The sequence below is a fragment of the Erpetoichthys calabaricus genome, chromosome 4, assembly GCF_900747795.2.
Source record: "Erpetoichthys calabaricus chromosome 4, fErpCal1.3, whole genome shotgun sequence".
Classification (NCBI taxonomy): domain Eukaryota; kingdom Metazoa; phylum Chordata; class Cladistia; order Polypteriformes; family Polypteridae; genus Erpetoichthys; species Erpetoichthys calabaricus.
This window is the reverse complement of record NC_041397.2, coordinates 14,136,052-14,401,327: the sequence shown is the minus strand read 5'-3', so window position 1 is coordinate 14,401,327 and position 265,276 is coordinate 14,136,052. Positions and strand designations below refer to the sequence as shown.

The window sequence follows — 265,276 nt, the reverse complement described above, 5'->3', positions numbered from 1 at the left end:
ACCGACATTAAATTTCATCTGCCCTAGCCTGTGTGCTGTCCAGGTCCTTCTGTGATGATTCAACAGATTCCAGATGATCTGCCAGTCCTCCTATTTTGGTATCATCTGCAAACTTAACCAGCTTGTTATTTATATTCCTATGTAAATCATTTATATATATTAAAAATAGCAGCAGCCTTAGCACTGAGCCCTGCTGGACAGCCTAACATCACCTACAGTAATTCTAGTAAGATTCCTCACACCAGTACCCTCTGCTTCTTGTGTTTTACTGATTTCTGCGCCGCTCTACAAACAACAACCCAAACTGACCACGTCTTGCTTTTGTTACTGAGCACTGTGTTAAGAGTAAACCTTTTATTTTAGGAAGTCAATGTGCACTGGAGAGGATTTGAAGGACTGGAAAATGGCAAATATCCCATTATATAAAAAGGGTGACAGGGCAGATCCAAGCAACTATAGGCCAGTAAGCTTAACGTGCATCACAGGAAATTAATGGAAGGAATTATTAAGGAGAAGATTGAGCAACACCTGGCAAGGACAGGAGTTATTAGGAACAATCAGCATGGGGTCAGAAGAGGGAGGTCGTGTTTTACTAACATGCTGGAATTCTATGAGGAGGCAACAAAAGGATACGATCAAACTGGAGCTTATGATATTATTTATCTGGACTTTCAGAAAGCATTTGATAAGGTGCCACATGAGAGGGTGGGCATCAAACTAAAAGAAGTGGGAGTTCAGGGTGATGTTTTTAGATGGGTACAGAATTGGCTCAGACACAGGAAGCAAAGGGTGATGGTGCTAGGAACCTCATCAGAACTGGCTGATGTTAAAAGTGGTGACCAGCAGGGGGCAGTGTTAGGGCTGCTGCTATTTTTAATATACAGTGATCCCTCGCTATATCACGCTTCGCCTTTCGCGGCTTCACTCCATCGCGGATTTTATATGTAAGCATATTTAAATATATATCGCGGATTTTTCGCTGCTTCGCGGGTTTCTGCGGACAATGGGTCTTTTAATTTCTGGTACATGCTTCCTCAGTTGGTTTGCCCAGTTGATTACAAGGGACGCTATTGGCAGATGGCTGAGAAGCTACCCAACTTACTTTTCTTTCTCTCTCTCTTGCGCTGACTATCTGTGATCCTGACGTAGGGGGTGTGAGCAGGGGGGCTGTTCGCACACCTAGACGATACGGACGCTCGTCTAAAAATGCTGAAAGATTATCTTCACGTTGCTACCTTCTGTGTGCAGCTTTTAAGTATGCTGCACGGTGCTTCGCATACTTAAAAGCTCAAAGGGCACGTATTGATTTTTGACTGAAAAACAAACTCTCTCTCTCTCTCTCTCTCTGCTCCTGACAGAGGGGGTGTGAGCTGCCGCCTTCAACAGTCTTTGTGCCGCGGTGCTTCGCATACTTACAAGCCAAACAGCCCTATTGAATTGTTTGCTTTTCTCTATCTCTCTGACATGATCTGCTCCTGATGCGCACTCCTTTGAAGAGGAAGATACGTTTGCATCCTTTTAATTGTGAGACGGAACTGTCATCTCTGTCTTGTCATGGAGCACAGTTTAAACTTTTGAAAAAGAGGCAAATGTTTGTTTGCAGTGTTTGAATAACGTTCCTGTCTCTCTACAACCTCCTGTGTTTCTGTGCAAACCTGTGACCCAAGCATGACAATATAAAAATAACCATATAAACATATGGCTTCTACTTCGCGGATTTTCTTATTTCGCGGGTGGCTCTGGAACGCAACCCTCGCGATGGAGGAGGGATTACTGTATAGAAATGATTTAGATAGGAATATAAGTAACAAGCTGGTTAACTTTGCAGATGATACCAATATAGGTGGATTAGCAGATAATTTGGAATTTGTTATATCATTACAGAAGGACTTGGATAGCATACAGGCTTGGGCAGATTTGTGAGAGATGAAATTTAATGTCAGTAAATGTATTACACGTAGGAAGTAAAAATGTGAGGTTTGAATACACAATGGGAGGTCAGAAAATCGAGAGTACACCTTATGAGAAGAATTTAGGAGTCATAGTGGACTCTAAGCTATCGACTTCCCGACAGTGTTCAGAAGCCATTAAGAAGGCTAACAGAATGTCAGGTTATATAGCGCCTTGATGTGTGGAGTACAAGTCACAGGAGGTTCTGCTCAACCTTTATATCACACTGGTGAGGCCTCATCTGGAGTCCTGGGTGCAGTTTTGGTCTCCAGGCTACAAAAAGGACATAGCAGCACTAGAGGTGGTCCAGAGAAGAGCGACTAGGCTGATTCCAGGGCTACAGAGGATGAGTTATGAGGAAAGATTAAAAGAGCTGAGCCTTTGCAGTTTAAGAAAAAGAAGATTAAGAGGTGACCTGACTGAAGTGTTTATAATTATGAAGGGAATTAGCACAGTGGATCGAGACGGTGACTTTAAAATGAGTTCATCAAGAACACGGGGACACAGGTGGAAACTTGTGAAGGGTAAATGTCACACAAATGTTAGGAAATTTTTCTTTACACAAAGAACGATAGACACTTGGAATAAATGACCAAGTAGCGTGGTAGACAGTAAGACGTTGGGGGCTTTCAAAACTTGACTTGATGTTTTTTTGGAAGACTGCGTGCTCTGCCCCCTGCTCGCCCACCCCCAGGTTTGGTTAACCGGATATACAATATAAAGAGATTGTTATTTTCATGGTAATTGTTACATATGCATTATTTTCACTTTTACTTTAAATCTTTTTAAAAACAATATTCCGAATTATTATTATTACTAGGGGGTTTGCCCCCTGCTCGCTTCGCTCACCAACCCCTCCGACCTGCGCTACGCGCCAGCCACTTCACGTCTCTGAACCTCACATTTTGAAGAGGGGGGCTGAACGCACCCCAAGGAGACGCAGTCCCTCCTCCGAGACCCCCCCTTAAACCGTGACACAATGGAAAACAAATACAGTTTATTTTTTACCTCCACTTTTCTCAATCAGCTGCTAGCTTGCTGCTGCCATGCCATGTGATCTGCATCTCACACAGCGCTTCGAACGTTTAAAAGCCTGTACAGCGGCTGTCCTACTCTTTGTCTTTTATTTCTGAATCCGGGCCTGGTTAAATCTCTTGGCACAAAGTCTTGTCTTGAGGGATGTGAGTTCTTGATATTTTTTAGTTTATCATTTAAAAACGGAAAAGAATCTGAAAATCTAACAACATCACATTAAAGTTCGATAAATTCTGAAAAGAATGATACCAAACATATATATGTAGGTTTTAAAATAAGCCTGATTTAAAGCGTGACAAAAAATGTCACATAAAAACATCACATAAAATCATTACACAAAATCATTGCACTTTTAGGCTTAGGATTTTATATATAGAAATTATTATTATGATCATTCATTTCATATTATTATTATTCATCATTGTTATTATTTGTATCATTATTATACTTTTTACACTTCTGACTGTTTTGCACAGTCAAAGTAAAAAGTATGTGAGCCCTTTGGAATGATCTGGTTTACTGCATGAATTGGTCATAAAAAGTGATCCGATCTTCATCAAAGTCACAGGTACTGATATACACAATGAGCTTAAGCCAATGACACACAAAAAATTCTACTCTTTCATGTCTTTATTTTACAAACGCATTCAACGTTCACAGTGTAGTGGAAAAAGTATATTTAATAACTGGTTGACCCTCCTTTGGCAGCAATGACCTTAACCAGGCGCTTCCTGTAACTGCAGATGAGACCTGCACATCGTGCGGGGGGAATTGGAGCCCATTCTTCCCTGCAGAACTGCCTTAACTCTTCCATATTCTTTGGTTATCTTCTGTGTATGGCTCTCTTCAAGTCAGTCCACAGCAGCTCAATAGGATTGAGATCTGGGCTCTGAGTGGGCCACTCCAAAAGGCCGAGTTTGTTCTTCTGAAGCCACTGTGCTGTGGATTTGCTGCAATGTTTGGGGTCATTGTCCTGTTGCATCACCCAGCCTTTTCTGAGCTTAAGTTGATGGACAGACACCCTCACATTATCCTGGAGAATTTGTTGATAAACTTCTGAATTCATTTTCCCCTCTGTGATGGCAAGCTGTCCATGCCCTGATGCAGCAAAGCAGGCCCAAATTGTGATGTTCCCTCCACCATACTTTACTGTAGGGATGATGTTTTGATGTTGATATGCAATGCCCTTTTTACGCCAAATGAAGTTCTGCTTGTTCCCCCCAAATAGTTCAATTTTGGTTTCATCACTCCACAAAACATTTTCCCAGTACCGTTGTGGAGTGTCCAAGTGCTCTTTTGCAAACTTCAGGCGTTCAGCAATGTTCATAGCAGTGGCTTCCTTCTTGGTGTTCTGCCATGGACTCCTTTCTTGTTCAGTGTTTTAATAGTTGACTCATGAACAGAGATGTAAGCCAGTTCTAATGACTTCTTCAAGTCCTTTGCTGTCACTCTTGGGTTCTTCTTTACCTCATTGCTGACTTTGTGTTGTGCTCTTGGGGTCATCTTGGCAGGGCGCCCACTTCTAGGCAGAGTAGCCACAATACCAGATTGTCTCCATTTATAGACAACTTGCCTAACAGTAGACTGATGAAGATCTCAAATCTTTGAGATGACTTTGTAACCCTTTCCAGCCGTATGTAGATGAACAATTCTCAATCGTAGCTCTTCAGACAGCTCTTTTGTGCGAGGCATGATTCCCATGTGGATATGCTTCTTGTCAGAAGCTCAAATTCAAACTTTATAGTGTTTTTTTATCAATCAAAGTCATTCTAGGCAACACCTCTGAACTCTAAAACAGAGGCGCCAGTCCAATAGGGCATCGGAAACACCTGAAATGGCTCCACTGTGTGAAGGAGGTTACAAATTATAGCAAGGAGGCTCTGCTCAGTCTCTACATAACGCCATCAGATGATATTTGTGACCCTGAATGTCACCGAAAATAAAGAGATGCACATGTGTGACCCTGATTGTCACCGAAAATAAAGAGATACACATGTGTGACCCTGATTGTCACCGAAAATAAAAAGATACACATGTGTGACCCTGATTGTCACCTAAAATAAAGAGATACGCATTTGTGACCCTGAATGTCACCGAAAATAAAGAGATACACATGTGTGACCCTGATTGTCACCGAAAATAAAAAGATACACATGTGTGACCCTGATTGTCACCTAAAATAAAGAGATACGCATTTGTGACCCTGAATGTCACCGAAAATAAAGAGATACACATGTGTGACCCTTAATGTCACCTAAAATAAAGAGATACACATGTGTGACCCTGATTGTCACCTAAAATAAAGAGATACACATTTGTGACCCTGATTGTCACCGAAAATAAAGAGATACACATGTGTGACCCTGATTGTCACCGAAAATAAAAAGATACACATGTGTGACCCTGATTGTCACCTAAAATAAAGAGATACGCATTTGTGACCCTGAATGTCACCGAAAATAAAGAGATACACATGTGTGACCCTTAATGTCACCTAAAATAAAGAGATACACATGTGTGACCCTGATTGTCACCTAAAATAAAGAGATACACATTTGTGACCCTGATTGTCACAGAGATACACATTTGTGACCCTGAATGTCACCTAAAATAAAGAGATACACATTTGTGACCCTGAATGTCACCTAAATAAAGAGATACACATTTGTGACCCTGAATGTCACCTAAAATAAAGAGATACACATGTGTGACCCTGATTGTCACCTAAAATAAAGAGATACACATTTGTGACCCTGATTGTCACCTAAAATAAAGAGATACACATTTGTGACCCTGATTGTTGACCCTGAATGTCACCTAAAATAAAGAGATGCACATTTGTGACCCTGAATGTCACCTAAAATAAAGAGATTCACATGTGTGACCCTGAATGTCACCTAAAATAAAGAGATGCACATTTGTGACCCTGAATGTCACCTAAAATAAAAAGATGCACATTTGTGACCCTGAATGTCACCTAAAATAAAGAGATACACATGTGTGACCCTGAATGTCACCTAAAATAAAGAGATACACATGTGTGACCCTGAATGTCACCTAAAATAAAGAGATGCACATTTGTGACCCTGAATGTCACCTAAAATAAAGAGATACGCTGGATTCAGTGCACATGCAGGCTCCTTCACTTTCTGCACACTTTATCGTGTTGTTGGTTTTATTTTAATTGGATACATTTGCCAGTTTTGCTCATCAATTCACACTCGGTAACTCAGGAAAAATGAGTTTATTAAAAATCAAAAACTGAAGTCTCTCCTCACTAGAAGTGTTTGTTGTGGCACGTCATGCCCAGGACAGAGCAATGGCAGGTCCATTAATGGGATTCACGGGATTCAAACCAGCAACCTTCTGATTGCCCGTCTCTGAGTCACCACGCCACCCTGCCAGGTAGAATTATAACAAAAAATTTTGGCCTCGTCATGCTACCTGGTACGGGTACAAAGGCAAGGTGATGAAAGGCATGTTAACGGATGGCATGGAATCTGAACTGGAAGTGCAAACTGAAATTGGAGTAGCTGAATAGGAAACATTAATAATACCCGTTACTGCAAATTTTCCCGAAACAGAGCGTACCAGGGCTGAGCTGGATACCAATGGTGTGAATGGCGGTACTCCAAAGCAAAATCTGAGACCTCCTGCCAAGGTTTCTGAAGAGAATCTCTGGTCTCGTCTGCAATGGTAATTATGGGATTGTTCATTCCAATTTGGAAACCCTGCCATGGTATAGAGTTCATATAAGGCACCTCGCACCAACTGCCACACGTGCGCCTGAGGACCTCCTCACAAGATCACTCCAGGTATGTAGTAACCTGCTGAGACGAGAGAGGGCGCTGCCACTAACCCTGTCTTCTCCTTCTGTCTTCTTCTTCCTTCCACCATAGAGGCGAGAAGCTACCCAGAGATGATGATTAGGCCCACGCCTTCCGGTCCAGCCGCCATAAAGTCCCAGGTGTCCCAGGAGGAGGCATCACTTACTGACCTGAGCAACCACCGAACGAAGCTTTGCTAGAGACAACTGCATTGGACATCATAGAGCGTCATTTCTTTTACTTTGCATTCATCTGCGGACAATTAAAGGGATGACCCGGTTGGCGCCCCAAACTTTCTTTTCCTGTTTAGAAGACCTGTCATTCCCGCACCCGGCCACACAACGAGAGGTTGTACTCCATAGGTACTGAAGGTGCTATATTCACTGTTAATTATATGGCAAGTGAGTAGTTCCTTGTATTGTGGCTGATGTCCAAAATAAAGTCGCTTCATGTGGACTTCTCTGTTTTTGTGAGAGCTGCATTGCATGAACTTCTATCAAGTTATCTTTATTCCATTTGTTCCTACCCAAGATAGGACAGTTTCAAAAAGGTGAAATGGTTTTATGGACTGGTAGACAATCTTCCAGTTTGAGGGGTTTCCCATCATAATGATGATTGATTGTCCTTCTGTACCCCCTTGGAGTTTCAAGCCACTTTTTTGATGGTGGACCAGCAATCTTACATAGTGGACTTTCATGGACTGGTGACACACATTTATGGAATTCATACAATGGCCTGGCCTTCCATTTTGTGAACCTGAAAAAATTGTTCTACAGACCAGTGCCAATGGTGGATGGCAAACACTGGCCTATCATCATCATCATCATCATCATCATGAGGCCTGTACTGCATCACACTGGCTGCATCAAGCAGACCTGGTAACATAGCTGGAGCTTCCTGATCACGTACAGTAGCAACAACATCAGTTAGGCCAGATGTGGTCTTTTCTTCAGTGTCTTCTGAGCAGGTTGTCCTCATCAAGCTGACAGTTTCCTGGGAGGACCGCATTGAAGGGGCGAATAAATGGAAGCAGGCCGAGTACCAGCAGCTGGTGGAGCAGTGCCAGAAGCAAGGCTAGAAGACTCCCTGAAGCCCAAAAAAGAAGGGTACAGGAGTTTTGTTGGCCCCTCACTCTGCAGAGTCCACACCCTACTTGGCACCACTGGGGCTGGAAAGAGAAAAGCCATCAGGACCATCACAGTCGCTGCTAAGGGAGCCTCCAGGAGGCTGTGGATCAGGAGGGGTGACCTGTGGGTCAGTGCTGCTGGGACATAAGCTGGGGTCTGATCAACCTCAAATGAGTTTTCTGGACGAGGGTGTATGATTTTGAAAGACCTGAAACACCCGATGACCTCATTAACATCATTAATGACATGTGCTGGCGCATCTGCAGGATGGATCTCAGGATCTATAATGTTTAATATAGCAAGTTGTATGAAGTTATATTAAGAAGTAAAATCAATTTGAAAACTGCGTGGTAACTGCAACGGATAGAACCTGACTCAATACAACACATTTGCAATGGCTTATGGGTAGCTGGAAAACACAGCAGCGCAGCCCTGTGCCGTTAGTCTAGTAGAAGGCAAAGTCAAGTGAACATGGACGCTCTGCTGCAGGATGGCACCTTTGTTGCACAACACACAGTAGCGAGATTTCTTTGTACAGAGGGGATGAAACCTGCTGAAATTCACCGAAGGATGTTGGATTGTGTAGATCAGTGAGTTGTTTGGGTAGCCATCTTGTGCAAACTTTACGGTACCTCAAGTCACTGTGCACTACGGCACGTGCAGATCCATAGCTGCTTTCCAAATGTGCAGCAATGGTGGATAATGTAATCCGTCAGTCTCCACCGATGAAGACATTTGCCATGTCGATGTTGGCTTGTGTGCGCAATATTGGTGATCGACCAGCTCAAGCTTCATTGCTCACACTTGTTCTTCTTCCTTTAAACCTTTCTTCCCATTCATAAACTTCATTGAGTTGCTGTTTTCACCCCATGGAGCACACTGCCTCTTTAATCTATTTATTGTGCTTACATGACCAAACGGTAATACCCAAACTATACCGAAGCGATGTTTGCACTGTTTCGTGTTTTTTGTATCTCACGCCCTCATACGCCTTTATCATAAGAGCATCCCTTATCTACGATGGAGCGTTCGATCAGAAGAAAATATGAAGCTGGTTTTAAATTAAAAGTCATTGAAGTGACGAAAGAAACTGGTAACTGCGCTGCTGCAACAAAAGTGATGCGAGATTGGAGGAGGCAAGAAGATGTAAAAAAAAAAAATTACTGTATATAACTCGGGTCTTGAAACCCAAAAAATCGATCATAAAATCAGAGCCCGAATTTTGTTGCAGCAGCGCAGTTATCAATTCACATTGCCACTTCAACTTCTGATCGAACACTCCATCGTATATAAGGGATGTTCTTACAATAAAGGTTTATGAAGGTGTGAAATACGAAAAACAAAAATCAATGCAAACGTCGCTTCAGAATACCGTATACACTCACGTATAACTCGGGTCTTGAAACCCAAAAAAATCGATCATAAAATCAGACCCCGACTTATACGCCCGTTCAAAAATACGACACATTTTTTTTTTTTACATCTTCTTGCCTCCTCCAATCTCGTACCAGTCTCTCAGACACATCGAATGTTATTGCGGCAGCAAGGTTACCAATTTATTTCGCCACTTCAACGATGTTTAATTTAAAACCAGATTCATATTTACTTCTGATCGAACGCTCCATTGTAGATAAGGGATGCAATTAAGATAAAGATGAGATACAAAAAACACAAAACAGTCCAAACGTTGCTTCAGAATAGTTCAGGTGTTACCATGTGGTCACGTAGGCACAATAGAGAGAGACGGAGGTTAGGAGCACACGCTGATACAGCGCACTGCTGCACCCACATACTATAAAAAGGCCGTGTGCTCCGTGGTTACTCTCTCAGGAGGGCGTTAGCATATCATAATCTTTTAGAACCAACAGCGTGAGTTTTCCACGTTTGACTTACCGTAGATACTCACGTATTAGTCGATCTCGCAGATAAGTCGAGTGTATTGTTTAAGCCGAAAATTACGAAATTTGTTATGACCCGCATATAAGTCGAGGGTAAAACTTGACAGCTATCAGAGATAGAGGGCGACAATCAGCTGTTAATGGCGACAAAACTCACTGTCACGTCACAGGCATTCCCTCTGTGCTTGGAGGAATGCTAGACTCATTGACTCGGCAACTAATCCTTGCGTGTGCGTGAGTTGCGAAATGTAAACAAAGGCAAGATGGCGTCGATAGGGAGCAAAGCGAGTGCAGAAAAGAAAACACTCGGCAGATGATGTTTTGCACATTATCGCGGAGTCGGACTCTGATTTTTCAGAATCGGATTTTATTGACAGTGATCAGGAATCGAGCAAGAGAGTGAGAAGCCGGCATTAGCTGATCGGACACCAGCTGATCCGCATTCGCGCAGCCGATGCACCTACGGCAAGGTTCGCGTGGGAGGAATACTCGGACATTGATCCGTGGGAGCCGAACTGGCTACCGGACTTCACAAGACAGCATGGCTTGCTGTTCGACACAACTGATCACCCGCTGCTGGACTACTTCAGGCTACTCTCTCCTGATGCTGCTTTTCAGCTACTGTCAGACGAGACAAACAGGTAGGCAGAGAAATTGTTTGAATCGCGGGCTGCACTTGCATCGCATTGATAGCGTGCGTTGCCTTGGTTCTTTTGATTCCAAATCTGGTTGCACGTGGCAGCTAATGGTATGTTTGTTATCCAAAACCTGCAAAAGCTAATGCTCAAATTCAAGTATTTCACAGTTTAAAGAATTATTTAGTGAAATTAGAAAAAAACTAGCTAATTAGCAATATTATTGCTGGCTTATAATTATTTCAAAGACCATGGGAAACGGCAGATGACTGGTGACTTAACACCGTGAAGCATTGAGTGTACAATGTCATTACCCAAATTCTATGGACAATTGTGTTGCCCAGCGGATAAGTCAATCCTGTTTTTTTGAATGAATTTTAAGGCATAAATTTTTCAACTTATACGCGAGTATCTACGGTATATCACCGACATTATAAAATTCCGGAAATTATATGGTAAAATCAAGTCCGACTTATCCGCGGGAGAACTTATCCACGAGTATATACGGTAAGTGTCATATTTTGAACGGGCGTATAAGTCGGGGTTTGATTTTATGATCGATTTTTCGGGTTTCAAGACCCGACTTATACGTGAGTGTATACAGTAGTTTTCTAATACGTAGAGTTTATCAGTTTTAAGAATACATTTTTCTACACCCGCTTACAATTCACCATCTTCACATACGGTGCTTCTGCACAACATGCAAGTCAGCATGAAGCAGGTTTCCTTCTGTGAAGCCATCAGCATTGGCCTGAATGTGCCTTATTATGCAGGGGATCTGAGGCCAGAGTGCCACACACTCCCTGATCCCCCGGATAACAGCAACAACAACATTTATAAGTACCCTGCAATGAAAAAGTGTACCCTGCATTGAAATAGTATATCCTGCAGTGAAAAAGTCTCGAGTGGGCGATTTGGACGCGGTGTCCGGTAGAGTTTTACCTGCCACAATTGAGAGACTTGGTAGGCTGAAGGGGAGTCTCCTTTAAAGTTGCAATTACTTGAATTATTGGTTAAAGAAAATACGACTTCTATTCATAAGCTCATGTGCTCGTTTGAGGACATACTGTATGTAAGAAAGTGGAAGAGGTGTCTGAAAATGTCACTTCTCATCAGGCAAAAGTCGCTGTTCTGGAAAAAGAAAGTAAAGCTTTAAAAGAGAAATGTAACAAATTTGATGGTTATGAGCGCTGAGGGAACCTTCGTGTGGCAGGCATACCTGAGCGAGGGGAAACAATTTGTGAAGCACACCGTTGTTGTTCAGAAAGTTTTGCCACACATTGCAGACAAACTAAAGGACACAGTGGACATTGGCCACCGTTTGGGATCAAGAAAAGGAGTCTCAACGCACGACGCATCACTGTTCAGTTTATATCTCGTACATACTGAAATGTGATTTGGGAAGATGCAAAAAACTGTAATCTATTAAAACAGAGGAAAATACGAATTCTAGAAGATCTAAGGCAGGGAGATAAAGAAGCAAGGAATGAACTCGAGCCGCTGGTTGAGCAGGCTAGAAAACAACAAAAGAAAGCTTTTATTACATACAGTTGGCTCTTTCAGCATTTGGACAGTGACACAGTGTTCACAGTTTTGGCTTTTTTTGCCACCACAATGGATTTGAAACAAAACAATCAAGATGTGACTGAAGTCAATATACTAACAACCCAACTGTGCTTCACTCACTCACAATATGGAACCGATGTAGGAAGTACTCTTTGAACGGCCTTTTCCGAGGTTTCTTCCATTTTTTTTCCCTACTGGGGGTTTTTTGGGAGTATTTCCTTGTCTTCTTAGAGAGTCAAGGCTGGGGGGGCTGTCAAGAGGCAGGGCCTGTTAAAGCCCATTGCGGCACTTCTTGTGTGATTTTGGGCTAGACAAAAATAAATTGTATTGTATTGTACTTTAAGATAAAGAAGCTTTTATCTGTGGCACCCCTGCACGAGAACCCCCTTTTCCCACCCTCTCAAACGTACGCAGTTTTTAATGCCTGGAAAACATTTGGAATTAAATCTGTACATAGACAACGTCTTTGCATCCTATGAACAATTACACTCCACATTTAACTTCCCAGCACCACATTTCTTTCACAACCTTCAAATCAGAACCTGCCCAATTCCCCTCACCTCAAACCTACCTAAATATTGATCAGTCTCGGACTCAGACATCCATCCATCCAGTATCCAACCCGCTATACCCTAACTACAGGGTCACGGGGGTCTGCTGGAGCCAATCCCAGCCAACACAAGGAGCAAGGCAGGAAACAAACCCCGGGCAGGGCGCCAGCCCAGCACAGTCGGACTCAGACAGCATTTCTGTAATATATAAAACCATTTTACAGCCCCTCCCTTTTAAAGATCCAAGAGAACGGTGAGAAAATGATCTCTCACTCAACATCTCAGAAAAGGAGTAGAAGGAGTAGAAGGTAGCAATGCAGAGAATTCACTCGAGCTCCTTATGTGCAAAGCATAGAATTATTCAACTTAAAATGATCTATCGAGCACATCTGTCTCATTTAAAATTGTCCAAAATGTTTTCAGGGCAAAATCCAACCTGCGAACACTGCAATCGAGCTCCAACCCCACTGGGCCCTATGTTCTGGGCCTGCACCAAATTAACATCATTCTGGACCAAAATCTTTAAAGGCCTATCAGACAGCCTTGGGGTCACAATCCCTCCTAATCCACTAACAGCTGAGTTTGGAGGGGCAAACAAACTGGAATGGCCTTTACTACACTATTGGCACGTAGACTTATCTTGGTCAACTGGAAGAATCCTAACTCTCCTATTCTAAGTCAGCGGGGTAACTGATGTTCTCTAATATTTGAAACTGGAAAAAATCAAATTTGCATTTAGAGCATCTATGCAGAACTTTTTCAAAACCTGGTAGGATCTCATCAATAACATTTTAGAATAAGCTTTTAAATTGAAGAAGCAGGTTCTCTCCCCTCTTTTCCTTTTTTTTCTTCTCCATTTATCTTCATTCAATTATTAATTCATCTATTTACTTATTTTTGCTAGCTTTAAGTTTTACTCTGCTGGCTTAGCTCTCTTTCTCATGGGTGGGGGTTGATTGGTTTTCAATCTTATTTTTGTAAAAATTTATTTATTTGTATGGAATGTTGTGTGATTTCAATAAAATCAATAAAATTATAATAAAAAAAAAGATGTGACTGAAGTGCAGACTTACAAGTTTAACAAAAATATCGTATGAGCTGTTTAGAAAAGAAATCCATTTCGATAGATGGTCCCCCTATTTTCAGGGGCTCAAAATTATTTGGACAGACTAACATAATCATAAATATCACAATCACGTTCAAGATTTAGTTGAAACTCCTTTCCAGTCCATGACTGCTTGAAATTTGAAGCCACGGCCGTCTCCCAGTGCTGTGTTTCCACCCCAGTGATGCTTTGCCAGGCCTTTCGTCAGGTGCTGCTTGTTCAGTGCACTTTCTGACATCAGTTCTGTTTTCAGCAAGTGAACCGCACGTCCAGTTGTGTTGAGGTCAGCTGATTGACTTGGCCATTGAAGAACAGTCCACTATTTTGTGATTTTCCCCTTGGGATTAATAAAGTATCTATCTATCTATCTATAATATAGTGCCTTTTAATTATCTATCTATCTATAATATAGTGCCTTTTAATTATCTATCTATCTATCTATAATATAGTGCCTTTTACATTATCTATCTATCTATCTATCTATCTATCTATAATATAGTGCCTTTTACATTATCTATCTATCTATCTATCTATCTATCTATCTATCTATCTATAATATAGTGCCTTTTACATTATCTATCTATCTATCTATCTATCTATCTATCTATCTATCTATCTATCTATCTATCTATAATATAGTGCCTTTTACATTATCTATCTATCTATAATATAGTGCCTTTTACATTATCTATCTATCTATCTATCTATCTATCTATCTATCTATCTATCTATCTATCTATCTATAATATAGTGCCTTTTACATTATCTATCTATCTATCTATCTATCTATCTATCTATCTATCTATCTATCTATCTATCTATCTATAATATAGTGCCTTTTACATTATCTATCTATCTATCTATCTATCTATCTATCTATCTATCTATCTATCTATCTATAATATAGTGGCTTTTACATTATCTATCTATCTATAATATAGTGCCTTTTACATTATCTATCTATCTATCTATCTATCTATCTATCTATCTATCTATCTATCTATCTATCTATCTATCTATCTATCTATAATATAGTGCCTTTTACATTATCTATCTATCTATAATATAGTGCCTTTTACATTATCTATCTATCTATAATATAGTGCCTTTTACATTATCTATCTATCTATCTATCTATCTATCTATCTATCTATCTATCTATCTATCTATAATATAGTGGCTTTTACATTATCTATCTATCTATAATATAGTGCCTTTTACATTATCTATCTATCTATCTATCTATCTATCTATCTATCTATCTATCTATCTATCTATCTATCTATCTATAATATAGTGCCTTTTACATTATCTATCTTTCTATAATATAGTGCCTTTTACATTATCTATCTATCTATCTATCTATCTATCTATCTATCTATCTATCTATCTATCTATAATATAGTGGCTTTTACATTATCTATCTATATATAATATAGTGCCTTTTACATTATCTATCTATCTATCTATCTATCTATCTATCTATCTATCTATCTATCTATCTATCTATCTATAATATAGTGCCTTTTACATTATCTATCTATCTATAATATAGTGCCTTCTACATTATCTATCTATCTATAATATAGTGCCTTTTACATTATCTATCTATCTATCTATCTATCTATCTATCTATCTATCTATCTATCTATCTATCTATCTATCTATCTATAATATAGTGGCTTTTACATTATCTATCTATCTATAATATAGTGCCTTTTACATTATCTATCTATCTATCTATCTATCTATCTATCTATAATATAGCGCCTTTTACATTATCTATCTATCTATCTATCTATCTATCTATCTATCTATCTATCTATCTATCTATAATATAGCGCCTTTTACATTATCTATCTATCTATCTATCTATCTATCTATCTATCTATCTATCTATCTATCTATCTATCTATCTATAATATAGCGCTTTTTACATTATCTATCTATCTATCTATCTATCTATCTATCTATCTATCTATCTATCTATCTATCTACTTTGTGCTGAGAAGCACTTGGTTTGCTCTCTCAGTATGTTTTGGCTCATTGTCCATCTGTACTGTAAATCAGTTTTGCAGCATTTAGCCAAATCTGAGCAGACAGTACAGCCCCGGACACTTCACAATTCATCCTGCTACTTCTACCAACAGTCACATCATCAATAAACACCAGTGACCGACTTCCATTGGCAGCCATGCGTGACCAGGCCATAACACGGCCTCCACCATGTGTCACAGATGATGTGCTATTCATTGGCTCATGAACTGTTTCTTCTCTTCTCCATATTCTTCCCTATCCATCATTCTGGTATGATTACGTCTCGCCTGAAGAAGGGGACTGAGTTGCCTCTTAAGCTTGCATATTGTAATCTTTTTAGTTAGCCATAAAAGGTGTCATTTTGCTTGGCTTTCCTCTACATTCATAATGGCTAACACGGTACAACACCCTAGTACTACATCATTCTGGTACATATTGATCTTAGTTTCATTTGTCCAAAGGAAACTGTTCCAAAACTGGACAGGCTTTTAAAAATGTTTTCTGTCAACGTCTGATCTGTCCTTCCTATGCTTGAGGTTTGCCAGTGGTTTGCACCTTGTGGTAGACCCTCTGTCGTTACTTTCATGAAGTCTTCTCTTGATTGTAGACTTTGCCAATGATAGCTCTACCTCCCAGAGAGTGGTCTTGGTGTGGCTGAATGTCGTGAAGTTGTTCTTCTTCATCAAGGACAGAGTTCTGTAATTATCCAGCACAGCTGTCTTCTGTGTTTTTTGAGATCCTTCTGACATTGCTGAGCTCACCAGTGTGTTCCTTCTTTTCAAGAATCTACCAAATGGTTGACTTGACCACTCCTGGTGTTTCTCTCTAAAGGGTTTGTTTTGTTTTCTCCGTCTGCTTTTACTTGCATGGACAGCTCTTTGGACCTCATAGTGAGAGTTCACAGTGACGGCTTCACAAATGCAAATTCCACACTTGGAAACAACTCCAGACCTTCTACCCGCTTACCAGTTAATGAAATAATGAGGGACCTGCACCCACCTGGCTATGGAACAGCTGGTCAGTCAAATGTCCAAATACTTTTGAGCCCCTGAAAATGGGGGACCATGCATAAAAATGGCTGTCATTCCTAAACGGCTCATACAATATTTCTGTTAAACCCTTTGAATTAAAGCTGAAAGCCTACACTTCAATCCTATCGTTATTTCCTTATTTCAAATCCAATGTGGTGGCGTATAAAGGCAAAATTCTGAAAACTGTGTCCCTGTCCAAATATTTATGGACCTGACTGTAAATGGCAGAACGTTTCCAGTTAATGACATTTAGGGTGATGTTACACGATGACAGACGTGTGTATGTCAGTGTCATTGTGGTACGGATGTGTGAACTGATTCTGGTGGTGCAATTCAGTCTGTGATTGCGTGAGATGGCCGTGACAATTTAGATGTGTTAATATGTCATTAATATAACATTCTGCACAAGTAAGGAGAAGAAAGGAGTTTTATTTATTTATTTATATTGTTATCCATTTTGGGGTCCACAAATAATAATTCACTGAAAACACTTCTTGAGTGGGATGATGGGATTCGGAGTTCTATTCATTTATTCAACGTTTTTTTCCTTCACTTGCAGAATGAATTGTCAGCTTACAATTCTGTTTTTTTTTTCATTCAATGTTACATTTATGTTTTTCACTTAATGGTTGCGGATTACGTGATATATTTAAAAGAATGGCCTTTATTTTGTTTTGTAGAGCTCCTAAGAGGGACACATGCAGTACTTTCTTCAAGAATCACATTTGTGTGACGGAGATGGAAGGCCCTGGTGTGGAAAAATGATTGAATTGTTTTCCTCAATGACAGGTAGATAGGTAATTCTTGTTGTTCGAGTTAAAGACGTGTGGTTCATGTATTTGGTTAAAGCAGGTCATGTGAGAATATCACATTATTGACAGAACTATCGCCACATGTTAATAACACGAAGCTCACATATCCGTCAACGTTTGGAGACTTTAACGAAGCCACAGACTTGCATGCTTGACAGATTTCCACCCCGAAGGGTCTCAAACTCTGCCGACCCGGTAACTTTTGTCAAGCCCTGAATCTCACTGATGCCCACTGGGTTTTGAGCTCCAGCAATTCCTTGTACACGTGCTTTAAATCATCAGAACTCTCCCAGAAATCCTCCACAGACCTGTGGCTTGTGACTCCCGAACTTCTGATTTGAGTTCCGTCGACAGTTCACCGTCTCCTTTTTCAGATCGTTCGTTTAGTGATACCGTGCTGTCCGACAGTGAGACGAGGCCAAAGCAAACTCCTGGCTATCGGAAGCTCAACTGCTCTCGCTTGTCTTCAGAGCGGCGTTGTCTGGAGATTAATAAAACAGCTGAAAACATGAAATATTTATGAGGCATCTCGGCTAGTGCTAAGTGGGAGCTTTTTAAATATGAATGTAGGGAATTTTCTCATAAATTTGGTGAAATGATGGCAGGAGGAAAATTTGAAGAGCATTTAGAGATTATAAAAGAGAACGGTGAGCTTTTCTGAAAAATCTGATCTTGGTGATGTGGGGAAAGAAGGGAGCTTTACGCTTTAAAGATGAGGCTGGATAAGGGTGCTTTGGTAGGATCTTGAGCTACGGGGTTGGAGTTTGGAGAGCAAACCTCTGCTTATTTTAATGCTGTAGAAAAGAAAAATTTTAATAAGAAGAAAATGACATCTCTTTATATCAACAATACCTTGACTCATAACCCCACAAAGATATCTTCCTACGTTTCAGAATTTTATCAGAGATTATATACATCTCTGTTTGATCCTCAGGTAACTGATCCATTTTTTAATAGTTTACAGTTTGCTATTCCTAAAAATTTATGACCACAATATGTGTTGTCACAGATGGCTGGGGTTCTTGTCTGGCCGGGACTCCTCTTCATTGTATGGACCGGGGGAGCAAGCCTGGTCAGGACAGTACCTCTCACAGTACGCTAGATGGCAGCCCCCCTGGGTTGCATCAGGGCCATGGGCATGGGATTTTGCAGCTTAAGCCTGTTGGTGTCCGTGGCTACCACCAGGGGGCGCTGCAATGGTTCCTGAGCCCATGTGGGTGGTTCTTCTGCAGCCGGAGGTGGGTTGTCAGACACCTGGAGCACCTCCGGGTGGGCTATAAAAGGAGCCAGCAGCCACCACTCCGGGAGCCGGAGTCGGGAGGAGAGGGACTAAGCTTGCCGGAGAGGAGTGGAGGAGAAAAAATAATTTCAATTTAATAATTGTGGTGATTGTGATATTGTGCTTGTAGGAATGGGGAAGGCGTTGCCCCTAGGCGAAGAAAAGTAAAACATTTATTTGTTTTATAAGTGTGCCTCCCACGTCTGTCTGTGTCGGGTCAGGTGCTGGTATAGTGTTATCGTCACAGTGTAAGGGACAGCCAGCTGGGACACACAAGGAAGGGAAGGAGTCGGGGAAGGCAGCCTTTTTAGTGCCCTGCCTCCCCAAGTACGCTAGATGGCAGCCCCCCTGGGTTGCAGCAGTGCCTCAGATTCCCACAGCGCTCCATGGAGGTTGGAGTTTGGTGCAGCCCTGTTGGGCTCCATGGGTGCCACCGGAAGAAGATCACCGGACACCTGGAGCACTTCTGGGTGCTCTATAAAACAAGCCAGAGTCAGGAGGAAGAGGGACGAAGCTTGCCAGTGGAGAAGTGGAGGCGGAAAGGACTGAAAGAAAAGATGAGACTGGGTGTTGGTGTGCTTGCTGCTGTGGGGAGCGAGGGAAGAGCGCTCCCGCACTTGTAAATAAAATGTGTGCTGTGCCAGAACTCGTGTCTCTGCCTGTCTGTGTCAGGTTGGAGTCGCTGGAGCACCCCAGTGGGCTTCACATATGAAATTCTGTGAGTAGCCGTTTACCGTGGAAGAGCTTGATGACATCGTAGAAAGTAGGCCAAATAATAAGGCTCCTGGGCCAGCTGGTTTACCTTTCAAATTTTATAAGATTTTATTTTCTCAACACAGAGATCTTGTGTTTTACACATTTGTGCTAAATGTGGGGAGCTGCAGGGTCTTATATCACTAATACTCAAACCAAACAAAGGCCATTGTCATTTGGATAAGTGGTGTCCGATTACACTTTTAAATTCAGAGTACAAGTTACCAGCTTCTCTGTATTCCAATAGACTTAAACCCTATTTGGAGGATATTATTTCTAATCCCTAGTCTGGCTTTATGAAAGGAAGGGATACATCCAATAATATTGGATTGATTCTAGACATTTTAGACTATCCAGAATTTATAAATCAAGATGTACTCATCCTTTTTTTAGACTTCTACAAGCCATTTGATACTGTCAAGCACTCTTTTAATTTTTGAAGCTTCAGATAAATTTGGTTTTGCTGATAAATTTAAAACTATGATATGTGCTCTTTATAATGGTATGGATAGCTTTCTCTATTTTCTGGCACCTCTCCCATGTTTCCTATTGTTGTGTCCTGTGTTGCCACCTTAACTTTCAGCAAAAACTTAGATCATGTAACCGAAAAAACACAGAAAAACACAGACACGTTAAATAAGGTCAGTCAGTCATTGTCCAACCTACTATATCCTAACACAGGGTCACGGGGGTCTGCTGGAGCCAATCCCAGCCAGCACAGGGTGCAAGGCAGGAACAAATCCCGAGGCAGGGTGCCAGCCCACCGCAGGGCACACGCACGCACACACACACACACACTCACACACACACTAGGATCACCAATGCACCTAACCTGCATGTCTTTGGACTGTGGGAGGAAACCCACGCAGACACGGAGAGAACATGCAAACTCCACGCAGGGAGGACCCAGGAAGAGAACCCAGGTCTCCTTACTGCGAGGCAGCAGCGCTACCAGTGTGCCACCGTGCTGCCCATTAAATAAGGTAAACATATAAAATGTCTAACTAAATACAATAGCAGTACACTTAGATACAAGCATCCAAACAACCAGTGTTGCCACTCTGAGTTTTAGGCAAAACACAGGCCGTGTAGCTGACAAAACATAGAAAAGTGTTGACATGTTTAATAAGGTATACAAGGACACTTCTAATGAAATACAACAGCAGTACAGATCTCTCAAATAAATCAAAGTGTCAAAAAACAAAATCACATTCCTGAGAAGCAGTAAATGACAAATTCAAGCTTAGGAGCAGAGCATTAAACAGGACTCGCCCCTGCTCAAGTCAACAACTTCAACTTGATTTTCCTATTTGTACTTTTCCAGTTTCTCACAATATCATTTATGGCTTCATCCTCGATGAGAGATTTTGACGGTTTCCAAGCACCTTAACGTTTAATGGCCTCTTTTGCTATCAGCTCAGTGCGCTACGCAGGATGTGACGTCAAGGCACACGTCACCACTCACAATCACCACGCTAATTTGGTGATGCACAGACTAGTGATTACATTTTAGAGATGCACCGAGTTGATCATTGTTCATTAAGATGTACAAAACAATAATGAACACCAGAAATTGTAGTTCAGAAATTGGGCTAAAAGAAATAAATGATTGTGATGATAAAAAGCATAGAAACATAGACAGGAACAGCAAAACATAGCAGTGGCAACACTGGTCGTGTCTCCCCGTTCCTTTTCCTTGTAGCAGCAGAACTCCTTAATCTGCTTGTTACTCGTCACTCTGGGATTGAAGGTATTAGAGACCCGAAAAATCAGTCAGTCTTATTCTGAAGGATCAGTGACGGGTCTCAGTTGGTTTAAACAGTCTCTGTGTCTTTTCAGGGGCGTCTGGTTTATCTGTGAATGCAGGGTGTGGTAGTAATGACTGGTAAGCAATGGCAGGCCGGAGGAAGTTTAAAATCCATTACCGTAATCTTTTGCACACAGTGTAAAAGAACAGACAACACCACGTCAAAGATTTGGGGATCAACCCCATTTACTCAAATTAAGTTGTAGTGTGATCTGTCTTTACAGACAGGAGTTCAAAATGGAACTGAAGGAAAACAAAAATGGCTGCCATTTATATAGTGAGTAGACGGGAAATGACGTAAATGGAAGAATGGCATTCTGGGAACCGGAAGTGACATCAGTAGGAGGTGGGATCTTGATAACAGGAAGAGGACGTGATGGTGCTTATCTCCTGATGACCGGAAGTGGTGTTAGGTTGATGGTTCATCTGTTGGTCTGGAGTAAGAGAGGAGAAAGAGTTAGAGGACAGCACCAACCACTGGTCTGGCGGAAACACACACTTATTCAAGCCCTTAAACTGTCTCCTGTGTGTGGCACGTGTGTGACAACAGCAGTGTTATAAAGAGACCTCAGCATGGTGCAAGCACTTACACTGTGCAGTGGTTTATATTACATTTGTTATCATCTCTGCAAAATACTCTCCTCCGTCTAGCTCTTCCCACCATTACCTAATGTCTCTCACCTGACCGAAACTGTGCAGGTGTCTGAAACTGACCAGTTCTCACCCATAGAGTCGAGACTAGGAAGACCCACACATGAGATACCGGGCCGCTCAAATGAATGACTACTTTACGGCCATCTCTCAAGGTGGTTAAAGTCTTAACAGCTGCATTTCTAAAACAACAGTCTTAAGATTGCTTGTGTCACATGTTGTCCTTGACTTGTCATCACCTCATGCTAATGTCTGAACAAGAAGGCAAACAAATCTTTAATAATGAACTCTTATTTAAGCTAAAGTGAGCTAATGTAAAACATGATGGAGAAGGCATTGATTGATCCATACATTTAAATTCTCTGTACAAGCAGCTTATCCAATACTAATATGAGGGGGAGTCAAGCTAAAGTTAGAAAATGGGATTTATCAGAAAATGGAACGAACCTTCACAAAACTGTTCACGCCATTTCTCAATGGAGTCTCCAACCTTCTCAATGCACTTGTGCCACCTGCCTGGTAGTGCCAGCAGAATAAAAGGTTTTGTCTTCTCCTCGCCACCACTCGTGCACCTGAGTTATTGTCAAACACTACATGCCGAGGGGTACTCCAGTCACTAGGCAAGTTTCTGTGACTTGTTGGAGACCAACGTGGAGCCTGCTATTCGATCCAAGCAGTGGGGACTGCTGTCTCAAGGAGTCCTTTTGCTGCCAGACAATGACACACTGCTAAGAACACCAAGGCTTGTCTGGAGAAACTGAAGTTTGAGGGATTACCACGTTCTTCCTTATTCACCAGATTTGGCACCTTTTTGGACTGCTAAAAAAATTCTGGGCGGTCGTTGATTGAGGACAGATGACGACGTGAAGAAAGCAGAGCATGAGTGGAGGCGAGGACGAGACAAAACTGTTTATTCTGCTGGCACTGCCAGGCATGTGGCGCAACTGCATCGAGAAGAGTGGTGACTCCATGGAGAAATGACAGCATCAGTTTTGTGAAGGTTCTGTCTATTTTATGATGAATCCCATTTTCTAACTTTAGCTTGACTCCCCCTCGTATATTATATCATCAATGCCAAAAGTTAATCAATTAGGCAGATTCCACAAGGGAAAAGTAAAGGAATCATATATGTGCGTCATTTTGATAAGAGAACTATTAATGGAGTAGCTGTGAAACAAGGTGTTAGGTATCTTGGTGCTGATACATGCAAAATTAATTGTGAGAGAATATCTGAAAACTATGATCCAAAATTAGACCAAATGAAAAAAAAAATTAATTGTATGCTGCAGAGAGATCTTACAATTTATGGACGGGTTTTACTGACAGAGGCTGAGAGCACATGGAGTTTAGTGTCCCCAGCACTGTCACTGTATGTTGCTAAGAGGAGGTGACATTCCTATTTGACTCCTTAACTGGGGCAAGCGTCTCTTTATGATTACGTAAAGGTGACTAAGGAGTATTTCCGCTTGATTGAGTTATGGCACTTTGTCTAATTACACTCCGTAATCAGTGGTGTTAATATCATGGACAGCAAATGTAATAATTACTTTATCAAACAAAATGTAATTTTGGATCACTATTGGGCTCTGCCCCCTGCTTGCTTTACTCGCCAACCGCTGGGGGTGGGCGCTGGGTGCCCAATATCTCGCTGGTGAACCACTCAAAGGGCATCAGGGAGTCCCTCAGTTAGAGAAACACATTGTATTTAAAGAGATGGTATAGAGAAGAGTATGCAGGGTGCGGGAGGAAGACAGTTTAGTGCTTAGTTATTATAGACATTAAACCCAGTTACTTGAATATTTCACTACAACTGTCTATTTTAAATATCAATTGTTGTGGGGTACAAAATCTGTACATTTTGGTTTAATTTTCCATTATATTTTGTTCGAGACAAGACAACAGATGAACTGCATTCAGGACAAATCAAAGCAGGTTTTCTTCCCTTACACCTCACTTTTAAAACAGCTGTTCCAACACAGAAAGGAAGACATTCTGGTAGCTCAATTACTTTATAACCTGGGAAAGGAAGACTAAGGCAATTGATTAATTTATGGATGGATATCTGGGACAACAATTTGGTTTACAGCCTGGGAAAGGAGGACATGAGGCAATATCAAAGAACTTTATAATCTGGGAAAAGATAGATTAAAGAGTTTGAGCAAAATTCATCCATCATATTGACAGCCAGCCAATGAGGTGCATGCAACTATCATGTGTTGTGAAACCATGGCATGAAACTTTATAATAAATATGCCTCATTTTGAAAGCAACGTCGGAAGAAGAGAAGAAGAAGAAGAGAAACAATGACGACGGACGAAGACGTCACTGGTCGTCAGTAAAGCATCATGAACATCGATCGCTAAATCAAATGCCGCCCTGTGACATTCATCCTTGTCATCTGTAACTTTTTCGTAAGCTTTTTCTAAACACTATATACCTGTATATATCCAGACTTTTCCTATCAGTACTTATTTTCTGTTATTCTTTGTTCCAGTGGTATTATTATTATTCTTATAATAAATACCATGCTGCTTCTAACTTTCTATGCTTTGTCTTAATGTCTATAGAGTGATTGAAGTAATAAGGTGGATTTCTTTGAGCACCTGGTGCAGTCGGAGGTTTGCCATTACCACTGTGCTGCGAGGTTTATTAAGGCTGAGGATGAGAGCTCCACTCAGTAGTAGAGGAACAGGACGTAAAGAAGGTATTCTTGGCTGATAAATGGCCTATAGTCAAGAGTGCTGAGTCTTTGTATGTTTAAATGTATTCTTGTAGACCAAAAGTAATATTTAGGTCTGAGATATCATTAAAACATCATATGTTGTTCATGCCGATAATAAGTAAGTCTATTGAAGTGCTGAGTGACAGGCTGTGTTATTCCTAAAGCACTTGTGTGGTTTAAAGTGCTAAAGGTTAATCAGCGTGTGTGTGTCATTCATGGGGCACTGTTGTGGTGAGGGTCTGTGTGTATATCTATGTATGTGTGTGTTCATCTTAAAGTGCAACAGTAGACCAACCCGATAACGAACTTGACGATAACACTTATCCTTGAGAAAACAGGTAAAGGGTAATTAGAAGGAAATACTACGATAATACACCAATGAATAATAAAACGTAGTAAAAAGTAAAAGTAGAAGTAACAAAATGTAATAAAACCTAATAAAAAGTAAATAAAAAACTAAATTACATTAACACCTCATCAAAAACAACATTATGAATTACTTTATCCTCTAACTTACATATTACAAACGTTACTTTTTTGAATTTCTGTTTGCATATTGTTGGGGAAATTTTTCTCTTTTTCGTTTACTGGACCATTCTCTTTGTTCGTGACTTTTATTATATGCAGCTTTTTTTTGTTGATTTTCTTTTTTTCGACGTTCATTATCAGCTCCTGCCTCTCTTTTTCTATTGCGATCCAAAATTCTATGTTTTTGAAAAGATAATTTGCTTTTCTGCCTTGCTATTATAACCGACTGTGTTGAAGGGAGAGTTAACAGCACTGAGAGTGTCAAGGGGTGGGACAGAGAGAGGATGAGTGCAGGAGGAGTAACGATTGAGCGAGCGGTGTGGGGGGGTGGTGGTCAAGGCTGAATAACGCAGACACGACATGTTAAATATAATAGACAGCACTTCAAGACCTTGTATTAAATGGAAAGTTTTATACCCCAAATCAAACTTGAGTAGTATGTTAATTGTCTCACATATATTTCTTGTCCCCAGAAACGTTAACAACAACAACAACAGTGGCTAACATTTATTTCTACAGCAAATGTTCATACAATAATAGAGCTTGCTTTACAAGAAATGAAAAAAAAAAGATTAGGGAATAATATTAAAGAATAAGTAACAAAACAAGGTAAGATCAGATAGCTGGGTGGACAGAAAAAAACAAACAAACAAAAAAGCAAACTCCAGTTAGGCTGGAATAAATAAAAAACAAAATCTGCAGGGGTTCCAAGGCTAAAAGACCACCCGGCCCCCACTGGGCCTTCTCAGGTCAGGTCAGGTCAGATTAGGGAGAATGCACTGGTACAGCGCTTTGCCACACCCACCACACGACCAAACAGCTAAGAATCTCGGTTGACAATCCCCCTAGGCAGACACGCCCACACCTAGTCCAGTCCCACCCTCCGGAAATGACCCTCTATGTGCTGCAGCCAGGTGTTATGTGGGCAGCTCCTTGGAATGGTCCAACTGCTTGGGTTCTCAACAATGAGCCAGATCACCCTCGGGTAATCGTACCACATGGCCGTAGAGCTGTAACTGACGCTCCCTCACAATGCAGGTCATGTGCCTCATTCGGGACTCCATGAACAACACAAATTCAAACCAGCAGGACCCAAGGATTCTCTGAAGGGACACATATGAAGGAGTTCAGTCTTCATCTCATGTCACTGGATAGCGTCCATGTCTCACAATTATATAGCAAGACAGGGAGATTCTACCTACCATAAATATTTCTAATTCACTGCTCTTAGTTTGCTAGCTTCACATGATGGGATTAGATGGCGTTGGTCTCGTAGACAGATGAGACACCTGCTTTCATTCCACCATCTCAGGGGGCTGCATGGTGCTTTGATCAGATGATCAGGTAGAACCAAGGAAAACAACAAAGAATAGTGACTATTAGTAACGATTGTGGATCCCTGAAGAATTTGATCATTCTATGCTCGTGCATTCTATTAGGAGTACAAATGAAAAGGAGCTATGAAAAAGCCCAATTAATTAATAATGAGTTTTTAGCGTTTTTTTAAAGTGCTCCACTGTATTAGCCTGGCGAATTCCTATTGGCAGGCTATTCCAGATTTTAGGTGCGTAACAGCAGAAGGCCGCCTCACCACTTCTTTGAAGTTTAGCTCTTGGAATTCTAAGCAGACCCTCATTTGAACATCTAAGGTTATGATTTGGAGTGTAAGGTGGGAGACATTCTGAGATATAGGATGGAGCAGATTATTGAAGGCTTTATAAACCATAAGCAGGATTTAAAGTCAGTTCTAAATGGCACAGGTAACCAGTGTAATGACGCTAAGCCTGGAGTGATGTGCTTAGATTTTCTTTTCCTAGTTAAGATTTTGGCAGCTGCATTTTTAGCACCTTAAGCATGGGAAAGGCTCTATATAAATAAAATGTATTGTTATTATTATTATTATTAATTGCAACCACTTGCTGTCTTTCTTGGGTAGTCACATTAGGAGTGTGTTACACCCATCTTCTCGACTAAAAACAAAAACGTGAATTAATTTTTCAGCTTCTTGTAAAGTTATAAGAGGTCTAACTTTTTCTGTGTTCCTTAAGTGAAACAGGGCCATTCTTAGCAGTTTGGGGGCCCTACGCGGTTCAGAAATGTGCAGGCCCCGGATGGGGTTGGGGGGGGTAGCTCAGGAAGGTGTTCTAATAAAACGTCCGGAAAAGGCCTTAGATGACCAGTAGGCCTACATGTACGCTTGTGTGTATGCAGAGTGGTAAAATATTGCTTTTGTGATTTTGTTCTGGATCTGGTAAAGGCCGATAATATAGGGGTATTTCATGATTTTATGGGGATCTCTCTGAATGAATCCGAAACGAATCTCTAAAATTAACATTTGCTACAGTGCATTTGGCAAAGTTATGACGGCGTGACAATATTATTAGGGATTTAGGTGAAGATTGCAATTTGGATAATAAATTACCAACGTTAATAAGACAAAGAGATGCACTGAACTGAATTTCATGGGACTGGCACACTGATGGCTGCAGTGCCAGGGGCATGACAGGGGCCCCAGGCCCACAGCCCGACAACAAAAAAAAAAGAATTGTAAGTCGGGGTCGGGACCCTAGCTCGCGTATGCCTAAGAATGTCCCTGAGTGAAAGAAAGCAATGTGTGATTTAAAGTTTAAGTCAAGGAAATTCATTTTAAAACCTTTTACTGTTATTATTTTCGTAACAGATGGCTCAGTAAAGTTTGTAATGATGTGTCTCCTTTGTGTTCATTTTGTAATAAAAAAGATGAAACAATTAATCATGTCTTTTATTGCTGTGACCACTCAAAAGTATTTTTGGCCAGAGGTTGCTGCTCTGTTGTTTGTTTGTTTCTATAAAGTTGTAGAGATTTCTGAAAATGTGACGTTTATTTTGAATACTCAAAAAAGTGAGATTGATTTGGACAACACCTTAAAACTTCTTTGTCCTTTTGGCTAAATTTCGTTTATAAAGCCAGAGCCATCAACATAAAACCAAACTTTAGGTTATTATCTCATGATATAGAATCCCTCTTTATTGCTATAAAAGATTGTCAAGATAAGCTGATAAAACATATTCTTTACTTCAACTCATTGTTAATAAGTTAATTATGGGATCGCCTAATAATGTAATTTTTTGTGCAGGTAATGTCTATGTATCCCCAGCCTAAGTTCAGTTATCATTTTTGATAACTGGTTATTAGTCTTTATTATTGTATTTGTAGTTCTGTACCTACAGAATTGTGAATAAAGAATTAATAATTGAGAGAAAAAAAGGAACAGATTTTAACCTCGGAACTTCTTCCGTGACGCCTGATTCAAGCACGGAATGTTAATCTGCCGTTCTACGCCGTGCATTGTGGGAACGATTTCGGCGGGTTCGGTTAAAATGGCGCCGTTGCTAAGAGCAGGGCGCTGCGGTGGATTAAACGGCGGCTGGTAAATTTGAAAGGTGCTCGTCAGATGTTTTTGCACCATGGCAAGCTTGGATCAGAAGTCGCCAAATGTACTGCTGCAGAGCCTGTGCTGTCGCATTACGGGCAAAAGCGAAGGTAAGCAGAAAGAAAACAAATATTGGGTTGCCATACTGGCAGGGGAGACGCCGCTTTTTGCTCGCTGCAGATTTTGGGATAAGGCGATGTCATTTGTATTGGGAAACGAAAATCTTTGGACTCGGTGTGCTAAAGCTGTTTGGTTTTGTAAACGGCGATGCTTTATAGAAAAGGCCAAACTGTGTAGGTGCTGAAAGGAGAGCATCGCGATATCTGGAGTGAAGTGACAAGAAGCAGTGCATTGGATTGAGGGACCTGGAAGTTTTTCAAGCTCCTCACATAGCGTGCTGTCAGCGGCTGTAAGAAAACCTCGGAGTAAGAAATCGCATCGGCTTTCAGCACCCGTGTCTCCGCCACTCGCTTCGTGATCGTCTGGTTTAGTGCCCTTTGAGTGGTCTGTGATCCGCTGCTTGTATGATTGATTGATTGATTGAATGAATGAAGAGACCCGCCAGTCGTCTTCAATTTTTCAGTCTGTTAAAACGTGAATTGAGCTGACATTTAATGGAACAAATCTGCTTTCGCGATGTCGCTGGAAAAGAACTCCTGCATGCGTAGTTAATTAAACGGGCCAGCCAGGATCCCGGTGAGGTGGGTCCTTTTTTACCAAAACAGTTAACTTTTTTTCAGATTGGTTTACCGTTTTTCTCATTTTCGATAGATGTTAAATGTTTCCCTGGTTCGAGGATTTCTTATGAAAAGGTTAATATAAGCAGAGATACAAGACAGACACCTATTGAAACAGTAGTATTTACTATTTAGTGCTTAGCTTGGTCTCATTTAAATTCTTAGTGCGGCCAACGTTTTTGTTTATGATTGAACTAAAGAAATAAATAACATTGTAAAACAGAATACAATATTTGGTATTATTACTGGTAATCATGAAATGCTACATCAGGCTTTTGTTTAGTCTCACAAATGTACTTTCCATTTGTCATTTGCAGTTTTTTTATTTAAAAATTAGCTCATTTTGAAAGGCAGTTTATAAGGAGTCTCTTTTCAAGCTGGTTTTGCCAACAGTTAATCTTTTGTGTACATCAATTGCAGTTTTTCCAAGGTTTAACGACTTCTTTAAATATATCATTGCACTTTTTGATGAGTATGTTCTTCATAATTGTGTTTTTATTTAGTTTATTTTGGTACAAATGGTGTTCCATTTTCCAGTCTAGATTACCAGTCTAATACTCCTGACTCCATAGTCCAATATTCTTTCAGGATTGCGAGGGATACACAGCCGAATTTCAGTGACTGCCAAGTCACAACAGTGTTTAGCTGATGTTATCTAACAAAATATTAGCAGGTGTTAGATAACTGTTCCATCACCTCTTTGCAACTCGATGGAGCTGGCAAATTAGGTGACAGTTTAGCTAGTAATGTATTGCAGAATGCTAAGTCTACTTGAAAGGCCTTGCGTTCTTGATTTTTTTGGAATAGTAGTTTTACATTTTTTTCCTGTCCTTGCACCTTTCACTCCATTTTGAAATACTACCAGTTGCTACAAAGGTACCATGGGGAAGCCAGCTGATTCACATTTTTCAGTATGTATGCATAGCAGTTTTAATTCATGTATTTAATTTGTTTGGTATCCATCTTAATACAAGGATGGGTGTCTGAATATCCATCCATTTGCAAGGTCTCTGTCATTCTGCAAGATGGATTATCACAAACATTTTTAGGGATAAAATGCATTGCATTTGTCATTCCAATAGATGACATATCACAACATTAGCACTGCTTGTAACAAATCCCAAACAAATGCATATAACACAGACATACGCATTGAATGGCCAACTGCAAACATTAACACCTGAGGTCTACGTTGATTATTTGGATTTCAGCCCTTCTTTTGGTAGGTAGTACAGCTAGGAAAAGGATAAGTGTACGTGTGTGTCCTTTCTGTTGGTACGTCTCTGACATTGCAATAGATGGCGCCTCACAAACATTTTTAGTGACAAACTGCATTGCATTTATCATTCTAACAGATGTTGCTCCACATCTTTTGGTTACTTCTTATTACTGCATATGTTTATGATGCACCATCTGTTGGAATGACAAGTGCAATGTATTTTATCACTCCATGCATTACAAAATACATTCCAGTAGATGGTGACGTTCCACAAACATCTGTAGTACAGTGATCTCCCGCTGTATTGCGGTTCAGCTATCGGGCTCCCGCTATATCGCGTAAAAATTCAGTAAGTACATCCTATCTGTAGTGTACTTTGCAGCCAATTCATAACAAAGCATACGGTTTTCAGCAGTCACTACAGTAGACAAAGAATTTCGCCTTACAGTACCCAGATGATTTCTTACAAGGCCCGTTATTGGCTGAAAGAGGAGACTCAACCAATCAGAGCAGGATTTTCATCCTCTTGGGCTCTGATTGGCTGCTGCTATCGTGGTGTAATCTCACAAGAACATCGAACGTGGGTCCCCGACGCATCTCAGTTCTTTGCGTATGTGGTCTGATTGTTGTGAGCAAACTTTTTGTGAACTTTTCATTTTGTTTTAAGCCCTACCGTGGCTCCCAAGCATCCTGCATCTTCTAAGCCTTCTGGTAGTAGTGAGCCTAAGCGCCTGAGGAAGACCTTGACCATTCAGGAGAAGGTAAAACTCCTGAATATGCTTCGGGAAGGAAAGCGTTACATGGACGTCGCTCGCCATTACAAGTTTACATGTGTTTAAAGCATGTGGGAGGGCTTAAACTATAAGAAAATGTTTAATTATATGGTCTTTCTATATCGCAGATTTTCACCTATCTCTGATAGGTTTGGAACGTAGGCCAGGGATCACTGTAATTCATTTTATTGCTACAAATGTTTGCGATGCTCCATCTGTTGGAATGACAAGTTAAATATATTTAATCACTACATGCATTGCAAAGTACATTCTAATTGAAGGTGCACAGCAAATATTAACACTGAGGTCTACTTTGGTTACTTAGACTTCAACCCATCTTAGATGGATAGCACAGTTAGTTTTTTACTTAAACATAAAGGTGTTTTATGAATCGTATGCTTTTTGGACAGCTAGCAGTTTGAGGGAGGTTAAATGACCCACCTGCACTCCACCAGCTACACCTCTGGTAAACCGTGTGATGCAAAATATGTTAGGGGGCAATGCATGATGACCTGGATGCCACTGTCGATGCCGCATGCAGTCGAGTTAACTCTGACCCAAAAATTTCTTAAAGCGCCAAGACACCGTCACACCCCAAAAAGGCTGCCAGTCGCTAGGAGGGTTGACTGAAGACTCATTCTCTTTCACCATTTCACAGTTAGACTCCCTGTCTATGAATCTGTCCTGCCTTGTTCCTGAAACGTGCTGGGATGGGCTTCAGCTTCCCCTCAGGATAAGTGGGCTTGAAAATGGATGGATGAATGTTTCTCGTGCTGGCTGGTTTCTGTTAACAACGTTTTTACCTGAAGCATTGGATGAACGTGCAAAATGAGTGAATGCTGAAAAGTTTTTTGGATGTGTTTCAAGTTCAAGTTTATTGTCGCATGACTGGATGTTACAATCCCTGATGTGTCTGCACTACAACTAAGTAAAAAGATAGTTAGCCTTCAGAGGGGACCATTTGGGACATTCAATAATTTATCATTGTTTTGGTTTTGGGAAAATGGTTCCAAGGTTTTAAGAGAAAATAAGCAGGCAGGAATCAGAGAGGAAAGGTCCAATACTTCAATTGTTTACTTGTTCAAATATAATATCAGTTACATACAATATAATAGCAATATACATGCAGATATAGGAATTGTACTATTGACTTACAGTAATACAGATATATGAATTATACTATTGACTTACAGTAATACAGATATATGAATTATACTATACTTACAATAATATCAAAAGACCCAGAGCCATCATCCTAGACCAGTAGACTGAGGGAGCCCGCGTGTCAGTATCGTCAGAGGATCAACTCGTGAGCCTGGTCCAATACCGGGCGGTGTGCACGTTCCCCATGGTTGAGCTTCCGAAGAAACGGAGGGCGGAACCTTCCCTTATATACTAATTGAGTGTCCTTGCCCAAAATGGCTTACGTGTAAGCAGTGTATACAGAAGTGATCAGTTTCAGCACACACCCTTCCACGGGACGCAGTATTGTTTTTCTTCTACTTGGCCCTCACTGAGACGGTGCCTAGTATCAGAAGACACACAATAACAAGTGTTGCTTGCAATGAAGCCCCTCGAAGTGAAAAACAAGTACATAGCCTTGACTGTATTCCCATAACATTCTGAAACTCTTTATGAGAAACAAGTTTTTGCACATTCTTTCGCTATCATCCCAGACATTCCAATCTTTGTAGCTGGTTTTGCACTGAAGCGACCAACCCCCTCTTACTCCTTTATTTCATCCCTTCTCCTGTTACAGAGAAAACCTTTTTTATTACAATCATCCTGCCTATATATATATATTAAAAAAAAAAAAAAAAAAAAAAATCTGATGGTCAAACTCCTCTCATTTACTTTTCAATAGCAACTCCCACCATGATTTCAGAACATAAGGATTCATCGTGATCCTCCATCAAACCCATTACAGCCTCCTTGAGGTCATTATCTTTGGGGAAATTACCGCCTTCTATGAATTTTCATCAGGTTTCAAAAGAGAAACTAATCACAGTGGGCCAGGTCTGGACTGAACGGTGGATGGTTAAGGCCTATGAAACCACATTCCCTGATAGCAGCCTTTGATTTTTGGCATTTGTGGAACGATGCATGTCGTGAAGCAACAACATTTACTTATATAGCACATTTTCATGCAAATGACGTAGCTCAATGTGCTTTACAGGGTGAAGAAAGAGAAAAAAGACAAAAAATATTAAAATAAATCAGTCAATATTAATTAACATAGAATAAAAGTAAGGTCTGATGGCCAGGGATGACAGAAAAAAAAAACTCCAGACGGCTGGAGAAAAAAAAAAAAAAAAAAAATCTGCAGGGGGTCCGAGGCCACGAGATTCTACCTAACATAAATGACCTCAATCAGTCCTCATGGTATTCAGGGTTCACAGGGAAAAACCTGATGATGATGATGGCCATGTGGACGTCTGGCCTTTAATCCATCGATGTAGGAACCTTACTGTGCTTTGATTAGGTGGTGAGGGGTGCAGATCGACAACACAGAAAAATGGAAAAAGAACAGCAGAGAAAGTAGGAGTTAGTATGGATTACGAAGCCACCATGAATGATAATGATGATTCAATGCATATACAGAATATCATGATTAAACTAAAATTAAGCCATGAGAAAGCCATGTTAAAGTAATTTGTTTTTAGTAGTGTTTTAAAGTGCTCCACTGTATTAGCCTGGCGAATTTCTATTGGTCAGCTATTCCAGATTTTGGGTGCCTAACAGCAGAAGGCCGCCTCACCACTTCTTTTAAGTTTAGCTCTTGGAATTCAAAGCAGATACTCATTTGAAGATCTAAGGTTACGATTTGGAGTGTAAGGTGTAAGACATTCTGAAATATAAGATGGAGCAGATTATTGAAAGCTTTGCAAACCATAAGCAGGATTTTAAAGTCAACTCTAAATGACACAGGTAACCAGTGTAGTGACATCAGAACTGGAGAGATGTGCTCGGATTTTCTTTTCACCTACTGACATTCCCACAATGTTTCTGTTTGACGGCCTCATGTAATGAATTCATTGTGGAAGTGTAGCTTTCCCCAGTGATCGTTGACTTGAGTGACATGGTTTTCCTCTATCCAGTGATGTGCAGAATGTGTTTCTATCTTATACAGTTGTTTGAAATAAATTTTTGAAATCTGCTGTTTCATTTTGAATATCCCCTGTATAATATATATATAAAAACATGGCTATTTACCTGAAAAGTGCAGTACAGTGCACAAAATCTTTGATCACCTGGTGAAGGTCTTGTAACAAATTGAGTTTTTGTTTATGAGCTTTTCTAGTTTTGGACGACTCTTGTGGTTTCAAAGTGCAAAGACCTTCTTTATAGACTTAATGTCTATCTGTATGACATTAGTTTGAATTAAAATACAGGGCTTAATTTTTTTTTTATTGTACTAGTGAGTTTTTAATTAGGTGATGCACTCTAATGTTCACTCTAAAGTATATATTGTTTCATTAATGTAAAGTAAGAAATAATTGGAAACTGAAGTTCAATTATTAGTGTAGTTTGCAATTTGTATTTTAGCCTTATACAGTGTGGTGTGAAAAACTATTTGCCCCCTTCCTGATTTCTTATTCTTTTGCATGTTTGTCACACAAAATGTTTCTGATCATCAAGCACATGTAACCATTAGTCAAATATAACACAAGTAAACACAAAATGCAGTTTGTAAATGGTGGTTTTTATTATTTAGGGAGAAAAAAAAATCCAAACCTACATGGCCCTGTGTGAAAAAGTAATTGCCCCCTGAACCTAATAACTGGTTGGGCCACCCTTAGCAGCAATAACTGCAATCAAGCGTTTGCGATAACTTGCAATGAGTCTTTTACAGTGCTCTGGAGGAATTTTGGCCCACTCATCTTTGCAAAATTGTTGTAATTCAGCTTTATTTGAGGGTTTTCTAGCATGAACCGCCTTTTTAAGGTCATGCCATAGCATCTCAATTGGATTCAGGTCAGGACTTTGACTAGGCCACTCCAAAGTCTTCATTTTGTTTTTCTTCAGCCATTCAGAGGTGGATTTGCTGGTGTGATTTGGGTCATTGTCCTGTTGCAGCACCCAAGATCGCTTCAGCTTGAGTTGACGAACAGATGGCCGGACATTCTCCTTCAGGATTTTTTGGTAGACAGTAGAATTCATGGTTCCATCTATCACAGCAAGCCTTCCAGGTCCTGAAGCAGCAAAACAACCCCAGACCATCACACTACCACCACCATATTTTACTGTTGGTATGATGTTCTTTTTCTGAAATGCTGTGTTCCTTTTACGCCAAATGTAACGGGACATTTGCCTTCCAAAAAGTTCAACTTTGGTCTCATCAGTCCACAAGGTATTTTCCCAAAAGTCTTGGCAATCATTGAGATGTTTCTTAGCAAAATTGAGACGAGCCCTAATGTTCTTTTTGCTTAACAGTGGTTTGCGTCTTGGAAATCTGCCATGCAGGCCGTTTTTGCCCAGTTTCTTTCTTATGGTGGAGTCGTGAACACTGACCTTAATTGAGGCAAGTGAGGCCTGCAGTTCTTTAGACGTTGTCCTGGGGTCTTTTGTGACCTCTCGGATGAGTCGTCTCTGCGCTCTTGGGGTAATTTTGGTCGGCCGGCCACTCCTGGGAAGGTTCACCACAGTTCCATGTTTTTGCCATTTGTGGATAATGGCTCTCACTGTGGTTCGCTGGAGTCCCAAAGCTTTAGAAATGGCTTTATAACCTTTACCAGACTGATAGATCTCAATTACTTCTGTTCTCATTTGTTCCTGAATTTCTTTGGATCTTGGCATGATGTCTAGCTTTTGAGGTGCTTTTGGTCTACTTCTCTGTGTCAGGCAGCTCCTATTTAAGTGATTTCTTGATTGAAACAGGTGTGGCAGTAATCAGGCCTGGGGGTGGCTACGGAAATTGAACTCAGGTGTGATACACCACAGTTAGGTTATTTTTTAACAAGGGGGCAATTACTTTTTCACACAGGGCCATGTAGGTTTGGAATTTTTTTCTCCCTAAATAATAAACACCATCATTTAAAAACTGCATTTTGTGTTTACTTGTGTTATATTTGACTAATGGTTAAATGTGTTTGATGATCAGAAACATTTTGTGTGACAAACATGCAAAAGAATAAGAAATCAGGAAGGGGGCAAATAGTTTTTCACACCACTGTACATATTGTAGTACTATGAGCCCATACACTTGGGCTACTCAACACGTGGGCCACATAAAGCATTTTCTGTGACTCCCAGGAAGTAAGAAATGTATTAAAGTTTATTAGTCATTTTCAGAATTTTAATTCCTGCTCAAAACAAGAACATTCTGTTTTCTCTCAAAAGGGGGTGCCTTAGTGTTTTTATATGTTTTTTCAGTTCATGCGAAGTTTCTTTCTGTATCGCAACACGAAGTAGACAAAACGTTTAGAGAGCTACTGGTGAAAGCGACAAGAAAATGGCAAAACGCAAAATTTCAAACGAGCATAGAACATTTAACAAAGCATGGGAAGAAGAATTTGCATTCACTGAAATAGATAATAAACCTTAATGTCTGCTTTGTCAGAGAAGTATATAGCGGTGCCAAAACGCACAAATATCCAGCATCACCACGAAAGCTGTCATGCTGACTTTAGAAAATGATATCCCCATCAGACCAATTTAAGAAAGGATGAAATCCGCTCACTTCTAGACGGCCTACATGGCCAGCAAAATTTACTACGATGCAAAGTAAAAGAGAGTGATTCCATTACAGAAGCCTCATATAAAATAGCGTGGAACACTGTAAAGAGCTGCAGACTTTTTACTGAAGGTGAGCGTATTAAAAAATGTTTCTTGGAGTGCAGTGAATCTCTTTTCGCTGATTTTAAAAATAAAGACGATATCATTGGTCAGATATCCAAATTGCAACTATCAGATTCTACACTAGCCCTAAGAGTTGAAACAATTTCTGATAATCTTTTTGAAAGCTTGTAACTGACCTAAGTAACGCGGAACATTTTAGTCCACATTGACGAGTCAACTGATATATTAGACATGGCCCAGGTCATGGTGTGGGTGCGCTTTTTTAATGGAGCGGATCTTGCTGAGGAAATGCTCACACTTCTTCCACTTAAAGGCCGAACAAGAGGAGAGGATATTTCAAAGTCAAAGTGAACTTTATTGTCATCTCAACCATATACAAGTATACAGATAGACGAAATTGCGAAGCTCAGGATCCACAGTGTAACAACATGACGTGCAAATAATAAATTAAAAACAGAATTAAAACTAAAAACACAAACAAGACAAGGCATTGTGCAAAGATAGGACAAAGAAGTAGCAGCAATATTGATGTGTAAGATATGTAATATAATAAATAAATAATAAATAATAGATATAGGTAATACAGAAATGATTGGTGTATGATAATAGTTGTTTAAGATGTGTAAACCAATGACAGGTCAGAATGTTTCACAGCAGAAGGATACCAAGAGTGTCAAAATCCTTAAAGGTCAGTATGAGATTTTCAGTTCTTCTCTACCTGCACTATCGTCTTTGCAGGACAGTGGCTCGCATGTATAAAAGTTCTGTTTTTAGAGGTGGTTGAGGACATGTGGAAGATCCCAGGGGGCAGCATGGTGTTAGACTCCTTAACAGCTTGGGGGTAAAAACTCTCCTGCAGCCTGGCAGATCTGGCTCTGATGCTGCAGTATCTTCTCTTGGATGGCAGAAGTGTGAAAAGTCCATGTGAGGGGTGTAAGGGGTCCTTTGTTGACAAGAGTGAACATTAATAGGCATCATGATTGTATTACTGTTTGTATTTACGGTGGAGCATGGCAGTATTCATATGTTACTTGCATATTATCCTTATATTTAGGCATTTAAAGAGCAAAAGTAGATGGGGCAATAAAATATTAATTGATCTAAATTACATTAACGTTTCAAATAGCTTTCATAATTTTTTAAAGATTTTTACTTTACTCCTATTTTCAGATAAATGTCATTTGTTAAAATTGTTCTTATCTAGTGATATGATTACAAGAGTCTTATGTTAGCTCAACTTTAAATAAAGTGCTAATTTCTTCATTTTATTATTCTTTTGAAGGATTGTGTATTAAACGTAACCCCAAATGCAAAGAACATTTGTTAAATAGATTTGCTAGTTTTAAAACATTCTAACTTAAATCTTTAGGAAACAATTGAAGCCAAAATGTCAGAAAATGTTAACTTGTTTTGCATTGCGGCCCTTTAGTCAGGTTAATTCCCAGTTTTTGGCCCCTGAAGTACATGAAGTTGAGTAGCACTACTGCACACAGTGAAGGGCACTGTACAAAAATGAATTGAATTGAGGGAGACTTGTACGTTTTATACAGTAAAAATACAACAAACAGTAATATAGCGTGTTTGTGTTAAAGGATACTAGTCACTGAGCTGGGCTGCCCGCCTGTTGATACCCGGAGCTGCTTGTGGATTAAGAGGTTGTTTGAACCTGCTGATCTCTGGTTTGTTGCAATTTCGCAAAAGTGGTAAACTTGTCAAATCATAAAGCTGAGAAGAATTTGTGTTCTGGTCAAACACCTGTGATATGATACAGGCTTTGTTACAGCTGTGTTTTACTTTAATCTCAGTTGTTGACATATAATATTTTGTACTTAAATTAATGTTTGATCTGTTTGTACCGTTTAAAATAAACTTTTAGAATTGTAGCACCTTGCCACATCAGTGCCTTTTTTTACCTCTCTACTGTCTCCTTTTTCCTCCCATGTTTCAGCCGATGTTGCACACCAGTTCCAGTATGCCGTGAGAGTTATCGGAAGTAATTATGCTCCAACCATTGAACGAGATGAGTTTCTTGTATCCGAAAAGATAAAAAAAGAATGTGAGTATTCAAATATGATCATTTTTTTTTATTAAGTTCTCCATTTTTAGGGAATTGTTTAATCAAAGTGTTTCAGTCTTGTATTAGTAGTGTAATGAGCTTGATGGTTTGTGACATACTTTATTATTTCAATGATGTAGACAAGTATTGAAGTGGCTCAATTTGATTAACATTTCTTTGAATGAAGTGTAAATTATTTATTTTTTTTTGGGGGGTAATGTTGTGATCTGTGTTGGTTTATATAAATGTGGTGTGAATAAATTGCTTTCAGGGAAAATTGTTCATCTAAACCCTGCCCATTTATAATGTTAAACAGATTTCCTTAAGCGGATTGCTTACCTATAAATCATTTATCAGATCCGATTTATCACTGCACATCTGATTTGATTCCTGCTTGGTTTTAAAATATAGTGCATAAAATGTAAGTATCTAGGGCTGTGTCTAAAGAAGAAATCTGTACTTAAATTTTAGTGTCTCAGTATTGTGTTGACGAAACAGAGGGAGAGTCCTTCTGTCCTACTGTAGTAGCTTGGTTGCTTTGTGTGACTGAAGTGAAGATTTGAAGGTTACTATGCACCACTTGGACTGATTAGAAAAACACAATTTGAAGTTAATTCATGTTAAAAGCTTATTTTGCATATGTTTCTGCTTTTTTTAAACTGATTTATATTTGAATACTACATATGTATTGCATTTTATTTTTCTTCTGGATAATTTAGGTGGCTGAGATTTTTCTGTCTTATTTTGTCAGGCATGGAATGTATAATGGTCTCTTTTTTTATATCTAAAAATGGCAAATACGCAAATGTAAAACCTTTTATTAATAAACCAGTGTTCACAGTGCACACAAAACAAGAAATGCTTGACTGCCTCGCAGACCTTTATGATCAACTGCTAGGGCTGGGTAGCTTGTCTGTTCATACCACAAAGCCCACACCCTTTTGCTGCATCTTACCTTACACTTTTGACTTAAAAGCCTCAGTTTGTCAATTCAGTTCTAACCCCTCCCTCACGGTGTGAACTGCAGAAAGTCCCTTAACCTTCCTGTGATCCACATCTTAAAAAATATAAATCTTTGTAGTCTAATCTTGTACGATGCCTTGAATAAAGGTGTCCACTGGATATTCAGTACATAAGCTTTCTTCTTCTTTTGGCTGCTCCCGTTAGGGGTCGCCACAGCGGATCATCCTCGACCATAGGTTTCTGTCCTCTAGATCTTGCTGTGTTACACCCGTCACCTGCATGTCCTCTCTAACCACATCCATAAACCTTCTCTTAAGCCTTCCTCTTCCTTCTTTAACATCCTTCTCCCAATATACCCAGCATCTCTTCTATGCACATGTCCAAAGCAACGTAATCTCGCTTCTCTGACTTTGTCTCCCAATCGTCCCACCTGAACTGACCCTCTAATATCCTCATTTCTAATCCTGTCCATCCTCGTCACACCCAATGCAAATCTTAGCATGTTTAACTCAGCCACCTCCAACTCTGTCTCCTGCTTTCTGGTCAGTGCCACCGTCTCCAGCCCATATAACATAGCTGGTCTCACTACTGTCCTGTAGACCTTCACTTTCACTCTTGCTGATACCCGTCTGTCACACATCACTCCTGACACTCTTCTCCAGCCATTCCACTCTGCCTGCGCTCTCTTCTTCACCTCTCTTCCACAATCCCCATTACTCTGTACTGTTGATCCCAAGTATTTAAACTCATCCACCTTCGCCAAACTCTACTCCCTCATCCTCACCATTCCCCAGACCTCCCTCTCATTTACACACATGTATTCTGTCTTGTTCCTACTGACCTTCATTCCTCTCCTCTCTCTAGGGTCTCCTGAACCTGCTCCCTACTCTCACTACAGATCACAATGTCATCAGCATTCAATACATAAGCTTTAGTGGGGAAAAATCCTCTAAACCTTTCCTGGAGTTTAGTGTAGGGCCAGAATGGCCAAATGAATAGCCCATGATGTTCTCTATCTGTTTGAAAAGACGGACGCCTTCAGCTATTTTACCCCTCATCTTTTGACAGGTAACAGGTGCACTCTGTCTGTTGTATGCCATTTGGCAATTTTTTTTTTTTTTTTTTTTTTGTTCTTTATTTTGCCTTATACAATTGTATTAGGATTTTCAGTTTTCACATACCCCTTAGGATCAGAGTGCAGTGCCCCTGGAGTAAGTGCAGGTTAAGGGCCTTTGCTCAAGGCCCCAGCAGAGTAGGATCCCTTTTGCAGTAATAGGGATTCAAACCGGCAACCATCCATATTTCAAATGGAAATGTACAGTAAGTGTCACTTTATGACCATCAAGTGATTGGTTTTCTTTCTCTTAATTACCATATATGCTTGCGTATAAGTCAGGTCTTGAAACCTGAAAAATCGATCATAAAATCAGACCCCAACTTATACACCCGTTGAAAAATGCAACGCTTAATTAATTAATTTATTTTAACATCTTCTTGCTTCCTCCAATTTCGCACCAGTCTCTCAGACACACTGAATTTTGTTGCAGCAGCGCAGTTACTAATTTCTTTCACCACTTCAGTGACTTTTAATTTAAAAACCGCTTCATATTTTCCTCTGATTGAACGCCCCATCGTAGATAAGGGATGCTCTTATGATAAAGGTGTATGAGGGTGTGAGGTACAAAAAAAATACAAAACAGTGCAAACGTCGCTTTGGAATAGTTCAGGTATTATCGTGTGGTCACATAGGCACAAAAACATAGGAAAAAAAGGCTGTGTGCCCCGTGGTTACTCTCGCAGGTGGGTGTTAGCATATCATAATCTCTTGGACAAATAGTGCGAGTTTTCCACATTTGACTTATACCACCGACATTATAAAACAGCAGAAATTATACGGTAAAATCAAGTCCTGAATTATCCGCGGGAGAACTTAAACGTGAGTATATACGGTATTTCACAATGGCAACAACATATTTCTGAGAGGACATACTGGTAAGTGGAATTAACACTGCAGCCTACTCCAGCCTTCTGTATCATTAGTGCTGTTTTTTTTTTTTTTTTTGCTTCTTTACCTTAGTTCTTTTTTAAAGTAATTTGGTGGAAAGAAATAAATACATTTTCATGTGGGATACATCCCTCCTTTATAAAAGGCTAATTAATAAGCCTGTGCTACGCAGTGGTTTAGACTGTGGCCTTTACAGCAAAAAAATAAAAGCCAGCTATTTACCAAGCAGCATTATGCAAGACATCAGTTGGCCTTTGTTAAGAAATTGATTAGAGCCAAAACCAGCAGCCACAGAAGTACTTCAAGGTCAGAGTGGAAAACCACTACACTTTGAAAACTGCCAGTTGATTCCCAGTTGGAGGGGTGTACGAAATACACATGCTCTGTTAGCTTTGTGTTGAAACAATGTACCATTATGTTTACTGACGGCTAGTGAGGGTGTAGTAAATCTTTTCTGATACACAGATGCTGTTATTATCACATTTCTCCATTTAATTTTTCCCTGTAGACTCTGCACATAGTAAATCTTTTTCTAGGTTTATATGTGACCTGTGATTAAAGCTGTCATTGAATCTGCTGGTGCAGAAGGAGAGAGGGAAGAAGTGACTGGGTAGGATGGCTGAAAAATCAAAATGTCAGGGAGTACGGTGTGTTCTACGCAATCCAAAGGCAATTGAAAGCTGGGAGAAATTATAATAGGAAGAGATGTGGCAGACCCAAAGTCATAACCCAGTCAGAAGACAAATTTCTAGGGGTCACCATCTTGCATGAAAGACATCTCACAGCACAACAGCTTCAAGCACAGCTTAACAGTCTTCAAAAAAAGCAAGTGTCAGTTCCTGCTGTGAAGAGGAGATTGTCTATTCTGCAGTAGTCCACATCCAGTATTTTTAGGCCCTGTTTTGTCCTTTAAGGATTGTCTTTCTTATTGCCACTCGCCCTGTCAAACCTGCAGCACAAAAACAATATACAGTGAACTCTCGTTTATCACGGTTAATCCATTCCAGACTCTACCGCGATAAATGAATTTTCGCGAAGTAGGATTCTTTATTTATAAATCTAATATTTTCACAGTTAGAGTATAGAAAACCTGTTTACGACCTTCTAAATACATTTTTTAACATTATTAGAGCCCTCTAGACATGAAATAACACCCCTTAGTCACCATTACACTTGTATTACCCAATATATTAGACAAAATAAGAGAAAATAAGACATATTAGAAGTTACAAATATATTATTATTATTGTACCGTATATTTAATTACACACACAGAGTTCTTACACACAACCACTAACGTTTGAAGGCACGACCTCAGTAGGAGAGTCTTCAGGTGGTGCAGTATCTTCAGCAGGTGCGTCGTTGTCTTCTTCCGCTGAAAGAGTACTAGGAGTAGGCAGTGGGTGTCTGGGTGCACGGCTGAAGAACATCTTGATAGGCAGTTGCTGGCGCTGTCTTTTCATATGCATGAGGAGGCTTTTGTAGGGTATTGCCATCCTTTTGTAGGGTATTGCCATCTTTGATCATATCCAAGAATTTCACCTTCTCCTGGATGGTAAGCATCTTCCTCCGGCGCTTAGTTTCATTGTCAGAAAGCTTAGAAACAGCAGCACATTTAGGAGCCATCGTGGGGCTTAGATAGACGTTCTCAGAAAGCGCATGCGTAGTGACGTAAGCGTGTATGAGAAAAAATCGCAATAGAGTGAAGCCGCGAAAGTCGAAGTGTGATATAGCGAGGGATCATTGTAATGTCTTTTTGTAAAGCCAGTCCAACCAGAATGTTTTCTAGTATATATTTTTATGACATAGGCCATGAAAACTTCTGGGCAAAGATGGTCTGTTGCCACAGTATTTTACTGTCATCTGGATCCCTGTTTCCTAGCCCTCTTTGTATGGTCTTTCCCTATTGTGTCATGATAATTGCGTTGGCTAAATAGAACCGATACAACAGCTAAGTGTTTAATTGGCTAAAACTGCAATCCTGAATACCTGCTCAGGTAATCAATCATGAGTAATAATCCTGGTAATGGACTACACAAACAACAGAAACGGCACAATTTAATACACAATTATATAAATAAACAAACACAGAGGTCTGTGAGTGTAAACAGCATCTTCTTGTTCTCGGGTGCAATGAGTCAATGGTAAGCCATGAAACAAGCATAACATAATGATAAATAATATTTGCAGTTTGTGTCAGTGATAAGTACCCTCTAAAATGTCAAAGATGTCTTCTCCAAATGCTTGTGAATACTAATTAACCCACAATACTATGTGTAGATTAAAGCATTACATTCTCAAGGGATTTGGCTACAGCAATTCGGTTTTAACGTATTCATTTTATCTCAGAAATGCCTCTTCCCATATCTGTCTTGAAATACTATTGTAAAACAGGGCCTTAACTGAACTAAACATGCCGATGTGGTAGTTAGTCATGGCAGGGGTCCCCAACCACTGGGCCGCGGACGAGCATTTTGTGCCAGGCCGCACCGAACGGATGGCTGTTTTATTTTGGAAAACACTTCCATCATAGGTGGCGATAAGGCAACGTACTTGGTGAATAGTTTATATGTTGCGCAGTTCATTATCTTTTGGTACACATCTCCGCACCCTCCCCCAACCCGGTCCGCAGAAAACAATTACCCAAATTAAAAAGTTCCTAGGTCACAAAAAAGGTTGGGGTAATTTTAATCCACAAGCTAGCAAAAATGAGTAAAAAAACAAACGTCTTTGGAGAGCTTCTTTGGAAAGGGAAAAAGGCCCAATGAGGAGACAGAAGAAGAGCCTTCGACTTCCAAGAAAAAGAAAGCTGCATTTAATAGACAATATCAGGATTCCTACTTAAAATACGGGTTTATCGCTACAGGCGACTCCACTGCGGAGATTTCTTTCAGTGACATGAACTGGGTTGCAAAACTTGCTTACTTGTGCGACATATTCAATCTGCTTAATGAACTCAATCTGTCACTTCAGGGGAAAATGACAACTGTCTTCAAGTTGGCAGACAAAATAGCTGCATTCAAAGCCAAACTTGAATTGTGGGGACGCCGAGTGAACAGAAAGATATTTGACATGTTTCAAACATTAGCAGGGGTTTTGGAAGAAACTGAGCCTGATTCAAAATTCTCACAGGTTGTGCATGACCACCTGTCTCTGCTTTTAAAAGAGTTCGAGCGGTACTTTCCAACCACAAAAGACCCCGAACTTCGAAAGAATGGATACGCGACCCATTTGTGAACAAACCAGGTGAATCGAGCCTGTCCGTGCAAGAAGAAGATCAACTGCTAGAAATTGCAAATGACGGTGGCCTTAAAAGTATGTTTCAAACAACAACTCTGCCGGTGTTCTGGATTTAAGATCAAGGCAGAATTTCCAGAGATCGCCAAAAAAGCACTGAATGCCTTGCTTCCATTTCCAACAACCTATCTTTGTGAAGCAGGATTTTCTGCAGTGACAACGATCAAAACCAAATTACGGAGTAGACTGGACATAAGTAACATACTTCGGGTGACATTGTCTCCCATTACCCCCAGATGGGACCGGCTCATAAAAGGTAAACAAGCTCAGGGCTCCCACTAATTCTGAGGGATGGTGAGTTGTATTTTTACGCACTTTGTTTTTAGTTGTTTCTATACCATTCTGTTTACATTAAACTTGTTTATGGCGCAAAAAAGGTTGTTTAATGTGTTTTGTTACACGTATATCATCCCACCCGTACACCCCCCCGACCCAAACCCCGAAATCCGCGGAACTGTGTACGGAATGAAACCGGTCCATGGTCGCGAAAAGGTTGGAGACCACTGAGTCATGGGCTTTCAATCCACAAATTCCTAACAGAGCTTGTTTTACTTATTTGAAGAAATTTAATAAGGATTTGTGTGTTTTTAACAGGAGGAACAGAGGTGGTGTTCTCAAGTATTTCCTCTTGTTTCTTTCACATTTTTATTATTAAAACGGCTGCTTCCTGCTGACACAGAGTAGTGTTTGACACTGAACCTGTTCCGCCTTAAATATTTAGTGAAACAGAAGAAAATATCAGTTTTAAACAATGTAAAGCAAACTGTGGGAAGTGCCAGGGTTATTTAAAGTATCCCTGGAGATGCCCAATCCCATAGCATACAGCTTGTAGGATGCAAGGTACAGGCAGGGTACACACAAGAGTAAAAATGTATATGGTGATTATAAGGAATTGTGGAGGAAGGGGACATATTTTTAGAACTGTTTATATTGGATGGAGTGTGGGTGGGCTTTCAGATGGAGTGTAAAGCTAAAGGCCTGTAGGCTGTTTAGGCAAAACATCAAACAAAGTAGCAACATGGATTTGTGTGAATGGAAAAGTAACAAAAAATGTGGGAGGGAAGGGCAGACCTCTGTTGGAGATAAAAGAAGAAAAAAGAGGAAAGAGTATACTGGTTGATCTGGTATACCAAATAAAATTTGTCTTGCTTTATGGACTTTGAAAAAAGTTTGTCATGTAGAGGCAGCAAAGAACTGTTGGTACCCTTCCATTGTTTAAAAATCATGATTGTCTAGGAAATAAAATATTACTTTGCAACCACCAATTGTTGTGCAATATTCAATAGAGCAGACTCTTTTTCCTTTGAATTAGGGCTTAACATAAGTAATATTATTAAAAAAATGAAACTGGTGTGGATAAAATTATTGAGACTCAAAATAGCTTTGAAATAGAATTGGTTGAATATGGATCCCAATGCCCCAGGGTAGTGATGGAGACAGTGTTTTGTAAAAAAGGTGCTGTCCTTCAGCTGAGATGTGAAACTGAGGTCCTGACTCTCTATGTGGTTATAAAAGATCCCTGGGCATCCTTCGTAAAGAGCAGTGTGTATCTCGATGTCCTGGTTTCATTGACATTCTGGCCCCCTAATCATCCTGTCTCTTAATAGGTGGTGAAGTGGTAGGACGGAGAGAGACTAACAGTTAATGTGTGGTGAGCATACTGGTGCAAAAATGGCTGATGTCGCATCATCTTGGTGGAAGCTGCACATTAGTCGTGATTGAAATGGCTCCCTGCTCACTGTGTAAAGTGCTTTGAGTAATGAGAAAAGTGATATATAAATGTAAAGAATTATTATTTGTTGTTGTTAGGGGGAATGTGGTCTCCTGGGACGTTTTGATCATGTTAAAGTATGTAATGTTATTTTCTGAAGCCTGCAGAAAATGGTGGTGTTCAACAAATGCATTAGCAAGCATTGAGGAACTGGAACCTGCTCAACCCTACAGTAGGTTCCAGTGCAACATTTAGATCTGTGGGAGAATTGCATATCACTTGAAAGTTTACACTTCTGTTTCTGAAGGCTAGAATGACAAAGTCATGCCTTTATCTTGTATTTTGCAGTTGTAAGGCAGAGACGAGAGGCAGATGCAGCACTTTTCTCAGAACTTCATCGAAAACTGCAGTCACAGGTCTGTGTGTATGTTCTTTTTTTTTTTTCTTATTGCTGCTATTATGTGTGGTCCTTAACTGCTATAATTTTGTGCAGCTTATTTTCAGCCGAATGTTACAACACAATTAGTATTTTTAATCTTTGTAATCATTTTGAAGAGCATTGCGCACAGTTGAGGTGTAAAATTTTTTAATGTATTAAATATTTTGTTGGGTGGCAAGGTGGCGCAGTGTTAGCGCTGCTGCCTCGCAGTAAGGAGACCTGGGTTCGCTTTCCGGGTCCTCCCTGCGTGGAGTTTGCATGTTCTCCCCGTGTCTCTGTGGGTTTCCTCCCACAGTCCAAAGACATGCAGGTTAGGTGCATCGGTGATCCTACATTGTCCGTGGTGTGTGCTTGGTGTGTGTGCATTCGTGCGCCCTTCGGTGGGCTGGCGCCCTGCCCGGGGATTTGTTCCTACCTTGCACCCTGTGTTTGCTGGGATTGGCTCCAGCAGACCCCGTGACCCTGTGTTAGGATATAGCGGGTGGGATAATGGGTGGATGGAAATATTTTGATGTATTTTTGAATTTCTAAGCTAAAGATTATCTTGTTCACTTTCTTCTTCTGCCATCTTTTCAAAATCAAGGGCTGTAAAATGCATTTACAAACCATGACCTAGTATATTGTTTCCTGTTTTATCCCTGTATTACAGAAAAGTTTGCATATGACCTGTTAGGCTTATACTAGGACTGTGAGGAGTGAAATATGTTCATGCAAACAATAATAAGAGTTGATGTGATAGTAGTGTTTAAACCTATGAAGGGAATTGGTGATGTAGATCTCCATTAACTTTAGAAACTCTTCTTCCCATAGTGAACAATAAGTATGGGTGATGAGTTACAGAGAAGTGTGTTTGATAATAGTAGTTTGCAAATCTTCATTTCTCAATAGTATTTTAAAAGACTTGCTTAGGCAGAGATGGCAGAGCTATGTTGTGCTCAATGCCTTGTGTTAATCAAAAATAATTTTGGAGAGCACGTTCTCCTGCTGGCTATGTAAGGACAGGTTTTGTCCTAGTTACTGGAGTAGTGTCAATGATAGCTAGCAGTACTGCATTCTATTAAATTTGAGTGAATTATTGCTTATTTTAATTATCACGTAATCCATATTACTAACCGAGAATGCTAAACCGGATGGACGCAGGGACATCCGGCCAAGGGCCGTAGCCGCAAAAAGACGTACTGCGCAGGCGCACCAAGAAATGAGGCTCCGCGAGAGGCGGACGCGACCACAGAAAAAAGAAGTCAAACGCAGGCCCGCGAGAGGCGAACGCGACCACAGAAAAAAGGAGTCAAACGCAGGCGACGCACAGCGCCGCACAAAACCCATTGCACACGAAACTAGCACACAAAAAAAAGAAGCCGCTCGCGCCCACCTGCAAGCCACCGCCCCCCCCACAGGCACCGGACGGAACACACACAAAGAGGTCAATTCAACAAGCCCGTGGGACACAAAAAAAAGAACCCAAAACCACCCCACCCACCCTACAAGCAACGGACGGGACACACACAAAGAGGAGGATTCAACAAGCCCCTGGCACACAAAAAGAAAGAAGAAGCTCGCGCACCACCAATCCCCCCCCTCCCGCTCAGACACCGAAAAAGCACACGGCGGCGCACGAATCACAATGCACACGAAACGGGACCCACACAAACAGGAGGATTTAACAAGCTCCTAACGCAACAAAAAAAAGAAGCCGTGACCGCAGACCCACAAACACAATAACATCAACAAGAAGTGACACCCAAAGCCCCATTTCTAAAGGAACCGTCCATATTAAACATACGTCATCTCAACACCTTCACACTAGGCAGCATAGGTGGATCTCCTTACAATAAAGCACTATTAACCGTTCAACTGCAGAAAAGGCTCCATATTAACAGTGAGTGCGATCCTCCTTATCCATATTACTAACCGAGAATGCTAAACCGGATGATGGACGCAGGCACATCCGGCAATGGGCCGTAGCTGCAAAAAGACGTACTGCGCAGGCGCAAAAAGAGTCCGCGAGAGTCGGCTGAGGAGCCGAGAAAGGCGGACAAAAGAGGGCGAGAGAGGCGGATGAGGGGCCGCGAGAGGCGGACAAGACCACAGAAAAAAGGAGTGAGCACAGGAAAACTGGAGAAATGAGGAAACGCAGGCAAAGCACGAAACACATTGCACACGAGACTAGACCCAAAAAAAAAAAAAAAAAAAGAGGCTCGCGCACAACAGCAAGGCACCCCCCCCCCCCGACTAGACCCAAAAAAAAAAAAAAAAAAAAGAGGCTCGCGCACAACAGCAAGGCACCCCCCCCCCCCTACAGGCACCGGACGGGACACACACCAAGAGGGGGATTCAACAAGCCCATGGAACACAAAAAAAAGAACACAAAACCACCCCACAGACCCTACAAGCAAGGGACGGGACACACACAAAGAGGGGGATTCAACAAGACACAGGAACACAAAAAGAAAGAAGACGCTCGCGCGACAACAATCCTCAACCCCCCCCCCCCCCCCCCCACACACACACATCCATAAGAAGTGACACCCAAAGCCACATATTCTAAAGTGAACATCAACACCTTCACACTAGACAGCATAGGTGTCAGCATTGGTGGATCTCCTTACAATAAAGCACTATTAACCGTTCAACTGCAGAAAAGGAAACATATTAACAGTGACTGCGATCCTCCTTAATACTTATCCATATTTCGCATGCTGAGAAAGAAACAAGTCATGAATACACGGTCACGGGTACAAAACGAAAAGGAAAGGATAACAGGAACAAACACACGAACACGAAAGAAACAACAAAATAGACGGCTATGCAGCATAGGTGGATCTCATTACAATAAGGCACTATTAACCGTTCAACCGCAGAAAAGGCTCCATATTAACAGTGAGTGCAATACTCCTTATTACTTATCCATATTTCTAAAAGAAAAAATGACTCGACTCCAAAAACGCAAAGCTCAACTAAAGCTTCTAACTAACGATGTACCTAAAAGTAAAAACTTTATGAACTGCATTAGATCCTACAATAGTTCATTTAATATGCACAAATCTACATCCTAGATCCACATGACGCAAACTGTCAATCAAAGAGCTGCATCGCAACAGGCACGGATTCAAAACGAAACACCTCCCGTCTCAGACATACGTTAATGGCAGCGAAGGCTACAACGGGCTTCTCACACAGCACAGGCAAATCGATTACAGCTCCAAAACAACACGTCCCAAATACTACACATGCAACAACACGCCTCTCAAACGGCACAAGCAAAACATACACCAGGAAAATTCATTCGGATTAATGAATGTCATTTGCAATCATTGTCATTCAGTTCACTTCCCTGAAGAAACAACTGGCAATACAAGTTATACATTTACACGTTGTTGTCAAAAGGGTCAAATTACACTGCCTTCTTTACATTCATATACTGAATATCTACAGAAGCTTATAACTGACGATGTACCTGAAAGTGAAATCTTTATCAACTACATTAGATCCTACAAATCGGAATCCACTATGAACATTAACGGTGGCACTGCACGTGACATCCGTCTTGAAAAAATGTTGTTTATTGATGAATGTTCAATGGCATGAACAAACGTTTATGAATAATAATATTCGATTTGGAGGAAAGGTACTTTTATGAGGAGGAGATTTTAGACAGTGATTAGCTATTCTTCCAGATGCCATGCACTCAGCTATTGTTCAGTGCACCTTAAAATACGCAGACAATTGGCATTGCTTTCAAAAGATACAGTTAGTAAAAAAGATACGATGTCCAGAACCAGATCATAACAATTGCTTATTACAACTGAGAGATGGTACACTCACCAATACAGATGGACTTCAGCCACATATTATTACAATTCCTCAAGCCTTTATCTGCGACGACTTAGTTACAGACAGATTTGGAACAGCAATCTCATTAGACCAAATGCCCCTTTTAACACGACGCACTATATTATGTCCAAAAAATATTAATGTGGAAAACATAAATACCCAAGTCATTCCATTACATCCTGGAAAGACACAACTCTTTCTAAGCTCTGACAAACTTGACTCTGATCACAACAATAACCATCTTAAATGACCTTACAAGTTCTGAGCTGGAATTACCTTTTACACTTAAACGGCGTGTACAAAGAAATTTTCAAATAAACCTTTACACTGTGCCACACACTTTATTGTTTGCTTTCTATTTGCATCATCTACACTGTCACACTATTCTATATCTCATTCATACATCACGCTCTTTGTCATTCCCAACACCAGGGGTTGGCGAGCGAAGCGAGCAGGGGGCGGAGCCCCCTAGTTACTTATCCATATTTCGCATGCTGAGGAACAAACAAGTCATGAATACACGCTCACGGGTACAAAACTATTCAGCTCGGATAACGGGACCAAACACACGAACCCGCATGAAAAAAAAAAATACACAGCGGCTCATCTGCATTACATCCTACAATACTTCATTTGATTTTGCATCTACCGGAGTAAATATCATGTCACCAAAAGGCAATGACCCATACTGCTTTCACGTATGTGGACAAATATTACATCGCATTGGAACAGTGCACCCTGAAACAAATCAAGAACGCAAATATTCACAAATCACGTCGGCACCTACAAAGCTATTCTGAAACCGCGAAAGAAAAAATGTCTCAGCTCCAAAAACACATGTCACTCCTTATTCCAAATACCGGTCCCAATCACATAAACATCGGTATCCACTATGACAATTCAGCGTAACAATGCACGTGACATCCGTCTTGCCACACTATTAATTATAGATGAATGTACAATGGCATTCAGTCACTTCCTCAACACCATTGATAAACTTCTACAAACTTTGATGAATAAGAATATTCCCTTTGCGAGAAAGGTACTTTTATTAGGAGAAGATTTTAGACAATGCTTAACTATTACTCCACTTACAATCCGCTCAGCTATTGTTCAGTCCACCTTAAAATACGCGGACAAAATGGCATTGCGTTGATGAAAAATAATATTCCCTTTGGAGTGAAGGTACTTTTATTAGGAGTAGATTTTAGACAGTGCTTAGCTATTGCTCCACATACCGTGCGCTCAGCTATTATTCAGTCCACCTTAAAATACGCGACGACGTCATATAAACAACACGAGACCGAACTACAATACATATACAGGCGCGAGACCTGATTGGTGATAATACGAAGAAACGAACAGTCCGCAAAGTAACAGTGAGTTCGATCCTACTTATTACTTATCCATATTCCTCACGATAAAGATCAAACAAGTCATCAATTCACGATCACGGATACAAAACTAGACGGCTCGAGTAACGGGACCACAAACACGAACCCGCATCAAACAAAAAAATTCACCTCGGCGCGCTTCTAAAACCGCGGAACAAAAAATGTTACGCGAACAATTAGCTTGGATTTCTAAAGATACACTTGGTACAAAACAAAGATACACTTGGTACAAAACATGCGATTTCCAGATCACGAATATAACAATTGGTTATTACAACTAGAACATTATACCCTCACCAATACAGATGGACTTCACCCAGATATTATTACAATTCCTCAACCCAAAATCTGCGACGACTTACTTACGGAGATATTTGGAACAGCGGTCTCATTAGACAAAATGCCCCTTTTAACACAACGCACTATATTATGTCCAAAAAAAAACAGGGTTTATCCGATGGCACACGTTTAGTCGTCAACACCATGACACACAATGTTATTCAAGCAACAGTTCTTACAAGATCACATGCTAACAATACTGTTCTCATTCCTAGAATTGACCTTACGAGTTCTGACCTAGAATTACCTTTTACATTGAAACGCAGACGGTTCCCCATTAAACCTGCATTTGCCATGACCATCAACAAATCACAAGGACAAACCATGGACAAGGTTGGCATCTACCTCTCTGAGCCCGTTTTTGAACATGGACAACTTTATGTTGCCTTCTCACGTGTTCGACGTTCATCTGACGTTAAAGTTAAAGTTATAAATGCTCCATGCCAAGGAAGACTCATTCAAGGACAGGACACCATCTTTACTACTAATGTTGTGTACAAAGAAATATTCCACTACACCATTACTCTGTGCCAAACACTGTATTTTTGGCTTTCTATATGCATCATCTACACCTGCACACTATTCTATATCTAATTCATACATCTCACTCTTTGTCATGCCCCAACGCCAGGGGTTGGCGAGCGAAGCGAGCAGGGGGCGGAGCCCCCTAGTTAATTCATAAGCAAAAAGTTAGGAAGGTTGTGTTCTTTTCATGCAGCATCCTATGCAGTCTTTAGCAGGTGCAGGTTAAAATGCTGTAAGAATTAAGATAGTATATATTTTTCTTATTGAAGTAAAGATTTATCCAGTTTTCCTTATAAATTCCTATATTTGATGTTGTAATGTTTGAAAAAGTGTTTATTGTTTTGGTAACTTTTGCCTTTTTTCATTTGAAGGGAGTGCTGAAAAACAGATGGTCTATTCTCTACCTCTTGCTTAGTCTATCTGAAGACCCCCGCAAACCACCCAACAGGGTACGTTTCTTGCCCATCTCTTTCCCAAGTTAAAACCTGGGTGGGGAAATATTTTATGTGCTTTTTAGTGTGTGCTACTTCCAGGTTTTTCTTTGTAAATCTTAACAAATCCAAAATGTGCTCTTCCAATGCTAGGTTGCCAATTTTACCACACTGTTTGCTCAGGCTTTGCCAAGGGATGCTCATTCTACCCCTTACTACTGTGCAAGGCCACAGAGCCTCCCGCTGAATTATCCTGACAGGACGCAGTCAGCACAGAGCTCTGGCAGCATGGGCAGCAGTGGCATCAGCAGCCTTGGTGTATATGCAATGAATGGCCCAACTGCAACCCCCCCATCGATAATTCCAGGGTAAGCTCATTAGGTCTTCCCAGTTTGTTTGTGCATGTTTTGATAGAGAAACAAGTAAGGATCAAAGAGCTGCTCCTCAGAATGTTCATGTGATTTACATATGCCATATGTTATGGACATTGTGTTTGGCCTGAAGAATGACCAGCTTGAAAGTCATTTCCTTTGGTCTCTCACAAAGAGAAGTGTGGTCAAATTACAAAAATAGAACAAAGTTAAATATTACTTTATTGCTTTTCTATTGTCATCAGCGAAACTTCAATGAAAGCTGTGGAGGGAAAATGGATTCCTGAAAAATAGAAAACTTTTAATGCTGATTAATTTAGTTACTGTCTGTTGGATGAAGTAATGTAGACACGTGCATTGAATAGTTAATTTAGCATTTTAATGTTATTTTAATTCTTCTTTGTATTTATCATAAAATAACTGAAGTTAATTCTTGAAGTTAGATATAGAAACTGTGATAAAGAATTTCAAACTCTCATCAAGGTGTTTTGTGCAAAATGTTCTCATTTCTATCGCTGCTGGGGAAAATTGCATTTCATTGCAGCATTTTAGAATAATATCAGCCATGAACACCTTTAACACTAGAATTACCAGAGCCTACAAAAAAACTCGTAAATCCGTCCCACCTTAAATCGCGTCTTAAATCCGTTTGCACCTCTCCGCCAGAGGCCTTTGTCATCTAAATGTGCTGATAAAGCTACTAGCAGCCAGCTATTCCATCCCCCCACCGACTTAGAATGAACTTCTCTCCTAGCTCAAGCCTTGCCTTGATTTGATTACCTGGGATTGAAGTGGAGTTTTACAGTGGAAATAATTCTAGCGTTATTTGGAATACACGCATTTCATGTGTGTTCCATTTCTATAGTTGGCTGTGCAAACACATTTTTAAAACAGAAACGTTTTTCATATTCTAATAGTAAATGACAAAATGTAGGCATAAACTATATAACGTATGAAGCCTGAAGTCCATATATCAAAGAAACACTTTCACAAAAGGTACAAATAAAAGAACACGTGCGCCTTCATTCAAAAAAAAAAAAAAAAAAAAAAAAACCGCGTTAGCATGCCACATTGACACTCTTACTACAACCGCCGCAGTGGCGTAGTGTTATCAGCGCCTGACTGGGAGTCAGAGGGTGGCGAGTTCGATTCCGCACGGCTCCACTTCGAGAAATTAACTGCTCTTATTCTTACAATTTTAGAATAACAATATAAATTTGATTTCAGTCTGTAACAGGCGGTGTAACTTATGATACTGGTAAAGGTTAGCTTTTTTTTTTTTTTTTAATTCACTTTTCATTCTCGCAGTCACATTCAGAATCAATCCATACAACCCCATCTGACACAGCTGGTTTCACATAAATAAAAGTGCACTTTTATTCAAGACTATAACCGAAGAATAAAGAAAGCAAGTTACAGTTGGTGGTTGATACGACAGCTTGCGTGGTGCAATGTTAAGAACTGCTGATTTCCGATCCGTGCTATATAAAATCATCACATTCAAATATTAACAGTTCCCACACACCCAAGGTCCGCCATTCCTACATTTACAACATGTATACTTGTTGCAGTGTACACACCTCTCTGTGCTATGGTTCCTATTACAGTGAATGAGCACCTGACACTGTACTTTCTTCCCTGGGGGAAGCTGAGGTCTTAGAATGGAAGTTTGTTGACGCTGTATCATCTTTTCTTTTTCCATCGCCTTTTCCTGTAAGAAGCGACGACGAAGTTCCTCTGCAAGGTGAGCCATGAACACTCTTCTTTCCTCAGCGGACCCCGTGCATGCCTTATACAGTACGTGTGCGTTCATCGCTGCTAGGTCAAGGATGTTGTACGACACAGCAACCGGCCACCTGCGTGTTCCTGTGCGCACTGAACAAGCACGCGCCTCCTGGTTCATGATGTCAACGCCACGCTGGGGAAAAAAGAAAGACAAATATATGTGACATTTTGAAGAAATCATTTTATCACCAGAAGAGCACCAGAATACTTCGTCACACTAATATTTTTTTCATTAGCATACCTTCATGTGGTTGTAGTCTGTGACCGTGTTTGTTTGTTTTTTTTTATCTTGCCCAATCTCCACATCATGGTGCATTGTGCTGAGAATGCAGACAGACTTCATCTTTTTGGGCACATACACTGTCAGCATGGCACTGGGAGATCTAAACACCAGCGTGGAGAATTGTTCATGTACTGAACCGACTTTAGCTGCAGGTGGAAGTTCCCGTCGCACTTTATTCATGGTGCCAAGCAGAGTTGTATTGCGGTGCAGCAGTCTATTAGCCAGCGAAAGTGACGTGAAGAAGTTGTCTGTTGTTACGGTTCTGCCTTTGTCCAGAAATGGCTCCATAAGCTTTATGACCACAGACTCGGAAAGTCTTTCTCCCGTGGGACGACTGGGATCTTTTCCTAAATAAGGAGTGGCATTGCACATGTACTTTGTCTCCAAATCTGCCGCAATCCAAAAAGGCAGAACCGTAACAACAGACAACTTCTTCACGTCACTTTCGCTGGCTAATAGACTGCTGCACCGCAATACAACTCTGCTTGGCACCATGAATAAAGTGCGACGGGAACTTCCACCTGCAGCTAAAGTCAGTTCAGTACATGAACAATTCTCCACGCTGGTGTTTAGATCTCCCAGTGCCATGCTGACAGTGTATGTGCCCAAAAAGATGAAGTCTGTCTGCATTCTCAGCACAATGCACCATGATGTGGAGATTGGGCAAGATAAAAAAAAACAAACAAACACGGTCACAGACTACAACCACATGAAGGTATGCTAATGAAAAAAATACTAGTGTGACGAAGTATTCTGGTGCTCTTCTGGTGATAAAATGATTTCTTCAAAATGTCACATATATTTGTCTTTCTTTTTTCCCCAGCGTGGCGTTGACATCATGAACCAGGAGGCGCGTGCTTGTTCAGTGCGCACAGGAACACGCAGGTGGCCGGTTGCTGTGTCGTACAACATCCTTGACCTAGCAGCGATGAACGCACACGTACTGTATAAGGCATGCACGGGGTCCGCTGAGGAAAGAAGCGTGTTCATGGCTCACCTTGCAGAGGAACTTCGTCGTCGCTTCTTACAGGAAAAGGCGATGGAAAAAGAAAAGATGATACAGCGTCAACAAACTTCCGTTCTAAGACCTCAGCTTCCCCCAGGGAAGAAAGTACAGTGTCAGGTGCTCATTCACTGTAATAGGAACCATAGCACAGAGAGGTGTGTACACTGCAACAAGTACACATGTTGTAAATGTAGGAATGGCGGACCTTGGGTGTGTGGGAACTGTTAATATTTGAATGTGATGATTTTATATAGCACGGATCGGAAATCAGCAGTTCTTAACATTGCACCACGCAAGCTGTCGTATCAACCACCAACTGTAACTTGCTTTCTTTATTCTTCGGTTATAGTCTTGAATAAAAGTGCACTTTTATTTATGTGAAACCAGCTGTGTCAGATGGGGTTGTATGGATTGATTCTGAATGTGACTGCGAGAATGAAAAGTGAATTAAAAAAAAAAAAAAAAGCTAACCTTTACCAGTATCATAAGTTACACCGCCTGTTACAGACTGAAATCAAATTTATATTGTTATTCTAAAATTGTAAGAATAAGAGCAGTTAATTTCTCGAAGTGGAGCCGTGCGGAATCGAACTCGCCACCCTCTGACTCCCAGTCAGGCGCTGATAACACTACGCCACTGCGGCGGTTGTAGTAAGAGTGTCAATGTGGCATGCTAACGCGGCTTTTTTTTTTTTTTTTTTTTTTTTTTGAATGAAGGCGCACGTGTTCTTTTATTTGTACCTTTTGTGAAAGTGTTTCTTTGATATATGGACTTCAGGCTTCATACGTTATATAGTTTATGCCTACATTTTGTCATTTACTATTAGAATATGAAAAACGTTTCTGTTTTAAAAATGTGTTTGCACAGCCAACTATAGAAATGGAACACACATGAAATGCGTGTATTCCAAATAACGCTAGAATTATTTCCACTGTAAAACTCCACTTCAATCCCAGGTAATCAAATCAAGGCAAGGCTTGAGCTAGGAGAGAAGTTCATTCTAAGTCGGTGGGGGGATGGAATAGCTGGCTGCTAGTAGCTTTATCAGCACATTTAGATGACAAAGGCCTCTGGCGGAGAGGTGCAAACGGATTTAAGACGCGATTTAAGGTGGGACGGATTTACGAGTTTTTTCGTAGGCGCTGGTAATTCTAGTGTTAAACTACATATTTAATAAACAATTCCTACAAGCAATTTTCTTATTTATTTGTGTGGTGCTTGTATGGCACTTAGAGCTGGGAGGAGTGGAAATCAGTTGTGAGGCGAAGGTCAACAGTGAATTGGCGCACTCTGCAGGTTCAATTTCCATTTCTTAAATGTCAATGCAGTCTCTTTTGACAGTGAGGGCCGGGCCTTCCTTGAAGATCCTAACCACAAGCTTATGGCAGATACCACTTAAGAAGAAACAAAAACATGATCCTTTGCCCAGTGTATAGTAAACGGCTGTACAACTGCTTGGGTGTGATGGCACAGCAGCATGCATGCATGAAACTTTACTCTTTCTCTCCCATTTTCAGCAAGATGGGTTACATTTCCTAATTAAATGCTTCCATGGTGGATTTTTAGTTATAAATTATTTGTATTTTATTAAATGAATATTTTTAACAGTAAAAAGTTCTTTAGCGAGGCCTGGGTGTATATTTAGTATATCTTGTTTGTATAATATTGGTGTTCTTTTAAAGAAGCATTGTTAAATTACTTAAAATTATAGAGGCGGGAATTCTGACTCTACAAAGGCAAGGTTTGTTTAGGGTAAAATAATAGCTTAAAAAATGAAAATTATCCAGTATGAGCATTACCTGACAGTTCTAGTTTCATTGGCTTTGCCAAAACATAATTCTGATAATTGAGTATGATCAAGCATTCTGTATAGTTGTACATCCTGAGCAACATCAAACTGGCTCTTTTGGTAGTGAATATTAATAGGAGATCATTATGCAGTCTAATTCTCTGAATTCATTTACTGTGAAACACATTTACTGCTGGGCTGATGCTACAGTCTCTGCACATGTAATAATGAACCATATCAAAAAGAATGTAAATAAATGTATTATATAGCAGTGGTTTTATTATCTGCAGTAACTCTGTTAAAACTTTGTAAATAAATCAAATGAAAATATAAAAAGACTGTTAATTACATTGTTTTCTGCAGCACCATGACTAAAAGTTAGTCCTTAAAGCATGGCTTAGAAGCACAAAAATGTGTAACACGTTTCGTTGTGCTGTCTGTGCTTGTTCCATATAGCACATTTGGTACTGGGTGACTGTTTGTGCTCAGTGGGCGGCATAATGTCCATGTAGTGCTGTCCTGACAATTGTGACAAGTCAAACACCTTGTGATGAAGAAATGCATTTGGAGCAGCAATCTGCATCAGTTCTAGAGCCCACAGGTTACACATCATCCACTTGTTTGTCACTATCTCAGTCACTGTTATTATCATTAAAATATTCATCTTGCAATAAATCTAGTTGTTTCAAAACATCAGCAACTTTATGCCAATTTTTCAATGATGTAACTGTGGACTATTTATAACACTATTTTCCGCAAGCTGTTCCACCAAATAAAATTCTGTGGCTATCCACTAGATAGCAGCAATGTACTGGGTAATTGAGAAGTGGTGGCAAGGCTACCTAAGAGTTAATTCGTACCTCACATTTAAAGTGTTAAAGGTAGCAGTACATGCCAGATTGGTTAGAACCTGAACTGTACCCAATCCCATTACAATGTGATGATTAATGTATAGAATGGTTGCTTGCTTCAGTGTGAGCACATTTTTAGTAGTTCATTGTAGTTTTGTACTGATCAATTTTAATCTCAAAGTGGTATATAAGTTTCAATATCATTCTCCTATCCACTTGATCCAATTCAGCGTCAAAAGGAGAAGCAGCTTATCACAGCAACACTCAGAACAAGTGCAGAAAGCAGCCCTGGACAGGGCACTGGTTCTTTACAATTAATAAAATTTAATCAACTATGCTGAGCACAACAGTATCCACCATAAGCAGTAAACTATACAAATATGTTTTTAATAATTTGTAGCTGTTTTAATTACGGTCTTATATCTCTCTATTATAAAACAAAATCTTAAGACAAGACAATTGGCAAGAGATTTTTTCAAATCCCTCCCTCCTCTCAACCATTTCCGGTTAACGGCCCACGCTCGTGGTCCTCTCAACCATTCACACGAATGAGAGGTTTGTTAGACACAGTTCCTGCTCTCTCATCTCTTCTAAATTTTTACATTTTCTGCCCTTTAAATTCCCAATAAAAGAAGATCCAAATCGTAATGAAGAATTTCATCCCGAAGGGTTATCAACTGAAGAAATGAGTACACAGGCAATCCTAGCACCGAGAAATGATGAAGTCAAACGAATGAACTCGAAAATTGTCAGTCGGTTACACTGCAAATTGGTTAAATGCGTATCAGTGGACTATGCTGAAACAGTTGGTGGTGATGGTGAGGAAGATGAAAACATCGACTTACAATATCCTGTAGAATATCTACAACTGTTAACACCATCTAGTCTTCCACTGGCCAAATTACTATTGAAAGAAGGATGTATCGTAATGTTATTGCGTAATTTATGTCTGAGTGATGGGCTATGCAATAGGACAAGATTAGTTGTATTCAAAATTGGTCGAACAATTCTGACATGTAAAATTTTAACAGACGACAAGAAAAGTAATGTAGTATTTCTTCCGCGGAAAACATTAGACACCAAAGGAGATCTTTATATGCCATTCATATTAAAACGTTAACAGTTTCCTGTCCGATTAGCTTTTGCTATGACAATTAACAAATCACAGGAACAAACATTCGAAAAAGTTGGTTTATTTATTAGAGAGAAAGAAACAATATTCACTGACGGGCAGTTACATGTTGCGCTGCCACAATGTAAGTCCAAACATGGAATCAAAATTCAGTGTGATATTGACGAAAAGTTAATTCCAAATATTGTTTTTACTGAAGTTTTACAGTAAAAGTGTAAGTTTAAAAAGTATTTGCATGTTAATTTCAAAGCCAAAGAACGATTGACGAAAAGTTAATTCCAAATATTGTTTTTACTGAAGTTTTACAGTAAAATGGGATTAATAAAGTATCTATCTATCTAAAAGTGTAAGTTTAAAAAGTATTTGCATGTTAATTTCAAAGCCAAAGAACGAAAACGTATAACGCAACAAATACCTCTTAACGCAACATGAAACATAACTTTCTTTCAATTTATTACATTTTACTGTTTTTAACTATGGTTAATTACTCGCTGTAATGTAAAATAGTTAGGTCTATTATGCATATGTAACAATCTGTTTAAATTGTACATCCGATTCCCCATATGCAAGCAGCAGAGCTGCGAATTGGCTAGCGTGTAGGAGCTGCCCGGGGGTTGGCAAGCGAAGCGAGTAGAGGACAAAGCCCCTAGTCTTCAAAAACAATAACTACATAGTAATGTCAGCTGGTCCTGTCTTAGTGTATTTATACAAGGGAGGAGAGAACAAATTTAAAGTCTAAGTTTTTGTAGAGTAGAGAAACAAAGCCAAGGAGGGTCCTTAGTGTTAAGAAAATATAATGTCAAACCTGCTTAATCCAGTTCAGTTGTTTTGGGGGGCTTGAGGCTATCATTAAGAATCAGACTGTCAAAATATTCATATTACAACAGGTCACCTGACTTCTTCAAGGGCATTATTCTACACTCCAGACTAGTTTGACTCCTACTGTTACATTTTTACTTGTTTTGTTTAATACTGTTGTATTTATATTTTTGGTCATCTACTGTGCCTTCCTATCACATACTGTACTGTATTGCTGTTGCATGTTTCTGCACCAGTGGGATTAACATCCAATTATCTTCCTTGTACTTAAAGATAGGACCATAAATGGAATTATTTTGGCTGTATTTTGCAAAGCTTTTATGGTCATTACAGTTTTCTGTGTTGGAGTAAAGCAGGTTGATAGGAATAGCTGCTTTCCTCCAAAGTGTGCATTGTCTGCGTCTGTCTGTCATAAATTATAATTTTTTTGTTTTAGTTTTGAAAAGTGGTGCTTTTAAATGTGCATTTTATTTGTGGACTGCACTGCTTTTTCTGTTGGTAGCTTCACTCTAGTACTGGCATGAGGGCAATAAATTGTTGGTGGCTAGAATTTAATGTACAATTAGGCTTCATTGATGCACTTCCTTCATTTGCCATTTTTTCTGAAGTTGTCTGTTTCTTTGTGAGGCAATTAGGAATCTGTTACTTAAAGTGTCATTTTAAATATTAATTAGGCTTTTACATTTGAGATGTCTGAATAATGACTTCAGTTTTGTGCCTGGGAGAACAAGGGTGTGTTTTCAGTTTTGAGAGATGCTTTTGGTTCCTCACCTTATTTGTTTAGCTTATTACTTTGAACATGGTGATTTTTCTAGCTGAGAGAATAATGGTAAACCTAAAGAGAATTACGTCTTTCTCATTGATATATGGGTATCCTGGAAGAATGTGTTTTCACTCTAGAACTACAGCATTGGCTATATATTGTGTAAGAGCCTACTTAAGTTGTCCAGGGTTAGGCATGAATACAGAAACAAAGGTATGTGGAATAGAAAACATGACATTAACTTTTTGCAATGTTCAACATTTTATATTGATTTTTTTAGTAGTGTTGTGTAAAGTACTCAAAAGACATCCTTGAGTAAAAGGTAGAGGTGACTTTCTGAAAAGAATCCCCTACACCACTAGTTATTCTGTTTCTCTTCTCGGTATCCTCATGTGACACTTGGTGCCACTGCTCCGCTGTCAAGTGTTTTACCTGTCTATGGAAAACTCATCTCACTGGCATCATCAGATAGAAGGGTCCTTCCATCCAATTGGCCTTCCCAGCACTGACTTGGCTGTGGAATGGCCAGTAGGGTGGCGGCTGCTTGTTGGCTGAGGTCTCCAGGACTCTGACTTGTCAGTGATTCCTTTTCCTACAAGTTGAACGTGGTTCTACAATTGCCTGATGGATTGATATTGTGGTTTTTCCATTTATGTTAATTAGTTTCCACTTTGTTTTTGATTTATTTTAACAAATCTTTATCCTTGTACAGTATGTAATAGTTCTGTATTTAATGAATGGTATGTTCTATTCCTGGCATTTTGCCTTGAGAGTTGTTGTGGCACTCTGTGCCTGTACTTAGTGAGGAGTGCCGTGCAAAAGCCAAGCAGTTTGTACTGTCGTATTCTGATAGATTGCCCATTTAGCTCTGTGAAGAAGATTACTTGTGTGTTGTATTTACCACATATTTTGACACCCATTGTGTACCAGCTGGAAGGGGGTCTCTCTCTAATTTTTTGTGTGCATGTTTCTTTTTCTTGTCGTCTTTCAGAGTCAAGGCTGGGGGGCTGTTACAAAACATGGTCTGTTAAATCCCATTTAGGGCTTCCTTGTGCAATTTTTGGGCTACTCAAATAATAAATTGTTTGCTGTTCTTATAATCACAGTGGAGATCATGACGGTGTTGCGGTCATGCAGTCATTTTGACGGACATCAGTACTTCTTACCAACTCTCCCTCTGACGTCCAGGTGCCTTTGGGGAAACAAAAAAATTCAAAATTGCATTATTTGCTTCTTAAGACTTCCACCCACTGATTGTAGTTTTATGATTTATGGTCTCTCATGTACTCCATTTTTGCCTTGTTTTCTTTCTACAAGTGTGGTTCATTAGCCGTAACACATTCTACAGGAGCTTCAAGACTTCCTTGTATGGTTGAAGCATGTCCTGAATTTCTGGATTTCTTTCTGTCCCTTGATGTATTGACTTTTAAGTACTGTTGGTGAGATTCAGACAGCTTTTAAGGTCTTCCACTGTGCTTTCTGTCTTCAGTTTGCTCAGTTCCTTCACAATTTGAAATACTGTTGCTCACCACTTATTCAAAGTGCTTTCTCATATCACAGAGGCAACTCCAGTATTTTTTTACCATCCAATACACTTACCTTTTTTGTTAAATCAGACAGCTGATCACTGATTAATTTGAAACAATAAGCCTTTGGAAAATGCAAGATTCATTTTTGTTCAGTAGCCATTCCACATACACTTCAGAAGAGGTCATCCACCTGAAGCTAAGCATGTTTGGGCCTGGCCAGTACTTGGATGGGAGACCAACTAGGGAATGCTTGGGTTGATGCTAGATCAGCAACAAGGGGGCACTTACCCTGAGGTCTGAATATGAATCCCAATGCCCCAATACAGTGACAAGGACACTGTGCTGTAAAAACGGCACTATCCTTCGGATGAGAATTAAAATCCAGGTCCTGATTCTCTCTCTGGTCATTAAAGATCCCTGGGCATCCTTCATAAAGAGTAGAGTGTATCCTGATGTCCTGGCTAAATTGCCCACCTTGGCCTGGTCATTCTGCCCCCAATCATTCCCTTTCTCTTTTCTCTAATTGGCTATCTCTCTCTCGCCCCTTTACCACAGCTAATGTGTAGTGAACATACTGGTGCAAAATGGCTGCCGTCGCATCATCCAGGTGGATGCTGTATGTTAGTGATGGTTGAAGTGGCTCCCCACTCACTGTGTAAAGCGCTAGAGTAGTGAGAAAAGTATTATATAAAGAATTATCTTTATTATCAGTTTTTTTTTTTTTGTAGTTGTTATAATGATGCAGTGTGTTTTAACTAGTAATGAATACTCCAAATAAGTAGCTTTATTGTGATGTTGGAATACTATGAGAGTGTACAAGTCTTAAGCATAATATAATATTGACTTCTGGTCCCATATGTGTGTAGTTTATTGCCACCTCATCCACAATCCTCTTTCTTTTCTGCTTTTTGATAACTTTGCCTGCATTTGACCCCGGCCTTAACTTTGAAAGAAATCTCTATCATGGATAAATGTCTGACACGGGCTACGTGAGACTTTAGCTCTAGCTAATCATACAACAACAATTGTATGATAATACCCATTAGCATGGATAATATAGTAGGTATGTTTGCAGGCTGAAGCATGCCTGCTTTATAGTAGTAGTCTCTTATTGTACTGCTGTGCTCTTTGTGTTTCAGGCACCAGACACAAGTAGTGGGAGACTCACTCCGTCAGCAACTTGGTTCTCGGCTTGCCTGGAATCTCTCTGCAGTCCCACCTTCAGTGCCAACATCTACCTCAAAGGGCCTTCCCAACTCCATGACACGTAGTGTTCCAAGATCTAGACGTGACTGTGATGCAAATAGTGAGTTCTGATAATACAAATTTGTGAAGATTTGGGGCTCTTTTTAGGCACTTCATTTTCATTGATGTTGTTATACTTTATTTCAAATCATACAATAATTGACATTTTGGCTCGTCATATGAAATTGCCTCCAGTGATATAATGCCTTTTTGTTTTATAGTATGTCATAAAAAAGTAAAATGTTTACTGCTTCTTATATCTTTAGCATTTAAAGAGCCTGTGTCATTAAATGTGATTAACTGGTGACCTATTCATACTTGTAAATGTTAATGTTACACTGAAGCATATGTTTCTTTCTCTTCTGTCAAGGCTGCGTCGAAATAAGTGAAGCCTCCCTAGTAAGAGATATTTTGTACGTCTTCCAGGGAATTGATGGCAAGTGTGTCAAAATGAGCAACCCTGAGAACTGCTATAAAATAGATGCAAAGGTACCTGGAGTTAATTTTAGAAAATTCTGATTACTTTATTTTTCATAATGAGTGGAGTTAGTGGCAGTCTGGTCACTATTGCGCTTCTGTTTTCGAGTTTATGAAGAAACCCACCCCACTGCCACAATGTTGGCACTTTCCAGCTATGGTTTGTTCTCCCAAGCATCTAGATTAACTCTTATTAAAACCTTTAAATGTGCCATATTTTTCATGTCTCTTGTCTGTGAGTAGTTGTTTCTGTATTTAACTGTCAAGTCTTCTCAATCTTCATTATCCATTTATTATCTCAGAAAAGTTGTATTAATTTAAATGTATAATGCATGTTGAATTAAAAAAAAAAAAAAAAACTAAGTAAAAACTCAACCCAATAATATTTGCATACTCAGTTAATCCGATTCAGAGTTGCAGGAAACCAAACAACATGCAAAGTGTAAATTCAGTTATATATGTTTTAAAGTTAGTATAATTTAGTTATGTTTAATGGGAAAAGTAGTATGGTTTAAGCCTTTTGAAAAGCACTTCACTTATATATAGTAAAGAGAGACGGAATGCAATGAAGAAGGGTTTGGGGATTGCCCCCATTAACATGCCCCCCCCTACCAAATTTCATCGTGGGGTTGGCTGAAAAATAAGCAAGTAAGTAGTCATAAATAACTGAGTTCCATAGTAGACTGACTGCAAAGCAAGGCTGTTGGCTTTTTATTGCTATGGAATGGGGACATCTGGAGGGAAATGGTCATCCAAAGTCATGGTCTGGAGTTGAAGGTTGGAGGAGACTAGATCTAACTGCTCTTGTAGGGAAGGAAGAAGAGGCATTTGTATACGTGATTATTCCCCTGTACCTGTAGACCCTCCCTGCTGCCTCCCGTGTGCACGTGACTCGTGTGTATATATGTGAGCAGCAGAACCACAAAGAGGCTAGCTCGTAGCACAGGCCCGGGATTGCCGAGCGAAGCAAGCAGGGGGTAAAGGCCCCGTGTGTGTGTGTGTATTTGTATATGCATTTGTAGATAAATGCATAGCTAGAACTATCAAGAAAACAATTTTACAAAATTAAAAAAAAAATGGCTGCATTTGCTAGCTGTCATTGGAAAAGCAAAGCCACAAGGCAGTCAGCGTGTCTTGCTCAGCACCTGTGATGACAATTTTTGATCCATAATGTTGAAGGAAAGTCTTTTTTTTCCTGCGATGATTTGTCTACGTAAACAATCCCTGTACTTTTCATTCTCCGTTTCACACTGTTGTTCTGCTTTTTTAAAAGCAGTGTGTTTTTTAAGATAATGGCTATATGCTTACTTTGTAGTGCGCATTTTTTTCACAATTGACGAAAACAATTACATACTTTACAAGTTTCAGTTTTTGAGTTATTAGTTTACTGCAGATGAAAACGATTTATAAAACCTAATGTGGAACTAATCCAAAACAAATATATTTGTGTGTGTGATAAATTAAACTAAGGCCAGCTCACATATGAGAAAATCAGAGAGGGTCAATCTATGAGACCCAAGGTCATGGAAATGTGACCCACGCTAATTGGCTGTCCACTCTCTCTCTCTGTGGGCATTCTTACTCCTTGTATGCTGCAGTCTGGTGCTGTGATTTTATTGTTATACTACAAAGATCTATTGCTGACTGTTTGGGTCCTTTTGTTAATATTTCCTATCCCCTGAAACGCCCTGTTGCTTAGCATTGCTGCCATTTAATCTCCTTTGTAAGACTCGAACTGTGAGGGAATATGACTGACATGGTAACAGCTGATGTCAATAATTGCAGCAGTTACTAAAAGACAGCAGATTCATCATCCATTGTAACATTACTCCTAATGTAACAATGGATAGTGTCCTGGGGGATCTCCTCCCAGATCTGGACCAGGGCATCACTGAGCTCCTGGACAGTCTGAGGTGCAACCCGGTAGCGTCAGATGGACCGAAACATACTGTAACATCCCAGAAGTGTTCTGTTGGATTTAGGTCAGGCAAGCGTGGGGGCCAGTCAATGGTATCAATTCCTTCATCCTCCAGGAACTGCCTGCATACTCTCGCCACATGAGGCTGGGCTTTATCGTGCACCAGGAGGAACCCAGGACCCAATGCACCAGCATAGGGTCTAGCAAAGGGTCCAAGGATTTCATCCCAATGCCTAATGGCAGTCAGGTACTATTGTATAGGCTGTAGAGGTCTGTGCGTCACTCCATGGATATGCCTCCCCAGACCACCAAACCAGTCATTCTGAACAATGTTACAGGTAGCATAACATTCTCCACAGCTTCTCAAGACCCTTTCACATCTGTCACATGTGGTCATGGTGAACCTGCTGTCATCTGTGAAAATCACAGGGCGCCCGCCAGTGGTGGACCTGCCAATTCTGGTATTCTGTGGGAAATGCCAATCAAGCTCCATGCTGTAGGGCGGGCAGTGAGCACAGGGACCACTAGAGGACATCAGGCCCTTATGATGTCTGTTTCTGTTTGTTTGGTCAGAGACATTCACACCAGTGGCCTGCCTACTGGAGGTCATTTTGTAGGCTCTGGCAGTCCTCATCCTGCTCCTCCTTGCCCAATGGAGCAGATACCAGTCCTGTTGATGGGTTAAGGACCTTCTATGAGGGGCCCTGTCCAGCTCTCCTAGAGTAACTGCCTGTCTCCTGGAATCTCCTCCATGCCCTTGAGACTGTGCTGGGAGACACAGCAAACCTCCTGGCAATGGCACGTATTGATGTGCCATTCTGGAGAAGTTGGACTCCCTGTGCCACCTCTGTAGGGTCCAGGTATGGCCTCATGCTATCAGTAGTGGCACTGACCGTAGCCAAATGCAAAACGAGTGAAAAAAACGGATGAGGAGGGAAAATTGTCAGTGGCTCCACCTGTTAAACCATTCATTCCTGTTTTGAGGGTCGTTTCATTGTTGCCCCTCTAGTGCACTTGTTAATTTCATTAACACCAAAGCAGCTGAAACTGATTAACAACCCCCCCTGACACTGCACTGACCAGATCAATAACACACAAGTTGCATTGACTTGATACTATACTCTCATTAAAAAGTGTTCCTTTAATTTTTTTGAGCAGTATATTTTCATTTCTAGCCTTTTGTGTTTGCATTCAACAATTTAGTGAAACAATTCACAAGCAAGCCAAAATGTGCAGTCCCAAAATTTGCCAGGTCTGAAGCAGCTGTCTAGAATTTGTTTTGTCTTAATGATGACTAACTATGCCAGGGGTAGGCAACGTCGGTCCTGGAGTGCCACAGTATGTGCAGGTTTTTGTTCCAACCCAGTTCCTTAACGAGAACTCAATTATTGCTGATGAAGCACATATTGCTTAAGTGACATTTTAATGCTTCATTTTAGTGGTCTCGCTTGTTAAGGTTCTCCAACCTTAATTGCTTATTTCAATCTTAAACTGCTGCATTCAGTGTTTTAATTGCTCCTTATTAGCAATAAGATGTAAAAGACAAAGCGGCCAGCAGTTCTCCAGCTAGCTTTTTTCCAATTACATCTGTGTGTGTTCATCATGCACGGTTTGATTTAATAAAACACTTAATAGAAAAATGTGACAGACTGAAAATGATCTGTTTTAGGCTTCAAATCATTTGGATGATATCCTTGGAAAGGAAAAAAATCTACGATATAAAAGCCTTACATTGCACAGACTAACAAGCCATAAAATTTAAATAAGGTCTGAGATTGGCAATGATTGGTTTCTAATTAAGCAATTGGGTTGGAATGAAAACCTGCACATACTGTGGCACTCCAGGACCGACGTTGCCTACCCCTGGACTATGCAATTCATTTTTAAACACTGAGTCCTGATATTTTGTGGAGAATTGTGGTTGGAATGGTGGTGGTTGTTGTTTCCTTGCATTATACCACCTAAAGACTACATTCTCTCTTAATTTACACACAGATGAATGTGGTTGGGCATTTAATAATTATATTACACCTGCCAGGCTGAATGTGACCACAGCATATGGAATGTAGGAGTACAGGTAACTTTATCATGCATATAATTATGCCACTAGATACAGTTGGCTCAAGTTTAATGAAAGTCAAGAGTACAATGCTGTGTTGTCTGTCTGCCGCCCTCTCTCTCTCTCTCTCTCTCTCTCTCTCACTCACTCAGCTGTAATTATTTCTTTCCTGCCACTGATTGTTCTTTTAGAAATCCCAGTAATTGTTCTGAAAAACTTGACCTCCTAAGTAAAGCAATTTACATAATGATAGAGACAGTAAAATATCAACATCAGCCCTATGAATCTGTTGTTGAATGGGAAAAGCAATGTACAGGATGGAGGAAGACAGCAGAAGTCCTACACAACAGTTTGAAACTAGTTAATAGAAAACCACGCAACACACAATATGGTGAGGTGTTCACCATTCTAATTTTTCCTAATGTCTTGGAAACTCCTGCTCTGCACAAGACTCTGACTGAGTTATATACAAGTAGCGGATTTTTGGCCTAGCAGTGGGTACATGGCCCCTTTTAATTATTCCATCTAAGAACATTAATATAGACTTATACATATTATTCATAAATGCACAACATCATATAATATTAGATAAACTAGTGGGAAAAACACTAAAGGTACAATTACTTTAGCTACAGACTTGTATCTGTCCCAAGTATAAACCTGCCAAACAGTGATTTCTTGTCTTTGAACCACACCACTTTAGTTTTCTGTTCTTAATTTTGTTATAAATTCTGTTGATCAGCATTTAAGGGTGGTCATCAGAGGAAGAAAATAAATACACAAGTATTACCTAACAGACTAGTTACTCTTGAGTTACTGACAAGCCCAGTAGTTTGAAAGTGATGAAATTACTATGCCACAACACCTGAACAAACTATGAACTTCTGCCCTAAACTGATAAGCTTCCCTCTCTTTAATAGTCCACGATGAGTATGAGGAGATCAAAGAGAAGGCATGTAAATATGGGTCAGAGGATGTTTCCAGAGTTTTCTCAGAGGTTTCTGTATCAGATTTTTTTCTCGAGGTCCATTTTCAAAATGCAAAGTGATGCCAGTTTTCCATCTCTCAGACTGGGTTTCCTCACTTCAGACATGTGTGGCTTTACAGCTTTCTGTGGCACTGGCATTTTATTATACAAGGCCTGAAGATCATATATTTTGAGTAAGGTGTTGGCAGGTGGTGTTCTCTTATTGAAAGATAAAATAAGGGACGCCGAAGGATGCTGGCCAAAGTCAGTGCTGCAAAATAGCTGGGATCTATCACTTCAAATTGAGAACCCATGGAAAAAAGTTGATAAATAGTAGTGATCGAAATTAGTACGTTGGGCACTTCAAATCTGAATTTAGCGGTATTTAGGTCATGTTAAGAGAGGTAGATTCTTTAGTTTGTGCCATTCTTGTAAATCTTGTTTGTTCTTATTTTTATTTGAACTTTTTATATTGGTTAATCTGCTTTAAATTTCCCAAGCTAACTGCAAAGTATTAAGAGCAGTAATCATCAGGAACAGCCATTAGATTAGATGAACGGGGCGGGTTGATTCAGATTCAGAAACATAAACAAAAATGCAGACTCACAGGACAAATAATATAGCCAATCAGTCAATCAATCAATCAATAAATATATATTTTACACATTTTTAAATACCAGTAATATTGAGTTGAGTTCCTGGGAGCTGTTTTGTGTTCTCTTAAGTGGCATGGTTGTCATTGGTGGCCAAACTGAATTTTGTATCAATGGAGTTGCATGAATGTGTTCTTCTTTAACCCATAAAGTGTCAGTTTTTCTGTGCCCAATTGACCCAGCTGAGGTAGTGGGTGGAGTACATAAGAGAGGTTTTTGAAAGGTTCTCTTACTCAGCATCCTGATAAAGAGCCCCTTTGTCAAAGGGATGTTCTTAGTGAAATAACAGAGAAGCAGGCCACTGATCTGAATCAATCCTATAGACAATATTTATTATCTGGACATCTATCCATCCATCCATCCTCTTCCGCTTATCCGAGGTCGAGTCGCGGGGGCAGCAGCTTGAGCAGAGACGCCCAGACTTCCCTCTCCCCGGCCACTTTTTCTAGCTCTTCCGGGAGAATCCCAAGGCGTTCCCAGGCCAGTCGAGAGACATAGTCCCTCCAGCGTGTCCTGGGTCTTCCCCGGGGCCTCCTCCCGGTTAGACGTGCCCGGAACACCTCACCAGGGAGGCGTCCAGGATGCATCCTGATCAGATGCCCGAGCCACCTCATCTGACTCCTCTCGATGCGGAGGATCAGCGGCTCTACTCTGAGGCCCTCCCGGATGACTAAGCTTCTCACCCTATTCTTAAGGGAAAGCTCAGACACCCTGCGGGGGAAACTCATTTCAGCCGCTTGTATTCGTAATCTCGTTCTTTCAGTCACTACCCATAGCTCATGACCATAGGTGAGGGTAGGAACATAGATCGACTGGTAAATTGAGAGCTTCGCCTTGCAGCTCAGCTCCTTTTTCACCACGACAGACCGATGCAGAGCCCACATTACTGCGGATGCCGCACCGATCCTCCTGTCGATCTCACGCTCCATTCTTCCCTCACTCGTGAACAAGACCCCGAGATACTTGAACTCCTCCACTTGGGGCAAGATCTCGCTACCAACCCTGAGAGGGCACTCCACCCTTTTCCGCCTGAGGACCATGGTCTCGGATTTGGAGGGGCTGATTCCTATCCCAGCCGCTTCACACTCAGCTGCGAACCAATCCAGAGAGAGCTGAAGATCACGGCCTGATGAAGCAAACAGGACAACATCATCTGCAAAAAGCAGTGACCCAATCCTGAGTCCACCAAACCGACCCCCTCAACGCCCTGGCTGCGCCTAGGAAATTCTGTCCATAAAAGTTATGAACAGAATCGGTGACAAAGGGCAGCCCTGGCGGAGTCCAACTCTCACTGGAAACGGGTTCGACTTACTGCCAGCAATGCGGACCAAGCTCTGGCACCGATTGTACAGGGACCGAACAGCCCTTATCAGGGGGGCCGGTACCCCATACTCTCGGAGTACCCCCCACAGGATTCCCTGAGGGACACGGTCGAATGCCTTTTCCAAGTCCACAAAACACATGTAGACTGGTTGGGGAAACTCCCATGCACCCTCCAGGACCCTGCTAAGGGTGTAGAGCTGGTCCACTGTTCCGTGACCAGGACGAAAACCACACTGTTCCTCCTGAATCCGAGGCTCGACTATCCGACGGACCCTTCTTTCCAGGACCCCCGAATAGACTTTTCCTGGGAGGCTGAGGAGTGTGATCCCTCTGTAGTTGGAACACACCCTCCGGTCCCCCATCTTAAAGAGGGGGACCACCACCCCGGTCTGCCAATCCAGAGGCACTGTCCCTGATGTCCATGCAATGTTGCAGAGGCGTGTCAACCAAGACAGCCCTACAACATCCAGAGCCTTGAGGAACTCCGGGTGTATCTCATCCACCCCCGGGGCCCTGCCACCAAGGAGTTTTTTGACCACCTCGGTGACCTCAGTCCCAGAGATGGGGGGGAGCCCACCTCTGAGTCCCCAGGCTCTGCTTCCTCATTGGAAGGCATGTTAGTGGGATTGAGGAGGTCTTCGAAGTACTCCTCCCCACCGACCCACAACATCCCGAGTCGAGGTCAGCAGCGCACCATCCCTACTATATACAGTGTTGACACTGCACTGCTTCCCCCCTCCTGAGACGCCGGATGGTGGACCAGAATCTCCTCGAAGCCATGTGAAAGTCGTTCTCCATGGCCTCCCCAAACTCCTCCCATGCCCGAGTTTTTGCCTCAGCAACCACCAAAGCCACATTCTGCTTGGCCTGCCAGTAGCTATCAGCTGCCTCCAGAGTCCCACAGGACAAAAAGGTCCTGTAGGACTCCTTCAGCTTGACGGCATCCCTCACCGCCGGTGTCCACCAACGGGTTCGGGGATTGCCGCCACGACAGGCACCAACCACCTTACGGCCATAGCTCTGGTCAGCTGCCTCAACAATAGAGGCACGGAACATGGCCCATTCGGACTCAATGTTCCCCACCTCCCTTGGGATGTGGTCGAAGTTCTGCCGGAGGTGGGAGTTGTATCTGGTTGTACCCCTGCTTTAACCGCCACCTTATCGTGGTGGAGGGGTTTGCGTGTGCCAATGATCCTAGGAGCTCTGTTGTCCGGGGCTTTATGCCCCTGGTAGGGCCACCCAAGGCAAACTGGTCCTAGGTGAGGGATGAGACAAAGAGCGGTTAAACAAATCTTCTATGATGATTGAAAACTTTGGACAGCGTTTTCCCTCGCCCGGACACGGGTCACCGGGGCCCCCCTCTGGAGCCAGGCCTGGAGGTGGGGCTCGATGGCGAGCGCCTGGTGGCCGGGCCTGCACCCATGGGGCTTGGCCGGGCACAGCCCGGAGAGGCAACGTGGGTCCCCCTTCCCATGGGCTCACCACCTATGAGAGGGGCCAAGGAGGTCGGGTGCAGTGTGAGTTGGGTGGTGGCAGAAGGCGGGGACCTTGGCGGTCCGATCCTCGGCTACAGAAGCTGGCTCTTGGGAATGTCACCTCTCTGAAGGGGAAGAAGCCTGAGCTTGTGCGTGAGGTTGAGAGGTTCCGGCTAGATATAGTCGGGCTCACCTTGACGCACAGCTTGGACTCTGGAACCAATCTCCTTGAGAGGGGCTGGACTCTCTACCACTCTGGAGTTGCCCCTGGTGAGAGGCGCCGAGCGGGGTGTGGGTATACTTATTGCCCCCCGACTTGAAGCCTGTTCATTGGGGTTTACCTCGGTGGACGAGAGGGTAGCCTCCCTCCGCCTTCGGGTGGGGGGGGACGGGTCCTAACTGTTGTTTGTGCGTATGCACCAAACAGCAGTTCGGAGTATCCACCCTTTTTAGAGTCCCTGGAGAGGGTGCTAGAGGGCATACCTTCTGGGGACTTCCTCGTTCTGCTGGGAGACTTCAGTGCTCACGTGGGCAATGACAGTGAGACCTGGAAGGGCGTGATTGGGAGGAATGGCCCCCAGATCTGAACCCGAGCGGTGTTTTGTTATTGGACTTCTGTGCTCGTCACAGATTGTCCATAACGAACACCATGTTCAAGCATAGGGGTGTTCATATGTGCACTTGGCAACAGGACACCCTAGGCCTCAGTTCGATGATCGACTTTGTGGTCGTGTCGTCAGACTTGTGGCCACATGCCTTGGACACTCGGGTGAAGAGAGGGGCGGAGCTGTCAACTGATCACCACCTGGTGGTGAGTTGGCTTCGATGGTGGGGGAGGATGCTGGTCAGGCCTGGTAGGCCCAAACGTGTTGTGAGGGTCTGCTGGGAACGTCTGGCAGAGCCCCCTGTCAGAAGTATTTGGACATCTATCCATTTTTAAAACCTGAGGAGGGTCACTTGGAAGCTACAACCTATTTAATTTAAAATATTTCATATTTTTAAACAAAAGGACCATATATCAAGAAAGATTAATGTATCATGAACAAAAACAAAAATCATGAAAATGAAAAACAGAAAATCCAATTAATATTGTGTAATATTTAGAAGAAGACCAGCAAACACCAGATATGCATACTTGACATGGATGAACTTTGAAAACTGGAAAATTATATTGTCCAAAATACTAATAATGGAGACATATAGTATGTCTTGAAGATTGGTAGCCTGTAGCCCACAATGTAAATCATTTAGATGCCATCAGCTTAGGCCAAGATTAAAACAGGACAGGCATAAATAATGAACAAAAAGAGCTCTGAATATAAGCAGTAGAGCCAACATGTTTTAAAAGATGAAACCTTCTTTGCCAGGGCAGTGATTTACAAAGTTAAACAAATTATGCAGTTGCAAAAATAAACAGGCAGGTACTATTAATATTATTTCTAATCATATTAAAGTACAAATGTAATTATTGCATAGATTAAAAAATCCGCAATAAAGCGAAGTCACATTTTACCTCATAACTAGAAAAGGTATACTTATGTACTGTACATAGGGATATCTAAAGCAGTGGTAAACTTTTTAAAGGCAAATCTTCTGTTACATAATACTCTGAAAAATCATGAGAATAATCCTCCTTCCAATCTGCACAGACCTGTTATTTCCCTTGTCAAACATCACAATAGTGTGCATGTGGTAAGCTTGGAGTAATCTGTTTCATGAAATGGAAGGGGGAAAAATCGAAAATCCCAAATAATCCGATTACTGCAGTGTTTCTATGCATGAATTATTTGCAGTCTACTTTATTAAAGTAAAATTTATTGTGGCATTGTTTTTCAAAGTGATGGCCAGCCTAACGTAGCTTAAGAAAGAAGTAAGCTATTTTTCTTTTTATAGGTAAGTAAAAAAATCCATAATCCCTCTGTAAAACAGCGAGATTTGATAAAAATGTCACGTCACTAGCTTCCATCCTAATGCTGAGTGTAATCCAGTGGCTTTACTAAGAGCACATGGGGCTGCATGTTTTGCATTACTTTTCTATCCATGGTGAATCACGAGGCATAGCGTGCCACATCAGGCCAGATATGAGAAAATGAGCACAAATATGGCTTTTCTCAGCCCCCCCAAGTAAAGCATTTCTTGTCGTGTTTATATATAATATACATTATAAATAGATAGATGTCTAATGTTTATGTATGTATGTGTGTGTGTGTGTGTGTTTATAATGTTAATATGTGTAGAAGCCTCCGGTAAATCAAACTCTTTTGTACCAGAAAACAAATCATCTGAGAAATTCCTGTGCTAGGCTGAAAAAGGTGCACTGAAATATATTTTTCATGAATTTCCCTTGGGATCAATAAAGTATCTATCTGTCTATAACATTTCCTACTTAACCCAATCCAGGGTTATAGGGGAACTGGAGACTGTCCCAGCAAGCCTACGGCACAAGGTACAAGACAGTTTAAGATGAGTACCAGTTCATCACAGAATGAGCTCTCTCACACACTCATTGTCACAAAAGACCAATTAGGATTTATCATTTGTTCAAAAATGCCTGCTTTCCGGGATGTGGGAAGACAGCTATGTATCTGTACGGAAGCAGTTCTAACTGTGGCCGCACCATGCTGACCACACCAATATACAGTATGCTGAACAGAAACTGTGAGTTGAATTATGCTTGTAAGGAAAATGTTAAGAGAAACTGATATTGAACGGTTTCCAACTCATGATAAATGTTATCATGTAGGACCACAAAATTTTCAAAAGACCTAGTTTTACACACAATTCCAGTGGAGATGCATCAGCTTTTAACATCAGCAAGTGTGTAACACATGTGTGACAAGTATTCCTCTCCTAAATATTCCTTCCTCTCCTTTTCTAACGCTGAGAAACTTGTCCATGCTTTTATCACATCCCACATCGATTATTGTAATTCCCTACTGGCAGGTGCCCCTTCTAATCTTATATCACAGCTCCAGCTTATTCAAAACTCAGCAGCAAGAGTCCTTACTCGAACCAGAAGCAGCGAGCACATCACACCCATCCTGCTCCGCCTTCACTGGCTCCCTGTGTCTTACAGAATTGAATATAAAATCCTACTAATAACCTACAAAGCCTTAAATAACCTCGCGCTAAACTACATCAGTGACCTTCTCCATCACTATGTGCCTGCCCACCCACTAAGGTCCTCTGATTCTGGCAACCTTGTTGTGCCCTTCACTAATCTACACTCCATGGGTGACAGCAGGGCCTTCAGGTGTATAGCGCCCAGACTCTGGAATGACCTGCCAAAATTAATCAGGTCAGCTGACTCCATGAATTCTTTTAAAAAACAACTCAAAACTCATCTGTTCAGGAAGGCTTTTAGCTCTATTTGACTTTATTATCCTTCTCTCAGTTTACTTCTCTGTCAAGATGCTAATGTAACCTGTGTGTGTGTGCTAGACCATCAATTATGTTGCCTGTTTCTTTTTTTTTCAGAATTCACTGTCTTAATCTTCTTTATTTATTTATCTGGTTTGTACAATGCTATATACTGTATACGCTGCCATTCTTTATTATATTCTGTAAGTGCCTTGAGCATGGGAAAGGCGCTATATAAATAAAATGTATTATTATTATTATTAAGTAACAGTAGATTTACAGGGAGCATAGCGTTAGTCATGTCAAAGGTGCTTCATAGCTAGAGAAATCATTGCAGTCTATTTCTAATGGAAAAAGAAAGCGCACACACACCACAAGCAACAGTCTGAATCATGTATTAATTTTTAAAGTGTTTAAAAGTCCTGCATGCTGATTTTAATAGGGTTACTTTGGGCCTGTTATTGTCAGTGTTTTTGTAATGTGTAGTCTGCTTCCAGGAATGCTGAAATGATAGCTAGCCAGCCTTCCTTGTTAGTTTGAGTTGACAGTCTATGGTGTATTTGTTACGTAGCTCATTAATGATGAAATATCAGTTCTATCAATATGTTAATGAATATTACATGTTATTCAGTTTTCGTGATTGAGAATGTTCAATGCATTAACAGGCAACATTTTGATGCTGAAACAAGAGATTTTTTTTGTGGTAATTGCCTACAGCTCACCACCCAACTTAAATTTTATTTAAACCATTTCTTTAATGAACAGAGTGAGCATGGATTAACCCTTGACAAAACCACTACTAATGCTGTGTTTTGTTTCATTCACTGTTTTGAAGATTGCCGTTTCAAAATCCCTTAGAGACACTGTCAGCAGGCTGGCGGAGCTGGGATGGCTTCATAACAAAGTGAGAAAATACACAGACCAGAGAAGCCTTGACAGAGCATTTGGGCTTGTGGGCCAGGTAAAGAGAGAAAAAATCTTAATGGTAAAACATAATGGCATGAAATGGTTTGTATTCAAATGTATATCTTATGGTGTAGAGAGTCTACACAGTGTACAGATTTTCTTTCTTAGAAATTCGGACTTTACATACAAAAAGCGATAGTCTAGTCTGAATACCACATTGATTTAGCTGATAGCTTAGATGGTAGATAGTGTCAACTTGGCTACAGCGACTAGGCACCTTGTTTTAGATGCTCACTAGTCTCCTGTGTGAATATGTGTTTCCTGTTTTTATCTTTCCCATGGGCTTTGATAAATCAAGGAAAGAATTCCTTCTTGAGTTAGAGTTTATCATTTCCTTGTTTCTGCCTGTTGCTCCTTGGTTTCCCAGTCCATGAAGATCTAATTTTTACAAATGCTTACACTGAGCTATTTTCACATTCTTGTCTTCTGCTGAAGCTGCAATAGAAATGGGTCAGTTTCTGAAGAGCAGATATAAAAGGCTTATTTTAGGTAACCCTGTTTATTCACTGCTCTGCTTTTTGTAGAGTTTCTGTGCATCATTACATCAGGAACTGAAGGAATACTACAGGCTGCTTTCTGTTTTGCACTCCCAGGTGAGTAAATGCCCTTGCATGCCTCTGTTCCTACTGTAAGATTTATTACATATTAAGGATAGGATAGGGATATACAGCTGCGGTATAGCTGCAGATTTTTCTCTGCAGTATAGCTACAGGGTCTTCTTACGGCACTTGATTGCATAACCTAGGAGTATGATTATTATTATAATAATAATATAATCCTTTGAATATGATAGCATATGTCAATTGTGTATCTTCTTTATATGCAGTTGCAGGTTGAAGATGATCAAGGCGTGAACCTAGGAGTTGACAGCAATTTAACACTGCGTCGTCTCCTTGTTTGGACGTATGATCCTAAAACAAGGCTGAAAACCCTGGCTGCACTTGTAGATCATTGTCAAGGTTAGAATTGTTTTTATTATTCCAGCATTTCTTCAGAACACAGCACATGTATGAGCATGCTCTAAGTAACGGGGCATGTTGTCCAGTGGTTCGGAGTTGACTACAGACCAGACACAAAGATTGTATTTTGTTTTACTTCTGAGTGTAGAGAATTAAGGTGCCATGAGGCTCTTTTGCAGTGCTTACTTAGTCCATTTAGTTTTGGCAATCAGCCTAGTTTTTGTGAAATAATGAGAAGAAAACCTCTTTCATTCTCCCAATGATTTCATTTTTTTCTTGGCTAAATGTTCGTAAACACTGGTGTTTGTTTTGGATGCACAATCATGGCCTCATCCATTTCCTGTAGTGTGATGTCCAAATAGGAGCCTCCTCCTTTAATATCTCTTTACAGTCAATTTGGTGTTCATCGTTGCTTTTTTGTGTCTGCTTTTATCTATTTTTTTGTGTACTAGATTTTAAAATATGGACGAGCTTCTGATTCTGTTATTTTAGAATCCTCTTCAAAAGGTTCTTATCATTACTTTCAGTGTTAGATTTTTCTGTGTTTCCACAAATAGATAGAACTTTATTTGTCCCCAGAAGAATTTTTTTAATACAAAATCTCAGTAAATGAATAACTACATACATATATAAATAAATAGATAAATATACACACTATAGTCTGAACACAATGCAATGACTTTACATAGAGAAAAACTTCTGACATGGCAATCACAATCTGGCATTATGCGGTCTTATTGCTGTTGGTATAAAGGAGACCCAGTAGTGTTTCTTGACACATTCCTGCTAAATAACTCCGCTGAAAGTACTCAGTTATTGTGTGTTTTTGGGCTTCTCCATGTTCTGATTCTTCTTTCATTCACCTTACCCTTCTCTCATCTTTACAGGTGCAGCTCTACAGTTTTTCCTGAATCAGAATTGCATTTTACAAATAAAGTAGCTTGATTCTTAACAGTTTCTCTGGCACCTTGAATGTTGATTAGATGAACTTTATTAATCCCAAGTAGAAGTTCAGCAACAACAACATTTATTTCTTGAGCACATTTTCATGTATGTGATGTAGCTCAAAGTGCTTTACAGGATGAAGAAAGAGAAAAAAGACAAAATATATAAGAAAATAAAATTAGGCAATACTAATTAACATAGAATAAAAGTAAGGTCCGATGGCCGGGGAGGACAGAAAAGCAAAAAAAAAAAAACTCCAGACGGCTGGAGAAAAAAAAAAATCTGCAGGGATTCCAAGGCCATGAGACTGCCCAGCCCCCTCTAGGCATTCTACCTAACATAAATGACCTCAATTAGTCCTCATTGTATTCAGGGTTCGGCCTTTAATCCGTAATGTAGGGACATCACGGTGCTTTGTTTGGGTAGTGGTGGCGCAGATCACCACCACAGAAAACCAGAAAAAGAACAGCAGAGAAAGTAGTGGTTAGTATGGATTTCGAAGCCACCGTGAATGATAATTAATTGAATATACAGAGCATCAGGATTAAACTAAGATGAAGGTATGAGAAAGCCATGATAAAGTAATGAGTTTTTAGCAGTTTTTTTTAAAGTGCTCCACTGTATTAGCCTGACGAATTCCTATTGTTAAGCTATTCCAGATTTTAGGTGCATAACAGCTAAAAGCCGTTAAGTTTTAAGTTTAGCTCTTGGAATTCTAAGCAGACCCTTATTTGAAGATCTAAGGTTACGATTTGGAGTGTAAGGTGAGAGACATTCTGAGATATAGGATGGAGCAGATTATTGAAAGCTTTGTAAACCATAAGCAGTATTTTAAAGTCAATTCTAAAGGACACAGGTAACCAATGTAGTGACATCAAAACTGGTGTGATGTGCTTGGAATTTTGTTTTCCTAGTTGAGATTCTAGCAGCTGCATTCTGCACTCATTGCAATCGATTGATGTCTTCTTTGGGTGGTCCTGAGAGGAGTGTGTTACAGTAATCTAGCCGACTGAAAGCAAAAGCGTGAACTAATTTTTCAACATCTTACAATTTTATAAGAGGTCTAACTTTTGCTATTCTTTAAGTGAAAAAATGCTGTCTCAGTAGTCTGATTAATATGTGATTTAAAATTCACGTTAGAGTCGATAGTTACCCCTAAATTCCTTAATCCTAATGCAATCACTAAAATTTCTGTTTTCTCCTTATTTAGTTTGAGAAAATTACTACTCATCCATTCAAAAACACAAGACATTGTGTCAGTGAATTAAGAGAGTCCGGGTCATCAGGCGTAATTGATAAATACAGTTGTGTGTCATCAGCATAGCTGTGGTAGCTCACGTTATGCCCCGAGATAATCTGGCCTAACGGAAGCATGTAAATCGAAAAGTTCAGATGCATACAGCAGTAGAAACATACAAAACAAGGATACAGATTCACAGGACAGATAATACAGCCAATCCATTGATAAATAAATAATGAACAGATTGAGTTTGTGGCAGGACTCGCCATAGCTGTTAATCCTTCATAATGCATCAGCTACATCAGCCAGCATGTTATTGCATGTCACAAAAAAGGATGAGCTCTACTGCACTGGAAAGAGATATTCAGTAATGTAAATTGGCATTATTCAACGACAATATCAGCAACTGCAGTTGGCAAGTCTGACTTACCAGCCCGAGAGTGGAAATTGTGTAATGTGGCATCAACTTAAGTTCATTTCCAAGCACATTGGATTTACTCTAGCCATGCAGCTCCTCTCTTGACCTTATAGACTACATGCTAGGTCTTGAAATTTATGAAGAAATGTAATGATGTCATTTCTTCCACCCACTCTGAGATCCCGAAGAGGCTATTTGTTTTAATTTGACCATAGGACCAGCTTAGTAGCAGCCAGTCACAGTGGTGGCTATGACCAGCATAAACATTAGGCATTTCAGAAAAGGTGCATACTTGAGTGTGTTATATTCTGATTGAGTCTTTATTGAAACAGATAACAGGAAATCAATATTATTCCAAAGTATGAAATGCTGACTGTAAGCAGTGTTTGAAATGTTCTAACACAAGGAATAAGTCATCATTTTACACTTTACAGTTGAATAAAGTACATATACTTATATTTCCTTTTTTGTTAAGTTTAAAGTTGATCATTTTTCTGTATTTCAGAAGGTGTTATTTATATTTAAATAGATGAAAATGAAGCATATGTGCTTGGTAAAACTTGCATTTCCAATGGCTTTTTAGGAAGAAAAGGTGGAGAACTGGCATCTGCTGTGCATGCCTATGGTAAAACTGGAGACCCGTATATGAGGGCTTTAGTGCAGCATATTCTTAGTCTGGTGTCCCATCCAATTCTGAACTTTCTCTATCGCTGGATTTATGATGGCGAGTTAGAAGATATGTATCATGAGGTAAGCACCTTTTGTTTTTTTAAATGCTCTTTTTATGGGTATTGATCCAAGAGGACTGAAATATCTGTGAGAATGAAACCAGTTGTGCAGGTTAAGCAAAAAGTCTTACATAGCACTTTCAAGTGCACTCCTCTGCATGTTTCAATATATTGCATGTAGTTGACACTTTCTCAGTTTCAGAATGGAAAGTCTGGCAGAGGGGTTATTGCATCTTTTTATGCTTTTACTCAGTAAGGCAGTTGGTGGGATGTTGAAGTCTGTTTGACTCTGAACATTAGGAGCAATTGAATCACCCTCTGAGGATGTTTTATTTTAAACTGTCAGGTCATGTGAGACTTTTTTTCTTAATTTTTCCAGTATTTCTTGTATCTGTTTAAAAATCATTTCAGTTTGTTAGTCTCAATTATATTTTTGTCTTATCCCAGTTCCATAAGTAAAATTAAATTTTTTATAAAAACCTGTGAAGGTTATTATTGAAATGTATAGTACTAATTGCACCTGATGATATTGATAGAATGCAAATATAATTGGACTTTTACTCTCCTTTACAAATAGTAAGACCGCCCTAGCTAAAATCAGCATTACATAAAAATAATTTACAAATACGGTCAGTAAGTTTTACCTATACCTGCAGTGTGGTATTGCTTTGGCTGCAAGCTATTGGAGTCTGGGTAAGATTTGCATGGCAACGCTCCAAAGAAATATGATTGGTCACCTTCACCTGCTATAACATTTGTGTGTTAATTGACAAAATTTGATGGTGATGCATTGCTGCTTATTGAACTTTTTTTTGGCTAGTGAGGTATGGACCCCCATTATTTAAACCACTGCACCTTTGCAATGAATCAATGTTTGCCTCAGTGGCCTGTCTGTCTGTCTGTCTGTCTGTCTGTCTAATAGAAGATACTGTTTGTTTATACAGGTCACTTTTAGTGTGCACTTGCTAACTGTCTAATGTTTAATCAAAATACAAGGACATTTACTTCAATTTTAGCCCAAGATTTCACACCACTTTTTCATTTCACAGTAAAAGTTGGTTGCGGGCAAAAAAAATTATCATTTTGTGCCTTTGTTCATAATCAGTGATGAACACTGCTTTTAATATATATGTATATGTACAGTATCTCACAAAAGTGAGTATACCCCTCACATTTTTGTAAATATTTTATTATATCTTTTCATGGGACAACACTGAAGATATGACACTTTGATACAATGTAAAGCAGTCAGTGTACAGCTTGTAATAACAGTGTAAATTTGCTGTCCCCTTAACATAACTCAACACACAGCCATTAATGTCAAAACCGCTGGCAACAAAAGTGAGTACACCCCTAAGTGGAAAAATGTCCAAATTGTGCCCAAAGTGTCAATATTTTGTGTGGCCACCATTATTTTCCAGCACTGCCTTAACTCTATTGGGCATGGAGTTCACTAGAGCTTCACGGGTTGCCACTGGAATCCTCTTCCATGACGACATCATGGAGCTGGTGGATGTTAGAGACCTTGCGCTCCTTCACCTTCCGTTTGAGGATGCCCCACAGATGCTCAATATGGTTTAGGTCTGGAGACATGCTTGGCCAGTCCAGCACCTTTACCCTCAGTTTCTTTAGCAAGGCAGTGGTCGTCTTGGAGGTGTGTTTGGGGTCGTTATCATGTTGGAATACTGCCCTGCGGCCCAGTTTCCGAAGGGAGGGGATCATGCTCTGCTTCAGTATGTCACAGTACATGTTGGCATTCATGGTTCCCTCAGTGAACTGTAGCTCCCCAGTGCCGGCATCACTCATGCAGCCTCAAACCATGACACTTCCACCACCATGCTTGACTGTAGGCAAGACACACTTGTCTTTGTACTCCTCACCTGGTTGCCACCACACACGTTTGACACCATCTGAACCAAATAAGTTTATCTTGGTCTCATTAGACCATAGGACATGGTTCCAGTAATCCATGTCCTTAGTCTGCTTGTCTTCAGCAAGCTGTTTGCGAGCTTTCTTGTGCATCATCTTTAGAAGAGGCTTCCGTGTGGGACGACAGCCATGCACCCCTTCAACCTCTGCAGCAGTGCTGACAGCACTCATACGTCTATTTTCTAAAGACAACCTCTGGATATGACGCTGAGCACGTGCACTCAACTTCTCTGGTCGACCATGGCGAGGCCTGTTCTGAGTGGAACCTGTCCTGTTAAATCGCTGTATGGCCACCGTGCTGCAGCTCAGTTTCAGGGTGTTGACAGTTTTCTTATAGCCGAGGCCATCTTTTATGTAGAGCAATAACACTTTTTTTTTTCAGAACCTCGGAGAGTTCTTTGCCATGAGGTGCCTTGTTGAACTTCCAGTGACCAGTATGAGAGAGTGTGAGAGCGATAACACCAAATTTAGCACACCTGCTCCCCATTCACACCTGAGACCTTGTAACACTAACTAGTCATGTGACACCGGGGAGGGAAAATGGCTAATTGGGCACAATTTGGACATTTTTCCACTTAGGGGTGTACTCACTTTTGTTGCCAGTGGTTTAGACATTAATGGCTGTGTGTTCTAATTTTGAGGGGACAGCAAATTTACACTGTTATACAAGCTGTACACGGACTACTTTACATTGTATCAAAGTGTCATATATTCAGTGTTGTCCCATGATAAGATATAATAAAATATTTACAAAAATGTGAGGGGTATATTCACTTTTGTGAGATACTGTATATATATGTATGTGTTTATGTATATGTGTATATATGTATATATATGTATGTATATGTACAGTGGGTATAGAAAAGAATCCCCCCCTGTGAAATACTCCTTTTTATTTTATTTTATTTTTTTTTTTTGCTTTAAATAAATAAAAACACACAAACCAATATTTTTTCCAACTTTACTTACTCAATGCAATCTATAATATCTAAGTCAAAGATATCACAGCTACAGATCAGAAGAATTTAAAAAAGTAAAAAACAAGAAATACTGAGATTAATAAAGGATCACCTCCCTCCTAAACTCACTCAGGTGTAAGTGCTCACCATTTCCTGGCTTCCTTCCACCTGTGATCAGTTGTAATCAGTGTGATTAGTGAAGCTGTTCCTAGAGCATTCATCCCCTTGCTTGGTAGTGCAACTGACAGCAAACCGCTGACTATGGGTGGCAAGCCACTTTCAAAAAGTCTCAGGGATAGAGTTGTGGACAGACATAAGGCAGGAGATGGATACAACAAAAATTTCAAAGGCTTTATCAATCCCAAGGAGCACAGTAAAGTCCATAATAAAAAAGTGGAAAGTGTTTGGCACTACTAGGACCCTTCCTGGATCCGGCCGTCCCTCCAAACTGGATGGAATAGCAAGAAGACAACTGGTATGATAGGCTACCAACAGGCCAATGGCCACTTTGAAGGAGTTACAGGATTTTATGGCAAAGAGTGGTTATTGTGTGCATGTGACAACAATTTCACAAGCGCTCCACAATTGTGGCTTGTTCGGGAGGATCGCAAGGAAAAAGCCACTTCTCAAGAAAGGCCACATTAAGGCTCGTTTGAGCTTTGCCAGAATGCACCTTGAAGATTCTGATGCCAAGTGGAAAAATGTCTTATGGTCAGATGAGACCAAAATAAAGCTATTTGGCCTCAATACCAAACGGTACAAGTCAAGTTGGGGAGCATGCACTGGTACAGTGCGTTGCAGCATCCACCACATGACGAAACAACTCGGGATCCCGGTTGGCATCCCCCCAGGCAGACACGCGGTCCTGTCCTACCTTCCCCACCCTTGGGAAAACGCTTCTTCCAGCACCTGGGGAGCCCTCTTAGTACATTTACATAGCTACATTTACTCTGATCAGATTTTAAGAATGGGATGGCTTTCTTGTCAACCGAGAGAGACATTTTGTCTCTTCAGTAGGATTATGTTGAGTTATAGGGACTTTTTTTACCTCCATTTGTTGCTTCACTAGTTGCTTTCATTTTGTGAAATCGAGGACAACCTTTAAACCTCGTACCACCTGCCAAACATGTTAAATGATTTCAGAATTATTTTTTTTTTTAAAATTCTCAAAGCCCTAAATAAAGTATTCCTATGAAGTCATCATCAAATTTGCCGAAACCTTAGTACATGTATGTTTCATAGTTGGATCTGTTCCACCTCCCCAATTTCACTTTATTGTTCAGGCAACACATTATCACAACATACTTGGATATTATATGGAAATCTGTGCAGGTACATCTGCCTTGTCAATGTAAAAGTGTACTGATTATGTCAGTGGATCTCCTACAGTTTGTTTGGGACCAGGCCAGGCAGTGGAGGCCTGACTTGGGTTGGCATGAGTTAATAACCTAAGAATTCAAGTTGTTTTAGCAAACATGGCAAAAAGTTTTTGTCTTCAGTTGAATGACTAATAATAAGAAATGGGGTTAAAAATAGAGACCGATATCTGTCATATGCCATGATGTTTTCATGATAGTTATTTTCTTTCTGACTATATTAGCTTTTGACTGTCAGTCTGCTTTTTTTTTCCCCTTTTAGTTTTTTGTAGCTTCTGATCCAACGGTGAAAACTGACAGACTCTGGCATGACAAGTACACTCTGAGAAAATCGATGATACCATCCTTCATCACTAGAGATCAGGCAAGGAAGGTGTGTAAAGGTTCAAACAGTCCTACCTTTTTTTCTTTTTTTGTTCTGCACTGATCATTCAGCAAGCAGTTGTGCAATGTTTATTCTGTAACAGTCCAGATTATTGTTCATGTTTATGGCTAAATCACATAATGGGTTTCCATTAGTGATGCCATTTTCTTCACTTAGTGGTTTTGTTCCTTAAAAGCAGAAAGGTTTACTTGGCTGAAATAGCAGTAGCAGAAAGGGACACAAGAAAGAGAACAAAGCAAGAATACCTTAGTAACAGCCAGTTATTTTTACAGTTATAGATTAATAAAATTTTAAGCCAACATGTAATCAAGTAACATTTGTTACAGTTCAAATGAAAGTATGATGTGGTAGAATTTCTTAAACTTTGTGGTATCAGAAAACATTGTCTCATTGTCTTTAAAGTGCTTCTAAATTCCTGTTAAATTTTTCCCTGGAGTCAAGAAAACGTGTGGTATCTTAAAAATTAGGTTTGTCTGAAACGAAAGGAGCACTCATTATATTGACAGAAATACATCTATAAATAACGGCTATATACTATCTGTAATAGGGTTTCTGGTAGATATGAACCCTTCCATTAGTTAGGATAACTGTAAACTGACTGTAAATTTAGCTGGATGCCAATTCTGTGATAGAAAGGCTGGAGGTAAATGATTGAACATAGTATTTTTTTAATTTATATGATGGAGATCTTCTGATTTGAATAGGCAAATCTGATGTCACATTATGCAATTTCTAGTCTTTGGGTACGTCAGATTGCAGTCTGTGGTTGCTGATCTCGCCATGTCATGATTGAATATTGCTGGGCATGTTTTTTGTTGTATTTAGTGACCACATTATGATATTCCAGCACAGACATGGTTGCCCCTTTATGTGATAGGCACTCACGTGCTACCTAACTGAGTCAGTGCTGTCAAAAACAGCTACTGTGAGTTCAGCTGCAGTCTGGACTTTTTTTTTCCCCCCACATTCTTCTTCTTCACTTTATTCTGGTATATAAAAAAAGACATCAGACAGACAGGCTTCTCTTCTGTTTTCTGAGGTCCAAAGCACATATGTTCCTTATTCCTCGCCCCAACATAATCAAGCTTTAATTGGTTGCCAACTCTCAAGTATCCAAAGCCCGCCCCTATGACTAAAGACTAAATCAAGTTTGACTTTGTCCAATGGTGCCGTGAAAAGCTGGAGTGAGTCACTGTGTGTGTCATATTATGCGACCGGCTTCACAAGAGTACGACTCTCTCTGCCTCTATTTCGCTAAGATTATGTAAGTGAAGGTTGTGACTGTGAATTGCTGGCAAAGTCAACTAATGTGACATGGCCTTAAGAGTGGATTATTGGAGGTAATCCGCTGTGATCAAACAGAAGGAATGAAAGAAATTTTATTTGTACAGCAATATAAATCGCTATCTAAATGTTCCTACAGTTGTAAGAGGAAGAAAGCAAATACTAGTGATTGATGTGAAGACAACAGAAGATAATACCTACCACATTCTGCTTTTACTTCTGTGACCAATGTTAAGTCATTTTGGTTAATCCTCTTCCAAATGCAAATTGCTTGTTTCCTACCAGCTTGCTGTGCACTTTTGGAAGAAATGCAAGTCAATGGTGAAAATGTATCTTACAGTCCTCATTTTAAAATACAAGGTTGGCTATCCACTACATGACAGTCAGTGAGCATGTTGCAATTACTGACTGCAGTTGCTGGATTTTATTGCCCTGATTATGGCAGAATACACTACTAGGAATCACAGGACAGGACTCCCTTATAACTTCTCTGCACTGTTTAGATTTACAGTTATCACTGCAAAAGTATTATGAGATCGACACATGTTTGCAACCAGTTTAGATGGAGCTTTTTTTTTTTCTTTGTCCACTCTGCCATCGTACAACAAAGATGAGATGCCAAACAGACATTTGTGCTAGGCTTCAAAATTTCCTGAGCCTACTCTCTTTTTGCGTAGTCCAAATCATCCAGTTTTTTTACCGTAGCATTGTTGTTTTACTTTTTTTTTTCCTTACTCTTGTAGATTTTTTTTTTTTTCTTGGTGCTTATTGGTTGTCATTGCTTAGACAGGAGCCCACCACCTAACATGTGACACATTTCTACCGGTCTACTTTTTGCCATGGCTAGTCACAGAATTCTGCTATTGAGTTAAGTCATGCAGTGTGGCATTAACCCTAATGCAACACTGCATGACTTAACAGTCATGAGCTGCTAGAAACTTCACTATTTAAAATTACAAATATCATTAGACATTTTCATTACCTCTTCATGTTAGAAATAGAACCTTTAAAGGACTTTTGACTACTTCTTAATGTATAGTATGCACAAAGAAAAGCTATCTTTGAGTTCAGTCAGTCCCTATAAAAGTCTTGAGTTCTACTTACTGTTCTCCCATCTGATTTAATGCGGATGTAGAATGAACTCAGTGCTCTGATTTTTTTTTTTTTAAACTCCCGTTAGGATGTTGCCTGACAAGCATGTTAGTATGTTTGACAAGTTAGTCGTTGAAGTCACTAAAAAAAAAAGTTTCTGTATTTTAAAGTTGATACACTGATTGGGAATTTAGTAAATAGACTTTCTAAAGAGCTTCATTTATTAAGCACCACCAATTCCCACTTTATTCACAGTATTTCCATAATATCTGTTCTGTGTCAATATTGCTTTATATGTAAAATCTCACATTTTTGGTTTCATTTTATTTATATTTAGTAATGGAGGTGGACTATGAAGAAAATATTTAAATGAATTTAACAGCACTGTACTATGACCCCACCAGTTGGTTGAACATTCCAGTTTTTTGTAGTGGACATTTAAATCACAGCTTTAGATTTTTCTTCTCACAGGTGTTGTTAATTGGAAAATCTATTAACTTCTTGCATCAAGTGTGCCAAGACCGAACACCACCTGGTAAAATGATTGCTGCTTCAAAGTCTGCAGATTCACCTAAAGATGGTAATTGTGCAAGTCGTGCATTTATGATTATGATTTTTTTTTTTTTTTTTTTTTTTATATATATAAATGCCACCTTAGTGCCTATTGAGCTGCAGTCCATACCTGTGATTGCATGAATTCCTGGTTCATTTATTTTCCTGAGTATCATACATGTGACTTAGTATGGTTTTGATTTTAAAAACCTTTTGATTTATAAATATACAATGCCATAGTTATTCATGTACACTTTCATTGTTGGTTGTTATTGTCTACTGTTCCTTAATTCCAGGAGCAATAAGAGTAATTTTTCAAAAGAAACAGTGTCATCTTCTGGCCAATTTTCATTGTTTAATCCCTCAAGGATTCATCAAAAGCTGCAGCATAATTTTTATTTTTCAGTATGCTCTTCATATTTTTAGCCAGCTGAATTTAGTTTCAGATATTTTTCCGAATTTTATTTGTCTCCCCCCCCCCCCCCCCAAGCTTGTCTTCCATTAAAAAAAAAAATCGATATGAAGCGGTTTAACTGCAATTATGTAGCTTTACAGCAGGTGGCTGCTTGCCCTGAATGAATGGCTGTCAGTGTGTTGCCAAGAGTACTTCTTCATGTATCTAGTATTCTTTATTTTCCTTGCACATCAATTTTGTCTTTTGTGCATATCCAGTTTTTTTTTTATTTTGCCATCAAATAAATTATTGGAAACATCTTTACTGTTTTAGTGCAAATCAATATTTTAATCCAGTTACACTTACTTAAATGAGATTGCACTGAATTTTTAATCGTGTTTTGATGATCAATTTTGCTATTTGTAGCTGCTGAGCTGTTTACTGATTTGGAAGGCGCCTTTCAAGGGAAGATTGATGCAGCGTATTTTGAGACGAGTAAATATCTCCTTGATGTTCTAAATAAGAATTACCTTTTGCTGGAGCACATGAAGGCTATGAGGCGATACTTGCTTCTAGGTCAAGGAGATTTTATACGGCACTTAATGGATCTGTTGAAGTAAGTGTCCTTGGGGAGAGTACTGTAGGCCTAGTATAAATTTTTATTTTATTGGGGTATTTGTTGCATTTCTTTCAACAAATTTGTTTTTCTTTGAGTGGTTAAGCATAATTTTCCTATTTACGTAAATAAAGCCTCTGAAGTTAGTTTCTGTGCTTTCTTTGTAAAGGCATAGATACTCTGTTATTATGGAATATTAGATTTTTTTGACTTTACATGGTTATATTATCATTGTTTTAACCTCGGCTGATTAAGGTATATGTCCTATTATAAAATATATTCCAAGGTAATAAAAATAAACTTCTTGGGGTCCTGTAGGACTAGTATACCAAGATAAGCAAAAATTCTGTCTTGTAGTTAGCATGACACACATTATTGCAAAGGTCAGAGTTATAAAAACAGTGCTTCAGTAAGATTTGGTCTCATTTCTTGAACTGGAAGCTGTATGAGCGCACACATAGCTTGCTGTTGTAACATTTAATGTCACATGCTAATTACAGTTTTAATCATTCCATTTCTTATTTTTGTTATCTAAAGTTATGTTTTGAATAGTCAAAATTTTAATTAAAGATACATAGTTATACTTCAGCTAATGAAAACCCAATGACTTTTATGGAGCTTTCATTAACAGGTATTTGTACTTTAATTTTGACTAGTCAAAATCCAAACTTACGGCTATTCAAAATGTAATTACAGAGATCTCTAATTGAACACTGTAATAAAGTCAAGGGTAAAAGTGTGTCAGCTTCCACTAGTCGGAGCATAATTATTTTCAGTTTATTGAAAATGTAATTATGGATATCTATAATTGGAATTCGCATGTAATATTAAATGTTAAAACCTCTTTCTCTAAATTTTGACTAGCCAATATACAATTACAATGTTTATATTTCAAGTACCTGTATGTTATCAAGATCTCTAATTCGGTTTTGAGATATGTACTGTTTTTTTTCTCTTGTCCAAAATATATTTTTTCAGATTAATTTTTCAAGTCAAAATTCTAATGTCAATATCACAAAAATTTTATTTTTAAGAATATATTTATGATCAGGCAGTATAAAGCATCAAATTGTAAAATGGCTTTTCAACGTTGTCCCATTTAAGCAATGGCTTGACCTGCAGGAACTAACAGAAAGAGCTGCTTTAATTGCAGTTTACTGCAATAGTTAAAATTTAAAGGAAGAAAAAATAAAATACAAGCGTCATAGACATTCCTGAAGCAAAGTTAGTGAAACAGTATATTTTTATACTCTTCACAATTCTTGTTCCTTGATTTCTCATACTGCCCTTTCCACACTTAAGCCTTGTGAAAGACCAGCCTCGACACCGACAGACATGGACTCCAAATGTCCATAACACGCACCGTTTATTTTTTTGGGTGCACAAATCACCACACTAAACTCAGTCCTTTTCCTTCCTTCAGCCACCTTAACTTCTATCTTACAAGCTCTGTCTACTGCCACCCGACTCCGGCTCCTTGAATGAAGTGAGGTAGCCCCTTTTATCCTTGCCCTGGATGTGATGGTCTTCTGGCAGCACTTCCTAGTGTAGCGGAAGTGCTGTTGTCTTTGGCTCAGGAACCATCCAGGCACCCCCAGGTGGCCCTGATGGAATCCAGGGGAGCTACCCTCTTGCGCCCAGGGAAAGATAGTGCCCCTCTCCCAGTCTGTCCATGTTCCATGCGTCCCGGTGGGGCAAGGTCCCTGGTCATCTGCCAAAGCCTGACGGTGAAAAATCATTCTACAGGTCCCCTCCACAATTACTAGCACCCATGGTAAAGTGGAGTGAAAAAGGGTATATATAAAATCACTTTTTGATCAGTTACCTTAATCTTGCACTGACAAAAGAGACACAACCTTTAATCAAAGTAACTTTCTTATGAGAAAAAGTAACCTCTTACTAAGAAATAATTATGTTTAACAAAACCATGTGTGCCATGATTATTGGCACCCCTAGAAATTCTTATGAACATAGTGTAACTGAAACATTTTTTACCTTAATATGTGACTTTTGTAAATTTATTAAAATATGTGGAAACTTTCAAGCAGTTATCCATGATTTCCTGTGTCACTGGAGTATAAATGTGAGGTGTGCAAAGAGGCCAAATTCCCATATTCATTCAGCAATGTGTGAAAGATAAGAGAACACAATTCAAATAAGAGAAAAGTGTGTTGACCTTCATAGGTCTGGGAATACCTACTTGCCTGAACATTCCTATAGTAGTTAGGGCAATAATTAAAAGGTTCATATCAACTGAAATTATTCAAACTTGCCTAGAAGAGGACCCAAGTTTATTTTGCCCCCATGCACAGTAAGCAGGATGCTATGAGAAGGTAAATACTCAAAGATCAGTGCTGGAAAATTAGAGAAGAAAGTAGCATTTTGGCGTTATCAAGTCTCTAAAACTAACTTCAGACTCCATCTCCATGACAGCAGATTATTTGGAAGGCATGCCAGAAAAAAGGCCTTTCCCAACGTTAAGTGCCTGGAGTTTGCTAAACACTACTGAAACTTTGATTGGAACCGTGTTCTATGGTCAGACAAAGCAAAAGTTGAGCTTTTTGACAACAAACACCCAAAGTGAGTTTAGTGTAAAAGAAGTATGGCTATATTGAAAAGAGTCCATTCCCCACTGTTCTGTGATGTAGTTGGGGCTGTTTTCCCTACAATAACCCTGGGAACCTTGTTAGGGTATTTGGCCTCGTAGACTCCATTAAAACCCAGAATGTTCAAAATTTAAATCTGGCTGCCTCTGCCAAGAAACTAAAATAGGATCATTGTTAGATCTTCCAAAAGGACAACAATCCAAAACCTATATCCATATCAACACAAAATGGTTAAAGGAATACAAAATCAAGCTTCTGCCATGGCCGTCTAAGTCCCCGGACTTAAAACTCATTGAACCTGTCTGGGAAGCTAACGAGGAGAGGACACGAGAGGACCTTAGACCATGGATGGTCTGGGGTGCTTTTGTAAAGAGGAATGGCCTTAGGTTCCTCACTCTGTAGTCTCTAACTTTATAAGATTCTATAGGAAAAGTGTCAGTGCTTTTTTTTTTTTATTGGCAAAAAGAGGTTGTACAAAGTATTAAATGCAGGGGTGCCAATAATAGTGACACATGTTTTTATTAAAAATAATTATTTCTTAATAATCAATTATTTTTTTCTTGGAGTAAATTTACTTCATTTAAAGGTTGATTTCTTCCATTTTTTTCATTGTGAGATTTAGGTAGTTCTCTAAAGATAAATATTTTTTATATCCATATTTACTTCTCTTTACTCTGGGTGCCTATAATGGTCGAGAGGACTGCATATTAACATTTCACCACTACAATAAAAGCGTCTTTAAAGACAAAGCAAAATAAAATATCCATAGAAGTGGAACAAATAAGGGATTGCCAGTTATAGCTACAAGCTTCCATTGTTGCATGCTTGTCCTCCACACTTGTGTTTTGCCACCTATCCAACTGATCAGCCCTTTAAGGTGAATACTATAAGGAACCTAAACTATTGGTATTATACAATATGTTATTCTTATTGAAGTCGATAACTGATTAACCTGCTACATGTTTAAGTACATTATATATATTAAAAGACATGAAAGACACCATTTTTAACATTGAATTGTGGAGTTGTTATAGCATTCATGGTCTGTACAAAACTCTTTGAGCATTTTATTTCCACCCCTTAGACCTGATTTTGTACGTCTAGCTTGTACTTGTAATTGTATACTTGTTATTATGAAATTAGTAATGCTATTTTTTTCTTTTGAAGGCCTGAACTGGTGAGACCTGCCACAACATTATATCAACATAACCTAACTGGAATTCTAGAGACGGCTGTGAGAGCTACCAATGCTCAGTTTGACAGTCCTGAGATTCTTAAGCGACTTGATGTCAGACTTCTAGAGGTAACGCATTCTGTTAATAATTTGCTATGTAAGTTTAACTTTTTTGGGTATCTGCTAGAACATTTTGCCTGATGAGTATAAGATTTGTTAAAATAACAAGTAGACCTTAGAACCCTGCTTGTTTGCTTATGTTTGTAGCACATGAATTTTCCTTTTTTTCCCTCAACTGATCTTTGTTGATGAATAAAATATTGGTGATATTATTTTTGCTACATTTTAGTAAAATTCAGTAGTCAGGAGTATCAGTTCAACTGTGATTGAGGTCAGGTCAAAAAAAAAATTTCATTTACTTATTGAAAGTCTGAGAAATTTATCATTTATAAAAACAATGATCATTGGAAGGCTACAGTTGCTTTTTTTTTTTTTCAATCGGGCATGAAAAAGCCATATGTTAAGGAGTTGTCTACAGTGAGTCCTTAACCAAATTAGCTTACTTGATTTGTTAGAGAAGACTTTTTAGAGTGATATCTGTGTCAGATAATTTAATCCATCATTGAAGATGCTATTTCTACTCCAAGATACACGAGAGGAAGAGTGAGGATGATGGAGTGTAGGTTGTGGGATGTCTCTGTCTCTCGTTCAAGCTGGAATGCCAAACAAATGAATGAAACTAGATTATTCTTCAACAAATATACTGTTTAATCTAATTTTTTCATAACATTAAAACAATAGAAGATGGATATTTGCAGATTTAAACAGATGCAAGACAATTAATGAACATCATTAAATGTAAATCTAATTTAGCTTAGTATCCTATATCCTCCACCTTATGAATAATTTTTCTCCTCAATTATTTTCCAAGGAATTACCCAAAGAAACATTTATTTTTAAATGGCCTTTAAAAGCTTTTGTAAGGTTTCTGTGCTTTATGGCAGTAGTTGTATTAACTTGCACAATACAGTGAAATCTTACTTCAGTGTCCACCTTTTAACTGGTTGTATGGATAAACATAAACATAGCCTAGTTGTTTTGTAGTAGCGTTGATCCGCTTCACAGCTCATTCGGGCTCCTTTCAATGCTTTTAAGGTTGTACATATCTCGCACATTAATGAAGCTGCTACATGGCCATCAGTTGCAGCCTTAATGAAATTAGTTTGGCTCATTCACATAGCTTTCATAATAAGTTTAGCTGTAGAAACTAATAATTTTTTTTAGTTTCAGCTAAAGTAATATCAGTAACTCAAAAATATATTAGTATGTTTGCTGGCACTACACCAACTACAACATTTATTTCAAAACAAAAATGAGAAGCACCAATGAACATATACTTGACTTTGTTTGGTTTTAGTTGATTCAAAAGATAAGAGGTGATACTTTGTCCTGAATTCAGGGATCACAGATAGTTTTCTTTGGTACATGTAGTACGCTACTGAGCACGTTTTATGTTTCATTTATAATCTTTGAGGTTTAAAACAATAACCTCCTTTTGCTAGCAAAAAGTACATCAGCAGAAAGTTGATTTTTGGTCACTTGTTTAATTCAGTGACAATAACTCTGCTTTTATGTATTGTCACTTGTGCATCTTGCTGTCCTTTAAGGAGGACTTTAAGGGTTCAATGCAACACTTGAGGCCAACACTATTATGGGCTGTCTTCTGCTGCTAATGTTGTAAACTAACTTTTAAAGCAGATATGGTGATTTAAGAATTTGGGATGCCAAATCCTGCTTCTTAGTTGCAGTTATGAAATTTGCTACTAACTTTTAACTTAACTGTAATAAAAAAGCAATTTAAACAGCTTGACAATAAAACATTATAATGGCCAGTTACATTAGAGGGTCAGCTTAAGTTGGACAGTTGGGAGACAAAGTCAGAGAGGCTAAATTGTGTTGATTTGGACATGTGCAGAGGAGAGATGAGGGGTATATTGGGAAAAGGATGTTAATGATAGAGCTGCCAGGCAAGCAGAAAAGAGGACAGCCTAAGAGAAGGTTTATGGATGTGCTGATAGAGGACATGCAGGTGATGGGTGTGACAGAGCAAGATGTAGAGGACAGAAAGATATGGAACAAGATGATCCACTGTGGCAAACCCTAACGGGAGCAGCCGAAAGAAGAAGAAGAAGTGGCCAGTTACATTATAGTAGTCAGTTTGGCTTGATACACATGAATAAACTAACTTGTATAAAGATTCCACATATTAGAAATAAATGTCTTAATTTTGTGATATTACAATGCTGAAAAAATGTGGTTTCAAAAAGTGTGGAAATTTTAAGAACTAGAGTTTAAATGTTTGTCAAAAACAACACATTTGGCTTGGGTAATTCAACCAGGGTTAAGTTTGAGTCCTAAGTAACTGCCATATTTTCTGAATTATCACCCTTTTTTTAACTGAATTTAAATATGAGTGATTTTTAAGCACCCACCGTTTTATGGAGGAAACAAAAATCCTAACTAGATTTGGGAAGATGACAATACTGCAATATTTTTATACGCTTGCTTTAATTTGTTTTGCACAATACTCTCTTTCTGGAAGTTGGGGTAACAAGTTTAATGGATGACAAAGTGCAAGCACCTCTTGAAACTGATGTTTCTGTTATTTGTAATCTTGACACTTTCTTGCATTTTATGCTTGTCACTACCTAATGCCACTGTCCCTACTATTTATCATATGCCACCTGTTTTAATTTTATGAATTGTTTCAGACCACTGCAGCATTTCACATTAGATATAAGTGAAATTTTAAACAAAGTGGGGCAGTTTTGGCATACTTCAGGTCAAGAAGGAATAAAATGTGATCTGTTTTTAGTCTTACTGGTTACTGTTTTGCATAACCTGTGGATAAAACTGCTGAATGGAATGAAGTAATATGTTCAAGATTTCAGACCTCCAACTCAAGTATTGTGAGTCCATACACCCATATCACTACATCTGTAAATGATGTGCTGATAGAGGACATGCAGGTGATGGGTGTGACAGAGCAAGATGTAGAGGACAGAAAGATATGGAACAAGATGATCCACTGTGGCAACCCCTAACGGGAGCAGCCGAAAGAAGAAGAAGAAGTGGCCAGTTACATTATAGTAGTCAGTTTGGCTTGATACACATGAATAAACTAATTCAGTCATTGATAACTTAAAAAGAGACAGTTTGAAGATCCTGAAACTGATGGTTGATGAGAGCAGATTGGCAATAAGAGATGACAGGACTATGCAATCTGGAACAATACACGAAGTACAGAAGAGGCAGTTAAATAGTAAATATGAAGGTACAGCCAAATAAAATGGGTGTGATCATAGTGTTACAAACCAAATGTTCTCCAGCAGATTAAAGGAAAGCATTTCAGAGAACTAGAGATGCAAAGCTAAGTAAGCTTTCACTGCTGGTAGCATAAATGATGTTAGAATAGTGTCAGAAGATCTGGAATGTCTGGCAAGTTTTGTTATTGAAACTTAGAACTTTTTAAGTAAATAGATTTAATAATTATGTGATGCTGTACAAGAAGCATCGGAGTGGTGGCTCTGAGGCTAGGGATCTGCACTGGCAATCGGAAGGTTGCCGGTTCGAATCCCGTCAATGCCAAAAGGGACTCTGCTCTGTTGGGCCCTTGAGCAAGGCCCTTAACCTGCAATTGCTGAGCGCTTTGAGTAGTGAGAAAAGCGCTATATAAATGCAAAAAATTATTATTATTATTATTGTTGATATATGTCAGAACATTCTTTTTTTTTTAACCATTGTTAATGAAATCTATGTATAGTTTGAATTGTATTAGTGAAGTGAAGAATGCAACAGTCATTTTACTTTCTGTACAAATTCTGAACAATTCAAATACCTGAACAAATCCAAATCGTATTCTGTAATATCATCTACTGTTAAATTCTGCTCTGTACTTGTAATATTTCTATTGCACTATTATATTGTATTGAGGATTACTTGTGTTCTGTTCTGTGTATTGTGTTGTATTGACCCCCCCCTTTTTTTTTTTTTTTTGGACACCTACCTGGAAAGGGGTCTCTCTTTGAACTGCCTTTCCCGAGTTTTCTTTCATTTTTATTTGTTTGGTAGTTTTTCCTTGTCGTTTTATAGAGTCAAGGCTGGGGGGCTGTCAAAAGGCAGGGCCTGTTAAAGCCCATTGTGGCACTTCTTGTGTGGTTTTGGGCTATATAAAAATAAATTGTATTGTAGGGTGGGCCATTTATATGGATACACCTTAATAAAATGGGAATGGTTGGTGATATTAACTTCCTGTTTGTGGCACATTAGTATATGTGAGGGGGAAAACTTTTCAAGATGGGTGGTGACCATGGTGGCCATTTTGAAGTTGGCCATTTTGGATCCAACTTTTGTTTTTTCAATAGGAAGAGGGTCATGTGACACATCAAACTTATTGGGAATTTCACAAGAAAAACAATGGTGTGCTTGGTTTTAACGTAACTTTATTCTTTCATGAGTTATTTACAAGTTTCTCTTTGTGTACAGCCATTGACATGTCGCAGAGGTTAACACGTGAGGAGCGAATAGAAATTGTGTTGATGTCTGGTGAACGCAGTAACCGGGTCATTGCAGCAGATTTCAATGCAAGACACCCTACGTGACCACCCATCTCCCATGCTACAGTTAGCAAACTGCTTGCTAAGTTTCGTGAAACTGGTTCAGTGTTGGATTTGCCAAAATCTGGACGCATGAAAACTGTCACTAATGAAGAAACATCAGTGGCTGTCCTAGCTTCATTCAGCAAGAGCCCACAGCGTAGCACTCGCCGCATGTCACTGCAGAGTGGCATTAGTCGAACATCCCTTCGGCGGATATTAGCTACTCACAAATGGCACCCTTATAAACTCCAGCTACTGCAGCATCTCAACGAGGATGACCCAGATCGGTGCACTGAATTTGCAGAATGGGCAAAACAAAAATTGGAACAGGACCCTCAGTTTTCGCAGAAGATTTTGTTCAGTGATGAGGCAAACTTTTATGTGAATGGTGAAGTTAACAAACAAAACCACCGCTATTGGTCTGACACTAACCCACATTGAATAGATCCCTCCAAGACTGTTGGAACAAAAAAATTGATGGTATGGTGTGGTATATGGGGTACAAAGATAGTGGGGCCATTCTTCATCAATGGAAACCTCAAGGCCACTGGATATGCGAAATTGCTACATGATGATGTGTTTCCCTCTTTATGCACTGAAGCTGGCACGTTCCCTGAGTTTTTCCAGCAAGATGGTGCACCACCACATTATGGGTGTCAAGTCCGAGCATTCCTAGATGAACAGTTTCCTGGAAAGTGGATTGGTCGTCGTGGGCGAGTTGAATGGTCCCCAAGGTCTCCCGATCTGACCCCCTTAGACTTTTATCTTTGGGGTCATCTGAAGGCAATTGTCTATGCTGTGAAGATACGAGATGTGCAGCACCTGAAACTACGGATACTGGAAGCCTGTACTAGCATTTCTCCAGCGGTGTTGCTATCAGTGTGTGAAGAGTGGGAGAAGAGGGTTGCATTGACAATCCAACACAATGGGCAGCACATTGAACACATTTTATAAGTGGTCAGAAACTTGTAAATAACTCATGAAAGAATAAAGTTACGTTAAAACCAAGCACACCATTGTTTTTCTTGTGAAATTCCCAATAAGTTTGATGTGTCACATGACCCTCTTCCTATTGAAAAAACAAAAGTTGGATCCAAAATGGCCGACTTCAAAATGGCCACCATGGTCACCACCCATCTTGAAAAGTTTTCCCCCTCACATATACTAATGTGCCACAAACAGGAAGTTAATATCACCAACCATTCCCATTTTATTAAGGTGTGTCCATATAAATGGCCCACCCTGTACTATAAATTGTCAAAGTGCTGCTGACTTTATATTTGGTCCCCTTACAGCCATACTTTTTGAAATGTGTTAATTTTGTTTGAAGGTACAGCAGTGGTCTTTACTTCATCGGGTGTGTTCGTAAAGTCAGGATGTCTTCATCTATGCTCACCAACGTCTGTAGGTAAATAGTGGAGTCAGTCGTCACTGGCTGCATTGTATCCAAGCATGGCATCTGCTTAACTCGAGATTGCCCATCACTGCAGAATGTGTTTATGTTGACTCAGAAACACAACACCTTTAGTCCAGGACATACAGCAAATAGCACTTGCTATGTTGGAAGGGTAGACAGTATTATTAAAGTCATAGATTCAGGAGCATTTTTAAGCAGATCAAAAAACTACGCAACAGCTGCTAATGCTGACAACCACCTTAGCGTTTCTTGCATATGTTGTCTGATGCTAGATCTAATAAATGGCATTGCACTGTTGGTACTAATCCATGGGAGACATCCAAGTAAGAATTTCATTGTACTATATACCCATAACAGTAAATTTAAAGTGATCTTGGCCCAATAATTAGATGACTTTTATTTGTGCCTTGATGGATTAAACCATAGAAAGTAAAGAAGCAGTCAGGGTCAACTCTATTATATAGGAAAACTAGATGGATGACGACGATAGCATTTAAGTTAACAGGGTGTACGCGATTGCTGAAATCACGAAGTGAGACGCGTAACGTTTGAAACAATTAATCACCTGCGTGCCCTCTCTTGCTCGATTGAACGATAGATTTGTCCATGTGGCAAAATCTTCAACGGAGTCCCAACCAATGTTCCCTCTAAGGAGTAGCATATAGTGAGCAAAAAACATTGTTTATGAGCGACATTTTGTTTAAGCCAAAAATTTATGAGCACCAACTCCGACGGTCGGAGTGAGCGATCGTGCAATAAGTACGAGCGACGCCGTCGGAATGAGCGATCGTGCGGGAACTATGAGCGACGCTCTGAATTCGTGTGAGCGATTGCTCACGCGCTCAGCTTAGAGGCAACATTGGTCCCAACCCCAAACCTGATTAAATGGTTCACCTTTTGAGTGCTATAAACACCAAAAGGAACACAAATTTCAAGCTCGATTAAATGATCTGTGTGCCAAAATTTTCAAGGGGGGCACTGCTCATACCTGCTCAGTGAAATGTTGAAGGTTTCGCACAATGAAAACACCAAGAGGAGTCCATGTATGACTTTTGCAAAACCTAAAAAAGTGGACTACCACAATCCACTACTCTGCAATTGTAGATTTCATAATTGCCCTAAAGACACCATAGTTTGGGTGTTACATTTTCACTTTTGCTTAGGGTAGCAAAAAAGCAAGAGCTGGCCCTTACTTTTTAACATGAGTGTACATCCAATTCACTGATTTCTGAAATGTTTTCATCATAAGAGTTTCAGAGGTAGTTTAGTACTTCCTGTTTAGTTTGTCTGATTTTTTTTTTTTTTTTTCTTCATTTCACTAACTCTTAATATTTTCTAGTTTTTATCATCTATTCTTATTAGGGCGAAATAAAACTAAATACGAAATGTTTTACAATTAAACTTTATTTGTGTTGCACTATAATTTGAGTACTTTGCGGAAGTCCAGATTATCAAAGGGGCTTTTAATTGAATCCTATAAGAAAATAAAGAACAGCTCAAATGGGAAATTCAGGTAAATTATGTGCTTACTTAGTTTATTGTTGTTTTTCTTGTAGGTGTCTCCGGGTGACACAGGCTGGGATGTCTTTAGTTTAGACTATCATGTGGAAGGACCAATTGCAACTGTAAGTTTTCTTACATGAAAGTAATCTTGAATTTGACATTCACTTAAAATTTATGAATTGTAAACATACATTCTTGGGTCAAGTGGCTTCATAAATTGCTTTTTGGCTTTGCACTCTCATCTATTTTTTAATCAGGTCATTTTGGTCTACTTCGTACTCATTAAATATTTATTCATTTTTGTTGTGATGACCATAACATTTTAAACAAAGGCCCTCATTAAATCTTTTAAACTGTACAATGTGGTCGAGGCTTTTGTGGTCATCTTGCACTATGGGCACTAGTCCTGTGAGAATGATTGAATAAAATCCATTACTTTCATGATCTACAGGACATTTATTTTTAAAGCAGTGATCAGTCCTTTTTTATATGCTGAGTTCTAGTCGTGAAGAAACTATAAGAAAATCTCTAGTGCAGTAGTTCTCAAACTTAGTCCTAGGGGGCCTCCCTGTGCCTGCCAGTTTTTATTCACCAATTTTACAATCAGTGAGTTATTTTAGTTCTGACTAATCTTTTGTAATCAGCTTGCCCCTTTTCCCTCCTCTTTTCGTATTTTGCATTCAGAAATGCAGAGCAGATTAATTATTGTAATATTTCGAAAATATCTTAAATATGTATTATTTTTTCTACAGCTTTAAATGCTTCTTTTTTTATTTCATATTTTTTTGCCATATATACGTGCAGTTTGATCCTTTAATTGTGCCCGAAAAATGACATTAAACACTTGAGCAAACAGTGCCAAAAGTAAGAAGGCTGGAACTGCTACAGCATCAGACCCACTAATGCGCTCATTAGTAATTAATGGATTCAAAAACCAGAACACCTGGAAAATCAAAATGAAAATTGTGAGTTTAAAAGAAAACACTAAATTTTGATCAGTATACCATAAATAAATGCTTGGTATGTTCTAATTAAAAATGACCAAGCTTAGTTTGGTAATTTGAGAGCAGTGATGGCTCTGATGCCTGTCCAGCAAGGAGACTAATGTTCATGCCCCAAGTGCTATTTGTGTGCAGATTACATATTCTCCCCATGTCCATATGGGTTTCCTGTGGATCCCCTTGTTTTCTCTTACAGTCCAAAGATGTTCAGTCTAGGTGAATTGCCAAAGGTAAATTGGCCATAGTGTGTGGGGGTTGTGGTGGTGTTGATGGTGAGTTATGTGTGTTGTATTCACCCCGTCGTGGATAAGTGGATTTAGAAGATGGATGGATGAATGTTTTATTAATTTTTACATTGACACTGAAACATAGAAACTGGGAAGTAATTACTTAGGCTAAGAGTCTGGTTAAAAATAGAAGCTGTTTGAAACAAAAACTTGCTGTAACAGGAGGTCCCCAATATTGAGTCTGAGAACACTTGATCTAGTGATGTCTATCCTAGCCCCTTACACTCCCAGTTTCATGAAGCACTAATAAACCTAGTTGATTTTCTTGGGCTACTTTACACTGCAAAGTAGACTTTTGTTAATTGCTTATTATGTTTATGAAAATTTGGTAATTGCCTTGCAGAAATGAATCCTGCCAGAGACTGTTGACTGCTCTTTTTAAGAGTTATGAACTGTCATTCACCTTATCTTTCTAGTTTTTCACTTTTATTCATTTTTAGAATAATTCAGCATTTCTTTTCAATGTTACAGTATGTGTTCTTTACTGTTTAAAGCCTCATGTTTTCAGGCTGTTAATCCTATAATTAGTGACACATCGATTGATCAGTCAACAATCTGAATCATCCAATCTAAATAAATCGTTGTCCAATTGATATTTGTCTCACACTCTTTGTTATAAAATATGAGTAAACAAGTATAAGCTCTTCCTGCTTGTCTTATGACCTGTTAGTTTGTAAATTTAAGAGTTTTTTTTCCCCATTAATTTTATTATCTCAACCCACCCTAATGGGAACATTTTATTTAAGTGAACATCTTCAGATTCTATTTTTAAATCAAATTCCAGTTCACTGTTTTTCTAATATGGGAAAATCAGCCAGCTTGGAGGGATTGCCCCACATGTCTGCTTTAGAAAATGGAATTATCACTTTGCATATTAACAAGTGACATTCTGATTAACCGAGAGCCTGAATATACAGTTATCTTTGCCTTATTGTAGGTTAAACTGTATATGTTGTTATTTTTCCCACCTCTAGGTATTCACAAGAGAGTGCATGAGCCACTACCTGCGAGTGTTTAACTTCCTCTGGAGAGCAAAAAGGATGGAGTACATTCTGACTGATATATGGAAAGGTCAAATGTGCAATGCAAAGCTGCTTAAAAGAATGCCAGGTAGACTAACAAAATTTTGTGCTCCTGAGAGAATAGTGTACTGGCTAGTTGAAAAGTATTTGCAACATGCAATGTTTTTATGTTGTTTAGAAATGAGGGCTTTACCTTTTAAAACTTATTTTATTTTATTTCTGTGCCAAACTCATAGATAAACAGATTAGTGAATCCAAGTAAAAGTTTGGCTTATTTGGCTTAGTTTTTCGTATTCTAAAAATAAAAATATTTTCCCTCACCTTATTAAGGAAAATGAAAACAGCCACATTTTTATTTAAAAATTTAGAGAAACCACAGATATATATTAGAAGTGATTCTGTATCAAGAAAACTTGCAGTTGTGTTGTTAATATTGCTGAATTGTGCAGACTTTAGCAAAATAACACAATAAATTCACTTTTCATTATTGATTTCTGCATCTATTATTAACTATTCATTTCTGTGTTTTTTGACATGCACAATTTTGACTATTCAAGTTCTTTTAATGTAAGAAGTGTTCTCACAATATTATTTAATTATATTTATTTCCCCTTGGGATTAATACAGTATCTATCTCTATCTCTATCTATTAAAGTAGTTTAGTTCAAAATATAAGGAAAAAATAAATAGCATCCATCATAGATAGCACTTTATTTGAAATGTGGGTTTTCTACAGAGGCTCAATAAATAAATGAATGAATAAATATTCTTATGACAAACAAAAAAAAGACATCTAATCAAACAACAACGTACTTCTCAATTACACACCAGAATAACAAAAAAGGACAGGAAAACCTCTGACATGGCTAAAGATAAAAAGAACAATGACAAGGAGACATTACACTAAGAGGGATGTGACTTTATAAAGGAGCCCCAGTACCTGCTGAAAGTACTAGATTCTTTCATTTACAACACTTTTATTCTTGGTAATCTCCTGCTTGTTCTAAAATTTTGATTTTTTAAATAAGCTGTAATTCAAGTTAGCTAGTCAGAATATGAGAGCATGGAAGGATGCACTCGTAAGTATTGCTTCAAGATGTATTACTGTTTTATTAATGAAAATTTCAAGATGAAGCAATGCTTGCTGCAGTAATTGGTATGCAAGGATGTTAAAGAGGATTGCACGTGTGCTCAATATAATCAGGGCCTAATTTAGGTTTCCAGTGTGTCCTTGTATGCTTTTCAAAATGTGTTGCTTTAGACGAATATACCTAAAGGTGTTTATAGTAACTGAGGATGACTTTCAAATACATCTCCTTGTGCTCAGTGTTCTTTAAGTCGTCAGTGTGCCACTCCAAGTATATTATTTTTGTAAACTAGGATTATGTTTTCCTTTATTGCCATCTGTCAGTAGTTTATCTTACTTTACATTATTTTACTGTTTACCCTATACTACCCTCTTTGGGCAGTTCAAGAACTTCTAGAATTTGAAATATATACTGCATGTGTCTTTTATTTTAACTTTATTGGTAAATGTACCATCAACCTCTCTAAAGGCAAGCACACTATATAAAAAATGTTTAAAAATAAACCAAAAAATATAAAGAAATAAAACTTGACTAAAAATGTTTTTTTTTTTTTTTTTTTTTTTAGAACTGTCTGGAGTGCTTCATCAGTGCCATGTTCTGGCATCTGAAATGGTCCACTTCATCCATCAGATGCAGTATTATATCACATTTGAGGTATGTTTGGACTGCTCTCTGGTCTTGGCCTTGCTTTTACATTCTGAGCATTTTCATCTGTGTTTTATTGTTGTCTTTAGAGGGGGGAAAAAGGACATTCAAAATACAAACAGATAATAAATTAACCTATGTGTTTTGATTCCCATTTTTTGTGTAGACTCTAAACCCTTAAATGTTGTTTTAGCAGTAATCTGTCATACTGTATTATTTTTCTTTTCTAGCTGACCTTAGGTTCATGTAATAAATATTTTTATGTCAAATTTCTTTTTACATTTTGTCTGGGTTTTGGCCTTATTGTTTGCTCTTTTATGTTTTAACTGTTGTATATGTAAGTCACACTAAGCTAGTAAATTGAAGGATTAATTAAGTTGAGTCATTGTAGGTGTTGGAGTGCTCTTGGGATGAGCTATGGAACAAAGTTCAACAAGCACAGGATTTGGACCACATCATTGCTGCTCATGAAGTATTTCTTGACACAATCATAACCCGCTGCCTTTTGGATGCAAACTCCAGAGTAAGATTGCCTTTTTTTAATATCATCTTCAGTTAATTTTTTTGTACATTAGAGAGTCCATTTTTGGTTATGTCTGACTTCATTCAATATAAGCTTTACTTTTGCCTAATGTATCTGTTCCTTTGTGATGCAAATGTACATCATGGCTTCTGCGTTTCCTATATTTGGGACCCATGTTCATGGTCCCAAAATACAGTACTGATATTTTATTTTGATTTTTTATTTGATTTGATGTATTTTATTAATACTCAATGGGAAATCAAACATGTGGCTTTGTATTTTATTCACATTAATCCACCTTGCATTTTCATACATTCATATTTCACTCTTAAAGTAAATGGATGCCAAAACCCCTACATTTTTTCGCATAGTATCACAGATGCACACAAAAATCTCCTTAAAGAACTAATCAATTTTGGTTTAGAACTACACGATATTAAATAGGCCTTTCATATATTTTTGTATTCAGATAGTCTGATGTAGTATTTGGTGGATAGCTGAATACTAGATACACAAAAACACATTTTTTTAATATATAAACGACTGTGGCTTAAACTACTGTTTTACAGTTCTCTTAATAAATACCAATTCAATCACAAGCACTTTTTTGTTTGTACTTTATTCCATCAGATTCGTTTTTACTTGTGGTTCTGCTATGAGTGCATACAGTATGTATCAGTTACACAAGTCAGTCTTGCCATTTTCTGAAGGTACTTATCTTTATAAAAAAAAAAAAAAAAAAAAAAATGCGGTCATAGTACTTGTTATATAAGGACATTAGAAATTTGACAGGTGAGAAACGATTTAGTTCATTTGATGTTCATTTGATGTCCATTTGTTTAGCTAATAGCTAAGTTCCCCCACTATCTCATCCAGATACTACATTAAGTTGGTCAAGGTTTCCCCTTCAAATGCATGTCTTGGTAGCTTGTTCCAGATTCACACAACTCTTTGCATAAATAAGTTTTTCTTGGCTTCAGTCCTGATTTGTTTCACCTTAATTTACACTGGTTTCCTCGAGTATGTGTCTTTGAGGATTTTGAAGGTCTGGTTTAGATCATTCACAGTCTCCTCTGTTTGAATCTAAACAGGTTTAATTCTCCACATGTGTAACAGCATGGCAAGTCCTGGGAGACATTTGGTTTGCTGTCCTCTGCACAGCTTCAAGTGCTGCTATGTTTTTCTTTTATTATGGTGACCAGACCTGCACACAGTACTTCAGATGTGGTCTCACTAAGGCATTATGTAGTCTGAGCATAACATCCCTTGATTTATATTCAATAGTTTTAAATGATATAACCTACCTTGTTAATCTTTATAGTAATGAAATAATAACTGGGATAACCTTAAAAATAGCAAGCAGAAAAATGGGACTTCATAGATGTAGTCAGACTTTTTTTTTTTTTTCAAACACTGTAATCAAGCCATTAGGCTCCAATGACCACAGTAGAATGCATTTCACAGTGCTTTTGGCAAAATGCCTAGTCAAAATCTAAAGCTGTTAACTTTAATTGTAGGAGGGCAAATTTTGGGTAGTTCCAGCAAAGTCTTAAAAATATAAACTGTGACAGACTTAAGTGTGGAGACAGTCCAGTAGCAGTCTGCCAGGTTTAAACTCATTTTGTCTACAGGGCAGGACATGTTTATCAAAAGTATTTTATAGGTTTATAGGGTCATTATTGTCACATGTACAGAGTAGGGTGCAATTCTTACTTGCTAGTGCAAATGATAAGGAAGAACTGTATTAGGAATGTAAGGGTGAACTAAAATATATATAACCAGTGAATAGTGAGCATTCTAAATTAGTATTTTTTGCATTTTCACATGTGAAGATGTCCATAACTTCCTAACAGTTTTGAGCACTATTAAGGAATTACTCAGGGTTGAGTGGGTGGATGTTTGGAAATTATAGAGAGAGGTTAGTGAGCACCTTCAATATCTAATCTCTTAACACTTTAGGATAAATACTGCATATTAGAAGGTGGCAATTGTTGTCCCATTATTTCTACTTTTGTGGCATTTAGCAACTATCCTATCAAGTGTCAGTCTAACTTGGAGTCAAGACCATTGTTTCTCTTTGCAAATGCAGTTTGTCCATATTTGCCTTGTGGTGTTACTGTTTGTAAGAAACTTTTCCCTTCTCACCGAAAATAATTTTGCAGTTTGTGTCACTCGTGCACCTGCTATGTGGGTACTGACAATTGTCAGGCCTCTCTTATAGCTGACATATGCTGCTTACTGGTGACCCAATAGGACTTATCTTTGACAACATTTAGAATAGCCGTTTAGTTAGTTCAAAGTTCAGTTTCCATTATTTTGTCCATCCCTTGTATTTTACCATATCTACAAAGTTGGGCTTGTGTTAAATGTTTTGTGGGACGCTTCTTGCACCATTTTATGGGCAGGCATAAGAAGAATGTTTTCAACATTCACTGGTTTAGTTATTTGAACTTTATGTTTAGTACTGTTTCACAGATAGGTGTTGAAATAATCTGGTACTTGTGGTATAATAATATTAATTGTATTCATATAGTGTCTTTCCCATGATAACCCTTTTAATTAGGTGGGCACTACTATGAAAAGTGGCACAACAACTAATTGTTACAATCAGTGATAATTGATTATTAAGAGTTTTGCAACAAATTACTTTCATCAAATAGTTGCTTATGCCATTAGGCTGAGTGTGTTGTGGTGTGGAATTAAGTCACCATTTCATTCAATTGTGAGCATGTTTGAAAAATGGCAGGCAGTAAGCAAGTGACAGAGAAGACAATGCGACATAAGACTTAGATTTGGAAGCATTTGACTCTGAATGCAGGAAAAAAGGTCGTGATTTGCAAAATGTGTAGATCTGATCTCAAGTGACACAGGAGCACAACAGTTATGCACTCGTCAATTTAAAAAGGAAACCTACTATTACAGGCTCTGTAGAGGAGGTAGACTCGCCATCAGCCCAGTAAGCTAAATATTAATTAAGCATTATTATAGATATATATAACTGTATGGATATATATGAACACAATGGTTGTCAGACTTCAGCAAATAAAACTCTCTCACATATGCGACAGAATTTCATGATAGGTGACTACATAATATGTTTACTAGTTATTATCTAATGACATTCATTTTTTCACTTGCCATTTTAGGCTTTTTTTGATGCTGTCACACTGCTAAATTATGATGCTGAATTATGCTTGCAAACACATGTAACATTTGTGTGTGTGTGTGTGTTTTTAAAAAAAAAAAAAAAGGATGTGAAGTATTGAAAACTGTTGTGTGTGGTGGTTTTTTTTTTTTTTTATCTTTTCCATCAATAAATTGCATGCTGTGACCGTGTGTTCAGTGCAAGCAAATATGCCAAACAATCTAATGTGAGAAAAGGTTTCTATATACAAAAAAAGAATGATGACTTTAAGTTAAAATAAACCGCATATTACATAGCAGAAGAAGAACCCCACTTGACAGAAGTGACACAATTTGATTTGTTTGAAAAAGAAAAATAGTTTGGACATCTCCCGCAACATATGACAACGATATTCAAACTAATTTCTGTAGATTTACAAGAACCAGAAGTGCTGAAGACACTCACAGTATTAATAAAGATCCATTAGAAAGTACACAGCAGTTTTTAAACTAACTGCCAAAGTAACATGACAGGTGGGACAGGAGCAGGCAGAGGACTATGTGCATTGCAGCTGCGGACGTTGAAAGGGGGACCAGCACATGTTCTGAACTGAACTGTGTGGTGTATGTGTTCTTTACATATTTATATAAGTTTTCTGTCAGAGATTTGCTATCAGGTTGATTTAACTCATTCAGGACCAAATATACACTTGTAAGTGTTTGAAATAGGTCCCTTTCAATGTTGCTACTCTTTGTTACTGTAGGGGTACGGTCCTGCAGGAAGCAGATTTAAAAAATTGATTGAGTTTTGTCGATAGTTTAGTTTATTTTTAATGATTGAAGACCTTCCTGGCAAACTCTGTCTGTGTTCACATTCTGCCTGTTTGATCTGTCTCGTATGCTGCCAGAGAAATGCCTGTTTATACCTGTGGAAGTCAGTCACTCAGCGTTAACTTAAGTTATTTGCCTTTCACATGAATCACCATTGGTGAGTGTTTTGCAATGCAACACAAGATAACAAGAGGAACATCGAGTGGCTAAGGTATTGCAATTTCATTTCCAACCATGAATACCCTGAGAGTTGCTTCAACTAGCTGTGCTTCCTACCATTTGTACTGTGCCAGTATTAACTGATTTATTATTTCTGCACTTTTCTTCTTTCTTATGTGGTTTATTTGGATTCAGAATTGTTTCCAAGTCATTTTTAGATGACTAGTAGTAGAACATTCATTGAAGCAGAAAATTGTGCAGACAATGGAATTTTTGATTGATTCTTACATTAGGTTTGTATCTCATTTAATGAGAAATTATTCATATCTTTTGTTCCATATAATGTACTTGTACTGGTTTATAGTCAATAGAGGTGTTGATGGTAGTATTCTATAGTCAAACTACAGTGTGCACTTTATTTTTTGGACAGCATTTTTGTGCAATTCTGAAAGTTGGCCTATATAAAGGTAACCATAATGCCTCATCCTGTTCTACCTAACAGCCTCTCCTGAATCAGCTGCGGGCTATATTTGATCAGATTATAGAGTTTCAGAATGCGCAAGAGGCCATGTACAGGGCAGCCCTGGAGGAGTTGCAGCTTCGACTACAATTTGAAGAACGCAAAGCACAGCGTGAAGCTGAGGTAAGGATTTTAATCTGTAAAGTGTATGTGATTTATCAGTCCACAATTACACTGGTGATCAAATTTTTATGGGAATGTTTTAAGATCCAACCACTTCAAAAGCTACATACATAAACTGTATATAGGGGACAAACAAAGAAGAGAACTCTTTATATATATATATATATATATATATATATATATATATATATATATATATATATATATATATATATATATATATATATATATATATTAATATATATACAGTGGTGTGAAAAACTATTTGCCCCCTTCCTGATTTCTTATTCTTTTGCATGTTTGTCACACAAAATGTTTCTGATCATCAAACACATTTAACCATTAATCAAATATAACACAAGTAAACACAAAATGCAGTTTGTAAATGGTGGTTTTTATTATTTAGGGAGAAAAAAAAATCCAAACCTACATGGCCCTGTGTGAAAAAGTAATTGCCCCCTGAACCTAATAACTGGTTGGGCCACCCTTAGCAGCAATAACTGCAATCAAGCGTTTGCGATAACTTGCAATGAGTCTTTTACAGCGCTCTGGAGGAATTTTGGCCCACTCATCTTTGCACAATTGTTGTAATTCAGCTTTATTTGAGGGTTTTCTAGCATGAACCGCCTTTTTAAGGTCATGCCATAGCATCTCAATTGGATTCAGGTCAGGACTTTGACTAGGCCACTCCAAAGTCTTCATTTTGTTTTTCTTCAGCCATTCAGAGGTGGATTTGCTGGTGTGTTTTGGGTCATTGTCCTGTTGCAGCACCCAAGATCGCTTCAGCTTGAGTTGACAAACAGATGGCCGGACATTCTCCTTCAGGAATTTTTGGTAGACAGTAGAATTCATGGTTCCATCTATCACAGCAAGCCTTCCAGGTCCTGAAGCAGCAAAACAACCCCAGACCATCACACTACCACCACCATATTTTACTGTTGGTATGATGTTCTTTTTCTGAAATGCTGTGTTCCTTTTACGCCAGATGTAACGGGACATTTGCCTTCCAAAAAGTTCAACTTTTGACTCATCAGTCCACAAGGTATTTTCCCAAAAGTCTTGGCAATCATTGAGATGTTTCTTAGCAAAATTGAGACGAGCCCTAATGTTCTTTTTGCTTAACAGTGGTTTGCGTCTTGGAAATCTGCCATGCAGGCCGTTTTTGCCCAGTCTCTTTCTTATGGTGGAGTCATGAACACTGACCTTAATTGAGGCAAGTGAGGCCTGCAGTTCTTTAGACGTTGTCCTGGGGTCTTTTGTGACCTCTCGGATGAGTCGTCTCTGCGCTCTTGAGGTAATTTTGGTCGGCCGGCCACTCCTGGGAAGGTTCACCACTGTTCCATGTTTTTGCCATTTGTGGATAATGGCTCTCACTGTGGTTCGCTGGAGTCCCAAAGCTTTAGAAATGGCTTTATAACCTTTACCAGACTGATAGATCTCAATTACTTCTGTTCTCATTTGTTCCTGAATTTCTTTGGATCTTGGCATGATGTCTAGCTTTTGAGGTGCTTTTGGTCTACTTCTCTGTGTCAGGCAGCTCCTATTTAAGTGATTTCTTGATTGAAACAGGTGTGGCAGTAATCAGGCCTGGGGGTGGCTACGGAAATTGAACTCAGGTGTGATACACCACAGTTAGGTTATTTTTTAACAAGGGGGCAATTACTTTTTCACACAGGGCCATGTAGGTTTGGATTTTTTTTCTCCCTAAATAATAAACACCATCATTTAAAAACTGCATTTTGTGTTTACTTGTGTTATATTTGACTAATGGTTAAATGTGTTTGATGATCAGAAACATTTTGTGTGACAAACATGCAAAAGAATAAGAAATCAGGAAGGGGGCAAATAGTTTTTCACACCACTGTGTATATATATATATATATATATATATATATATATATATATATATATATATATATAATATAAACAAACACACACACACACACACACTATACCAAAAGACCTAGAAGTTAAATAGAGGGCAGTGCTCTGAATGATGGGAAACATATACACATAGATGGCTTATAGGTGAGGGTCCCCTCAGGCTGTGTTCTTTCTCCACTCCTTTTTTGTTTATACACCAATGAGAGCAACTCCAGTGACTCATCTGTTAAACTGTGACATCACCCTGATTGGTCTAATCAATGACAGGGATTTGGTGCCATATCACAGGGGAGGAAGATTGCCTGGCTAGTTAGTGCACCCTCATCAATCTTAACTTGAATACCTTGAAAACTGGAAATGATTGTGGATTTTAGGAGCTACTTCTTACCTTCACTGTGAACTGAGTGGAATCATTTAAGTTTCTTATCACAACTGTCACACCCTGAAAACATAACTGCTCTTAACAGAAAAGCTCAGCAGTGTATGTATTTTCTCTGACAACTTCAGAAGGTTAACCTATCCCAAATAGTGTTAGTACAGTTTTATAGAGCTGTTGCCAAAAGAATCTTCACTTTGTACGTAACAGACTCGAAACATAAACTATAGTTTGTCATTCGGGCAGCAGAAAAGATTGCAGGTCTAAAACTGGACTTCAGTGATGCTCTGCATACATCACGGGGTCAGGAAACATGCCAGAAATATAATCAAAGACTACACTTGATCAGAAAAACGTATATTTCAGTTACTGCTATCAAGGAATCTTTGCTGGTCACTAAAGAACATTTAAACATTTTCTTTCCTGCTGCATTTAATATGGTTAAAAAGAGCTTCTGATCCATCTGTTTTTCCTGATTTCTAAATCCTCAATTCCATCTAAATTGTTTATTTTTGTGTTTATTTTATAAAGACTTACTTGATATGTTAATTGGTAGGAGTGCAATTCTAACTTACTTGGCATTTGTGTTTTGTGCAATATATTTTTCACTAGTATTGTATATAAAACATGACACCATGTTATATGTATGGATGTAACACTAAGAGAAACTCCTGGGAACTATGTTGCCTGGCAGTATAATTCAATTTCAATGGTTATTTTTAGCCAAAATATTAGAAGGCCAAGGGTTATGTTAGTATATTACTAATTGTTTCCTAAAATATTAGTAATAGGCTCTGACCCTCCTCTATGGAGAAAGATGATCTGCTGTGGCAGCCCCTAACGGGAGCAGCCGAAAGAAGAATTCTCTGACCCTCCTCTAATCTGCAATATATTTTATGTTAAGTGTATGGGCTAATTTGTCCTCTTGAACTCTTTAATCTGTCTTTGGTGTTTTCCATACTATTCTTGCTGAAATCTCTGAGGAAGCATTGATCTGTAAGAAAATAATTTATGTAGAACAAATTTTTATAAAGTCCTCGTCAGATGGTCTTAATGGGTTAAATGAAAATGTGCAAGTTGAATTTACAGGGCATAATAAATGGAGTTCCAAAAAAAAAAAAAAGAGGAACTGGTAACAATACTTTATACTTGGCAAGATTTACTAAAGAATAGTAAGTTAATATCGATGTAACACAAAAAAAATCTCGAGTAACTATGATATAATAAGGAAAAGAGTGAGTATTCTCATAAATTTGAATATCCATTCATAACTGGAGTGGCAGTTATGCAGTTTATTATTATTAAGTTGTAGTTGCATCAATATTTCTAAACTTTCTATATTTTAAAAAGAAGTTTCTTAAATTATACATGAGGGACTTTGTTTCTTCATTGAAACTTTCCTGAAATATGGAAGGTCGATAAAGGTAAAGGGAAGAAATGCCATAAACATTTATGTGCTAAAGTTGTTTCCTGCCATTGCTGTTGCCTCCAGACACATGTACGGTTTCATAGTCTGACTACGTTTTTGTGTGACTGACCTTTGACACTGACAAATGATCAAAAAGAATCATGACTGCCTTGCTTTCTTTAGGATTAAAATCTGTCATGTTCCCTGGAGAAAGAAAAAATAAGAGTTCTTGAATTACATGTGAGGGGCAAAGTGACCAGTCAAGGAGACAAGGTTTATATTCTGACCCAGTTGCTGCCTGTACACAATACGTATTTATTTACATGGAGTTTTTCCTTCTGGCACTCCAGTTTTTCACCTCATATTTGTACATGAGGTGTGACTTGTAGGTGTGATTGAGCATTGGTGTGTGGATCAGTGTGCTTTGTCATGGACTGACACCTTGTCTACTGTAGGATTGGTTCCTGCTTTGACCCCAATGTCCAATAATTGGATGGATCAGTTTAGATCCACTTCTTTCGGTCTTCCAAAAATACTTAAAAGTATTTTTTTGTGTGTGTCTGACTCTTTCAGGGTGAATGGGGTGTCACAGCCAGTGAAGAAGAGGTAGAAAATAAAAGAATTCGTGACTTCCAAGAAACAGTTCCCAAACTGTGTACGCAGTTGCAAATTCTTACGCATTTCTATCAGGTATGAATTCTTAATTTTATTTATTCCTTTTATACAGTTAGTCAAGTGTTTTTAGAGTTTGGAAAAATGGTGAAAAATTTAACAATGAGTGATCAGCAGTAGAAAGTAGAGGCGAGAGATGCCAGGGATCCCATGACATGAGATTATTCAATACTTGACTCATAACTCAATAATATGGTGGATTTTTAACTCTTATTTTTTAAGTATCATGATTCAATTCTGTAATGCGTTATACTGTATTATTTCCTTTCTGTGTGACTGAGTTAAGGGTGAAATCCCACCCATATATGCAAACATTTATTAAACTATTACACAGGATAATGTTTCATGCATCTCAGCACTATTCACAGTAAGACTGGAGATATTCAGTAATGGTACATAACACATGCTATTAGACACCTTTTGCTTTGCTCTCAGACTCCATTGCAGCTCAGGACAGATTTATACTTCACGCAAACAGAGGTGACGTTTGGCCAAACAGGATCAGAGCACTCAGTGTATGAGCTAAGGCTTACAATAGCTTTAGCCAAACATGACAAGCGATTTCAGCTGAGTTCTTTTGTTTCTGTGCTTTCACCTTGATAGCATCAATTTGTAAACACTTAAGTACAGTTCATGTGCTTCTGTCAGCTGAAGTTTCCGTTTCTATTCTGACAGACTACTTTATTTAAATATGATGTTGCTTGCAAATTGTAGGCTTCATATTAAGCTTTTCTGCACTGTAACATTGTAAAAACTAAACTGAACCTAAATGCTTGACCTAATTGTGGATGGACTTTGGGGTACAGGAATCTCCACAGCCGTACTAACATTTGCCATCTCCAGAAATTTAAAAGCAGTGCATGTTGTTTGTAAAGTGCTAATAAAAGGCATTGCTTCTAATATCTAATACATGTTTGGGAGATGTAATACATCCATAAACACATTTATACATTATCAAAATGTTTTTGACTGACATATTAAAGGAGACACTAGTAAGACTGTGAATAATGTTAAAAGCATATTAGTGTCCAAAGCTTTTCTACACCACTGAAGTAAAATGTTATATCTTGTTTGTACAACTACTCTTATGTAGCCCTCTTGATGATGTCATCATTGCCATAGTCGATCCCATGAAGGTACCAAGCAGGTAGTTACAGAGATCTATGTCTGAAGAATAGGGCGTGTTTGATATATTTCCTAATCCACTATTGCGTAAGGCAGCCTTTGAAACCAATGCAGTGTAAATGGAGGCTTTATTGTAAAGTAGTATGGGATGGTCGACAGCATTTCTTGACACTTTGCACAGATTTAATTGCAGCAAATATCAAAGCAGTTCATCTTAATATGTACTGGTTATGTAGTCCTTTTTCTCACTTCTCAATGCACTTTACATAGTAAGTGAAGAGCCACTTAAACCACAACTAATGTGCTGCATCCACCTGGATGATGCGACGGCAGCCATTTCGCACCAGCATGCTTGCCACACATTTCTTGTTAGGTTGTGAAGGGGTGAGAAATCGTTAGCCAGTTAGAAACGGGGGATAATTAGGGGGAGAGAATGAGTAGGCCATAGTTGGCAATTTGCCCAGGACAACAGGATACTCCCTACTCTTACAAAGGATGCCAAGGATTTTTAATAACCACACAGAGTCAGGACCTCAATTTTATATCTCATCCGAAGGACATAAACATTTTTACAGCTTTGTGTTCCTGTCGCTGCCCTGGAGCATTGAGATCCCCATTCAGACCACAGGGTAAGTGCCCCCTGCTGGCTTCGAAAACACCTCAACCCAAGCTTTTCCTGGTTGGTCTCCTGTCGAAGCAGTAGCTGGGCCCAACCAAGCTTAACGTCATGTGGATTATCTGTTTTTAGGTGAATGTGGTATGGCTGCTGGCTTTAAGACCTTTAGTCAGTGATGTACTACAGATTCAGTGCCATAAGCAACAGTTGTGCATGTGATCTTGGTAGCGCTGACTTGGGCCTTGAATTTCTTTAATGTTGAAGCTTCAGCATGATTGTTTGGACTCTTGTATGCTGTGATACATCAAATTTTATCACCAGTTGTGAACTCTTAAGTTTCTCCCAGTCCAAATGAAGTAGCTTGGAATACTCATTGGAACACAGGATGTTTTGGATATCAAGGTTACACAGACTTTTCTCATATTTAATTGTTTATGAACATTGAATTCTGCTGACCTATAGCTCATATCTATATTGTCTTCCATCTTGTGCATTGTCACTCTTTGATTTTTCATTCACTGTTTGCTCTATGGAGGCAACATTTAGTTCTGTCATTGATTTTTGAAAGGCAAGCAGATCTTGGCAGAAACAAAATTTTATAGTTCATTCCTTAACCATGGCAGATAAAATGGTTGAATTTCTGAAGGCATACTTTGTAGCTTTCAAAATTCAACAATAGTATGATGCTTACTGTTCGTTCTTCTGCATCCATGTTGACTTAGTTCTAAAATAAGATCCTACCCTATAAACCACAAACTAGAAACCAGTAAATTGCATTTTTACTACAGAAAAGCTAATTTTTGGCTACAAGATGCAAGACTGGCATCATAGAATACCCTTTTTGATCACTCCTTGCGTGCTTATGTGTCTGTTGGTGTAATCTCCCAAAAGCTGTCATCAGTGCATTGCTGATACAGTATATCACAATGATAAATGTAACAGTAGTCTATTGTGTATTTTCTACTCTACCCCCAACTCCAGGATATACCTCTTTCCTCCAGCTCTATTACATGCCCATCTGAAATGCCCTTGTTTCATGCTGCAATTGCTTTTTCTCATTAGTCCCATATTCTTTTACCCAATTAGATAGATAGATACTTTATTAATCCCAAGGGGAAATTCACATACTCCAGCAGCACCTTACTGATACAAAAAACAATATTAAAGTAAAGACTGATAATAATGAAGGTAAAAACAGACCGTAACTTTGTATAATGTTAATGTTTACCCCCCACCACCACCAAGCAACACCTTTGAGTCCACTAGTGCTTAAAACATACCTGATTCTTTAATGTCTTGCATTTTTTTTATTACAATATACAGAGCCTTTCCGAAGTATCGACCCCTTTATTTCTTTCACATTTTGCTATTTTGCAGTTTGTACACTATTAAATTCTATGGGTCTGTAATTTAAACTAAAGCCTGAACTGTCTTTTTCTGAATCTGAAGGAGTGTTTGTTTCATTGCAATTGTCTGTAAAGCTTAAATATAGTCTGCTGTGGTCACTTTATTTGTTTAAAAAAAATGCTCCTTTTTATACAGTCCCACATGTAACAGAAATAACAAAATAAAGGCCAAGGGTCTTTATGTGGAATTCACAGAATGAAGAAGCACATATAGAGAAGACAGTAGAAAAATATCTTTGGAGTTCAGAAGTTCACATTTGCAATACCAAGTCCATCCTTAGGCGTGTTTGTAAGTAAAAAGGTGTAGTACAGTTGTTCAAGGAGGTGTGTATACTTTATAATGACCTTTCTGTGACCTGGGTATGGGGCTTCTGAGCAAAAGTGTCATTCAAGAATGTCTCCGAGGGCAAAACCTGCTGTAGAAATATGATATTGGGGGCTGGTTTGATATTTAATTAAAATCCTTCTTTTAATTCCAGGGTGCTGTGCAGCAGTTTTTGGTGCTTTTGACTACAAGTGCAGATGAAAGCCTTCAATTTCTTAGCTTCCGCCTGGATTTCAATGAACATTACAAAGCAAGAGAGCCCAGACTGCGACTGTCTTTGGGTTCCACGAGAGGCAGACGCAGTTTACATACGTAGGCAGACCCTGGGACTGAGGTCTCTGGTCTGAGAGGACTCTCCTGTATGTGCCAGTAAACCACATTTGTATGGCTTTGGCAACTTTCCATGTCATCACTGAACAGTATAGTAACTAACAAAGTATATACCAAATTGACTGAAAAATAGAACAGCACAAAAGAGCTGCATCATTTGGTCTTTTGTAAAGCCGATGTATAGAAAATTTCAATTCATTTTCTCCCCAGATGTCATTTTTTTCATTTAACATTCTAAATGCTTAAATTATGGTTTTATTCATATAAATTGTTTGGTATTGGAATTGTATGGATCCTTTTTTTATTATTATTGGTAAATCATTGTATATAAAGTTGTTTTTCAACCACTTCAAAATTGCTGATTTTTGTACTTCTTGACTCCTGATGATTTTCAGATGCAGCGTGCACAGAGCCTGCTAAATAATAAATGAAATGAGATGTAGTCTTTTTATGGGGCTGGGCTCTCATCACGATTTGCTGATAGACTGACAGGTACAGTATGCACAGTTCTTATAATTGTACTTATAATCAGCTTCCCGTAAAAGATGTGGCTTCTTTCCGATTACCTAACACTTCTACAATTGTTATTTCGGAAATTGATTAATTCAAGGTGCCTTGTAAGGTCTGGGTACCTAACTTACAGTAAGTGATTTAAGCAACTCCAGCAGTGACCGAAGCTGAATGTACGTGTACAGCCTTACATGTTGAAAGTGCAGAATCCTAGCCAGTAGCTTTGTATGGCACTTTTTATGCTTATTTTGAAGGAAACAGTAGACCATATTCCATATACAGCACCTATAAAAAGTATTCATCACCTTGGAAGTTTTTAAAATTTTATTATCATAGAATATTGAATCACAATGATTAAATTTTTAAATTGTGATGGACTCTGTCCTGCCCTAGCTCCTCATAGACTCTGCTCAGAATATCACGGGCTTAGAAAATTATATGATATGGTATCTAATAAATACTGACTTGAATGGGGTGAATACTTTTGCCACCAATTGTTTTGTGCTTTTATATTTGCACTTACCATATATACTCGCGGATAAGTCGCAACTTGATTTTACTGTATAACTTCTGGTATTGTATATTGTTAGCCGTATAAGTCGACGGCAGAAAACACATGGTACTGGTCCAAGAGATTATGATATGCTAACGTGCACCTGAGGAAGTAACCATGGAGCACACTGCCTTTTTTTTTCTATGTAGGTGCGGCAATGAGCAGAGCTTGCTCCTAAATACCACCACACGTTAATACCCGAACCAAACCAGTGTTTGCACCGATTTGTGTTTTTCGTATCTCACACCCTCATACACCTTTATCATAAGAGCATAAATACCTTCTCTACGATGGAGTATACGATCACAAAAAAATGTGAAGCTGGTTTTAAATTAAACGTCGTTGAAGTAGCGAAAGAAATTGGTAACTGCGCTGCTGCAACAAAATTCAATGTGTCTCAGAAACTGATACAAGACTGGAGGAGGCAAGAAGATAAAAAAAAAAATTTGTGTTGCATTCTTGAACGGGCAAGTACGTCGGGATCTGATTTTATGATCGATTTTTTTGGGTTTGAAGACCCGACTTATACGTGAGTATATACAGTAATTTAGAGCACTTTTCAGAGATCTGTTTTCACTTTGACATTGAAAAGTCTTTGTCTGTTGATCAGTGTTAAAATCACCACATTTAAATCCATTGTGATTTAATGTTTTTATACCAACAAAATGTGAAACCTCCCTTGGGTTTGGGGATACTTTTGATAGGCACTGTATTACACAAGAGTTGTCTACAGCCAAAATGTGTGCAGACAGTTGAGAATATGCAAAAACTGTGTATGAGGGGAAATGCTGTATCAAGGACATGGGTTTAGGTGGTGCGAGATTAAACAGGTTTAGTGATTTAGAAATTGGTCACCACAGAGGTACATGAAGAACGTACAGATTGAGCATACTTGATCCAAAATGCTCCAAAATAACAAAACTTTGAATGCTGATATGACGCCACCAGGGGTCTCGTGTATAAATCTTTGTGTGGATTCCAGTGTGAAAATAGGCACATGCTCCCAAAAAAGGGGAAAATGCATGTGCCAAAAAAAAAGGTGTATGTACATTTCTACACAATTAACCTTTATAAATGACAATCATCTTGTAGATATGTATATGTGAATGCACCTCAAACCCTGCCAGTTGCCACCCTGAAACAACCATACATGAACTATGCCAGTCAAACTCCTACATATGCAGTCATGATGCTGCAGACCTTCATTGCCTGGTAGATCCGCCTTTCACCTGATGCATTGAGATGTCACCACCTGCCTTTGAGGAGTCCTATGGTGTGCTAAGGACCTGAGCACTGAAGACCATGGGTGACATTTTAGAGCCTCTCCTCTGTCTTCTGGGAGCCAGCGAAACTGCTGGACAATGCTGAAGATTGACGTTTTATGTGTGTACTCTGACACCATTCAAAAAGTGAAAGTAGCACCTTGTCAGTTGGTAAATGGCTTCCTTCCCAGTGGGCACGATGGAGTGAAGCTGGTCTGAGATATTTCTGACCTGTTGACCAATTCCTCAAGAAACAAAAGGTGGCCGATAAACTGACAAAAAAGTTCTTCAGTATAAATTCGTGGCGCTGACTCTCATAAAAAAGGAACTAAAATAGGATTTATATGTCATATTCAACCATTTTTGAGTCTTACTATGTTTGCCTCTTTAATGCACAGTATAATAATGCCTCGGTGATGTGACTTAATATACAGTTAGGTCCATAAATATTTGGACAGAGACAACTTTTTTCTAATTTTGGTTCTGTACATTACCACAATGAATTTTAAATGAAACAACTCAGATGCAGTTGAAGTGCAGACTTTCAGCTTTAATTCAGTGGGGTGAACAAAATGAGTGCATAAAAATGTGAGGCAACTAAAGCATTTTTTGAACACAATCCCTTCATTTCAGGGGCTCAAAAGTAATTGGACAAATAAATAACTGGAAATAAAATGTTCATTTCTAATACTTGGTTGAAAACCCTTTGCTGGCAATGACAGCCTGAAGTCTTGAACTCCTGGACATCACCAGATGCTGGGTTTCCTCCTTTTTAATGCTCTGCCAGGCCTTTACTGCAGCGGCTTTCAGTTGCTGTTTGTTTGTGAGCCTTTCTGTCTGAAGTTTAGTTTTTAACAAATGAAATGCCTGCTCAATTGGGTTAAGATCAGATGACTGACTCGGCCATTCAAGAATTTTCCACTTCTTTGCTTTAATAAACTCCTGGGTTGCTTTGACTGTATGTTTTGTGTCATTGTCCATCTGTATCATGAATCAGTTTGACTGCATTTAGCTGGATTTGAGCAGACAGTATGTCTCTGAACACCTCAGAATTCATTCGGCTGCTTCTGTCCTGTGTCACATCATCAATAAACACTAGTGTCCCAGTGCCACTGGCAGCCAGGACGTCCAGGTCTTTTTGTACATCTTTCTCAGGATGTACCAAACTGTAGATTTTGCCACTCATAATATTGTAGCAATTTCTCGGATGGGTTTTTTCTGTTTTCGCAGCTTAAGGATGGCTTCTTTCACCTGCATGGAGAGCTCCTTTGACCGCATGTTGTCTGTTCACAGCAAAATCTTCCACATGCAAGCACCACACCTCAAATCAACTTCGGGCCTTTTATCTGCTTAATTGATAATGACATAATGATGGACTTGCCCACACCTGCCCATGAAATAGCCTTTCAGTCAATTGTCCAATTACTTTTCAGCCCCTGAAATGAAGGGATTGTGTTCAAAAATGCTTTAGTTGCCTCACATTTTTATGCAATCGTTTTGTTCACCCCACTGAATTAAAGCTGAAAGTCTGCACTTCAACTGCATCTGAGTTGTTTCATTTAAAACTCATTATGGTAATGTACAGAACCAAAATTAGAAAAAAATTGTCTCTGTCCAAATATTTATGGACTGTATGCATATAGCTGGTTTGGCTACATTTCTCTGCTAGATCAAGGGTCCTAAGGATTTGTCAATATGCATATGCTTATATTCCAAAGAACTTCTGGTCACAGGCATTCTGGATTAGGGATGCTTGACCTTCATTAAGTTTTGGGCATTGCGAGGAGGTGCCTTTGGAAGAGTTAATGCAATTGGTACAAGAGACCAGAACCGCAAGCCACTCGCTCACCTTACCACTTTTCAGTGATAGATGGACAGGCACACATATTTACTTACTCGGCCTCTGTCTGTCTCCTCAAAGGAATGTCAAGAAGAATATTTAAAAAATTTCAAACAACAACCCTCCAAACATGCAAAAGAATGACTGACTTGGATAATATGAGAGCTGCTGCCATCTAATTACAGGCTTGAAGCTGGGAGTACAGTGGATCAGATTGTGAGCGGATGTGCCCAGTTGTGTTACAGTTTTACATTTAGATTAGCGGGCCCATCTTAATTGGGCAGTACAATTCCCTTCTTGCTACTTTTCATCATTTTTAGCACATGGCTTGAATTCAGAATGATCAAATTTCAAAAAATCCCAACCTGCTTTTCTAAGTAACTCAAGTCACAAATGTACATTCTTGCACTTTGAGCAGGGTATTGTATTATTTGTTTGTGAGGGTGCTATTTTTAATGAGAAAATGGCATTGGCATGCAAGCAAGAACCAGTGATAATGGCCTGCTTTGTGTGCAGAAAGATATGAGTAAAAGATTTTAACCAATAAGCATTGATCCAAAAAAGAAGCGATAAAAGCATGGAAATCAGCTTCCCCATCCAAGACGGACCAATAAACACAAAGCCTTGTTGTCCTAGAAAAGAAATGAGCATGTGCAGTGGATGACATCAAAATTCAAGGTAAGGGGTAACACTTCTCACTTGTTCCTAGTAGCCATTATGGATGTAGTAAGAAGTCAAGCAAAATGGCACCTTTTATTGGCTTTCAAGCTTTCAAGACAACTCGGGCCCCTTCTTCAGGCAGGATGTAATACAGAGACGAATTCCCTCAGTTTATATAGACACTAGGACAGAGACAGCATTGGAAAACCTTGATGTGAGACATCTTCGATGAAAAAAAAAATTTCAGTCTCTCTATTGCATCTTTGCCTGAAGAAGAGGCCTGAGTTGCCTGAAAAGCCTGTATATTGTAATCTTTTTAGTTAGCCAATAAAAGGGGTCATTTTGCTTCACTTCTCACGCCTCTACGTAAGGAGACAGGTTGTGTGTGCACATTGTGCTGCAGAACTTATTTAAATTACTGTACTTTCAAGTTTATCATGGAAGACATTTAGCCCTGTCTTCAGTGATAAGTGCTTATGACATGCATTGAAATGCATTTTAAACTTTCATTGTGGCTTTTAGCTTTGTTTTAAATTTAAACTGCCCTCCATAATGTTTTGGATGAAGATGTATTTTTTCCTTCAAGCACCCCCTGCTCCACAATATAAAATTACAAATCAAACAATTCAGACCTTGTGATAAAAGTGCACATTGCAGACTTTCATTTAAGGAAATTGACATTAATCTCAGTCACATTATGTAGAAATGACAACAATTTTTTTGTCTCTGGGTATTATAATGTTTGGGACAATTGGCGTCACAGGTGTTTGTGATTCCTGAGGTGGGTTTCGTTGCTTCATCCGATACCTCAGCTTGTTTCTACCCTGTGGAGTCTGTAGTTGTCATTGTTCAACATGAGGACAGGAGCTGGGCCAATGAAAGTCAATGAAGCCTGTGGTAAGACAGCCCCCAGTACACAGACAGACACGACGCCAGATGTCCAAAACACACACGTTTAATGTTTTCCTTCTTAACAAGACCACACAATGCTCCAACCAGCCAAATTCAGTCCCTTCTTTTCTCTCTCTTCTCTTTCTGCCACCCTCACTCCTGCACACGCAAGCTCCGTCCTCTTCTTCCCACCTCCGGCTCGTCTAATGGAGTGAGGTAGCCCCTTTTTGTACTGGCCCAGATGTGCCTCTCTGATGATCTTCTGACAGCACTTCCTGGTGTGGTGGAAGTACCGCATGAGCACTCGGAAGCACCCCGGGTGTGCCTGGAATCTCTTCTGGAAGTGCTGCAGTCCAGGGCTATATAATTCTCTGGGCACCCCCTGGCGGTGGCCATGGGCCCTAACAGAGTTGAGCTTCTAAGCTCTGATCCTGTGGCCCCCATGCAGACCAGGGCGGCTGCCCTCTTGTGGCCCAGGGGAGGTATTGTCCCTCTCCCGCTTCTTCCAGGCATCCCAGCTGGGCAGGATCCCCAGCTCTCCACCACAAGACATTATGAGGCTGAAAAACAAGAATAAAACCTTTTGGAGGCAATGGTAACACCTTAGGATGACCGAAATCAACTGCCTGGAGAATATCATGAAGAAGAAAGAACACACTGGTGAGTTCAGCAATCGCAGAGGCTGGTAGGCCAAGGAAGACCCCACACTGCTGATGACAAAAGAATTCTCATTATGGTAAAGTAAAAGCCACAAACACTCTTTATTTACTTATTATTTTAGATGTGTGAAAATATGAATAGTAAAATATGCGTTTCAAGTAAACAATGTGTCATACTCTGTCAAAAGGACTGTCGTTAATAGAGCTGATAATGAAGAGCCACAGGAGACTCCAAACGGCAGTAAAGCACAGACGAGTCTGCACAACACCCACCTGACTGTACGTGTAAAGGAATAACTGAAGGAAGTGAATGTTGTTGTCTAATTGTAAATGATGAATGTGGCAGCATTTTAACACAGTGTTTGTATTGGCTGCAGTGCTTATCTAGACCACAGTTAATATCATTATTGTGGTATACAGTAATAGTCAAAATGACTGTAAGATATCGTTAGCCGTAGAGTGTTGTGCCGTGTTAGCCATAGATTGATACAGGAGAAAGTAGGGTGAAATGACAGCTTTTATTGGCTAACTGAAAAGATTACAATATGCCAGCTTTCGAGGCAGCTAAGGCCCCTTCTTCATTCTTTCATGCGGGTTGCTTCCATTTAAGAGACATTCTTAGGCTAACTTTTGTGCACAGCTTTTGTGGGAGCGTAATGTTGATAAGCTCCCTCGTCACTGCACACTGTTTGAAAATGCCTGTTGTTGTTTGGTGGCTGGATTGTAGGCGAAACACCATGTTTCATCAATGGTAATGATATTTTAAGATCTACCCCCAGCTTTTCAATGATGTTCATGTCTGGGGACGATGAAGGCCATTCCAGAACCTTCACCTTGAGTTTCTCGACCAGCTATATGACTTTGAGGTCTCGGTTTTGATGTTTTTCCCTCGGTCGCTTCCAGGTATGAGACATTCTAAGGCGTTCTCATGTGAGCAGCATGTTTTTTTTTTTTTTTTTATTAATAATTTTATTGTAATCATTCCGTACAAGTAGATCAATTTTTACAAAAAATAGGATTGAAAGCAATTCAAACCCCACCCCTGAGAAGGAGAGCATGGCCAAAGGAGTAATACGTTTAAGTTTAACAAGGGGGCTCCGCCCCCTGCTCGCTTCGCTCGCCTACCCCCGGTGTTGGGTAACCCGAAATACATTGATGAATGTATGAGATATATTGGAGTGTAAAGGTGTAGATGACGAACAAAGGAAGTATATTCATTAATCCTAATGAATGTTCATTAATAGTGGACTCATTACAGAATGCGTTGTCAGCTAATTGGCGGAATTGTTTAGCGGCCGTCTGTCGTTCCTTTCTTTGCCGTTTATCTATTGACTCCACTGTTTGAGAGGCGCATTGTAGGTGCCTACGTTCATTAATTGTATTCAGGTGGGCTAGCTTCTGTATGTCTGTTAGTTGAGATGTTTCATTTTGGAGCTGTGACTCCTTTGGTTGCGTTGTTTGAGAAGCGCGTTGTAGGTGCCTGCATTCATTTGTTTTATCCAGGCGGGCTCGTTTTTGTAGCCCCGTTAGTCGAGCTCTTTCTTTTTGGAGCCGTGCCTGCTTTGCTTGCGGCATTTCAGATGTGCGCTCTAGGCGCCTGCGTTCATTGATTTTATCCAGGCGGGCTCGTTTTTGTATCTTCGTCAGTTGTGGTCGTTCGTTTTGAACCCGTGCCTGCTTTGCTTCCGCAGTTTCAGACGCGTGTTGTAGGCGTCTATGTATCCATGCGGGCTTGCTTTTGTAGCTACGTTAGTTGAGCTGGATCGTTTTGGAGCCGTGACCGTGAGTCCATTAGTTATCCGTTGTCTACCGTTAGTAATATGGATAATTGCACTTACTGTTAATATGGAGCGTTTTCTGTGGTTGTACTGTTCATAATACATCACTGTAATGTGATTCACATATGCTATATGGTTTGGACGTGTGAGGATGCCGTACATTTAATACGGAGAGTTCATTTATTCTTATTACCCGGACCATGCTGTGTAGTGTGGACGTTTAGTTCAGAAGCGCGTTGTAGAAGCCTGCGCCTTTCGTACTTTCCCGCGCCTTCCGTACTATCTTTGTGGACCTGTGGGGCCTCCGTAGCCTCTTCCGTTTGACTCTGGGGTGCAGCGCAGAATCCTCTTTTTTGTGTGGCTGTGTCGTTAGTCGTTAGCTATGGGCGCGTTGTTGCTTCATTTCTCATTCACGTTAGTTGAGCTCTTTAGTTTTTGGGCCATGACTCCTTCGTTCGCGGTGGATCAGACTTCGGTTGCGGCTTATGAGACGCGCGCTGTAGGCGCCTGCGCAGTATGTCTCATGGTCCCATCGCCGTGTACCTGCTTCCATGCCTTCCGGTTTACCGAGACCTGCGTCTGTGCCTTCCGGTTTACCATTCTCGGTTAGTAATGTGGATAGGGCAAAAAAAGATAAATGGAGAAGGAAAAGAAAATTATTCTTATTCTAAAATATTATTGATTAGATCCTGCCAGGTTTTGAAAAAATTCTGTACAGATTCCCGAACTGAGAATTTAATTTTTTCCAATTTCAAATAATATAAAACATCGGTTTCCCACTGACTTATCAGAGGAGAGTCAGGATTCTTCCAATTTAACAAAATCAGTCTGCGTGCCAAAAGTGTAGTGAATACAATCACCGTTTGCTTGTCCTTCTCTATTTCAAATCCATCTGGAAGAACACCGAACACAGCTATTAGTGGGTTAGGAGGGATTGTGACACCAAGGCTGTCTGAGAGGCACTTAAAAATTGTGAGCAGCATGTTAAAGATCTACTCATAGCTTTGCAATGATGTTTATGTCTGGGGATGATGAGGCCCAATCCAGAACCTTTATCTTGAGTTTCTTGACCAGCTATACAAGGTGAGACCTTTTTTAGACAACTGTTACAAAACACAAATAACTTCTTATATGGACATTATTTATTTTTATTCTTCAAAATACATTCCTCCTTGAACAATACACTTGTTTGTATGTTCCTTCAACTTCTTCATGCCCTCCAAGAAAGCAGTTTTTGTAATGTTGATAAGCTCCTTCATCACTGCACACTGTTTGAAAGTGCCTGTTGTTGTTTGGTGGCTGGATTGTAGACGAAACACCATGTTTCATCAATGGTAATGATATTTTCCCCCAAAGCATTGATCTCGTCCCATTAAAAGAAGGTCCTGGCGGTAAACAATGTATTCTTGTTTCTGCTCTGTGGTCAAGGCGTGAGGAACAAATCTTGTGCAGATCTTTCTTTTTCCCAAGTCTTTGGTTGCAATTCTGTGAACTGTCTCCTTACCAATATTCCAACGATCAGCAGTCATTTGGAGAGCGGCACGACGGTACACGAAACATAGCACAACATAGTTACGGTGTCAGCCGCTAGATGTAACGCACGGTATTCTTTTAAAACAACCTGTCTAAAAACTTTTGGGTCACACCTTGTAAGTCTTTGAATTCTCGTTTTGGATGTTTTCCCCCATTTTTCATTCCTCCTGACAGGTCGCTTCCAGCTATGAGACATTCTTAGGCTCTCTCGTATGAGTAGCATGTTCAAGATCTGCTCATTGCTTTTCAAAGACATTCACGTCTGGGGACAGCATGGGCCATTCCAGAACCTTCACCTTGAGTTTCTTGACCAGCTATGTGTCTTTGAATTCTCGGTTTTGATGTTTTCCCCATTTTTCTTTCTTTCATTCATGCAGGTCAATTCTAGCTATGAGACATTCTTAGGCTGTCACATGTGAGCAGCATGTTCAAGATCTAGCTTTTCAAAGATGTTCACGTCTGGGGACGGCGAGGGCCGTTCTAGAACCTTTACCTGGAGTTTCTTGTGGTACTTCACAAGTGTATTTTGGATTGGTGTCTTGCTGTAGAAGTTGTTCTTTCTCAACTTCAGAATCCCAACTGACTGTCTGGCGTACTCCTCAGGGATTGGTTCATATTTAGTGGAGTCCTTTCTTCTCTGTACTCTCACATTGTTCCCCATGCTGGTAGATGTCTCATAGTTTCTTAGATCCACCCTGTACTTAATGGCTGGCAAGGTGTTCTCTTCTTCAAATGCTGCTCCTTATTTGTCCATGCAAATGTTTTGGGGTTGTGGCCAAAGAATTCGATTATCACTTTATCTGTCCACAGTGGTTGCTACCAAATGCCTCTGTGTCCTGCAGATGTTGTTTTCTGTGATGAGATCACAGGTAAGGCTAATGAAGGTCATGTCTGTGTAAGTATCGCTGACAGCAGAGCAGCACCGCCACTCCTTTCTCAGCAGGTCGCTTGCATTCATTTGCATTGCCTTCCTGATGTTTTGTTCTGCCAGTTTTCTTGGTCTTCCATATCTTTTCTTGTTCTCCATGGTTTCCCATAACTGTCAACTCTTAATCACATTACTGACTATGGAAAGTGCTTTAATTTTATATTATTTTTTTTATACAGCTTGGTAAAATAAGTATTGAACACGTCAATGTTTTTCTCAGTAAATACATTTCTAATGGGACTATTGACATGAAATTTTCACCAGATGTCAGTAACAACCCAAGTAATCCACACATACAAATAAATTCATAAATTATGTGTAATAAAGTGGAATGACGCAAGGAATAAGTATTGAACACGCTTACTGAAATGTATTTAATACTTAGTAGAGACGCCTTTGTTGGTAATGACCGCTTCAAGACGCCTCCTGTATGGAGAAACGAGTCGCCTGCTTTGCTCAGGTGTGATTTTGGCCCATTCAACAAACACACATTGTCTTCAAATTTTGAAGGTTCCAGAGGGCCTCTTCTCTGAACTCTGATCTTCAGTTCTTTCCATAGATTTTCAATTGGATTCCATTCGGGTGATTGACTCGTCCATTCTAGCAGCTTTATTTTCTTTCTCTAAAACCAATTGAGAGTTTCCTTGGCTGTGTGTTTGGGATCCCCGTCTTGCTGAAATGTCCCCCTTGTTTCATCTTCAGCATCCTGGTAGATGGCAGCAGATTCTCATCAAGAATGTCCCGGTACATTTCTCCATTCATCCTTCCTTCAATTATATGAAATCTGATGGTATTTTGGGGTGTTTTTGGGGATGTGCAGTGCCATTTCTCCTCCAAACATAGTGGGTGCAGTGACATCCAAAGAGTTCAGTTTTGCTGTCCTCTGACCAGACTCTATTCTTCCAGGATTTCATTAGCTTGTCCAAATGTTGTGCAGCAAACTTTCAACGGGCTTTTTCATCAGCAGTGGAGTCTTGCGCGTTGAGCGTGCATAGCCATGGTGGTTGAGTGCATTACTTCTTGCTTCCTTTGAAACAACTGGACCCGCTAATTCCAGGTCTTTCTGAAGCTCTCGGCGAGTGGTCCTTGGCTATTGGACAACCCTTCTGATTATTCTTATTCATCAGTTAATTTAATTTTCAGTTCCTCAGTCAGTTGCTTAGAAGAGCCCATGGTGATCGAGTGGTGCTCAACGTTCGAAGAGCTGAAGTTATGAGAATCTGAAATTGTCATCCCGATGACCAGACTCACACCTAATAAGCTAAGCCAGACGGGCCCAACAACCTCAGGCTCTCTAAGGTCTTACAATCAATCAATCAACCAACTTTGTTTAAAGTGCAGAATCGCCACGCAGCATGGCTCCAATACACTGCAAATAATTACATCAGAAAGGGGGTCCAGACTTCCGAAAATGCCACACTTACTTATTTAATATTCTTTAAGTTCACCGTTGTCACACACGTGCAAATAGGACAGCTAAAGGACTTGAGTAGTGGTAATACCATATCAGACCAGGGGGCGGCAGGGTGTGCTGACTGTCTTTCTCTGTTTCTTGCAGACCATTCCCAGGAAATCCTACCAGGTTCCAGCGCCTTGGATGTCACTTCCAGTTCCGGCGCCTTGGATGACTTCACTTCCAGTTCCGGTGGCTTGGATGATGTCACTTCCGGTTCCAGCCATGATAACGTCACTTCCTCTCCGGTCCTTTAAAACCTCCATCTTACCTCCTGTCTGGCATTTCTGTTTTGCACTCAGTCTTGTGAACATCTCTGTTCAATTATTTTCAAACTTTTGCAGCCAGGATATAATATACGGGGATGGCTGCCCCAAACCTGTGTAATGTCTGGAGAGTATTTCTTGTCACACCATATAAATCGTAACTGAACATTAACATTTACAGATGTATGCCATTGGTTTGCTTGTTTGCTGTCAAAGTTGTATTTGCTATTTTTGCTTACTTCGAATGTCAATGAATTGCGTCCTTTGGCCAGTGGTGTCCAAATGTTTGCGTGAAGCTGTAGATCACGTGAGCTGATTTCCGTTTGCTGTTCCCTGTGTAGACCCTGTGCCAGGTGTCCCAATGTGTCCTGTCCCTCCACAGGTCACTCTGTTACTTGGCCTGTCTCCTTAAGTCTTCATTCGGCTGGCACCCTGTCTAGGGCTCTTACCTGCCTTGTGCCGCCGAACCTCCCACGATCCCAGTGTGATATTACATATAGGTGGGGTGGCCGGCCCCATAGGATGACCTCAGATTTGGTTGGGTAGCCCCCTATCTCTCATACCACTGGGCATTCACTGTGTCGGGTGACCCCTCGCCTGGCCCGAGTATCACTGTGAAAGCCTCTGAACATTTTAAAATAAACCCTAACCAGGCCTAACAGCAGGCTCCTTCTCCTTTCTCTTCCATTTTACCTCAATTGCTTCTTTATTTAGGAGCAATTTTCTCTGCTGTCTGCGGCGCACTTATCAATGACAACATAATTATTTGTTGAAGACTTACCTGTTCTGGATTGCCTTTGAATTGAAGCGATTGTTGTTATTTGAGCAGGGGGCTTTGTGATGGGCCCGTCAATTCAGTACAATGCCTTCTAATCATGTTTACGTTTCCATACAGCGTCCTGCACAGCAGCGGAAAACAAAGCTGGCCAACAACTGACAAAATAAAAAAAAAAGAAAAAATACAACAACATGCTTAACACGCTTTTAACGTGAAAGAAGAGCCGCAAACGGTGGACTGGAGGAACCTGTGGTGATGACAGCGACCACCTCCAGTCATAACCGATGTGCCGGACTGCACTCAAGGTGAGTGGCTTAATCGAGTCAGGGGAACCCACCATCACAAACGTTCATTATGTCTGTAGAGCTCATGCTTTTATAGTGATGATGGAAAATGGAGTTCTTGTCACCAGCTTAGTGGCCCTGCCTTCCCAAGCTACAAGTGACCTCAGATTTGTGGCAGCCGTGTCCTGTTCTGGTGGTTCAGTGCTGGTCAGAATGTTCATGTCTGACTGTAACACACTCCAACAGCTGAAAACGTGGCGCCTCTTCTTCCAACATTAACATCTCCACTAGAGTGATGCATCCTGGTCCAGTAACTTGAGGACGTGACCCCAAGGCACTGTACTTGACCACCATGTACTTCTCACGGTTCCTGCCCATAGTGGCACGTTGTAGTGATCTGATGACCACACGCTGCATTTTCACTTTCATTCCGGCTACACATCACACTGTGACCCCTTGGACCTTCTTTAGGTGACAAAGCATTTGGGAGCAGTGGGTAACTGGAGCTGGAATGTGTCCCTTGGATATGCAGTAGGAGGCCAGCACCCTGAGGGTCTTCAATAAGCAGACTCTTTACAGATTGTAGATGAAGCCAGCACTCTGAGGGTCTTCAATGAGTAGACTCTGCATTGACTGTACACAAAGCAGGCACCCCAAGGGTCTCCAATGATCAGAATCCTTGCGGACTGTAGACAAAGTGGGCACCCCAAGGGTCTTCAATGCTGATGATGAGGCCAGCACTCTGAAGGTCTTTAATGAACAGACTCCACATTGACTGTAGACAAAGCAGGTACCCCGAGGGTCTTCAAAAAGCAAACTCCTCACAGACTGTAGATGAACAGGCACTGCAAAGGTAGATAGATAGATACTTTATTAATCCCAAGGGGAAATTCACATACTCCAGCAGCAGCATACTGGTAATAACAATATTAAATTAAGGAGTGATAACAATGCAGGTATACAGACAGACAATAACTTTGTAAAATGTTAACATTTACCCCACCAGGTGGAATTGAAGAGTCGCATAGTGTGGGGGAGGAACGATCTCCTCAGTCTGTCAGTGGAGCAGGACGGGGACAGCAGTCTGTCGCTGAAGCTGCTCCTCTGTCTGGAGATGATCCTGTTCAGTGGATGCAGTGGATTCTCCATGATTGACAGGAGTCTGCTCAGCGCCCGTCACTCTGCCACAGATGTCAAATTGTCCAGCTCCGTGCCTACAATAGAGCCTGCCTTCCTCACCAGTTTGTCCAGGCGCAAGGCATCCCTCTTCTTTATGCTGCCTCCCCAGCACACCACAGCGTAGAAGAGGGCGCTCGCCACAACCGTCTGATAGAACATCTGCAGCATCTTATTGCAGATGTTGAAGGACTCCAGGCTTCTAAGGAAGTATAGTCGGCTCTGTCCTCTCTTACACAGAGCATCAGTATTGGCAGTCCAGTCCAATTTATCATTCAGCTGCACTCCCAGGTATTTATAGGTCTGCACCCTCTGCACACAGTCACCTCTGATGATTCTGGGGGTCCATGAGGGGCCTGGTCCTCCTAAAATCCACCACCCGCTCCTTGGTTTTGCTGGTGTTCAGGTGTGGAAGTCCGATGTATATAGGCTAAACAGGACCGGAGAAAGTACAGTCCCCTGTGGCGCTCCTGTGTTGCTGACCACAATATCAGACCTGCAGTTCCCGAGACGCACATACTGAGGTCTGTTTGTAATAATAATTAATAATAATAATTCTTTGCATTTATATAGCGCTTTTCTCACTACTCAAAGCGCTCAGCAATTGCAGGTTAAGGGCCTTGCTGAAGGGCCCAACAGAGCAGAGTCTCCTTTGGCATTTACGGGATTCGAACCGGCAACCTTCCGATTGTCAGTGCAGATCCCTAGCCTCAGAGCCACCACTCCGCCTTTGTAAGATAGTCCACGATCCATGCCACCATGTATGAATCTACTCCCATCTCTGTCAGCTTGTCCCTAAGGAGCAGAGGTTGGATGGTGTTGAAGGCGCTAGAGAAGTCCAGAAATAACATTCTTACAGCACCACTGCCTCTGTCCAAGTGGGAGAGGGATCGGTGTAGCATGTAGATGATGGCATCCTCCACTCCCACCTTCTCCTGGTATGCGAACTGCAGAGGGTCGAGGGCGTGTTGAACCTGTGGCCTCAGGTGGTGAAGCAGCAGCCGCTCCATGGTCTTCATCACATGTGATTAAGTATTATTTTAGTATTATTTTAAGCAGTTTTTATTTTAAGAAGAGCAAGGAACACAGGGTGATGTACAAGAGTGGAGAAAGATGCACACAGGTGGATTACATTCTACGCAGAAGAGTCCATCTGAGGGAGATTGAAGGCTGCAAAATGGTGGCAGGGCAAAGTGTGGTTAGGCAGCATATTGTAAGGGGCTTGAATTCAGTGTTTTAAAGAAAAGACAAAATTCCTGGAAAATTCTGCTACAGGTTATTTATCTACATTACATAAATATTTATCTGTCTTTCAAAAGAGTCACCTGCTTTGAATAATCAGACTGCTCTGATTAGTATCTCATCCACACACAATGTGCTGATACACAACTGTCTGCTTCCTTTGAAAATGAACGAGTCCTGGGGACATTGGTTTCTAGTCAGGTACTTCTTGATAGCTGATCACAATACTATTGTTGAACCAAAGTAAATGTGTTTACACTGTTGTTCTGCAGAGGAAATTAGCTTGCACCATTGTTTAACTGATTGTCATGTTGATCTATGCAGGGATTGAAGCATTTATATATTTCTGGGTAAATGAAATAAAGGAGAACAAAGAAGTCTGGTCTGAGACTTGTGACTGCTGCCTGCTTCTTATATGCTTTTCACCATATCTATACAGGGTGTAGCCACAGCGGCTTGTACCTGGCCCAGATTCCCCTAGGCCTGAGGCTGGTAACAATAGGATGGTGGTCTGTAGAATGACGTTGGAGATCAAGAAGAAGAGGAGGAGAGTGAGGGCAGAGCCAAGGATCAAATGGCGGAAGTTGAAAAAGAAGACTGCAAGGTTGAGTTTATGGAGATGAATTATCTATCTAACATTTCAAGCATTATTACTATTGAATTAGTGAATTCCAAAATAACGTAGGATACTCTCATTTAAAAGCTGGTTTTGTAAAAAAGTACTTTTAAAATGGGGTTTGTCGGAGAATCCTTCTGTTACATTTGCAAAATCTGCAATTGTAAGATTTATACTTACATTTACATTATACTAAGGAGTAACATTTAACGGATGAGTCCAGTTTTTTTTACATTAATCCAATATTTCCACACTTCTTGTAAAAGAGCCTGTGCTGTGCTGTAGCATAGCGTCTCACATGAGTGATCAGACTTTCTTAGCCAGTTACAACAGTTACGTGTAGTCAATTAATTGTAACTGAGTGACTGCATTACGTTCACTGACGTGCCATTTGAAGTGTTTTTACTACGTCCTTCACGTTGTTAGCGGTTATGCTCATAAACATTAGTTTGCCCCGAAAAACCAAACAACACAAATTTGGTGTTTTGCAGGTTTATATTCAGAAATGAAGTTTTTCCATACGTATTAGTTAGGAGATGCACTTCAAGCACTGAAATCTTAAATACATTCAATGTTAGTATTAACAAACAGAGCAGCTCATTTCGTTGATGATGTAGACAAGCCAATAGCCACTTTGTTTGAAACTTGCCTCGATTTCTAATTGCTGTGACTGTTGTCGTCACTGCCACTGTGCCCGTATGTGTAAGTGGGGGGGTGTGAGGTGGTGTCACCCGCAACCCTGAACTGTATCCTCTAGTTACAAAGTGGATGGATGTGTGGATGAGCAGGTGTAGATGTGCTCATTACAATCAAAGAATGAAGCTTCTGTTCCTTTATCAGGACTGCGTAGGACGCTGTATTAAATGCGATTAATCCCCCTGTCCTTTCATCTGCTGTAACAAATGCATAACAGTATCAGCTAAACCAGGGGTCTCCAACTCCGGTCCTGGAGAGCTACTGGCTACAAGTTTTCATTCTAATTCTTTTCTTAATTAGTGACCAGTTTTTGCTGCTAATTAACTATTTCCCTTTATTTTAATTGACTTTTCTTGAGACTCTGACCGCTGAATTGATTCTTTTTTCCTTAAACGTAAATTTGATGTGAGTGAGCCAACATTAGAACACTCTGGACGAGAACAGGCCATTCAGCCCAACAAAGCTCGCCAGTCCTATCCACTTATTTCTTCCAAATAAACATCAAGTCGATTTTTGAAAGTCCCTAAAGTCTCACTGTCTACCACACTACTTGGTCGCTTATTCCAAGTGTCTATCGTTCTTTGTGTAAAGAAAAACTTCCTAATGTTTGTGCGAAATTTACCCTTAACAAGTTTCCAACTGTGTCCCGTGTTCTTGATGAACTCATTTTAAAATAACAGTCTCGATCCACTGGACTAATTCCCTTCATAATTTTAAATACTTCCATCATGTCACCTCTGAATCTTCTTTTCCTTAAACTGTAAAGGCTCAGCTCTTTTAATCTTTCCTCATAACTCATCCCCTGTAGCCCTGAATCAGCCTAGTTGATCTTCTCTGGACTTTTTCTAGTGCTGCTATGTCCTTTTTGTAGCCTGGAGACCAAAACTGCACAGAAGACTCCAGATGAGGCCTCACCAGTATGATATAAAGACTTGAGTAGAACCTCCTGTGACTTGTACTCCACACATCAAGGCGCTATATAACCTGACATTCTGTTAGCTTTCTTAATGGCTTCTGAATACTGCCTGGAAGTCGATAGCTTAGAGTCCACTATGACTCCTAAATCCTTCTCATAAGGTGTACTCTCGATTTTCTGACCGCCCATTGTGTATTCAAACCTCACATTTTTACTTCCAATGTGTAATTCTTTACATTTACTGACATTAAATTTCATCGTCCACAAATCTGCCCAAGCCTGTATGCATTCCAAGTCCTTCTGTGATGATATAACAGATCTCAAATTATCTGCTAATCCACCTATGTTGGTATCATCTGCAAACTTAACCAGCTTGTTACTTATATTCCTATCTGAATCATTTAGATTTTAATAATAGCAGCGGCCCTAGCACCAACCCCTGCTGGTCACCACTCTTAACATCGGCCAGTTCTGATGAGGTTCCTCGCACCATCACCCTCTGCTTCCTTTGTCTGAGCCAATTCTGCACCCATCTACAAACATCACTCCCACTTGGCATGAATCTCAGGATGGCGGACCTCTGGACGACTCTTCAGGTTTGTGCTGTTCTTTCTCATAAGCCTCACTCCACGTGGCTTACACTGAGTTTTATTTTCGTCAGTGTTGGTGCATATGTCTGACCGCTTTTTTTTTTTGCCCGAGAATCACGTTGGCCATACATAGCGGAGCGGAGTGGCACAGGATTCCGACTGAAACGTGGCTGTTAACAATTAGCCGTTCTGTTCCATGATGCCCCATTGGTGTAGTCATGTCAGAACATCTTGGCTGTGTGCTTAGGGTCGTTGTCCTGCTGAAAGATGAACCGTCGCACCAGTCTGAGGTCAAGAGCGCTCTGGAGCAGGTTTTCACCCAGGATGTCTCTGTACATTGCTGCAGTCATCTTTCCCTTTATCCTGACTAGTCTCCCAGCTCCTGCCGCTGAAAAACATCCCCACAGCATGATGCTGCCACCACCATGCTTCACTGTAGGGATGGTGCCAGGTTTCCTCCAAACGTGACACCTGGCATTCACACTAAAGAGCTCAATCTTTGTCTCATCAGACCAGAGAATTTTCTTTCTCATGGTCTGAGAGTCCTTCAGGTGCCTTTTGGCAAACTCCAGGCGGGCTGCCATGTGCCTTTTACTAAGGAGTGGCTTCCGTCTGGCCACTCTACCATACAGGCCTGATTGGTGGATTGCTGCAGAGATGGTTGTCTTTCTGGAAGGTTCTCCTCTCTCCACAGAGGACCTCTGGAGCTCTGACAGAGTGACCATCGGGTTCTTGGTCACCTCCCTGACTAAGGCCCTTCTCCCCAGATCGCTCAGTTTAGATGGCCGGCCAGCTCTAGGAAGAGTCCTGGTGGTTTCGAACTTCTTCCACTTACGGATGATGGAGGCCACTGTGCTCATTGGGACCTTCAAAGCAGCAGAAATTTTTCTGTAACCTTCCCCAGATTTGTGCCTCGAGACAATCCTGTCTCATGCCTCGAGATAATCCTGTCTCAGAGGTCTACAGACAATTCCTTTGACTTCATTCTTGGTTTGTGCTCTGACATGAACTGTCAACTGTGGGACCTTATATAGACAGGTGTGTGCCTTTCCAAATCATTTTAGTTTGATGCCCACCCTCTCATGTGGCACCTTATCAAATGCTTTCTGAAAGTCCAGATAAATAATCTCATCTGCTCCACTCTGCTCGTATCCTTTTGTTGCCTCCTCATAGAATTCTAGTATGCTAGTAAAACACGACCTCCCTCTTTTGACCCCATGCTGACTGTTCTGAACAGATGACCAACTAAATTAGGTGCCTCAAACTCCAACCAACTTCACTTCATTCAGTTTCTTAATTTGAAGCCAATTCTCGTTGCTAATTAAACTCGTTATTTAATTCCATGGCGCTCATTCTGCCATGGCAGACATTTCCAAAACCGCTGATTTTCTTTTCTAAGAGCACTGACAGTGAAAATGTCTTGTGGACCTGAGCAGATCAACATTTCTGAGGCCTTCACCTTTCTTTATTTTCAGTTGTCGTGTGATGGACGCAGGTTGCTGTTTATGTGTTGGCTGATTTTGTGTCTTAATATTGTTTGGTTGCTAATTAAGGAAAAAAGAAATAATTACGGAGTCTTAAGTTGTACATCAATTAAAATTAAGGCAAAGAGTGAATTAGCAGCAAACTCTGGTCACTAATTAAGAAAAGGGTTAGAATGAAAACCAGCAGCCACTGGGGCCCTCCAGGACTGGAGTTGGAGACCCTTGAGCTAAACAGTCTGAGGCTGAGCTGAGCCCTCAAAGCTGCACCAGTCCGCTTCTTAAGTAACTCGTAAAGGAATAAAACTGGCAATATGAAAATCCTGTGTGTGTCAATGTGTTGGCTTTTTTCCCATTAATATGCAAGTTTTTCCCAATTGCACTTGACGCATTTGTATTAGCAGGGTGAACGAGGGCCAGAGGTAGCAGTATTAGCGTCGGGGGAAGTCGCCACCCAGATAACGTTACATACCTTGGCACGAATCTCAGGATGGCGGACCTCTGGACGACTCTTCAGGTTTGTGCTGTTCTTTCTCGTGAGCCTCACTTCACGTGGCTTACACTGAGTTTTATTTTCGTCAGTGTTGGTCCATATGTCTGACCGTTTTTTTCGCCCGAGAATCACATTGGCCATACATAGCGGAGCGGAGTGGCGCAGGATTCCGACCGAAATGTGGCTGTTAACAATTAGCTGTTCTGTTCCATGATGCCCCATTGGTGTAGTTATGCCAGAACAGGATTGAATGACCCAAGAGAGCTGCCTGCACCCATTGGTTCAGGATTTATGATAAGAATTGTATAAGTTGGTCACTCCGCCTCTCTCTCTCTCTCTCTCTCTCTCTCTGTCTCATTTTCTATTCATCCATGAAGAGAAGACAACTCTGTCTCAGCAGCCATATTGAGACCAACAGGCTGTCTGGGCCTGTGCAGATGATGAGATGACCAGGAAGAATCTAACAGAACTGTAAGTTATTGAGCAACCTGAAACTACACTTGCTTGTTAACGCAAATATCTAATCAGCCAATCATGTGGCAGCTACTCAATACATTTCAGCCTGTAGACTTTGTCAAGATGCTCGGTTTGAACTTCAGCAGGTCATCAGAATGGGGAAGAAAGCCAACTGAAGTGACTCTGAATGTGGTATGGTAGCTAGTGCCAGACGGACTGGTCATAGCATTTCAGAAACTGCTGATTTACTGGGATTTTCATGCACAATCATCTCTATCCAGTGAATGGCATTTATGTGGGTAAAAATACCTTGTTGATGTAAGAGGTCAGAGATAGAAAGGCAACAGGAACTCAAATAAGCACTCGTTACAACCGAGGTATGCAGAAGAGCAGCTCTAAATGCACAACACGTCAAACCTTGAAGCAGGTGGGGGCTACAGCTGCAGGAGACCATACCAGGTGACACTCCTGTCAGCTAAGAACAGGCAACTGAGGCTATGATTCTCATGGGCTCACCAAAATTGGACAATAGAAGATTGGATAAACGTTGCCTGGTCTGCTGAGCCTCAATTTCTGCTGTGACATTCTGATGGTCAGGTCAAATCAAATAAACACAAGTTAACTAGCCACTCCTAGGAACGCTCACAATGAGCCACTAAGGACTGTGCGAGACGCATCTGATTTAGAGGGAGCAGGGCAGTTCCTGGTGGTGATTGGCAGGTGGCCCCGCCTCTTGGGGAACCACCCAGAAAACACATGGGGCAAGCAGCTTACACCCATAAGCTAAATCAAAAACAAAGAATAATGCAGAGAGTCAACAAAAGTAACATTAATCAACGTAAAGCATGGGAAAGGTGCTATATAAATAAAATGTATTATTATTATTATTATTATTATAATAAATCGAAGCATCAAAAATAAACAAGAGACATAAAGCATAAATTTGTACCCTAGTCAGGGGAGGAACCCTGGCAGAGATACAGCGCATCACTTTTTCCACATTTTGTTATGTTACAGCCTTATTCCAAAATGGATTAAATTCATTTTTTTCCTCAGAATTCTGCACACAACACCCCATAATGACAACGTGAAAAAAGTTTACTTGAGATTTTTGCAAATGTATTAAAAATAAAAAAACTGAGAAATCCCATGTACATAAGTATTCACAGCCTTTGATCAATACTTTGTCGATGCACCTTTGGCAGCAATTACAGCCTCAAGTCTCGATGCATGAAAGTGGATGTGTACCGTAAACCCACACATACGGACCAGTATCTAAGGTTTGACTCTCACCATCCACTAGAGCACAAACTAGGTGTCATTAGGACTCTACAACACAGAGCTAACACCATTCCCACAGACTCAGAGGCCAGGGAAGCAGAAGTACACCACGTCAAAAAGGCCCTGAGTAAATGTGGATATCCCAGCTGGTCCTTTGTCAAAGCAGGGAGGACACCTAAAGAACGCTCCAAGAGATTCATGAGAGAGGAAGGACATCCACTGCCTAAGCGAAAACCCTTAGTGATCCCGTATGTGTCAGGAGTATCGGAACAGCTGAGGCGCATTTTCTCGAAACACCAGGTCTCAGTGGCTTTCAAACCCCAAAACACGCTACACCAAAGATTGGTCCATCCCAAGGATCGGGTCCCACGGCACAAACAGAGAAACATAGTTTAGCAGGTAAGTGCCAGGAGGAGTGCCGTGAATTGTACATTGGGGAAACCAAGCAGCCACTGGCTAAGCGCATGTCACAACACAGAAGAGCTTCCTCGTCAGGCCAGGACTCCGCAGACTATTTACATCTACAGGATAGTGGTCACTCCTTTAAAGATGAAGAGGTGCACATCCTGGACAGGGAGGAGCGCTGGTTTGAGAGAGGAATCAAGGAGGCCATTTACGTGAAAAAGGAACGACCATCTCTGAACAGAGGAGGGGGCCTAAGGGTACATCTGTCCCATCTTACAATGCTGTGATTGCAGCCATTCCTCAACCCTCTATGAATGGTTCACACGTCTACTAATCAGTGGACAATTTGCATATCACTGATCAACTGGCCCTTTGTCAATGGTGCTAGTCTCTGTGATTAAGCAAAGGTACTGTTTATAAGGTTGGGGAAACCTGCAGTCAATTGAGACTGAGGAAGAGACTTGGATAAGTCTCGAAATATTTCTCCCACTTAAAAACTTTATCCAGATGAACAGAATCAAATTTCTAGTACAGCCTCAAGTCTTTTTGAATATGATGCCACAAGCTTGGCACACCTATCCTTGGCCAGTTTTGCCCATTCCTCTTTGCAGCACCTCTCAAGCTCCATCAGGTTGGATGGGAAGCGTCGGTGCATAGCCATTTTAAGATCTCTCCAGAGATGTTCAATCGGATTCAAGTCTGGGCTCTGGCTGGGCCACTCAAGGACATTCACAGAGTTGTCCTGAAGCCACTCCTTTGATATCTTGGCTGTGTGCTTAGGGTCGTTGTCCTGCTGAAGATGAACCGTCACCCCAGTCTGAGGTCAAGAGCGCTCTGGAGCAGGTTTTCATCCAGGATGTCTCTGTACATTGCTGCAGTCATCTTTCCCTTTATCCTGACTAGTCTCTCAGTCCCTGCCACTGAAAAACATCCCCACAGCGTGATGCTGCCACCACCATGCTTCACTGTAGGGATGGTATTGGCCTGGTGATGAGCGGTGCCTGGTTTCCTCCAAACGTGACACCTGGCATTCACACCAAAGAGTTCAATCTTTGTCTCATCAGACCAGAGAATTTTCTTTCTCATGGACTGAGAGTCCTTCAGGTGCCTTTTGGCAAACTCCAGGCGGGCTGCCATGTGCCTTTTACTAAGGAGTGGCTTCCGTCTGGCCACTCTTCCATACAGGCCTGATTGGTGGATTGCTGCAGAGATGGTTGTCCTTCTGGAAGGTTCTCCTCTCTCCACAGAGGACCTCTGGAGCTCTGACAGAGTGACTATCACGTTCTTGGTCACCTCCCTGACTACGGCCCTTCTCCCCTGATTGCTCAGTTTAGATGGCCGGCCAGCTCTAGGAAGAGTCCTGGTGGTTTCGAACTTCTTCCACTTACGGATGATGGAGGCCACTGTGCTCACTGGGACCTTCAAAACAGCAGAATTTTTCCTGTAACCTTCCCCAGATTTGTGCCTCGAGACAATCCTGTCTCGGAGGTCTACAGACAATTCCTTTGACTTCATGCTTGGTTTGTGCTCTGACATGAATTGTCAACTGTGGGACCTTATATAGACAGGTGTGTGCCTTTCCAAATCATGTCCAGTCTACTGATTTACCACAGGTGGACTCCAATGAAGCTGCAGAAACATCTCAAGGATGATCAGGGGAAACAGGATGCACCTGAGCTCAATTTCGAGCTTCACGGCAAAGGCTGTGAATACTTATGGACATGTGCTTTCTCAGTTTTTTTATTTTTAATAAATTTGCGAAAACCTCAAGTAAACTTTTTTCACGTTGTCATTATGGGGTGTTGTGTGTAGAATTCTGAGGAAAAAAATGAATTTAATCCATTTTGGAATAAGGCTGTAACATAAGAAAATGTGGAAAAAGTGATGCGCTGTGAATACTTTCTGGAGGCACTGTATGCCATCACCAACATATGCTGTGGTCTGATGACCAAGGAAGAGAGGAAACCAAAAACTCGAGCCGGCGGGAATCTGCAGATAATAAACCTGTAGAGGATTCAGGGCAGAAAGACCACCGAGCCCCATCTGGACATTCAATATTTGGATCTCGCTGAAGTACGATCAAATGACTCATTATTTGTAAAATAAGTAGATAAGTAAATAAGCCGAGTGGCAGGTTAGGGTTCTTCTTTATATTCCTAATGTTGTGTCTGATTGTTTAAAAGGGTGAAACAGTACGGATGTATGGAATACCATTTGTGCTAAAATATAAGTAAAAAAGCCAGTGCCAGACAATGCCTATTTAGAGCCCTAAGTGGGCTTGACGGATGTTGCCCCTAGTTGTCCATAGCAGGCAGTCAATATTATTAGACCGCAGACTTTAAGGAGCGTGCGCCCCTAGGTCTACGGAGTTTACACACTTTTACTTTTATAAATGGTGCCCAGTGGGTAACAGCAGCCATTCATTATCATCATATTCATATTCAATTTTCATCATTATATTCATTTTTCAAATGCAAACTGAAAACGCATCTGTTTAAAATGGCTTTTTCTTTTTCCTTCTGGTTATAGTGGTTTTGTTTGATTTTCTGATGTTTTAAGTTGTTTATAATTGTGTGTTTTATTTATTTATTGTTTGTTCGGTGTCCTTGAGTTCTTTGAAAGGGCACCTTGTATAAATGTATTATCATATTTTGATGCCTGGGGGGGTGGGAATGCACACACCTTCAGAAGCACAGTGTCCATTATTATGATACTTCTATGACACCGTGGTCCCCAAAGTCTGCAGAGCATATGCCCCTTTCATAAATGGTGCCCGTCAGTTGATGGTGCCTGTCACCTAATGCATTGCCTCGCTCCAAGAAAAGCTACTGTACCGTACAACTACTGTACTTACCTGCAAAAAGCGCATAACAATAGTCATGAAATTATTCAAAAGCATAATTAAATAAAAGTCCTTTAATTATTATGTAATAAAATTTTGTCATTTGATTTTGTTTCAGTAATGTAGTTACATTCAGTGGCCTTACTTTTAAGGAGTATTTAACAAGTATCTGAGTTACCCGCCTATGACCGGGAGATCGCAGTTTCAGAACTGTAGAAGAATACACAGCAGCACCTGACTGAACTTCCCACAATAACAGACGCTTTGCCTTTTAAACTTGTGTCCAAGCCTGCTTGTGTTTGGTTTTTGGGGAGCTGGAGTGCCCCCTGGTGTTCACAGTATACAGGTGCTGGTCATAAAATTAGAATATCATGACAAAGTTGATTTCTTTCAGTAATTCCATTCAAAAAGTGAAACTTGTATATTAGATTCATTCGTTACACACAGACTGATGTATTTCAAATGTTTATTTCTTTTAATGTTGATGATTATAACTGACAACTAATGAAAGTCCCAAATTCAGTATCTCGGAAAATTAGAATATTGTGAAAAGGTTCAATATTGAAGACACCTGGTGCCACACTCTAATCAGCTAATTAACTCAAAACACCTGCAAAAGCCTTTAAATGGTCTCTCAGTCGAGTTCTGTAGGCTACACAATCATGGGGAAGACTGCTGACTTGACAGTTGTCCAAAAGACGACCATTGACACCTTGCACAAGGAGGGCAAGACACAGAAGGTCATTGCTAAAGAGGCTGGCTGTTCACAGAGCTCTGTGTCCAAGCACATTAATAGAGAGGCAAAGGGAAGGACAAGATGTGGTAGAAAAAAGTGGACAAGCAATAGGGATAACCGCACCCTGGAGAGGATTGTGAAACAAAACCCATTCAAAAATGTGGGGGAGATTCACAAAGAGTGGACTGCAGCTGGAGTCAGTGCTTCAAGAACCACCACACACAGACGTATGCAAGACATGGGTTTCAGCTGTCGCATTCCTTGTGTCAAGCCACTCTTGAACAAGAGACAGCGTCAGAAGCGTCTCGCCTGGGCTAAAGACAAAAAGGACTGGACTGCTGCTCAGTGAATTTTGCATTTCCTTTGGAAATCAAGGTCCCAGAGTCTGGAGGAAGAGAGGAGAGGCACAGAATCCACGTTGCGTGAGGTCCAGTGTAAAGTTTCCACAGTCAGTGATGGTTTGGGGTGCCATGTCATCTGCTGGTGTTGGTCCATTGTGTTTTCTGAGGTCCAAGGTCAACGCAGCCGTCTACCAGGAAGTTTTAGAGCACTTCATGCTTCCTGCTGCTGACGAACTTTATGGAGATGCAGATTTCATTTTCCAACAGGACCTGGCACCTGCACACAGTGCCAAAGCTACCAGTACCTGGTTTAAGGACCATGGTATCCCTGTTCTTGATTGGCCAGCAAACTCGCCTGACCTTAACCCCATAGAAAATCTATGGGGTATTGTGAAGAGGAAGATGCAATACGCCAGAGCCAACAATTCAGAAGGGCTGAAGGCCACTATCAGAGCAACATGGGCTCTCATAACACCTGAGCAGTGCCACAGACTGATCGACTCCATGCCACGCATCGCTGCAGTAATACCAGGCCAAAGGAACCCCAACTAAATATTGAGTGCTGTACATGCTCATACTTTTCATGTTCATACCTTTCAGTTGGCCAACATTTCTAAAAATCCTTTTTTTGCATTGGTCTTAATTGATATTCTAATTTTCCGAGACACTGAATTTGGGACTTTTATTAGTTGTCAGTTATAATCATCAACATTAAAAGAAATAAACATTTGAAATACATCAGTCTGTGTGTAATGAATGAATGAATCTAATATACAAGTTTCACTTTTTGAATGGAATTACTGAAATAAATCAACTTTGTCATGATATTCTAATTTTATGACCAGCACCTGGATATACAAGCACTATCCTCTTCATTGTGATTTCGTAACTGTGATGACACCTACAGTATGTGGGAGCTATAAAAATATATCATTGTCACAAATCATATTAAGTGAGATGGAATTCTGTTTGTGAACTTTTTAAGTTTGAGTATGTCAATTGTTCGTTTCTTAAACTAAAACCAAAGGAATCCATTCAGGTTTTCTGCACGTGGCCTTCAGCTTCCTGCTTTCTTGGACCCTCATGTCCAGTCTGTCAGCAAGCCTCAGTGGTGCACCTCCTATTATATTGTAGGGCAGCGCTCTCCATTGTGGGCGATTTTCTGAGGGTGATAGCGAGGCAAAGACGTTTCGCTTCTGGTCAGATCCGGTCAACCCAGGGTCATTTTAGTTGCTATTCACTACACCTTTCAATTGGATGGTTGACACCTTTGGAGCAAACAGTTGGCCATTTGTGATGGGTCCATTCTTGCCCCATGGCCAAACCATCACAGCCGTGATCATCTGATGACTTGTTCAGGGGTCTTCTGCTGATGGCATTTCTTTTGAATGGTCTCATTGTGTCAGCAGTTAGGAAGGGTGCTATCCAGGATTGTGTGGTGGCATCTCACAGGGCATGTTTCCAGGGTTTGAAGGTCCCCCGCCTATAAAGTGCAGGGCTCAGTAGCACAGATGGGGATGATGGCAGCACTGAAAATTCTCATTTTAGTCTTCAGGCTAACATTTCATTCTTTCCAAAGGCACCACCTCAGAATGGCGAGGACCAACTGGGCACTACCAGTTCTGACCACAACATCAGCTGAGGCAGCGATCTTTGATGCAGTGTCACACATATGTGAGTTGGAGGAACCTGACTGGACCAAGTGGAGGTAATTAGCCGCCAGGCCAGGGGGAGGAATGGCGCAGTAATCCTACTTCTGTTATCTCTGCAGGCCCAATACAGGAAAACCTACCAGACGCACCATCACCACGTCACTTTCCGGTTCTGGCGCCATAAACTATGTCACTTCCAGTTCCGGGCACAGATGACGGCACTTCCGGTATTGGCTTTTAAAAGACGCCATCATGTTACTGTTCAGACAGTTCACTCTGGGAACTCAACAGAGCAACATTGCTTTCCTGAAATTACCCAATTACAGTCAGGAACAGTATGCGGGTGGCTGCCCCAAACCTTTTTTCGTGTGTCGAGACTTTCACAGCAGAAATGACAGAACCGAGGTATTTGAACTCTGCTGTCCATCATGTTGTTTTCTGCAAACGCTTTCTTTATTGAAGTCTTAGGCTCTTAAAACTGAGCAAACTGCATAGGGAAAGGGGAATCAATTGGAAAAAAAGTGAGTAAAAAATCTAAAACAATGGCAAAAATCCAAATTCTTCTTAATAACTCTTACGAATGTCAGTCTCACTGTGCTGCTCTTTTTAAATGTGGAACAAGGACATTAAAAAGATGAGCAGGTTTAGCAATGAGGTCATTTCGAAGTGACTCACTGGTTGTGGAACAAAACACTGGGGGTCCTCAGGACAGGATGTGGAAAGCACTGTACCAAGAGGACCTAAGACCCTGACACGTTACACGACTTTTCCAGCGATTTCCTTTCGCCGACTTCATTTATGTCATTTTGTTATTAGTCATGCCACCAGTCACGTGAGGTCAAGTCATAGTTTGACGTACCCAGTGACTCAATGTCCAACCAGTCTGCAACTCAAACAGGTCTGGGTGTGTCCTAATTCGTAGGGGTGGCTCGTGACAGCCAATGAATGTTCATCCAAAGTCAAAGTCAAAGTGAACTTCATTGTCATAATAATAATAATAACAATTCTTTGCATTTATTATAGCGCTTTTCTCACTACTCAAAGCGCTCAGCAATTGCAGGTTAAGGGCCTAACTCAAGGGCCCACCAGAGCAGAGTCCCTATTGGCATTTACGGGATTCAAACTGGCAACCTTCCAATTGCCAGTGCAGATCCCTAACCTCAGAGCCACCACTCCACCCACCCACCACCACATACACTATACAAGTACACAGATAGACGAAATGCGAAGCTCAGGGTCCACAGTGTAACAACATGAAGTGCAAATAATTAATTAAAAATAGAATTAAAATGTTTCCTCTGGGTACTCCGGTTTCCTCCCACAGTCCAACGACATGCAGGTTAGGTGCATTGGCGATCCTAAATTGTCCCTATTGTGTGCTTGGTGTGTGTGTGTGTGTGCCCTGCGGTGGGCTGGCTGGGATTGGCTCCAGCAGACCCCCTTGACCCTGTAGTTAGTTAGGATATAGCAGGTTGGATAATGGATGGATGGATAGAATTAAAATTAAGATTTAAATGTAAAATTAAAACACAAACAAGACAAGACAAAGAAGTAGCAGCACTATTGACGTGTAGTTAGCAATATGAACATTGATGCAATGTTTGGTATTTACAATCCATCCATCCATCCATTTTCCAACCCGCTAAATCCGAACACAGGGTCGCGGGGGTCTGCTGGAGCCAATCCCAGCCAACACAGGAACCAATCCTGGGCAGGGTGCCAACCCACTGCAAGACACACACAAACGCCAAGCACAATTTTGAACTGCCAATCCACCTAACCTGCATGTCTTTGGACTGTGGGAGGAAACTGGAGCGCCCGGAAGAAACCCACGGGGAGAACATGCAAACTCCACGCAGGGAGGACCCGGGAAGCGAACCCAGGTCCCCCAACTGCGAGGCAGAAGCGCTACCCACTGCGCCACCGTGCCGCCTAATCCGATCCCATTTTTTATCAAATTGAAAACCGTTTCTGGTCTTACCTTTTATTTGTAAATGAATTCCATGCCCCTTCCTTCTCCACAAAAATCTCCATCACTTTCTTGTAAAAGTCCTGCTTATTTTCCTTTAGTTTTAAAAATTTTAATCTTCCATTTTGGCAGTCAGTCGGAACAAAAAATAAAAATAAACGGCCCGCCGCAGTGCCCTTGACTTTCTGATGTCGCTGACTTATTGGCGCTTCTGCCTAGAAGAACAGCAGCAATGAGCACCTGTTGGGTTGACATGCGACCCCTTCAGGGTGGCCCGGTACTGTCTGCCTCGCCTTGTTCCTTTTCACTGTGGTTTAATGTTTAATCAGCAATATATACAGTAATCCCTCACCTATCGCGGGGGTTACGTTCCAGAGCCCCCCCGCGATAGGTGAAATCCGCGAAGTAGCGACCTATATTTATTTTATTATTTATACATATTTTAAGGCTTTATAAACCCTTCCCACACTCTTATAAACCTTTCTCACTCTCTTGTTAACCTTTCCCACGCTCTTTTAAACACTTCCTATACTCTTAAACACTTTCTACATTCTTAAACACCTCAGACCAACACTGCACACTGCACACTGCACGCAGCGATCAGACGTCAATGTGTCTGCACTCGCTTTGTGAAGGGGGGCAGCTGAACTCACGCTGAGCAGAAATGGACTTTGTGCTGCTTCTGCCAAAATGCCTGCTTGTCGCTCTGCTCGAGGAGTGTGTGTGAGTGTGTGGGTGTGTGAGAGCTGAACGCACCTTCGCTCAAACCCCCCCCTCCCCGGAAGCGCAGTAGGCTCCTGCCACTTAGCATTGTCAAGGGGGTGGGGAGCTGAATGAACGCTAAGGAGAAGTGGACTTTGTGCTGGGTTTGTGCTGCTTGTCGCTCTGCGTGTCAATAATTTAAAAGCCTGTACAATCAGGCTTTTAGGTGTACATCACCAATTTTCCTGTCTCACTGTCTTGCGTGAAGTTAAAATGTTTTATAATAGTGAGATGTTACTCATATCCTTAGCCCGACATCCACATATCATATGTGTTAACAAAGTGTGTTTTATAAGTTTACATGTGTTTAAAGCATGTGGGATGGGTATTTTAAGGCTTAAACTAAAAAAATGTTTATTTATATGGTCTTTCTATATCACGGATTTTCTCCTGTTGCTGATGGGTCTGGAACATAACGTCCGCGATAGGCGGGCAATCACTTGTATTTAAAAACCCGCGAAGTCGTGAATCCGCGAAAAGTGAACCGCGAAGTAGCGAGGGATTACTGTATTGTCATACACATTCATTAAAGATATTAGCCAGACTGTGGAAAGTCAGGGTGTATAATAAACGTGTCTGCAAACCTTACATTGGCGACATACAGAGAGACAGCGACAGGCACACGACAACAGCAGGCATCAACCCCGTCAGTGTGTGAGAAGAGCGCAGTCCCAGGTGAGGTGAGGCTCGTCACTCATTTCTGCCACGTCTTGCGTTTCTCCCTTGTATTTGAACAGGAAATGCACAAATTCAGTGATTTAGGCTATAAAAATGATCAAAGTTACTGGAATCATAAGAAAATAAATTTATAGCACAGAGCAGTGATCACATTTATTTTATATTCTCATTATTAGTTTTTTTACTTTTCATGATGACAGGAACCCTGGATCACTTCCTGAGTCCTCCCTGTGTGGAGTTTGCATGTTCTCCCCGTGTCTGCATGGGTTTCCTCCCACAGTCCAAAGACATGCAGGTTAGGTGCATTGGCAATTCTAAATTGTCCCTAGTGTGTGCTTGGTGTGTGTGTGTGTGTGTGCCCTGTGGTGGGCTGGCACCCTGCCCGGGGTTTGTTTCTTGCCTTGCGCCCTGTGTTGGCTGGGATTGGCTCCAGCAGCCCCCCGTGACCCTGTAGTTAGGATATAGTGGGTTGGATAATGGATGGATGGATGGATGATGACAGGTGAGGTTCTGCCTGCCCTGACCAGACGTCTCTGGATGTTCCTCTCTCTCTTCCTTCTTTCCGGGTACTAGGGTGTTGTACCGTGTTAGCCATTATGAATGTAGAGAAAAGCCAAGCAAAATGACACCTTTTATTGGCTAACTAAAAAGATTACAATATGCAAGCTTTCGAGGCAACTCAGGCCCCTTCTTCAGACAAGATGATTACTCCTTTCTGGGTTAAATCCTCTTCAGGCCATCAGTCCCATCCGTGTTGTATTTCCTCCTTAAAGACGTAGACTCGCATTACGGGGTAAACCTACAGCAACCCCTTTTTTTCTGGTACGTTAAGGAGAGGCACACTAACAAAAGGCCAATAGTACAAGAGGCACCCGCTACAAGACCCCCTGTCTGATGTTTGGTGTTTTATGTACCACAACAGAATGAAAAAAAAATGAAAAACAAAAATGGTTTGAGATCGTGGCTGAACTCGCCACTGCTGTTAGCTGGTGTCGTCACAACAACAACACTTATTTCTAGAACAGATTTTGATACAAATGGCGTTGCTCAAAGTGCTTTACAAGATGAAGAAAGAAAAGTCTATAAAAAAAATAGAAATATAGAAATAAGATTAGGCACTACTAAATAACAAGGAATAAAGTAAGGTCTGATGGCCGGGAGGACAGAAAAAACAAAAAAAACTCCAGGAGGCTGGAGAAAAAACAAAATCTGCAGGGGTTCCAAGGCCACGAGACCACCCAGCCCCCCTGATCACGACGCTTTGGGAATGTAAAATTGTGCTGGAAAGACGCCACGCGGTTGTCTAATTTGTCTGTGATTGCTAGTCATGTAGTCTGACATCCTCAAGGTGACGAGATCAGCAACTGCGTCATCAAGTGTGACATCTCCTCCGACTAGAAGTTGTGTAATGTGACATCAGCTTTAATAGCCATGAGAAATGACTTCTTTTTCTTTAAATCTTACTCTTCATTTCAGGGCGTAGCCGCCATAGCGTTATGTTTACTCCCAGAGAAAATGAGTCAAAATTTATTTTGAAAAAGAAAAAAATCTCATTAAGTGTGACAGTCATGTCATTCTCCAACCCGCTATATCCTTACTACAGGGTCACGGGGTCTGCTGGAGCCAATCCCAGCCAACACAGGGCTCAGGGCAAGAAAGAAACCCCGGGCAGGGCGCCAGCCCACTGCAGTAAGTGTAACAGAGACAGGCAAATACCAAAATGTCACCACAAATACAAAAATTAAGGTGTGTCGAGTGTCCACTGCTGCACTGGTGCAGGTTTAGTACACGTCCTTGTCACAAGTACACAATGTCACAATCAGAACAAGAGACGCGTGTTACTTTGCACACTTTTCTGGTCGTATTTTTTTTCCGTTGCTTGCACACAAGAGGGTAGAGTGTCACTGCCTGATCTGCACTGTCGGCTACTGCAGCGCAAGGCTTAGTGACGTCTGCATTTCTCCTGACACACCAAACGGTGCTAATGCCCTTCTTGCCGTTCTTCTTGATCAGTCATTTTTCCTTTTTGTCACACACCTATCTCCACCACAGTGAAGTTTCATGGGAGTGAATTCATCGCGGTTCGATCACACGGTGCCGTATGCCTCAGTTTCACAACCCGTGTCAACATCTCATGACCAATTTGCATGGTCTTCACAATGGACTGATTCAACTAATGGCTCAGTTTCCGTTTGTTCTAAAACTGGCTTTACAGCTTCTCATTTACACAGCAGGCCATTGACTGACTGAAACACCAGGAGATAGCTGGAGTGCTGCAGCCAGGCAGGGCTGGTCTTGGATGGGGAACATCACGTAAACTGTGGCCTAAAGACTCAAAGAAGGAGGGGAAAGTCCTGGTGGTACCCGAGGTTGTGAAGATGGAGGAGAAGGGCTACAACAACAAGGGAGATGGACAACCTGGGAGGTTGTGATCAACAGGACCATTATGTGGACGGACATGGGTTTTGGTCTAGCTTCAGGATCACCTCAAAAAATGTAATCTCTTTGAAAAATTTCAATCTGGTTTCCGATCTTCTCACAGTACAGAGACAGCCCCGGTGAGAGTCACCAATGACCTCCTGATGGCTACTGACCAGGGCTCTCCATCACTCCTTATCCTCCTGAACCTCACAGCTGCATTTAATACGGTAGACCATAATATTCTCCTTCATCGTCTTCACTATATAATTGGACTTTCTGGCATTGCTTAGGAGTGGTTCAAGTCCTATCTTACAGACATGGCTGAGTAGGTGGCCTTGGGTGACACTATATCTTGTACCCACACTGTCACCTGTGGGGTCTCACAAGGATCAGTCCTTGGGCCGACCCTCTTTAATATCTATATGCTACCCCTGGGCCACATCATCCGCAAGCATGGAGTTTCATTCAATTGCTATACAGATGATACGCAGCTCTATGTGAGACTGGATTCGACTTCTCTTACACCTCCATCAACTTTTTGCTCTTGCTTGGATGAGATTGAGGTCTGGATGTCCAAGAACTTCCTCAAGCTGAACAGCACCAAAACTGAAGCTCTTTTAATTGGCACCCCCCATCAACTTCATTCCTCTGTAAACTGTATTTCCTTTTCGGACCGTACCATTACCCTCTCCACTTCTGTTACAAATCTGGGTGTCAAGTTAGACTCCCATTTGTTGATACACATGTCCATCACTTTTGGAAAGTTGCATTCCTTCATTTCTGAAACATAGCCAAACTCCATCCCTACCTCTCCCTCTGTGATGCAGAAAAGCTGGTTCATGCCTTTGTCTCATCCAGACTGGACTATTGTAATGCACTCCTAATCGGGATACCCAACAAGAGCCTTCAAAAGCTCTAAGAAATTCAAAATGGTGCTGCAAGAATCCTGATGAGGGTGCGGAAATATGAACACATTTCACAAATTGGGCGGAGTGGTGGCTCAGAGGCTAGGGATCTGCTCTGGCAATCAGAAGGTTGCCGGTTTGAATCCCGTAAATGCCAATAGGGACTCTGCTCTGTTGGGCCCTTGAGCAAGGCCATTAACCTGCAATTGCTGAGCGCTTTGAGTAGTGAGAAAAGCGCTATATAAATGCAAAGAATTATTATTATTATTAAATCCTTCGGTCACTTCATTGGCTCCCCATTCACCTCCGTATCGAATACAAACTCTGTTTGTTTATTCACCAGCGTATTCATGGAAATGCTCCACAATATCTTAAAGAACTCCTTATATTACAATCCACTACAAGAAACCTCCATTTTACAAATACCCCCCCTGTGACCAAACTTCATACAATGGGTGACCGAGCCTTTGTAGCCGCTGCTCCACAGCTCTGGAATGGCCTACCAGAGAGCCTGAGAACACAGCAAATTGTGGGCTGTTTTAAAAAACAGCTAAAGACTTTTCTATTTAGGAAAGCATATTAACAAGAATATAGCGGGTTGGATAATGGATGGATGGATATTAACAAGAATGCCTCCACAGTACAGAAACGGCACTTATAAAAATTACCAAAGACCTCCTTCACCTCCTGCACCTCTGAGTGCAGCCTTTGACACTATTTGTCACACGACTCTTCTCAATAGATTATCTTTGATTGGCATTACCCACAATCCACTAGATTGGTTCAGATCCTACCTCTCAGGCCGCACTCAGTTTGTTCAGCTTAAAACTTTCACATCCCAACCCACCGCTGTTACTTCAGGTGGGCTTTGTCCTGGGGCCCCTCCTTTTCATTATTTACCTCCTTCCCTTTGGTAATATCTTTCATAAATATAACATTAGCTTCCACTGTTATGCTGATGGCCCCCAGCTCTATCTCACTAGCAAACCTACTTTTTCCTTTCCACCCTCCTCGCTTATTGATTGCATAGCAGAAATGAAATGCTGGTTTTCTTCAGATTTTCTTAAATTAAATACAGTAGTGACAAAACTGAGGTTCTCCTCACTGGTACAAAATCAACATTATCCTAAACTGATCATTTTTCCTTTGTTATTGATAATTCCTGTCATCCTTGACAGTACTTTATCCTTTCAGTCCCACATCAGTAACATCTCCCGGACTCCATATTTCCACTTGTATTATATTAATTGTATTCGCCCTTCCCTCACTCCCCACACCACTGCCATCCTTGTTCATAGCCTTGTCACTTCTCATCTCGGTTATTGTAATTCCCTTTTCTTTGGTCTTTCTCACAAATCTCTTTATAAGCTTCAACTGGTCCAGAATTCAGCTGCCCGCATCATTACTAGAACCTCCTCTATTCACCATACTAGGGGGCTTTGCCCCCTGCTCGCTTCGCTTGCCAACCCCTGGTGTTGGGTAACCTGAAATACATTGACGTATGTATGAGATATATTGGAGTGTAAAGGTGTAGATGACAAACAAAGGAAGTAAAGAACCCATAGCATGGCACATTAGAAAGATATATTGGAATATTTCTTTATACACAACATTTGTAGTAAAATTTGTAGTGTTGTCCTTGAATGAGTTTTCCTTGGTATGGAGTTTTTGTAATCTTAACTTTAATGTCAGATGAACGCCAAACTCTTGAGAAGGCTACATAAAGTTGTCCATGTCCAAGTACAGGCTCAGAGAGGTATATGCCAACTCTGTCCATGGTTTGTCCTTGGGATTTGTTGATCGTCATGGCAAATGCAGGTTTAATGGGAAATTGGCGTCGTTTAAGTGTAAAAGGTAATTCCAGGTAAGAACTTGGAACGTCAACTGTAGGAATCAAAACAGTATTGTTAGAATGTGATCCTGTAAGTGGGCGGCACGGTGGCGCAGTGGGTAGCGCTGCTGCCTCGCAGTTAGGAGATCTGGGGACCTGGGTTCGCTTCCCGGGTCCTCCCTGCGTGGAGTTTGCATGTTCTCCCCGTGTCTGCGTGGGTTTCCTCCGGGCGCTCCGGTTTCCTCCCACAGTCCAACGACATGCAGGTTAGGTGGATTGGCGATTCTAAATTGGCCCTAGTGTGTGCTTGGTGTGTGGGTGTGTTTGTGTGTGTCCTGCGGTGGGTTGGCACCCTGCCCAGGATTGGTTCCTGCCTTGTGCCCTGTGTTGGCTGGGATTGGCTCCAGCAGACCCCCGTGACCCTGTGTTCGGATTCAGCAGGTTGGAAAATGGATGGATGGATGGATCCTGTAAGTACTTTTGTAGACTTAGCTAATGGGTGACTGTTTATGACTTCAGCGACGTTTCTCATTATCAGCTCTGTGTATTGCTTGTTTTCAGGAAGGGTCTGCCATTGCCAGCTGGTGGCCTGATATTTACCCCGGTAGATGCAAAAGGAAATGAACTATTGTAGGATCCAATGCAGTCCATAAAGTTTTTACTTTCAGGTACATTGTTAGTTAGAAGCTTCCGTAGATATTCAGGATATTCATCTAAAGGAGGCAGTCTAACCTGACCCCTTTGACAACAACGTGTAAACTCATTAGTTGTAGTGCCAGTTGTTTCTTCAGGGAAGTTAAGTGAATGACAATGACAGCAAATGATATTCATTAATCCTAATGAATGTTCATTAATAGTGGACTCATTACAGAATGCGTTGTAAGCTAATTGGCGGAATTGTTTAGTGGCTGTTTGTCGTTTCTTTCTTTGCCATTTATCCATTGCCTCTGCTGTTTGAGAGTCACGTTGTAGGTGCCTGCGTTCATTAACTGTATTCAGGCGGGCCCGTTTCTGTATGTCTGTCAGTTGAGATGTTTCGTTTTGGAGCCGTGACTCCTTTGGTTGCGTTGTTTGAGAAGCGCGTTGTAGGCACCTGTGTTCATTGTTTTTATCCAGGCGGGCTCGTATATGTAGCCCCGTCAGTTGTGGTGTTTCGTTTTGAACCCGTGCCTGCTTTGCTTCCGCAGTTTCAGATGCGCGTTGTAGGCGTCTATGTTCATTGTATTTGTCCATGCGGGCTCGTGTTTGTAGCAACGTTAGTCGAGCTGTTTGGTTTTGGAGCCGAGACAGTTTTGCTTTGAAGGTTTCAGACTCGCGTTGTAGGCGCCCACGTTTAATGATTTTATCCATGCGGGCTCGTTTTTGTAGCTCCGTTAGTTGAGCTGGATCGTTTTGGAGCCGTGACCGTGACTCCATTAGTTATCTGTTGTCTACTGTTAGTAATATGGATAATTGCACTTACTGTTAATACGGAGCGTTTTCTGTGGTTGTATTGTTAATAATGCATCACTGTAATGTGATTCACATATGCTATATGGCATTATGGCATTGGACATGTGAGGATGCCGAACGTTTAATACGGAGAGTTCATTTATTCTTATTACCCGGACCATGCTGTGTAGTGTGGATGTTTAGTTCAGAAGCGCGTTGTAGGCGCATGCGCCTTTCGTACTTTCTCGCACCTTCCGTACTATCTTTGTGGACCTTTGCGGACCCTGTAGTGTCTTCCATTTGACTCTGGGGCGCAGTGCAGAATCCTCTTTTCTGTGTGCTGTAGGCGCCTGCGCACTATGTCTCCTGCGTCCATCACCGTGTACCTGGGTCCGTGCCTTCCGGTTTACCATTCTCGGTTAGTAATATGGATCACTCACGTCATGCAGCAGCTTCATTGGCTTCCAGTTCAGTTCCGCATTCAATTCAAAATTCTTCTGTTAACTTGTAAGGCTCTCCACAACCTCGCCCCTCCATATCTGTCTGACCTCCTCCATGTTGCCATTCCCTCCTACACCCTTAGATCCTCTTCCTCCATCCACTTGACTGTCCCCTTCGTCTGTCTTACCACCATAGGGAGCACAGCATTCAGTCAGTCTGCTCCCCAGCTGTGGAACACACTACCATCTGAGCTTAGAAATATTAAATTATTTTCACTTTTCAAATCTAAACTTAAAACTCATTTGTTTAAGACTGCTTTTTCTTTTTGATTACAATTGCTCTGTCTGATTTTAACTTTTGTATTTTACTTTTCTTTATAATCTGTGTTTTATCTATTGTTCAGTATCCTTGAGTGTTTAGAAAGGCGCCTACAAATACATAAAATGTATTATTATTATTACAGTATTATTATTATTATTACATTGGGACCTCGGTTTGTGAGCATAATTTGTTCCGGAAACATGCTTGCAATCCAAAGCACTCGTATATCAAATCGAAGTTCCCCATAAGAAATAATGGAAACTCAGATAATTCGTTTGACAACCCGCAAATATTTATGTAAAAATGATTGATACAATTGTCAATTTATTTATATAGCACATTTAAAACAAACATAGTAATGCTGTTGCCAAAGTGCTTTACAAAAATAGAACAAATTAACATAAAACATAAATAGAAATAAAATATATGAACATAAAATAAAATACATAATAAATAGAAGTAATGTAATATAATCACAAAGAGGAAGCCATCAGTATTACTGAAGGTCACGGAATGCAAGTGAATAGAAATGAGTCTTTAATCTCGTTTTAAACAGTACAATTGTAGACGACTCCTTTATATGATGAGGTAAAGAGTTCCACAGGCGAGGAGCAGCAGCTGCACAAGACCTGTCCCCCTTTGTTTTACACTTGGTACGAGGGACAAAATCTTCACTCTAACTAACGGTATCCCTGCTATCTGTGGGCTCACTGGAATCTTCTTCTTTTTTTGCGACTTTAGCAAGTGACAGTTGCCTTTGCCTGAAGAGTCACTACTCTTGGACACAAAATAAAGAAATGCTTTACGCACTGTAAGGTTTCTTAACTCTTTTGGGATTCCCCTCCCCAATGGGACGACACGCGGAAGAGCGTCCCAAAGCAACCGCAGGCTCCCAGCGCAGTAGCAGTTCGCCATTAAATGAGAATCAGAAAAGATTGCGGTTGTGCTAAAAGCGCCTGCCGTCGATGGGTGATACAAGGAACTTTACAAATGCAAGAGCACAGGATTATTTGGCCACTAAATTGGCCATGACCCTGCCTGAGTGCTGTGTCTATGTATAGGAGAGCGGTAGATCCCACTACAATAAATAACCGCACTGTTCCTGTTTCACGCTGAATAAAGCTGGTGTCGCTAAAGTACTGAGACTTGACCTCGTGTTTTGGGGTGCATGACGGGGACTCGCATGTCACAACACACACACACACACACGTGGTCACCATGCTATAGTAAACAGTACATGCTCATACGGATATTGACTATATGACTGAGGCACACCGACTGAGACCGAGCATAGGAGACGATTACCCACAATCCCCACGTGACACTCGGCGGACAAAGTGTATACGTACTACTTGTATCGCCAAACACTCGCAGACCAAGTTACTCGCAATTTAAGGTTTCACTGTATTTATTGTTGTATTATCTCTGTTTTTATCTTGTTTTGTCTTTGTTAAATATTCTTATTTAGCACTTTGAGATTTACTACTAATGTAAAGTGCCTTATAAATAAAATGAATTATTATTATTTTAAATTAATATAATTATTGTATTAAAGATAGGGTGAGAAGCTCGGTCATCCGGGAAGGGCTTGGAGTAGAGCCGCTGCTCCTCCGCATTGAGAGGAGTCAGATGAGGTGGCTCGGGCATCTGATCAGGATGCCTCCTGGACAACCTCCCTGGTGAGGTGTTCTGGGCACGTCCAACTGGGAGGAGGCCCCAGGGAAGACACAGGACACGCTGGAGGGACTATGTCTCCCGGCTGGCCTGGGAACGCCTCGGGATTCCCGTGGAAGAGCTAGAAGAAGTGGCCGGGGAGAGAGAAGTCTGGGCATCTCTGCTCAAGCTGCTGCCCCCGCAACCCGATCTCGGATAAGCAGAAGAGGATGGATGGATGGATGGATTATTATTATAATGTGGAGGATGCCCCATGCAAGGCTAAGCTTCTCGATCGGGGATCACTTATGACACCCTTCCCAGTCCTCAGAACCTGCACCTCTGACATGGCTAGGAAAAGATCTGCCATCTCTGCGACTCGCAGAATTTGAATTTGCAACGTATCTTTTCTGGCTGTATGGACGGATTATCGCAGTATAGATGGCGTCACGAACAGGTCCTGCAAAAGTGAGCTAACAGAAGAAAAATGTAAATCCAATCAATATTTGGTGTGACTACTCTTTGCCTGGAAACCATCATCAGATCTTAGAGGTACACTTGCACAAATTCAGGGATTTTGTAGGATTCTAGTCAGGTGTCTGATCAACCAATTCTACCAAACAGGTGCTAATGATCATCAATGTCAGACGTAGGTTGAAACACAGTCATTAAGTCAAACAGAAACAGCTGTGTAGGAGGCTTCAAACTGGGTGAGGAACAGCCAAACTCTGCTACCAAGGTGAGGTTGTGGAAGACAGTTTCTTGTCATGGCAAGATTGAGCACAGCAACAAGACACAAGGTAGTTCTACTGCATCAGCAAGGTCTCTCCCAGACAAAGATCTCAAAGCAGACTGGGGTTTCAAGATGTGCTGTTCAAGCTCTTTTGAAGAAGCACAAAGAAACGGGCAACGTTGAGGATCGTAGACGCAGTGGTCAGCCAAGGAAACTTAGTGCAGCAGATGAAAGACACATCAAGCTTATTACCCTTCGAAATCGGAAGATGTCCAGCAGTACCATCAGCTCAGAACTGTCAGAAACCAGTGGGACCCAGGTACACCCATCTACTGTCCGGAGAAGTCTGGCCAGAAGTGGTCTTCATGGAAGAGTTGCAGCCAAAAAGCCATACCTCTGACGTGGAAACAAGGCCAAGCGACTCAAGTATGCACGAAAACATAGGAACTGGGGTGCAGAAAAATGGCAGCAGGTGCTCTGGACTGATGAGTCAAAATATGAAATATTTGGCTGTAGCAGAAGGCAGTTTGTTCGTCTAAGGGCTGGAGAGCGGTACAATAATGAGTGTCTGCAGGCAACAGTGAAGCATGGTGGAGGTACCCTGCAAGTTTGGGGCTGCATTTCTACAAGTGGAGTTGGGGATTTGCTCAGGATTAATGGTGTTTTCAATGCCGAGAAATACAAGCAGATACTTATCTATCATGCAATACCATCAGGGAGGCATCTGATTGGCCCCAAATTTATTCTGCAGTAGGACAACGACCCCAAACATACAGCCAAAGTCATTAAGAACCATCTTGAGCGTAAAGAAGAACAAGAAGTCCTGGAAGTGATGGTGTGGCCCGCTCAGAGCCCTCATGTCAACATCATCGAGTGTGCCTGGGATTACATGAAGAGACAGAAGGCTTTGAGGCAGCCGCCATCCACAGAAGATCTAGGCTGAGTTCTCCAAGATGTCTGGAACAAGCTTCCTTCCGAATTCCTTCAAAAACTGTGTGCAAGTTGACCTAGAAGAACTAGTACTGTATTGAAGGCAAAGGGTGGTCACACCAAATTTTGATTGGATTTAGAGTTCTCTTCTGTAGCTGAGATCCTGGAGGTATACTGGTCAGAAGCAAACAGGGTTCCATCCCAGTAACTTCACAGCGGATATTCCAGTTTGTCAGGCAAGGGTGCAAGGCCCAGAACAGTAGCATAAGGATGTGGTCCCTCCTGTCACCTGGAGGAGAGTGGACCATAATGGCTGACCTTGATCGTCAGCTGAAGTTCCCTCAAGAGATCACCCCAACCTCTTTACGGCCAGACATCGTGCTCTGGTCTACCATTACTAGGATGGTCATCATGGCTGACTTGACATCTCTATGGAAAGACGGGATGGAGGCCGCCTTTGAGAGAAAGAGGGGAAATTTTGCAGAATTCTTAGCTGCGTGCACACAAGCAGGCTGGAGGGCTTTCATCTTCCCAGTAGAGGTAGGTTGCAGAGGCTTCACTGGGATATCCTCTCAGAGGTTCCTGAAGTCCCTTGGGATGACAGGCTCAAAGCTGAGCAAGGCCCTCAAAGAGTTGGCGGAGGAAGCAGAAAAAAGGGAGCTTCTATCTCAGGCTCAGAAGAAAAGATAAACTGTAGGGAAAACAAGGATCGTAAATACTGGCCAGTGGGAGACGTCCCTGTCGCCGCTCGACCACCTCGAGATGGTCCGGGATTAAAGGAGCAAAACGTCTGTGGAGGGAGGCTCCCTGTTGACGACCCTAAGAGCCACGGCACTGTCGGATGTGCATCAGCCAGAAATGACCAGCAGGTGGTCCCATCTGTGCTCTCGTTTGGTTGAAGGCTCCTCCCCACTCATGAATATTGATGAGTCACCTCAGAGTGCATAGAAATATTCATATTTTTTTTTTCAATATGATGCTATTTTATCCACTAGATGGCAGCAAAATTCTTTCCGAAGCGGCTTAACACAGTAAAGCAGATCACTCCACATTATCTGACTCGGGGTTAACCGTAATTACATTGAATTCCGAGCCTGAGTCCCGCTCAGGGTTAACGCCTAGGAGGTTAATAAGCTCAGAAGCACACATTGCTTAATAATCCTCCTGTCGCGGTGAGGAGTTCATACATGTCAAATCTGCTTTTTTATTTCTTTTATTGATGTAACGTACATTTTATCACTCTCCCAGGTGAAGCCGCGTAGTGCTATTTCTATGATAATTTAAGGTGAGGAGTCAAATATTTCTGTGATTTTTAAATACTGACCCTTCTGTCATTTCTGACTGTCCCATCCGTCATCTCCACTGCCTCTCCATTAACGTCTCTGCTCTCGTGAGTTGAGAATTTGTTCTTTTTGTGTCCGATTTGATTCCATAAGTGTGGTAACTCCTTGGAGTCATGGACGCTCATTCTTCGTATTTCCTCGTTTGCGGTGCCTTCACGAATGGATGTTTAATAAACTGGACGGCTTTCTGAATAACTGGATTATTTATACGGCATTTAATCTGGTAAAACTACAAATTTTTGTGTTGTTCACTCTGCTCACTCCTATTCCTAATGATATTTTTGAAACTCCATAAACTCAGTATGTTGAGTGGAGTTAACTGTAACATGCTGTACATGCAGAACTGTTTTGGAGGAACGTAAGCTTTTTGTGCTGCTGACCCTCCTGTTATGACACCCCAGTGAAATTCTTGAAACTTCATAAGCTGATATTCTTCATTGAAGTAGACTGTTTTGAGTGATGGGGGATTTTTGTGTTGGTCCCCAGTGTGCCACACACCTCCATTTCCATTAAATCACTGATGTTGAATGGAGTGGCCCCTGCGAGTAGGGCCACACGTAAACCTCAGGCCGTATTCGTTACCATCGGCTGAAACGTTTTGACCTGAAAACGCAATTTTGGTTTTGTACACTCACACCCCCATTACAAGCATGTTTCTCAACTGGACTTGTCAAAGTAAATCTATATGCTGCGTAAGATAATGTGAGAAAAAAGGAGGCAACAAGTAAGAAAAAGATACAAAAATAATATTCACAAAGTAATATTCATACATACTGCTCACTTATAAGGTATATAAAGCTCCAGGTCACACTCAAGAGATATTTATACAGTATATACAGTATGTGTTACCGGGTCCCACATTTCATTATGTGTGTCCATCTGGTTGCTTTGTCTCTGTCAATCCAGTAGATGGCACATCACAAACATCAGCACTGCTTAGCTCAGCATTTCTCAACCTTTAAGTATTTGCGACCCGAGTTTTCATAACAGTTTTAATCGTGCCCCTCTAACATTTTTTTAAAAGGAGCCCACTAATACCAATTTGTTTTTTTAATTAATGATATATCATAGATGCATATTTTATTATACATACTTAACTTTTATCGACATTTATTTAACTCTATATTTATTTTTCTAATATCAGAATGTAGTTTAATTTGTTTTGGTTTCAATAGATGTATTTTTCATATTTTCGATTTTTGTTTTCTTTTTTTCACATCTTTGTGCCCCCCTTGTTGTTACTTTGCACCCCCCTGGGGGGCCCGCCCCACAGTTTGAGAACCACTGGCTTAGCACTTCATACCAAACGGCATATAACTGAGACATAAACATTCCAACAAATGGTGCATCACAAATATCTACAGTAATGCATTTTATTACTACAAATGTATGTAACGTGCCATCTGTTGGAATGAAAAATGTAATACATTTTATTATTATATTCATTACAAAATACATTCCAATAGATGGTACCGGGCAAACATTTATACTGAGGTTTATGTTGACTTTCAACATGTATACTAGAACAGCTAATTTATATATATATACTGTATATATACTGCTCAAAAAAATGAAGGAACTTGTGGGCTATTGATCTGCCAGTTAAGTAGCAGAGGGGCTTGTTAATCAGTTTCAGCTGCTTTGGTGCACTAGAGGGGCAACAATGAGATGACCCTCAGAACAGGAATGAATGGTTTAACAGGTGGGGGCCACTGACATTTTTCCCTCCTCGTCTGTTTTTTCACTTGTTTTGCATTTGGCTACGGTCAGTGTCACTACTGGTAGCATGAGGCCATACCTGAACTCTACAGAGGTGGCACAGGTGGTCCAACTTCTTCAGGATGGCAGGCACATCAATATGTGCCATTGCCAGAAGGTCTGCTGTGTCTCCCAGCAGTCTCAATGGCATGGAGGAGATTCCAGGAGACAGACAGACAGGCAGTTACTCTAGGAGAGCTGGGCAGGGCCCCTCGTAGAAGGTCCTTAATCTATCAGCAGGACCCACCGGTATCTTCTGCTTTGGGCAAAGAGGAAGAGGATGAGCACTGCCAGAGCCTACAAAATGACCTCCAGCAGGCAGGCCACTGGTGTGAATGTCTCTGAGCAAACAATCAGAAGCAGACTTAATGAGGGTGGCCTCAGGGCCCGACGTCCTCTAGTGGGCACTGTGGAGCTTGATTGGCATTTGCTATAGAATACCAGAATTGGCAGGTCCACCACTGGCGCCCTGTGCTTTTCACAGATTAGAGCAGGTTTACCCTGAGCACATGTGACAGATGTGAAAGGGTCTGGAGAAGCCGTGGAGAACATTATGGTGCCTGTAACATCGTTCAGCATGACCAGTTTGGTGGTGGGTCAGTGATGGTCTGGGGAGACATATTATTGGAGGGACACACAAACCTCTACAGGCTAGACAATGGACCTTGACTGCCATTGGGTATCGGGATTAAATCCTTGGACCCATTGTCAGACCCTATGCTGGTGCAGTGGGTCCTGGGTTCCTCCTGGTGCACGACAATGCCCGGCCTCATGTGGCGAGAGTATGCAGGCAGTTCCTGGAGGATGAAGGAATTGATACCATTGACTGGCTCCCACGCTCACTCGCCTGACCTAAATTCAATAGAACAAATCTGGGTGGGACATTATGTTTCAGTTCATCAGACACCACCAGGTGGCACCTCAGACTGTCCAGGAGCTCAGTGATGCCCTGGTCCAGATCTGGGAGGCGATTGTTGTCAGGCATGCATACAAGCACGTGGGGGCCATACAAACTACTGAGTACGATTTGGAGTTGCTGCAATGACATTTCAGCCAAATGGACTCGTCTGCCTGCCTGCTGCCTGCTTTGATTTTTGGGGTGTCTTTGAATTCAGCCCTCTGTAGGTTGATCATTTTGGTTTCCATCAAACGATGTGGTGTCCTTATCAGTCCATATCAGTAGAGATATCCCATTGAGATCTGATGTGTTTTCAAAGTGTTCCTTTAATTTTTTTTTTTATTTGAGCAGTTTATATATTTATATATCTGTTGTGAGATAACAGGAGTAAAGAGGAAATGTTGGAGTGCCAACTGAGCCTGTTTATTCTAACAATAAAATAAGTGTAAGTAGAAGGCACTCAATGGTGCGATATGAATAAAAAGCTGCATTTAGCCATTAGCTGAGGACTTAAAGGCTCTGGTGAGCAGACAGGCTTCACAAGCCAAATGACGTCCCAGGGACGGCTCACCAAGGTACCATCTGCAGACCTGAATTCAAACAAAAAGCCATAACTGAAAGACTGGCAACCTTGATGGGCACAATTTTGCTCCAACATTCAACCAAAAGGGATGGGCTTAAGTGGACCCAAGAAGCCAATGCAAACAGGTCTGTGCCTTCTTTTGCACACCCCAAATCCTGGCTTAATGCTCCGAACCTGGCTGTAACCTCTGCTCTGTAGAAGAGACCCCAGTGCCTGTAGGGGTTGTCCGTGACAAAGCCTGGAGAGATCCTTTTGACTCGAACAAGATCAGGAAGTGGTGAAGACAGGTCTGCACTGGAGTTAGACAAGGGTGCCAAAAGTCCAAACCTTGCCAAGATGTCAAGTGCATGAGCAGAGGAAGGCCGTACATACCTGTCACCCTTACTACTTCTGCTGTGGTTGCCCAGCTGTCTGGTGACTCTTCACTGCCACCCTGTGCCTGTCTCACCTTCTCCCTGAACTCCACCTTGCTGAACTCTTCCTTTTCAAACTTCCACCATTTGATCCTTGGCTCTGCCCTCACTTTCCTCCTCGTCCTCTTGATCTCCAACATCATCCTACAGACCACCATTCTATGCTGCCTAACTACACTTTCCCCTGCCACCACTGTGCAGTCTTCAATCTCCTTCAGATTGACTCTTCTGCATAGGATACAATCTACCTGTGTGCATCTTCCTCCACTCGTGTATGTCACCCTATGTTCCTCCCTCTTCTTAAAATACATATTCACCACAGCCATGTCCATCCTTTTGGCAAAATCCACTACCATCTGTGCTGCATTCCTCTCCTTGACACCATACCTACCCATCACCTCCTCTTTCCCTCTGTTCCCTTCACCAACATGTCCATTGCATGAACAGAGGAAGACTGCATATAGAGCCACGCATCCATCTTGCTGAAAATGGTAGCTGACTGATCACCAGCGTGTGGAAGAAAAATTTCAGGGTAACATAGCATTCATCTTAAAGAAATAGCATAAAGGGTTAATACTGCAACCAGTAGGAGGTAGAGTCCCAAACTAGCAACAAGTGGACTGCCACGTTGTGGTTGAAACTCAAAGAGAAATTGCAGTACCGCCTTTAACCAGCGACGAAGGAGAAGAGCTCCTGAACAAAGTAAGAAAGCAGAGTGAAGATCCTCCCACATGTGTGTGGAGAACGCCGGCCAGAAACAGAAGAAAGCAGAACCTACACACCTACACCACAACTGTAAGTACACCAACTTTGATTCTGAGAACAATTCATTGTGTCTTAATAGTTAGGATAAAGCCAGTGAATGTATTGTGGTGTTGGTATCACTGTAACAACCTTTGTGAAGGATACATTGTAGCTGTGTTATAAGTTTCTTTTGAAATCCAGTAAGAAAGTGTAGAGCAGCATCTCCCACCCAGATGTAAACCAGTTCAAACTAGCTGTGATCAAATGCATACACAGTGCAGGCAGCTTCGTAACTAGCTAAAGAACTTATCCATCTTAACCACCTGAATTGAAAGATCAGAATTCATAAGTTATGTGCCGTTTTCTATAGGAGAGGAAAAGTTCAAGTAACTTATTGTAATTTCATGTTCTGTGTTGTTGTCCTTCTTCTATATGTTCATAAGCTGTCTATATTTGAATATATCCATCTGCTATTATCCTTATCTTACAAATAAATGGTTGCATTTTATTTATCGTAGTGAGCTTGTCTGCCAAACCACAAGAGAGAATGTGAAAGTGTTTAAGGCAGACTTTCGCCCATTTATGATCCTCGCTCATATAATCTACAAATCTCTTCACTGGAAAGTAAGGAAAAATGCTTCACTCAGCCTACACAATAAACAAATCTTGGTAAAATAAACTTGGATTAACATTACCTATAACTGTTTAAACCTCACTAAACGTGTTCCTTATATGGCAAAGTGTTTTGAGATTTTTGAGGTAAGGTTGTTCTACTCACTAATTTGGGTGCCAGGGTGTGCCAATGTGTTGCATGTTGATCGTACCAACTTGTGACCCTGCTTGCCTGTTTAACCTGGACATCCTGGCATGTGCACCAGCACATTCAAAAGACTAAATTAGATCATATATAGCATTTGACTTTATATTTTGTTCTCTGATAAATGTTTGCATATTAGAAGTCTTGTTTCTTTTAGTAACCAGGTATTACCCGTGATGATTAGTGACTAACAAATTTGGGACTTTACATAATTCTTAATAGCAAAGGTGTTGCTAGACCATACCATTTCTCGGTATGCTAATTGGTAAAAATGAAAAGATGTTCAATTGTGTTGCGTAAATGCATTATGGCCACCAGGGGGCACCAGAGGGCCCCAAACCCCAGGCACAGAATAACATCACACGTTATATGAAGAAATAAAGAATATTTATGCCACCAAGCATCTTTTACAGCCCTCATTCCAGTAATGTGCCACAATTATACAATAAATAAACCAATAATTCTTCCTTCTTCATTCCCCTGCTGAGTGTTGCCCACTGCTTCCTGACTCAGACTCAATTCAAGTTAGGCAGCGGGTTTTCTTTTAAACCAGACCTTAACTTCCAGTCTCCTGTCCAGGTTGTCCATAGCATTTCCGCTGTTGTGTGGAAATCTGGACAGTCCTCCCTTAGCAGCTCCCTCTGGTGGTCCCCAAAGACCCCAACAGGGCTGCATGTCTTCACTCCAATTGCCATGCAACACTACGGGTGAGCTGATCGGTTTTAGGTCGGAGAGTCACTGCTGCCTATTGTGTAGGGGAATGATCTGCTCCTGGTGAGCTTGTTCGCCTGTTCCTTTCATTATGGCCTCCTGGCCGGGCTTGAATCCTTCATTTATCCCAGGCAGGATGGATGTCCTTCCTCTCTGGCACTTACAGCACCTAAATGAAAAGACTTAGCTCTGTTAGGTTTCTTTACTCTGCCATGCTGCATTAACAAGAGCATGTGGGACTCCACTTGTAGGTGTTAAGAAATGACATCCATGTTTGGAGTTTATATACAACGATGGCTCTAGACTATGTAGTATTGTCCGAAACGCACATGCAAGTAAGAACTTCACTGGACTCTGTATACGTGTGGATAGTATAATTCAGCTTATTTTTGTAAAGTGCTCTTCACTGAGTGCTGGCAGAGAGCTCTGTGACAAGCTCACAAGTAAAGTGCGGCCACAAACTTTATAAATTACTAGGGGGCTTTGCTCACCAACCCCCACCCCCCACGTTGTGAAGAGGGGGGCTGAATGCACCCCAAGGAGATGCAGTCACTCCTCCGAAACCCCCTTTAAAACGATGTTACAATGGGAAACAAATATATATTTTTTACCTCCTCTTTGCTCGATTAGCTGCTGGCTTGCTGCTGCTGCCGTGCCGTGTGATCTGCATCTGGCATGGCGCACTTCTGTCATGTCACCTATGTCCATATTCGATCTCTTTTCACTTTTACCTTTTCGTCAATATTGCATTGCATTTTGATTCCGTGTTTGGAATTACATCGTGACAACACAACGTATAACTGCCCGTGAGTGAATATCGTTTCTTTTTCTTTACATGAACTGTGCCTGACAATAGCACAAATGAGAAATGACTGAACCGTGTGTGTGGCTGTAAATGTTTTAGATATGGGCAGGACTTTTCCAAATTTCTTCGCATAAAGTCTTGTCTCATAGGGCTTGAAATTTTCTCTTGCAGGATTTCACTTTCACCAAAAAACAAATCTTTTAATTCTCGCGGATACGCCTCTTCAATGGGAAGAAGCGCTACTTTTGTTTCCCTGATGGCAACACGAATTAGACGATCTACTAGTCTCTGTCTTAAAGTTTAAATCCAGACAATATATTCGATTTCTTTTTGCTGTTCCTTTATTTCACCAAGTAATAATTTCAATTTGTTTTCGCTAATGCGATCTTTACTATCCTTTTTTTGAGACTTTTGAATTTTTGTACTTCCATTAGAACATTAGAACACTCTAGACGAGAAGAGGCCATTCAGCCCAACAAAGCTCGCCAGTCCTATCCACTTATTTATTCCAAAAAAATTCAAGTCGAGTTTTGAAAGTCCCTAAAGTCTTACTGTCCATCACACTACTTGGTCGCTTATTCCAAGTGTCTATCGTTCTTTCTGCACAGAAAAACTTCCTAATGTTTGTGCAAAATTTACCCTTAAGAAGTTTCCTACTGTGTCCCTGTGTTCTTCATGAACTCATTTTAAAGCCAGTCTCGATCCACTGGACTAATTCCTTTAATAATTTTAAACACTTCAGTCAGGTCTCCTCTTAATCTTCTTTTTCTTAAACTGTAAAGGCTGAGCTCTTTTATTATCTCTTTCCTCATAAATTATCCCCTGTAGCCCTGAATCAGCCTAGTCTGTCTTTTCTGGACCTTCTCTAGTGCTGCTATGTCCTTTTTGTAGCCTGGAGACCAAAACTGCACACAGGACACCAGATGAGGCCTCACCAGTGTGTTATAAACTGAGCAGAACCTTAACTAAAGTCCTCCTGTCCACCACACTACTTGGTGACTTACTCCATGTGTCTGTGGTCCTCTGTGTACAGAAACGTTTCCAACTGTGTGAACTGTGTGAAAACTGTGTGAAATGTTCTTGATGAACTCATTTTAAAGTCACCGTCTCAATCCACTGGACTAATTCTCTTCATAATTTTAAACACTTCAAATCAGGTCTCCTCTTCATCTCCAGTAAAGGCTCAGCTCTTTTAATCTTTCCTCATAACTCGTCCCCTGTAGTCCTGGAATCAGCCCTTCTTTGGACCTTCTCTAGTGCTGTTATGTCCTTTTTGTAGCCTGGAGACCCAAGCTGCACCCAGTACTCCCAGTGTATTATAAAGACTGAGCAGAACCTCCTGTGACTTGTTCTCCACACATCAAGGCGCTATATAACCTGACATTCTGTTAGCCTTCTTAATGGCTTCTGAACACTGTCGGGAAGTCGATAGCTTAGAGTCCACTATGACTCCTAAATCCTTCTCTTGAGGTGGACTCTCGATTTTCTGACCACCCATTGTGTATTCAAACCTCACATTTTTACTTCTTATGTGTAATACTTTACATTTATTGACATTAAATTTCATCTGCCACAAATCTGCCCAAGCCTGTATGCTATCCAAGTCCTCCTGTAATGATATAACGGATTCCAAATTATCTGCTAATCCACCTATCTTGGTATCATCTGCAAACTTAACCTGCTTGTTCTTTATATTCCTATCTAAATCATATATATATATTATTAAAAATAAACATTTTTGAATTGTTTTCGACGTTCTACTGTGTCATCTACTCTTTGTCTTTTATTTCCAGCCCCAGGTGTGGTTACATCTCTTGGCACAAAGTCTCATCTCGCAGGACGTGTAAGTGTCTCTCTGAGAAAATCACGTCTCATCTCCTTTCCAACCTTCCAAGATTTTATTTTTATAATAGAGAGACTAAATAAATTAAAGAGCACTCATAAAGACACAGTTTTGTTTAGTCTGATAGAAAAACAAAGTAGTTTGAAACTGATTACCATAAATGGAACTTAACAATATGATATCCGTCCATTCGTTATCCAGTTGATAACGGGGGAGAGGAAAACAGAAACACCAGGTGTCAGCATCCCTTTAAACCCCACAATTCAGCAAACCAGCAACCCAACCATCTCCAGGTCTAAAACACAGCAGAGCACACAAGTAGAGAAGAAATATAAAACAATAATTAATAAATCAATGGTCCCATCTGACGTTCTAAAAACTGGCCTTTCAGGGGGCTTACAGTCCTGACCGCTGCACCTGGCTTCGACTTCTAAAACTCAGCTGATTGATTTTCTTGAGGACCCCCTTGACCTTTTGGGCCAGTCCGGCATGTTTCAGGGGTTCATGCTGTGCCCATTTGGAGCCCTGGGTGGGGTGGGTAAAACATCACCCTTCTTTGTCCATGGCGGGTACTCTGTATTATTAGACTTCGATGACCTGTTGTGCCCCCCTTGGCTTCTGGAGTGCATGCCCCTTCAGTAACACAAATGGTGCCCCTCTATGTTTATATTGCAGAGTTTAAGGAATGCATGCCCCTTAGTGTACGGGGGGGATTGGAGGGGGGGGCGCACTTTCATTTTCATAAGCTGTGCCCAGCAGGTCAGCATCATCAGAGTCTGATGACTGTTGGTCCCCTTGGGTTTAATTGTATCGATGACACTCACTCATCACCATCTTAGTTTGACGACTGGGTGGTGGGTATCGGGTTTGGGGTGTTGTCCCCTCAGTGTCCGGAGCTCACAAACAGAATCACAAACAGAGCCCATTGGGGAGATACCGTGGGGGTGATTATAATACTTCGAAAGATCCAGGGGGTGTTTGGACTATATGACCCTTAACTATCATAAATGCCACCCCTCATATGATGCCACCCTAGGTGGCTTCCTATATTGCTTGATGGATTGATTGACTCTGGGTTCACATAAGAAAGAAAGAAAGAAAGAAAGAAAGAAAGAAAGAAAGACCTTCTAAACTGTGCATAGAGAGGAAAAATGCATTAACACTGCAAACTCCTGTCTTGGTCTCTAGGGTGGGATTGCTTTCCTTTCCTAGAGCCCTGAAGATAGCCATGAAGATAAACCCATGCCTGACAACTCCATCCATACATCCATTATCCAACCTGCTGAATCCGAACACAGGGTCACGGGGGTCTGCTGGAGCCAATCCCAGCCAACACAGGGCACAAGGCAGGAACCAACCCTGAGCAGGTGGCCAACCCACCGCAGGACACACACAAACACACCAAGCACACACTAGGGACAATTTAGAATCGCCAATCCACCTAACCTGCATGTCTTTGGACTGTGGGAGGAAACCGGAGCACCCGGAGGAAACCCACACAGACACGGGGAGAACATGCAAACTCCACGCAGGTAGGACCTGGGAAGTGAACCCAGGTCTCCTAACTGCGAGGCAGCAGCACTACCCACATGCGCCACTGTGCCGCCCGCCTGACAACTCTCACAGGGCAAATTATCAGCTGCTTATGCATGCAGTTAACTCATCAGCCAATCATATCGCAGCAGTGCAATGCATAAAACCCTGCAGTTACGGATCAGGAGCTTCAGTTAATGTTCACGTCAAACAAACACCAGAATGGGGAAAAATGTGAACTGGACTGCGGTGTGAACCCTAAGTGCTGATCTCCTGGGATATTCACACAAAGTGATCTCAGAATGGTGTGAAGAACTAAAAACATTCAACATGGCAGTTCAGCTGATGAGAGGGGACAGACCAGACTTGCCAGACTGGTCCAAAGCTGACAGAAAGGCTATGATGTCTCCTGTAGTGAGCAGAAAAGCATCTCAGACGGCACAACATGTCAAACCGTGAGGTGGATGGGCAACGACAGCAGAAGACTACAGTGACATGCGAGTGAGATTTACAAATACAGTATATGAGTCACTTATTGACTATTCAGTTGGCACATTGACTACTGGTGATGTTTCTTATCATTCTTTACACACACACAGATAGGTGAGGTGCATATTTGGCTAAGAAAGAACGTTACATTTATAGCAGCGAGACAGAGCGGAGAGAGCGCATTTGCTCCTCACCCTCCATGTGTTCTAAATTCCCCGTTGCAATTCCACAATTCACACTCATTAAATACAAATGAAAGTATAGAGTGGAGTACAAAAACAAAAACGGATTGTAATTTTGACCTTAATTGAAATATTTAGTTATTTTAAAAGCTTTTAATTCTGATGATTTAATCAAATTTAATACAACAAAAGGATAACAAGAAAAAACAAAAGAATATTTTATCCATCCATCCATTTTCCAACCCGCTGAATCTGAACACAGGGTCAAAGGGGTCTGCTGGAGCCAATCCCAACCAACACAGGGCACAAGGCAGGAACCAATCCCGGGCAGGGTGCCAACCCACCGCAGGACACACACAAACACACCAAGCACACACTAGGGCCAATTTAGAATCGCCAATCCACCTAACCTGCATGTCTTTGGACTGTGGGAGGAAACCCACGCAGACACGGGGAGAACATGCAAACTCCACGCAGGGAGGACCGGGGAAGTGAACCCAGGTCTCTCAGCTGCGAGGCAGCAGCGCTACCCACTGCGCCACCGTGCCGCCCAAGAATATTTTATTTAAGGTCAAAATTCAGTTTTTATATATTGGATTGTTTTCCAAGTCTGATCCCATTTTTTATAAAACCGTTTCTGGTCTTACCTTTATTTGTAAATGAAGTCCATGCGCCTGTCCTTCTCCATGAAAATCTCTGTCACTTTCTTGTAAAAGTCCTCCTTATTTTCCTTTAGTTTTAAAAGTCTTAATCTTTCGTTCTGGCAGTCAGTTGGAACAAAAAAATAAAAATATACAGCCCGCTGCAGTGCACTTGACTTTCTGATATCACTAACTTATCGGTGCCTCTGCTTAGATGAACAGCAGCGACGAGCACCAGTTGGGATGACATGCGCCCCCTTCAGGGCGGCCCGGTACTGTCTGCCTCACCTTGTGCCTTTACACTGCGGATTTATGTCCGATCAGCAACACTAAATATGTCACACATATTCATTAAAGATATTAGCCAGACTGTAGAGAGTCAGGGTGTATAATAAACGTGTCTGCAAACATTATATTGGCGACATACAGAGAGACAGCAACAGGCACGTGACAATCGCAGGCATCAACCGCATGTGTGAGTAGAGCGCAGTCCGAGGGGAGGTGAGGCTCATCACGCGCCAATTCAGCAATTTGACTATAAAGATGATCAAAATTATTGAAATCATACAGAAACTAAATGTATAGCACAGTCCAGTGGACACATTTATTTTATGTTATCATTATTCGTTTTTTTTACTTTTCATGATGACTGCCTCCCCTGACTACACGTCCCTGGAAGACTATAGAAAGTACAGTACTGTGCAAAAGTTTTAGGCAGGTGTGAAAAAATGCTGTAAACAAAGAATGCTTTCAGAAATATAAATAATGATTGTTTATTATTATCAATTTACAAAATGCAAAGTGAGCGAACAAAAGAAAAATCTAAATCAAATCAATATTTGGTGTTACTCCCTTTTGCCTTCAAACCAGCATCAATTCTTATAGGTCCACTTGCACAAAGTCAGGGATTCTGTAGGATTCTAGTCAGGTGTATGAACAACCAATTCTACCAAACAGGTGCTAATGATCATCAATGTCACACGTAGGTTGAAACACAGTCATTAACTGAAACAGAAACAGCTGTGTAGGAGGCTTCAAACTGGGTGAGGAACAGCCAAACTCTGCTACCAAGGTGAGGTTGTGGAAGACAGTTTCATGTCATGGCAAGACTGAGCACAGCAACAAGACACAAGGTAGTTCTACTGCATCAGCAAGGTCGCTCCCAGACAAAGATTTCAAACCAGACTGGGGTTTCAAGATGTGCTGTTCAAGCTCTTTTGAAGAAGCACAAAGAAACGGGCAACGTTGAGGATCGTAGACGCAGTGGTCAGCCAAGGAAACTTAGTGCAGCAGATGAAAGACACATCAAGCTTATTACCCTTCGAAATCGGAAGATGTCCAGCAGTGCCATCAGCTCAGAACTGTCAGAAACCAGTGGGACCCAGGTACACCCATCTACTGTCCGGAGAAGTCTGGCCAGAAGTGGTCTTCATGGAAGAGTTGCAGCCAAAAAGCCATACCTCCGACGTGGAAACGAGGCCAAGCGACTCAAGTATGCATGAAAACATAGGAACTAGGGTGCAGAAAAATGGCAGCAGGTGCTCTGGACTGATGATTCAAAATTTAAAATATTTGGCTGTAGCAGAAGGCAGTTTGTTCGTCGAAGGACTGGAGAGCGGTACAATAATGAGTGTCTGCAGGCAACAGTGAAGCATGGTGGAGGTTCCTTGAACGTTTGGGGCTGCATTTCTGCAAATGGAGTTGGAGATTTGGTCAGGATTAATGGTGTTCTCAATGCTGAGAAATACAGGCAGATACTTATCCATCATGCAATATCATCAGGGAGGCGTATGATTGGCCCCAAATTTATTCTGCAGCAGGACAACGACCCCAAACATACAACCAAAGTCATTAAGTACTATCTTCAGCGTAAAGAAGAACAAGAAGTCCTGGAAGTGATGGTATGGCCCCCACAGAGCCCTGATCTCAACATCATCGAGTGTGTCTGGGATTACATGAAGAGACAGAAGGATGTGATGAAGCCTACATCCACAGAAGATCTGTGGTTAGTTCTCCAAGATGTTTGGAACAACCTACCAGCTGAGTTCCTTCAAAAACTGTGTGCAAGTGTACCTAGAAGAATTGATGCTGTTTTGAAGGCAAAGGGTGGTCACACCAAATATTGATTTGATTTAGATTTCTCTTTTGTTCATTCACTGCATTTTGTTGATTGATGAAAATAAATGATTAACACTTCCATTTATGAACGCATTCTTTGTTTACAGCATTTTTTCACACCTGCCTAAAACTTTTGCACAGTACTGTAGATTCTTAATGTTGATGATTTGCATATATTTAAATCAACAACAACAACATTTATTTCTAGAGCACATTTTCATACAAACGCTGTAGCTCAAAGTGCTTTACATGATGAAGAAAGAAAAAAGAAAACAAGATATAAAAATATAATTAGGCAATGCTAATTAACAAAGAATAAAGTAACGGCCCGATGCCCAGGGAGGACAGAAAAAAACAAACAAACAAAAAAAACTCCAGAGGGTTAGAGAAAAAAAAATCTGCAGGGGTTCCAAGGCCACGAGACCACCCACCCCTAAACTACGCAAAAATATAAGCATTCAATCCTAGTGCATGTTAGTATAGCAAGGGTTAAATCACAACAAGGCCCCCAATATTTTCATGAGTCAAGGTCAGGTACGTAGAGAGAGGCTGACAGGCAAGCCCCCCTTTTTCTTCCCTAGGTGGTGATTGTGAGCTGAGGACCCCAGAAAATGGTGGCAGGATCTGGATGGCCATGATGGATAAGACAGAGTGCAGCTCTCATTAGGCTGGGGAACCCATTAGAGGCAGGACCAGGACAACGGGGAGTCAGACAGTGAGTGTGGTAAACGTTTGATAATAAATGAAAGGTGGCCGAGTTGCTAGTTTCATCTGAATGGAGGCCGTGTGTTCGTCGCCCAGTAAAGCTCGAGTCTGCCTGCACATCCTGAGGTCTCTGAGTTTCTTCCTTGAGCAGCCACAACAAGGGCACGTCGGGTTCCACTCCTGTCAGGCGAGAACAGAAAGCTGAGGCTGTGGTGGACATGGGCCCACCAAAAAACCGGAAGCCTGGACTGATAATTCTCGATTTCTGCTGAGGCCCACAGATGGTACCAACAGAACGACTCCATACACCCAAACCTGCCTTGTGTGAGCAGTCCAGGCTGATGCTGGTGGCGTGATGGTGTGTTTTCTTGGCAGACTTTGGGCCTTTTAATACCAATCCATCATCGCTTGAACATCATGGCCTATTTGATTATTGTGCATCCCACCATGGCCATCTTCTAATGGCTACTTCCGGCATGCTAAAGCACCACGTCAAAAAGCAAAAGTCCTCTCAAAACTGGTGTCATGACCAGGATGATGAGTTCAGTGCTCTTTGTCCCTGTCGCCCGACACCTTTGGATTGAAGTAGAATTGGAAATGAATGAGCGGCGGACAAACCTGCAGATACTGGGTGACCGAACACGTCAACGTGGAGCAGAATGTCAAAGGAGTGTTTGCAGCGTCAGGTGGAATCCATGCCTTGAAGAACTGCGGCTCTCTGGAGATCAAAAGGAGGCCCTGTCAGTAGTGGTGTAGTGGTCCGAAGAGCCTGCTCAGTGAGGGTCTTAATTATCCATGAAGTATTTGATCATTTAGAAGGGGTCAGTAATCCAGAGGTTATTTGTAGGACCCTACTGATGAATTGAATTGGTAAAGTGAATCAGGACACCCATCACTCATTTTTGGCTCCTGTTGAAGTTTCATTTATTTATTTATTTTTGCTTGACTGTTCAAATTCATTTTGCAAGCATTCCAAGTCTGGAATGTCAGCGTATGGAAACGTCCTCCTGGATGTACCCCACAAGCTCAAGTTTAATAAAAAAAACAAATTCATTAGGCCGATGCGACCCAAATTAGACCACCAGGGACACCAACAGCCCGCCGACTGCTTCTCAACGTCACATCATCTTCAGCTCAGGGTGTCTGAGACTCCGTCACGAGGACAATTAAGAGACAGAGAAACCAGAAGAGCACTGCTGTGTCTTTTGGGTGATGCCAGTCACCAAACCCTGTGGTTGGTGGCCTCTGCCTCATGTGCCACACGGAGTGCAGCAGTGTGGTCACTAACAGGTCATGTGTGAACTGGCAGCACGTCGCTGGCACCCTGTCCCTTTCTCACATTGGCTCTTGTTCTTTTGATCTTTCTGCATCTTCTATATATTTACACCTGGCCGGTTCCACATTTTATTTTTCTTGTGTTTGATTGCGCTGGAGTATGGCGCCATCAACGAAAGGCGCTATATATTGTATTATGTTTAACTCCAGGAGTGAAGACTCCTCATATTTTTTCTATTTTTATTTATTTAGATGCCACCTCTTCTGACCAACAACACATCTCAATCGTGTCAGAATGGTGGCTGAAGTTGAATAGCAGAGAGAAGGTGGGGTACCAAAGACAGGGGGGCACCACTGAGTGGAACAAGTGCCCAATAAGAAATCCAATGGCTTCATATTTTTGCACTTATTTTTTTTTTTTTGTGTGTTGGTTGTTTTCATAGACATGGTGACAAATGCCAGGTTGTTTTCTTTTTTTTATGCCACCTTCGCATTGGCACTAAGCTTCAGCCCTTTCATTTAATTTCTTTCCCCTAAATGGACCCATCTTGCATCACATGCAATTTAGAACTTCACTCTGAATGGGTGTCAGTTCACTCTTTGACACACTCATGCCCACCAGTCCAGTTTAGAGTCAGCAGTTTCTCAGATAGACATTTATCTGGGACGTGACGATGTGAAGAGGCCAGGAAATGAAGCTGGCTGGCCGCCTTGCTCACCTCTGTGCCACCGCATTACCCAGCTGGGCAGAATTCCTACTGAAGTGCGGCTGTCAGGTGAGCGTGCAATACACGAGCGCGGCCACTGGGTGTCACCAGAGCTCCAAAGAAGCCACACGAGTGATAAAGACGGCGGCGCTCGGCGGTCACTTAAAGTCGCCGAGGTCCGTGATGACAGTGGTGGACACGGGGGCTGGGAGCTTCGAGAACTTTCGCTGTGTCCTGCTCTGGCTGTTCCGCAGTGATAGGAGCGCCACCTGAAATGCATAAGGCCGACACCGAATGGGCCGCCTTTTAGAAATGGGATAAGAAAAGATGAATGAAGTGTCCTTAGCGATAACAAGCGCCTTTCCGTGTCAGTATGTAACAATATTACAGCTGACACGACCAACTGAAAGGCAGCTGCGGTTTCCAGAAATTAACTAAAAGCAACAAGACGAAGAACAAAAAAGAAAGAGAAATAAACAGTGCGGATAAAGACAGGAAAAACGAACAACGCGAGGACAAAGTGAGGAATAAAATCAGAGCGACGGAACAGGACAAGGACACTCAGGACCCGTATGTGTTCAAACAGATGGACAGATAAGTGGGGCTTCGGTGCTAGATAGACAAGCAACCTTGAAAGGCACTATATGGGAGACAGAGAGAAAAAATAACAGCGAAAAGTACTGCATAATATATACTGTATATAGAGAGAGAGATAGATATGAAAGGCACTATATAAGAGAGATAGAAAAAACACTGTGAAAAGTACTACAAATATATATAGGGAGCAACAGTGGGATATGAAAGGCACTATATAAGAGACAGAAAAACAGAAAAAGTACTGCAAAACATACAGATATAGATAGAGATAAGAAACACTGTGAAAAAGAACTGCGTAATTTATAGATTTATAGATGGATATGAAAGGTGCTATGTAAACGACAGATAGAAAAAACACTGAAAGTATGACATAATTTATATAGAGATATGATAAGAGCCAGAAAAGCCACTGTAAAAAGTACCAAAGAATGTATATCTATACTGTATATATAGATTGGGAGACAGATATACTGTAGCTATGGATACACGTGAAAGACACTATATAAGAGACATAAAAACACTAAAAAGTACTAGATAATGTATATAGATGGAAATGAGAGGCACTATATAAGAGACATATAACTGAAATGCAATACATATTTATAGATATACTGCATAGATAGATTGAGAGATAGAGATATAAATGAAAAACACTAAATTAGACACAGAAAAAAACATTGAAACATAATAGATAACATAGAGATATACAGTATATACACTATATAAGCGACAGATAGAAAAAACACTGAAAAGTACTACATTATACTGTATACATACATTTATAATGTAAAATATATACAATGAATTTGAATATATATATAAAATGTAAAATATATACAGTGTGTACATATTTATATATATATACATACTAGGGGATTTGCCCCCTGTTCACTTTGCTCGCCAATCCCCCTTTGCCTGAGCTACATGCCAGCCATTTTGTGTCTCTGCCGCTCGTGTTGTGAAGAGGGGGGCTGAACGCACCCCAAGGAGACTCAGTCAGTCCTCCGAGACCCCCTCTTAAACGGTGACACAATGGGATTATTTTTACCTCCTCTGTGCTCGATCAGCTGCTTGCTGTTGCTGCTGTGCCGCGTGATCTGCATCTCGTGCGGTGCTTCAAACATTTAAAAGCCTGTACACCAGCTGTCTTTGTCATCTACTCTTTGTTTTTTATTTCCAGCCCCAGGCCTGGTTAAATCATTTGGTGAAAGTCTTGTCTCATGGGATGTGAGTTCTTGATATTTTTTAGTTTATAATTTATAAACGGAATAAGAATCTGAAAATCTAACAACATCCCATTAAAGTTCGATAAATTCTGAAAAGAATGATACCAAACATATACATGTAGGTTTTACAATAAGCCCGATTTAAAGTGTGACAAAAAACGTGACATAAAATCGTTACACTTTTAGGCTTAGGATTTTATATATATACAGTATATATATATATACATATATAGTGAACACTAGGTGGCACTGTCGCTCCTTAAACCCAACAGACAGCCATGCAGGACACCTTGTAAAAGCACAAAGAAGATTTTTAATGGCATTTATTCCTTCTTACAATGCTCCCTAAGCACCACAGCCACAATAAACAATTAAATGAACACAATACAATTCACAATTCATAATTCTCTTCTTTCTCTTCCACACCTCCCAGCAAGCTTTGTCCACCTCCACCACACTCTGGCTCACTTGCTGGGTTCACAGCAGTCCTTTAAATAATCCTTGACCAGGAAGTTCTTCCTCCCACGTGATTTGCCAGCACTTCCGGGTCAGACGGAGAGTTCAGGTTTTTAATCAGCCTTGAAATACTTTGGGACTTCCGTCATCATAATCCATTAGTACTTCCAGGCTAGGTGAGCATTTGTTCTCTCAGCATCTTCCCAATGCATCCCCTGGTGGCACCCACAGTACCCAGTAGGGCTGTGTTGCCGAACTCCAAGTCCCATAATGCCCTGCGGGAATCCAGGGCACTGCTGCAGTCCAGAGAAGCTGCCATCTAGCGTCTTGGGGGGGAGGCTGTGTCCTAAAAAACCTTCCATCTCGGGGGGTCACGGCCGGATTGAGCTGCTGACCGTCTCTTACAATATTTCTATATTTATATACAGAGAGAGAGAGACAGAGATGGATGTGACAGGCACTGTATTATGAATATCTGTCAGTTTATTGCACTTTGGTGTGAAAGATGCTACTTAAAGTTGGTCAATAGGTTTGACCATCACACTCACTCACACTCACACACACACAGATGGCTATGAAAGGCACTGTATATGAAACAGTCATCCAGCACAGGCAGTGAGTGTATTGTGCTCCTTAACACTGGCCAGGACCTGAGACGCACACACTCCTCAGCTGGTTGAGGATGTCAGAAGGTGGTGGTGGTGGTGGTGGTGGGGGGCACCACTTGGAGAAGCCCCTGAGTGTGTGGAGGGCGGGGTGCCTTCAGATGTGTCTCCCCACAGTTAAAGTCCATCAGCTCTGATGCGTGGCCACCAGTGATGTGGACCTTGGCTTTGGGTCGGCTCACAGAGCTGGGGGGCAGTGGTGTGGCTGACGGGTTGCCTCTGAGCCCCCAGTGAGCATTGTGTATGTGCAGACACAGGGACGAAGCAGCCAGGAGCACATGGAGCCTTAGAAGACTTGTGTGGCATTGAGGAGTGGGTCCAGTAGCAGAAGAACCCAATGGTCCGGCTCAGGGTGGGCTACCACCGGCCTCACGTAGAATGCCGAGTCCACTCCTCCGTCTCTCACACCCCCAGGTCATCACAATATGAAAGGCACTCAATTAGACACACAGATGATTAAAATCACTTCCAGGACACTTGACAGTCACAGCTACAGGTTTGTGTTGTTTTCACGCAGGTGTGCCAGGTGGGTATGCCAGGTGGGTGTGCTCTGACTCGCCTGCTTTCACCTTTACAATACTAGACTGCTCCAGGTGCCTCACTGTTTGTAAGGACAAGTTGGTGGAGAAATTTGAGATGGAGACTGAGAGGACTTTGAGGTGCCAGTCTGGGGCAAAGTGGCAGGATGTTCATTTGAAGAATCAAAGGGACACTCCAGAGTGTCACAGCAGCTCATTTGTTCTTCTCGTCAGTGTGCTGGTGACTCCTTCCACTGACTTATACCCACATGGCAGGGATTCACCAAATCAGGGTCACTCCGAGTGTCCCATGAAGAGCACACATACTGTGCATCACCAGGGCTGTTCTTTGGCCCAACTGACTAAGGTGGGGGCCGATTAGAACAAAGCAAAACTGCCACCTCCATACTTCTGCAACGTCCACTATGGCAGGTGAAATGACTCACTCAGGGTGCTGAAAATGGTGGTGTGATTATATAGCGCCTTTCAGAATTAATACCATGTTAAGGTAGAAGACAATTGTTTCCTTTTTCTTTCTCCATATTTCTGCATTGTTAGCAGCGTACTGAGCAACTGAGGAGTGTAGTTTGGAGCCTGAACCTCATGCTTATATAGCACCTTACATTATAAATACCATCTTGACAACGGCCTAATACAAAAGTGAAAAAACTTTCTAGAATTTGACTGCAAGTAGATCAGTGGCCCCCGCCGGGTCAAGCAGAGAGTCAGGTGTTGGGTTTAAAACTGCCATTTTGGTAATATAGCGCCTTTCACAGTGATCAGCATTATAAAACTGTTTTACAGGTAAAGTGTAGAGAAAAATTCGCAGATTATAGCAAATTCGACACTGGCAGGTAAAGTGATAGAAAATATCTGTCATTTAATTGTATAGCGCCTTTCACAGAGAACACCATGTTATTCACTTAGTGGATGCAACACGACTGTTTCAGATAGATAGATAGATAGATAGATTTAAAAGGCACTATATAATAGATAAACAGATAGATAGATAGATAGATTTAAAAGGCACTATATAATAGATAGATTTAAAAGGCACTATATAATAGATAAATAGATAGATAGATAGATTTAAAAGGCACTATATAATAGATAGATAGATAGATAGATTTAAAAGGCACTATATAATAGATAGATAGATAGATATAAAAGGCACTATATAATAGATAGATTTAAAAGGCACTATATAATAGATAGATAGATAGATATAAAAGGCACTATATAATAGATAGATAGATATAAAAGGCACTATATAATAGATAGATAGATAGATAGATAGTGTGATGGACGGCCGGCTACAGACTCCAGTCGCCACCCCCAGGCCTCCAGGAGGAGCCCTCCGGACAGCATGATCGTGCCCCGAGTTCCAGCAGGGCCTCATGGACTTTGTAGTTTGTATACACAGCCCTGCTGGATACCTTGGGGGCCACCGGGAGTCGCTGTAGGGGGGCTAGTGGGCTGTTATGGGCCCTATAACCCGGGAGTGCGTCATCATCATGTGACAGGAAGGAACGACGTGCTCCCGGGCTGAAGAAAAGGACTGTTTACACTGACCCGGAGGGAATAAGAACTTGTGGGTTTGGACAGGAACCACTTCCGGGTCAGGGGATATAAAAGGACTGTGGGAAAGCCCAGACACTGAGCTGAACTGGGAGGTAGGAGGGCGAAGTGTCTGGGCGAGGAGGATTGGTTAGTGAGAGAGAGAGAATTGTGTTTATGAGTGTGGAGTGGAGGGTGCTTTGTGCACTGTGTATTAGTAAAATAAATAATTATTGTACATTCACCTGGTGTTTAGAGTGGTACCTGAGGGTTCAAGAGGTGGACCACGCCTCTATCTGCTACAATAGATAGATAGATAGAGCTTTTAGTTACAGGGCCCCTAAACTGTGGACTGGTCTGCCCTGCTACTATAAGAGATGCCCCTTCGGTCTCAGCTTTTAAATCCCGGCTGAAGACTCACTACTTCAGTTTAGCACACCCTGACTAGAGCTGCTGATTAACTGAACAGACTGCATCTCTGTTGTTAGTCATTAGCAATAAAACATAAGTAACATGACAGTTAGAATTTGTTACTAACCCTCACCTATTCTGTTTCTCTTCTCGGTACTCAAATGTGGCACTTGGTACCACGGCCCACCTGCCAAGTTGATTTGCCTGCCTAAGGAAAAGTCATCCCTGATGGAGGATCGCAGGAATCATTGGGTAGAGGGGTCCTTTCATCGGATTGGCTGTCTCAGCCGTGGAATGGCCAATAGAGGGAGGCAGCTTGATGGCCGAGGTCTCCAGAGCTCTAAACAAATCTAAATCATATTATGTGATATAATCTACTGTTAAATTCTGATCCGTACTTGTAATATTTTTATTTTTATACTGTATTGAGGATTACGTGTTCTGTTCTGTATATTGTATTGACCCCCTTCTTTTTGACACCCACTGCACGCCCAACCTACCTGGAAAGGGGTCTCCCTTTGAACTACCTTTCCTGAGGTTTCTTCCATTTTTTCCCTACTAGGGTTTTTTTTTGGGAGTTTTTCTTGTATTCATTTAGAGTCAAGGCTGGGGGGCTGTCAAGAGGCAGGGCCTGTTAAAGTCCATTGCGGCACTTCTTGTGTGATTTTAGGCTATACAAAAATAAATTGTATTGTATTGTATAGATAGATTGAGAGATATGAAAGGCACTATATAATAGATATAAAGATGTGAAAGGCACTATATGATACATAGATAGATGTGAATGGTACTATATAATAGATAGATAGATAGATAGATAGATAGATATGAAAGGCACTATATAATAGATATAAAGATGTGAAAGGCACTATATGATACATAGATAGATGTGAATGGTACTATATAATAGATAGATAGATAGATATGAAAGGAACTATATAATAGATATCCATCCATCCATCCATTATCCAACCCGCTATATCCTAACTACAGGGTCACGGAGCCAATCCCAGCCAACACAGGGCGCAAGGCAGGAAACAAACCCTGGGCAGGGCGCCAGCCCACCGCAGGGCATATAATAGATAGATAGATGTGAAAGGCACTATATGATAGATATATAGATAGATATGAAAGGCACTATATAATGTATCCGCACCCTGCTGTGCCCATGAAGAAGGACAGCCCACGGCAGACAACATGTCAGGATCCAGGAACAGACATCTTTAAGTCAAAGCCCCCTTTTGTTGGCATAGCTAGCTTAGCACCCGTTGATTCCTCACATAGGGTCTGACCATTGATAAGAGTGACACCACCTTTGTCATTTTTTAACATGTTGCTCGCCATTGCTCTTTGAGAAACACACCGTTCTTCTTGTGCAGGCAACACAGGGATGAGTAAAGGGGTTAAAATAGCAAATAATGGGACCTACTGTCTGTCAGTGAGAAGACATCTTCTGTATGGTCTTTGGTCAGGATTGATGTCATCTTTTTATTCTGCTTTGCTCTGATTGTTTCAAACTTGCTCTGACGATTCAGGGAGGAATAAAGGGATTCAAGTAGCAAGTAATGTGACCTTTTGAGTGTCAGCACAGCCTTTGGTTAGCACTGAGGCCATTAAGAATCTTGCTATCTGGATGCCTTGTTCTTCCTTCAGAAATGATTAAGGGATGAGTAAAGGAATGAAGGTAATGTGAGTGAGTGAACACTGAAGGAAAGCGGGTTACAGTACAACTTTCATTTGACACCTTAGTCACTTTTTAAATTGCTGTTCACCCTTAAGCTTTGAGAAATGCACCATTCTCCTTGTGCTGACAATTCAGGGATGAGTAAAGGAATGAAAGTAGCAAACAATGTGACCTGGCGACTGTCAGGGAGAGGACATCTTCTTCATAACCTCTTGTCAAGACTGAGGTGGTCTTTTCATGCTTCTTGATTCAGGGAGGAACAAAGGGATTCAAGTAGCAAGTCATGTGACCTGCTGGGTGTCAGTAAGAATGGGCCTTCAGTGCAGCCATTGATGACTGAGGCCATTTTGTTCTGCTGCTTGACTTCACCCTAGCTGAGCGCCTCATACTTCCTGCCAAATTGATTCAGGGATGAGTAAAGGGATGAAGGTAGCCAGTAATGGGAGCCAGTGCCCACTGATAAGAACAGAGTTACAGCACAGCTTCAATGTGAGATCTTAAGTTAACATTTTCACATTCTGTTCATCTAAGGTGAATGCAGCATTCTTCCTGTGCCAACAGTTGAGGGATGAGTAAAGGAATGAAAAGAGCAAATAATGGGACCTGGCGACTGTCAGGGAGCAGACATCTTCTACACAGCCTTTGCTCCATCTTGCTGAGACCATTCATGGATGAATACAGGGATTCAGGTGGCATAACGTAATAACAATAATGGGACCTGCTGTCTCTCGGTAAGAAGGGGGCTTCAGTATAACCTTTGGTTAGTGTGGACGTCACTTTTTTGACTTCTCCGCAGCTGAGCACCTCACACTTGTCACTGAAATGATTCAGGGATGAGTAAAAGGGACAATGTGATCTGGCAGCCGGCAGGGAGCAGAGCGCCTCACAGGACAGAGCCTTCAGCCCGCGCCAGGGCTGGTTTGGTGATGCCGCTTGATTACTGCATAGGTGAGTAGCCCGCACTTCACATGAATACAATTCAGGGAGGAGTAAAGGGATGAGGGCTGCAAATAAAGAAACCTGATGACCGTCAGGCTCAGTAGAGCTTCATCATGGCCTTTGCTCAGCCTCCTGTTTATGTCTGGCTATGCTGTGCGGCTCCTTTCCTTCCGAGTGCCATTCACTGTTTGTCGGGTCAGGGATGAGTAAAGGGATCAGATTTAAATGTTATGTGCGGCCCCCCCACCCCGGCTCTGTGTTGACCCTGCTGTCTTCTCCAAGCCCCTATTGTCTCAAACCCAAGACTATCTAAGTGAAGGGCACAAGGAGCCCCAAACTTCCTATGGAGGCCCTGACACTCTCTAGTGGTCTTGTTGGCCTACAGCAGAGATGCCCACCTGCATCTCAGAGCTCCTCTGCCTACTAAATTCTCTTTTTTTTTCTTTTGCATGTGTCACCATAAGAAACAGCAGAATATGTTTATTTAAAATTCAACTTTTCAAAAGGCACAAGTGGGCAGCATGGCTGTCAGCGCGAGCAATTTAGGTGTCAGGCTGGCGAAGTGCGGCCCGTGGCATAGTGACGGGGGTCTCACGCGACTCAAATTAGCAGGCAGACGGGGAGTGACAGCCCCTCTTCTTCTGCAGGCTGCCGTGCCCCGCTGTCAAAATATTCACCGGCTAGGAAAGCAAAGAGAACTAGCAGATTAGCGCTTGGCAGCCTTGTGCCCCCGCCAGGTGTGGGGTGGGCTCATTGTGCCCTGCACTTCATTGGAGTCAGCAATGCAATGATCACATGCAGCCAGCAGGAGGAACTCTCACATTTCTCATAGTGCCACCTGGCATGTTTGCAATGCATGATGCTTGAAGCAATTGGCGTCCTGAGAAGATGCCACCCAAAGAGCACAGGACTGGAAAGCCTGGCATCATTGCCCACTGCAGATGTTGAGTAGGATGTACATAGAACTGCCTGGCCTTGAGATACGGGCAGCACTGTGACCTGGGAGTGATCCCAGCTTTCATATGGTGCAATGTAAGAGACAGGACAGGACAGGCTGGCATCAGTGCCCCCTACAGATGTGGACTGACAGGCATCCTAGTGGGGCAGGGGAGTTCAAGATGATGACTGATGCTCCCTGCTCTCCATAACACTGGACACCCCCCTACAGATGTTCAAAAGGAGGGGCATGGCATGCCCACTTTGGCCTCAACCTTGTGATAGAGTCTGAACTGACCCCTCTCTTCATATAGTGTTTCTTAATAGACAGGACTGCAAAGGCTGGCATCACTGCCCCCTGCAGCAGTTAACTAAGAGGTACTAAACAGTCTGGTCTTGAGGCCTGTCCAGGACATTGGCCATGAATGACCTCACCTGGCTGTAGTGCCTCTTAATAGACAGAACTGGAAAGGCTGGCATTAGTGCCATCTGCAGGAATGGACTGGCAGGCAGGCAGGGCAAGGGCAAGTCAAATGCACAAGCCATATATAATTCCTCTTAATGGGTTAGAAAGGACAGGCTGGCATTGCGTCTGGTAGGGCAGATCAAAGGGCACAGCTTATTCAAGCTTGTATTTAAGGTAGCGAGTGACCCAAGACTGATGCCACCCTTGATACAGTTCATGTTAAAGAGCAGGCAGTTATTTAATCTCTCGCAGATAATGAGCAGTATGGGCACAGACTGCATAGAATCTGAGTGACCCAACACTGATGCCACCTTTGATAGAATTCAGGTTAAAGGGTAGGCAAGCATTTTTGCCGCCTGCAGTTACTGAGCAGAAGCATCACAGAAGATGAAGTTGGTCCTTGAGGTTGAGATGAGATCAGGACAGTGACCTGGGTCTGTGCCCACCTTTTGGTATAGTGGATGATAAGGGAGAGGTCAGCACAGGATGGCACCAGTGCCCACCTGCAAATATTAGGAAAGGTATGCTGAGTACAATCAAGTCTTAGGCTTAAAGTGTGGTCAAGCTGACCAGCCTTTGTTACCATTCATGGATATGATCAGGACATGCTGGCATCAGTGCCCCCCGTAGGCATCCTAATGAATCCTCTAATGGGTTTATAGTCATATGTTGTGACACTAGAGGTCGCTGTCACTCCTCAAACCCACCAGACAAACGTCCAAAGAAAAGCACCAGGAATTCTTTTCATTATTTCTTCTCCCAGTATTGTGCTCCAAAGCACCATAACCACCACAATATACAAATCAATAATCGCTAATACAATACAATAAATCCTCCTCTCGCTCCAGCAGCTCCGTCACACTACCACCCAACTCCTGCTCAACTTGCTGGGTCTCACATAGTCCTGTATATAGTCCTTGACCCGGAAGTGCTCCTGTCCTTCTGTCCATGTGATTCAATAGCACTTCCGGGTCACATGAAAACTTGTATTTTTTTTCAGCCTGGAAGTACTTCTGTTCTTCCGTCCCCAGGTTATATGGAAGTAAAAATCCCAGTGTCTCCCTGCAGCGTCACACGGTGGCATCCACGGTACCCTGCAGGGTTGTGGATCCAAACTCCATCTCCCATGATGCCCTGCGGGAATCTGGGGCACATCTATGCTGCAGAGAGGACTCCATCTAGTGGCCTGGATGTGTCGGCCAGGATGAACTGCCGGTCGTCCATCACAATGTGTAGAGTCCAGTGAAGTCTGGTGGTACGATTAGTGAATAAAACAACCTGACCCTGAAACTCTGAGTATCATCCTTACCTAAAAAAATCTCAGAATGTTATGTCAGCCCGACATATAAAAGCATTTTAGCTTGTGCCAGGGCTACTGGGCACGCCATGAGCTGAGAGACAATGACCTTTTCAAAACTAGTTTTGCCTTCAGTTTAAATGCGGTGAAGACATTGCCCAAGACTGGCCCACCCCCATCTAGTTACAATTCATGTTAATGGCCTGGACCGACTGGCATCGGTGCCCCCTGCCGATGTGGAGTAGTAGGCAAGTCAAGGTGCACAAATCTTCCAGGTGTTACTCCTCAAACGTATTTGAAAAAATGGCCCAGGATTGCCACTGACTTTGATTGCCAGTGGTGGACAGGCTGGCATTGGTGCCAGGCCTGTAGGTGGTAAGGGTTGGAAGTGTATAAGGGTACTCAATAATGTGTGAGTGAGAGGTCCTTCTACTGGACTTGAGGGGGCTCCAGTTATTAGCAATGCCACCAACAGGATGCTCCATTCAGTTCTGTGTGTTTTCATATAGCGCCCTGACGTGGTGTGGGCGACACGTCAAGGGAGGTTATGATTAAATTATGAAAGACGCTGGTGAGGCCTCACCTGGAGTGCTGTGTGCAGTTTTGGTCTCCATATTACAAGAAAGACCAGTCCAGTGGTGGGCGACAAGACAGATTCCAGGACTAAGAGGTAGAAGCTGCTGTATGAGGAGAGATTTAAAGTTTAAGCAAATGGAGATTTCGAGGTGACACAATTGAAAGTGTTTAAAATTATGAAGGGGATCCCAGCTGTAACTCTTTGTAGACTCTTGTGTGTTTCGTCAAACTCCTTTTCATTACCCAGATTGTCAGTCAGTCGTTATCCAACCCGCTATATCCTAACACAGGATCACGGGGGTCTTCTGGAGCCAATCCCAGCGAGCACAGGGCGCAAGGCAGGACCAAACCCTGGGCAGGGTGCCAGCCCACCACAGGGCACACACTCACCCACTGGGGACAATTTAGGATCGCTGATGCACCTAACCTGCATGTCTTTGGACTGTGGGAGGAAACCCACGCAGACACGGGGAGAACATGCAGACTCCACGCAGGGAGGACCCGGGAAGCGAACTCTGATCTCTTTACTGTGAGGCAGCAGTGCTACCCACTGCACCACCGTGCCACCAAAGTACAATCAAATAACACAATATTTGTAAAATAAGTAGAAGAAGCGGCGTGGCAGGTTAGGGTTCTTCTTTATATTCCTAATGTTGTGTCTGATTGTTTAAAAGGGTGAACAGTAGGAATGTATGGAATACCCTTTGTGCTAAAAATATAAGTAAAAAGGCCAGTGCCAGACAAGGCCTATTTAGAGCCCTAGGTGGGGTTGACGGACGTTGCCCCTAGTTGTCCATAGCAGGCAGTCAGTATTATTAGACCGCAGACTTTAAGGAGCGTGCGCCCCTAGGTCTACGGAGTTTAGGCACTTTTACTTTTATAAATGGTGCCCAGTGGGTAACAGCAGCCACTCATTATCATCATAGTTTGATGCCTAGGGGGGTAGGTCCTCCTTACCGCAAGGCAGCAACGCTACCGCTGCGCCACCGTGCCACCCTACCCACATTGTGAAAAACGTCAAACTAACAAAACGGTTTTTCAGCGGTACTCTCATTGTCACTTCCCTCCGCCAGCTCGAAAATCCTCATCTGACAGTACAGAATCCGTGTCATTGACGATACACAACGCATCTCCGCCAAAGGGTTTCCTTTGATGAGAGCGGGTGTCGCCATTTGACGCCATGCTTGTAATGAAAATGAACGGCGATTCATCTTTATCTCATGGCCTTTGCTGCCACCTAATGGATAAAGCTATACACTGGATTCTAGTGATTTTACGTGGCGGTTAGCCTTCAGTTCTTTATGTGTCGACACCCGTGTTGGAAGCATGAAATTGGGGTTCATCAAGAACACGGGGACACAGTGTGAATCTAATTAGACGCCTGTGAGAATAAATAAAACGCAAACAAGAGAGATGAAGCATTTTGGGAATTCCCCGTGTAGTGTTGGTGGATTCGTTGATTCCTTTAGACTCACATCGCCTTCAAAATTGTGTACAACAGACATTTGACAGCCATAGAAGTGCCTTTAAGGTCACATGGCAGGAAATGAAAAAACAGGAAACGGAAATGAATTTCTTGATGGATGCAATGATGATCGAGGGAGCCGGGGATAACATCATATTCGGGGGACGGAAGTGACGTTGACTTTATCCCCTGTGCACTATGTAAGGTAGGACCGCTAATCTTCTGTTTTGCAGTGGACAAAGGGAATAAGGCGTTAGTCCTCTGTTCTAATCCCCCAAATTTCATTCTTTCTCACTCAATCGGGCCCTTTGGTTGTCCCCTACTCGCGCATGTGTGACAACTGAAAACACAGACACATGGAATAAGTGACCAACTTGTGTGGTGGACGTTAGGACTTTGGAGACCTTCAAAACTCGACTTGATGTTTTTTAAACAATCTCTTGTTGGGCTGAATGGCCTCTTCTCATATCACAATTTTTCCAATGTTCCACTGTTAGCGTCTTTCTAAGACTCCTATAACCCAACTCTTGACGTCACCGTTCAGCGTTTGCCTTGATTTGTATGAAATGAAGGAACAAAAATATACTTGATCTTCAGTCTGGTTTCAAGGTTGTCCCATTCTCATTGTTTTGAGTGCCCCATAACTTCACTACTAAAGTGTCCATCAGAAAGTTTTGATTTTACTGCTGAAAAACCACCACTGGATCAGCTGGTGACTTCTGGACACCGAGGACCAGGAGAGGGGCATCGGCAGAATTTGCAGCGCCGCTACTGGGGAATGAAACTTCAATTCCCAGCAGTCACTGCGGTGGCTTTGATTGGTCGTCTGCTGAGGGTGCAGGGGCTACTGGGGACAAGGAGGTGGCATGAGATTTTAAAGGATACAGTGATACAAAAGTAGGGAAGTCTTTTGTGTTTCGTGTCTGTCTGCCTTCCCGTTTTGCTACCTGTGGACTCGTGTTCTGTCCTCAGTCGTCTCCTGTTTTGGGTGTTAGGACCGTCTGGTGTCTTCCTGCTGCATGAGGACTGTCTGAGGATTTGTTGACATCGCGCTCCTGATCCCATTCACATATCATCATCTCATCAGGAAATACCGGTGGGACTGACCTTCATATTCACGTACAGCATGCTGATCTCTGGACAGTCCACCTCCATCATTTCATTACATCACTTGCTGATTTTCATGGACTTCATAGTGTGTGGTTTTTTGTTAGTAATTTGTGGTTTGCTTATCTTGGGTTTATTGTATATCGTGTGAAAAGAACTTGAGACATCACGCTCATAAAGGTTTGGGGTGTGAGCCCCGTATACTTTAAGGTCCAGAACAGCCTTTCCTGGCTTATGCATTCACTGAAATAACGAATATATATTGAGACTGACAGGAAATTGAATACAGAGGGAATGCTGGGAAGAAGGTCGAGTGGACACGACGTGGAATAGTGAGGCCGGAAGGTAAGGTCGGAAGTGGTGGGTTTAACAGGTGAATGGAATCGCCTGCCAGTCTTCTCATGGTACATTTTATTCTTCCCCGTTTCTGTAGAATGAGAGAGAGTACAAAACCCACGTTCTTCATGATGTCCCATGTCGTTGAGCCCGTTAGCTGTTCCCCAAGCATAAAGGGAACTGGGGTGGGATCGTTGTAGTTTGTATAGTTTGATTTAATTTCATTATTGTTTAATACAGTCTTCGATTTCTGTTTTATTATCAGTTGCTTTCTTTTGTTCTCTGTGAGGGACTGCGTGTGAATCGGGCCAAGCGCTTCGGGACAGATCACTCCCGAGTCTCACTTGGGGTTAACCATTTTTACATAAAATTCTGAGGCCGAGAGACCTTCGGGGCTAACACCAAAAAGATTCTTGCTTTTGTTTTTTTGTTTCTCCAGGGATCCATCCATCCATCCATTCTCCAACCCGCTGAATCCGAATACAGGGTCACGGGGGTCTGCTGGAGCCAATCCCAGCCAACACAGGGCGCAAGGCAGGGAACCAATCCCGGGCAGGACGCCAACCCACCACATCTCCAGGGATCCACACCTAAAAAATAAATAAATCGCCGTCCTATCGGCGGCGAGAATCTTAGCTGAGTTTTAGTCTGTCTACAATTTCTTCAGCTTCTATGCAGCATCCAACAAGGAGAAAGGTCTCCAGTGCTTACCAGACGTATGGAGCACTTCAAACTGAGTCACATTATTGTGGTGTCGTGTTTACCCAAAGCTAAAAACAAACAAAACAACATTTTATTTTTTCAAAAGGCGTTAAAGAAACGTAAATACCAAAACGTCAACACAAACACAATAGGAGAGGTGGGTCTGACTGCCAGCCACTGGAACGGACAAATGGTTTTATTTGACTTTTCTGACACTGCTTAGCCTAGCAGTCCATTTCGACAAACGTTTTCAAGCATTCATCAACAAGCATTCAAACGGAGTCCACGTAATCACGAGCGGCAGACACCTTTAGATCGGGGTTACCTGTTATTGGGTAAAGGGGAGATGAAGGATTGTCAGCAGTAACATCAAGCCAACACCAAACACTAACATCTCTGAAACATCAACGAGGTTCAGTTAGGACCCCTCACAGGTCCTCGGGTGACTCAGCTCCCTAACAGATACTTTTAACAACACAGCACACAGATAGCGGGTCATTTAATACAGCACGGCATCAATCGCTTCTTTTCCCCCTGTAGAAGAAGAATGTTCTCCTCAGCACTATGTGTTTCTTTGTGTTTGTAAAACTATTTTGTAACTTGCCAGTGAGAGACGCTTTGGCTTATGAACTAACAAAAATATATTATTCCAGGGTTCAGGAGAAATAGTGTCCACATGAATAAAATGTAAGCTGTTTCTTGTTTTTCCCTTTCTCAGAGTGAATGTTTCAGGGACAAGGTCACAAGGCTGCAGAACTGCACATGTAGTTTATGCAAAGGCGTCTCTCCTGTGCTAAGCTTCCAAAACACAGATAATGCTTAGCTCAACAGACATATTGTTTAACTTTACTGGTTTGATAAGGATGTTCTTTCTGTCTTATTAATCATGAGATGCTGAAGTATAAAAAACCCCTCCTGGCTTTTGATCAGGGTTCAATTGAGCTTTGCGGCTATAGGTTATACTCTTTTGAATCTCTACTTACTGCGACTCCAAATAAATAAATAAACAAGAATTGAGAAAATATTATCTGTCTGCTTTTCAGTGTGCATTTTTTCGTCCACAGTTTTGGCGCCCAACGTGGGGCAGGTGACGGGCAGACGACTCCCTGGGCGGGTTCGTCCAAGTGGACCGATTTCCGGGATCGAGGACCAGCTCCGGTAAAAGTTAGGACTGGCCAACCTTGGGCGCTTTCCTGCGTGGGGAGTCGCTGACCTCCTCCTGACCGAAACGAAAAGCAACTGGACGGGATTTTTCCAGGCAGGCAGAAGGAGTCGCGGTGAGTAGATTCGGGGGATTCCCCGTTGGTTTGACTGGTGTGCTGGAAGAAATAGAAGTATACGGGGGAATAATAAAAGAGAATAAAAAATAAAAAGCATGCTAAAAGAATAGAGAATTATACCGTATCGACCTAGAAGGGTTCTAGGGATTCATAGAGAGCGACGGCACAGTGTGAATGCTAGTAAGTCATCCCTTAAGAATTCGAGTAGAAAGGACCGAGTGGCACGTTCCTATATTAAGAGGAATAGGGGTGAAAGGGGCAGTTAGAGTACGTGTGAAATTTGAAGAGGGGAGGTTGATTTCCACTTGTCAACTGGTTGATTCCGGGGACGACAAGTGGAACGAGAAATAATCGGGGATTGGGTTGCTCTCTATTGAAGGCCTGCCGCTTACTATGGGAAATTGTAATGGCACGCCAGTCAAACAGGTCCCCCAGGGTCCTCAAAACCTAATGTTAGAAGGGTTATTTTCAGAGAATCACCAGGCTCCTAGTACACCGTCGGGATTGAAAGGCGGGTCCCCTAAACAGTTAATAGAGAAGCAGACTGGGTTGGATTTAAAAAGGCATGTAAGAAGTGGAATAAGCAGAGGCGTAACAACCTGCTGGCTGCTGAAGTCAAAACACAAAAAAGACAAGGAAGAATTATTGCTAGCGTTGCAGAAAATGAAGATAGAGACAGCGCCCAAGCCTGAAAGTAAAAGAAAGCAGACCGAAAAGAAAGACCCCCTATACCCCATAATCTGTCCACCCCCTCCTTACCAAAACTCCCCCGCTTCCACCTCCTGCACCCTCTTCTCCAACAACACCCCTGTTAACAGACGAACCGTCTGGAGCAGGTTTTTACGATGAACAATATCATTATGACCCATCCTCACATATTGACCCTAAAGAAGATAATTCAGATCATTCACAAGATGCTACTGGATTGTAATGGCAGAAATTAAAAGAGTCATCTGTCTCCCAGCGCACGAGCAGTCGGTGGACTGCAATTTGTGGAGCTGTTACAGCAGCTGGATAACATGTATAAAACAAATGCTGCAGAGTGGAAACAGGTGCTCCGTCGACAGCTGAGCACCGCATGGGCAACTGTAAATCACGGTGATCATAACGGTGTCCCTTGGCGTTGGAATGAAGGTCCTTTCCTCGCCCAGTGAGAGCCTTTGAAAGGAGCCCTGGCAGAAAAAAATATAAAAAGGGCACAAACTGGTCACTAATTTCAGCCGGCTCACCGATTGCAAGATCTGATGGCTAATCACTCTGGGCTAGACAATACAAACGATAGAACTCGTGCTGCAGTGCCTCCTTTCATCTCGGGACTGAGAAGTGACATTCAAAGCAAAGTCTGCACGTCCTGCAAAAAAGCTGGAAGACCGCAACGTTCGAGGAAGACAAGCGTCATGCAGAGCATGCTGACAGTCAGACTAAATTAAAAGAGTCAGACACACAGACCAAACTTTTGGCTGCACAAATAAATTACTATACTGGAAGAACTGACCTGGCTAGGGGGAGAGGACGTGGAAAATTCTTTGGAGGTCGAGGGCGAGGGCACGGAAGAGGACGCGGGTTCCATTTATCAAACCCTAATAATCCTTTTGCTCAGATGCCTAACCCTTCGGAGCAGAGGAGCAGACGCCAGCGTCATATGCCTGCCGCTGCTGCGGTGAACTTGGACATTTCAGACGCAACTGCCCACACAAGCGCCTCCGTCACCCCCTCTCCCTGAGCCTAATGACATTCCTTGGTCCTAAGAAATATCAGGGACCCCAGCCATTTTTTCCAGTTTCCTTTGCTTACTCGTCATGCTGAAACTGATCTTTTATTGACTTTAATGGCAAAGAAACTGCCTTTGAAATGGACACAGGAGCCATGCGCTGAAGGAGGTTCCTGTGCAATTACAGCTCAGCATTAACAGTTTCATTATTGACTCGTTGCTTTCTGTTAAATCATTTGTGCCCTGTGAAACTGCTGGGATGGGATCTTATGACTTAATTGTCAGTCTCAATTTCTTTAACTGAACAAGGATTTTTGCTGCTCCATTCCTAAGCTCCTGTGCCACACTTCACACCCCAAGCCCTCTTTTACAGCCTGGACCCTGAACATCTCTCCGCACACCTTCCTCTTGAAAGCCCTTCATTCTTTCCCCTCATGCCTATTTTCCTCACTTACAAGTCCCGGACACCCTGCCTTGTACTGCCCAGTATTTCCCTACTGAAGTGGACACACCTTGGTTAGAATCTTTTCTTTCCTCCAGCACATGCCCTGAAACTTTGCACATTCCATGTATTTTTGTTGTCTACTAAAGCAGTTGCTTCAGTGCACCTCACATATTCACAAAGCGTTTTCTATTTAGGAGATTCGGTTCCCCATGTTTCCTTAGCACTGTGGTCCCAAGGGAAAATTGATTATGGAAGGATAGCACACTGAGCCACTGGTGATTTTCTCAAAATCTTCCTTCCGCCCGTACCGTGTCCAGGATCCTCTGTCTCCAGAGGCAGAGGCTGGCATCGCCGCCGTACATTCTGATCTCGTGAGGCGAGGAGCGATTATTCCAATTACATACTTTCCAGTCAACTCCCCCATTTTTTCCTGTAAAAAAGGCTGACGGGTCCTGCCGTTTTGTTCCAGACCTATGAAAAGTTAACTCTGTGGTTTTTTTTCCTAGAACACCTATTGTTCCTAATCCATCCACTATTCTTTCCACGATACCCCCGTCCGCCCGGTACTTCTCTGTTCTTGACCTTGCTAACGCTTTCTTTTCCATTTCCCGTGCACCCTGATTCTCAATTCTGGGTTGCTTTTACCTTTCAAAACCGCCGATGGACCTGGACCGTCATGCCTCAGGGATATACTGAAGCCCCTTGTGTTTATGGTTTTGGCCAGAAAAAGATAATAAATTGATACAGTATATAGATAAGAAAAAAGAAAAGAAAAATAAATAAACAACAAGTGCACATGATACTCAGAAAATTGCTATTCTTTTTAGGTGAAAATGGCCATAACAAAGTGTCGAAAAAAAAAAAAAAGAAAAGAGAAAAAAGAAAAAACTGCAGTTACTTCAAGCTATCGTTAAATATTTAGGTCATGACATTTCTTGCGATACAAGAGCTCTCTCTAGCGGCCGTTTAACCATCATTCAAAACCTTCCAAGACCGGTCACAAAACAACAGGTTAAGTCAGCATATTTCTCTGTGGCTGCATAGCTTTTGGTGGGAATGTTTTCTTGTTGTGGAGTTGTGCTGTGTGTTTCCAGAGATGGATTATTTTTGTTTACAGTTGGCATTTGGGTCGCCACGGAAATTAGTGTTTCCTTGTTGTCGCTGACCCAGTTCCGCCTCAGACTTTTCCATGATCTGGAGGCTAGCATGTATGGCACCACGGTGAGATGAATTCCTAATTTAAAAGTAGTACCAGCTTGCGGCCTGAGAAGTTGTTTGATTGTAAGTTTTTCAGGAGGAGCACAGCCTTTACAAAATCTAGCTAACACTGCCATCTGGCTACATGCAGTGGTATAGCAGGCTGACAAGGCTCTATGTGATTAAAATAAATAATAATAAAAATGCATTACTCTCACTGACTATATTCTCGTCCATTCACTGTGTTCGTGGACGAAAAAGGGGGGATTACTGAATGCAGTTTTAACGCAACCACATACAGACAAACAAAGTGCTCATGAGCCCCCTAACAGTAAAGGTACCTCACACCGTTCATTCTATTTTAGTAGAGGATTTAAGACCAGCGCTGGCAAACCGATCCAACATCAAAAACTTATTGAATCCCTCTTAGAAGCTATAACTAAACCATCAAAGTTAGCGATCGTTAAATGTCAAGCTCACATAGGAAAACAAGATCCTGTCAGCAAAGGAAACGAATTAGCTGATCACTTTGCTAAACAGGCTGCATATAATAACACATCAATTTCTTTATTCCAACAGAGAAATAACCAGGACCCTGATAATCAACTTGTTTCTTTACAGAGTGCAGCCACGGACAGAGAAAAAAGAAAATAGTCCAAAGAAGGGTCCCTCTCTGATGGAGTCTGGACCCATAGGCAAACTAACAAACCTTTCCTCCCAAAGGCTTCTTTCCCAGGTATGGCAAAAATCGCTCATGGTCTAGACCATGCTGGAAGGGACGCCATGATTCAGGATGTTGAAAAACACTGGGAAGCTGCAGGCTTTTCTACATATGCAGAGCAGTTCTGCAGATGCTGTGCATTATGCCAAAAGTCTAATGTAGGAAAGGGCACCCAGGTAAGTCCAGGTAAGTCCCGCCGTTACACCTAATCCAATGGGTCCGTTTGAACACCTCCAAATGGATTTCATTGAACTAACTCCGTCTAAAGGTTACCGTTATTGTCTAGTAATTGTTGATGTGTTCTCCCGATGGGTGGAAGCTTTTCCTTCTAAACACGCTGATGCTAAAACTGTAGCCTAAGCTTTAATCAAAGAAATTATTCCTAGGTGGGGCATACCACAGAAATTGCAAACTGATAATGGCACCCTCAAATCTAAATTAGCAAAAATCTGTGAGCAGACAAATTTATCCTGACCAGACACTTTGCCTCTGGCCTTAATGAGATTGAGGGCAAGAACACACCGGCAATTAGGACTGTCGCCGTTTGAAATTCTGACCGGACACCCATGCCTGTGGGCATGGTTATGCGAAATGTTAACCTGCATACTGTGGACAATGATCTTCTCTCTTGTCTTACAGGTCTCCGAGCTTCTCTGAAAGAAGTCCACGAGCAGGTTAACCAGGCCTGGAGGACTAATCTTCCATCTAAAGACACGCCGATTCCCTTAGGCACTTGGATCCTCGTCCATGACACTCGGAGGAAACATTGGCATCAGCCGAGGTGGAGAGGACCGTTCCAAGTTCTTCTATCCACACCACATGCAGTGAAAATGGAAGGATTGCCCGCCTGGATTCACGCCTCACATTGCAAGAGATGGCACCCTTGATTGCTGTGCTACTATGCTTTCTTTTCCCTTGTCTACTGCCCTGGTCACCTTGACTTTCCTGTTAGGAATCACCACATCAGTGCAGGTTGATTTCTGCTCTATTATCAACTGTGGGACTGGTCGACAAGCCCAGTGGACCTGGTCTGACAAATACGTGTGTATGACTGTTTCAAGGTATTATTGGGGAAGTAACTGCGACACCTGGCAATGGGTTTTTGCTAACACTGGAACTGAGAACTGGGGTTCTCAACCTTTTGAGGCCCAAAAATACGGTTTGAAAAATCGATTTTCTATCATAAAAGGACATGCTTCTCATAAATGTGTTGACAACCATTGTAACCCCTTGATCATCATTTTGAAGAACTCCTCTTTACATGACTCAGGAACCTATATATTAGGGGCATATGTATCTGGAACAGACCCTTTAGGGAGATTTCTAATTAAGATTGACAATCCTGTTACTAACACCTCTCATTCTCCTGCACACACACCCGTCTCCCCAACTTCTGGTTCAGACTTTTCTTCTGTTAAGATTATGAATATTTCCACCCTCTCATCCACTTTTTCAATTGAAACTGGCTATGGCGATCAGAACCGTTGGTTACAGTGGGTATTATATTTGGCTAAGTAAGTAAATGAATCTGATTGCTACGCCTGTGCTATGACCAGGCCACATTTGGCTACCATCCCTTTCCCTCTTTCTAATATTTACCCTGTTGGTCTTCCTTGTCTCCTTGCCCTTTTTACCTCTCCGTCCACACCAAAAGACTCTAACTGCATTACACTTTCTCTCCTCTTTCCCCCCCACTCCTCATATGACTCCCCCGATGTTCCAGTCTCATGAAGGCAATTATACCTGCTTCTCTAGTAATTATAGTTCCCCCTTCTGAGGTACTAATGTTGGTCATATCCCTTCTTCCTTCTGTTCCCAGACTTTCCAGGTTAACTCCACCTCATTTAATTCTACATTATCACTTTTCCTGTTGACACAGTCCACTCCGCGTGCTGATGTTTGGTGGATGTGCAGTACATTAAAATTACTTGATATTCTTCCACCTGTTTGGACTGGCACATGCACATTAACCCAACTTGTTATGCCATTCCACCTCCTCCCTTTGAATTCTCCTCGCATGTCGTCCAGCTCTGGCCGACGTCGTCGACCCCGCTCTACTGACCCCTCCACATTCTCTCTTCACGGCCCTGGCGTTTACTTTGATTCCATTGGTGTCCCTTGTGGAGTCCTTGATAAATTTCAAGCGCGAGATCAAGTTGCTGCCGGAGTTGAGTCTATTTTCCCCCAAGTTACGATAAATAAAAATGTAGATTGGATTAATTACTTATATTACAACCAACAGCGTTTCCTGAATTTTACTAAAGAGGCTGTTGAAGGGATACATGAACAGGTTGATAGAACATCTCTTATGACTTGGCAAAATTGATTAGCATTAGATATGCTCCTTGCTGAAAAGGGGGGTGTATGTGCTATGTTTGGTGATGTGTGCTGCACTTGCATCCCTAATAATACGGCTGCCGATGGATCAATCACCGTGCTTTGCCAGGTTTAACTGCCCTTTCAAATAAATTAGCTACCACTTCTGGCATTTCTAGCCCCTGGGGCTGATGGCTCAGGTCAGTTTTTATTTCACTGGCCGTTGCTTTTATCATTCTGTTACTTGTGGCCTGCTGTATAGTCCCCCTAATTAGATATATTGTGTCCCAGTATTTCACTGCCTCCGTGGCCAAGGCTTATATGTTACACGAAGAATGCATGCTTCCCATTTCTTCCTCCTTTCCTTCCACTCCTTCCCCTTCTCCTACTCTCTCCCTTGTTACTCCTATGTCACCCATATTTTTGTTGGTTCAAAAAGGGGGGAATGTAGAAGAAGAATGTTCTCCTCAGCACTATGTGTTTCTTTGTGTTTGTAAAACTATTTTGTAACTTGCCAGTGAGAGACGCTTTGGCTTATGAACTAACAAAAATATATTATTCCAGGGTTCAGGAGAAATAGTGTCCACATGAATAAAATGTAAGCTGTTTCTTGTTTTTCCCTTTCTCAGAGTGAATGTTTCAGGGACAAGGTCACAAGGCTGCAGAACTGCACATGTAGTTTATGCAAAGGCGTCTCTCCTGTGCTAAGCTTCCAAAACACAGATAATGCTTAGCTCAACAGACATATTGTTTAACTTTACTGGTTTGATAAGGATGTTCTTTCTGTCTTATTAATCATGAGATGCTGAAGTATAAAAAACCCCTCCTGGCTTTTGATCAGGGTTCAATTGAGCTTTGCGGCTATAGGTTATACTCTTTTGAATCTCTACTTACTGCGACTCCAAATAAATAAATAAACAAGAATTGAGAAAATATTATCTGTCTGCTTTTCAGTGTGCATTTTTTCGTCCACACCCCCTTGGTTATTTTGACTCATGCATAGTCAATCATTTTATTGAGCAGGGGTGGGGGTCCCTCTTGGTCATTTCGCCACACGTATACTCCATCGTTTCATTGAGCAGTGGAGAAGGGGTATTGGTAAATCGTCCCCTTACCATTACAAGACCATGGGCGCACATCCATGACGCCCTGATGGTAGATCTGCCCCTGCTTGGCGATTTCTTGATTTTTTCGGTTGCACACAGTCACTCACAGAGACATGGAAACAAAAGGGCTTAGCCAATAACACTGGTCTACAAAAAAATATTTTTTGTTTGCTTCTGGGAACTTCAGAGCATCTCTTTATTAAGTTTTTTACACTGATGTCATATATGAAATCGGAATTAAGCTGCACGTCAGGTTTTTGAAATACACATCATTGACGTTTTGACACTTTTGAATATCAATATAATATATCAACACGATGTCTAGAGTTTGAACTCTGTCCCACCAAAATTGTTTGAATGTGTTTATTCTGAAAACAAACCAGAAGACGATACCAGAGACCCGTTAACTCTTTCAGGGCTGATGTCGACTTTTGTCAAAAAGAGGAGTTGACGATGGTAATCAGCTGTAATGTTTTAGCTGGACTTTCGTTGCTAGAAGAAAAGATAGATTCATTAGTCTGACCGAGATTCCCTTCGCTCTCGTGAGTAGCAAGACACACGCAATTGCAAAAATGACACTGACATCTAGCGAGAGATCAAAGCGAATGCGTAAAGCAAAATACTCCGTGGACGGTGTTTTGCCTATTATCTTTGAACTGGACTATGACTTGTCGGACTCAGGTTTTGATACAAGTGATTGAAAACGAATGTGAAGTTCCAGATTCAGCTGATCGGTCCCCAGCTCATTGTGGTACTGACAATGTTCACCAGGGAGGTCTGTCGCATAACAATGACAAGAGGTAGAAACCAAATTGTAATGCACTGCGACTGTGACCGCTGCTGCAGTCCCAGCCACGCGAAGACAGCCTGGCAGCAAGCCTGCCACACATTCTTGGTAAACTGGCAACCACAGCATGCAGCAACAGATGTTTTATGTTGATTTCTGAGTGAAACCATTGTTTTTTGGAATAAAATATTCAGCCCTCAAAGAGTTAAAGTATATTTATTTCAATTTACCTCAATATAAAAGTGAGGTCAGCGTGCCCAAAAATGTTGGAGGCACTCGCTTTTGCGCTTGTACTGCACATCCGTCTCTCTTTGCAAGAACCAACAGTAGTCACCCATCATGCTCGGAGTGAACTTTTCCCTTAATATCAGTTATCCATCATCTTTATATCTTGATGAAATCTTTCCCCAAGCTCATGTGGACGAAAAAAGGCACACTGAAAGCAGGCAGATAATATTTCTTTAATTCTCATTTTTATTCATTCGGAGTCACAGTAAGTAGAGATTCAAAAGAGTATAACTTAATGCCGCAAAGCTCAATTTGAACACCGGGAAAAAATTAGGAGGGGTTTTTATAATTCAGCATTTCATGATTAATAAGACAGAAAGAACATCCTTATCAAAACAGTAAAGTGAAACAATATGTCTGTTGAGCTAAGCATTATCTGTGTTCTCAAAGCTAAGCACAGGAGAGACGCCTTTGCATAAACTACATGTACTTTTCTGCAACCTTGTGACCTTGTGACCCTGAAACATTCACTCTGAGAAAGGGAAAACAAGAAACAGCTTACATTTTATTCATGTGGACGCTATTTCTCCTGAACCCTGGAATAACATATTTTTGTTAGTTCATAAGCCAAAGCGTCTCTCACTGGCAAGTTATAAATTAGTTGTTATAAAAATTCTAATTTACTAAACACACAAAATACATGGTGCTGAGGAGAACATTCTTCTTCTACATTCATCGCTGACATCGCTTAGATTTGGTGGAAAAAAAGTCGAGATGAGAATGTAAAAAATGCGTCTTCAGTGACCTTCTGTGGTGTTATGGTGTCCACAGCACTTACAGCAAAGGCCGTTTGGTTTTAAATAAATAATCGCCGCGCTCGCGGCTTAGCGAGGGGGCGTGGTGACTGTGGCGAGCCGCAGGGCGATCTGCGGTGTGGGCGTTTCTCACCTAAGTGCACAGGTGAGAGACTGCTCACATCCGTGATTGTTCCTGTGGCTAATGGACTGCAGCTGCTATGTCCTCTCCGCATAGAAAGAGAAGCACGAGCCGGTTAGAAAAAGAAGGGGAAGAACAAAAAGAAGTAAAAGGAAGGAAAGAGAGAACGGGAGGTAGCAGGAAGCAGGTGGAGAAAGCCGGTGTGAGGAAGGAGAGCGAGAGCAGGCTCACATTAGAGAAAACAGACAGCTGGGAAGAGAGCCCACGAGGGGAGTGTATGGCCGACACTCAGTGGGGCTGAGAAAGCGGTCGCTCCAGCTGAGCGACTAAGTAGCTGGAGTGACCAGTGTAGGAATCGACTTGACCGTAGAAGGCAGCGGGAGTCGATGAGGCTTTGGATTGGTGTAGCCTCAGTGTGAGCGCCTTGGCCGCTGGGGAATGATCCAAAGTCTTGGTCCGGTTGGGAGTCCGACGAAGCCAAGGAACGGAGAGAATACCGGACTAGGTTGAAGGGCAGCTGATCTTGCAGGTAGGCGACTCTCCTGTAGAGCAGACCAGATAGGCGTAGCAGGGGAGCCGCCATGGAAGCAGAAGACACCGGGCTTGTGGTTTTAACATTACTTCCTGTGACATTTTACCTCGTGGTTTTTAGAAGAGTTTTTCTATTTATTGATTTGAACTTCCACATGTTTTAATGGATTATTTATTTATTTATTGAACTACTAGTCATTTAGCCCGTTACAATAACGGGCGCTAGAACAGTAGTGCATAAACATTAGTAGGAACAGTCTATATTAAATGGCAAGGGACTTTGACCTCATTCTTTTTGTTGGTCGTATTTTTCTTTCTTTCAGCCTTTCTTTTGTTGATGTTTACTTGGTGAGCTGACCGTTCTTCGTGGGCTGCCGCCGTGTATTGTGTGTCTTTAATTTTCTGTGACAATAATACTGTCTTGTACGGCTCTATTCAATAAGGGCGCGCACAAAAAGGCGACCTTCAAAAGGGCGACCTCAATTGAACGCGGCGAATAAAGGCGTTCATAGATAATTTAGTTCAAATGGCTCTGGAATATGTGAAGAGCAACAAAGGTGCAGATCTTTATTTACGCGCGCCTTTATTCGCTGCGCCCAATTGAGGTTGCCCTTTTGAGGCTCACCTTTTTGTGCGCGCCCTTATTGAAGGATACCGTCTTGTACGTCCACTGGCTTGTACGTCCATAATATAGCTTTAATTTTCTCTGGCGGTAATACAGGCATGCGCATCGGTAATATGCCTTTAATCTCCTCTGACAGTAATACTGGCTTGTATGTGGCTGTAATATGCGTCACTGTATTGTGTACCTTTAATTTCCTCTCACAGTAATACTGGTTTGTATTTCCGTAAAACGCCTCTAACTTTCTCTGACAGTAATATCGCATATCGCACCGTGCCCCGCGCATGCGCACTTCATCAGAAGACACCCACACACGGACACCTGGATGCACATAGGGATTTTATATATATAGATGAACATTTCACTGTTCCACTTTGGATTTGTTGTTTAAATAAAAGCACTTTTGCCCAATTATACATCATCCCCTTGCTCAAGTGTTATTGTCTCACTGTCTAGCTCATCGGTGACATTACCGACGGTGTTGGGTTCAAGGGCTCCCTAACAGCCGATGGGAGCGTGGAGCAGAACCCGCATCGTCACACCTTCTGGCTCCCATAAGCTGGTACACTTTCTGCAGGTTCTCCACAAGCTCAGCATGATTCTCTGCTCTGTGACTGTCAAGAAAATTCTGGACAACCCGCACGAATGAGGGGGCTGATTCAGTGGGCTTCAGTTTAATTTTGAACTCGCCATCACGCATCAGTTCACGGATTTCAGGGCCAACAAAAACAACTTCCATAATTTTGGCTTCACTTTTCTCGAGACCAGACTTATTTCTTAAATGCTGAAATGCATCGCCTTTACTGTCCAGTCACCCTAGTTGTCCAAAACCTGGAACATCATAACTAAAAAATGGGACATGCTGGACAAAAACAGTTTTCAGATTTGGAGTCAGCAAGTGAAATTTGTTAAAGTACAGGTGAAAGTATCCCAGTAGCAAAATGCTTGTTGACCAGTGAAATCAAAGGAAATTTGGTTATTTCCTTAATGAAACTCCCCTTCATTAATCGTTCACTTGAAGAACAAAAGAAGATAAGGGAGCTTGGACCGGACCAACCTGACTTAATTATTCAGCAGCAGGCAAGGGATCGAGGACGAGCTTACGCACGGACTGTTTCTGCTTTTGTTAGGACAAATGGAGTTGGCTAACTTGAGGTGGTGTAAGTAATGCCCTTTTTTTGCTTTCCCTGTTTGCTGTTTCGAAGCGTTGAAGTGTTGTGGAAAACGACGGGGGTATGAGACCTAAAACATCTTTCTGAAAAATGGCAAGTGGCATGAAAGTAAGTAGCCACAGTCATCTAAAGCATTATCATTCAAATCAGTGTGCCATGGCACAGTGGTGCGCTGTGAGAGATACCCGGGTGTGCTGTGGAAATAATAGTGTAACGTACTTGGGTGTGAACCTGCGAGGGGCAAACGTGGCAGGTGGGCCGTCGTAACAGCATTATAGGCCCCCTGGGCAAAGCACTGCACTGGGGTCCCTACCTACACAACCACTCAGCAAGTCATACACATACATAGATAGATAGATAGACAGATAGATAGATAGATAGATAGATAGATAGATAGATAGATAGATAGATAGATAGATAGATAGATAGATAGATAGATAGATAGATAGATAGATAGATAGATAGATAGATGATAGGCATGCTGGGCACGCTGGGCAGTTGCCTAGGGGGCCCCATGCTAATCTATCTATCTATCTATCTATCTATCTATCTATCTATCTATCTATCTATCTATCTATCTATCTATCTATCTATCTATCTATCTATCTATCTATCTATCTATCTATCTATCTGTCTATCTATCTATCCGTTAAGACGGCCCTGGGTCAAGGACAAGTCTACCTGGAGAATTGGGCATAAAAGGAGCTCCACGATCACCACGTTAGAGCACTTTAGACGCATCTCCAGGCTGCTCGAGTCCATCTGCCCTGTGGTTGTGGATGGTCGCCAGTAAGTCTCTCAGGGCCAGTGGATAATGGGCATAGGGTGAGGCAGAGAGGGGTGGGCAAAGGGGTGAAGCCCTTTGTGATGCCACCAAAGTGCTCACTAAGTGCCGTGTCTGTGAACGCTGATCTCAATCTCTTGTATTCCCCCTACTTCGGGCATTTGGGCACGTGCATGAGATACAGATGTGTTTGTGGTTAGTAAGACAGAGGTGTGCCTTGGGATGATTTTGGTTAGAGAAAGTGTGCCACTACAGAAAAAAAGGTTGGTGTAGATAATAGTGTGCGGCTAACTTTCTTTTTTTTTTTGAAGGCTTAGTGAAAAGACTCCATTTAATTAGAAAGTAACTGAGAAATTTTCAGGGCTGAAGGAAAGGAGAGCAAAATTTATGTTCAAGGAAATCCAGGCATCCTGATCGTAAAGGCAGAAAAAGACCGAGGTTGGACTTGTGCTGTGTGTGTAGTACAAGACAGGCTGGCGGGCGGGTTGTGTTTTAAAATGTGGGGGTCTGTGGATCTTACAATGTGAATTTGTGCCCAGGTGAGGTAAGCCTGGCAAACTTGCATAGGACTGGGCAGACTGGCAGCAAGTGGAGTTAGGGTGGGAATGACTCAGTGGGCGTGCTAAATGATAAACTGGGATGTAAAATCAGAGGACTAGTGATTGTGTGATGTGGATTTATGGAATACAGTGGGAATGGGCAAGGAGTGGGCACTCTGTTAGTACAGGCAGATTAAGATGTGAATTGGACTTATGGAATGGATGTGTTATAGGACAGACAAAAGTCCATGTTACTGGAAGATTATGGAGGTGAAGGTGTGAACATTATGGTGTGGGATTTGGAAGAATGGGTAGCTGGGCAAGTTGGCAGAGGATTGTGCAGTTTAGAGACAGGTGTAGCATAAAATTTGGGTGGCAGGTGCACCTGTTCCTTTCCATAGCTATAGGACAATTTATAGGAGGAATAAAGGGACTGTGGACATCATGGACTGAAGTTTTGGAGCACAGTAGAAATGGGAAAGCTGGCATCAGATTGGGCAGCAAGGTGGAAAGGGTATAATACACTTTAGCTTGGATTGGTCCTATGAGTCTGGCAGTGGACAGGCCAAGATGTGCATTGACACTATGATGAGGACCATGAGAGCATGTAGAATGACTAGATAGATATATCAATGTTAAAGGCACTATATAATAGATAGAAATGAAAGGAACTATATAATAGATAGATATGGAAGGCACTATATGATAGATAGATAGACAGATAGATAGGCAGATAGAAATGAAAGGCACTATATAATAGATATGGAAGGCACTATGTGATAGATAGATAGATAGATATGAAAGGCACTATATAATAGATAGATATGGAAGGCACTATGTGATAGATAGATAGATAGATAGATAGATAGATAGATAGATAGATAGAAATGAAAGACACTATATAATAGATAGATATGGAAGGCACTATATGATAGATAGATAGATAGATAGATAGATAGATAGGCAGATAGAAATGAAAGGCACTATATAATAGATAGATATGGAAGGCACTATGTGATAGATAGATAGATAGATATGAAAGGCACTATATAATAGATAGATATGGAAGGCACTATGTGATAGATAGATAGATAGATATGAAAGGCACTATATAATAGATAGATATGGAAGGCACTATGTGATAGATAGATAGATAGATATGAAAGGCACTATATAATAGATAGATATGGAAGGCACTATGTGATAGATAGATAGATAGATAGATAGATAGATAGATAGATAGATAGATAGATAGATAGATAGATAGAAATGAAAGACACTATATAATAGATAGATATGGAAGGCACTATGTGATAGATAGATAGATAGATATGAAAGGCACTATATAATAGATAGATATGGAAGGCACTATGTGATAGATAGATAGATAGATAGATAGATAGATAGATAGATAGATAGATAGATAGAAATGAAAGACACTATATAATAGATAGATATGGAAGGCACTATATGATAGATAGATAGACAGATAGATAGACAGATAGAAATGAAAGGCACTATATAATAGATAGATATGGAAGGCACTATGTGATAGATAGATGGATAGATAGATAGATAGAAAGGCACTATATATTTGTGAATTTCCCCTTGGGATTAATAAAGTATCTATCTATCTATCTATCTATCTATCTATCTATCTATCTATCTATCTATCTATGAAAGGCACTACATAACAGATAGATAGATAGAAATGAAAGGCACTATATAATAGATAGATAGATAGATAGATAGATAGATAGATAGATAGATAGATAGATAGATAGATAGATAGATAGATAGATAGATAGGAAAAGCACTGTATAATAGATAAGTGCTTCTTCAATTTCACTCCTCAAAAACTGCGCCCCCACCCAAACTTTTTTCACCAGCCTCCACTGAATATAAAAAAATAAATAAAAAAGTAACAAAAAACATACTTTGTGACACTTTTATTTATTTACGCCCACTTTTCATGCTCTTTATCTTTATTTATTGTAACATTCCACAGTACTTTTATTTATTTTCCCAGTTATTTATTTAAATCTTGTTCAAAATATCCCGGTAACCTCAAACGCCTTTTTCGGGACGATACCAAATTTTCACCAGCAGAGGTCGCCACCACAAAGCGAATAGCTGCGGTGTTGAGCGCGCTCGTGCGCTGACGGACTGAGCGCCACACTCCACTGGCTGACGAAGGGGGCAGACCTGATCATCGACCGCCAGGACAGGTCATTACTGCCTTCTGTGACAAACCGTAAGAAGTAAAGGGGACAGGTCATTACTGCTTTTGTGACAAGACGTAAGAAGTAAAGGGGACAGGTCATTACTGCTTTTGTGACAAGACGTAAGAAGTAAAGGGGTGTTAATAATAAAACCAAGGAGTCGTGGCCTCGCAAATGCCACCTCTCCACTTCATTATTATTTAACTCTCTGCACCCTCTTTCCACCACCAAGCATGCTACCTGCGACTGCTTTCCATTTCCGAGCACCAGCAGCCAGATTGTCCTCCCCTTGGCACAGCTTGTTGCCACCTTCTCGTAGTTCCAGAGTTTGGAACAGACAGACAAGTGCCTGGGTACTCGTATAATAAAACATGCGTTTGTTTAATGATTGGGGGGAAAAACTGTTAAAACGGCCAGGCCTCCCTGCTAAGATGACCCGTGTGCACGCGGCGATGCGCGCCGCAGACGTCGGGCTTTGTTCGGCAGGCATGGGCGGCTTGCGGCGCAGCGCGGCTCAGTCTTTTCTGAGCTGTCAAGGCCGCTCGCGTTTGTTTGTTTTAATGTTTCATTCCACACTATAGAATTTCCAGACAATGGAGAACAGCGGAGATGTTTCCATCTACCGCCCTATTGTCTGCAAACACAATTACCCATCCATTTCTTACGCGCGAAGCACTAAGCCATTTATTTCTCCTGCTTAACGGGGGGAGTGCGGCGTGCAGACGCGGCTGATTCATTTCATGCGGGCACAAAGGGTTAATGCGACTTTGGAGCTCGAGCCGTCTGTGTGACACTTGGAAAGTTTTTTGTAATGGTGTTCACTATAGTAACGGGTTCTATGAAACGACAAGACTGCCGATTCAGGCTACACCACTGGCCGCGTCACTCGCCGGCGGACCTCATAACGTTAATATGGCGTTGAAGGGGCGCACCTGACATAACAACACAAGAAGGACCTCCGCACAGCCCTGCGTGGCGACTGGCATCCAGCATTTGTGAAATTATAAAGAGAAAAGCTTTTCGCGCTGCCATCGTCCGCTTTCACCTGCGTTTATCTTCTTTGAGAACGTGCGAAGGGTCCTGTCGAGGTGTGTCATGTCTGGTACAGCTGGAGAAAGACGGGGACCACTAGGGGGCAGCAGCGCCACTAATATTAGTAGCTTGCTGGGCTTATTAATTAGGGCCCTCTATGGGACAATGGTGGACACTTCAGTATGAGGTCTTTAGTTTCTTGGCAGCCTTTCACGCGGGGTGACCTTGGTTTTGCAGTGGACTGGCATGATTTGTGGGACAGCTGTTTCATTTTGGCCATTGTTGAACCCAAAACGGGTGGCACAGTGGTAGCACTGCTGCCTCGCAGTTAGGAGACCTGGGTTCGCTTCCCGGATCTTCCCTGCGTGGAGTTTGCATGTTCTCCCCGTGTCTGTGTGGGTTTCCTCCCATAGTCCAAAGACATGCTGGTTAGGTGGACTGGCAATTCTAAATTGACCCTAGTGTGTGTGTGTGCATACTCTGCGGTGGGTTGGCACCCTGCCCAGGATTGGTTCCTGCCTTGTGCCCTGTGTTGGCTGGGATTGGCTCCAGCAGACCCCCGTGACCCTGTGTTCAGATTCAGCGGGTTAGAAAATGGATGGATGGAAGGATGAACCCACAGCTGAACTTTGGGAGTGCCAGGTGGGCTCATTCTGCCCTACACTTCGCTTACGCCATCGACAAACTGATCACACACAGCCAGATGGTGAAACTCTCACATTTCTCAGAATGGCACCTTCTGCTTGGGGCATTTGGCCAACTGAGTGGATACCTTCCACAGAAAATGGTGGTCAGGCGAGATAGTGATTCAAGTATGACCCCAACCCATCCCACACCACCAACACAATAATATAAGTTGATGCCAAGCTGGCATCAGTACCCCTACAAATATTGAAGTACAAAGATGGCAGTCTGGCCTTGAGATAGGGTCAGAACAGTGACCCAGCACTGACTCCAATATTCATAGGCTGGGCAGGACATGCTGGCATGGGTGCCCCCTTCAGGAGGAGCACCTTGAATGCAGCCAGGCCTTTTCAGTAAATTTAAGATGTGGACTGCCACCCCTCCTACAAACCTGAACAGGCTGGCATTTTAAAAGGAGGGGCCCAACATGCCCACTTGGGTCTTAACCTTCAGATAGGGTCAAACCAATGACATGGGGCTTACATCTCTCTTCATACAGTGCATTGTAATAGACAGGTTAGGATCGGCTGGCATTGGCGCCCCCTATAGGAGTGGACTGACAGGTGTGTGGTTACCCTAATTGTCTGACCTCACCCTGGTAACATTCATGTTAATGTTCATGACTTGGAAAGGCTGGCATCTGCTGCCCCCTACAGATATGCAGCATGATGTACACAGAGCACAATTTGGATTTTTTCGGCACTGTCAGGACAATGACCAGGGCTGACCCACCTACAGTGCATCTTAATAGAGAGGACATAAAAGGCTGGCATCAGTGCCTTCTGCAGGAATAGACTGGTGAGTATCCAGACAGGGCAGGGCAGGTCAAGGCCACTACCTATACAGTCAGAGCGTATGCGAGAAAGTGACCAAGGACTGACCCCTCCACTTGTGACAATGCTTCTCAATGGGTGGGACAGAGCAGGCTGGCATTGCACTTGGTGGGGTAGATCACAGGGCACAAATTGCTCAGTCAAGTCCTAAGCTTCACGTGTGTTTAAGGCAGTGAGTGACCCAAGACTGATGGCACCCTTCCTAAAGTTCATGTTAAAGGGCAGACAGACCCCGATGGGTGCAGTAGCTGGTACTAACACAATTGCAGGGGTTTCTCTAATAACCAATTGGCATTTAGGATGACTGATTGGCGGGTGAGCTGGAAGAGCTGACCATTGGGATACTAGGGGAATGGCCACTGAGGAAGCGGCTTAGTGGTCATAAGTGAGTGGCAAACTGGGAATCAATCATTTTGGTCAGTGGTGGCCACTGGCAGCATGAGTGGCATCTTGGCTGTGTTTTTCATTGTTATTTACATTTATATTTACTTGCTAAACAGACACTTTTATCCAAAGTGACTTACAAAAGAGGGTCAGCATAACTGAGTAAATGTCAGTCTAGGGGACTGTTTGGGAACAAGTGACACCGAACAAGGGTACAAAATTTATCAACCCGTGTGAAGAAAATACAAGCGAGTGACAACTGAAATGTCAACACAAACGTGACGAGTAATATCAGTAAGACAGAAATTCACAAGCAAGGGGGTCTTCAAACGATTTACCGAGGGAGTCGTCAGTCCAGATGGAGGTGGGCAGCTCGTTCCACCAGCTGGGAGCTACACGTGAAAAGAGTCTGAACTGAGATTCAGTGAAAGCAGACAAACCTGAAGGAGAAGACGTAGTTACTGACCCACTGACTACTCTCTAGGCAAGCATCAAGGATTTGAAGGTAATGTGTGTTGCTTCATGAGTGACATGTGTCCACCACAGACATGCTGCTGAGTTTTTCAATCATCTTGGGTGGCTTGGTGACACATGCCGGTGCTCCTGCCAGCAGAAAGTTGCAGTTGTGCAGACGTGATGGGACTAAAGCCTGGACCATCAGTTGCAGTTCGATCTCTCAGAAGTTGAATTGAGTGAATCTACAAGACCAAGGGACCAGCATGGTCAATGAGGGACAGCTGGTCATCGATCATCACCCCAGGGTGGCGTACAGACTTGGCAGGTGCTGGTGATGGACAGAGATGGAGTGCTGAGTAGACGGAGGACCAGGTAGGGTGAGAGGGTCCATCTTTGACAGGTTGAGCTAGAGATGGTGTTACTTCATCCAGGTTGCAATGTCAGTGAGACATGAAGAGAGAGTTGATACCGGGTGGTCCTCTGGAGGGAACGACAGGCACTGCTGTTCACCATCATAACACTGAATTATTTTAATGGTGCCTTGACTGGGGATGGGAATTGATTTCTATCGGAAACGTAGGAATTTCTGGGTGCGTCCAAGACTGGTAGTGTATTACTGGGAAGGAGTGCAATTCTGGTTTACGGAATTGCTTTATATATTTGTGTTTTGTGGAATGTATTTTTCATTACTACTGTATGAAATGCTGAGATGGTGTCATGTATGCTATGGTGTGTTGTTAAACTGTATATAATTTGTTATGTGCAGTATTACAGATCTAACACCAAGAGAAATTCCTAGCAACTGTGTTGCCTGGCAATAAAAATAAAAGAACTGGGGTGGTTGGAAGGGGGTGGGGGGGAACAGAGTGTTCATGGCACGGGGGCCCTTAGTGGTGTGGACCTTGTGGCAGATGGATGGGGATTATGTCCAGCAGGGACACCTGAAAGGACCGGGAGAGGGACCATACCTTCCCTGGGCCACAAGAGGGCAGCCATGGGAACCGAGCATGGAAGCTCAACCCTATTGGGGCCTGTGGCCAAAACAAGGGAGGTCGGCACTTCTGCCAAACCCGGGAGTGCTGCTGGAAGGAATTCCAGGGACACCCGGAGTGCTTCCGGGTGCTCATGCTGTACTTCCGCCACACCAGGAAGACCGTCATAGAGCACCTGGAGCACATCCGGGTGGCTATAAAAGGGGCCGCCTCCATCGTGTAGACGAGTCGGAAGTCGGGAGGAAGGAGACGGAGCTTGGGAGGAGAGGAGTAAAGGCGGGAGAGACGGACTTTTGAAGGGAGTTTGGTGCATGGGCACTGTGTTGTGTGCTGGAACTGGAAATAAACGGATGTGTTTTCGGGACGTTCTGTGTCCGAGCTGATCTACCACAACCTAGATATCCTTATTGATGGATTAAAGTATAAGCACTCTGTCTTCAAGGGGACCCCCCCTTACTGCGTGAACCACTCCAACTTTGATAGGAGGGACCCCCGCCTTTGAGTATACCAGATTAAGGTATAATGCTCTATTCCCCCGAATCGCAGCCATCTTAAGCACATTGCTCCGTTTTCATAAGGGGATGGCCATAAATTCTCTACTGACTGTGGTACCTCACTATGGGGTCAAAAAAAGAAATTCTTGCCTTTCCGAATTCAAACCAAAACATGTTGCACCTCTCCCTCTAGCTGGTAGACTTTTGGTATTGTAGCAGCGTCCCATGAGACACTGGCTGTGTAAAAACTCGTTGCAGGACTTGAGTAAATGTTCACCGTGCTCTAAGGACGAACCAGAGACATCAAAAAGGTTTGGGGCCGCCACCCGTGTCTTATGCCCTGCCTGCAAATGGGTAACTTCTTGTGAGTTGTTCAGAGTCCAAAACAGAACTGATTTAAGGCTGTAAAGATGGTGGCTTTAAAGGCCGAGACAGGAAGTGACATCATCAAGACCAGAACCGGAAGTGAAGTCGTCAGGTGCACCGAAACTGGAAGTTACATCATCGGGACCGGAAGTGAAGTCATCAGAGGTGCCAGAAAAACGGAAATGATGTCATCATTGACACCAAGATAAAAATGGAAGTGACATCATCAGAGGCGCCGGAAACCCGTCTGGATTTCCCGTGAATGGTCAGTGGAGGATAGAGAGAGAAAGTCAGTGAACCTCGCCACCCCCTGGTCTGGCGTGGAACTTGCATTATTCAGGCCCTTTAGCTGCCTCCCATGTGCTCGTGAGTGACAACCGGAATTAAAAGTTTGCTCAGTGGGCCCCATTCTGAATAGACCACATTGTGGTGATGGGGGCTCCTCCTCCAAAACTCCTAGTATGAAGAACAGGCATGAAGTTCAGTGGCACCCTCTCTGTCCGAGTTTGTTTCTGCACCTTCATCTACCATTGCATTTCCCTTCTTTGTTTTTTAAATCATTTTTTTAAGCAAATTTTTTTGTCCATTCTCAAACAAACTTAATCCAGATTAGGGTCACGGAGAGGTGGCATGTATGAGAGCGGCTTGGTGTGCGAGTCAGAAATGTGCCTTGCACAAGGTGCCAGTTCATCTCTACTTCTGAACTTGACTTTTATTGCCAGGCAACAATTTCTCTTACCCATAACAAAGTAGACCGAATAATCGGGACAAAGTATACTATGTGACACCATGGCCACGTTTGGCATTGCCAGTCCACCTAACCTGCAGATCTTTTGGATGAAATATGAAGAAAGAAGAGAAAAACTAACATGGACAGGCATGAAATGGGGTCAGGCCCAGGATTTGAAGCAAAGACATGGAGCTGTGGTAGAGTCCCGCAGTCACTGTGCCATAGCTTGAGCTAGTGGGGTATTAATTAAATGACACATTAATAGATAGATAAATAAATATTTGGACAGAGACAACTTTTTTCTAATTTTGGTTCTGTACATTACCACAATGAATTTGAAATGAAACAACTCAGATGCAGCTGACGTGAAGACTTTCAGCTTTAATTCAGTGGGGTGAACAAAACGATTGCATAAAAATGTGAGGCAACTGAAGCATTTTGTGAACACGATCCCTTCATTTCAGGGGCTCAAAAGTAATTGGACAAATGAAATAACTGGAAATCAAATGTTCATTTCTAATACTTGGTTGAAAACCCTTTGCTGGCAATGGCAGCCTGAAGTCTTGAACTCCTGGACATCACCAGATGTTGGGTTTCCTCCTTTTTAATGCTCTGCCAGGCCTTTACTGCAGCGGCTTTCAGTTGCTGTTTGTTTGTCGGCCTTTCTGTCTGAAGTTTAGTCTTCAACAAGTGAAATGCCTGCTCAATTGGGTTAAGATCAGGTGACTGACTTGGCCATTCAAGAATTTTCCACTTGTTTGCTTTAATAAACTCCTGGGTTGCTTTGACTGTATGTTTTGGGTCATTGTCCATCTGTATCATGAAACGCCGCCCAATCAATTTGACTGCATTTAGCTGAATTTGAGCAGACAGTATGTCTCTGAACACCTCAGAATTCATTCGGCTGCTTCTGTCCTGTGTCACATCATCAATAAACACTAGTGTCCCAGTGCCACTGGCAGCCATGCACGCCCAAGCCATCGCACTGCCTCCCTCCACCGTGTTTTACAGATGATGTGCTATGCTTTGGATAATGAGCTGTTCCACGCCTTCACCATACTTTTTTCTTGCCATCATTCTGGTAGAGGTTGATCTTGGTTTCATCTGTCCAAAGAATGTTTTTCCAGAACTGTGCTGGCTTTTTTAGATGTTCTTTAGCAAAGTCCAATCTAGCCTTTCTATTCTTGAGGCTTATGAGTGTCTTGCACCTTGCAGTGCACCCTCTGTATTTACTTTCATGCAGTCTTCTCTTTATGGTAGACTTGGATATCGATACGCCTACCCCCTGGAGAGTGTTCTTCACTTGGTTGGCTGTTGTGAAGGGGTTTCTCTTCACCATGGAAATGATTCTGCGATCATCCACCACTGTTGTCTTCCGTGGACGTCCAAGTCTTTTTGCGTTGCTGAGTTCACCAGTGCTTGCTTTCTTTCTCAGGATGAACCAAACTGTAGATTTTGCCACTCGTAATATTGGAGCAATTTCTCGGATGGGTTTTTTCTGTTTTCACAGCTTAAGGATGGCTTCTTTCACCTGCATGGAGAGCTCCTTTGACTGCATGTTGTCTGTTCACAGCAAAATCTTCCACATGCAAGCACCGCACCTCAAATCAACTCCAGGCTGTTTATCTGTTTAATTGATAATAATAATAATAATAATTCATTACATTTATATAGCGCTTTTCTCAGAATGACATAACGACGGACTTGAACACACCTGCCCATGAAATAGCCAAAGAGTCAATTGTACAATTACTTTTGAGCCACTGAAATGAAGGGATTGTGTTATAATAATGCTTTAGTTGACTCCCATTTTTATGCAATCATTTTGTTCACCCCACTGAATTAAAGCTGAAAGTCTGCACTTGAACTGCATCTGAGTTGTGTCATTTAAACTTCATTGTGGTGATGTACAGAACCAAAATTAGAAAAACGTCTCTGTCCAAATATTTATGGACCTAACTGTAGATAGATAGATAGCTTATTAATCCCAATGGGAAATTCCCATACTCCAGCAGCAGCATACTGATAAAAAACAATATTAAATTAAAGAGTGATAACAATGCAGGTATAACAGACAATAACTTTATATAATGTTAACGTTTACCCCCTCTGAGTGGAATTGAAGAGTCGCATAGTTTGGGGGAGGAACGATCTCCTCAGTCTGTCAGTGGAGCAGGACAGTGACAGCAGTCTGTCGCTGAACCTGCTCCTCTGTCTGGAGATGATCCTGTTCAGTGGATGCAGTGGATTCTCCATGATTGACAGGAGTCTGCTCAGCACCCGTTGCTCTGCCACAGATGTCAGACTGTCCAGCTCTGTGCCTACAATACAGCCTGCCTTCCTCACCAGTTTGTCCAGGTGTGAGGCGTCCCTCTTCTTTATGCTGCCTCCCCAGCACACCACAACTGTCTGATAGAACATCTGCAGCATCTTATTCCAGATGTTGAAGGACGCCACTCTTCTGAGGAAGTATAGTCGGCTCTGTCCTTTCTTACACAGAGAATCAGTATTGGCAGTCCAGTCCAGTTTATCATCCAGCTGCACTCCCAGGTATTTATAGGTCTGCACCCTCTGCACACAGTCACCTCTGATGATCACGGGGTCCATGAGGGACCTGGGCCTCCTAAAATCCACCACCAGCTCCTTGGTTTTGCTGGTGTTCAGGTGTAGGTGGTTTGAGTCGCACCATTTAACAAAGTCCTTGATTAGGTTCCTATACTCCTCCTCCTGCCCACTCCTGATGCAGCCCACGATAGCAGTGTCGTCAGCGAACTTTTGCACATGGCAGGACTCCAAGTTGTATTGGATGCCCGATGTATATAGGCTGAACAGGACCGGAGAAAGTACAGTCCCCTGCGGTGCTCCTGTGCTGCTGACCACAATGTCAGATGTGCAGTTTCCAAGACGCACATACTGAGGTCTGTCTGTAAGATAGTCCACGATCCATGCCACCAGGTATGAATCTACTCCCATCTCTGTCAGCTTGTCCCTAAGGAGCAGAGGTTGGATTGTGTTGAAGGTGCTAGAGAAGTCCAGAAACATAATTCTTACAGCACCACTGCCTCTGTCCAAGTGGGAGAGGGATCAGTGTAGCATGTAGATGATGGCATCCTCCGCTCCCACCTTCTCCTGGTATGCAAACTGCAGAGGGTCGAGGGCGTGTTGAACCTGTGGCCTCAAGTGGTGAAGCAGCAGCCTCTCCATGGTCTTCATCACATGTGATGTCAGAGCGACAGGCCGGAAGTCATTCAGCTCACTAGGATGTGATACCTTTGGGACTGGGGTGATGCAAGATGTTTTCCAAAGCCTCGGGACTCTCCCCTGTTCCAGGCTCAGGTTGAAGATGTGCTGTAGAGGACTCCTCAGCTCCAACGCTGTATGATTGTTGTATGAAAGGCACAGCCATTCAAATGTGCATGCAGTGGAAGTGGATGCAGCGGGTGTGTTAAAAAAAGGTTGGTGTGCAGTGGGTGGCATGGTGCAGCACGACAAAGCAGAGTTAAGTTCAGTTTGTATATCAACATTTTACTTGTTATTCGAATGCTGCATGATCATTTAATGAAGAATACTGGAAATGATGTCCCTAGTGGTCTTTGTTCCCTCTGTGACGCTGCAGAGCAAGCCTTCCTGAAACTTTGTATTTAAACGACATGCAGCCGCCAACAGAGCAGCCTGAGCCAGTGTATTAAGTCAGTTCCCTGAGTCAAGTGAGTATCGTACCCCGCAATTTTAATGTTAATATCACTTTCTCAAACCCACCTCAAACAACCTTAAGAACTGACTGCCTGATCCTCATCAGTTGGGGTTCAAGATGGGTCATTCCACCGAGACGGCTCTACTTAACCAATGGCAACAAGGTTATTGCTGGTAAGAGCTACCAACATGTCATCTGTGCTCCTGCTAGATCTCTCCTCAGAATTTGACATGGTCAACCACCAGGTCCTCCTTGCCATCCGATCTGACCTTGGCATCACTGGGACTGTCCTAGTTCATGGGCAGATTCTACTATGTGTCCTGGCAAGGGAAGGTGTCAAAGGTGCACCAGGCTGGCACAGAGGTGCCCCTAAGGATCACTGCTGAGTCCTCTTATCTTCTCACTATACACCTCCTCACTAGGCCCTATCATCCAGTCCCTTGGTTTCTCCTATCAGTGCTATACTGATGACTATGGCAGTTATACCTATTGTTCCCTCCAGAGGACCACATAATATAGGGGTGTCCAACTCCAGTCCTGGAGGGCCGCAGTGGCTGCAGGTTTTCATTCTAACCATCTTCTTAATTAGTGGCCAGTTTTTGCTGCTAATTAACGTTTTTAGCCTTAATTTTAATTAACTTGACTAAGACCCCTTAGTTGTTTCTTTTTCCTTACTTAGTAGCCATAAAATAATGAGACATAAAACAAGTCGTCACATGACAAGCCAATCTGTGCCCATCACAGAGTATCTGAAAATAAAGAAAGGTGAAGGTCTCAGTAATGTTGATCTGCTCAGGTCCCCAAAACATTTTGACTGAGTTTTTATAAGACAGAGAAAATCGACAGTTTTGGAAATGTCTGCTGTGGCAGAATGAGAGCAGCAACAAGCCATGGAACTGAATAACGGGTTTAATTAACAGCAAGAATTGACTTCTCATTGAGTAACTGGTTGGATTTTGAAGCCCTGATTTAACTGGTCATCTCCTCACGTCTCATTTCTGTTTGGCTGAGAATTAATGAAGAAACGAATCGATTCAGAGGAATGAATCCTTAAAAACAGGGCTATTAAAATGAAGGGGAAAGGAGTTCATTAGCAGTGATTAGGAAAAGGGTTAGAATGAAAACCTGCAGCCGTTGCGGTCCTCTAGGATCTGCGCTGGACACCCCTGACATAATATCAGCCAGGATCTCTGCATGTCTCACTGACACTGCAATCTGGATGAAGGAGCGCCGTCTAGAGGTCAACCTGGCAATGACAGACCTTCTTGCTATCCCATCTACAGGTGCTGGTCATAAAATTAGAATATCATGACAAAGTTGATTTATTTCAGTAATTCCATTCAAAAAGTGAAACTTGTATATTAGATTCATTCATTACACACAGACTGATGTATTTCAAATGTTTATTTCTTTTAATGTTGATGATTATAACTGACAACTAATCCATCCATCCATCCATTTTCCAACCCGCTGAATCCGAACACAGGGTCACAGGGGTCTGCTGGAGCCAATCCCAGCCAACACAGGGCACAAGGCAGGAACCAATCCTGGGCAGGGTGCCAACCCACTGCAGGACACACACAAACACACCCACACACCAAGCACACACTAGGGCCAATTTAGAATCGCCAATCCACCTAACCTGCATGTCTTTGGACTGTGGGAGGAAACCCACGCAGACACGGGGAGAACATGCAAACTCCATGCAGGGAGGACCTGGGAAGTGAACCCAGGTCCCCAGATCTCCCAACTGCGAGGCAGCAGCGCTACCCACTGCGCCACCGTGCCGCCTGACAACTAATGAAAGTCTCAAATTCAGTATCTCGGAAAATTAGAATATTGTGAAAAGGTTCAATATTGAAGACACCTGGTGCCACACTCTAATCAGCTAATTAACTCAAAACACCTGCAAAAGCCTTTTAATGGTCTCTCAGTCGAGTTCTGTAGGCTACACAATCATGGGGAAGACTGCTGACTTGACAGTTGTCCAAAAGACGACCATTGACTCCTTGCACAAGGAGGGCAAGACACAAAAGGTCATTGCTAAAGAGGCTGGCTCTTCACAGAGCTCTGTGTCCAAGCACATTAATAGAGAGGCGAAGAGAAGGACAAGATGTGGTAGAAAAAAAGTGGACAAGCAATAGGGATAACCGCACCCTGGAGAGGATTGGGAAACAAAACCCATTCAAAAATGTGGGGGAGATTCACAAAGAGTGGACTGCAGCCGGGTCAGTGCTTCAAGAACCACCACACACAGACATATGCAAGACATGGGTTTCAGCTGTCGCATTCCTTGTGTCAAGCCACTCTTGAACAAGAGACAGCGTCAGAAGCGTCTCGCCTTTGGACTGCTGCTGAGTGGCCCAAAGTTATGTTCTCTGATGAAAGTAAATTTTGCATTTCCTTTGAAAATCAAGGTCCCAGAGTCTGGAGAAAGAGAGGAGAGGCACAGAATCCACGTTGCGCGAGGTCCAGTGTAAAGTTTCCACAGTCAGTGATGGTTTGGGGTGCCATGTCATCTGCTGGTGTTGGTCCATTGTGTTTTCTGAGGTCCAAGGTCAACGCAGCCGTCTACCAGGAAGTTTTAAAGCACTTCATGCTTCCTGCTGCTGACGAACTTTATGGAGATGCAGATTTCATTTTCCAACAGGACCTGGCACCTGCACACAGTGCCAAAGCTACCAGTACCTGGTTTACGGACCATGGTATCCCTGTTGTTGATTGGCCAGCAAACTCGCCTGACCTTAACCCCATAGAAAATCTATGGGGTATTGTGAAGAGGAAGATGCAATACGCCAGACCCAACAATTCAGAAGAGCTGAAGGCCACTATCAGAGCAACATGGGCTCTCATAACACCTGAGCAGTGCCACAGACTGATCGACTCCATGCCACGCCGCATTGCTGCAGTAATCCAGGACAAAGGAGCCCCAACTAAATATTGAGTGCTGTACATGCTCATACTTTTCATGTTCATACCTTTCAGTTGGCCAACATTTCTAAAAATCCTTTTTTTGCATTGGTCTTAACTGATATTCTAATTTTCCGAGATACTGAATTTGGGACTTTCATTAGTTGTCAGTTATAATCATCAACATTAAAAGAAATAAACATTTGAAATACATCAGTCTGTGTGTAATGAATGAATCTAATATGCAAGTTTCACTTTTTGATTGGAATTACTGAAATAAATCAACTTTGTCATGGTATTCTAATTTTATTACCAGCACCTGTATTCAGGAGCCCATCTCCGATTCATACGTCCCATTATCGGTAACAACCGCCAAGTCAGTATGCAGCCTTCAATTTTGTACCATTGTCTTGTAACACTTATTCCCAAACAGTCCCCCAGAATTATGTTGATCTGTTTTGTAAGTCGCTTTGGGTAAAAGCGTCTGAAATGCATATACTGTAAATGTAAAGGTTAATGTCAGCACTGTGTGCAAGGCAGAGGATCACAGATCACTGCAGGACGTCTGGTTTATTAAACGAATCGCGGGAGGGAATGGAAGGTGCTATATAGTGTAGGCGCCTGGCCCCTCAGGTGGTCCCTACAGCGCCACCCCTGCCATTCTTCGCCCTCTGCTAAGTGTCGGGTTGCCCACTTTTGCGAGACACCGCGCACCAAGCGGCACTAAAGATGAAAGTGAAGCTGCGCCGCTCTTCGCCGCCTCACGGCTGTCACTTTGCCTCAACTCATTAACGGACTTTATGTGGCTAATATATCGCCGGCCTCCTGACAGGCTGTAATGCTCTAACATGTGTCGGCCTCGCGAGGTCATCTCGCGTTCCATTTATCTTCTCTTCTGACAAATCCGCCCCCCCTAACCCCCACCCATCCCGATTCGGGGCTTCACGGATCAGCTGCCCGCGGTTTCATATTTTAGTGCCACTGATCACAGGTTGTGCCCCGCCAGTGGAGGGCGTTGTCCTGCCCTGGAGCCGTGAGACAGATGAGAAGCGCGAATCGAGGGGTCGTATGCCATCTGCACAGCGCTCAGCGGCTGGGTGTGGTAGCCTGTAATTGGTGCTTGGGGGGTGGTGAGGAATGAAGCGTCTTCATGTTAGCCGCGGCTCGGGCGAGGCTGTGAAAATTGAACCTTGTTGGTGGATTACACTGTGCCGACATGATAATTAGAAAGATGACCCAATGACACGAAACAGTAGCACGCCAGGCCCTCCATCCCACAGTGATATAGCGCCTAACACCGGCAGAGCGAAGTGTCGATCATCGTGTGATAGAAACACACACTTTAATAATGTGAGGGCACGGAGTTTAATTGTTTAGATGGCTGTGCTATAATGGGGATAAATAAAGACGGACAAAGATCATGATGTATTTTTGGGAAGCTTGGACTTTAAAGCATGACATACAATAAGGCGCTCTGCTGCCGGATTGCTCTCTGAGATCGACTTTCATTCCGTTCAGCACGTTCATTCAGAAAGGAAGCAAACGTTCCTCCCGGGTCTCCAGTTTCCCCCAATTCCAAAACTCGCGCATCTTAGGTTAAATAACAAAAAAAAAAAAATTTGAATCGTCCTCAACCCCTCGAATGTCCAGTTCAGGGCTGTCGGGACGGAGCTTCTCAATGGGCAATGGGCGCGAAGTGAGAACCCACCCTGGCCGAGCCGACGGACCATCGCAGGGGTTTAAGCTAAACGATGACTCGAAATTCGTCCCTAAAGTAATGTGGCCAGGTCGCATGACACTTTTATCGGGGCGTTCTTTAGGACTTCCTTCATTCTTCCCAGTATTCACTAAAGAGTGAACCAGGGGCGGTCTTAGGGGTGTGCGGGGCCCTACGCAGGGCCGGTTACGTCAAACGCTGTTACCGGTATGTGTGGACTGTATAAACGTGCACGCGAATTTAATATAAATAATGTTAAATACACCGGATTTTCTCATTACGGTATTCAGCTAAATTTTTGCAAGATAACAAGCAGACTTTATTAAAATATAACTTGACAAATCGGCTCGAACGAGACACGCAGACCTTAAAAGCGGGGCCCCTGGGGCCGTCGCCCCTCTTTCCACCCCCAGATGCCGCTCTTAAGTGAAACCCATGCACTATACACTGAAACAAATACACTGTGTATTGAAACGAATGTGTATGCCATGAAATACATACTTTATACTGAAAACGCATACATGGCGTAATAAAGCGTATATACTGTATAGGGAAACACATCAACTGTATACTGCAACGTGCACACCACATTGTGAAACACATGCAATGGTATTTTTCCGGAATATAATAGAAAAGTACCTGCACTTTACACTGAAACACTATGTACTGATTCATATAGTGAAGTACGTATACTATATACTGAAATGTACACCCTCTATAGTGAAATACATACAATGTCTACTGAAACATATACTGTACACTCATAGTACAATATGGCCAGCACGTTTCAGAATGGCGACCGTCTTCAGAAAAGATTGTGTTCACTCTGTCTCAGTGTTTGGAGTAATTAAACCATGTGACAAATTTCAGTATAGAGTGTATGTGTTTCATTATACAGTGTGTCTTTCAGATTACTGTATAGTAAGCATTAAAGTATAAAGTGTATGTGTTTTAATATAAAGCGTAAGAGTTTTAGTATACAGTGTGTGGGTTTTACTGTAAAATGTGTGCATTTCAGTTTAGGGCGTATTCATTTCAATACATTGTGTACGTTACACATGCGAGCATTTCAGTGTATAGTTTATGTGTTTCAATATATGGTGTATGCATTTCTGTAAATAATGTATGTGTTTCAATGTACAGTGTATGCAATTCAGTAGATAGTGTAAGCATTTCATTATGCAGTGTACGAGTTTGAGTGTTTTTCGGTATATCATGTAAGCGTTTCAAGGTACAGCGTAAGCATTTCAGTATATAAAGTTTCTGTTTCAGAATATAGTGTATGCAGTTCAGCATGCGGTGTACGCGATTCATTAGATAGTGCGAATGTTTCAGTTTGCAGTATACGCGTTTTAGTATACCATGTACGTGTTTCAGTCCTTAAGGTACGGCGTATACATTTCAGTATACAGTATTGTGTAAATGTTACAGAATGCAGTGTGTGCGTTTCAGTATTGAGCATAGGCACAGCTGGCAACCGGGCACGTTTGCAGTCGCCGGTCCTCCCAACACGCACCTAAACCGGAGAAGCCAATAGAGGCAACAGCGCTCAGCATTGAATTTCAGGTAGACAAATATTAAAACGTACAAAATGTAATCAAAGGTGTGACTCCTATTAAATAAATAAATAAATTTAAATGTTCAAAACATTCCTTATCCCTGGCGTACGTAAGACCACTTTGCACCTTTGCTTCTGCTTTCCGTAAACCCAAAGGGTCAAAGCAGACGCGAGGACGAGGTGCAATACACACGCACGCCAGCAGAGGGCCTCGTCCGCTAACTGTGGCCATGCAGTTACAACGGGGATATCTGCAGTTCCACCTGGGCGCCAAAATACTCAGTTTGGGGAGGGGGTTCTGCACCACCAGTTCATGTTAACAATGAATCGAGACAAGGTGCTGCACTTTGGTGCAACATGTTCTATCATCACGGGGAGACTCTGTTGCCTCCCTGCACCCCCACTCTCGCCATTTTTTCCGTCTGTCTCTCTCTCTCTCTGTCGTCCATTTCCTAAGATATAGGGCCCTCCTAATTAGTGGCTCAAATCCGTTACTTGGCTAAAGAGGCAGACTTGGCTTTCCCCTTTGCGCGGCGAGGCTGGAGAGGCGCTTTCAGTGCTTTCAGGCTCGGTCTATTATCTGCCTAATTAGGCAGGGTCACTGGGCTCCCGTCAGCTGGCCACTTGAGCAGGTCTATTCATTAGCTTTCCCAGCGGCTGCAGAAGTAGCAGTGGTAGCAGCAGCAGCGCCGGCAAATCTCCGAGAAATATTCATTTTCGTGTGGAATCTTCTCACTTTCTATTTTCCGGAGCACCCGGCTCAGCACCTACTGATAGATGCAAAGTGAAGACAACGGAAAGGTGCCGATGACTTACCGACGAGAAAGGAACAGACAGCTGCGGAAAAACTTGGTCTCTACAAAAATCTAACCGTTCGGGAAATGACCGGGCCCACTCTGAAGACGTCTGCCCAGTGAGAGCCCAGCTCGGGGCCACAGCGGTGTCACGCAGTCCTGGAGTGAAAGTACTAGTGCCGGACACTAGGTGGCACTGCTGCATCTGTTGCCACTGACACCTTTAAGCGGGCGTCGACTGTCTCTGCGCAGGAACGCTGCAAGTTTTCGCTTTAGCCAGTTTTTTAATTTGAAGCCATTTATTGAGATACAGCTTGATTTTAACGAACTTAATTGTTAAGAGTCAGAAACAGTAATTTACTATTTTTCGTTTTAAAAAAGCTGCATTCCATTTTTACTTGTTTCTTATTTTTGTAACCAGCAGCCAAATGACAATGAGGTTCAAACCATTTACACCTTTGCGTGTTTTATCATGAAGTGTCCGTTTTAATAAAATGAACAAGTGCTTTGCAAATGTGACAGGATCAATGGTAGAGGAGAAATGGGAAAAAAGCTATTTAATGGTCAAAATTGTTTTTAGAGACATGGTGTAATATGATGTGGACAGTCTCATTATCTGAACGAGGTTACAACAGCAAAGCCGGCTTGGTTATGACTAGTGACGAGCGACACAGCCAAGTTTTGTTTTACATGATGCTAAGATCTCCAGCTGTGAAAAGATTTCCTTTTGGGTGTAAAACAATGCATATTGCTAGCTAACGCCTCACTCAGCTCTGCAATGCGGGTAATCCACAGTACAGTACACCGTTAAAAGCGATTCTCCCATATGACCCTGACTCGCATCAACATCATGGAGGAGTGCAGCGAGTTTTTATAAAAATGTGATTTCAGCACAAAGACGCACTGCATGTACATTACTGTGTTGAGTACACGAGAACTTCGTAGTGATGGGCAACTTACAATCATTCATTCAAGTTTTGAACGGCTCTTTTTAGAGAAACATCGATTCACAAACACGACCGACTCGATTCAGTGAAGCTTAACGGAAGTGCTAAAGCGCATGCGCTTCCTGGGTGATGTCATCAGCGTCTTTCATTTCGCCGACGCCAGTAGACGCTTAAAGCGCATGCGCAACAACCGCCTGAATCAGGAGTCTCGACTCAATCATGGCACGTATGATTCTTTTGAATTCAAACTATGTCAATATTAAAACTCAGTCACAGATGATTCTGTCACTCATCATACAAGTGCAATATAGAAATAACACGTTTAAATGAGAAAGTATTTGTTGATTTGTTTTGTACATTTTATTATTGGAATTGTTTTAAGCTGAGTATTTAATTCGTACTAAAATGATATGTTAATACCCCTTTCTACATTTATCAAATTAGTCACAAAAAAGAAACTTATAAAAATATTATTCTAACTAGATGTGCTACCCATTTAAGATGGTTGGAAATCTAAGCAGTCAACGTAGACCTTAGCGTTAATGTTTGCAGTGCACCATCTGTTGGAATGATGTTTGTAAGGCATATAGGAATAAAATTCATTGCATTTGTCATTCAAAATGTTTGTGATGCGCCATCTGTTGGAATGACCAATGTAATGCACATATGTCAGTTATATGCCATTTGCAATGGGATTTGTAACAACAATGCTAATGTTTGTGATGCACCATCTGTTGGAATGACAATGGCAATGCACATGTCTCTGTTATATGCCATTTGGGACAATAAAATCCAACTACAGAGCCACAAGAGTCACAGCACTACATGTCACCGGAGGTTTATACCAGCAGTTTCATGGCAGAAGTTAACATTTGGGGTTAGTGAGGTTATCATGTAAATATAAGATTAGGGGTAAGTTAAGGTTAGGGGTCAATGTTATTAAGGTCAGGATTTAGTGTGATTAGCATGAACTTTAATGAAAAGATAATTGTTTGTGTCTCTGTGTATCCATCTGGTTTCTATGCAATAGATGGCATATCACAGACATTCTTAGTAATAAAATGCATTACATTTGTCATTCCAACATTTGGCGCATCACAGACATTAACACAACTTTTACGAATCTCACATCAAATAGCATTACACAGAGACATATGTATAGCAGGGTGCACTGCAATTGTTCATGGTTAGGTCTGCCTTCATTAATTAGATTTCCAACCATCTTAGATGAGTAGCACAACTAGTGTATTATAAGTGGTTAAGGCTGGGGTAAGTTAAGGTTAGGAGTTAGTGTTGTAAGTGTATAGTATAGATGTGCTATGACTTCACATCAGCCATGAAAGTTGTGTATAATGGGATTTGTAAAAGAGGTATTAAAGTTTGTGTTTCGCCATCTGTTGGAATGACAGAGACATAGTGATCGGACGGGCAAACAAGTATATAGACACACAGACACTTATCCTTTTATTGGATATCAAGCAATTATTTGCTTTCAAATTTACTTTAGTGCACACTATTAATGGTCCATTGACCGCAGTGGTGTGTGTCATTCACCAATTCCTTTGAGTTTGAATTGAGTCATTACCCGAGAAAGAGACACACAATTCTTGTTTATTTGATTCACAAACAAATCATTACAAGAGAACAAGTCACTCACGATTCTCTTGTTCACTGTGTCTTTCAAGTTGAAATCATTTCCCATAAATAAGCCACACGATTATCATTCACTAGTGATTCTGTAATGCAGTTCTTCTTTTTAATTACTCCTCCTTAATATGTTGTCATGCTTTGTATGCAAAAACAGGCCAATGTCATTTTAATTATCATTATCTCTCTATTATATTAAAAAATCTTTCAACGCGACAAGACTTTTTGGAAAAGATTTTTTCAAGTCCCGCAAGACCAGGCTATTGCCATGAGAGTTTTTCAAGTCCCTCCCTCCTGTCAGCCTTTTTTAAACAAGGTTACATTACTCTTAACCCCCCATTGTTGTGAATGCTTTTGTCAGGCCCACTTCCTATGCTCTCAGCTCTTACAATTTTAATGTTTTCCTCACTTTAAGTTCCCAATTAAAGAAGACATATTTTGTCCAAATCTTATTGAAGAATTTCATTATGAAGGGTTATCAAAAGAAAAAATGAGTACACGGGCCATCCCAGCACAGAGTAACAATGAAGTCAAATTAATTTACGCCAAAAAGTCCCATTAACTTCTGTTGCATTTCAGAAGTATACAGCCAATGGTTCAAAGGTGATTGCAAAGAGCAGAGGTGATAAAGGGCATCCTTGTCGAGTACCACGTTCTAGTTTGAAATAGTCTGAAATAATGTTGTTAATACGAACTGAAGCTTCTGTACTGGTATAAAGTAGTTTGATATGTTTAGGCTGAACCTAAATTTGTGCAATGTGGTGAATAGATAGTCTTATTCAGCCATGTTAAATGCTTTTTCTGCATTCTCTGGGGTGTTAAATTTAATGGGTAAATACGTTATGTTAAACAAACGTTGCAGGTTAGAAGCTAAGTGTCTGCCTTTAATAAATCTGGTTTGGTCTTGTGATATTACAGAAGGAAACACTTTCTCAAACCTTCTAGCTAGAACTTTATAGAGTATCTTAACATCATTATTCAGAAGAGAGATTGGTCTGTATGATGCACATTGTAGTAAGTCCTTGTTTTTCTTAGGAAAGATGGAAATTAATGCTTGGTGAAAAGTTAGAGTTAGAATGTTGTTGTCTTTAGCTTCTGTTAACATTGTAAACAGTAGTGGAGCTAACTTATTTAAATTTCTTTTTATAAAATTCCACTGGGTAGCCATCAGGGACGGCTGCTTTCCCACTTTCAAGTCAGTGTACAGCATCTAGCAATTCTGAAAAAGTCAGAGGATTAGCGAGTTTCACAGCAGTATCTAATGAGTTTCTTGATTCATTACAGATACCACAGCTAGATTCTCTTAGTGGTGCAGCAAGGATCTTAACCAGAAAAATCAGGAGTGGTCTCCCCTAGACTTTCAGATATGGGGATGGATATTTGCAAAACAGTGATTAAATTTTTATATTATGTACATTAAAGAACCATCAACAAAAATCAAATTAAATTAATAATACATTGAACAATTATTATCAAATTAAAGTTGAATAAATCGGACTCAGCATCTGCATGAATTAAAAAGTACCACTTCCGCTTAGTGGAAATAGCTCAAAATTTGATAGAAATCTATGTTTTGTACCTGATACTTTTATGCAAAATTTGGTTGACTTAAGTGAAAGCGTACACAAGTTATCGTGTTTACATACACACACACACACAAAATCATTCATCAAAATCTGGAAATTGAATATTTGGACAATTACAATACTGTTGTGATGTGAAATTTTGCATACACATTGATAAATATTTTGTATGTCTTAATTAGTAATTTAGGCAAAGCAATGTAATATTAGTGTTACATTATTGAGAAGCATTCATGTTTGCCCATGCCTTTTAGGAAAGGGTCTCTTTGAATTTTACGACAGAGTTGGGTGGAAGTGCATTAAACAAGTTTGGCTAATGTTTCTCTGAAGTCTCTCAGTCAACTCCCATAGGAAAGCCAGGCTGCCTAACTGCCAAACTTTACCTTAACACATGGTTTGGAGGGCAGGTGTGAAGGTATTCTGTCCCCCCATTGGTCTGAAGTATGGCTGTTTGGAATTGGCTTGTATCAGACGCCTTTAAGTACCATGACGTCCTATTGGCTGTAGGGGTTGGACAGAAAATCTATACATTTTCTTGCTTTACTCACTCTCTTTCTCTTACCAAACTGATGCATGAACTGTAAAAGACAATACAATGAAGCTCAGCAGCCATATTGAGACAGGCATGCGGCCTGTTTTGAAGAAAGCTGACCACAAATGATGCCTTAACTAGAGACATTTTAAGTAACTAACAAGTCTGTGTGCCACCTGAAACTACACATCAACATTTATCAGGTTGTATGGTTGCTAATATTCAAATGTACTTTGCATATTGTTATTATTTATAAATATTATCAATAATACATTGTTTAAATTGTTACTTAACTTCTGCTTGTCTTTTACTACACCTAATTGCCTGAAGTTATAGATGTAGAAGGGAAGGTGGGGAGAAGTTATATACTATAATACTTTATAAACAGTGGTAAGTTTGTGAGTTTGAGGCATTGTGACAAAGGCTACATATTAATAATACATAAGGGGAAAGTAGAGCAATATATTACTCTACCAAGACAAAACAAATACTTTCCCTTACAAGAAAGTAAATTGAACTCAGGGATGTCTAAAACGTTGAGATTCATCAAGATCCTGAAATGAAATTTTTGGACGATTACAATACTTTCCCTATACTTCATTAATGAAAAAGTAAAAAGTAAAGTTGAACACATTACACCAGTCCTAGCATCATTACATTGGTTACCCATCTCTTTTAGAACTGACAGTAAAATACTTTAAATAGTTTACAAAGCTCCTTCCTGTATTTAGGAGTACCTATCCCCCTGCATTCCAAGTCATAGACTTTGATCCTGTAATGGTGGTGTGCTTATTTTTCCAGGAGCTAAGTATAAAAGCAGTAGTGAGGCAGCCTTCTGAAATCTGGAGTACTTTAACCATAGACAAATGCCAGGCTAACATTGTGGATTGTTTTAAAAAACCCTAAAATCTCACTTTTCATAGCTGCATTTTAGTTCTACTTTTAAATGTCCTGCCAGGTAAATGTTTGAACAAATCTTTCAGATTTATGTAAAGATAACAAAAAGGGGTCAAAGCCTGGAGATCAAAAATTACAACCACAACCATAGCTTGAAACAAAACAAAAATCACAAGTAAAGAGCTCAAAACTGAACGATACTCATAAGAAGAATTTTAGCAAAGGTCTTTGAAAGTGTTTTGGTATCCGGGCAAACCCCAGCTGACCTCTGTGGACACATCACTGGAAACGCGGGACATGGACCTAGCAATAGGCCACCATTGTGGGACCTTAAAGGGCATCCAAAACATTACAAAAAAAATAATACACAACTCCAAAACCATTAGGAAAATTGAGCAAATAAGGACATGAAAGAAATATCTGACCTTAAAAAAGTAACACAAGTACAAGATTGCACCCCTTAACAATCAAACTGAGCAAAAAGAACAAACAGCAAAACCAAATCATAACACTAATAGACAACATATGCAACAACAGTGTTGTGATACTCAAGAGTCCCAAAGCATGAATGCCTCAAACAATTCCAAAAATTCCCACTAGAGGGGGAAATACTGACAAAAACCCTGACTAGTAACACAAAGGGATCTTTATGAATAAAAGGTTTATCAATCCAAAAATGTTCTGTAATAACAAGAAACTCTGTGGAGCACAAAAGGCAAAAAGAACATGCCTGAAAAAGCAAAGGCAATCCAAGGTGAATAAAATCTCAACACAGTATTCCAAGGCAAAGCCAAAAACACAGTGCAAAGGCCCAAAAATCCAGGAAATCGCAAAACACAGAAAATCACTGAAAGAGCCAAACTTAGAAAGTTAATGCTTTAAGCAAATACTAATATAAGTTTAACTCAAAGCATTAACTTTCTAAGATTGACTCTTCCACAAATAAAAGATATAAGCTTTAAATAGAACTTTTCGTTTCTTTGCAATATCAGTGTTTTCTCTATTTTTGTGTGAACTGTTTTACCTTGAATTTTTACCAAAGCTTTTAAAAAACGAAGATATTTTCTCTGTGTTATCACTTCAATGTGTCAAGCTATTGCCAGAATCCCATGAAACAAACTAAAGCTGCAGAACTTCGGTAATTTTGGGTAAACGCAGCTACAATCACAGTAATCAAGGGAACTTGAACTTGTTACAGTTTGGCGCCACCGTGAATGGCAGCCTTTCCAGCAGGTCCGTGTACGACTTTATATTTCTACCTTTTTCTCTATTTCACTGATGTATCTATCTATCTATTGTATAGTGCCTTTAACATTGATATATCTATCTAGTCATTCCACATGCTCTCATGGTCCTCATCATAGGGTCAATGCACATCTTGGCCTGTCCACTACCAGACGCATAGGACCAATCCAGGCTAAAATGTATTATACCCTTTCCACCTTGCTGCCCAATCTGATGCCAGCTTTCCCATTTCTACTGTGCTCCAAAACTTCAGTCCATGATGTCCACAGTCCCTTTATTCCTCCTATAAATTGTCCTATAGCTATGGAAAGGAACAGGTGCACCTGCCGCCCAAATTTTATGCTACACCTGTCTCTAAACTGCACAATCCTCTGCCAACTTGCCCAGCTACCCATTCTATCAAATCCCACACCATAATGTTCACACCCTCACCTCCGTAATCTTCCAGTAACATGGACTTTTGTCTGTCCTATAACACATCCATTCCATAAGTCCAATTCACATCTTAATCTGCCTGTACTAACAGAGTGCCCGCCTCTTGCAATCTATCTATCTATCTATCTATCTATCTATCTATCTATCTATCTATCTATCTATCTATCTATCTATCTATCTATCTATCTATCTATCTATCTATCTATCATATAGTGCCTTACATATCTATCTATCTATCTATCTATCTATCTATCTATCTATCTATCTATCTATCTATCTATCTATCTATCTATCTATCTATCTATCTATCACCAGACCACGAGCAGGCACATTCAGATAAGCCACAAGGAGATGTGGTTTGCCTCACCTTTATAGGGCTGTGACCCTGGGAAGGTGGCCCCATCTCTCGGGGGAAGCACCCACAAAACACATGGAACATATCGCAGGCATAGGAAACAAAGCATATCATTAACAAAATATAAATAACAAAACACATAAAGGAACAGAAAGGACATAAAACAAGGAATTGAACCCCAGCTAGAGGAGGATACTTGGCTGAAATTAAACACATATGATTATCACATACTTCAGTGTTGTACAAGTTCACAATCTCACAAGAACTCACTCAAAGTTCAGTTCATACAGGTTAAAATGAATAAATTCACGTTCATAGTTCACCATTTCAATTTTGAACTAGTTCATGTTCAGTTCTTTTTGTAGTTTTTAAGGAGTGAGAATAAATGAACCATAAGTTTACTTTTTTCAATTTTGCATGCCTTATATTAGGCTATTACAGTGTTCTTGAATAAAATACAGTAATTATGAAGACTTTGTTATTTAAATACACTTTATAGAGTTATACCCAGTAACAAACATGTATAACCATATATGCTAATATCCTCCCGGTCAAAAAAGAAATTAAATAGATGCAAGTATACATATAAATTACCACTCTATTTCCAACCGTGTTTCACAAATGGTGGCTGTGGACCCAGCATGTAGGTGAACTAACTTGTTATGCTGCCGGTCAAAATTCGTGTCACATATTGCATGTCCAATGAGAAAAAATATAAAATGTCCTTGCAAAGTCCAACATTTTCCTAAAAGCGAAAGCGGTGGTTCCCCTGTGCTCATGTCAGCGGAGATGCAGCTTAAGCACAAGCAGGCAGACACAGACAGTGCCTATTTGAGTTTATGTTATTTTTTCCGATTACAAATAAATGGCAAAAAATTTGTACGAAATAAATATGTGTAAAAATCCTCTATTTGTGCTTATCTGAATACCGCATTTGGATTCGGCTCCACCCCTACATTACAGGGTAAGGCAAAAATGTTTAATCTTGGCCTAAACCGGATCCAGAATGTCACCTCAAACTGAACTAGCTCACGTTCAAGTTCTTCACTTGCAAATACGTTACGTTAAGTTCACTGTTCTTAGAAAAATGAGCTTGTTCAATGAATGCACTCTTCTGAACTCGTTCATGCACAACACTGATGTACTTCAAGGATTTGCAGTCTTAAATCATCTCATCTTCTTCTTGCTTTCTTTTGTGGTTTTTCTGTGGTGGAGTTTTGTGCCAACACCACCTGATCAAAGTCCTATGCTAGATAGATAGATAGATAGATAGATAGATAGATAGATAGATAGATAGATAGATAGATAGATATGAAAGGCACTATATAATAGATAGATAGATAGATATGAAAGGCACTATATAATAGATAGATAGATAGATATGAAAGGCACTATATAATAGATAGATAGCTAGATAGATAGATAGATAGATATGAAAGGCACTATATAATAGATAGATAGATAGATAGATATGAAAGGCACTATATAATAGATAGATAGATAGATATGAAAGGCACTATATAATAGATAGATAGCTAGATAGATAGATAGATAGATATGAAAGGCACTATATAATAGATAGATAGATAGATATGAAAGGCACTATATAATAGATAGATAGATAGATAGATATGAAAGGCACTATATAATAGATAGATAGATAGATAGATAGATAGATAGATAGATATGAAAGGCACTATATAATAGATAGATAGATAGATAGATAGATAGATAGATAGATATGAAAGGCACTATATAATAGATAGATAGATAGATAGATAGATATGAAAGGCACTATATAATAGATTGATAGATATGAAAGGCACTATATAATAGATAGATAGATAGATAGATAGATAGATAGATAGATAGATATGAAAGGCACTATATAATAGATTGGTAGATATGAAAGGCACTATATAATAGATAGATAGATAGATAGATAGATAGATAGATAGATAGATAGATAGATATGAAAGGCACTATATAATAGATAGATAGATAGATAGATAGATAGATAGATAGATAGATAGATAGATATGAAAGGCACTATATAATAGATAGATAGATAGATAGATAGATAGATAGATATGAAAGGCACTATATAATAGATAGATATGAAAGGCACTATATGATAGATAGATAGATAGATAGATAGATAGATAGATAGATAGATAGATAGATAGATATGAAAGGCACTATATAATAGATTGATAGATATGAAAGGCACTATATAATAGATAGATAGATAGATAGATATGAAAGGCACTATATAATAGATAGATAGATAGATAGATAGATAGATAGATAGATAGATAGATAGATAGATAGATAGATAGATGCTTCATGAGACCCAATGAAACAATAAAGAACCAGAGGGGTCTGAGTGGTCTTTTGGTCTTGAACCCCAGCAGAATTTGTTTTTTGTTTTTATTTTTCTCCAGCTCACCTAAAGTTTTTCTTTTTTCTGTTCTCCCAGCCATCTGGCTTTATCATCATGGGGTTGCGGTCAGTTGACTTCCTGGGTTGCCTTCTCTGTGCTTAAGAGGGAAGACAGTTAGTGACAGCGCACCCTCTCTCCTTGGGGTGGTACTGGATACCTGATCATAGCTGGCAACGTAATCCTCAGACGTCCATGAGTGACACTATGTTATGGATGAATATCCATAACACGTTAATCAATGTGCATTGATTTATTCTTCTTTATTCTTTTTGGTATGTCATTTATTGATTCTCATTCTTATCTATTTTAAATTTGTCTTTCTTTTCTTGTAACATTTTCTTAGACATCTTTAATTCTTTGTATGAATATATACTATAGAAAGAAATGCTGTTGCTTCACTCAATGACGTCATACTGATGTAACTCCCTGTATCTGCCCATAGCAACCCCTCACCATGTCTTGATGACCAAAACTCAAAATGGTGGCAAGCATCTCAAAACCAAGATGGCATTCATGACACAATGGTAAATTATACTTAATACACAAGGATTAGCAACACCAAAGAAAAATAATAAATTCTGTAACAGAAAGATTACATAATAAATTAAACCATCAATTAGAGCGTTGTACCGTGTTAGCCATTATGGATGTAATAAGAAGTCAAGCAAAATGACACCTTTTACTGGCTAACTAAAAAGATTACAATATGCAAACTTCTGAGGCAACTCAGGCCCCTACTTGAGGCAAGATGCCTCTAAAACTTGAATATCGTAATCTTTTTAATTAGCCAATAAAAGGTGTCATTTTGCTTGACTTCTCATACCACCAATTAGAAACAAATATTAAACATGAAAAAAAAAACATTGTAAACAAATTCCAGTCTTCATGACCTGCCCCATCTGTGGAATTATATTCATATTGTCAGATGCCAACCACAACTGCTTATTGATATGGAGAAGGCTTGTGACAGAGTGCCATGCCAAGAGCTCTGGAGGTGCATGAGAGAGAAAGGAGGACCAGAGATGTGTGTGAGGAGTGTCCAGAATGTGTTTAAGTGAGCAAGGGCTCAGGTTAAAAGCAGTGTTAGGGTAAGATGAGAAGATCCCAGAGAAAGTAGGTCAGCACCAGGAATCTTCTTTAACCTCCTTGGCATTAACCCCACGTGTCTCTTGGATTCAGAATTCTATGTAAAAATGGCTAAGCCTGAGTGCTTCTTGGGTTAAGATGTTATGATCCGATATGAAGTGTTATTTCTAAATTACACTCAGGACAGAATTCTGTTGCCATGTAGTGGATAAAATAACAGAAAAAAAATCATAGTGTTTTGCCTCTCTATTTTAACTCATCAATATTCATGAGTGGAGGTTTCAACCAGTCAGTCAGTCATTCTCCAACCTGCTATATCCTAACTACAGGGTAACGGGGGTCTGCTGGAGCCAATCCCAGCCAACACAGGGCTCAGGGCGCCAGCCAACTGCAGGACAAACACACACGGGACAATTTAGGATCGCCAATGCACCTAACCTTCATGTCTTTGGACTGTGGGAGCACCTGGAGGAAAGCCACACAGACATGGGGAGAACATGTAAACTTCACGCAGGGAAGACCCGGGAAGTGAACCCAGGTCTCCTTACTGCAAGGCAGCAGCGCTTTCAACCAATAAAACACAAAGGCACATACATAAACAGCTGTAAATCAAGTTGTAGAAGAAACTGAAACTGAACCATTAGTTGAATCAACTGATTTTGATGATGATGTGAATTTGGTCATCAGGGGCCTCATGTGTAACTTCGTGCATAGAATTTGCACTAAAACATGGCGTACGGACAAAAGTAGAAATATGCGTATGTACAAAATCGTGTGTAAGCCAACTTCCATGCACTTCTCCATAAATCCTGGTCAGCGTGAATAGTAATTCATGTACATGTACCTGCTGCCCCACCCCGACTCCTCCCAGAATTACCTTCCTTTGAATATGCAAATCAATATAAATAGCCCCTTAAGTTCAGCATTTTGTGAAAAGACAATAGCAAAAGCACAGGGAAAAAAGAAGAATTTCAGCGCATGTGAAGCGGAGGCAAGGAAAAACTTACTATTTGTTGGCTTAAGCAGTGGTATAAGCAACAATGGGAAGTTGATCGAGTGATACGGAGTGGTGGAGACACTTGAAGGTTCAAATTCAGAATGTTGCACAGTACCCGTAATAAAAAAGAAGTGGTCAGATATCAAAGGTGAGTCGTAGCGCACCAGAGTGTCATACGGAAGCATATTAGGGTATAGAGAAAGTAAATTAAAAATAGAGACACAGTGAAGAAAAAAAGGTTGTAATGTCCACTTTAATCTTAAAATTTCCTCTAGTTTATTTTGTCATTTAAGTTGAATGTCATAAATGTAATATTTAAATCAATGTTTAATTTACTAGAGTTTCTCAAATCCTAGCATAACTAAAGTAGCTTGCTAAAAGGTTTGTATTCAATGTGTTCTATGTGTATGAATCACTATGTGCTTCTTAAACAGGCTTTCTCTTTCGCAGACAGGAGCGTGCAGGCACTGATCTCCACACAGAATACATTACATTCATGATATTCCAGCTCTCTGAACAATTTAAAATACTATGATATCATTTTCATTATGAAATGCATTAACGCATGTATTAAACATTGGGGAACGTTAGTGCAGTGGTAGTGATGAGCTGGCGCCCTGTCCAGGGATTGCTCCTGCCTCCCACAAGATCCTTCATGGGACGTCCGTGACCCTTGATGAAATAATTTATTGCAGCAGTACTGTCTCTTTCAAACGTACCAACACCCAATTCCTGTCCTTCCTTTTCTTTCTCCACATAACCAGTTGGCACATAATAAGCTCTGTAATAAATGTCAAACCAGCTGTAAGCTTACAACGCTGATTCTTCAAAACGTTTATGGAACATTAAAAAAATCTTCGTAATGCATGTTGTCAAACGAAAGGACAAGAGCCAGAAAAAGGTTTGAGGTAGTATCCCATATAGATGAAACCTGGCTGCAAATTTGAAACTTGGTTGTACAAACATTTGAGTCCAGAACAGAACTGATTTGAAGGAGGTAAAGATGGTGGTTTTATGGAAAGGCAGAGGAAGTGACGTTGTCGAGGCCAGGGCCAGAAGTGACATCATTGGTACCAGGGCCAGAAGTGATGTCATCGGGCCCAAGGCTGGAAGTGACATCATCAGGGTTAGGCGGAATTTCAGGCAAATGGTCTGCAGTGGAAAGAGAGAATGGATTAGTGTACTCTGACACCCTCTGGTTTGGCAAGGAATTGACCACATTTGAGCCCATTAGCTTCCACCTATGGGCACGTGTGTAATCGCCCATTTGATCGATAAGGCTTCCCTCTCCATCGCCATATACCTGGGTTCTCGTTCCAGCAGTTTCCAACTCAGGAACATGATGGGGTGTTCAACACTGTCGACACTCAGGCTCAGCAGGGCACTAACACCTGTGTCCGAATGGTCCGTCTGGAGAATGAAAGGTACAGAAAAGTTAGGAGCTTTCAAGACTGGTGCTGACATAAGGCCCTGCTTTAAGTCACCAAATGCAGCGTCTGTCTTCTCAATTCAAACCACATTGTTCAGGGACCTCTTCTTTGTCAAATCACAAAATCGACTTACAAACTAATGGTAGTAACCTGCTATGCTGAGCAAGGTTTGGACTTGCTGCTTGGTTCTCAGAAGGGACCATTTCAGTATACCAGGTAACCTAAATATTTGGCTTTGTTCAATCCAAAGAAGTATTTCTTTAAGTTATTTCGAAGTCTGGCCTCACCAAGTGACCATAATACTGTTTGGACCTGCTGTAGATGTTCCTCCCATGTGCTGAAATAGATGACCACATCATCCAGGTAGTCAGCACTATATGAGTTATAAGGCTGGAGCACTATCTACCAGTGAAAATCGTAGGTGCCCCACATGTAACCCAAATGGAAAGTCCATACTGCCCATGACCGCTAAGGGTGTTAAACACAGTCTTAGCCTTTGCGGAGTCCATTAAATGAACCTGCCAGTACCCCTTTGTCATGTCGAGAGTGGTCAAGTATTTAGCCTGATCTAGCCTCTCAAGAACTGGGGAAAGATGAAGAGACAGATGAAGAAGACCCCACGTAGAATTGGGGAATGATGAAGAGGTAGATGAAGAAGACCTCCCATAGAATTGGGAAAAGATGAAGAGGTAGATAAAGAAGACCCCACATAGAAGTGACAAAAGATGAAGAGGTAGATGAGGAAGAGTCAACATAGAATTGGGAAACAATGAAGAAGAAGATGAAGAAGGCCGCATGCAGAAGCGGGAAAAGATAAAGAGGTACATGAAGACGACCCCACATAGAATTGGGAAAAGATGAAGAGGTAGATGAAGAAGACCCCATGTAGAAGTGGGAAAAGATGAAGATGTAGATGAAGAAGAAGAAGAAGATACTAAGCTACAACGTCAGAGGCTTCTAGTTTACACACTGGCATCTAGTGGTCACTGGATGAATTACACATCTGAGCCCTGAGTGACTTGAATGGCATTGAAGGCAAGTAGGTGGCCTGTTGTTTATTTTTGAGTAGCAGGATCTTAATATTCAAACTAAAGTTTTGTTAACATTGCCACACCTTTGTATTGTTGCAAGTAAACTGAAACTTCTGCAGGTTTCTATTAATAAAAGGGTCAAATGTGAATTTATTTTTTCAACTTTGGTTAGTTGGGATGAATGGAGTCTTCTTGTCAAAACTCTTCTAACTCACAAAAATCAAGTGGAAGGCTGTAGATGCCATGTGGCGGCAGAGGTTTTCTCTCAAGTTCCATCAAAGCACAAAGCTTTCTGGCTCAGGACCTTCCCATCAGCATCTGATGATTTCAAATGTATCGGCACTTGTTAGATGAAGCGGCTTAAAGTCAAAGTGTGTGTTTTGGTTCCATCTTCTGTCAAATTTGTATAATCTGAGCAGTGTCCAAAGCATGGCTAATAGCGTGAATGCTAGGAAATAATAGGCCTTCCTGTGACTCAATAGAAGAGGGAGCGCTCCTCGAAGAAGACGGCTTTAGCGCCCTCCCACTCGCTCCCGCGCACTACAAGTCGTTTTCTATAGGATTAACATCTACCTTTATGCAGCCGTTAACAAAGGAAACATTAATAAGAAATGGTGATTAGTGCCAGTGCTGCCAAGCCTCAGAAAATCACATGTGGGTGAAATGCATATGTTTTAAGTTGCTATAATTCCCCCATGCCTCTCTATTGCCACACATTAAGTTGTTGGATGGTGAGACAGGCGCCATGCCTCTTATAGGGATTTGAGTTGAATTGTAGGATGCAATTTGTAATCAGAAGGGCAGTGATGCTCGATTGAACAGTTTTTGCAAAAAAAAAAAAGAAAAAAAAGATATTCTATAGCTATAAAAAATGGAATTTGCTTCAATTATTGAAAAAGTGTTGCTTTATGGATGTGTAGAATTAAGAAATTAAAAAAATGTATTACCAAAAAGTGACAGGGAACAAACCCCATAGCAGAACAATCCTCCGTGAGGCGCTTTCTTAAGGGCTTGTAATTGAGGTTTGAATAGTAATTCATATCGGTGAAAATCTGCTTGGCATATCATGGATGGTGTCACATGCACGTGAGCCTAGGGGACACCTTCAAGGATCTGTTGAGGAAAGCCATTCCATGGTGCGATCAGAGGGGACATTGCCACTAACCACCTCTTTCCTTTTACTTGCAGCTCTGAAGGGCAAACTGACGAGGATCCATGGCAACGCTGCCATGTGGGCTCTAAATCCCAGCCCCTTATGGGCAGGGCCATCTTAACACATGGGTATGCTGGGCAGTTGCCTGGGGGCCCTACGAGTCTATGTATGTTGTGACTTGCTGAGTGGTTGTGTAGGTAGGGGACTCAGTGCACTGCTTTGCCCGGGGGCCTATAATGCAGTTAAGATGGCCCTGCTTATGGGATGATTGATATAAATTCGACCCACTGGCTGGGAGCAGATGTTCACTCTAAAGAACCCGTCTGAAGGAGGAAGGATTGGCCCACCACCTCAGAGACATCATGAGAGCAGGCGGTTGTAGCCATTTGCTGTTTCATTGCCTGTTTAAAAAAGTATTGTTGGGCTGGTACCCCAGTCTTTACACCTGTGCCTGTCCAGTCAAATGAGTCCCCTCTGAACAGCATTTCACGGATTGGGCGATGGATTTGAGTGAAATATGCTGTTCATTCATTTGACTTTGGACCTTCGGGATGAAATCTGAAAGGTTCAGGCTCAGCTGTAGCACTGACTGGAATGGTGGTCTTCACTTGTTTTCTCATTTGCTTTATGTTGCCTTGTGCTGAAATCATTTCAATTCATTTTTCCCCTCATCAAACCACACTCGATACCCTGGAACGACAAAGCAAAAATAGGAGTTTGGATGTTCTTGCAAATTTATTAAAAATCCAAAACAGAAATATCACATTGACACCGGTATTCAGACCCTTTACTCAGTACTTTGTTGTGGCTCCTCTAGAAGAGATTCCAGCCTGGAGTCTTCTTGGGTCAAATGCGACACACTTCACACACCTGGATTTGGGGATTTTCTGCCATTCTTCTCTGTAGATCCTCTATTGCTCTCTGAGGTGGGATGGAAACGGTCAGTGGACAGCTGTTTTCAGGTCTCTGTTTTCAGATTGAGTTCAAGTCCGGGCTCTGGCTGGGCCACCTGACTTGCCCCTAAGCCACTCCTGTGTTGTCTTTGCTTTGTCCTGTTGGAAGCGTTGTGCAAAATGGACTTGCTCTCACTTCAAAGTAAACACTCGGAGTCTCGGGATGGGCAATCAGGATAGACTGTATTGCAAAAATGCACAATGCTGTCTCAGTTCAATGAAGTGAGCGCCCTATGTTGGGTGAATCTTACATTTATTACAATTCTTATCATTATCTCTTTTGCACTTAACATATTTCATCATCTGACTCCAAAAACACAAATCCTTCATTCCTAAATTGTATCTGTACCACCTATATTTTCTCATGCTTTTCCAAAAATAATTTCTTTTCTGCCCCCTCTCTTGCCACCATTACTTAAAAAACCAAAACAAAGTAGCCATCCGCCCCTTAGAGTGACCATGACCTAATCACCTTTCTATGTCCACTTAATCACTTCTCACATTCTTGACCTATGGTTAGTAGATAATGGTGGCTTTCCATATTCAGTAGGTCAGGTTAGGTCAGGTAGGGGAGCATGTACTGGTACAGCGCGTTGCTGCACCTATCACATGACAAAACAACTTGGGATCCCAGTTGTCAACCCCCCAGGCAGACACGTGGTCCAGTGCCACCCCTTCTGGAAAAGATCATCTATCTGCTGCACCCAGGTGTTACGTGGGTGTCCCCTTGTCCTAGTCCAGCTGTTTGGTTCCTCAACAATGAGAATCCTGTGAGCCGGATCACCCTCGGGTAATGGCGCCACATGGCTGTAGTGCCGTAACTGACACTCCCTCAAAATGCAGGTAATATGCCTCATTCGGGACTCCGTGAGCAACCACTCATTCAACACAAAGTCATACCAACAGTAGTCAAGGAGTCTCCAAAGAGACAAACGTGAGGGACTGCCAGCATTTTTACTTGACCAGGACTCCTTCTTAAAGAAAGGATGAGGGGAGGATGGCTTTTGAAGGGCACTGTCTCCCCCGAACTGCTGCTTGACATCCCACCTGAGCTGCAATGGTGCCTTGGATTGGTATAGGCCTGCCTGGGAATTACTATTTGCCGGCACAGCCCTGTTGGGTTCCGTGGATGTTGCCCTCTGGAAATGATCATCTGTTTGCCCCAGCCAGGTGTTACGTGGGCGTCCCCTTGGCCTGGTTCTCAGCAATGAGGATGCTGTGAGGAATCGCGCCATATGGCCTTAGTGCTGTAACTGACGCTCCATCAAAATGCAGGTAATGTACCTCATTCGGGACTTCATGAGCAACCACTCATTCAACACAAAGTCAAACCAGTGGTACCCAAGGATTGTCCAAAGAGAAACAATACTAAAGGAGTCCAATCTTCATCTCAGGTCACTGGATAGCATCCATGTCTTACAAGCATATAGCAAAACAGAGAGCACCAGGACTCTAAAGACTTGGACCTTTGTCCTTTAGCAGAGATATTGGGAGTGCCACACACCCCTTTCCAGCGACCTCATGACCCTCTCATTTAATGGTTTAACTCGTTCATAAACTAAAGCTAGCTAATACAATATGTCCTGTTTTCATTTGATGGAGATTACATTAATAGACAGGTTTCAATCCTCTATACAGACGAACCTTCAGCCCAGTCTGAGACCCTCAGCGCTCTGGAGCAGATTTTCATTAAAGATATCTCTGACCTTAAAGCTCCATTTAGCTTTCCCTCAACCCTGTTTAGTCTCCCAGTTCCTACTTCTGAAAAACAACCCCACCACCATGCTTCACCGTTGGAATGGTATTGTGTAGGTAGTGAGAGGTGCCTAGTTTCTTCCAGACATGACACTAATTCTGGTTTCTTTAGAACAGAGAATCTTGTTTGTCACAGTCTGAGAGTCCTTTAGGTGCTGTTTTGCAAACTCCATGTGCCATGTTTAGCCAATGGAGAGGTTTCTGTCTGGCTCATAAAGCCCAGATTGATGGAGTGTTGCAGTGAGGGTGGTCCTTCTGGAAGTTTCTCTCATCTCTATACAGGTTCTCTGGTGCTCATCCAAAGCGACCATATGGATTTGAGTCACCTCTCTTATCCTCGATTGTTCAGTTTGATCATGTGACCAGCTCTAGACAGAGTTGTGGTAGTTCCAGACTTCTTCTGTTTAAGAAATTTGGAGGCCACTGTGCTATTGTCGTCCTTCAGTACTTCAGGATTTTTTTTTATCACCTTCTCCAGACCTGAGTCTCAACACAATCCTGTCTTTAAGCTCTGCAAAAAAAATGCAATGGATGTTCTTGCAGTGCCTATTCTTAACATTATCAATAGTTCATTATTGCATGGCACAGTACCTGATGCACTAAAAGTGTCAGTCATTAAACCATTACTTAAAAAGTCAGACCTAGACCCACACATACTTAATAATTATAGGCCTATTTCAAATCTACCGTTTCTCTCTAAAATACTAGAAACAGGAGTCGCCAATCACCTTCAGTCACACCTTACGAATTACAATTTATTTAAGAAATTCCTGTCTGGTTTCTGCAGTGGTCATAGTACAGAAACGGCACTAACGTGGGTTGTAAATGACATTCTAATTAAGGAAACTCCACTGTAATTATGTTCTTAGACTTAGGTGCAGCATTTGACACCATCGACCATTGTATTTTACTGCACAGGCTAGAAAATGATGTTGGGCTCACAGGCACCATGCTCGCTTGGTTTAGTTCTTATTTATCAAATTGATTCCAATACGTACAGAAATGTGCTGACAGTACTCCATCATTATACACAGAAGTTCAATATGGTGTCCCACAGGGCTCAGTACTGGGACCTTTACTGTTTTCACTGTACATGCTTCCACTGGGATTTCTCATTAGGACACATCATGTTAAGCTTCACTCGTATGCAGAAGGCACCCAGTTATACCTTTCTTTTAGATCTAATGAAGTTTCTCCGATGTTGTCTTTAATTAGTTGTGTTAGTGAATTAAAGGAGTGGATGAATGAGAACTACTCGTTTTTAAACACCAATAAAACAGAGATGTTAATTGTTGGAGGGAATGACGCTGATCACAACAATATTTTGTCATCATTTAACTCAGTTGGAATCCCCATTAATTTTACTGAATAAGCCAGCAATCTAGGAGTTATCTTTGACTCTAGCATGTCATTTAAAGCGCATATTACAAAGTTGTTCAAATCATGCTTCTTCCATCTTAAAAATGTTGGGAAATTAAGGCATTTTCTAAATAAACAGGATTCTGAGAAATTAATTCATGCATTTATTTCTAGTAGGATTGACTACTGCAATGCGATGTTCACTGGATATTCAAACTGTTCATTACACGGCCTCCAGTTAATCCAAAATGCTGCGGCAAGAATTATTACAAGAAGAAGAAAATACGAACACTTAACTCCAGTTCTTAAATCCTTACACTGGCTCCCGGTTAAGTTTAGGGCAGATTTCAAAATCCTCCTTTTAACATATAAAGCCTTAAATGGCCGAGGTGCGGCTTACTTGGCTGAACTTATCATGAGTTACAAACCTGAGCGCACATTAAGATCTCAAGATGCCGGTCTGCTTATGATTCCAAGTATTAATAAAATAAAAGTGAGATGTTTGGCTTTTAGTTACAGGCCCCCTAAACTGTGCAGTGGTCTTCCTGCTACTATAAGAGATGCCCCTTCGGTCTCAGCTTTTAAATCCTGGCTGAAGACTCACTACTACAGTTTAGCACACCCTGACTAGAGCTGCTGATTAACTGTACAGACTGCATCTCCGTTGTTAGTCATTAGCACTAAAACATAAGTAATAAGACAGTTATAAGTTGTTACTAACCCTTACCTATTCTTTTTCTCTTCTCGGTACTCAAATGTGGCACTTGGTGCCACGACCCACCTGGTAAGTTGCTCTGCCAGCCTAAGGTAAAGTCATCCCTGATGGAGGATCACAGGAGTCATCAGGTAGAGGGGTCCTTTCATTGGATTGGCTGGCCCAGCGCTGTGGAATGGCCAATAGGGGGAGGCTACTTGATGGCTGAGGTCTCCAGGACTCTAAACAAATCCAAATCATATGATGTGACATCATCTACTGTTAAATTCTGCTGCATAATTGTAATATTTTTATTTTACTATTATACTATATTGAGGATTACTTGTGTTCTGTTCTGTGTATTGTACTGTATTATATTGACCCCCTTCTTTTTGACACCCACTGCATACTCAACCTACCTGGAAAGGGGTCTCTCTTTGAACTACCTTTCCTGAGGTTTCTTCCATTTTTTCCCTACAAGGGGTTTTTTTTGGGAGTTTTTCTTTGTCTTCTTAGAGAGTCGAGGCTGGGGGGCTGTCAAGAGGCAGGGCCTGTTAAAGCCCATTGCGGCACTTCTTGTGTGATTTTGGGCTAGACAAAAATAAATTGTATTGTATTGTATTGTATTGTACTGTAATTCCTTGGATCTCCTGGCTTGGTTTATGCTCAATTGTAGGACCTATTTAAGGCAGGTGCGTGATTTTCTGAGATAGGTCCAGCTGGAGACCTCCGCAGATCGGTGATTCAGTATTTCCGTTGGAAAGCCAATGGGATTGCAGGTTTTGTCACATGGCTTACTTGACTTGAGTAAGATAACTCCTCCCCCAAGGTCACCAGGTCCTATCACTCACGAATCATGTACAGCGACAATCTCCTCAGTGGAGTGGAGCTCTGGTGGTCCGCAGCTAGACTTTATTGGATTTTCCTAATGAGTCTAATCAATTACATTGACCACAGGTGGACTCCAAACAAGGTACAGAAACATCTCGATGATGATCAATAGAATGGGATGCCCCTGAGCCAAACGTTAAGTGTCAGACTAATATATCAGTTTTTTATTTAAAAAAATTTGCAAAAATTTCTAAAGTCCTGTTTTTGCTTTGCCATTCTGGGTTATATTTTAGGGAAACAATTAAATTAATTTTTTAGACTTGAAAAAATGCTAAATTACACATATAATTGTTTTAAGTATAATGATTACTGGCGGCACGGTGGCGCAGTGGTAGCGCTGTTGCCTCGCAGTTAGGAGACCTGGGTTCGCTTCCCGGGTCCACCCTGCGTGGAGTTTGCATGTTCTCCCCGTGTCTGTGTGGGTTTCCTCCGGGTACTCCGGTTTCCTCCCACAGTCCAAAGACATGCAGGTTAGGTGGATTGGCGATTCTAAATTGGCCCTAGTGTGTGCTTGGTGTGTGGGTGTGTTTATGTGTGTCCTGCGGTGGGTTGGCACCCTGCCCGGGATTGGTTCCTGCCTTGTGCCCTGTGTTGGCTGGGATTGGCTCCAGCAGACCCCCGTGACCCTATGTTTGGATTCAGCGGGTTGGAAAATGGATGGATGGATAATGATTACTTACAAAATGTGGCCACTTGGTAGTTTTATTCCTTTTGTAACCCTGTGAAGTTGTTTCATGGTGGAAAGACCAACAGATGCCTGCTGACACAGACTCCACCTGTCCTTTAGAACAGGGGTGTCCAGCTCCGGTCCTGGAGGGCCGCAGTGGCTGCAGGTTTTCATTCTCACCCTTTTTCCTAATCAGTGATCAGTTTTCACTACTAATTAACTCCTTTTCCCTTCATTTTAATAGCCCTGTTTTTAAGGATTCAGGCCTCTGAATTGATTCTTTTCTTCATTAAATGGTAGCCAAAGAGAAATGAGATGTGAGGTGATGACCAGCTAAATCAGGGCTTCAAACTTCAACCAGTTACTCAATGAGAAGTCAATTCTTGCTGTTAATTAAACTCATTATTTAATTCCATGGCTTGTTGCTGCTCTCATTCTGCCACAGCAGACATTTCTAAAACTGATGATTTTCTCTTTTTTATAAGAACACCGTCAAAATGTTTAGGTGACCTGAGCAGATCAACCTTACTGAGACCTTCCCCTTTCTTTATTTTCAGATATTGTATGATGGACACAGATCGGCTGGTCGTGTGGCTACTCGTTTTGTGCCTCATTATTGTTTGGCTGCTAATTAAGGAAAAAGAAGCAACTAAGCGGTCTGAGTCAAGTTAATTAAAACTAAGGCAAAAGACGTTAATTAGGAGCAAAAGCTGGTCACAAATTAAGAAGACGGTTAGTATGAAAACCTCCAGCCACTGCGGCCCTGTGGGAGTGGAGCTGGAGACCCCTGTTTTACAATGTCTCTTTATTTGTGCGATGTCTTTTACCGTGTTCCTTAGAGACCGCTCCCATATTCTTGCTGGAAAAACCCCAATGAGGATTTAGGGTACAGGTGTCGAACTCCGGGCCTGAAGGGCCGCAGTGGCTGCAGGTTTTCATTCTAACCCTTTTCCTAATCAGTGACCTGTTTTCACTGCTAATTAACTTATTTTCCCTTCATTTTAATAGCCCTGTTTTTAAGGATTCAGTCCTCTGAATTGATTCTTTTCTTCATTAAATGGCAGCCAAACAGAAATGAGATATGAAACGAGCCAACAGATGACCAGCTAAATGGGGCTTTCAAACTACAACCAGTTCCTTAATGAGAAGCCGATTCTTGCTGTTAATTAAACCCATTACTTAATTCCACGGCTTGCTGCTGCCCTTATTCTGCTACAGTAGACATTTCCCAAACTGTTGATTTTCTGTTTCTGATTATATACCTGAGAGATCAACCTTACTGAGGCCATCACCTTTCTTTATGTTCAGATAATGTGGTTAGCTGGTCACCTGTTTGCTCGTTTTGTGTCTCATTATCGTTTGGCTGCTAATTAAGGAAAAAGAACTAAGGGGTCAGAGTGAAGTTAATTAAAACTAAGGCAGAACAAGTTAATTAGCAGCAAAAATTGGTCACTAATTAAGAAGATGGTTAGAATGAAAACCTGCAGCCATTGCAGCCCTCCAGGCCCGGAGTTTGACACCCCTGATTTAGGGAATGGATATTTAAAGACATATTGCATTCCAGTGCTAGGTAGGATGACTGAAGTTCCTCAAAGTTTTCTGCCTTTGCTTTCCCAAGAAAATTGTAGCACAAGCTTTTGTTTCCAATAAAGGTAAACTGTGAATTCTTTTACCATTTGCTTACCTGTTATCTGGTCAAGAAACTGAATGGATCAACTCGACCTTGTATATTTCTGTAAAAAACATTTGAACAACAACTTTCTCTCTTCTGAACAATAGAAAGGCATCTTTCTAACCTTCTAAATATAAATTCCTGGCGATTCTGAAGGACTAGAAAGAGAAAAAAAAAAATTTAAAGCAACCACTGCGGTGGGTTGGCACCCTGCCCGGGATTGGTTGCTGCCTTGTGCCCTGTGTTGGCTGGGATTGGCTCCAGCAGACCCCCGTGACCCTGTGTTCGGATTCAGCGGGTTGGATAATGCATGGATAAAAGCAACCAATGTGTAGCAAATTCTTCATTTTGGATTGTTTCCACCTCTCAGGTAACATTAGGAATGACAAAGACTGCCATTTTTTTTATAATTCAAATAATATTGTCGCAAGCCTACAGTAAAAAAAAAGTCACAGTGTTCCATTCCATTCAAACTCGTGTGGTCCTGAGGTGTCACCCATTGCACGGATGTGCCTAGGTCCTGATTTAGGATCCTGAGACGGTTTGTCAGGTGGTGGGTGCAGCAACGCGCTGTGTCGGTGCATGCCCCCATCCTCCTACAGTGCAAACATGTAGAGGAACAAAATACTGGCCAGGTGAACAGTTTATTGTCCGTATTTATTAACACCAAGACAAGAACAAAGGAGGGAATCAGCTATATAGAACACACCCCCAATGTTTGTGGCCTTGAGGGACCCCATCGTCACCATTCTGGTGTTTTGGCTCAAAGACACCCCATCCTGCCTGCCTAACCTTGCTGCCGGCTTCCCCAGGTTTTCCTATCAATGTCTCATTAGTCGGCTTCTTCTATCTCTCTCTCTTGACACAGTCTTCCACACCAGCCTTCACCAGTACAAAACAAAAGAGACACCCTGCCATTGCCGCAACCCACTTTTTATCTGAAGGACATTTGTACAGTCATATGAAAAAGTTTGGGACCCCCTCTCAGCCTGCATAATAATTGTCTCTACTTTCAACAAAAAAGATAACAGTGGTATGTCTTTCATTTCCTAGGAACATCTGAGTGCTGGGGTGTTTTCTGAACAAAGATTTTTAGTGACGCAGTATTTAGTTGTATGAAATTAAATCAAATGTGAAAAACTGGCTGTGCACAAATGTGGGTCCCCTTGTCATTGTGCTGATTTGAATGCCTGTCACTGCTCAATGCTGATTACTTACAACACCAAATTGGTTGGATGAGCTCGCTAAGCCTTGAACTTCATAGACAGGTGTGTCCAATCGTGAGATATAAAGGTATTTAAGGTGGTCAATTGCAAGTTGTGCTTCCCTTTGACTTTCCTCTGAAGAGTGACAGCATGGGATCCTCAAAGCAACTCTCCAAAGATCTGAAAACAAAGATTGTTGAGTCTCCTGGTTTAGGGGAAGGCTACAAAAAGCCATCTCAGAGGTTTAAACTGTCAGCTTCAACCATAAGGAATGGAATCAGGAAATGGAAGGCCACAGGCACAGTTGCTGTTAAATTCAGCAGGTCTGGCAGGCCAAGAAAAATATTGGAGCGGCATATGCAGAGGCAGGATTGTGAGAATGGTGACAGACAACCCACAGATCACCTCCAAAGACCTGCAAGAACATCTTGCTGCAGATGGTGTACCTGTACATCGTTCTACAATTCAGCGCAATTTGCACAAAGAACATCTGTACGGCAGGGTGATGAGAAAGAAGCCCTTTCTGCACTCACGCCACAAACAGAGTCGCTTGTTGTATGCCAATGCTCATTTAGACAAGCCAGATTCATTTTGGAACAAAGTGCTTTGGATTGATGAGACAAAAATTGAGTTATTTGGTCAAAACAAAAAGTGCTTTGCATGGCGGAAGAAGAACACCGCATTCCAAGAAAAACACCTGCTACCTACTGTCAAATTTGGTGGAGGTTCCATCATGCTGTGGGGCTGTGTGGCTAGTTCAGGGACTGGGGCCCTTGTTAAACTCAAGGATCGGATGAATTCAACCCAAAATCAACAAATTCTTCAGGATAATCTTCAAGCATCAGTCACAAAGTTGAAGTTACACAGGGGTTGGATATTCCAACAAGACAATGACACCAAAACACAGTTCAAAATCTACAAAAGCATTCATGCAGAAGGAGAAGCACAATGTTCTGGAACGGCCATCACTGTCCCCTGACTTGAATACAATCGAAAATCTATGTGATGATTTGAAGCAGGCTGTCCATCAAATTGAACTGGAGAGATTTTGTATGAAGAATGGTCAACAATACCTCCATCCAGAATCAGACACTCATCAGAGGCTATAGGAGGACAACGTCTAGAGGCTGTTAGATTAGCAAAAGGAGGCTCAACTAAGTATTGATGTCATATCTCTGTTGGGGAGCTCAAGTTTATGCACCTGTCTAATTTTGTTATGATGCATGTTGCATATTTTCTGTGAATCCAATAAACTTAATGTCACTGCTGAAATCCTACTGTGTCCATAAGGCATGTCAGATATTAAAAGGAACTTTGAAAGCTCAGCCAATGATTAACAAAAATTCAAAGAATTAAGAGGGGTTCCCAAACTTTTTCATATGACTGTATATGTGGCCCAACTGGAAATGCACTGATTCATTTGTTCTCGTTTTCTGAGCACTTTTTAAATAATGAGCCAGTAATCAGGCAGGAAGAAGCTTGTCCATTGCATCGTTCATTCACTCTTGGGAGCATTCCTGTTACAGCAGTCTACTAAGGGACAGTGTCCCAAGCAGAGGTTTTCAGCAAATGGTCACAGAATACAACCAAACAGCTATATTTATGATAACTGAATTTATATATTGTGAGGTTTCTGAACTGTTTTGGGAAGCCCCCACCTCCAATAGGACTAGGACGACATGCGTCCCAAAGCGTGATTGCCGTGTCGTGTGGAAGATTGCTTTCCATTACCAGGGCAGCACAGCGCAGAGGAAGACAAATCCAAGCCGACCGTGGCCGCGCCATAAGCGTCTGTTGTCGATGGGTGATGCGAAGAACATTATAAATGCAGGGAACAGTATTACTTGGCCACTAACCTGGCCAAGACCCTGCCTGTATGTTGTGTCTGTGTTTAAGAGAGTGGTACATCCCGCTACAATAAATAACTGTGCTGTTCCTGTTTCAAGCTGAATAAAAGCTGGTTTTGTAAAGGTCTGAGACTCAGCCTCGTGTTTTGAGGACTCATGTGTCACAATATACATTCGTCTAACATTTACTCTGGTTGATTCAAAAGACATAAGGTGTTTTATAACCAAGTTTTCACACTTCAGAATAAAAGTCTCACATCTACTACTTTTCTGGTCCTTACAATACTTTTCAATATTTCTTGAGTTCCTGTGTGCGTGACATCTGCAAATCTTACTGGATACATGATAGTCAGCCAACTTCTTGAACCATCTCGGTAAAGCTTTCTTGTTCTTTGTTGTCCACTTGACCATTATCTGCTTTCCTGATATGCTTAGACTATATTTGTATAATGAGAAAACACAGGGCCCAAGAAAGGTTTGAGGATCCAGCCCATATACTTGGAAAAGAACTGGGAAACCTGCAAACACATTTTACACATAAAAACCGAGTAATCTGTCTAGACTGAGTCCAATATGGGACTGAGGTAGCGTTTCTGGACCCGACTCGACCCAGACCCAAACCAGCTGGGTAATGACCTCAAAACCCGGACCCGAGACCTGGGCTTTAAATCCCCGGGTTCGGGTACCTAGAATTTATTTCAAGTTTTAAAATTAAATAATATTTGTAAAAATCAAAATGTATTATTACGTTTAAATTGTTTTAATTGTAACTAACAATATTTCGGAAAAAAACAAGAATAAAATAAATAACATGAAATATTTTGACCAACGAGTGCGCGTTTGAAATAGGTTTTTACTTGTTTTTGCTTGCATACCCCGGGCAAACTGCACCATAACAAAGCTATAATTAGACTCTAGAATCGATCGACTGCAGAAGTACAGACGTTTGCGTTTATTTACGGGAAACTTTAAAACGCGGTAATTCAGTAGTACTATTAACAATTCGACGAAATATGAAATAAATAATATGATAATTAATAAATATATAGGATACGTAACAGCATTTATAATTATTTAACTAAACGCACACGTCTGTATTGCAGCAAGCGCTAGACTTCAAAGCGAGAGATAACGTATGTCGCGTGCTCGATATACCACAAAGGCGGAATGATTTATGGCTTTTTTTATTTTTGTCGGGTCCAATGTCGGGTTGGGCATGTAGCTTGGCCTTTAGTATGTCACCGACAGCGGGACTGAGAAGGCTTATCACTGCATACGATCCATCATCGGCCACTTACAAGAAAGGTAATTATTGAATGAAATGGTCTTAAATATAAATATAATGATTATATCCTATTTACATTATGATCGACTAAATTATTTCTAATTATTTAAAATATTTCTTGAGAGGCTCTATGACACGCTGTGCACAGTGAAACCTACTTCAGCAGATAACGAAAGAACATTCTCGGTGTCTGCAAATTTTTGCAGCAAACTTAGATCGGCATTGGGGGATAAGTCTCTTAATTCTTTGGTGTTCCTTAAATATTATTATATTAGAGCTAATAAAAAAAATACTTGTAAACTTTATGTAGATAATAATAAACCTTTTGTATCAAATGTAAAATTCGGATTTTTTTAATAGAATGATTTTGGACCCGAACCCGACCCGAACTCGCCAGGTTTCTAAAATATTGGTCCCGGAATCATCAGGTTTTTAAAAGCTGGGTTTTCAGAAACGCTAGACTGAGGTAGTACAAAGGAAGAAGAGGTGGATCTGTGGGGCTGCTCCTGGAACAGAGGTCAGGATTGGGAGTGGATGGGAGGTTTGACAAATCGGAAGTGGGGTCTGTCGGGGAACCAGAAATGAGTTTAAGTTGGCTTTCCATCTGTAGAGGAAGAAGAAAAAGCATTAGGGCACACTGCCAGCCCCTGGTCTGGTGTATCAACACATTTAGTCAAGCCCATCGAGTGCCACCCAAGTGCACGTGTGTGACACTTGTTAGTAATGAGATAGATGCTATATTATGCGGAGAGGATATCAAGACAATCACTATCATTACCCCCTAAATGACTACGTGACCCCTAAGTCTAACCTTTTTTAGCCTCTCTCTCTTCTAGCCTCAAGCGGCCCTGAGTTGTATGGGATGTCAGCCATGTTGCCTTTTTTTTATTATTATTAATTATACCACTGGACATTACAACGTCCTGAGCTTTAACACGAACATAGCTTATTTTTTAAAAAAATGAATAATATTTTTGAAAACACAGATTTTCACTGAATCTGATATCTTGAGGAAACGTTTTTTGGTAGAGAAATTCCAGTTTCAGAAATGGCTTTGGCTCTCCTAAATCTCTAAAGTTGGCTGATTATTTTGCATGGAAGGATTTTGGTGCAGAGCAGTGTAATATTAGCCCCTGGTTAAAGAAAAAAAAAATGACAAATCTGGTCTACAGAAGAGTATTTAGTTTGTTACGCAGTACACTTCTGATACATCCCACTCACCAATGGCACTACAGCCACTCAGTGCATTTACAAGCACACACATGACCAGGTGAAGAGGTGTAATGCACTCATTGAAACACTGTCTGAATTTGTTCACGTTACTGCTGAGGGGGATAAGTCACATCATCCTAATGGATGTTTACTAACTCAGAAACAGACAGAGCTTATAGCCCAAGAATAGCTTTAAAATAGCAAAGTTGCCCAAAACAATAGCCCAATACTGGCACCCTGTCCAGGGTTTGTTCCCTGCCTTGCACCCTATGCTAGCCGTTATAAGTTCCAGCAGACCTCCACGACCCTGTTCAGAGGCTTAGAAAATGACTAATTTACTGACTGATAATAGCCCAAAACCTGAGGTTGATAAAATGACACACTGGAAAGCGGGAGTAGTGTCAGAGTGAGAGAATTAGGTACAGACGATCAGGGTCTCCCCGTTGATATTTCAGAGATGTTTCAGAGTGATAGAATGGGAATTAACCATCACGCTAAACAGTAAGGGGTTAGGGGGAGAGATTTTACAACGGTAAAGAACATACACAAGTACAAATGGCAGTAGACGGGGTGCCAGATAGATCAGAAATATAACAAAAATGTAGTGTAGCGGTGCTACATGATTAACATAAGCGTATTTTGTGCTGAGTCCCGTCTTTTGTAGCGTTGTCCTGTTTACATGGTTTGTGTGTCTCTATGTAAATATGCTCCACTGGAAACAAAGGTTTCCAGGTAGTCCCTCATTATAATTTGTCCTGTCAATCCCGTCACCTGCATCCAGGACATTCACTATTTAAACAGGAGTTCAAAAAGAAAAACAATAATAGAAATCCCGTTCTGCCATACCATCCATTCATTCATTGCAGAGCCAGGAGAAAGCAGCAATCCAAATCATTTACACCTTTTTCTACTTGTCACTTTCAACGCCTGACAATTTCACTTCTGCACCACAAAACCCCGGGGTTCTGGACTACGCTGATGTACTGAGGATGAGCACGGTGAGACTGTTTCTTGTTATTTGGAGAGAGGAGCAACCTATCATTTTCATCCATATAATTGCTGTAGGATACTTTTTCCAGCTGAACAAGGTTCACAAACATTATTCATTTTCCGTTTAATCTTCTGGTCTTTTATGTGCGCTTCATGTTTTCGTGTGTCTCATTGATTTCATGTTCCGTGTGGGGTCAAGGGAGGGTATGTGTTGTATATTAACTTTTTGGTGCACCTTTTAATTATTACATTCTGACGGTCACTTTTGGGGTTGAGTGTTATGTTGGGGCAGTTTGGGGTGTGATATATATTGTTTGTAGTTTATTCATTTCTTTTTTATTAATATATACTCACATTATTATTTTGCATATTGTTTGTTTTTTGGCTTAGATTTTGAATGTTGATTGGGGAAGTTTATTTAGAAGGAGTACGACTTGTCGGGACTAACGTTCTCAGCTTACCAGGCCATGGGGTCTCAGTGGTGTAGCTGCCGGTTAGGGAGAGTGAGTCGGCTGTTACAGTAGTGGAGGAGGTTTGAAACATAATCCATAAAACAGTGTTGTTTTTTAAAAAGTAGCCCAAAAAAACATAAGCTGTGTAACCCATTTTTTTCCCCACAGACTTGTTCTTCTTTTATTTTGGATGCTCCCATTAGGGGTTGTCACAGCAGATCATCTTTTTTTTTTTCATATCTTCCTGTCCTCTGTATTTCCCCGCAGATGACAATCAAAAATAATCCAAATGGGCAAGAAAACCAGTGAATGGGCAACAAACCTGATTCTCTCTGTACTAATATTCTAATGATAGAATCATTCTGACCCTAGAATGCTGTTGACTTAACCAGGTGGACAACAGAAATAAATACCATGTTGGATTTGTGGACACGTTACAAGCTAGAAATGTGTGGGGACCTAAATCAGGTATTTAAAATCCTCAAAGGGACTGATAAAGTAGACCCGGCAACATTCTTTCAGTTTTGGGGGGTAAACCATGGACTTGAGGACATCAGCGGATATGACGGGGAAGAGCATATAAAACTGAAGCCAGGAAGCACTTCTTACACAAAGAGATGTGGGAGTCTGGAATAAACTACCAAGACGTGGAGTTGAAGAAGAAACCTTGATGATCTTTAAGAAAGATCCGGATGAAATGTTGGAACAGCTTAGCTATTAGCTCAACAAACGGGCTTGATGAACTGAATGGCCTCCTCTCCTCTGTCAGATTTCTTATGTTCTTGTGTTCTCAATTCTAGGGGCTCCCAAACTCGGTCCTGGGGTCCCCCTGTGTCTGCTGGTTTTTCTTCCAGCCAACTTCTACTTTTATTTGGACTCCCCACCTAATTCAGTTTTTTTTCCCAGTTTCTGTATTTTGGGGTCAGTGTAGAAGTTACAAGACTAAGTCTGGTAATTTTTATGAAAATGTACTTTGCAGTTACAATGGGAAAAATGTATTATTATTATTATTTTTTTAGGTGGCACGGTGGCGCAGTGGTAGCGCTGCTGCCTCGCAGTTAGGAGACCCGGGTTCGCTTCCCGGGTCCACCCTGCGTGGAGTTTGCATGTTCTCCGGATGGACGCAGGGACATCCGGCCATGGGCCGTAGCCGCAAAAAGACGTACTGCGCAGGCGCACCAAGAAATGAGGGGCCGCGAGTGGCGGATGAGGGGCCGCGAGAGGCGGACAAGACCACAGAAAAAAGGAGTCATAGAAATGAGGTGCCGCGAGCACAGAAAAAAGGAAAAGGCACAGAAAAAGGTAGTCAAACGCAGGCGCCGCACAGCGCCACACGAAACACATTGCACACGAAACTAGCACACAAAAAAAAGAAGACGCTCGCGCACAACAGCAAGGCACCCCCCCCCCTTACAGGCACCGGACGGGACACACACCAAGAGGGGGATTCAACAAGCCCCTGGAACACACAAAAAAAGAACACAAAACCACCCCACACACCCTTCAAGCAACGGACGGGACACACACAAAGAGGGGGATTCAACAAGCCCCTGGAACACAAAAAGAAAGAAGACGCTCGCGCAACAACAATCCTCACCCACCCCTCCCCCCCCACATCAATAAGAAGTGACACCCAAAGCCACATTTCTAAAGGAAACGTCCATATTAAACATACGTCATCTCAACACCTTCACACTAGGCAGCATAGGTGTCAGCATAGGTGGATCTCCTTACAATAAAGCACTATTAACCGTTCAACTGCAGAAAAGGCTACATATTAACAGTGAGTGCGATCCTCCTTATTACTTATCCATATTTCACATGCTGAGGAACAAACAAGTCATGAATACATGGTCACGGGTACAAAACGATTCGGATCGGATAACGGGACCAAACACACGAACACGAATGAAACAACAAAATACACGGTGGCGCATACAACGTGCTTCGGAAACTCCGGGAGAAAAAATGTCTCGGATCAAAAAACGCAAAGCTCAAGTAACCCCGTTACAGAGACGTGCCCAAATGGACAGACACAATGAACGTAGACGCATACAGCACGCGTCTCAAAGTGCTGCATCGAAACAAGCACGATTTCAAACCGAAAGAGATCGCGTCGCAGACATACAAAAAAGGGAGCGAAGAGCCAGAATAAATGAACGCAGACGTGTACAACGCGCATATGAACTGCCAGAAAACAAGCAAGCAAGACTCCAAAAGCAGAAAGCTCAACTGACCGACATACAAAAACGGACAAGGCTCGATACAAACAATGCACGACGTAGACTGAAACGGAGTTTTCGCAAAGCGGAGGCAAATCAATTAAAACTCCAAAATAGCGCGTCACAAATAATGGACATGCAACAATGCGGCACTCAAACGCCACAAGCAAAACATGCCCGTCGCGGACATCAACGCCAGACACCTGCTAAACGCTTATGCCAGTTGGCTGACAACGCCTTCAATAATGAGTCCACTATTGAGGAAAATTCATTGGGATTAATGAATGTCATTTGCAATCATTGTCATTCACTTAACTTCCCAGAAGAAACAACTGGCAATACAAATAATGAATTTACACGTTGTTGTCAAAAGGGGCAGATTAGACTACCTCCTTTACATTCATATCCTGAATATCTACAGAAGCTTCTAACTAACGATGTGCCTGAAAGTAAAAACTTTATGAACTGCATTAGATCCTACAATAGTTCATTTGCTTTTGCATCTACCGGAGTAAATATCAGGACACCAAAACGCAATGGCCCATACTGCTTTCGCATATGTGGACAAATATTGCATCGCATTGGAACAGTGCACCCTGAAACAAATCAACAACGCAAATATGCACAAATCTACATCCTAGATCCAGATGAGGCAATCTATCAACGAATGAACCTTCCTGAAAACAATATATAATGAGAAACATCACTCATGTCATAAACAATCACCCATTAGCTAAGTCTGTAAAAATGCTACATGAAGTTGAAAAGGAGGCCAATACAAAAGCAAATGCAGAAGGTATAGCAGCAACTACAATTGCTTTATTCTTGACAAAGAACAAGATCCAAGACGATACAATCTTCCCGTCGTTATCCTAGAATTGACCTTACGAGTTCTGACCTAGAATTACCTTTTACATTGAAACGCCGACAGTTCCCCATTAAACCTGCATTTGACATGACCATCAACAAATCACAAGGACAAACCATGGACAAGGTTGGCATCTACCTCTCTGAACCCGTTTTTGGACATGGACAACTTTATGTTGCCTTCTCACGTGTTCGACGTTCATCTGACGTTAAAGTTATAAATGATCCATGCCAAGGAAGACTCATTCAAGGACAAGACACCATCTTTACTACTAATGTTGTATACAAAGAAATATTCCAATAAAACATTACTCTATACCAAAAACTCTATTTTTTATTTCTATAGGCATCATCCAAACCTGCACACTATTCTATATCTAATTCATACATCTCACTCTTTGTCATGCCCCAACGCCAGGGGTTGGCGAGCGAAGCGAGCAGGGGGCAGAGCCCCCTAGTTATTTACTAATTATTGGGTGTGACGCTCATGTAGTTGCAGCCGTTCATCATTCAGTGTTGTTTGCCCGGGTGTCTGCGCCGCTTGAATTTAATTGTCATTATTAGGATACATTGAAGGGGGCAACCTATACAAAGAAAGGGCGAAATAATAGGAAAACAACAGAAGAGAGTTAAGCATTTAAAGCAGTAGCAAAAATAGTGATATTTCTACAGGTCTTATAAATGTAAAAGGCACACTGCTGTGCTTTTCTGAATGCGCAATAAGAGAAGAGAAAAATAGACCAGCTAATTAAATGAAATCAGTTATTATTAGTTATCATCAGCGATTGCCTATCTAGTTGGAACAAAAACCTGCAGCCACAGTGGGTCCCGAGGACCGAGTTTGGGATCCCCTATTCTATTTGAATGTCAGTTCCTTTAAATGTAAACCTGCAGTACAACCGAGCAGATCTGACCACGTCCTACAGCCACCTACAAGCCAGCTCTCTTATTCAAGACAGTTGTTCTTATGTGCGTTTTTGGACAGTTGTTGATCTATCTATCTATCTATCTATCTATCTATCTATCTATCTATCTATCTATCTATCTATCTATCTATCTATCTATCTATCTATCTATCTATCTATCTATCTATCTATCTATACAATACAGTTTATTTATTTATTTTTTTTGTATAGCCCAAAATCACACAGGAAGTGCCGCAATGTGCTTTAACAGGCCCTGCCTCTTGACAGCCCCCCAGCCTTGACTCTCTAAGAAGACAAGGAAAAACTCCCAAAAAAAAAACCTAGTAGGGAAAAAATGGAAGAAACCTTGGGAAAGGCAGTTCAAAGAGAGACCCCTTTCCAGGTAGGTTGGGCGTGCAGTGGATGTCAAAAGAAGGGGGTCAATACAATACAATACAATACACAGAACAGAACAAATCCTCAATAAAAAAATAAAAAAAATTTTAGAAGTATGGAGCAGAATTTAACAGTAGATGATATCACATAATAAGATTTAGATAATTTTAGACTCCTGGAGACCTCATCCATCAAGCTGCCTCCTCCATTTGGCCATTCCATGGCTGAAACAGTGTTGGGCCAGCCAATCCAAAGTACCCCTCTTTCTCACGATTCCTGCGATCCTCCATCAGGGATGACTTTACCTTAGGCAGGCAAAACAACTTGGCAGGTGGGCCGTGGCACCAAGTGCCACATTTGAGTACCGAGAACAGAAACAGAACAGGTGAGGGTTAGTATCCAATTCTAACTATCATGTTACTTATGTTTTAGTGCTAATGACTAACAACAGAGATGCAGTCTGTACAGTTAATCAGCAGCTCTAGTCAGGGTGTGCTAAACTGAAGTAGTGAGTCTTCAGCCGGGATTTAAAAGCTGAGACCGAAGGGCATCTCTTATAGTAGCAGGCAGACCATTCCACAGTTTAGGGGCTTGACCTCCCATTGTTATTTTATTAATCCTTGGAACCATAAGCAGACTGGCATCTTGAGATCTTAATGTGCGCTCAGGTTTGTAAGTCAGGATAAGTTTAGACAAGTAAGCTGGACCTCAGCCATTTAATGCTTTATATGTTAAAAGAAGGATTTTGAAATCTGCTCTAAACTTAACCAGGAGCCAGTGTAAGGATTTAAGAACTGGAGTTATGTGTTCATATTTTCTTGTTCTTGTAATAATTTTTGCAGCCGCATTTTGTATTAACTGGAGGCTGTATAAAGAACAGTTTGAACATCCAGTGAACACCACATTGCAGTAGTCAATCCTACTAGAGATAAATGCATGAATTAATTTCTCAGAATCCTGTTTATTTAGAAAGCGCCTTAATTTCCTAACATTTTTAAGATTGAAGAAACATGTCTTGGACAGCTTTGTAATATGTGCTTTAGATGACATGCTAGAGTCAAAGATAACTCCTAGATTGAGGGCTGATTCAGTAAAATTAATGGGGATTCCAACTGAGTTAAATGATGACAAAATATTGTTATGATCATTCCCTCCAACAATTAACATCTCTGTTTTATCTGTATTTAAAGACAAGTAGTTCTTATTCATCCACTCCTTTAATTCGCTAACACAACTAATTAAAGACAACATCGGAGAAACTTCATC

The 265,276-nt window shown here is 41.4% G+C and overlaps 1 protein-coding gene and 1 long non-coding RNA gene across 2 annotated transcripts; both read left to right on the top strand.

The window, feature by feature from the left end:
* Positions 1–28,636: 28,636 nt before the first annotated feature.
* Positions 28,637–121,075, top strand: tubgcp3 (tubulin, gamma complex associated protein 3). The gene is made up of 22 exons (XM_051926334.1): positions 28,637–28,837; positions 39,204–39,311; positions 47,636–47,703; positions 54,190–54,267; positions 54,403–54,617; positions 65,718–65,884; positions 66,194–66,312; positions 78,891–79,016; positions 79,546–79,614; positions 79,848–79,980; positions 83,167–83,333; positions 87,838–87,948; positions 90,808–90,916; positions 91,709–91,898; positions 95,672–95,807; positions 103,310–103,378; positions 105,519–105,654; positions 107,220–107,308; positions 107,691–107,822; positions 112,438–112,578; positions 116,820–116,936; positions 120,545–121,075. Exons 1-22 carry the CDS (start codon positions 28,762–28,764, stop codon positions 120,704–120,706), a joined length of 2,718 nt encoding a protein of 905 aa, XP_051782294.1. The 5' UTR covers positions 28,637–28,761; the 3' UTR covers positions 120,707–121,075.
* On the top strand, positions 99,934–101,345 carry LOC127527472 (uncharacterized). The gene is made up of 2 exons (XR_007934774.1): positions 99,934–100,174; positions 100,259–101,345. It is a non-coding gene; the product is annotated as an uncharacterized LOC127527472 (long non-coding RNA).
* Positions 121,076–265,276: the final 144,201 nt, after the last annotated feature.

Coding starts and splice junctions, on each gene's coding strand:
- tubgcp3 (XM_051926334.1), top strand. CDS start 28,762: ATGGCAAGCTTGGATCAGAAGTCGCCAAATGTACTGCTGCAGAGCCTG. Junction 54,268..54,402: donor CCCGCAAACCACCCAACAGG/GTACGTTTCTTG, acceptor TTCCAATGCTAG/GTTGCCAATTTTACCACACT. Junction 87,949..90,807: donor CTAGAGATCAGGCAAGGAAG/GTGTGTAAAGGT, acceptor TTCTTCTCACAG/GTGTTGTTAATTGGAAAATC.